This window comes from Aythya marila (assembly GCF_965140915.1).
Source record: "Aythya marila genome assembly, chromosome: 15".
Taxonomy (NCBI): Eukaryota; Metazoa; Chordata; class Aves; order Anseriformes; family Anatidae; genus Aythya; species Aythya marila.
The window spans coordinates 11,824,983-12,029,023 of NC_139056.1; the positions used below are offsets into that span (position 1 = coordinate 11,824,983).

General features: G+C 42.2%; 6 protein-coding genes across 18 annotated transcripts; 3 read left to right on the forward strand and 3 right to left on the reverse strand.

Moving 5' to 3' along the window:
- Positions 1-5,767: 5,767 nt before the first annotated feature.
- Positions 5,768-27,612, forward strand: LOC309884016 (uncharacterized protein; the record flags this gene model as incomplete). Its single annotated transcript, XM_082772626.1, has 18 exons — positions 5,768-5,965; positions 7,815-7,977; positions 8,175-8,324; positions 8,724-8,884; positions 9,703-9,876; positions 10,403-10,544; positions 11,113-11,300; positions 11,793-11,934; positions 12,323-12,495; positions 17,952-18,149; positions 20,253-20,457; positions 22,282-22,431; positions 22,528-22,685; positions 23,455-23,628; positions 24,622-24,763; positions 25,130-25,314; positions 25,834-25,975; positions 27,422-27,612. 18 exons carry the CDS (start codon positions 5,768-5,770, stop codon positions 27,610-27,612), a joined length of 3,036 nt encoding a protein of 1,011 aa, XP_082628752.1.
- A 2,925-nt stretch (positions 27,613-30,537) lies between these two features.
- On the reverse strand, positions 30,538-50,733 carry CYP2W1 (cytochrome P450 family 2 subfamily W member 1). Of its 5 annotated transcripts, none has more exons than XM_082772040.1 (13): positions 50,603-50,733; positions 48,672-48,767; positions 48,423-48,514; positions 46,794-46,919; positions 39,786-39,892; positions 37,532-37,694; positions 36,072-36,221; positions 35,809-35,966; positions 34,131-34,301; positions 33,334-33,472; positions 32,797-32,981; positions 32,052-32,193; positions 30,538-31,558 (listed from the first exon to the last, which is right to left on the reverse strand). In XM_082772040.1, exons 4-13 carry the CDS (start codon positions 46,801-46,803, stop codon positions 31,371-31,373), a joined length of 1,413 nt encoding a protein of 470 aa, XP_082628166.1. In that variant the 5' UTR covers positions 46,804-46,919; positions 48,423-48,514; positions 48,672-48,767; positions 50,603-50,733; the 3' UTR covers positions 30,538-31,370. The 5 variants fall into 5 exon arrangements, with proteins under 5 accessions (XP_082628166.1, XP_082628163.1, XP_082628164.1 ...); XM_082772037.1 differs by having other exon boundaries at positions 39,786-40,640; XM_082772038.1 differs by lacking the exon at positions 48,423-48,514 and having other exon boundaries at positions 39,786-40,640.
- A 2,361-nt stretch (positions 50,734-53,094) lies between these two features.
- CHLSN (cholesin) lies at positions 53,095-181,478 on the reverse strand. Of its 4 annotated transcripts, none has more exons than XM_082772048.1 (5): positions 181,465-181,478; positions 180,812-180,941; positions 83,378-83,550; positions 61,893-61,974; positions 53,096-57,407 (listed from the first exon to the last, which is right to left on the reverse strand). In XM_082772048.1, the coding sequence occupies exons 2-5, from the start codon at positions 180,938-180,940 to the stop codon at positions 57,225-57,227; spliced, it is 567 nt and encodes a 188-aa protein (XP_082628174.1). In that variant the 5' UTR covers position 180,941; positions 181,465-181,478; the 3' UTR covers positions 53,096-57,224. The 4 variants fall into 4 exon arrangements, with proteins under 4 accessions (XP_082628175.1, XP_082628176.1, XP_082628174.1 ...); XM_082772047.1 differs by lacking the exon at positions 181,465-181,478 and adding an exon at positions 181,170-181,358; XM_082772049.1 differs by lacking the exons at positions 180,812-180,941; positions 181,465-181,478 and adding an exon at positions 128,135-129,172 and having other exon boundaries at positions 53,095-57,407.
- GPR146 (G protein-coupled receptor 146) lies at positions 89,806-142,724 on the forward strand. 4 transcript variants are annotated; one of them, XM_082772044.1, is made up of 3 exons: positions 89,806-91,688; positions 113,840-113,891; positions 138,213-142,724. In XM_082772044.1, exon 3 carries the CDS (start codon positions 138,257-138,259, stop codon positions 139,256-139,258), a length of 1,002 nt encoding a protein of 333 aa, XP_082628170.1. In that variant the 5' UTR covers positions 89,806-91,688; positions 113,840-113,891; positions 138,213-138,256; the 3' UTR covers positions 139,259-142,724. The 4 variants fall into 4 exon arrangements, with proteins under 4 accessions (XP_082628170.1, XP_082628169.1, XP_082628171.1 ...); XM_082772043.1 differs by having other exon boundaries at positions 90,126-91,688; positions 113,840-113,881; XM_082772045.1 differs by lacking the exons at positions 89,806-91,688; positions 113,840-113,891 and adding an exon at positions 125,791-126,127.
- On the forward strand, positions 159,763-169,996 carry GPER1 (G protein-coupled estrogen receptor 1). The gene is made up of 4 exons (XM_082772042.1): positions 159,763-159,804; positions 163,795-163,971; positions 164,523-164,669; positions 165,968-169,996. Exon 4 carries the CDS (start codon positions 166,397-166,399, stop codon positions 167,468-167,470), a length of 1,074 nt encoding a protein of 357 aa, XP_082628168.1. The 5' UTR covers positions 159,763-159,804; positions 163,795-163,971; positions 164,523-164,669; positions 165,968-166,396; the 3' UTR covers positions 167,471-169,996.
- A 2,685-nt stretch (positions 181,479-184,163) lies between the features above and the next one.
- Positions 184,164-187,150, reverse strand: ZFAND2A (zinc finger AN1-type containing 2A). Of its 3 annotated transcripts, none has more exons than XR_014318570.1 (7): positions 187,050-187,150; positions 186,473-186,567; positions 185,713-185,844; positions 185,358-185,509; positions 184,929-184,963; positions 184,739-184,828; positions 184,164-184,315 (listed from the first exon to the last, which is right to left on the reverse strand). XR_014318570.1 is itself a non-coding variant. In XM_082772871.1 (6 exons), exons 1-6 carry the CDS (start codon positions 187,102-187,104, stop codon positions 184,306-184,308), a joined length of 534 nt encoding a protein of 177 aa, XP_082628997.1. In that variant the 5' UTR covers positions 187,105-187,150; the 3' UTR covers positions 184,164-184,305. The 3 variants fall into 3 exon arrangements, 1 of the variants encoding a protein (XP_082628997.1); XR_014318571.1 differs by having other exon boundaries at positions 184,739-184,849; XM_082772871.1 differs by lacking the exon at positions 184,929-184,963.
- Between the last annotated feature and the right edge of the window lie 16,891 nt (positions 187,151-204,041).

Below are 204,041 nucleotides of genomic sequence, written 5' to 3' on the forward strand. Positions count from 1 at the left end.
GGGAAAAGAGCAAAACGCTGAGACCAGCATCAGCAGATGTGTTTATGGGGGAACCAGTACCCCTGCTCACACCTATGAGCCGCCTCGGTTAGGTCTGGCTGAGACAGGACCCCAGGTGGGATGTACCTCATGCACCACAGCCATGTAAAATTCCCTTTTCAGGACCCCTCATCGCTGGTGGGGTGAGCCCAGAGCCTCGGGATCCACACATCGGGCTGAGGCTGTGTAAGCTTTTCTTCAATTCAGCAGAATTTCAAAAGAGCCATCCTGTCCCGCTGCAGTGATGCAAGCTTCAACCAGCAGCAATGGGCCTGCTGATCCCTCATTAATCCTCACAGTTAATGACCCGAGTAAGGGTAGCCCAGCAAAAACCTCATGGGCAGCACCACGTTATTTTACGCCTCCTACTGGCAAGGGGCAGGCAGGCAGCTTACCATGACGAGGCCAGTAAAAACAGGTGGTCATCTGCAGATGCAAACTTGCAGGTGTTCACAAGATAACCAAGGAAAACACTGTTTTGCCCATAGGTCTACAGCATGCTCTCTGAAACTCCTCAGATCTCATCCTGAAAGGAGAATGAGAAATGGTGTTAATTTAAACCACCTGAGTATTAACTGTGGATTATGCTGTTGCAGTCTTTTTTCTTCTTTGCCCGTAGCTGCAATTGGTTTAAGATGGTCTTTCATCATTTTAAAGTTGATTTTCTTTTAATTAAATGACTGAGATAAGTAGAAATAATGTGAAGCTAGGGGAAAAAAAAAGAAACAGCTGCAAATGTAAGGCCAACCACTATGGAAATATTACCTGCAGCACCATTTAAAGTGCTGTTTGTTTATGCTTTGATTGCTTTCTTATTACAGTATTTGAAATTGTAAATGGAAAATTACACCTTGTTCTATTACATAAGCAACTGGTTTACACAGCCTGAAATGTGAGGTTTTATTTATTATTGGGTTTTCAGGCCTATGAACAATAGATGTTTTTTATTATATGGTAAATAGCACTTTTCCACTTGACTTCATTATAACAGTTAACAGTAAAAAGGAGATACTCCTCTTTCATAAAGACATGCAACAAACTCTCAGATCTCAGAGGGCTGAGCAGTAGAGAAGCACCTTTGGTTTATCTTAACAACTTTAATGGAAGTGCCAAGGCATTCGATTTTATCAAATTGCCCCAATTATCTTCCTTAGTTTCTGGCACAATGTTTTACTGCTTGATTGCCTGTGTGATGGAGGAAGAAATCAAAGCAAAAGATATGCTGGGATCCCACAATGGACTTATTCCCTAACAGAGACAAATCTATGCAGAGGCTGTATCAGTTTGCTGTATTATATTACATCAAAATGTTTTGATCACCTATTAATTAACACAGTGTCGTTCTTTGGAGTGTTAAGTTTTGTAGTTACCTAAATTCAGGTCAGGTATAGCAGCAGGTATTTGGTTATGATTACTTAACATTTTTACTGCAAATGTCAGTTGTATCTTCTAGAATTTCCTTTAAAGGCACAGTGTGTCTTAGAATCTAATACAAGTGCTTCAGCAGTTTAGTGTGTATTTTTTTCCCAAGGAGATCAAATGAAACCTCCATTAGATAATCCTTGTTAAGAAAAAAAATCTCATTTGCAGATTAAGCCAACCAGTTCCAAAAGAATTTGGTGCCAAGAAGAGCAGTGTCACTAACAGGAATTAAATGCTTTTCACACATTGTCTTTCAAAGAAGCGAGAGACTTTCACGGTACTGGGGAAATCTGAAATAGCTGGTGCAGTAAAAAGTTGCCCACTGTACAGGAGAGATCAGACAATTTGTAAAGCCTTGAGTATTTTACAGTATCTCTAGTCCTGAGCCTTTTCCGAAAATAAAATTAGAAGGTTCAGAATTTGCGACTCCCTGAACTAGGAGAAATCTTGGACTTCCCAGTTGCACAGCTTGATAGATACAAAACACATTGGTTTAAAAGTTTGATTAAAAAAAATAATCCTTTGCTTGAATCAGAGCTGTTAGTCATTAATTACGCATTAAAGTAACGTTTAAAAAAACTGCTCTTTTACAGTGTTGTCAGAACACACTGAAAACTTTTAGCACTATTGGTGCTTATCTGTCAGCTCTACGAATACACCTTCAGATGGGTTTTCTACCGACTTCACATTACTTTTGGAAGACCACCTAGAAGTACTACGCCAGAGCAGAAATCAGAATCCCTTTTCCTTGTAGTGAGCAGTACTAAGTCTGGGTCTTCATTTGTTTTCTCCTCCTCACCTTGCTACATCTTTTAAGAGCCTACAGAGCCAAATTAACACATAGTTAATTGGAAAATAATTTATCCACAAGCTGTAAAAGCCTCTGAGTAAAGCAGTAGGCAATTTTGTTGCTCGACTTGGGATAGCTGTAAGAAATGAATCAGTTGAACAAGACCAAGCACATTCAGGCGCTGGAATTTGTGCCCTTGAGACGGCTGTTCCCAGCCCCGGCACAGAACACACCTCAGAGAAACATCCTTCCAGGAGCACTCGCTGCTGCGCCTCACCCTCGCGCCGTGAGCTCGCCGCCAGCTCTTACATAAAATCTCTTGCTACATCACTGCCACAGGCTGTTGTAAACCATTTTTCTCCCTTTTAATTCAGGTTCCTAGACAAGCAAAAATGCAGAATATTGCCAGAGTAGTCTGGGGAATGGGGATTTCTGTTATGGATGACTAATGAAACGTTATTGTTTTGCACTTAGAGGGAAATCGGTTTCATGCCAGTAAGGTCAGGGCCTTAATATGCTATGTGCTCTGCAAAGATGTACAGAATGATAGATCGTTTTCTGTAATGACTGAGCCAAAGCACAGAGGGGAACGTGGCAGAAACAGAAACATGGTGCTGAAAGCCAAAGCAAACTTCTTCTTATGTTGCTAGTTGCAATTCTGGTATATCTAAATCCACATCTCTATCTGCTTCAAGACAGGGGCCCCAAAAGTAAATGCTGAGGCACTGGCTCTAGAAGAAATTAAAAGAAATCCAGTACAAGTGATTTGTATCAAAATGGCCATAGCAAACACGTATCACTATCCTGTTGTGATCCTACAGAAGTACTGATTTGCAGGATGGGAAGAAGCAGGTGGAATCCAATAAAATACTGCAATAATTATGAAAAAAAAATGAAGCGGGTCAAAGTCTATGGCTTTTGATTTTTTTTTTTGCACTATCATTGTCAAGGTGAGTGAAGTCCCTTGGCAAGGAGCAGCCTGAGTTTTAACACATCTGAGTCTTTAAAAATGTTAATGTTTAATAGGGTGTGCTCATGCTTTATATATCCCTGATAACAATGCATGGGCTGATAGGCATCTCTCATGGTTATAAATCTGCTGTAGGGACTTGCAAGGCATACAAGCCCTTGGTGTTCACTCTCATGGTTTATTATGTTATCAGAACTCATTGACTGAATTATGGCTTTATAATAGCTCTTTCTCTGCTTTTTATCCAACTGTTACTGTAGCATTGTTAACCTGTGTCCCATTAGAAGATTGTATCCAGATTGATTCCAGATGAACACACAGATGAGTGTGGCTGTTTAATGTACAGGCTCCTTTTTCAGGAAGAGCCGATTATTTCCCTGAGCTATGCCCATAAAGTCTGCTCACCTGAAGATTGTGCTGGTGGAAAGACAAAGATGTGGGTGGGCAGGGAGCGGAGTTTACTCCCCAATCCTGCATGGGGTGCCTCACCCACAAGCCAACAACGCAGTTGGCTGTGCTCAGGATTGCATACTGGAAGCCGAGGTCTGTGAGGAAGAGAGATGGAGGTGAGGAAATGGCATTAGTGGTATTTTAAAACTGCCATGATTCCTCTCCACGGAGAACTCATCCATTATTTACCGCAGTGCATGCATCAGTTCAGCCTGCTGCAAATTCATGGCCACATTTCTTGAGAAAGGATGTCACCGTCTCTTATCACCAGGTACAACCTGAGCTTTAAGTGGTTTGAAAGCCCTTGAGAAGGTTCTCCTTTCGATACCAGTAGCCACTTCTACTCCAGCAGAGCAATGGTAGCTGTATGTAAACAGTAAATGGTAAACTCCCTTAATTGGTACCCAACTGTACCCACGTAGGGTTTTTTCCTCACTCGCTGTATCTTACAAAGTGTGAAGAGTCCCCCAGTGGTCACACCATTTGCTGAGAGGAGTCTGGCAGAACTGGGTGTTCTTGGAAACGTCTGGGAGAAGAGGGCATAGACCAAGACCTTTGTATTTGTGCAGCAGACTTGAGAAGGACCTGATCATCCCTTCTCCTTTCTTTGCCCGCTCTGCCTAGATCTCTTCTGCCCAGGGTAGGTCCCCCTGTGAGAAAGCCTTCCTCCACCCCTGATAACTAGCTGTGGAGAACAAGCAGACATGCAGGCACCTTTTTCATGTAAATCTAGTTAGAGTTTACTGATTCTTCTTGCCTTCAGCTAATGTACTTTTATTATTATTAATAAATAATTATCATTTTTCCATCAGTGGAGCCTGCACCCAAGAGCCTTGGAGGATTCTAGCAAAAGCATTATTAAAACTAAAGGTTTCTAAAGGGTTGAGCAGCAGCACGGCCCAGTAATCCGACAGAATACACAACTGGGGAGCAGAATATCCCCACCAGAGAATCTGTGATGGAGCATCAAATTGGCTCCTTCCCCCTGAGCCACTATTTAAAACTGCGGCCTCCTGTTCAGCACCACCTCTGCTTTGCTGACATCCCCCAAAGATGCAAAGGGTGCGGGTGGCTCTCGGCGAGCTGTCTTGGCAAGCCAGGCACGCTTGCTCTTGCAGACCCTGCCCTGGCATGGAGTCTGAATGACTCAGTGCCCCTGGAGTGCCAAAGCTGCTGCTTCGTGCTCCTCCTGGCTGGCACCCGCTCTGCAACAGCTGCCCAGGCAGCCTCCTTCTGCCCAGCCTGCTGCAGAGCCTCATCCTGGCTCCCCTTGGCTTACGAAGGTTCAGGCTCTCTTTCCCAACCTAGCATTGTCTGAAGGGGATGGTCTCTCCTAAAGCATTGCATGTATATGCTCATAAAAAGGCAGGACAGATGGGAAGGAGTCGTCACCAAACTAGATGAAGATGGACATCCAAGCACACGAACAGTGACTGAGGTAGTTTCAGGGGCATTTTGGAATTGTCAGCAGAGGACTTGCAGGACAATAACAATGTCTGCAATGAAGACATTGGGTTGCTCAAGCAGGTGTTTTTACTGGAGTGGCAGAAAAGCAGAGAGCAGCAGAGCTGTAAGCTGACCAGGCCTAGAATCAGCCCATCTTCATGTCAGCTTCATTTCATCTCCTCCTTGGTCAGTCTTGTCTTCTCCAGGGAATGCCTTGCCAGCACCACTCCAGGCAATACCGAGGGCTTTTCCTCCTGCGTCCTGCTTCTTCCAGTGCCTTGCCAGTGCCCCGGCTGGGTCCTGTGACATGGCACCATGGCAGCCGTGGGGGAATCCAGCACAGGTCCTGTCCCTTCATTCTGCCCCAGCAGTCACATTGACTACAACATGCCCGTAACACTGGAAAACAAACACCTTGCCCTGGTGTTGTGGATGAAATAGGAGCTCCAGATTAATATAATCCATGCTTCTCAATAAAATGGGGCGCTTTTTTGGCAAGAAAAGAGCTCATGTGGTCTGAATGGACGTAAACAAGACACGAGAGCCCTTTTCTCAGTGTAAAGCCACTTCCCCACAAGGTGTGTTCAGGCGGTGACAGAAGGGCTATAAAGGAAGCCCCAAGATGCTCCTACCTACATTTTGACCTAGACATGGCCATAATGAGTCTGCTGCAATGCATGGGTGCTAGCTCGCTGCTCTATTTGGCAGCAGGGCTGGTCACTCTCCTTTACTTTCTGACCAGCTTGAAGAAGACGGTTTGCAACTTGCCTCCTGGGCCGCGACCTCTTCCTCTGATCGGAAACTTGAACGTGGTGGACCTGAAAAAGCCGTTCCAGTCGCTGACAGAGGTAGGGTGTGAGCAAGCAGGCAGCAGGGAAACGTGCAATTTCCAAAGTGAGAAACGCAGCTGGGGAAATCGAGATGAGTTTGTGTTGTATGGTGGGCAGAAAAGAGATATTTGGTGTATTAGGCAGGCTGGTGGCATGAAACATTACCTACAGAAGTATACACACATGCATTTTTATATGTACATCTTAGCCATGCTTCTTCCTATACGCACACACAAGCGTGGGCCTCACCCCTTGCCATCAGCTCCGTCTCATTGGTGTCTCCAGCCCTTGGGAGGCTGCAGGCAGAAGGCACGAGCTGGGCCAGCCTGCTGACAGATCAGGGCCACTTAATACCAACACTGCTCCCTGCAGACTGACCTCTCCCTCCTCTCTTCAGGAAGGAAGGAAGGATGTCATCCCTGCAGCAAAAGAAGCAGGGTCATGTGCACATTTATTTCCCAAGCCAGATACATCCCTGCAATGCAAAGCTCAGCTCTGCCTCCCAACCCCTCCCCTGCATGCACACTGGCCAGGGTTATTTAAGAGTTGATGCTTTTGTATGTCTAGGTAAACAGATTGCTTTTTCTTATGCAGCTCCATGGATAATTTTATTTCTAAACGAGAAAAAAATACCTACATATTTTAAGGCCAGCTGCAGTGCTTGTTTCAGAAAGCATCTGCTGTGTTCCCACAGGGAGTCAGGGCCAATTCTGGGGCAATTCGAAAACCGTAGATGTGCTTGTGGGGGCCCCTAAGGAAAGGCAGCTATTTTTGGTGGCACTGGGGAATTTATGATACAGATGTCTCTTGAAGGCACCAGGCTCACTCCCCCTAAGCTGCCGGGCAGCTTCCTTTAGGCTTCCAGGCGTGCCATATCCAATCCTTGTGCTGCTGAGAAGAACCAGGGCTGATGCCAGGAAGTACTAATGTAAAGAAATGACCAAAGGCAGGCCGGGAAGCGGCTGTGATGCCCTACCCCCAGACCTGTGGCTCTGTTCGCTGCCAGGGAGGCAAGAACCAGTGCTAATGTTATCTCCCAAGCCGTCAAACAACTGCTTGATGAAAACAAATTCAATTTGTCTGGTGTAATAACAGGAGCTGCTTCTAATCTGAAATTCAATTTTCGGTAGGTATCTAATGCATAGCAAATGGTAACTCAGGCACGTCGGAAACACGAAGACATTTGGAGCGGATGGCTCTCAGTGTGTTCAAACCAAGTCTAAAATACCGAGTGAATTATTAGATTGTCAAAGCCACCCTTCTGTGTGACAGATGACTCGTATTTAATTTCCTATAAAAGGCTAGTGCTCCTGTGACATTATCTCCAAGGGTATGCTTCCTGGTTGTATTCAAGTTTCTGGTGGCCAGCAAATAATTTTGCTATGACTCCAACACTACCCACCTTGCAATAATTAGGAACAAGTGCTGTCCTGAAAGAAAGACTTATTGTCTAGCTTTGTTTTTCTAGTGTTTCTGGCTACTGCCCCAAAGCTGTGTGCGTACCCTCTTGCCTCAGATCAGTGATATTAAAATAAACAGGCCTGCCGCAGCATTTGCTAACCAGCCCCTGAACAGTGGTATCACCATGCTGGCTTGTTCCTGCAGAACACCACAGGAATGCAATGGCATTTTATTGACTGCTCAACTGATAGGAGCAGTGATAGCAAACACCTTGTTGTGCAAACAGAGTGCAAGCAGAGATGCTGACAAGTGATAGTTGTTGCTCATTAGCTGCACTACGGCAGCACCTGGAGACTCGAGGCAGGGCTGGGAGGGTCTTTGCGGGCTGGAAGCTGGCTAGGGTGGCTGCTGCTAGCGTTTGGGTCCAGGTCTGGTTCTGAATGAACATATTTATTCACCTCGTCAGCTCTCCAAGACATATGGCAATGTCTTCACTGTGCATTTTGGACCAAGGAAAGCTGTGGTACTGGCTGGATATGAAACCATCAAGGATGCCCTTTTAAATCATGCTGACGAATTTGGAGAGAGAGCTGAAATACCCATATTTAGGAAAATGACACAAGGAAATGGTAAGCAACCTTTTGGATGGTTAGTTTCGTAGCTTGACTATGTTCATTATATTCTCACAGCAGAGAACGTCATCTTCTGATGATTGCCTTTTGTCTACGTAGCCATGTATTGAGCAGCTTTGGTACCAGCGTGTAATAAGGCCTTACAAAGATTTACTAACCACAGATAGCCTAAGGATTTTGCACCTTTATTTTAGGAATAGCATTCAGCCATGGAGAGCTGTGGAAAGTTATGAGAAGATTCACCTTGTCCACACTGAGAGATTTTGGGATGGGAAGGAGAACAATTGAGGTCCGAATCCTTGAGGAACTAAATTCTCTTGTTAAATATTTTGAATCATATCAAGGTGAGTATCAAGAATTTCATCCAGAAACAGAACACATGTCTAGCAGAACAATAAAGATTAATGAAAGTTAAACTTTGAGCCAATGGTATCTCATGGTTAAAGTTCAGCATATGCTTAAGTAGGTTATTAAACTGAGGCCTTAAAACATTGAAGCTGAGTTCCCTGCCATGCATTCTGGGTGGTGAATGAGTGTTTTTGTGGAGCTTGGGACTACATTTCCACAGAAACCCAACTGAGCCTCTGCTTCTCTTCCTATTCATTGAATGTGGCATTTTACATTGCACTGTCTGACCATGTCCATGTCCAAACAGAGCCTGTTCACCCCTACCCCAGCAGCATACTCCTGCATTGCAATGGGCATAATCACATTGCCATTTGTTTGCACTACTTGAAATACAGGGAAACCATTTGACACGAAGATGATACTCAACAACGCTGTATCCAACGTCATCTGCTCTATATTGTTTGGAGAGAGGTTTGAGCATGATGATCCTGCATTTCTAACTTTGCTGAAGCTGTTAAATGAGAATACCAAGCTGTTGGGCTCCCCGATGGTGCTGGTAAGGGCTTGATTTTAAGTTTTAGCTTTTTGAGGGGATATTCCATTGTGTTTGTACTCATGGCCTCCCAAGTCTTGTTTCTTGGGGCAAGAACAAGAACATTACCAACCAGCCAGCCTGTACTGAACACATCTGTGGACCTGTACCTCCAATACACAGGTTCCCACACACCTGGGCTTTGTCTTTGCAGCTTATTAGTAAGAGAAATAAAAATAGTCTTTATTAAAGGAACTATTTTACCCTCTTTGAAGAGCAGAAGCACAATACGTCTCCCATATCAGAGATTGGCCCTGAAATGCCTTCTCAACTCTGCCTCTGAAACTGAAACAATTTGGACAAACTTCTTTCTCTTTTGTTTTGGCCACTGAAACCCAATCTTAGCAAGCTAACAGCTAATACAAGCTGCAAGCAGAGGACATTTGCTAAATTGCTTGCTAGGTCAGCTAGTGGTCTCCTTGAAGAAGTGCACACCTCTCATGGGAGGATGGAGGTGAGACCCCCCCTTCCAGACAGCCAGTACGTCCACATGGCATACCACAGAGCTGTGCTCAGTGCTGCTCTTAGGAATGGTGTAGCTGTGTTAGCATGGTGCTGTGGCTAAGCTAAGTCTCCCAGAAGTCACGGCAAGGACTTATACAGACATAGAACAAAAAGAGCACACTATTTCTGCAGCGATTTGTAGCTGCTTGGACAGTACAAGTTAAAGTAGGGGAGTTATGGCATGAAATGTCAGGACATGGGACAAGGAACCAGCACTGTGATTTGAGATACCCGTATATGTTCAAAATGCCAATTAACAGACTTCTGTTGCTCCACAGTTATATAATTTCTACCCATCCCTTGGATTTCTCTTTGGAGCTTCCAAGACTGTGCTACAAAATATCAATGAGCTGAACGCTTTCCTCCAGAAGCTCTTCCAAGAGCACAAAGAAGAGTTTAATGAGAATAACTTAACAGGTTTTGTCGATGCCTTTCTGATGAAGCAACAACAGGTACTTTAAAGCTAAGTCTTGTTTTTTTGTGTGTTCTCAGTTCTGACTCATTATTAGACTGATCATTTGTCAGGGCCTGGAGGTGAGTAAAAACAACTGCAGTGGGCAGAACACATCAAAGCTCTTACTCACAGTGAGCAGTGCTGTACTCGCTCCATCGCTCTGCTGAAACTGCTGGTTAAGGGGATCCGATTGTCAGGATTATCCCACGTGGTGAAGTAAGTTGCCACACAGCACATGCAAGGAGATCATCCCAAACCTTCCTGCAAGAACAGTATGGTGATAAACTTCATCACAATAACTGAGCTCTTACAGACCCAGTATCTGGACTTGAGAACTGGATACACACCCAGAACAGGACAAATTCTATACAGTGTACATCCTAATGCTAAAACACTAAACATCTATTTTCCCAGAGCATATGAAATCACAGAAAGCTAAAATGCAGATACAAATGGTGGCAACACAGTCATGTACTGGTATGTCTTGCTGTAGAACTTATGGCTATTACCTGATTGTTTTGAAGGAGTCAAAGAAACCCCACACTATGTTCCACAATGAAAGCTTGTTGTTTTCAACCCTGGACCTGTTTGCTGCTGGGACTGAGACCACTTCTACAACTGTGCGCTGGGGTCTTCTTCTGATGATGAAATACCCAGAAATTCAGAGTAAGGCTGAAAAGTCCTCTTGTACAATATTCTGTTGCATGCTTAAGGCTTTGGTTATAGAAGGGAGTGGAACTCATTCAGTATTGTTTAGAGTAATTATTTATGAGTGCTCCGAGGGAGATAACAACCTCTGACTTTACAAAGGGATTTTACTCAAATGGATTGCAACAAAACAGCCCAGACAAGTGGGAGAGGCTAAGGGCCAGCCTACAGTCACAGGAAAGCTCCCCCAGCATTACTGTCCTGCAGGCTATTGGCTTACGTCACTAAAGGTCTCCTGCCTCCTCCGGATCTGATCCTGATCTGGCTTCTTTTGAAGGCTATGGGGTAACAAAGGTGTGCAATCAGAATCGGGCATGTAATGTCCTGTAGTGGCTCCATTCAAGCTCCCTTGGTTCAACAGCAAAGATAAAAGAACGACAACATGCCCTGACTTACCCGTCCCACTTTCTGCTCTTCCTAAATGCCCCTCACAGTCTTCCCTGTTCTTCATCTTGGCCAAACTGAAGGCTATTCTAGTTGCAAGATAGGAGAAATATCAGCTTCTTACTCCTTTCCTTCCTCCAAGGAAAGATTCAGGAAGAAATGAACCACGTCATTGAACCTGGAGAGATGCCTAAGTTGGAGGACAGGAAAAAAATGCCTTACACGGATGCAGTGATACATGAAATACAAAGATTTGCCAATATTGTCCCAATGGGTGTATCACGAGCAACACCAACCGATGTGAATTTCCGAGGTTATGTGATTCCTAAGGTGAGCTTTGGGGCCAGCAGCTTATGCTACACAGATTCCTCACGGTTTTATTTAAAGCAGACAAGAAGAAAAATCTAAAGACGCCCTGATGCTTGATTTAACTATGAAGTAATCCTTTGTCTTGGATCCAGGGCAGCTGTTATAAACTGTTACAAACATGCACTGGACTGTGGTCTGTGATAGCTGTTTGAATCCAGAATAATGAGAGACTGTAATTAAGTCACACTGGTTGGAATATCTTATGCTAAATGTGGAACCTCTCTGTACTTCAGTATATTTCTTGAAAGATCTCTCTGAATCTGTAAGATAGAAATCTTTTATGGTCCAAAAAGAGAGCAGCAACTGCTGATAGTAGGCAAAACCACAGTGGGGCCAGGAAGCATCCTCTGGTTCTATTTGCCATGGCTCAATCTTATTCTTCCCATGAGAAAGAAAAGAGACAGCTCACTTCTGCTTCAAACAGCTACCAAGAATCTCTTTGATCCTTTTCAGGGTACAGAGGTTATTCCGCTGCTGACCTCCGCTCTGAACGATGAGCTGCACTGGAAAACCCCAGATCAGTTCAACCCTTCCCACTTCCTGGATGCTGATGGGAACTTCATTAGGAGAGAGGCATTTATTCCATTCTCCATAGGTAAGAGGGGTAATTTGTACCTCACCTGGGGCTAGGCACAGTTCCCGCCGACCCCGGGAAAGTATGAAAGTCCGGGACACAGAACACAGGATAAGGGATTTCTGGTCATTTGTTCTGTCCACCATTTCTGTTAAGTAACCACTTCTTCCTTGAAAGATCTGGGAGACGCTGATTTACCCCCAGTCACTGAGAGACCTCACGTACCTACAGGCTTCTGTGTGGTTTGAGACCAGGTCAGTAGCACCTCAAATATACAGAAAGAAGGAAGGAGAAACCTCCTACCTCAGCAGCCTGCTCTTACAGACTGTGCACCCAGTTTAGAAGGTCTCAGATGTCAACACCAACAGTTACGGTGCTTATCATTTACCTCTCTCCTGGTTGTTTTCAGGACGAAGGGCTTGTGTTGGAGAAGGACTGGCCAAAATGGAGCTGTTCCTCTTCTTCGCAGGCTTGCTCCGCAAATTTGTCTTCCAAGCCCCTCCAGGAGTGGACAAGTCAGATCTAGATCTCACTGCTGATGTCGGCTTCACCCTGAATCCCATGCCTCACCTGGTTTGTGCTGTGCCCTATGAATGATCAAACAACAGGGAGTTAATGTAGTGAACACTTGGAGCCTGAAAGCAAGTCTAGTTACAGGGGAAAAAAGCTGTCTGTACATGAGTTTTAGGGAAAGGGCACTGGGCACTGCTATTGTCTCTCCTTCATATGATTCCTTACAAAAGCTTTTGTGGTGTCTGCATAATGCAAACCCTTCAGACACCCCTGAGTACTGCTCTCAGAAACAGCATGATCCGTTCCTGGAACAGCACATCAGACATGCAGTTTTCAGGGCTGTTTGGAAGAATGAAATGGTTTTGAGCATCCTCTGTAGATGTAACCCATCAGAGGCTCTTGGCTGAGAGCCTCCGCGGGGAATTTCTCAGCCCGAAGTCCACGCTATACAGCAGAGCTGATTATCAATGGCCCAGCTGGAGACAACAGACACTTAATGGATCTGGAAATCTCCCCGGGATGGTTATTGAGATTGGACTCAGACTGAGCTTCCATTGTGCAACGCAGCCTGCCTTATCTTTATCACAGCGTCCCAGACACTTGGGCGTAACATGGGCTGATGCCAAGGGCCAGGCATGGGACGGTTATCAGGAAACACCTAAGTGGTTTGGGAAGTGGGCTCATTCCACATCACACTAGGTGCTTTATACTGGAGAGCCTGTTTATGACGGGGCCAATCTAGCAGCTTTCTGTTTCTGCTAAGAATGGCATTTCTACCACTCCCTTGCCTCGTGCTGGCTCTGACACACGCCTGACCCCTTGCTGGGCCAGCTCAGACACCTAAATTGGCAGAAAACAAGCAGCCACGGAAAGTGAATCGTTTCTCAACCAGCACACCTAAAGCCAGACACAAGCCTGAGGCAGGGCGAGGGCTGTTCAGGGACAGACAGGGAGCAGGACAGCCATGCTCCCATCGGAGGGCTGTCAGAGAGCCTCAACCCTCCTCACCTGCACCTCAGGAGCTGTAGCTCCTCTCTGCATCCACAGAGAGAGAGAGGCTCCTTCAGCGGGTGGTTCAGCTGCCATGAGGTCTGAATCACTCCCTCTCCTCTCCTCTGACTGCAAGGTGAAGCATCATGCCCTGGCTCCTGATTCAAACCTTGCAGTCTGATGCATCGGGTGTGGTGGGATGGATAGGGGCAAGACTGTTTTCCACCTGACTGAAAATGGGGCTTAAAATCTATTGAAAACGTTACCCTCTGTCTTCAGCTCTTGACAAAACACACATCCCCTGGCATTTCAAGCTGTCTTTCTCTCCAGACATTCCTTGTGCCAGGGATAGGCACAAAAAAACACTGCCATGGGCTGCCATGGAAGTTATCTGTGCTCAATACTCAGCAAGATCAGGGCCATCACAACATGAACTGCAAGCAAAACTTCAGTGCTTGCAAAAAGTGCTAGGTAGGAACCAATGTCACAAAGAGCTGGTAAAGCTCATGCTCTGCCAGCAGAGATCCTGCACCACAGACAAAGGTAATAACATTTTGTATGTAGTCACTGAAAGCTGATGTTGAAAAACTGGTAATACTGTAAAACTGGAAGAAGAAGCAGGTTAGACCTCATTACCCATTCTCTCATCTGTTCCATGAACTTGTTGCATGGGGTCTCCAGAAAGCTGGTGACATCCCAGGGGCTGCAGCCTTCCCAGAGCAGCTGCTTGATGAGCACAGTTAATGATTTATCTCATGCAGCAGCCATTATGTGTAGGAACAACAAACTGTACCTGCAGGGAGGGAAGGTGTGAAATCTGAGTGATGGTGCTGGTCAGAGAGGAGCTTCATTTGTAGAACAGAGGCAGGAAACCAGATGTGGGCTAGGGAGCGGTGAGTCACTGGCCATGCTTTTGTGTTGCTCTGGAAGAAGGAAAGGCAAATCAGGATTAAAAGAGAAAAGGGAGAACCTGACAGTTACAGAGACCAAGGCGGTGGTTGTGGCAAGTCTGTAACAGAATGGCACTGCCATTTAAACCTGACCCGTGCTGCAAATGGAAGGGAAGAAAGGAGGAACGGACTATGAAGGGATGACAAAGCAGGTGCTCTTTGTTCAGCCAAGACACTGATTCTTCCCAGTAGCTTTAGTTCACAGCTAAAGACAGCACTCTGATAGTTATACTGTGCCTTGTGCCTTGTACCAGTACTGCACTGGTACCTGCACTGTATTGCACTGGTGTTGCACTCGCATTGTACCTTGGAGCCAGCTCCAGCTTGCAGATACATCTCGAGGAGTCTGCTTAACAAGCTCTGTAACACGAAAGCCTTTGCTGCTCTGCTTGCTTACATTCATTTTGCTCTTGCTTTATTTGCAGTCGAACTACTGCAAGCTTGACCTTAGCTCCTACTTAACAAATAAATATTTTGTTCTGTTGCTGTTGATTTATCTGGCGTTGCAGGATGAAGTAGATTTAGGGTCAAACTGATAAAGCTGGGCTGCAGCACCTTTAATACGCCCACGCTTGGGAGGTGAGTGCAGGGATCCCTGGGCAACACGCGGCCAGAACATGTTTAACAATGCAAAGGGTGAGCAATACTCCGAGCCACAGGCAGCTCACAGAAAATCAGGGAATTTCTAACTCCGTAAGGTCACAACGGAACAGCTCTTTTCAATACTTTAGTAGTCATCCCCTTCAAAAGTATCCCCTATCAAAAACAAATGCACAGTCCACATGTCGATGCAGGGTAACTACATAAGAAGGGAGCAATTTTCAGAGCTCATTGTCAGGTGAATTAGAGAGTGAGTCCTCTCAGATTTCCAAAATGCTTAAGATGCCATGCAAGGCTTTTTCTTGCATTGGTCCCAGGGAGACAGACAAGCAGCTGAGATGGTATTGTGTGAAGAGAAAACAATGATGGAGAAGGAAAACCCTTCACAAACACACTGCCTTGGAAGATGTGCTTGTTTGCCTTAACGAGGACATGTAGAAGAGAGGCAGGAAGAGTAGGGCCACACAATGTCCCAGAGAGGACAAGTCATCTGCTTCCATTAGCCTTTTCTCATCTGCAGATGCAAAGCGAAAAATTAAAGTGAATGGCAATAAATTTAAGCTAATAGAAGGAAATAGGTTTTTCTGCCTTTTACAAACTTTAACACCGGAGGGGGGATGCAACTCCACATTCTTCAAGGTAAAAGCCACATCAGAAATAAAAAAACCTTTTTTGGCTGGGGAATACACTATCGTACAGTGCTCACTTGGAGCTCCCCCAGTGCCTGGCTGCTGTCTGAGGCAGGATGCTGCTCTAGATGGCTCTGATGTGGCCTCTCACGGTGAGTCCTGAAGCTCCTGCACTTGCTTAAAAGGAACTCATTGTGGTAATAGCCTGCAAGGATTGTCTGAGCCTGCAGTCCTGGATGCACTGCTAGGAACGGGAAAAGTCAAGAGTGTGGCTGGCAGGGAGGGCACAGAGATCTTTGGGGATTTAAGTTAAATTAAGGGACGCAGGGCTGGTGCTTTCCTTGGCTTTACACACCATGGGCTGCCAAAACGTGGTGGCTGTGCTCAGGGTGATGGGCAATGCTGACCATGCCTGTGCTTGTGTCCTGCCTGGCGTGCTCGGCTCACATGCGGTGTCAGGGGGCCGCAGGGACCGGGGACAACCTGGCTGCGAGCACCCCGAGGGGCCCGGCTGCCCCAGGAATGCACCTGGAGCGCTGTCAGCGCCTGGCAGGTGCTTTGTGCTGGGCTCTGTGTGCTCAGGCAGGGCAGCACGTAGCCCAGACGCATTATTGAGACAGGAATTTCTTGTCATCGCAAGAGCTTGACTTACCTTTGTCATTTTAATGCATTGCACTCAGAGGTTGGTTTGAAAAAAAAACACAACACACTCTCTCCCCCCCCCCCCCCCCCCCGGCTTTTCAGAGATAATTTAAGGCTCTTTCTCTGAAAGGCCTTTTTATTATTTCGGTGGCTCCCAGGGCAAGGATGAAATACCACGAGTGGCAGTGACACGTAGCTCTTGCACCGCAGGGTGCTCCGCTCCAGCAAAGCCCTGCAGGAGCAGACACCTTGCCCAGGGCACGGAGCTTATGCCCCTGCCAGCTGTCATCGCGGTGCCCATGTCCTGTGCCCCCTGCCAGCCCCGATCCTGCTCGCCCGCCTTTACACCCCCCCTGCCTCTCTGCTCACTTGAGCAGGCAGGGTTGAGTCATCCCAGGCATGCTCTTCGGAAAACCGTTGCCTCCAGCCCATTTCTTGGAAACTAATAAAAAAAAAAATCCCAGAAATGTTGCGACACACTTACAGCTTCTGCTTCTGGGCACCACCGCGCTGTGACTTCTCCGCACTGTGCGGCAGCTCCGGCATGCACCGAAGCGGCCGTTTGCCTCGGGACCGTGCTAGCACAGCTATGCCCTCCTCACGTCGGGCCACTTCCTTCCCTACCCTCTGTGCATTCACAAGTCTGAGGACATGCTTGCTGAATAATATTCTTTATACGATCTAACCTTTGGATAAATGCACCTTTAGCCCTATGCTTCCTTACAATGTAAGAGATCTTTCTTCCCCAAACAAACTTATTCCACTGACTATTTATTACCAGATCTCAATTTCCTCCAGAGGAGATGTTAACCTTTAGGAGGAATGCAAGCTCCAGGTATTTTGTACCTTTGACTTAAATTAATTCCATTCTCCATCTTGCTCACGGTCTGGAGCTGCCAGGGCAGCCACCTTCATTAACTTCATCTCCTTCCCTCTCTCACTTAGAAGCTGCTCTTTCAAAATGAGGAATCCCCCCAGAAAGTTTCAGATCTAATTTTGCCTTTCCATTTCATGTATGCTGAATCCACTCATGATCATTTGATCCAAGCTCATTTTCCATGGCTAGCTATTACATGTCCTCCACTTCAGACACAGAGTCTGCAATCACATCCCTTCTGGGCACCTCAGAGCTTACTTTATGATAAAGTTTACAGGCTACGACACCGAGGGATACAAGGGCTTTACCATCATCAACAACCTTTGATCTCTACTTGACATCAACAAAGTTAAAGTCTCCCTTAACAACACTATTTCTTTCTCTAGCAGCCTGGAGATCTCAAACCCTATCCAAACCTGAATCTGGAGGTTTCTAATAGTACTCAAAGAATCTTTTTATTTCCCTGTGTCAGCAGAGTGTTCGGAGGGTCATAGTACTGCTAGTAAAGGACTTTGAGGTCTCGGGGAGGAGGAGGCTATAGAGGAATGCCAAGCACCTTTTCCCATGTATATGTTCTTGCACACACATGCATAGGTTTGTAATTTGAAACTCTCTTTACTTCTGGACAGGCTTTGCAAACTGCTTAGACCACATTCTCTGAGGTGTTTAAAGAGGGTGGAGTAAGCAGTATTTATTTAGGTACTCTACAAACCTTAATAAGAATCGAGTGCTTGTAGCAATCGCAGAGAACAAACAGAAAGCCAGCTGGCAGAAACTGAACAGTGCCACTGCATTTTTATTGCTTCTAACACAAAAAAAATATATTATTACAAAAAAATGTCTTTTTTAATTTCTTTTATCTCTGATCCTGTATTAATTTGTCTGCTCTGTGCAGCAGTATTATTAGCTGTAATCTATTTTTCAACTGGCTCTAAAAATTCATCTTTTAAATTGCCTCCTGGTCCAACTCCTCTTCCGATCATTGGTAACCTGCATTTGGTGGATATTAGAAGGCAAGATAAATCTCTAATGAAGGTAGGACAAAAAAAACCCAAACCCAGACCCTTGTGCATTTTAAACCTGCCTGGGCTATATCCGTGCGTTTTTTTTTTTTTTTGTCTTTTTTAATTTGAACTAAATTGTAAAGGTGTGAAAATTGCTTTATAATATTTTCTCTGATCTTCTTCAAGCCAATGTCTGTGTTGATGCAATGCCATTTGTGAGCGATCAACCATTAAAAAAAGACCTCTGGGTAATACGTGATTTCTTCATGTAATTGTGATGATGTACATGAAGTGTATAATGCTTGTGGGATTTTAAATATTAATTTGACAGCTCTGATGCACAGAAAACTTGTATAGCATTAGGAAAGAACTAGCATGAAATGAAACTGCTTCCTTATCCCGCGCCCTAGAGAAGCGGTGGGGAAATTTTACGATGCGGTGACCCCAGCGCTGCTTCAGAGGGTGCCAAATCCAGACACCCTGTTGCAAAATTGACTTCCCTCTGGCTGAGTTGGATTTGCATTAAAATCTAGATAGCAGTACAAGAGTGGGATGGAAAGTTTGAGCAGCCTGGAAGCTCTTCCATTAGCTTGCAATTGAAACGACTTACTTTGCTCGTGCTGGTAAACCGCTTGTTGGCATCAGGTGAGGCTGGCACAGCCCGGGGGGTTGCTGAGCGCTCCCTCCTCGCCCTGTCAGAGAAGCACCAAGGGATTGACCTGCTGGGGACACAGAGAGAGTGAGCAAACAGACAGCAGCAGCGGTGCCCAGGCTCCCTAACACCCCTGCCACACAAATGCTGGCAGCTCTCGGGGAGGATTTGTGGTGCTGGGGGGTGAGGCTGCAGCCCCTGGGCTTGTCTGTGGGCAACAGCAGGGTTGGGGGCAGTTTACGCAGCGGGGCTGGGCAGATGTTTGCCTCTGAACTGTGTTTTTGAATTACCTCTGCATGCTTTCATCACCTGCAAGGCTGTATTTGGTATCGCCTATGTTTGCCTTTAATTTGGGATGAATCCAGAGGGGTTATCCCTACTTCTCACCCCACAGATAATAAAAAAAAAAACGGTGACTGCATTGAGCAACATGCAGCAGTGGTTGCTGGCTGGGCACTCCAACAGGAGAGCTGCAGGCAGGCAGGATGCACCCTTCTCCTCCACAAAAGCTGCTGCTGCAGCAGCTGCAGGCTGAGGCTACACACACACAGCGTGTGCCTGCCTGGGAGGCACAGCAGGGCTGGTGCTGCCCTTCTCTGCTGTCCCCAGGGACTGCCAGGGAGCATGGTACAGCCGCAGCAGCGGTGTTCAGCCTCATGGGCAGGCTGCTGGTGCAGTGACGTGGAGATACCCAGGGAAAAAGCAGGCATTGAGGACACAGCAGGCATGTAGCAGCAGGCACACGTGCGATGGTCCTCACCGAGCACGCATTTCCTCAACTGTCTTCTGCTACACTCTGCAAAGAGCCCGGCTATGCTGTGGCAAAGATGTGCCCTTTTTGGTGCAAAACGAGCATCACTCTGCATACGAGCACAGGGTCAGCCAGCAGTTCAGGCAGCCTCCTGCTCCTGCCACAGGCTTCCCTGCTGTGCCCAGCTAAGCTAGAGGTACCAAAGCCAGGTCCGAGCACAGGGGCATGGGATTGCAATTTGCGGTCGTGCAGGGCAAACTGTACACCCAGCGTGGGTGAGCTTGGCTCCTGATCTAGCAGCAGGGATGCTGGAGTGCTTTGGTACAAGACGGGTGTCATGAGCAGGAGCTTTCCCGAGTGACAGCATCATTATTTGCACTGAAATGCCTGCTCCGTTTTTGTCTCTCTCTGGTTTGTCAACTTGGGCTGCCATTTGAGGTCTGGTCTTTAACTCTAGGTGCTTGTTTTTTTTTTTTCACTTTTTGACTTTCCCCTTAACATAGAAATGAGATTAGCAAGGCCCTGACTGAGGGGTGGGGGCTGCCGTGGGGCAATAAACCCCAAAAACCAGCCTGGCATCCATGCAAACACCTGGTGCTTGACCATGATGAGCTTCGACTGATGGATGCCACTCTGCAGGGGGTGGCTCTGCATCAGACATAGCAAGTCCTTTCTGAAAGAAACGGGCACTTTCCTTCTTCGCTGACTGTCACAGCTTGCCTCTCTTTCAGCTTGCGGAAGAATATGGCCCGGTCTTCACCCTCCATTTTGGCTTCCAGAAAGTTGTGGTCCTGACTGGGTACGAAGTTGTGCGGGAGGCGCTTGTGAACTACACAGAGGAGTTTGTAGACAGACCATCCATCCCAATATTTGACCAAATTCAGAACGGAAACGGTACTAGAGAAATGAGGGGGGGCGGGCGGGAGGGATGGTACCGTCGCTCAGTGCTTCCCTAGAGCCAGGCTTTTAAAAATCCCCCTTGGACCCTCCTGAAGCCAAGCCGATGGAAAATGTTTGTTTTTTCTCACTTTCATGCACGTCTCCTTTACACTGCCATTGTTTTTGGCAGTGCACCTGCAGACTGATCCCTATCCTAAGCATTGGAGGGCAAGGTGCGGGATTTTTAAAGGTGCAGTGGTAATTCTGGGGTGATTTCCATAAATGCCCCTGAGAGCAGCTCACTGCCACCACCACATTTCCAAACCTCCCCTGTGGGGTCATGGGACTTTGGACTGGCTGGCTGGGCTGTATGGATTTGAAGGGTTTGTCCTGTTCACCTGGTGCTAGGTACCTCAGTTTTGGATGCCAGTATTCCCCAGCATCTTGTCTCCACCAAGGCTGGGATGTGAAATGTATTCAGCAGTGGGCTGAGTCTGGAAATTCTTGCCACAAACATCCCATAGTTTTCCCAAGGTGGCTCTCCATCCCTGACTAGTTCAGAGGACATCTTGCCCTGTTCTTCCGCCCTCTGCTTCGGCTGGGGCTTTAGCGGTGAGCAGCCAAAAGGCAGCTTTATATGCTGGTCACAGGCTGGAGCTGGGATTACAATTAGAAATTAAATTACCCAGCCATAATATCAAGAGATGAATTTATCGCTACATAAGGAAAAGGAATCGATGGGGAGAAAAGCATCGTTCAGAGCTGATTTACATATAAAATATCCCTTTGGGAAACTGTCGGTATTGCACTATAAGTCCTTTCACACTTACCTTCCTAACCCAAGTTGGAGCTGCTCAGAGGTGACCTGAAGCTGTAAATTCACAGGGGCTGTTAAGTAGCAAGGGTCACAAATTCTCCAGTGAAACATTTTTTCTCTCCAGCAAATGTCAATTTGTTGACTCTGAAGCTGTTTGCAGAAAATGAGTGGTCCAGATGAAATTGCCTGAATTAAAGAAAAATCAAATTTAGAAATTTGCTTTGACATTTTTAAATTGAGAAGTTTTGCTTTCCAAATTAAAACTACCCTGCTGTAAAACTGTGTTTGTTCTAAAAAAGGCAAATAGATGTAAAAACCTTGCAGCCAAGATGTGAAATACTATAATCCAGCTTTTTTAATTGACGCTGTCTGAGACAGTCCTCAGATTACTAACACAATTTTTTTCTTTCACTATCTCCAACCCTCTGATGGGATGAAATACCCATCCCTGCTCATGGTGGCTGTGATCATCAAGGCATGAGCTCAGTGACAGCCACAAAATGATAGTGTTTTTACCACTGCTGAAAATACATTGGGAGTGTATTTTCACTGTTACTGGGAATCTCAAAAAAACAGTTCAGCACTGTCTAGGGTTTACAAGACTGAATTATCCCATCCCACAAAGATAAAAGATCTTTATGATTGGAATAGAACAAAGGGAGAAGCTTCAAAGATACAACGCTGTTGCTTGAGGCCCTAGACTTGCAACCAAACAGGGTAAGAATGGTTGCATGATTGACTAAGTCCAACCTCTCTCCCCAGCCCTACAGCCAAGCAGTGGTGGTCTGAAAGCCCTACCTGCTTATCTTGCAGCTGGGGCAGGCTGGGCTGGGTGGGAGCTGGTTTTTCATGAGCTACAGGCTCGGTGAGACTGGGAAAACTGAGCTGAGAGGATACAGGGATGGGGCACAGAGAAATGGGAGATCCTTATTCCCCAAATCCATTAGAAACTGGGCAGCACAAACACTTGTGGAGATCCCGCTTTGTCCAGTTCCGTATCTTGTTTTGTGTGGTGGGGATCTTCTGTGCATGGTGCCAGCAGTGATGTCTCATGGCCCCCCCAGGTGTCTTCTTCTCCATCGGGGAGCTGTGGAGAACAACGCGGAGATTCACCGTGTCCAGCATGCGCAACCTCGGCATGGGCAAACAAATGATGGAAGGGAAAGTCTTTGAGGAGCTTCACTTCCTTATCGAGATGATCAAATCCTTCAAAGGTGAGCTGGGGACCATCACAGTGCTCCACAGCATCATGTGTGTCACTGCTGCTGCTACAACATCACACCAACACGTCCATCCTCCTCCCATTGCAGGGGAACCTTTCAGCCTGAGGTCCTTCAACATCGCTCCCATCAACATCACCTTCCTCATGCTCTTTGGGGACAGGTTTGACTACAAGGACCCAACATTTCTCACTCTCTTAAGACTCATAGATGAAGTTATGATTCTTCTGGGATCTCCGTATTTGAATGTAAGTAACCTGTCCCACAGGGTAATGCCTTTTTCCGCTGGCACATTGCAACAAGCCACACAAATCACAGGGAACAGTTCAGGAGTTTCCAAATGTTTGGAACCTGTTGTTACACCTCTAACGTTCTTCATGTACCACCTTGGTCACCACAGGTGTGCAGCCAGATTCCCCTCTGATATCCTGCTTTTGCACCATCCTGCAGATCTGTGTGGAGCTAAAATGAGAACTGAACTATGGTCATTTTAGCTCCACAGGTATTTGATGGCTCCTTCAACACAATCACACCATCTAGGCTTTCTCTGCCTTTGCAGTGTTTTCTAAAAAGACACATTCAGTGTTGATATCTAGGTGAGGGAGACTTCACAGACTGCATTAAAAATGCTTTCTTAGAGAGTACCAGGAAAACTCTGCATATCTTCAAACCATCATACCCAATCATTCATAACGGGTGCTGGAAAAAAACAAGCAGTCACATAAACTGCCTGCCTGCCTGGCGTGCTGAGAGGCTGACCAGCCTGTTACTGGTAGAGGAGCTGCCCCCACACAACAGTGCAAATGTTTATAATTAGGTAGTACTGAATAAAAGCTCATAGGTTTCAAAGCCCACCCTCACGAAAATGTGCCGGTGAGCCCTCTGGGTCCCTGGGATGCTAAAATTGTACTGCTAAAAGACAAAACTCACCTGATCTATCATGTCCTAGGAAGAAGGTATTTCAGCATGTTGATACTTCTACTGACCTATCGCTTCTCTTTTTTAATTCCTTGTTAGTATTTCAATTTCTACCCATTCCTCGGATTTCTCTTCAAAACCCACAAGATTTTGCTTGAGAAAATAGAAGACGTGCGCGCCATTATAAGGCAATACATGAAGGCAAGCAGGGAAGATATCAATGAGAACAGCGTGAGGAGCTACACTGATGCACTGATATTCAAGCAACACGAGGTATGTCACTGCTTAGCTCTGTTGGCTGTTTGCAGTTTGGATTTTCTAGGTCAAACAGTTGCTGAGTCTTGATTTCAGTCATCTCATGTAAATGTGTGGAAGGTAACTCTGTTATTCTTGTGGCACTGAAATCAGATTCCTGTCTCGTACAGTTGGTATAATTTACTGCAGGGATTTTTCTACCAAAGTGAAGAAGTGAAAGTCACTCTCTCAGTCCAGTCCTGAAATAGCAGCACTAATAACGTGAGATGAACTCTTTGTTCATAGTAGAAAATGCATGAATTCACATGAAAGCTGACTCTGCCTTTCTTTTTATGACAACAGATCAATTAATCATTGATACAGTTGCTCCAAGATGAATGATACACTTAAAGCACTTGAGTGATAAATTGTCAGTACGTTTGCTAGCCCTGCCCTGCACCTCACTTTAGCAGAGACTCTGCAATTTCACACATCAGTTGATTTCATTCCACACAAAATATTTGGACTCTGAGTTTTTTCTTCTTTCCCACTGGAGCTGGGCCAACGTGAGGCATTAGCTCTTCTACACACCTATATGGAGGAAGGTTCACTGCAGTCCTAAAGCCCAGGAGAAGCACTCTGAAATGTCATTTTGAACACTGGTGGGGATGCAGTCTTGCTGCTCCCTTCCTGGGTAGGAAGAGTCTGGGATTAGCTGAATCTCCCTCCGTACAGGGGAGCCACTGGGCTCTTTCCAAACCTGTAAGGCTGAGACTATCAACAGCATCTGGCCCTCAGCCCCAGGCTGCTTCTGGGTGGGGACGAATGCCAAATCACCACTCCACTCCAAATCTCCTGTCTTTGGTGCTGTTTGCTGTGTGTGCAAGATCAAGCCATCCATCACCCAGCTCACAAACACAGGATCATGCCCAACAGTTGTGTGGGTTATGTGGTATTTCCCAAACCCGCTGAGTGCTGACACTTCGTTTTTTAAGAGCTTTCTTACCGGTCACTATGCTTGTGTCTCTCAAGGAGAAAAACAAGAAAGACAGCATCTTCCACGATGAAAACCTAATAGCATCCATACTGGACCTGGTCATGGCAGGAACAGAGACCACAGCCACGACGCTCCAGTGGGCCATCCTGCTCATGATGAAGTACCCGGAGATTCAGAGTGAGCTCCTTTCACCTACTCTCCTCCTGTGGCATGGCTGATACGGGAGGGAGAGGCCTCCCACCTCTTTAATTTACGAACTCCCACTGTAATTAGATGCTGAATGAAGTTACAACAAAAGAGTCCCTGTGCCTTGCTGGGAGAAAGAGTGGAGACCAGAGCATGATGCTGGGAGAACAGCCCATGCACGTGCCTAAACTAGAGACAGAGCTGGGGAAAGCTGGGATGGTGTTTTAAGAATCCTCTCCCTCCAGACCTGGAAAAGTATATTTTTACCAAAACTGAATCCGAAAGTGTTGGCTGCCTTGCTGGGACACATCTTTTTTTGTTCTGAACTTTTTTTTGAACTTTCTTTGCTCCTTCCAGAAAAGGTGCAAGAGGAGATTGGAAGAACCATCAAAGTTGGAACGTGGGCCACGTACGAGGACCGGAAGAACATGCCCTTTACCAACGCGGTGTTACACGAGGTGCAGAGGTTTATCACCCTCCTGCCCCACGTTCCCCGCTGCACTGCTGTTGACACCCACTTCAGGGGCTACTTCCTCCCCAAGGTAGGTAACTGCTCCAGCCCATTTTTGGGTTGCTCCTCCTGATTTCTGCTGGTAGGACTAGAGACCGCTTTCTTTAGAGGGAGCTACAGGACAGGAGCCCAAAGTGTCCAAAATTACCCACAGAAGGGTTTCTTCCTCTCCAGTGACTATGCTGAGTCCATGGAGAACAGTGTTAGAGGACTTGATTCAGGCCCTCTCATGCTCAGCACTTCCTCACTCCAGGAGTGACCTTGGTTTACCTCTTTGATGCTATCTGCACAGCGAAGCATCTGCCAGGGAATTTACAGGATCTGCCTGAGGTTTTCGCTGCGCCACGTGGCATTTGGCTTCGATCCTTGGCACTGCTGGGAAAATCTCACTGACATCTCTCTCTGTTGACTGATGGGATAAAACCTTCAGGGTCAAATCTCCTGGGACAACAATGTTTGTGTCACAAAATAAAGCAAAACAGAGGAACAGATCCGTCGCTCCTGCCCAAGAATTTTACGTACAGAGCTATTTTCATGTATTTTCTTCCAGGGTATAATTGTAATCCCATCACTCACTTCCGTGCTGCTGGACAAGACACAGTGGGAGACACCACACCAGTTCAACCCCAACCACTTCCTCGATGCTGAAGGGAATTTTGTGAAGAGGGAGGCTTTCCTGCCCTTCTCCACAGGTGACTAAAGCTCTGACCTGCAGAGCTGAGGCTACAGCAGGATCATTTCATTACAATGCGCACTAATGGGGGTCTTCTCAACTAAGTGGTGCCTTTTTGGGGCTGCCAAGGATTCCATCAAGACCATTTCTTTTAGAGGAAGAAGCCACCGTGTGGTTAGGGGGGTTATTGGGCACTTGGCATCCTGGATTCTGTTCCTGACACTACCTTTGTCTGCAATTTTGGTCATCTCAAACTTTTTTTTTTTTTTTAAGTTTCACCTGTAATATACAATGAACATTCTCTCCCTGGAGGCTCATAATCCCAGCCCCCTTCGGACTCAAACTGAGCTAATGGCTGGAACAGTTGTTAGGTATCAGAAACTCTCCCCTGAGCCTTCCTAAAAGACAAAATATCACTTAGTGCCTTCCTGACAGCCATAAATGCTTCCAAAGGCTGCTAATTTCCAGAAATGCCTGCCTCCCAGCCTGTGCTCTCCATGACTACAGCCGCGTGCATTACAAGAGGGCACAGCTGGATGGAGCAGTCTTGCTGGGATTTTAACAAATCTCAGCACTGCAGGAGCCCATAAGTACTACAAAGGGAAACTTCCTGTAAAATCCTACAAATCCTCATGTGTAATCTTACACTTCCCAGCTGTTCCTCTGCAATGATGACTTGAAGGTGTTCCAGAACGTGCTACAGCCTCAGACCCTTCTGACTTTAGGAAGCCAGTTCTCGCTGTCCACCAAGTGCTTCACCCCTACAGAGACTGTCATGCAAGGGCTGGGAATCTGGCACAAAGGGGGAGTAGGAAAGGAGAAACAGTCTTTTATTACAGTGAGAAGTGAGTTTTGGACCATTCCTCTTTGGGAAGAGGTGGCATGTTTCTATCAGGCTGCTTTTCAAGAGAAAGGGACCAGTTAAAGATACTGAGGGAGTTGGAAGGTTCGTAAGTCCATGCATGCGATTTGGTGAAGGAAAGGATCTCCTCCTTATTGAATACAAAAGTTGCAACCCTAATCCACAGCCCTGCTGTGCTAAGCACCCTTATACGCAGAACAGGAGCCTGTCTGCTCCAGAGAGCTGGTGATCTAAACAGGCAGTCTTGTGGGGAGGGGAACAGGGCGAAGGAGAGGAAGGGATTTGCTTGGTCTCTTTGCACTCAAGTGACAGGCAGGATAACAACTCATTGCCTAATGAGGTGAGAGATCCCCCATTCATTAGACAAGATAACCTCCAAAGAAAGGAGAGAAGAGAGTACATCATAAATACAAAATAACCCTGCAGCTTGCCACGTGGCTGCCACTTGATGCCAGTGTGAAGGGTCAGCTACCTTTAGCAACTTGGGCTGCTCTGCTCCAAAATGCCCTGAAGCCACCTCAGAGGTTTCACCCCTGTTTCCATTATGTTTCCTGCTTTTAACTTGATACTTCCATCAAGTAAACCCACTGCTTTCCTCTGCAGGGCGAAGGAACTGTATCGGAGAAAGCCTGGCCAAGATGGAGCTGTTTGTCTTCTTTGTAGGATTGCTGCAGACATTTACTTTCCAACCCCAGCCAGGAGTTTCAGAGTCCGACTTGGACCTCACTGTCCCTGAAACAACCTTCACGTTAAGGCCTCGGCCGCAGGCAACCTGTGCTATCCTACGTGAATAACCACAGCTTCGCTGAAGAGCCCCCCAGGCAAGCGGGGAAGCTGCTAAGGCCCAACTTAGCTTGGCTAGGACTCGCCACCCCCATCCTGACACATCACGCTCGTAGTTCCTTCTTGCTGTCTCCATCCACTCCCACTCCACTGCCCTCCACCTCTCCATCTGCCCCGCAGGTCACTGACCCGCTCGTTGGTCCTGAGCTGCGAGGGGGTGCAGACGATCGATGTCAAACTGTGATCCTGGCTCACCAACACATTCTCCAGAGAGGGAGGCTGTGCCTGGAGCAGGTGGAAGGACCACGGAGGATGTCTGGTGACATGCACACAGTCCATGAGATGTAGGTGTGACATCTGGGCTCCCACGGCAAAGCAGCAAGGTTGATAACATTGCACAAATCTGCCCCAAATCCCTGGGACAGACACACTGACACTCACAGCGAGTCACAGAAATATGCCATGGGTCACACAGTTGAACCATCTGCAGGTACCTCCTGAACCAAGCTCTCCATAGCTTCTAGGCAAATTCTGTCAGGCTAGGCAGCCAGGTCAAACACAAGAGTGAAAAATAACAGACCAGTTCATGTGATTTGGGGATGAAGTTCTTTATGCCTTGGAACAGAGTCCTGAAAGACACCTCAAAGTCTGCGAACCTGTTTAATTGGCTGAGTGCTGCTACCACCAAGTTCACTGCTGCTTCACAGCCTGAAAGAAAGAAGAGCTACATTTCTGACACCAGTTTATATTTGTACCAGCAACTGATCATAAAAGGCTAATGATACAGGAAAATAAACAAGAGCAATTTCTCGTTTTATGACTCTCTGTTTTTCCTGACCATGTTGAATAGGAGCAAATGTTTTCCCTCTCTCACAATCTCCTGGGGAATCAATCCGGTATTTGGGACACTTTGGCCACTGGAACCAACCATGCAAATGGAGTCTAATTTCACGGTGCCTACATTGCATACATGCACTCAAGGAGACTTGGGATCAGGGATTAGAAGCGACCTGGTTTTGGTTATTTTCCTTTACTCTGTGGCTTTATCTGGCTGCTGTCCCTACCTGTAGCACTCTTATCTTCCATCACACTCTGCAATCCTATTCCAGTTGATGTATAGCTCAGGCAATTTTCCATCCGCATAACCACCTGTGAATTGCCTTTTCCATATGCATTATCTTATCATGTACTTTATCACCCTGTTTGTCTCTCCCTTCATGGGAACCCAATAAAGTTTTAATTTTCCCATGTCTTCATTATATCTGATGTGCCTGCCACCCAACCCTGTGCTGCACAGAACATGAAGGTTGATCCTGAGCCCAAGAGTGACAATGAATATTGTCAGTTCAACTCGTATCTGGTGGATGAGAGGTTCTGAATGCCCTGGTCCTACTAACAAACTGCTCAGCAGGACACCCTCCATATCTGCAGAGTGGTTTCTCCAAGGCAAAGAGCTTTCCCTTTGAGCTCAGCTATGGCTACTGGTCAGTCCTGAGGATAGCCTTTGTTTTTCACTTTTTTTTTCCTTGCCTAACCATCACATCTTGCTTGCAGGGGCAGAATGAAAGGCTCCCACCACACCTTCACTGATGCTAGTGCTGTCTCTGCATAGTGCCTTGGACCTCGAGTCTCTCACCTCAGCTCTGGCCCTCCCAAAGCATCACTTGCTGACTCTGTTTCTGTTGGGCAGCAGGATGGGGTCTTCTTCAGGGGGCAGACAGGTAAAGCAACTGAGCAACAAGCTACACATCAACTCAATGAAGGTAGGGAAGTGAAAAAGACTTTTGCCTTTGGCTTCTGAGAGGCCAGGCCTGTTCCTGCTCTACCCCCCTTCAAAACTAATATGAACTCAGAAGAAACATGTGGCAACCACCTAGTGCTTGGGGGAGAAAACGGCTGGGTTCAAATCTGCATTAACTCACTGGTGGAACCTCAGACCTGACCCCTTGTCACTGGCTTTGGGTGTCCTGGCTTGGAAGGAGAGAGGTGGCTCCTTTCCCAAAAGCACAGCAGCCTCCAGAGCCTGCTCTTCTCAGACATCACCTTTCCTGCTGGCTTTCTCTGTCAGGCAGAGCAGCAGAATTTGCAATATTCATGCCTCAAAGAGAGCCACAAGGTGCAAACATCCAAGGGAAACAGGTTCCCTTGACTCCTTTACAAATGTATCTTACTTGTACCTGTATTAGCAGACAGACGGAAGTGATCGCTTGCTCTCCAGCACACTAAACTAGATAGCTGAATGTATCTCCACAGAAGAAAGTGCTGTCTCCCATTTATTCCTTCAGCCAAATGATGGCAGAACATTGATTATGACTCAGCTACTGATTTATCTAGCAGAAAACATTGGCTCCCTGGGCTCATAAGTGGGTGGAAATACCATTTCCACGTTCCTCAGTGGCCCTGAGGGTCTTCCTGCTGGCTGCAAAACATGTTTGTGCCTTGCAACACACCATCCTGAATTGAAGGCGAACATCTTGGGGCAGGACAGGTTGCTGGGTATTGAAAATTAGGTATGAACAACTCCACCTCACCCCGTGTCTGTGGCTCACGGCACGTGCAGCGGGCTGGGCAGCGTGCTCCACATCCCTGCCTGCAATCCCCGGTGCTGCTTGATGCTGGGGACAGGGGTCCCTGCTCTCGAAGGGGCAATGATCAGGTGTCAGGATTGCAGCAACTGTACAGATTTGTAAAATGAGGACCACCTTCTATTCGCAGCCCCTTTGTGCACCGGCCAGAGCAATAACCGCTGTGCAGAATCTCATTTCTGTTTTCCTTCTGCCACGAGATGGCACCACGATCCCTCCAAGTCCCAGGCAGCCCAACCCTGCACTCCTTAATGGGCTAAAATGCTCTGCCAGCTACAAACCAGTGCTCTCAAAAGGGGGCAGAGCTAAGCCGTGAGGCTTTATGCATCCCCAGTCCAACTGTGGTCACCTGTGAGCAAGGCTGGGAGCAAAGACATATGCACTATTTATTTACCGTTATCCTGGGAGAATCAGATGGTTCACAGGGAATAGGAGTCTTCTTCTTCTCATCCAACAGCAGACAAGGATCCCTCCCAGGGGTTAACCTGCTCAAACACTTTGTGGGACAATGACTCAACCGACCTCCCTACAGTACTATCAAGTCTTTCTGGCCTCCATTCAGCATTTCAGATCAAGGAAGAAGCAAGCTGCTGTAAATGACAGTCCGATTGTCTTCGGAGATGAAGGGATGGGATGAGGTCCCTCAGAGCACAGGGAACCTAAACAGTGCAGGGTTTGCATCTGGTATTCAAACCCAGAAGAACGGAAAGTGTTGGAAGAACATGCCTCAGACATAAAAAGAGCAAGTATCAAGGAATAATTTATCACATGTACAGCAAGAAATGGGAAAAAAGCAGGGATTCGAGGATGAGACAACACTGGTACCTAATAGTGTATTCCAAATGAAGAAATAACCCCCATCTGAGAAACATTTTCTCTCATAAGCTCAGAACAAGGATAACTTTCTTACATTGTGTATTTAACGTGTAAAGCAGTGACGGTTCTGTCATTTCCAGCCATCTATCTGGCTGGTATTTTCCAGGTAACCTTACCCACCAGCTCTCCTCTGCTTAGAAAAATATTTGTTCAATAAACATTTTAAGCATAGAGCCAGTACTTGAAAGGCTCTGAGTAAGAAGACACTACTTGTATCTACTGCATAGGGATCTGATTTCTCTGTTGTGCATCTGTAGGGCTCTGCACAAAACAATTACAAGGATTTTCCTCAGCTCCGAGCCTTGGGCTTATGAGCGTAGCACAGCGCAGGCACACTGTGGATGGGGTCTCATGGTGAATCCAGCCTCTGCCGTTGTGTCCAGCTCTGATTCTTTGACCCCAGATGGAGGCTTAAAAGTAAATTTCTGGATCAAGCCAGTGAAGAAGATGAAGAGCTCCACTGTGGCAAGGCTTTCTCCAATGCAGTTTCTCCGCCCTGCAATGCCAAAAGCATCGTTGTCTGTAGAGTAGTGGCTCCCCAGACAACTCTTCCCTCCTGCTTGGTAGCAACAGTGTGAGGGACAGAGCAGGCTGTAGGAATGCAAAACAGCATGGGGAGATACTCAGCAGCCACCACCACTGGTCTCCTACACCTATTTGAACACAGCTGTTTCCCTCTAAGCCTGCAAGGAATTGATTTGGGATAACCTAGAAACCATCCTTCCCAAGGGAGAGGGAAGGTAGAACTCTTGCTTGAGGGTGTTGAGGCTTCTATAGTTCCCAGTAGTGTCTTTGAACCGTAGGGCACAGTGTGAGGAGCTGTTTGCAACTCATCAAGACCCAGAGCAGATTTCTGCACCATTCCCACCAGTGATGTCAGTACTGTTCCTAACAGAGGCACTCTGTCAGAGGCAATCCTGACTCTTGACTGATGTGTTCTGTGGAGCTCTGGGCGCTCAGAGCCCTGTGCAAGGCCACACTTTTGTTACCTGTGGAGAAGGGCAGGAATGCTTTCTTCTTTACGAAGTTCCCTTCTGAATCAAGGAAATGGTTTGGGTTGAATTCATCTGGCGTCTCCCACTGTGTTTTATCCAGCAGCACAGAGGTGAGCAGAGGAATCACTGTAGTTCCCTGCAGCACAACCACGTTCTGCTTAAGGGCTTCGCCCATGCAGCCACATAACCACACCTCCCCCTTTGGGCTGCCTCTGCAAGCAACGTTCCAAAGAACTAGTTGCTAGATTTGTGCATGACCAGATGATGCTAGTTAGTGGAGAGATCCTGTTCACTGGTATCACTGACTAGTATATGATTAAGTAACAGTGGTTGTGTGCTGTTACTGAACGACATTAGCCAGGCTTCCTTCCTGGCCAGATAATCTCTGCTTGCCTCAATTAGGCAATACGACAATGCCACCGTGCTCCAAAGGCAGCACTGCTTTATAGGGCATTAATGACAACGGAGAGAGTTAAGAGAATAGGGAATGGACTCCAGATTATCACGACCGAATGAGAAAACAAACAGAGTAATGGAAAATGAGGAGTTGTGTGCATAACCCTGAAGTCACACTTCCATCAGTTTGGATGCTGAGGAGATGGAGGATTAGGAAACTGGCTCTTCCCCATTGAAAGCCCTGTGCCACAAGCTTCCCTCCTTCCTGTGACATTTTGCCCTGTGGGTCACTGGTGTGGTGCATGTGAACCACCCTGCTCTTTGTCCGGAGAGCAGCAAGTACCTTGGGTATGAAGTAGCCTTTAAAATGTGTGTCAGTGGAGGTGCACCGGGGAACGTGTGGCAGGAGGGTGACAAATCTCTGCACTTCGTGAATGACCGCGGTGGTGAAGGGCATTTTTTTCCGGTCCTCAAAGGTAGGCAAGCAGTCAGGGCCAAGAACTTGCTCAATTTCTGCGTGCACCTTTTCTGCAGGGCAAAAGGAAGGCATGAAGTGAGTTTTCCTCAGTGTTAAAGCACCTTCCAAATCCCAGCCCACACTGACTGTTGGCTGAACTACCCCAGGGTGGTGAGAGATGCAGGGCAGGGAGTTTCCCAGCCCCAGGGAGCAGATATGAGGACAAACCCTTAGGTCCTTTGGTCCTGAATGGCAGCATGCAAAGTTTGGACAGAGGTGGACAGGTTTCAGGCACTCAGATTTGGGATGCTCTAGCACACGTGGGCAGCTATGACACTTTTACAGGTGAGCAGCATTTATGAAGTCTCTGCAGAATACTTTAATACCCTATGTAAGAAAAGCAAAACCATAAAGGTGTCTTACTTTGAATCTCAGGGTACTTCATCATCAGCAGAACAGCCCATTGCAATGTTGTGGATGTTGTCTCAGTGCCAGCCATGAGCAGGTCAAGTGCAGAGGCCAATACATTTTCATCATGGAAAGGACTATCTTTATTTTTCTCCTGTAGCAAAAATAAAGAAAAAGTCACTGCTGTTAGCATGGAAAACAGAACTAGGATGGTGCTCTCAAACCCAGAGTCATATGATCACAGGAGGTGGAAGAGAGCTGGGAACCCGCATGGCTGGGAACCACCTCCAGGCAAACTCATGTTCCAGTTCCATTTGCTGATTCCCAGTCCCATCACTAGAACTAGTCAGGATTCACATCTCTTTCCAAACACACCACCTCTATGCACCAGAGATTTCCTGCTTAATGTCCTCCGCTAGCTTTAAAGTCTGTAGTGAAAACCCAAAGAACACATCCCTATCTGGAAAGAACACTGCCAACCCACGTTTTATATACACAAATACTTCTGCTAACAGTCTAGGATACATCTATTCATTGCTTTTTTTTGGACTTCTTATTGTAATCATGAGCACCATGATACAACATCTCATTATCTAGAAGGGACTGTCCCTGGAAGATGTTAAAGGAGATACCACCCAAAGGGGTAAGGCAGTCTTTAGAGACCTTACAGTGTGATGCATGTGAATAGGAGGATGTTTATCCAAAATTTAAATATTTTCATGTAGACCTTAGCAGAGTGCATTCATTAATCAAGCAACACGGAGTGTCTCCGCATAGATACCATACCAGAAATCATCATATTGTTAAAATACCTCTTGTTTGAATACCAGTGCATCAATGTAGCTTGTCAGGTTGTTTCCATTAATGTTTTCTTTGCTCTCCTTGATGTGTTTCTTTAAGATTACACACACCTCTTCTATTTTTTTCAGTATAATCTTGTGAGGTTTGAAGAGAAATCCAAGGAATGGGTAGAAATTAAATAGCTAAAAAAAAAAGAAAAAGGTATAGAAAAATATAAATTTCCCAATTACACTGTAAAACTTAAGTATCATAATGGAGAAATCATTTAAGTGAGGAACCAAATGATATAGTATTGGAGTTTCTCTTTGTTGGTAACTTAAAAAAATTTACTGTATTAAAATGTCTCCTTTTACTAAAAATTCTTTACAGAAATGAATGGAGCTAATCAGACTTGTCTAGACATAGCCTATAAACATGAATTAAAAAAATACAATTAAGGGAAAGTGATAGTGAACTCATGAAACAATGAAATTACATTTTTAAGGAGGTAATAAAGTAAAAAGATAAAGCATTACACTTTAGCAAAGAAAACTTCGGGTGTTTAGCAAGCCCAAATCCTCGTGTTTTAAAGTTGTTAGATCATCATTTTTAACTTTCACATGGATTATAAATCAATTACACTCACTTCTCAGCATCATTAAATTTCACAGCACAATAAATAGTTGCATTTTATGTGCGGGGGGTTACTTACACCATTTCTTAATGTTATAAATAAACTGGCTGCAGAATAAAATTCACAAATCTCTTGTTCTACACTGTGCTAACCAGTTATAATTTTGCTGTTTTCTGCAAAAACTAAACCTGTTGTAGAGATTAAAAGAAAAGGGATGTTGCTCATGTCTTCATTGTACATTGTTCTTATTCAGGTAAAAAATCATCAGCATCCTTTTTTTAATTATTTTTCAGACAGCTTTCTGGATGACTGTTTCAACATTACCTTGAGTAACTAATACTCTATTCCTTGTGATGGACTAAGATTAACAAGAGCTCTTGGAGCAGATGAGAGCCCCTTAGTTGGAATATACTTCTTGTGCAGCCCTGTTTAGCAGGCATGCCCTCACTTTCCAACTGATTTAGTGCCACAATAGCAGGTGTGAAAGGTCTGTATATTGAGTCTGCAATCCTGTACTCTGTGACTTTACTAGTTTATGTAGCAAGAAGCCAAAACACCAAATCTTAGTCACTCCCAAATACATGTGGAATCATCCCTAAGGCAACTGGTTACTTCTGGGATGTTCACACAGCATGGCTATTTATGATGGTACATGCACAAAGCCAGTATTTTGATATTTCTATCGCTGCTATGTTTTTAAAGAAAGAAATTCTGGCCATGCCCTCCGAAAGGCACCTGATTCCCTCCAGTCTCTTCCACCCGAGCCTTGTTTAGACCAAAAATAGTAGGAGTATGGCTGAAAACCTCAGTTATTGCACTTTCAAGCTGCAGAAGTGAGCACATCCTTTCTTCTGACAAGGTCACTTCAGTGTTTCAGCCCAGTGTTACCATGTGATGTTGAACCTCCTCTGCAGGACATATGCTGTGGGATTTCACAAAGGCGGAAAACCCCTGAACAAAGAATGCTATGTTTCAGTACCCTAAAGCTTCTTCAAAACCATCCAGCGTTAGTAAATCGCCTTGAGCTACCAACTCCAATGAGATACTGGAGCTTCTCAACACAGAGGGTGACTTACATGCAAGAACGGAGAGCCAAGAAGGAGCATAACTTCATCTATGAGTCTTAGCAGAGTGGCAAATGTTGGGTCTTCATAATCAAACCTTCTCCCAAAGAGTATAGCAAAGGTGATGTTGGTGGGGGCTGTATTCAAACATCGAAGTTGGAAAGGTCCACCTGGGAACAAACAAAATCATAACTGTGTTTGGAATTTCCAGAGCAAGCCAGAGGTCTTCGCTATGGCTTTGCCAATATAAACCAACCAACACATCCCCAGCTCACCTTTGAAAGATTTGATCAGTCCGATGAGAAACTGAAGCTCCTCAAGGATCCTTTCTTCTGCCAGCCGCTTCCCCATGCCAAGGTCCCGCATGGCTGTCATGGTGAACCGCCGCGTTTTCCTCCAGAGCTCTTGAGATGAGAAGAACACACCTACGGAGGGATTGCATGGCTTGTTTGCCGAGGTGGTATGGGAATTTCTCAAAACCACCACAAGCACAACTATTTTGCAGCCTGGAGGAGCCTGCTTGGGAGGACTGGGGTGCTTGGGGAAGGCCAGCCCCAGGTAGGTTCTGTAGGGCAGGAGGCAACCGTTAAAGCAGCCAGGTCCTGTTCACACCAAATCTCTGGGTTTGGCTTTTTTGTAGCTTCGTCTCTTTGCAGCCATACATGGCAAAATGCTCTATGCATGGTATTTATCTCAGGCTGACTTGTTTTTTCTCAGAAAAACAATGCAGCTGTTTCACAGAGCAAGGCTGGGAGCAGATGACAGTGCTCTGACCATGTCATGAACAGGACAAACTATTTCCCTGAAGTGCTTGCATTTAGGGGATGAACTTTCTTCTGCGCAGGGGGACAAGGAGGGGTGTCAGGGAGGCACCACTGCTTACAGCCAGGAAATATCCCTCAGCTGGCGTTAAGTAATCAGCCAAAAAATCTCGTATTTGACAGAGACAACCTTTATGGCAGAGACAGTTTGGGTACAATTCAGAAATCCTCCCTTCCCAGGTGGGCTTCAGAGGCTGAACATAGTCTGTATCATCATGCACAGGCTGCGAAAGCAGCATAGCATACCCTTCCTCACCCTGGGCCTCACTCTTAAAAACAAGATAAAAAAAAAACCCACACGCTGTATGCATTATATACATATTAGGTCATCAGATCTTTTCCTTTCAGCCCTGGATTATTCCCTTCATTGTTTTTCAATGTCTAGTCTTGGGCAATGTATTACTTTTTAGCATGCAATTCAGAAACATGCCAAAAATCTGTTTACAGAAGTAATTGTTTGAGGTACAAACAGCCCGTGCTATTGCACTCTTGCCAGTTCTTGCAGTCTTTATCATGAGTCATGCCTGATCCAGGCTTTGTCTGAACTCCCAGTAACAGCAGAGAAGAGATTGCATAAGGACCTCGGCCTTCATGTGAAAAATAATTTCCTTCCCTCTGCACTGTAAAAAATCCCTTGAAATGTGAACCCAAGTGATGCTAAAAGAAAAAAAAAATGATAAGGCACACAAAAAGATGCCTACAACTATTCTTCTGAAGAAAACAAACAACAGCCCCCAAACCCATCAAAAATAGCCCTTGAAGGTACGCATGCAGCTCCAGACTTAAATACTGCTGCAATTGAAAGAAAAAAAAAAAAAAAAACACGCAAAAAAAAACAACAACAACAACAACAAAAACCCAAACACTTAAGAACCAGCAGTGAACACGTCCTTATCTTTTTAAACCTCCAGTACCATTTCCATGTTGGATGTGATGGAAGATTGGTATAATGGGTCTGTCTGCAAACACATCCGCCGTGTTCAGCAGGGCGTCTTTCACTGCCTCGTAGCCAGTCAGCACCACCACCTTCTGAAACCCCAAGTGAACAGTGAACACTGGCCCGTATTTCTCTGAAATCTACAAGGAGAGGAAATAGAAGCCGTCAGTGGTAGCAGTGTGTTTTGCTGTGGTGGTTAAGGAATTGCCTTCACTCCTCCTCCTGTGGTCAGAGGGGCTGGAGAGATGCCAGAGATTGAACCCTGAGACACTTCAATTAAACAGGAATCAAAGCAAATACACACTGGGCTGTTCAACCCACAAACCCACTCATTTTCTGAGCTGTTTGGACCCGCTTTGGCCCAGGGGGTTAAAGAGGCAGAAAGTAACAAGACCCTTCGGACACTAACACCAGCACAAAGGCATCAGGGACATCTTGCAGGCAGCTACCGGGCAACGTCTGAGCTGGTGGGCTGCAATGCCACAGCCCACCACGAGAGGATGGAAGAACAAAGGTGACCTAATTTATGATTAAATTTAAATTAAAAAAATGCCACAATTAATGCAAAGAGATATGTAATATGGTTCACCAGGGATGGACATACAAGAAACCATTATTCTTTCAATCCATCTGAGGAAATGACCACTGTCCCACACACTTCTTTCTATTTCTGCCACACCACAGTGTTCAAGCCACTGTACACCAGGACAGGTCTGTACTCACCAGCGATGCTTTACAGCAAGATGTGAGAGCCAGGCAGCAGCAGCTCGCTGCAAGGCTCATGGACACAGTCCTGCCAGGCCATATAGGGATTTAAGACTTGACTGAGAGCAATGCCATTGAAACTGCACAAAGCTGTTATGAGATCGAGCCTGGTGTCCCACAAAAGACAGTTCAGGAAATATAAACCAGAGGAGAAAACTTAGCAACCCCTGCAGCTGTACCAAACCAACAGGTAGCCCTGGCAGAGTTTAATCTGCACTTCAGCAGTATAGCCAGACTCATTTTCTTTATGAAAAATAATAATAATTAATGTGTGTGTGTGTGTGTGTGTGTGCGTGTGTGTGTGTTAGGAGGACTCTGATTTCAGTCATCCACTCAAAATAACACTTTGGTTGCTGCTGCATAATCTACTAGGCAAATATCATCCCTAACACCTGCCCACTGCTGCAGCCCCAGGAGCCCTCTCATTGTGCTCTCCCATTCACAGTTTCCAGCCTGAATGCAAGTCAGGGCAGAGCAGGCATAACTGGGTCTGCTCGGCAGCAGGCATCTTTCTCAGTTGTTTTTTTGATGCCATAATCTAATGTGGGAAAAAAGGCATCGGTGTGCCAAACGTGCTTCCCAGCTCCCAAGCCCTGGACTCTGAGTGCACTGAGGGCTGGCTGGTGGGATGGGAACAGGGATGAAGATGCATCTCCAAAGGCATTTTGGAGGCCCCTCACATGTTACAGAGACTGGAGAGAGACAGGGAAAGCCAATCCCTCTTACCATCCCTCTTACCTACGCAGTGCTAAGCACTCCGGAGGGCTGCTGACAAACTGATGCTAACAGGCGTGGTGTAAGGAGCAGGATACTCACACCCTGGGTCCCAACACGTGGAATGCCCACTGAGCCATATTTTGGCTCTAAGAGAAGAAACACATTGAAATTTTCTATTTTTTTTTTCTGGAAGACAGATGCAAGACAACCGTGACTCTTACAGAGAAATTTGTCTTGCACAAGTCCAAGTCATTCACTATTTCAAATGATACAAATTTTCTCCTACTTCTCTTCTTTGGGCTGTGCTATCCTAAATCCCATTCAAAGAACTGCCATCATGAACAAGAAATACAAGCTATTTTGGCAACTATACTTAAGCATCCATCTTTCAACTTGGCCACACGGACACTCAAGTATTTTAAAGTATTTCACAACACAAGAAAGATGCCAAAGTTGAAGTTCATCAGTCCAAACAGGACACTCATAGTTCTCAGTGTGTGAGTAGTCCTCATGTAAGTACTGCTCATATTTAACATCAATTTCTGCAGAGCTGGGATTCAAAAGTTTCCTTGGCCATTTTAAAACCTTTACATTTAATTTATTAAACTTCTTTTTTTCTTTTTTTTTTTTAAGTGCACTTGGCACTGAACAATTATCTCAGAACTGTCATCTGAGGGAGAATTTTAACCAGGTACCTGCTGACATCCAACACCCTGAACACCCCAAAACCAGAAGATGCTTGTTCTTACCTTCATTAGGGACTTGTCTTGCCTTCTGATGTCCAGCAAATGCAGGTTACCAATGACTGGAAGAGGAAATGGACCGGGTGGCAATTTTAAAGCTGATTGCTTGAAACCTTGTAAAACATAGAGTGCAGTTAATAAAATCAAGAAGCACAGCCCACAGATGAAGATGGGCATGAAGGCAGCCATAGTTTGGTGGAGCCTGCCTTTCCGAAAAGCTACCGAGAGATGTGTTTATTGGAATGTTCACATTATATTTATTCAGAGGATCTGATACCAGGGGCTTTTCTGAGCTTTGCTCAATCTTCCCTTCCACGCCCATATCTCCACAAAACTTGGAATTTATGTCTGCACAAGGCAAAGTCCAAACACAATTTGGGGAGGTGCAGGCTCACAGGCTTCCCACATCATGGGGCATGGCTGGTTTGCTTCATTGCCAGAGTTTGGCTTAAATTCTTCTGCCTGCAATAATTTGCCCAGCACCTGGGAGTCCCACATCTGTTTCATTATTAGGCATTAATCATGAAACCCCTCTTTACATTCCTTCTTCATCCCTCTCTTCCTTCCTCCATCTAAACTCTTCCATTCTCCACATTCAGCCTCTTCCTTGAACACAGGCAGATCTTCACCTTTTATCTTCTAGCTCTTTACCTTACAAATACTGATCCCAAAATAATCCTTCACAAACATTGCCCATCCCATGGTACAACAAAGCAGCAGCAGATTCTGCAGGCAGAGACTTGCTCCAGGCAATGCATGAAGCTGGCTGTAAGACTTCTCCAGCTCCTTCCACCTTCTTGTGTCCTTGCAGTGAAGCATTTTCTCCCAGTGAAAGGAAACAGAACGGGACAATGCAAAAACCTGCAAAAAATCCAGGACACACTTGTTGCCTCTGCAGATTTGGAACTCTGCTGCTAATCTCTATGAGCAGCTCCTATTTACTGACACTTTGATCTGGGCTGTCCTAAAGATCTGCCTATAGACTGCAGACAGAAAGCTACGCCTCTCCATCGGGGTAGCCCTACAGCCTGCTTATGTGCCACCATTACACCGGATCGATCGGCTGTGAGCACACAGCGTTCAGCTCATTTTCTCTGCTACTGGCTTGCAGTCATTTTTCCGGTCTCCCTTGGAGGACACTGGGCTGGTGCTGCTGGGCTGGGGTTTGCCCAAGCACCTCTCTGATCGATCCGTCTGCTGGTGGCTTCCAGCACCAACCAACACACAGGGTCCCCACAGCTACAAGTGATTTCAAAGAAAGAAACCTGAGCTACCAGGCTTGAAGGATTGGCCAGTGCTGTGTACAACACTTAACAAGGCACTTCTACAGCTCTTACTCTTCCCTACTGCTGGCTGCATTATAGAAAGCTCAATAAAATGCACTTGCTGAGCTCCTCTTGTTTTTCTCCCATCAGAGGCTGGTGAAAAACTAATTCCTTGCTAGAAATCCCAAAGTTATAATTCAGTTTTGCGCCTCAAACTTTTATGAGCAGGTCTTTCAGTGAGGTGACTTTCTTCCTGCTTCCCATACAGTGTTACCTTCTTTACAGGACAAAATGAATACAAAAAACATGTCTTGGAGAGCTGGGTTATTGAACCAATATAGATGTGGAAGGCTTTGTGCCAGATCTGCTGTTCCCACTGGTTTCTGTCATCTAACAGAGTGAGACCTGCCAGAGGTTTCCTCATTATAGGAAACACACATTGCTTTTGTAAAACTACCGTCGTCTCACACCTGATGCAATAGTCCCACAGGTAGGAAAAGCACATTTGATGTCTCTTTTTGGAACCCTTTTAGATCACAAGGATTTCACACTACTCCCTACTGCGATACGAGGTGGCGTCAGCCCTCAGTGTGCTTTGCGGTTGCTCCAAGACCCAGCAGGTTCGCACACCCTGGACCACTTCACCCCAAACCCACTCGTGTTATAAACAGCATTTTCCTGTGGTAAGACCAGGAGACTGGGAGTCTGGATATGTGCCTTCATGTCCTTGCTGGGACAATGACTTGTCTGTGTGGCTCTGAGCAAACCACCCGAGGACTGCAGCGCGCTGCCCTGCTCCGGGCTGGCCTGGAGAGCAGCGGGGTTGTGCTGTGAATGCAGCCCTTGTGGCTGCAGCTCCCATGGGGCTGACTCAACTTTGCTACCGTCATCGCTGGAAGGTCTTTTGGGCTCCGTACAACAGGAGGTAAGCAGCAAGTGGTGTAGGAACTGTACCTTCTCACAGCGTAACGCTTACCAAAGGCAAGAGGCAGAGGTGGCAGCTGGGTGCTGAAATTGTCTTTGTGATTCCTGGAGAGGGAGCGAGAAAGCAATGAGACTGCATCTCCATGCAGAACCCAGCAGGGAAAAGTCAGCTCCCTGCCTGCAGCCTGTGCAGCGAGGGAAGGGGGAAGGTTATTCATTACCTGCTGGGTGAAGCAACCCACAGAAGAGGTAAAGCTGGGCAAAGATAACAGCATCTTAGATGGCATGCAAAAACACTTTCCCATAAGAGATATAGGTTAAAAATTAAAATGAAAATTAATCTTTATCTAGGAGTAAATGAACCTTTTGAAAAACCAAACCTCCCCAGCTCTGGCAGGGTCACGCCACAAGTCAGAGGAGAAGTTACAGAAAGAGAGGCCCTTACACAGAGTGTTCCAGGTATGAACCACCCACGGATTTGTTGTTGGAAAAGAAAGTCGTTCCTTGGCCTATGAGTTTGGAGATCAAGGCCTTCCAAATCAGAAGTTGAACAGAGAGGACTGGAGTGCAGAAACCAAGCTCTCCTGCCTGCGTCAGCCCATGGGGCCAGCCATGGGCAGGTGGGGTGTGAAAATCACTATTTCTGGGTGTACCGTACTATGATTATAATTTTGCACTGCAAGGAGCCTTGGCAACAGCACGCCACTCAAGCCCTGCACCTGGAGGAATCAGAAGACAGGGCCTTCAAAATCTTCCAGTGGTATCAGGACTACGTTTAGCAGGTGTTTGAATCTGCCCCCCAAAGCAACATCTGGTAATTCCGGGTAGCATCATACTATTCACCAGCACGTACGGCAGTCACACACAGAGCACGCTGGCATGTGCTCTCACCCTGCGGCCAAGTCCCTGCCCCATGCTACTGCTTCCACACCCCATGGGTATGCAGCACGCACCAATTAATGTCCCTTCTGAGCATTTGGTGGCTTTGTGTAACAGGCAGTAAAGCATTCAACTTCTGTTTAAGAGAAAAGGCCTTGGTCCCAAACCAGACTGCCCTTTCCTTGACTCTGTAATCTTTTTCAAAGGAATACAATGAAGTAAGCAGGCAGCAGAGGTGAATGCTCCATCCCCTCCCCAGCACACCCAGCAGCTCCGGCTGATGCTGTGTTACTGCTCTGAGATGCTCAGGCTCCAGGGACCAGCCTGGCACAAGCTCTGCTCACAGACCTTTTGCTCCTTTCTGAGGCCTCAGGATCTGCTCTTAACCATAACACTGGGCTCTCCTTCCCCACGATGGAAGACCCAACTGTAGCACATTTTGAAGTAGGATTTGCTGTGCTTTTAACATTCTCCTTCCCTAGCATTCTCATCCCATTTGCCTGCCCACTAATCCTCGAAGCTTCAATCATGGGTTTTAGCAGGCGCTTAATTATTCACAAGCACAAATTTAAGATAAATACTTTTTTGCTCTTTCTGCCAAGATTTCAGCTTCACCCTTTCCTTTTTCTCTCTGTAAAAAAAGACCTAAACTTCCCATCTTGATCTACTCCTGAGGGCATCCACGCACAATCCTGCCTTGGCTTCTCCACCTTCACCTGCACAGAAAGCTCCGCAAAGCTAAGCCTGTGACTCGGTGGAAATGCATGCTGCCAACCCCAGAGCCATGGGAACAGCCACCCCTGCACCCAAATCACCCAGTCTCACGCCATGGGACCCCGAGAGCAGGACCCTGATGATGGTTCCAAAGCAAACATGAAATCACGGGCAAAGTCGTCTACCTACACAGCTCCCTGTTGCTACACACCAACCAGCAGCCGACCACTCTGCGATAACAAGGTCAGCCCTCTCCAGGTTGGGTTATTCAAGCTGCAACCTTGAAATCAGCATTCGAGTGGGTTTGAAGAGGCTGGCTGAGCACATTGGCTGTGGTGAAGCACCTTGCACAGCCAGGATGTTGTTGACCGCACAACGAGTGCCTTTAAGTCATTGATCCCTACGAAAGCTTTGTCCATGAGGTCAGAGCCGCCTGTAAAAAGCTATCTCCCATAACAGGGCTTGGCAGCACAAGCTCTGCCTGGGTTTGGAGAGGTCTTGTGCGCAGAACAGCAGCCAGGCACTTGTCACAAGGAGGTTGAAGTGCTTAAATCAAATACAAGCTTCCGCAGTGCTGTGCAGATTGTCTTTCTAAAAGCCCCAACACATCTCTTCTCTGCTGCATTCTCAGCTACTCTATTGCTCTGGCATTGCTCACTGCTCCCCAGCAGCGGCACAATACCCATCAGTGCGGCACGGAGTGAGCTCCAGCAAAAGCACTGCTTTTATGCTTGCTTTACGGGGGGAAAATCCAGCTGTGAAAGTTCAAAGGCCTCATGAGACAGTGGCAGGAGCAAGATTGGAATTACAGCCATTGCTAGCAGGCAGACTGAAGAGGGTGACAGGCCACTTGCCACCGGCAGGTAACGATGCAACTCAATCTAACATAAGGTTATTTTATCCCCCACGAACACCTGAAATCTGCAGTTTAAAAATTCAGCCTGTGGTTTTCAACCCATATCCTCAGCAGTGGCCATACTACAAAACAAGCCCACCTCAACATGGCTTTGAGCTGCTTTAAACAAACCCGCCCCTTGCTGGAAGCAAGCTAGGGATTGGCAAACTGGAGTTTGGGAACGTTTGCCACTATATTGCTTTGCTGTGTCACTGTCTTGAATGGCCAAGATGCATGCCAGAGACTGTGCTAAACTTGCCCAAAGGGACACCATGTTCTTCTTTAGGTTACAGATTAATATTTAGTCCAATCAGTAATTTTAAGTTAAAAGGTAGCAGTATTATCTGACCAGGTTAGCAGCATAGACAGTTATCAATATGCAGCAAGGAAGTTTGTCCCTTTTAAAGGTGGGTTACAGTGCTGGCCAACCTTGTTTCCCTCGTGTGTTCTTTAGGAAGCAGGCAATAAATCCTTGAAATTTTGCTCCATCAACCATTGGCCAGTAAAAGTCTTACTAGGTTGCAGGCATATGGTCTTGAACCACTAAAAATTCAATGTCAGTGGCCACAGTGTCGTTAACCTCACATGGTGTGGACACGTTTCTGAAGCTGCTGGCTCAACACTGAAAATTTCATCAGGTTGAGTCTTCATCAGTGATATGTTTGCTCTCCTGAGATAGCAAAAAAAGGCAGAAGGCAACAGTTCTGCTAATGGGAACTGCTTTTTTCTTGCCTTCCTAACACCTATGAACATGGAGATGACACGAAAGATTTTTCTGAACAGTGATTTTTCCCAATCACTAGAATAGTCTTAGAGCTCCAAGAGGAGATGATGGGAAGCAAAGCCAGAAATAGACAGTATGCATTATGCATTCCAATTTTATAATTATGCAAACATAAATCTAGCTAGTGGAATAGAATCTTCTAAATCACTGAAGTATTCATAAGCATTCTGCTTTTTATAAAGAAGAACTTATCATAATCCCACAAATATTCCCAGAAGAAATTCCTGTGTGTTTACCTCAGCTCTCGACTGATTTCACAATCAAAGTTGAACAAATATATGTGGATAAGTCAGGCTGTTTTACCCAGACCTGCGGACCAGCAGGTGTCACTCCCCTGTCACCATCGTGCCACCATTCGAGCAGGTGAGTGACCTGCAGGAAGCAGCGCTTGCTCCCAAACTTGTTAGATCAAGGAGCTTTCAAACTCCAGAGAACAGGGACAGGATCAGCTTGCCATCAGGCTTTAGAAGTTCATCTCATCCTTTACTTGGGCTTCTGCTGAGCAGAGAGGGGAAGAGATTCAGAAGGAGCTGAGCTCTGGGATGGGACAACTTAAGGAAGATGCATCAACTTTACTGAGGCCAGCTCTTGTCCCCTGGCATCATCCCCGAGTTTCACCCTTGCATTATAAAAGAGCTTGTCATTAACCTCAGTAGGAATTAGGGACACACTGCAGGGGGCTCAATGCCCTACCCTGGCTTCAGCAGATGCCCAGATGACGACACATTGATGACTCCTCTGTGCTGTGCTTGCCATTTTGCTGGACACAATGGTGGATTATGTGCTGCTGTCACCAGCTCTGCGGGGAGTTTCTCAGCAAGTGCAGCTCCATCCCACACCCTGCTCATACAAAGACGTGCAAGAGTGACGCTGGCAGAATATTTAGCCCTGCTTTGCAGCACTGTGGCCCCGTAAAGAACACAGAGAAGATGATTAGCTGTCCTGTCTTTAAAAGGAGACTGTGTTCTAATTGCTTCTTAAAAAAGCATTTAACATGGGCTCTATTTGGCATGACTCAGTGCTGCATTTCTAAATTCAGTTTCTCCCATGAAGTTTACTCTGGCTGTTTGGTTGGGTTGCATCCACATGCTATTTTTATTTTTTGATCATCACGCCTGTTTACAGCATAGAGGAACAATATGGGAACAGAAATAAGGCTGGGACAAACCCAAAGGAATGAGACCATTAATGGTATTGCCAGCATCTCTGGGTTGAAGAGCAAGAGGTCCCACAGCTGTGCAGCTCCTCAGTGCGACTCAGTTCACTGCTCCATTCTAGTTACGTATTTCCAACCTCAGTTGTGTTTGATTTACTCATCAACTGCAAATTTAATACCTAACAGTTAAAATGCCAGCATGTTCTTAAAATGCTAGCTTCATATCTGCGGTACACTGTAAGAGAGAATATTTTCTGAAATACAAAGGCCGATTGACTGGGTATCACAACAGCATCACTTTTGTCTTCCTTAAATACAGTGATCAGAGTATTTTGAATAGTAGCCTGCAGCTACTGAATACTTTTCTGTCTCAAAATAGACATAAGCCTCCTCCCACCTTTGGCCATGAGCTGCTTGGTCACTGAGGTTTTGGTGGTTCTGTCCAGTTTCCTGGGCTATATTCAGTATGCGCAGCCCATCTGGTTGCTGACCCTTTGATCCGGGTGCCAGGTACCAGCTTATCCTGAGAAGCACGGAGTCAAAAGGACAAAACGTTAGCGGGGAAGGTTTGAAAAAGGAAATATTTTTCTATATCTGCATTTACATTTTTAATATAGCAGTGTTGTCTAGAGGCCAGGTTTGGGGAATGGAAACCAGGAGCGTGGTTTCTATTTTCAGCACAGCCACTGATTGCTCTGTGTTGCTGGCAAATCTTTTAATCTCTTTCCCTCCGCTGTTCCCTTCTGTAATAAAGGGATGATCAGACCTCCCCAGCTATGCGTTGTGTGGCAGGATCCTCTGATGAAACACGGCAAGGACAAAGTACTAAAAATCATTTTATATGGAAAGGCCAAGGGGTCACAGGTATTTCAGTACAGTCTAGCTATTCAGTGCCCCTTTATGCATACACCATGCCTTAATGCTAATAGAAGTTATATATTAAAATGTAATAGAAAAGTAGGCCCTTTAGGGCACAAAAATAACCACATCCAGAGTATCACTGAATAAATACAACATGAACTCACTCCAAATACTGAATAAATTGAATGGCAAGGCTTTATTAAAAAGGGAAAACCAAGTCACCCAGCCCTCCTCCCAGCAGGCTTCTAACCACCCTCAGCACAAAATGTGGCTGAAAAGGAGTGTTGGGTACGGGCTTGGGGAGCATGACAAGTGGTCCCATAAATGGCCCAGCATTTCCAGTTGTCCACTCCTTTAGCCCTCTGGCATCTTTCTGAGGAGATGCCAAGGAGCTAGGTGAAGGACTGGGCTCCCGAATTGCAATACCACATGGAATCAACCCGTAAATTACACATCAGCCCATGCTCATGTTCCAGAGCTCTGCCTGCTTGCCACTTGTCCTTTTGTCCTCCAGTACTACCCCAGGGCCCCTTCAATGCCATCATCCCGCACTGCCAGTTACCAAACACCATTTCTGGGCTGCTCTGCAAAGATACTGCTTGACAGTCAATGTGCTTATTCTTTACAAGGCCTCTTGGACCATTCTGAAATAACATGCATATGCTTTGGGGGCAGAGACCAGCATTTATTTTAAGAGGTGGTTTAGGATCAAAACAGTCACCACTCACTCTTCACATTTACTATTCAGGATTACTGGACCACAAGTGACCTTTCAGATTCTTAAGACTTGGATTACGAGGGGCTTTATATACTAAGCCTAATGACTTGAATTATAGCCTGAGCAACCTGACAATCAGAACAGGTCTACAGGCATTTTACTTTCTTCTATCCACAAAACGGCTTGGGCATTTCAAACCATTTCAAGAGAATGTCAAGTTGGTGCCCATTATAATGATCTAGTTGAGTTGCAAGAAAGATAACATAACCTGGGTGAAGGTCGTGCCTAAGAGATATGACAGTGTTTTCTAGATAAGCCAGCTGAGACATCTGTTTTCCTTCCTCTGAGACAATTATTTTATCATTTTCAAATATTAAAAAAAAAACAAACAAACTGAAAAGTACTGCGCATTTTAATCTGTACGGCTGTAGCAGCACAACACGGTACCTTGTCATTTTCAAATCTCTGCAGCAAAATGTTCCACAGGACTGATGATAATCTCCCTGACACTGGCTGAACTGCAAATATCTTTCAGCTCTCTAAAAAAACAACAAACCAGGCATCAGCAATTTCTATGGCATCAAGGCATGCATGCTGCAGTTGCCATTTTCAATCATCATTCAAAAAGTTTAACCTTACAGTGAAATTTGCTTCCCGTTCAATGTATTTGAAGCACAAGGTCGTGTTCTCCGTTACCTGAGCTCAGCTGCCCACACCAGGACTGCTGCTGGGGTCCGCAGAGCATCCTCTGAAGCATTCCTGCGCAGGGCTCCCAACAGCAGTGGCTTGTAGCTGTACAGCAGGTCAAAAGTTTAATTTGACTATTAAAGCAGTTTTACAAGGTATACGAGCCCCACTGCCAGAGCAGTGATGCAAATCAAGGTTGACTGATCCACTCTGCTGAGTGAAACGCTGTTCTGTTAACAGGAAGGGGAGCATCAGCACAGGCAGAGCAGAAAAGCACACACAGAAGCTGTGCTGTTTGCAGAAGGACTGCATTGGTCACATTCCCTTCATTCTTCTCTTGGAGAAGCAACCATCTATACCACTTGTGTTGGGAACAACACAAACCCACACTCACCTGCCATGTTTTTGTCTTCCACTGGGACACACACACACTAAAAACCAACAAAGACTGAGACTGCCTGCTCTGCATTAACTGAATAAATCAACAAAAGTCACTGTTTTCTTATTAAACAACGTCAAAGATGTACTCCTGATCTCTCTGTGGTTATTTTTTTATCCTTTCTTTGTCCAAAGACAGCTGAAATAATATAAAAAGGGACTCAGAAAACAAAAGGGGAACCCCTGATTTTATTTGAGAGCACCAATGAATATTTTCTAAGTTTGAACCAATCTCTGGAAACAATTGGCAAGTTTGCTGTGGTTTTCCTCACACAGACTGTGCTCTGCAGTCTGCAGCCTTGGCTGTGCAGAAGAAAATACGACATAATAAAGCACCGAGAGCTACTTCATGCCAAATTGCTGCACAGGTGATCATTTTTGAAGGAGTTTTATTTGAATATCACAGACTCAGACCCCAAATAGCTGTATCATAGAATCGCAGAATCCTTTAGGTTGGAAAAGACCTCTAAGATCATCAAGTCCAACCATTAACCTAGCACCACGCCATGTCCCTAGGCATGGTGCTAGGGACACATCTTTTGAATACCTGCAGGGACAGTGACTCAACCACGTCCCTGGGCAGCCTGATCCAATGCCTCACAACCCGTTCTGTGGATAATTTTTTCCTAGTATCCACCCTAAAACTCCCCTGGCACAGCCTGAGGCCATTTCATCTTGCCCTGAAGAGGACAAGAGGAAATCTGGCCTGTTTGGAAAATAGCCATCCTGTTTGGAAATAAAAGCTAACTTCTGCATTTTCTAACTTTGACAAACCATTTTCCTCCTCATCTTCTTTGCTAATTCAGTCAGCTGAACATTTCCACCCACCAGTTAAAGTAAGCTGTAACCTGCTTAGGAGCTTGTACAGGAAGAAAAGGAGGGTAACTTGTGCCATATCCATAATGCAACCATCTGCCCGCGGCAGGTTTTCCATCTTTGAGATTGAACAGCGTATTGAAACCACTGGAAATCAGAATTACTTAAAACTTTTTCTTCTTTGTAACAACAAAAATACCCAACAACATGCTGAGGTTGTTGTGATGGAGGTGTGTGCTCTGCACGAGCTGTACAAGGAGCCCACCACACCGTGGGACAGGGAGGAGGCTCCATGCAAGGTCAGGCTTTTTAGGCATCCAGCACAGTTTTAAAAGTGCTTGAACAACCTCTGACATCCTCCAGGACCTCTAACACTCAGCACAGCCCGGGATGAGGATCAGACAGCATCACCTCTTCCAAACAAGGATAATTCAGTTCTTACAGAATAGGATATCTTGATGCCTTTAAATCTCAAATGCCTTCTGCCCTCCTAACTTAAGTGAGGAGCACCAGAAAGCGCTTTGTCACAAAAAGATGGGTGGTGGAAGCAGCCTGTTCTGGGAGGACAGAGGGTGTGAGTAGACCTGAGGACCTAGAAGAGACGTGTGAGGACCATCTGCTAACAATAGGCCTGGGAAGCTTCCCAGAAATGTTGGTAAAGGTTATCACGTAACAGCCATACTGACCTGGCCTGTGGTGAAAACAGCTTACACCACTGGGACAAGTTTCAGTTTCATCCACAATACCTTCAGCCGCTTCTTCATTATCTATTTGATGGTGATAAGGAGCAGAATGTGACCGAGACACGGTGGCCTTCCAGAGGCTTACAGGCTGCTTTGGCTATGCACACACTTCGGAGGTATTTATGCTCTGGTAACACCATCAGCACTAAAGGCACCGAAGTTCTTCCTGGGGCTGAGCTGGCACCAGGGCTGTGAACTGGTGGGGATGCCACTGATGAGCAGGCTCAGACACTGGAATTTCTCACTGGTTTCATCTGCTCAGTGCCAGCGGTTTATGTGCGGGTGCCTGCTTACAATCAGCCGTGGTATTTTCAGTTGTTTTGGGCCTGAGCAGTAACCACAAGTAAGAGTTCAGAGAAGCTACATGTTTATTCTTTCTCTCCTATCAAATTGCCCCATTAAACATGGACAAAAGATTTCCTTATGTAATAGGGATGCTATTTGTTATTTTTAAACTTACAGCAGCCAGGAGTCGTGCCAGGTGGCATCTTGCCTTAACCAGGGAACTTCAGGAGGTTACATTCCTGAGTGTCACTCTTGCCCTCTGGTATGCTCGATGCCCATACTTGGTTTCTTGGCTCGCTGCAGCCCTGTCTATCTGCTGGCATGCATTTGTGACAGCTCATGGAAATACCCATCTTGTTTAACAAGGTAAATCAGGGCGCTGGTCAGTCATTTCCAGGATCCTGCAAGAGCTTCTGCTTCTAATAAAAAGCACGAGCTGTAAAATCCATAAAGTCTATTTACACGTATCTATGCTACCAGAGAGAAACCATGGCTGCAGCTCAAGCTCTCAGTATGCCAAAAGAACTTGTAAACCAGTTTGTTTAGTCAAATTAAGCCCACAAAGGAGTAGACAAATAAAATGGTTGCAAGTCTCAACAGCCCAAGACTGAAAATGGGTGGTGAGGCCAAGGAAGGTGTTGTGCTGGGTGCTGAGACCCTGCAGCCTCGTGTCTCAAAGTGCACCACAGATAAGAGCCGTGGGTTGCCTGGCAAATTTCTACACAGCAATGCTGTACCACGTTTGGGCAATTTCATGGAGCTTAAGAAGGCCTGGCTGATACAAAGGATGCTGCCAAAGTCTGTTATATCTCTAGAAGAGTACAGGGAAACACGCACTTTCAACATCCTTCTTTGGGTCCAAAGGAGCTCAACAACAAATGATTATTTTCACAGGGCCACAGCTAGCCCTAACTATTTATAAGCAAATGAGAGTGACAGACCCTGTGTCCCAAGGCTTATGGTTTTATAAATACAATGGGACCATGAAGAAAACAGATGTCAGTCGTAACAGCAAAAGGCTATGTGATACTTCAATTATCAGCAAACCTTCTTAAAAAATCCAAATAACTAAAACGAATAGGAAATGTAAGTCCTCCTCGCTGTGCATGGAAGCATGATTGGTAACAATCTTCAACTATGCGCTCACATACTTTGTTTTTTTTTTGCTTGTTTCTTTCTAACACAATCCCTTTTCATTCAGTCTCCAGGTTGGAGGCCCGGAGAGGTAGAATTAGAATTCTTCTGGCCATTTATATACATGTGGCATTTCTTGACCTTCAAGTATTTGATTTCAAAACCTATTTAAATTTTTGACGTAGGTGTGTTTGTGGGTTTTGTTGGGGAATGCCAAAAATTTTCTGTATGCAGGAAAAAAAGAAAAATCAGTAAGAGCAACTGTATGACTGCTCTTCTGTTTTTATCCTAAGGTCCCTCCCTCCGTGTCTGTAACATCAGCCAAACCTTCCTAGTAGCACAAGCTTCTTATTCAGCTTTGTTTTGACAAAGAAAGATAAACCACTGTTTTGCCTTGCCCTTCCCCCTTCACTTATTCATTAGTTTTATTTAGTTCGGTAGTGCCCGCTCGCTGCAGGAAAAAAACATAATTTAAAAAACAATTATTTTTGACCATATTAAGTTGTTGACTATGTAAGTTCTTATGAAGAAATTAAAATAGAATGTAATTATAAATCACGGCTAAAAGCAGCTTGTGCTGCAAAGGCAAGGACATTTAATTGTGTTCTTGTATGACTGGAATCACTGTAAACAACTAATATTCCTATTTGCAGAGGCAGAAATAACTAGCTCATTCAGCCATACAGAAAGGAAGACTTGAAAGGAAACCAAAGACTAAATGAGAATAAGCCACTGGAAAGTTTTATGTCAACAAAACTGGGTTTAAATTAAGTAACATCAATTCAGTATTTTGACTGTAAATGAATTAAAATATTAAAACGTGTTTTAAAGGGAATGCTTGTGATGAAAATTCTGTGGCTAGCTGCTACACCTAGTGAAATGAATAGGAAAGTTCCTACTAATTCCTTCTCTGCAGGATCAAATCCACACAGCAAAGTGACTTCTCTAGTTTTAATACTACTTTGTAGAACTAAATTTTGAAAATAAGAATAGCAGCAGAATTGCTAGGAAAACACTGAATGAATGACTTATTAGTTATATGTAATGGAAAATACAGTACTGATGCACCATATTACATATGCATGAAGGAGTAAAATTAAAATTACATAGACAATTTCCATTCTTATGTTTTCTAATTTTCTGTGTGCTGACTTTGCAACTTAAATCTCTTATTATTGCTTTTTCTGACTCTGACTTAGTGGCAAAATTAAAGAAAATGACAAAACAAACCAACCAACCAAACAAACAAACAAAAAAAAGAGCTATCAAGTCTGAACCAAAGAAATGTATTTCTAAGCTACCTGCAATGGTAGGAGATGAGATAAGAGTCACATTGCTTAACTTAACAAAAGTTAACAAATTTAACGTTGCTTAAATTAACAAAAACACAGCAGAGCTATTATCCAGAGGGACAAAATATTGAAATAAACTACACATTCAACAGCTATGATCTATCCTTTCAAAATAAGAAGAGACAATTCATTTACTCAGTAATTTTACAATGGTGATAACAAATTAAAATTGTGGGCAGACACTGGAGAGCCAAGAAGATATAAAATCCATGGCAAGGATCAGCCAAATTAAAGGAAACTTTTTACATTGTCAGATTTTGAGTAATTAGTACTGTCATTAGAGGCACAGTTCCAGCTTTAAGCAATTTTGAGTAATTAATGTTCCTTTATTTTGCCTAGAAGCCCTGACTTCAGCATTCTCTTAAGATAGGAATTCTTCTAGTTGGAGCTACACAATGCAGATTAGCCCAACTAGAAGACAATTAGAGTAGGCAGATGAAGATGTCATTTGTCAGACTGTACACACTGTTACTTCTAGCCTTGGATTCAAGTTTTATGAACACAGCAGACATTTAAACGGAAACCCAGACACCATTTTGTCCTATCTGTATCTATATGATTGGCTAAGCTACAACTAATGTTAAAATTGGAATATTCTAGGTGATTAAATGACAGAATAAAATGAATGAAGTGACAGATTGTCACTTCCTTCACAGCTTTGACCAGGTTCAGGAATTCAATAGTGGTATTATACATTTAATAATTTAAAATATATAATTTAAACTACATCATGGAGGAAATCCGACTAAATTTATTCATTATACAACCCAAACTTCTAGATTAAAATCCCAAGCTGAGCAGGAAGCAGAAGCTGGCCTGGTGGCTCACATATTGAAGAGACAGAATTTGATTGCCACAGATGCTATTGAATTTGCACACTGTGTTGGGTAAGGCCCTCACAATCTCATCTTTTAAATGGGCCTAACAACACACACCTCCCAGAAAAGTGCTTACTTTTGTATTTCATGGGTGTTTGCAAGATTAATTTTTTGCCTACTAGTTGAAGATTCAAGAGAAGGAGAAAGGAAAAAAGTGAAATGCCATTTAAGTGTCCCTTCCTATTTATACTACAACACTGAGTATAAAAACATATTTACAGTATTTCCAGCTGAGCTTTAAAGCCCATGCCATGTAGAGTAACAACACAAAGCAGAAGTTCCACTTTTAACCTGTTTCCAGACACTGCTGGCCTTTGAGCAGTACCACACACGAAGAGTCATGTGGCAGATACATTCCTTTCTCAACCAAACACCAGCAGAACAACAGACACCTTATTTGTTAGTTTCTGAATTTCCTGTAACTGCATTAAGTGAAAGCCAAAGACCATACCCTTCATCCAGTAACTGGTAGCACTGAAGTGAAAGTTGGAACTGAGCTGGAGAAGAGAGCAAAGACCGCACTGTCGAGAGGCTCTAGCTGCTCTATTCCCCATGTTATTGTTCACACGGACTGCAGACTAGCAGGCCCTACATACTTTTAATATTAATTGATGTAAAAAGAAATATGACATTCTTAATCTTGATGGCATTTACATATAGCCAGAACAAAGGTTCAAGGAAGGCAAATCTTGCTAAATCTATCATGCTGATAAAAGGTTCACATCTTTTCACCTGTGCCTTACCTTTGCAATCCTTTTTACAAGTCTTTTCCAGAATATGCTTGCAGCGTGCTGTGCTTTTAAGCTACAAGGTGTAAGAAGTGCACAATGAGGACGCACGTTTTTGTGTAATAGAAAAATCGAAAGTGGTGATTCTCAAATATCTAAGGCAGAACACACAGTCTTCTCTGACACCTAAAGTGCAATCATAAAATCACAAGAAGACATTTTGAAAACTTCATCCCTTAGAAATTCATCTTTCCTTCTCATGGAGAGAAAAAAGCATCAGCCTCTGCTTCTACTAACATCAGGTTTTCTCAGCCGCACATTCTCAGGCATAAAACAGAAGATCCAAAGATCTTGTACCAGTTCACTTAATGTCAGTATCACTTCCCTTTATTACAGATCCTTTTCACTGACTTTTGCACTGGAAACTCAATTTTATATAGCCTTGGGACTCAGAAAGATCTTTCCAGCTTGTGACCTTATCAGTGGTAGAAAAAGAGAAAGCAAAGGGGACAGGGGAAGAAACAAGATCGTTTAAATTGACAGCTACAATATTAGGGTGGTCCTGCATGTGAGCTCACTCAACTTTGTGAAAACCTGCATTTCTGTCTTATACTTCTGCCATTTCTCCCCTCATTTGCCCAAGCTTACTCTTCACTGAGAACATCAACTCATCTGTGATCTTCCCTCATACCTGTCTGCATGTCTTCCTTCCTCCTGCATTGTACCTGTGCCATCCTTTCTTCTAGCCCTTTGGAAATCCCTGCTTTGACACTGCATGCGTCCTCCGAGAGAGCTAGCTCCACAGCCCACATCCAATGGTCATCCTGAAATGCTTTTGAGCCATAAGCAGCTTGACAGAGGCTGGTCACTTCTGCTGCAGTCTGCTCCCCGTTGTGTTAACTCCATCACAATTATTGTGTTAAAGCAGGACACGCTGCTCTCTAGTCTTTTTCGTTTGAAAACATCATCTTTAATAAGTCAGAAAGCATAAGTTATTTGTTACTAGTAATAAATTTCATACTTTTAAACATTTGTAGTAATCCATGACTGTGAGGGCTGTCAAATCCACTCAAATGCCTATTGAAAAATTAGGCCAGCATATCCATAGATTCTCCTCTCCTTCACCCACCCAAATTAAAGCAGTAATTCCCAAAGACAGCTACTCTTCCAAAATACCATACATTTCATACTGTTGTTATTAATAAAGTAAGAACAACGTTTGCAGAAAGATTAAAGAATTGGGTCAAGAACACTGTCTGAACACAAGTGTTATTAAATACGCCAATCATCCAACTTTTGAGTAATTAATGTCCTTGTTTTTTACTTGAAAGCCTCATTTTCAGCATATTCATAGGAGACAAATGTCCCATGTCAAAGCAAATGAACACAAATTAACTCTTTTGGATGCCAATTACAAGAGAAAGATAAAAAATGTAACATTGGCAGGCTATCCACAAAAAGTTGCAGCATGGCACTTCTCATCTTAGCATAAGTTTATGTACAATCAGATGATTTCACTACATGTGGTCAAAGGATTTGATCTGTCCCCATCTGTATATTATCTGAATATCTAAACAATTGCCATAAAGCATTTGAAACCTTTAAAATATACAAGGAAAACTAACAAAGCTGATGGTATCTTTAGATCGCTGCGTGAAGTACTAATAAGCAACTGTGTTATACAACCCGTGTTCAACAGACTGAAAATGATCTTTCCCAAATCCAAATGACATACTTCTAAAGCTGAAAGTGATAGATTACAGCTGGCTGAGCAGGCACTGTACTGTACGTTAATTTTAAAAGCTGCCATTGTAAAAGAACCTCCAGGCTTTTTGTTGGTTGCTTTGCTCTTCTTATTAAGAACTGCAAAGCTCCTCTTATTTAACATTAATTACATAGGGAAGTGGAGAAAAACTAACAAGAAAGAGAGGTTTATTTTTCTAAAGATACGCAGTAAGATTACTTTTAATCAAAACAGCATGTCTGTGGATCAAATATGGTGTTCTGTTTTGATTTCATCACCTCAAAACATTATAAATAATTGCGGTTGGAAAACACAAGTGCAAAATATGAAAATTTAGCATAAAGATTCATTATCAAAATATGTCTTTACAACTGATTTGTAGTATCTGTGCATTGCGTTCTATCCTTCTCTCCACCAGACTACCATCAAGACACAAAAACACTGTCAGGACAGCAGTTGCAGAACTTGTCGTATTCGCTCGCTCTTCTCCACCATGCTCGGGTCTTCTGCATCTGACCCGTCCAACTCCTTCATAAGAGCTTCAGCTTTCTGCACAGTTGTGTCTCGTGCTTTGCCTTGAAGTCCCTGCAGATAATCCAGTAAAATGGTGAAATACTCATCTGGAACCTTTAAAGAATAGAAAACAAACAAAGAAGGAATTAAAAAAATTTTGATTTATTTTCTTCTCTCTCAATGTTCATTCATAATCACGTCAGACCATCACCTGAAAGATAATTAGGAGAATTTCACGGGCTATTGCATTTGGCAATGCCCACTGCTAATGGAAGCACTTCTTGCCAGTGTTGGAATTGGCAGGAGGGATGGACCATGGTGAGAGCGCTGTCATGTGCTCAGATGGGCAAAGCATCTGAGGGGAAATGCTAAGCAGATGTGGAAATGCTGATCAGCAAATGCAAACACTGCCTGAGAGAGAGCTCCAGCCTGTGAGGGCTGTTGGAAGGAAAAAAATGCACTAGCCAAATCCTGGCTTTGGAAACGTGCATGCAAACCTTACCAAACCCAGGGAGAACTGCATGCACATGTCTGAGGAAAGAATTTTGCTGGAAGTATCCTAACCACCCGCCAAAATTATTTGTTTGCTAAGATGAGATACCACCCACCAGCAAACAGCAGATTGTGACTTTGACAGAATGCTTATACAAAGGAATAGAATTTAATTTGAAAAACAAATTGAATTCAGACATATGGAAATAATTTTTAAATCACGCTGACTAAAACTGATAGGCTCTTTTAATATGTCTAACATCAAAAGCAGTTTAGTCATCTACAGTTCCATTACCCCCATTTTACTTCCTTTCTAATTAACTAGCAATAGATTAAATTTTAGCTTATCTGGTACAACATACAACTACATTAAATAATCTTGGCAATAGCCTAGCAAAGACTTTTCAATGATTTATTCAGTATTTCAAACCAATGCATTTTTAAAAGTATTAGGTGAACAGACCTACACTGAAGCATATCTTAACTTTATGTTGCGTATCTGTGGAACAAGTTGCAGCCAATAAGAGAATATTTTAGCTGTGAATCAGATGTTAAAATGACCTAATCCCACAAATATTTTTCTTTATGTTTAACTTTACACATATAACTTTAAAAGGCACACTCAACATGAGTAAAGTTAAACATACGTAAGTATTTAAAGGATTGGAGACTAATTGTGCGAGGGCTGTTTCAATTCTGCAAAGTATCAACATTTCAGAGAAGACAGAGCTTCAACAGATACTTAATTTACAACTTATTTCTCCATCGCCATTTGGCAGTGTAACTTTGATCGCTAAAACTTCTATCACTCTCAAAGAAGAGGAAGAAAATATTCCAGGGCTGCCTTAATCAATCAGAGATACTACAGAGCAGTAAATCAAAACTGAAGTCTACATCCAGCCTCATAACTTATACACTATGGAAAACCTTTAAATTCTTCACACAAACACTCCTATGTTAAAGAAACAATTCAGATACAAAAAATATTAATTTTCGAGTGACTAACGCTGAAATTGATGATATACGAAGTGTTGCTGAAATATACTTATCCAACACATTGAAGAATAGCAAAAAATGTCTACTTTTTTGAAAGCATTTTTACACACAGTAAACATGTGCTGCTAACGGACAAAAATGTTCAGATGCAAACGATTTCAGCACGACTGTGCTCCTTTAATGCAGATACTCAGCGTCGGTTTTTTAAAGCTCAGCAACATTTCTAGATTTCAAACCTTAGCCAAATTATCTACATAATTTATGCCTCTTGTTCTCAGGCCTTGTGGTACACTCATAGTTCACTGCGTGGAATTACAGTTATTACTATATCATTTAAGCAAAGTGCTTAAAGGGGGAATTAAAAGCCTACTCTGAACTTCGAAACACTAAGTGTGCAGACAGACGTGTGCCTGCCTGAGGTCTATAAAGCATTTGGCCGTAGGCATAAGCACACAAGTGCTCAAAGTCTGTTTTTTTGTTTGTTGTTTGTTTTTGTTTTGTTTTGTTTTCTGTAACACAATTATTTGTTGTTTTATTTTTTCAGCACGAGATTTCAATACAGGAGCATGTAGACAAAATAATATCTTTTCCTCCTACCTTATACAATAGGGTCATAGCAAGGACTGGACAACCAGAACAACAACAAAAAAAAAGACAGCAAAAAGTTGGTTGAATCAACACCTTAATTCTTAAAATACAGTAAAAAAACAAAACAACAAAAAAAAAAAAACGTAATTTCAGGAACGCTTGGTGAGGTTTTACAAAAAGAAACACAGTCTGTCTCTAAGATCAGCTTTTGGGGAGGCTTGAAATTGGATACTAACATCTCTCACTATGTCTCTGGCCAGTGGAAGTGATGGCAAGTGGGATTTTTTATTATTACTATGGTTGTTTTACACTCTTTTGCACTTTTTCTTGCTTCTTTTTCTTTTTCTCAACCAACCTTGCCTCTGTTCTAATTAATATGCATTGGAACTGGCTAACATGGAAACATCTCCAAGTGAAATAATTACTGTCAGCTCCTGAATGCTCAGGAACTGTACGACATCATGAAAAGGGGCGAAACACTGCTAAATAACAGCAGGAAAAGAACAGGTATTGCTTTTAAATTACCCTTTGTAATTCAAGAAGTTTTCAGACTTTTTAGACTTGCAGATGCCCACCTATTCTGCAAGGCAAATAGAGATATCTGTGCAGTGAGCGTCAGCTTGCTGACACCGAGCTGGCTTTTCTGTTACCTTCTGAGGAAACTTCAGAACCCCCTCAGGGATTTGCAATCCAGAAGCTGAAGACAATCTGTGTAGTGACTTTCTAAAAGTGTTGTGCCAAATGACAAAGATCAACAGAGGAAGCAGTGTTTACTTTGTACAGGATCCTGAAGAAGTATACACACCGTAGGTATACAGGCTGGGCTTTGAAGCTGTCAGCCAACCCGCAGATGGATGTTAAAGGGACTTAAAAATAAATTCACATTGTAAATGACTACAAAACCTCAACTTATTTCCTACAGAAAGAAGAGCATCAGTACAGGAAACTTAATTTACCTCTTGGCATGGCTTTTCAGTAGGCATACGAGTGACACCAAGAGATCAAAGATGTGGCTTAGGAAGGAAGGAAACTCATGTCTCCTTTTGTATTTTAGTCATGCTTGGATATCCAACAGATTTTATTCTGTAATGGACAGGAAGCTGGATTTGGGTATAAAAACATATTCAAAAGAAGCCGGTCTGCCCTCCCCAGTCTTGATGAAGAAAAAGGCTTCATCACATGTTTGATTATAAGCACTCGAGCCGTTCTGCTAACTTTACTGAATCTGAATGCAGATGTTAATCATTATCTAAAGCTCATATTCAATGCATCTCCTATTACTAAACAGTACAAAATATGTGAATATAAATAAATCATTATGCTTTCATCAGATTAAAAAAAAAATACTAGAAAGGAAGCTTTCATTTCAATATTGAGAAATGCGGAGTAAAACTGTATTTTGATATACGAAAAAAAATCTACTCATAGTTAATTATTTCCCACTATATTTCAAAACAAATCCCAAAGTAAACAGGTAAAAAAGCAAAAACGTCACTCTGCCTATAAAACAATTTCTAGGTAGCTTTAAAGAGCACACATCGATTTCAAAAGGTTGATAAAGACTTTTAAAGGAGACACTTAAGAATAAAAGATACCTACTAACAAATTTGTATTCTGCAACTAATCTTTTTAAAGTATTCCACCATGTGAACATTTTTGCTTTCATGAAATTCTGGTTTTAATTATACGGTTCTCTAAATGTACTTTTAATCGTAAAGGTAACACCCTACGTCAGGTGGTTGGCTTAAGCGACGCAGAGTAATCTGGGTCAGGAAGATTGTTATGCTTAAATGTCCAAGTGCACACAAAAAGTCAGCAAAATCTGAGTGAATGTCAACTAAATGAATCAATAAGTAAGCCACTGTGCAAACGGCTAGATGTTTGTTCTATTGCACAACAAAATTAATGATCTGAAATCCTCTGTTCTGTACTACAATGGTCAGATGCTTGTTGGAAATTAAATTTAGGTTGTTTTTTAAGTTATGAAATGAATGGATTTCAGTGATGATGCAAGCCTAGCTTCTGGTTATACTTTATGCTTTTTACAATCAACATAAGGTTTCACTCATATTTTAATGAGAAAGCTATTTTAACATTTTGGCAATATGTCTGTACATCTTCCATGGAGCCCGAGATATCTGAAGCAATACAAGAACCGTAGCTTACAGCACTGGGTTCCATATTCAGAAATTCAACTGAAGGACACAGTGCAAATATATTCCCACTTCAGGGAATGGCTTCAGGTTTATATAATGTCAATCCTTTCTATGTTTCACATGCATCAAGTGTAAAAGTCTAGGGTACAAAGAAGAATGATCACCCCCAAAATAGAAACATTAAATTACAAGCAATTAAAATGGTTAAGCATTTTAGTTAAAAACATAGTTAATTGATTTATTATTTAAAATTATTAGAAAAGTGCATTGTTAATGCTAGTAACTTTTTATTAACAAACAATAACTACAACTAGCTTATTAAACCACGTAACATTTTAATTCTGAAAAAAATACTGTTAATACAAACCTTCTCTTTATCATACATGTGCAAGAGAAGCCAGGTTTGTCTTGTTTTTTGAAACTTCCATTCTTCTGGATTTTTAGACCAGCTGTAGAAAATCAAAAACAAAACAAAACAAAAAGCTTGAATGAACTACTGTGTGATCAAAATATTTATTATTCATAAAGCATTTCTTATAATGACCCCACGTAACTTTGCATGCACCGCATGGAGTTTCACAACACTGGGTTGAACAGATATCAGCAAATGTTTTACTCAAGAGGCGAAAAAGAGTATGAGGGAAGGCTACATGGCTTTTGTGCAAAAAGCGAGAAGATCATAGAAGAGATCCTAGCCAAGAATGTTAAGTATTTTCATCAGCAAGCACTGATTCCTTGACATTACGAACCGGGCCCCGCTCCTCCCCTGTGAGCAGGCAGTTATGAGAGGCTGTTGCCCTCATCTGACCCAGGAGAACTGGCAGCCCCAAACCCGTACCCTGCTGTCCTCGCCAGCTGCTGGCCTACCTGAGCGTCTGGGGAAGACCTGTGGACAAGCACCCAAGTTTGGGCTTAGATATTTAGCCTTTCCCAATTAGCTTACATTCATGTGAAATTTAGCGGCCCCTAAGGAACTGGAAGCAGAGTCATGTCAGAAGTCACCACGTCCCCTGGTTGCAGTGGTTGAAGCACGTTTTGGGACACAGGAAATAGCAGGAGAGCTCAGCACAGCTTCCCTCGTCCCCCATGAGCTACGGACTGCTAGAGAGCAGAGCAAATTCATTTTTCAGAAGCATATGTTTTAAGGCTTTGATTTGCTGAAAGGTATGACTTCAACGTTGACATTTACGGGACAGAAAATGCTTTACCCCTCGCTCTCCCCGGAAATTCTGATTTCAATATTTAGCTCAAAACAGCAGGCTGCTTCGATACTGTGAAAAGTGAACGTGCAAAACAAATGACTAACATCTGTCAGTGTTCTTTTGGCTGTTTAGCAATCAAATTTTAAATATGCAAGATTTTAGCTGGGTTAAAATGGCAATTTTATGTACATCTTAAACATAATTTTAAAGGTAGTAATATTTTGTTTTCGATGAAGAAGAGACACATGCTTAGTTCTGTAAACAAATGAGCAATCTAGCAAATCTCACTCTAAAATGAATACTGCTTTTTAAATGTATAATTTTTAAATTAGCATCTTAACATGTACAAAATTTGTCAATACACTGACACATCATTTAAAGCTCCAGTGGAAAACAAGAGGAGAAAACCCAGCAAATTTTATACTTATTTGATTTTTCTCTAAAAGGAAGACAAGTCTCCAGAGGGTAGCATGTAAGATGTCTTTAATGTTCCAGCTTGTTTTACGCAGCAACAGAGAGCACAGAAATCAATTGAAAAGCCAGCTGGATATGAGAATTAGTATTGTTTAAACACTGTCAAGTCTAATAATGCAAAAGAGTCCTCATATTCGAGGAATGATGCACCAGTAAATACGTTGCTCAGTCAATCCAATGAAACAGAAAAAAACAAGACTGCAAGTCTGGAAGCCTCTGTCCTTCCAGCCCCACAAATGTTTTATTGACTTAAAAATTCACGATAAAGAAAAACTGGCAACAACTCATTAGGCTTATCACTAGCTAAATTCAATAAAAATCTCTGTACCCAAAGTACAAAGTAAAAATGAGACAAATAACAGTAAATGAAAAATGACAGACACAACATTAATAACCACAACATACGATATTCTACACGACTAAAATTAAATCCAATATTGAACTGATGTAGAGGTCTCTTTTGGGACACTGTCAATAAACAGACAGAAGACAGCCCAAAAGCAGGTTGTCAGAAGCTGCAGAATCAAATAAAAAAATACCATCCTCATACCCCCCAACCTGGAAACCAAAATATCTGCAGCAAGCAAAGACCTTTGGCACCCTTGACCCCAGTGCAAAGTAACGGCTGTCAGAATACACAACTTGCAGTGCAAGGAGCAGACAGAAGGAAGGCAACGGGGCCTTTCTATGGGTACGTGGTGGGGGAAGGTCACTGGCTTATTTCTGCCCAAGCTCTGTCTCCCAAATCAGTATCTCCTAACAGAGAAATTGGAACTTGTGCAGGAAGGGAGTTAATTTCTACCAGTCCTTAAAACAGAAGAAAAAAAGACAATGATGGTACTTGATGTTGAAAGAAACCCATTTTTTTATAAGGTTCATCCTCCTGAGCAACAGCATGGAAGCTATTATGGGGAAACACTGTGTATTTGTACAACATGAAGAAGGCAAGTTTAAAACTCTTTTTAACACGAAATGAGCATGGAAACTGCTTACATTATAATCCTTGCAAGGTGACAAGAACAAGCTGAATGACAGATCTGTGACTGCATCCTGTGAAAACAGTCCCTCTTCTAATGAAAACCTTTAACATATTTTTCTGTCTTTATACAAAGTATTATACATTTGTGACTCATATTCGTTGGTTAGATATACTACCTAACAGGGAATATTTTATCCTCTGCTGATTTTATGTTTCTATCACTTGTACCTTCACCTGAGTACTAACAGGTACTAACTTGAAAAATGTAGCCTGATTCCACTAACCTCCTATAAAGCTATACCACGTTAAAATATCTTTATTACCTAGTTTATAAACAACTGAGACTAACAACTGAGTGCACTATGAGGTTAATTGCTCTTATGAGCCTATTAACAAAACCATATGCTCTTTTCTACATGTTAAGGCAAACCATTGCACTCTTGCATCTAAGATCCCACTTCCACTCTAGTGGGTTCTCTTGTGGGAACAAAACAAAGTTTCAGCTAGTCTTCTAGAAAGGTTTCTCTCTACATACACCATAATAAGAACAACAAACGCTTTAAAATAATCAACCACAGAACCTACATCTGTGCCCATCACAGCACCAGAGCATCCCAAACCATTTCTTTTGACCTGCACCTTGTCCTGTGAGAAACAAAGGCTACACGAGTGTGAAAATAAAAGTTGTACTTCCCCTAGTAGACCGTGGATGTATTCATGTTTTCTGAAAACGTCCTCAAGTTTCTAACTGGAACCCTTTCTTTGGCTGTCTCGATCCCTGTTTCTCCCCCCTCAGGAAAATGGTCCTTCTCCTGACCTGATTTCCTATCAAACTGTAGCCAAAACACTCATGATAATGGATGCACAATCTTCAAGACAAATAATGTGGTAGTTGCTCCCTGCAATTGGACCCTCCACAGTTATAAAAACAAAAGTTTTCCACTGATTCCTGTGACTATGACAGCTTTTTTCCTATTCCTTTGACAGCTTTAAAGCCTATTGAAAGTATCACTTGGTGCCAAAGAGAATGGGGTATCTCTTTTTATCGGAATGACATAAATAGTGCATTTTTAGAAATGCTCAACTTTTAAACTACAAACGTTAAAGCTTTGTAACTCAAGAGAGATCTCTTTTTGCTGTTTATATGCAGATAAGCTTCCTTGACATACTGCAGCAGCAGAATAGGATTTTCCCTTGAGTGATTAAATATACAGAGTAAGACCAACTACATTATAGTAAAAATCCCAACTTTTTATAGACCATTATGATGTCTTTCACAGTCTGAATTAATATGGCAGCTTTTAGAAGCATCTATGTCCAAATCTAATATAAACTACGGAACTGGATGAAGAATATACATGTTTAAAACATGTATTTTTCCAGTACGCCTAGGGATAATTTTCAATATATTGTACAAACACTAATTGCCTTCTTTACACAGTTAATGTTTGAATCTTTCTTATGAGCTCTAGCTCATTGAAAAAACACATTGGTTGACTTTAGTTAAAGAGAACTTTTATGTTTGTGCAAATGCTCATCCTAAATGGCTTTGAAATTGAAGATACAGAGGACATGAATCAAATGAATCAAGTGGCCCGAAGAATTTTTTGTTTTTGTTTTCATTTTTTTTAGCATGAGAGTCTCATGTAGAAAAGCTGCCCAAGATTCTCACTGGTCTATCACATAAATGAGCTTTAGTCTACAAATTTTATACAGATCTGTTCCCAAAACATGGCTGAGCTGTACCTTCCCAGCTGCTCACTGCAGATGTTGTCTGCCTTCAAGCTCTTAACCACATCCCTTCTCAGCACTGTGACAAAAAAAGGACATTTTCTGAGTACTGGCAGCATAAGGAGGCAAAGAGAAGACAACCAGTCACAGGCAGGGCACAGCACTCTCTGGGATGTCCTAGCAGAGAAAGGGAAGGGAAAGTAGTAAAATTGGTTCCAGAAACACAGTAAGAAAAAACATTATTGTTACAAATTGGATTCAGGAAGACAACAATGCATCTGCTTAGACTACTGGCCAGGACAAAATACTATGAAGCTGTCACGATTGTTAAATAATCTATGTGCAGAAAAGCACTGTGCTGAGAACCGAGAGTTTTACTCATTGAACTGGAAAGATCACTGGGTTGGAGATAAGTCTCAAAAAACAAAACCTAAAACATGGCTGCTAATAACACACCAGAAGGCAGGAGAATACTGGTGCATGCTAAATGCAAGGACACCTACACTCTTCTACATCTCCGGCTCCAACTCATGCCACTGCGTGCCCAGCATGCCTTCTGGCCAGGACACCCCCCCAAGGGAAAACACTCTGCAAAGAGTGCAAGAGGCCTAATTCCTGCCCTCAGTACCCTGTCTGTAAATGTGTGGAACAGGTGCTTCCTCAATAAAGAGCAACCACACTCTAAAAAACTCCCTTAACAATATTTAAAGCCTTACTGCAGCACTTGGCACTCAAATGATTTGCTCTAGTATTTCACAATGCAATAGATACAATAACGGGGACTTTAACGTGCCATGCACTTACATTTCAGGCAAGAAAAATGCCTTTATACAGCAGAATGTGGAAACCGAATAGTGTTATCAGGTCATTTCGGGGTGACTGTAATGCTTCGTGTGGCCAACAGGCGAGCACAGGAACCTGGCTCCCCAAAGAGGTTCCCTGGAGTTGCTGGAAGCACCGTGGAGGGCACTGAAATTTGGCAAAGTGTCATTCTCATGGGAGAAGAGCTATTTTATGGATGGAGGTTTTATATGGATATATAAAATATATATGGATGTGGGTGCAAGTTTTATATACACCCTATAGTGCCTATAGCAAAGTAGAAATAATAATTTTTTATCCAATCATAACACATGCAGTTATTTGAAGGGAAATGTTAAGGCGTTTATTTTTATCACAGGTATTCAGAATTTCTTCTACTTCTCTCGGGGCATTTGAAACAAATTTACTTTTAAAAAAGTAGGTTTTGAGTTTCTTTCATTGTCAACACCAAACCCATATATCTGCAATTACCAAAAGCAGCATTGTCAGAAAGTGATCGCAAGGACTTGCGATGCTCTGGAAACCCTACATTCTGCATGCCGAGAAAGCTGGCTCACTATATGCGCCAACATTTTATGCAAGATAAGGGGAAACCTCATTTCAAGTGCATGTGGTGCTCATTTTCCTCATTTGGGAAAAATAACCGAAATTTAAATTCTAAATAGATTTTCAAAGACTTGACTGGGATGGCTGTAATTAAAATCTTTGACACACTAATCTTTGGCAGGACTCAAGCACAGACGCAAGAAAGAGTCATAGCCTTTATTTTAAACTGTGTTTTTCTCACATTATGGATTATTCTGTTAGGTCACAACTCCCATTCCTAGGAAAATTAATATATTTATACTGAGACTCTCGATTATAGCTTAGAAGCTAATTAACTTATGACTTAGATAAAGGTTTTTCTTATTTTCCTGGAAGAGAGGAGACACTAATAGAGCTCTTTCGCCAGAAGAAACTTTCCAAAATTGTCAACAGATTTTAGAATCAGTGCCACATTTTTGGTAGAAAATCCTGGCACCCTTTCTCAATCTGTGGTTTAAAAACAATTTTTAATATATTCGTCCATCTGGTTTATACGTAGCATAATGACTAAAGACTTGTGAAAAGGCGGGGGGGGGAGAGGAGCTTTTTTATTTTTATTTTTAGTTTAGGAATCACACATACAGGAAGAAAGAAAGAAACTTTCTTTTTAGTATCTCATTTTGGTCCTGATGTCCAATATAAGGACAGATTGTATCTGTACAGCAAATGACACAGGTCACGGAACTTCCTTAAAAAGTATTTATAAAGCAAAAGGGAAGAGCCTTTGTGCCTTAGAGCAAAACTTTGATTAAATCTACATAAAATGTTTATCACAGCATATATTTTATTATATGCACTTTTATCACTTGCCATTATTTGTAACATTTTATATTATGTTTGCATCCTGAAGCTTCATCCAAGATAGAAATCCCCTTCCTCCCCCACTATAGGCACTGTTCAAACACAATATGAGACATTGCCTTGAAGAGCTCAGAGCATAAACAGATGAGACAGATGATACATGGAAAGGAAAGTTGACCCAGAAAGTTGTATCAATGCCTCAAAATACTAAGGCAGGTCATCAGTAGAGCTCATACCTTGCATATATATATTACAATACACGCAGCACATCTTAACTGTGATTCAACTTGTCAGCTTTTCATAGACACCAACCTACCTGCAACTGCCACCAACATGCCACCGGGAAAAAAATCCATTTTTTAAAAATTCCTTTTCTAGCATATTATTTAGTTGCAGATATCTGTATTCACCTGTCTGGAGCAAAATTGCATTTTGAGTCAAAAATAAATATAGTAATAATGTTATGTTGACAACTTTCTGTTGTTTCTAGTAGTAGCAGAGAGGCTTGAAAGCAGCAGGTTTGAAAGACCAAAGGTAGTACTAGTATATTATTATGCCAAATATACTTTTTATTATACCTACTTTTCTAAAAAGATGACAAAGTAGGAGTTGAATTATCACAGAAGAAGAAAAAAGAATTGAAAATCCCTTCACAGCCAATCTGTTCAGCTCCTGCAAGGAATACAATATACTACTAAATGCTACCCTAATACTGTGCCCAAGCCCCATCTCCTCTCCAGATGTCCATCTTTTCTTGCACTTAATTCTGGTCTCACTGATGTCCAGATCAGAATCAAGGGACAGGATGAATGAAAACAACTGTTTTGCCTCCCTCCCATGATGAACATCCTGGGGGGTACGAGGAGATAGAGGGCCTCAAAGTCTGTATAAAAACCATATAAGAAGCCAGCTGCAAGTAAAATCATTTTCAAAGGTTGGCAACAATCCATTTATATAAATGCCTTCTGATGAGGGATACGCTACCAGACCCAGGAAAAAATGAGTAAGGTCAGTTCTCTTCTGTCTTACCACTGTACCACACAATGTCCAGCTGTGGTACAGAATACTCTTGCCAGGGCATGGATTCAAGCTTAACTACATTGTTTTTTTTTCTTTTTTTTCCCTTTTTAAATCTTATGACAGCTTTTAAAACTCCATCCTAGCATCCTAGAGAAGAAAACAATAATATCAGTGATTAAACAATTCATAACAAATGAAAAAAAAAATCTTAAAATTTAAACATTTCAGGCACTCAAATATCCAAGACCATCATTTCTGTCTTCCTGGATTTGTCCATTTCAAGAATTTAAATCTACATATCTTTATGCTTTTAAGTGCTATGCTGGGTAAGAGTATCACATAGCATTTTTTTGAGGGAGAAATCCAAGTATCTATGAATGTGATCAAAGGAGGGATTTCACAAGCACATCGCTTGAAACCAGGTTGAGATCACTATAATTCCGTGTTCCTGGGAGAAGACTAAGTCCTGTGGTAGTTCTCAGTGAGAGTGAATAATCATAGGATTTTACTGCTCACAGGAATGAGCAATGCAAGTCCTTTCAAGCTAGATGTAGAAGATTTGATTTTATTGTTCAGTGCCACAGTCTGCAACAGTAACATGTAGTCGTGTATACAGCTAGCAGAGCATTAATATACAATCTTGCTCTGTTTTTGCAAAAAAACCCTGTAGTTTCAGCAGTGCTGGGTCATAGCTATTATAGTTATACTTACAATATCACAGTATTAATGAAAGACCTAGAAAAGCTATAAAAAGCTGCTATGCAAAGTCAAATATTTAACAATATGATAATAAAAGTTTGCATAATTTTTAGGGCCTATCGCAACAGAAAAGCAATCCATGACTAAAAAAAATTTACTTTCTGCTTTTAAGAAGAAAACACCAGAATTATAAAGAATCATAGTTTTCCATACAGTGATTATAAAAGAAAATATTGGAAGAAAAACCACCTTTGTGTGAAAATTTATCATTGGAAGTTTTTGAGGAGGGATGAGGAAATGGCCACTTGGAGAAGGATTTCAATACTGAAGGTGTTGGCTGATGGATTTTACTTTGAAGCATCCAGGATACTAAGGTGCCAATTTATTGTTCAATATATTGAGCTGAAAGTGTCTTTACAGCAGCAAAGCACTTCTGGAAATATGTTGGTTTTTTTAACCCGATGTCCTTACCTTGGGTGTTTCTGTGCTGTTTGTACCTCAGCAAGGACGTAATGGATTTCCATAGCCAACAAGATCAGAAGTGCTCTTCTGCATGGAGTTCCAAGCTCCAGAGTAACACCTGACTCTAACAGGAAAAAGTAACGTCCTCTCACTGCTATTGTGATGCCTGAGAGCCAAAGGCCGACCTGTGCTACATTCCAGCACCACGCAAATGCTTCCTGACTCTCAGCACCTAGGCCAGCCCAGCCGCAGGGCCATGGCTGGCCTCCTTTCCCCTCGCCCCCCCCCCCCAAGATCCAAATCCTGCCTCTGCAGACTTCCTGACAGGGCTTCTCCTCATCCCCACTCATGTCAACAAAGAGCTGGCCTCAAATCAGTCCCAGACATTGTGCTGCCCAGAGGAGCCAGCTGAAGCCTCCAGGAAAGGAGGAAAGTCTCCTGAAGGAGAAACCAATCCTCCAGCCTCTGTCATAGCATTGGCCCCTCACCTTTTCTACGGTGCTGCCCCTTGCAGGTGACAATATTCTGTAAGCATACTGAAGAAATCCTGGGTTGCTGGATTCTCATCAAGCCCTCTTCAAATAACCCACCACACAGATGGCTTTTACAGTGCCCCTGAGAGGCTACCAGAGGTGGGGTTACTCTGGACCAACAGCAAGAGCAAATATAGAGAAACACGCAAAATAAATATAAAAAAAAAAAACAACCTGCCAACCCTCTTTGTCATTTTTGCATCCAGATCAGACATCCCACAGCTGCCTTCACTACGAAATATGGCAGAGGCAGAAGGAGAGCGTGCTGCAGACCCCCTGGCTGTGTGAACTACCCAAGATGTAACCAGCACCTTACAGAGTGATTTACTTTTGTTTTTGCAGAGGAGTTCTAAAATATACCAAGTCAATAAAAATACTAAAATCCTAGAAGTGTACAGTAGCTGACAGTCCACTCAGATTTCCTTGACTTTGCTGAAATGCTCAGCTACCTCTCACTGCATAGCAAAATCTGCCAGTGCACTATGGTATTCTGGACACCATGAGATTCTCCTCTTCCAATATCCCATGATGTGCTTTGAGTTACTAAGATTTTAAATAATCTACGCTCAGAGAAACTGATCTGCCAATTACTGCTTCCTGCAGATGGCTCTCATTCCAATTCAATTTTGTTCGTATAAAAGTAATTACTGATACCTTTTTGGGCACCATCATATTAATAAATGTGTGAAGGAGGAGACAAGTTTTATTAAGGATCCAGTTTTATTATTTTAAAAATATTGCTTGTTATTCTAACTCTGGTTGGATAGCTCTGATGGCTCCCTGGAGCTAATTGATTAATAATCATTGCCAACTGCATTTTAAATTTTAATTTTGGCTTTGGCTGACTAGCCAAATTGATTCCCTAGAGCTACAAAACTACTCTCCACTATTTTGAGTAGCTGGGCATTGGATGAATAGTTTAAATGTGTTGGAGGAAGTGAGCAGCAGTGTTAATTCTCCTAGATTTAAATTTTATGAGGCAGAGAAAACATACAACCTTCCCTTTGCCTTTCTGCCACGTCAAGAGCACCGTCTGAATGAAAGAAGGCGGGTGAGCAAAGAAGGCCCTTTCCTGAATCCAGAAGATGGGCTAAGGATGGATGGGCTCGGAGCAAGGCATGAGGCAAGGGGCTGGAGGCCAGAGGAGAGCCGACAGCAGAGGCTGGAAGGGGAGGAGAGCTCCTTGAACGAACACACACTGCAAAAGCATTTCTTCTGCATAAAGTAAATAAGCTCTGCAATCTGCTTTTGGTTTAAAAATATCAACGGATAGCTTATTGTAACACTTAGACATGAAATGGGTCATTTCAATTATTCTGGTTATATTTGACCTGAAAAGCACACAAGCCTTCCTCAAGATGAATGAAAGAGGTCAAAGTGCTTGTATGAAGTGCTGAGCTCTCAACTCCAGTGAGAAATACAGGGATCTAGATACTTTCGGGGTTAGGTCCTGAAGTAGCCTAGCTTGTTATTACAGACTTCTGCTTCTGAATCTCCCTAATGTATCTCACAAGGTTACGAGCAGTCATTCCAGATGAAATAACATATTAAAGCTGCGTAATTATTTAATTAGATGCATCCTCTTTTGTATAATACTATGCACAGAAGAAAGCTGGATCTCAACGAGAAATATCTAATGACTACATTTAATAAACTGTTAAGAAAATTCATTTATACTAAATTTTATTTTACTGGAAATGAGAGTCATTAAGAAAGGATGCATTACATTTTCTTAATTAGGTTTGGAGAAAAAAAAAAAAAAAGAAGTTATAGGAAAGAGAATCAGGCAAAAAAAAATAAAGTATTTTACCCCGATATTTATGGGCTTAACACGTGTAATGTAGTTTTCCCCATCTGAGGAAGCACTTCACAGAACGATAGCTAATTACTGCTAATACAATTTATAGCTGTCACAACATATTTGAGAAAATTTATCAGGAGTCTTAAAAATCCTGCTGAAAAAAATGTAAATAAAAGTAAACTTAACTTTGGAAAAAATCAGTTCATCCAGAATGAATGGCAAGCCTCCTCGGTCAGGTGAGCACAAGTTATCTTTAAAGCCATCATCTCATTAGATACAAGATCTCAGGAAAAATCTTATATATGTGACTGAGAACAAAAGTGCTGTCTGTAATCTCCAGCTGGCTAACTCTGAGTTTTTTATTCCTCATTTTATCAAAAGCAATAAAGAGAAACAAAGCTGCTCTGGTCACTTGCAGCAGTACAAGAAGGGACTGTGTGGACAGCAGTACATCGTTAAGGTCAGGTTAATGTTAGAATTAGCATCCTATGAAAGGTACTGAGTGGATGCAGGTACTGCTGTCAAGCATGCATCAAAACAAAAAGCATTCCTGTCCTAATTCTCTTGCAATTTTAAGTAGATCCCAACACAGAATACAGAAAGCTCTCTCAGAGTGGCTAGAAGAATTTGGAATATTAATCCATACATTGCATGCCCACCCAGAAATCAGTACAGACGCTAGTGGCTGTTAGAAATATCTCAAGAGAACACCACAGGAAAAAAATCTATGCAAGCTCTTCTTTCAAAACATGGAACTGAGAAAAATCCTACAGGTCTGTGGAGATAAGGCATTGGTACAGGGCCAAAAGAAAAACAGACTCTTCATTTGAGAAGAAAATTATGCCTCATTTCTTTTGTGTCACTTGCTTGAAAGGAAACCTTTGAATAGTACAAGGACTTTAGTAAGTCACAAATTTAATCACAGTTTAATCGAGCCATCTGAAAAATGGGGTAATGTAACAATTTCTCAAAAGCTGTCAAAACAGGAGAGAATAAATAAATCAAAGTATTTTTCATTAATTTTGTCAAATTATGGTAATGATAAACTGTCAGTAACCGTACTGTAGAAAAGCAAATTACCATTACCATAACCCATAAAAGACAGAGAAAACTTTTTAAAAACAAAAATAAAAATCTCAACAAAGATGGGTACCATTAGTTAATAACATTGTTTTCAGCTGATCCTGTAGAAGATAGAATTCAAATTAAAGGATTTGCAAATTCATGCTAATGATGCTATTAAACATATATTTTCCCCATGAGAATGTATGAACCAAATGCCCAACTAAATATTTTGACAGCTTTCTTTCACACTGAAAAAAATGGCAGAAACACAAAGAGACAGAAGGTTTCAAAGTAAATCACTCCACAGCTTTTACTGAAATATGCTTTGAGATATGCACTTGTGACCTTCCATAAAATTAAAGATTTGGAAAGATGAGTGATTTTATTTGGAGCCATAAAGCAGGATTAGAGTTTCTTAATGTATTCTTCCCTTTTTGTAAAATTTAGTGACCATTTATGGGTATGAAATTTACAAAAAGAAATCTCTTTCCTCTGCCATAAACTAAATAGAACGATGAGCAGATTTAGCAAGATATAAGAGCCACTGATGGTCAGAATTTTAGCAAGGACATGAACTTTCTCTCTTGCTTTCTCCTCTTAAGCCATACATAAGTGCAAATCAAATCAGTCAGAAAGCAACTCCAAATCTATTCCCTATTTCAGACGTAGGGAAGTTTATTTGGAACAATACTAATGGCTAACACATAAGAGGTTTTGTGCAGGGAAAGTCCTGTGAGTCTGGAAGCTTTTCCAAAGCTCAGTTGAGTGTCATCATGAGCATCTACTAATTTCCTGGAGAACCACAGAGTGGTTGATGTTTCTTGGATTTCCTCCTTTTGAATGAGTTGGAAATACTGCACAAACATCTTCAATATCTAAGAACTTCTACTTATAGCTTAGAAGCCTTAAAACCTGACATTTCAGAATCTTAAATCACCTGTTTTCTCTCTAGAAAGTGGGGTTGCTAACTCAGCAAGCTAGAAACAGCAAAATACAGCCAAAAATATTGGTAGGTAACTAGGTTCTTCAAAAGTTGATACATCAATATGGAAGGGACTTATTAGAAACAACTGAAATTATAAAAAATGTAGTTCGGCCCACCTGGAACATTTCCAGGATAGTATTACTGACATGCAGAATGTATTCCCATGTTTCCTTTTTTTTTTTTCCTCTCCAGAAGCTCATGGGAAAAATAGCTAAGATTGGCTCTACACTATTTAAAGATGCCTTTTGTTCTTACATTTGGTGACTGTTTCTAGAATTAAATAGTAAACAACATTATTTGTCAGAATTAGCTTTAACTGACAAGTTTATCTTCAGTAGCTACAGAAGCCTCGGTTCCTGCTCTGGCCTTGGAGATGGCTTAACCAGCAGCTCTGTGCAGTGCCTGGGCTCATTTGAAGAGAGGCAGGGCTTCCTAATTCAGGTTTATCTGAGTGTTAACCAGGTTATTCAGCTTCCAGACCCAAGTCAGCATTTCTGCACAGCACAGAGTCATGCAGGCACCTTCCTCTGCTCAGAGGGGGTACAGGCATCTGTTTACCAACCTGCACTGTAAAGTTGGGCTGGCGTGGCTGAGCTGCAGACCAAAAGTATTGCCCTCCTGCTTTGGTGTGCCCTTCTTCAGGCAAAGCCTGGATCATTCAGCCTGGAGAGTTGCAATATTTAGAGGTGGAAAAAGACAAAAGACATAATATAAGAAGAGAAATCTGCATGAACTCACTGAATTAAAAGGTAGATGTTACCATGCTTCTTCCAAAGCTGCAAAATTGTTGTACTGGGATCATAAAAAACAGCTAAACCACCGAGAAGTGAATAATGCTTTAAAAGCAATTCCTGAACAGTATGACATCCTGTGGATGTCATGTGGGGGTTAGAAAAACACTGGCAGGGCTCCAGCACAGTTCTGCATATCACTTGCCACCAAGACACAGAAAAGTGAGTTCAGAAGTCAGTAAGTGTATCAGAGGGACTGAAAATCACCGAGTCCGGCTGCCGTCAGACATCTTGATTAAGCGGGCAAAAGCTGCATGCTGCTGTTACTGAGAGTGTAACGTGACATTCACAGAGCCCTGAATGCATAGTTTGAATAATCAGATGATGAGAACACTAATATTTGGAAGTGTGTATCATAAATCCAACACTGAAACAGTAGTGTATCTGACTTTGCTGCAGCCAGGCTGCAGTAGGATGAGAAGCACTGTCCCTCTGACAGTCAGTGGACATTTATTATGGTGACAGTCGGAGTGTTTGTGCCACTGTTGTCATTAGCACAAACTGAGTAATAAACTGGGGAGAGAAGTGCAGCAAATTAAATGTGAAATCACAAGGTGACACAGCTCAATGATGAATCCAATACTGTTGCCTATAACCCAAAGCCAGAGTGACACACAGCAGAAGGAAGCACACACACACTCTTGGTTCCCTCTGCGTGAGGCTGGCACGAGGCAGCAGTGGCTGTGTTAGTGTTCAGGTCTCACATTTCCAGAAAGGTCACAGACACCAAAGTTCAAAGACAAAGAGAAGGTGCTGGTGTCTGGAAGGACCAGAGGAAGCTGGAGCATTACAGATGCTTCTCTTAAGAGGCATGTGGGAAATGTGGGAAATGCAGTGATTCAGGAAACTGTGCTTAGTAACAGGTCCAACATAACCAACATAGCAGAGTAATTTTTCTGCTTCATATACCCTACCAGCAAGCTTTGCCCTCCACAGAAGGCAGTATGCCCAAGTACATTTGCAGAATAGCCCTAAGCAGCACCACAGCTGGAGAGTGAACGTGCCTTTTCCACCTGCCTCCCAGCAATAATGTGGGCATATTGGCACCCTAAAAAACAGCAAAGCTGTGGGCACTGCGGCAGACAGCTTTGTAGGGTTTTTGAGTAATATTGGGGCTGCTAGGGAATGCCAGACGAACTGACATGGCTCCACCAGGGGCTACTGAAGGTACACAAAGGACTGTAGGAATACCGTAAGGTAACTCTACTCTCTTATTAAGACAAGCCTGCTCTGTCTCTGCCATGAACAGAGACAGAGACCCCCTTTTAAAATTTGTCCAACTATCAACATCAATTGGCCAACACTCAGTTTTACGGGCATGCTTATTTGGGTTAAAGAGAGGAATACCGCTTAGAGGTAGGGAGAAATTAAAAATCAAGCAATACAGAAAGCTGGAGCAGTGCAAGGACAAAAACATTGTTCTCTATAGTATCAAGAGAAGTGCAAGCCTTTGAAATCAGATAGTAGCAAGTGCCTGCCCAAGTTCACAAAAAACAGCCGCAGAACACCGCCAAATGCAAATTTACCCTCTAGCTGACTCCCTGGATTCACGCGGTCTCTTACATAACTAATGAATGTGACAAAGTGACTAAAAGCATGTAGGAATTCATTCATTACATCCATACTTAGTGCTTGCCCCAGAACCTTTAAAAAATAACCCTTCAGTTATTAAAGCAAAACTAGCCTCCACCACAATGTCCCTAATCTTTGGGGGAAAACTGCTCGTTCAAGACTCCTTAAAACTGCAGCTCTTGAAGGGAATTTGCCAATGTTGCTGTTCCTAATTACAGTAGCTTCTCTCAAATTCACCTCCTACTTTTGCTCCTGGATAACTGAGGCTCATAATTTGATCACTGCTCCAATAGTTTATGAACATGAAGATAACTGATGAGCTTTATGCATGCTGCATCTCCCTGCCACGAAGGAAACTCATCCTCTGTTCTGGCTGTTAGGGCACAGTGTTTGCGGTGAGACATTCCTGCCCTCTGTGCTACACTTTGTGTCAGAAGGGCTCACCAAATTCCATCCCACAACATTACATAAGCCAGTAACATCATCCTGGGGACAGTGGCAGTCACCATTCAATGAGAAAGAAAATCTGCTCAGAGAGATACGTTAGCAATTTGCTGATGCCTTGTGGAACATCAGGTGAAGCCTTGCACTATCTAGAGCAGCCCAACATTTAGGGAATCTGTAGGCTGATACACTGACACTGAAGCTTCCCTAAACCACTGGTGGTTTAAACTCTCCTAATCGCATGAGTGTTTGGGTCTTTCTATTTATTCTGATATTCCAGATGCTGGAATTTCCAAATGTTTCAAATAGTTTTCTTCCCAAGATTAAAAACAGAAAATCTGCCCCAAATATTCATTATATTCATTATAAGTCTAATATGCATTAGACTTAAAGGCAATTTGATTTTGCATTTCATTTTCATGCTACCCACCATATTGGTTTTAATATCGAAAGAGACTATTATGGAAATCCAACCTTCTACACAATACAGATCATACAAAACCTACCTTTTTCCCACTGCAAGTCCATAGCTTCTAGCAGAGCTACTCCAGTAGCAAATTGTTGGAGAGAAGTTGGCTTTGAAATGGACTGTATATTAATGTAAAATTTTAGTGTACACAGACTTTTAATGCAGGGTAGAAATACTGTCATTCTTTCAACAGTAACAACATTCTAACTGACCAAAACCTCCAATGAATTATACCCAAAATTAAGAAGCAAAATTTAAATCTGCTTAAATGTGATACAATCTCAACATAGCATGGAAAAAAAAAGAAGAGAAAGAAAAAAATTAGGGCAAAATATTTTTCTTCAGATCTGCTTCCAAACAAGAAGTGATCTCACTTACAAACAGTGGTCTTACGCATCCCCAGCGGGAGGGCCTCAAGCACACATCATTTGTGCCTTTCTGCCTTCATCTGGCATTGTACAGAAGACACCCACTGATGTCTTCCCGACACAGCACAGTTGCCTTCCCAGGAGGGTGGAGGAAGGAGAAATGACACTAGATGTTAGTGTTAGTTGCTGTCAAACCCAAGCAGCCAGTTTCTGGAGGGAGAAAAAACAATCTCTGGATGTTTAGATTTCCAGTGCATTGGTTACTCTTAATATGTAAAAGCTTAAGCCATTGATGGTGAAACACCAGCACCAGGGCCAAGTTTGAAATTAATAAAGATTAAGACTGGCACCAAGGAGAATGACTTAAACAAGTTCAGAACCACACGTCAAAAATCATCACTGACCGTGGCTAAAAAAAATGCTTAGACTGTGAGAGAAAAAGCAGCTTAAAACATGTTATGGGTCAACGAAGCAAACTGAATCTGACACAAGCCCACTCAATTTATGTTAAATTTAGAAGCTGTTTTTCAGCACTCACGAGTGTGGCTGTATGTGCCCGGGAGCTCTCTCAAGTCACCTGCATGGTTGGATGAATGCCTCTGCGATTTCCTGAAGGGCCACCTTGATCCCAGCTGGGTGCTCACAACTCTCAGGTGCTGCTGCCCTCTTTACACTCCAGCACAGGCCTCTGTTGGTCCTCCAAAAATCAGAAATCTCCCAGATCCTAGCGCTGAGTTAATGCTAAGCTGCCTGTTCATGTCCCTCCCCAGACAGCCCCTGCTCCAGCAAGAACCTGGGAGTAAACACCAACTTTATGTAATTCATACATGTTATATATAAATGCTTGCAGCGATGCCCCTGAGATTTGTGTTCTTTAAAGGAAGGGCAAGTTTTCTGCAAAAACTTCCCATGCTTGACAGTGTTTTTAATAAAGTTTGGCCAAGGACTGGGATCTGCCTCCATTCTGCAACCCCAGCAGATACAGAGCTGCCTTGGGTCACACGCTGCTCTCAGCAGCATTACCAGTCAGCCACTGTGCTCAGCAAAATCGGGAAAAAAATGGTGTTCTGCAGAGTCAGACTATTTCCCCACTCAGTGGGAAATTCTGTTTTACTTTTGTGTTTCTGTAATTTGCCCTTGCTTTGCATTATTCTTTTTTTTTCTTGTTTTTATTTTCTTGTTTTCTAAGAAGCGCCTGCCATTCTGAATCACACCTACATTTAAGTCAGGGATGAACAAAGCAAGCTCTGCAAAGGGAACTGAAAAGACAGCGCCTTTTGGCATTGTTTGGGAAACATTCTGGTGACACACATTACTAGAAGAATACAAATTATTACAAAGAGAAAAGAAATGTACTCCAGCAGTGGATTTTTGAAATGTAAACACATCATAGTCCAAGGCTTAGGTAATTCACAGCAATATCCAGATTACGATACTTTCCATCTCTGCTATTTCAGATACCAGTCCTGTAATTCCACATACTTCTGGTAACATCTACTCATATTTCTGTTACTTTAATGGGTGATGGAGAAAACCATACGTGCAGATACATATAGCAATGAACTTCCTGAGCCAAACTTAAGAATAGAAACATTTCTAGGAGAGAATGCCTTGCCAAGACAAACAAGTTCTGCCAACATTTTAGCACCACAGAAGGTCAGTTGGGTTATAATTAAGTCTAATTAGCATTCTCATGAATTGCAACATCTTTTCACTTGAAGGCACGTAATGCTTAGAAAAGGAGAGATTTTTATTTCATATATTCCAAGAATCAAAGTAATGAGACATTCTAACCTTGGCTTTAAACATGATTCACCACTTACCATCATAAAAGAGAAAAGGCACATCATCATTAAAAGAAAGAAATTTATGTAGTTTATGCAACCACTAATACTCACTGCTTCGCTCCTGCTTTCTCCTATTCCTCTGCAGTAATTTTAATGATTTCTTCTCCTCTGTTCAGTACCACTCACGTGTTTTTTTTAGCATTATTCTACATTTTCTTTTCTCCTTCTCACAGTTTCATAACCCTTCTGCCTCCCTTTTTGCTTCAGCACCCTATTTTTAATTCTGTCTTCAGATCTTGCTGCCTGCTGTCCCCAGCAAGCTGGAGAATCTGACGCAGGGAGACTTTCTTCTTTCTATTTTTGCAGGCACACCGTGAGTACCGCATTGGACAGAACTGTGCTGGGAAACCACCTGAGATTCTCTCATGGAGGGAAATGGTGAAACAAAAATTGGTGAGCAGAGACAATTTTTTTTTTCTCCCCTTTTTCTCTTCCTTCAGGCCAACGCAAAGAGAAAGAACCGTGAGCCATGTGGCCTCCTCCTCTCCTGGAGCAGTCACGAGTGAAAACCTTTTTCTAACTCAAATGAGAAAGCAGATAAAAAGGCTGGGCTGGCAATGCCACCCAGCACCTGGGGGTAGACAGGGATGTACCCCAGTCAGGGACAGGCACACGGCTTGGTCTAGCATCGCTCTTTGTGCTAAGCATCACTGCGGGCACCACTGTAACTGCCGGAGTGCTGCGCTCCCAGGTGCCAGGCAGAGCAGTGCCAGGAATGGGCCTGTCTGTCCCCAACACCCCCTCACTGACACTCTCTTCATTTACTCCTCTCAGCTAAAAGGATGAGGGATGGCTTTAGAAAGGTGTCTTAGTGTCTCAGCAGCGAGAGCATTGCTGCTGCGGGCTGCCTGCTAACTCCATGTTGCTTTTCAAACAGAACACACGAAGCTGCTGCAGAAGCAGGAATTTCTAAGAATATCCCCCAGGAAACAATAGATCCTATTAAATGCGTTTTATTTCCTCCATGTAAAGTCATGCTCTTTCTCCCTAATGTTACCGCTTGAAACGGAAATTTATTCCTCTGCTGAAGAATTTCTCTTTATTTCATCCCACATACCAGAAAAGATGATTCTGTCCTCTAAGGGAAGTGCTACCTCTTCAAATATGTATGACCTACAAAATAAGTTGTATTTACCCTTGCATGTCAGAAGACTACGTGTAACGCAATTCTTTCACCGAACACTTTCCAGCATTTTTCTTTGCAAGTTAACAAACAAAATTAAAATAAATATTTTCCTGTCAAAGCTGAAGCCCCATATAGTTGTGTTCTCATGATGTGAATAGTCTCTTAAGAAATAAAAATGACAGTTTTAATTGCTGTATGGTACTTCGAGTTCCACCTGTCCTACAAGAGATTCACATGTCATCAGGGAATTAAGATGCCACCTTACTTAGTAACCCTCATTTAATGGAAGGTTTTTTACCATAGGTGGGGCAAAACATAAATCCACAGCACCCTTTTGTTTACTTCCAATTATATTAAGCTCTTGCATCTGTAAGATTACCTTATCCTCCCACGTATTATTCATGCCCATAGCTCTGCAAAAACACACAGACTGAAATCCTTGACACACTCAAGTTTCTGGGGTTTTTACAGTGGACTTCCAGAGCTAGAATTTTAGTTTCCTTTCCCCAGATAATGATTTCCTTCTGTGATGACTCTAAATCTAGTTGTTTCTTTTTCCAGTAAAAAAAAATAGGTAGTAAATACTTCAGAGGTGTACAAAAGGACTGAGCCAAGATGATCCAAGACAGTCACAGGACATTTGGGGCCAGAATGCTGTCTATGGTTCTATCTGCTTGGTAGTTCAGCATCTTATGACCATCCCTGATAAGTCTACAGAATTCCTATCAGTTGCTGAACCAATCCCAGACAACCTACTGCCATACCTATAGCAGCTGAACTCTGCTATTACTGAACTATGTAGCAGGAACACTGTTTCAAAGTAATTGGGTATGGGTTAAGTGAAACTCTGGAGTCAAATTAGTTCAAATATAGTTTCATATTCTCTCATCTAACAAGGCACAGATCCATACAGATAACAGCAGAGTATCAACAAAAACCCACAGCTTGTTCCTTTGCTTTCCAAAGCTGAAAACCATTATCTCTAGATCCATCACTTACTAGCACACATACCACAGTATAGCTTGAGCAGATGGTTCAAAGCTAACTGTCAATCCGTCTGCAGTTCAAAACAGCGGTGAACTATTCCAGCTGTTTTCCAGATCAAAAATATTATTGTCATTTTGCTATCACTGCATGCTGAGGGTTATGTAACAAAAATGCACATGTCCCTCTGCCTGGAATGCAATTAATTTCCTCCCTCCCCACTGAGAGTGGTAAGTAACAATTCAGACAGTCTGCATGCTTCAGTTTTAAGCATGGCTAGAGATGCCACACTGGTTTTATTCCTCGTGGTAACCCACTATTGGTAACACGCCAGCCTTCTGCAGGTCTTAGAGACAGGGCATATTTTGTAGTTTGGGGAAAAAATAAACACTATCTTCCTGCTTATACAAGACCTCTGTCTGTAGTGTACTGTGAATGCGTTGTTGTAGTTCTCTATTTTAACCATAGACATTGCTTTATGTTGGAATGTAAAGTATTCTAAATAAGTATGCTAACTAAAGTAATTGCTTCCGATCTGAAATCGGCCACTATACTGGCTATATGCTTTGGTATGCAGAAATAAGGCATTGCACACTATGAACTTTGTAACGGTGGCATAATCCCTTCTTAATTTACAAATATCCAAATATCATGCGTTAAGTTAAATTAGGACTCCATAATGCTTAACCACTTCAGGCAATTTGCTCACAAAAAGAGAACAAGTGAAACTCCTTTGCTTAAAATGGTGCACTTAATCAAAACTCATTTCCCCAGTGCAATCTTGTCTGTAATGTGCCTTTCATCTTTTTAAGTGCAGCTAACCCAGTGATATTTATATATCAACTATAAGATCTTCAGGACAGGAGCTTTCTTTAAAATGTTTGTAGCATACTCAAAATCCTTTAGTAGTTACTGTGATATAAATAAAACATGGTGACAGGGTGTCAAATGAGATGAAACATTAACTTATTACTTAACTACAGCAATTTCCTTTAATGTCTTATTACTTGGTTCAGCTTGTTCTGGATTTCTGGCATGGTTTACAGCTTGCTTCTGCAGGGAGCATCTGCAGTGGGGTTTTAGTAGTCTTACCTGGTTAAATAGGCCAGAGCCAGCTCTGATCCTGACAGCTTTTTGGGCTCTTCTTTTTTAGTAGAGATTCCAGCTTCTCTCATCAGCTTCTTTTCTTCCTTCTTGCGTTCCTTTTTCAATTTTCTTTCCAGTTTCCTTCTTTCTTCTGGGGTAAGATCTTCTTCATCTGTTTCCTGAAATAACAAACATTTAAATATAGGGTAAATAAAGGTAAACAACATATGCATAATTTTAATTGAAGGGAACAGGTAATATTTAAAACCAGACACTTCAATCTTCGTAATTTTATTGTACACTATATTTCACTATGGACTTTTTTTTAGCATATATAGATATGTAAGGGAGTAGAGTTTCCTTAAGATCCTGAGTTTCTGGGGCTGTAATCTCATCCTGATGTGCACTGAGAAAATCTCTGTCTTCCACACTTGATATCCACTGTGCCAGAAGGGAAGATGTGACAACTACCATTTTCATCCCAGCCTTCTTGGAGATCTTTCAGCTATCTCGGGTAAACATATGCACAATCTTACATAAACATATACACATATATCCCCAAAGGTTAAAGTTTCACTAGGTTTTCAGACAGAACAGTTCATAATGAAAACCTAATTACTATAAATATATGCATAATCATACCCCAAATGAAAATATTTATTTCACATAGAGAAGAAGAGCATTACAGAGATACGATGAGTTTATCAGGGGAAACCCAGTGGGAAATCACGCAAGCTAAAAACAAAAAGCTGTTCAAGCTGTTCCATAACAAGACAAGATTTACTCCAGTGACTCTGAGCACTGGTTCATTCATATCTTTCCAGGCAGTAGTCCTCTGAGTTGTTAAGTATCAACTGGAAGCATAAAAAAATCCAGCTGGTGTAATACTAAGAGGCTGTTACTCAACATCCCCCCACGATTTCCACATTCTAGTACATTTTGTTTTCCTGTGTGAGCACTGCAGTCCAAAACTAGCAATGATTGTGCTTTCCCTCCTCTTCCCATTCACACTGTAGAAGGACTGACGTCAGATCTGACGGATCTTAAGATCCTTTATAGAGCCCTATTCTGATGATCACCTTGGACAGACCTTCACAAAATCGTGGAGAACGTAGCTTCTGGATATCCCAGTCCCTAAGGACCTCAGGAAACGGTAGGGATTGGGACTCAATGAAACCACCTCTTCTGTGCAACCTCCCAGTAATGACTGAGCAATGAAAAATACACAGAGGTTTGCAAACAGGACACGTACACTTCCTCATGGATATTTCCAAATCCAAGAGCGAAGGGATGGTATTAATTCTTAGCATGCTAGTTACACACCTCACGCTGTCCCAAATAAAACCGTGACACCTTCACTGTGGTTTGAGGACCTGCTGCTTCTCAGCCACCTCCATGGGCACTGTGAATCAATGCAGGGTAAGGCATGCACACTGTGCACCATTTAAATATTGCCATCTCTTCCAGGCGAAGAACAAAAACACTGGAAGTATTAGCTTCTGTGATGAGCTCAGGGTTTTCAGCTGCTGTGCTGTACTATTCCTTTGTATCATTTGTAGCCAACTGAAAATTGCAGACATGGACACATTTCTAAATTATAGCTCAGACTGGAATAGGTTGTCAGGCTCCCCCCCCCCTTTTTTTTTTAAAGTTTTTAAAAAATTGAACCATATTTAGCACCTTATGTTGAGACAGTTCAAGCATCCTGCTCATGATATTTAACAAGAGGTGTTGGGGCCACAGGCGATGCTTTGGAAACAAAATGGATTGCAGGAACATGGAATATGACAGAGATGCTGCCCAAACAGTGCTGATTTGCCAATGACTCCATTAATCCAATTCCTCAGCAACAGCTGTGCTGGGTTTGTTAAGACAACCTGAGCAAGGAACAATTTCCTACGAGGCCAGGCTCTTATTTATAAGATGTGTAGGAAAAAACAGCCCCAACAGCAGTAAAAATGGCATTAACGTGAGGCAGCCCAGGAGAAGAGTGCAAGGAAAACTGGAGGAGTCACCAGTGCCTCCGGCAGCTGTGTGAGCATCTCGTCCCGGGGCTGGGACAATAAAGGAGCCCGACCACCACCGGCATTCCCGGAACAAGACCTGCATTCATGGACTGGGCTTTGAAGGAAGGGGTCACTTGATGATTAGCTTAGAGCACCTGACCGCGGTGCAGCGGGAAGGGGACCCCACAAGATGCTTAACATGCCTGTCAAGTCTCTTCTGCCTTGAGACAAAGGTCTCTGAGCTGGTGCTCAGACTCAGGCACGAATGTCCCTTTTGCTCCCTCCTCCCCTGGTAGAGGCACCAGGGTGCACGAGAACATTGATCGTTTTAGGCAGATGGGTTAAAACCTCTTTATGAAGCAATGGATCCCTGGGATTGTATCAGGTAGTGTTTGTCAAGCGCCTTAAAACAAAAATCCAAACATGGTGCTAAATAACATTATTGTTGAAGGCCTTCAAAGCAAAGGATAGGTAAACACAGCAATACCTGAATGCTAGCTGATTTGCCAAAGACACCTGCTGAGGACTAAACATTTGTTCGGTGTCACTTCCCGCATTATCTAAGTTGACTTTGACTCATTTTTTCAGCTCTGTTTTCACAGACCAAAAAAGGACAAAGCAGACATCAGAACAAATGCGAGTGAGGCAAAAAAGAGGATTTGCTTTTGTTGTTGTTGTTGTTTAAAATGCTTTTTATTTATTATTACAGAAAGCCAGCATCCACCCAAAAAAACTCAACAGACGTTGCATTTGTATAGCAGACATTTATACCTCATGCTAAGAAGAAATAATATTTAGGGAGAAGGTAGGTATGTCATTGTTTTACAGGAAACACCGTTTTCATTGGAAAAACTGTCCTGGTACTTACTAAAATAACAATCCAGCCACACAAAGCCCAGAAAAACACCGAGGGTGGTCATTTATAAAGTGTTTGTAAAAGATTACTAGAGCAGCTGTCCAACAGACGACACACTACACTTAATCTTCTTTTAAAAATAATGTAATGAATTTGTTTACTTTTCTGTGAGCCATGAAGCTTTCAAATAAAGTGACTGTGGCACATCATTAGAGCAGCTCTGATAAAGAGGCCTCTGCTCCTTCATACTTACAGTAAATGCGTATCTCTGTACCTTCCCTTCCCCCACGCATTCCTCACATTATCAAAAAGCTTTTTATCCCTCTCCCGACCGCTCCATTAAAAACAAAACAAGTCGCTCCCTCCCTATAAGTGGGTCCCAACATAAATACCAAGCCCTAACAACGTTTGTTTCCAGCGGAACAATTTCTGCACTGTAGGCCATCTGAAACAGCAGCATTGTTCTCCCTTCGGGGCTGGAGCTTTTCCAGGGTTGAAAGAGTCGGGATTTATAGCTTAAGGTACCCTTCTGATAGCACAGACCGTAATTCGGCCCAACAAAAATATGGTTCAGTAGGCTTCTGTTTGGGACTCCCACCACACGTCCTGTGAACGCTTGCAGTCGACGTCTCTCATTCCAGCTACACTTTTATCCATTTGTGTCAACACGATTTAGGCCAGCAGTAGGTACTACAATCAGTCCTCGACTGTTTTTTTTAATTTGAAAGCCTCAAGTTTTATCTGTTTCATAAAACGTGTGCATTCGGGGCAGATTCTTCACTGAAGCTGAGGTTCACTTTATCATAATTTTAAAAAATAAATCACAAAACACAACAGAAACCAACCAACCTTCCCCAGATTCTGGGACTCAAAATAAAGCCAAACCTTTTAAGGAAATTTAAAGCCTAGCTATATTTATTTTAACTCGAATGACCCATTATGATATTTTACTGATGCATTTCTCCTTCGAATCAACAGCATTATTTTTTAATCTTTTTCCTCCCTGTACCATTAGCGTGACTATTTTTCTGAGAGATGCGTCCGAAGTTTGAGAGCCATTCAGATTCAGAGTTTGAGCATTACCTCATTATTTAAATAATTTTTTTAAAAAGCACAAATCAACAGGGGACTTCATTGTTTTGAGGTCATAAATATTCCACATTGTCTCCTTTTATATTTATAATGTGAGATCACAATTTGTAGTGGCACAATTTATTCTTAACTACAATGCTGTAAAGCCCGTACTCGAGCGTGTGATACACTTGTTTATTGACGTGATAAATTTAAAACACATGCATGTAGAAAAACACAACACTTGCTTATTTGCAAAGCCTACTGTGAGCTCCCACACCACCTTGGACCGTGGGCTCATTAGATCTCAATCTAAACAAGGTCAGGGCAGGTCAGTACACTTGAATGAATGACATTCAGAGGAGAGGCAGGCTTTTTTCATGATTAAGGAGGTGGGAGTCTTCCACTTGGAAACTTTCCAGAAGGCCTGAAAAGGTGCTGGAAGGGGTACTGCCACTGGTTGCTGTATTTTGGAAAGGAGGTGGACCCCCAGATCTTTAACATTTACGCTCATAAAAATCCATGTCATCTTCACAAGGGAAAAGAGATGCAAAGCTCATATGTTTTCAAGTAAATTCCCAAAGTTTGTACTATACTATGTCAATTTACATGCAAAGGACAGAGACTGCCAATAGAGCCTTTCATCAATGCCAGCCTTGAAATTTCTTATTTCTAGGTAAGCTTAGTAATATTGTGTAAATAAATAGGCTAAGACATCTGACTCAAAACATCTAGAGGCTTCAGCTGTGGCAGTTTTATAAATGAGTTAAAAAAATAAAGTTTTTAATTATTATCTGTAATCTTGAAATACTGCACAAATGTAAAACATTTTACAGGCTGTCTTTAGAAATGAGTTTACCTATCATAAGGGGGAAGCCATCTCAAACAGAAGTGAGTGCAGAATTTAAATATCCAGCAGCCCTGCTAAGCAATTCAGAACAGAGAAGAACAACCCTGACTGCAAGAGGAACTGGAAAAGGCAGAAAGATTTACCCGAGAGAGGACCTGCTGAAGACATCAGGCCCTTTTTTTTTGCAGCAAGAGTGGCAAAAACAAACAGGTGCAGTTTTTCAGAGCCTGAATTTGTATAAAAGCGTCAACTGCCAGGGTATTATGAACCGTGACAGCTGGACAGCCAGTACCAAGATGGTATTAAAGGCACATTAATTTTGTTGTGTTTCAACAGAGCAACAAGCACATTTTTAAATTTGTGTCCAGATTTATAGTTAACCAAAGGGCCTTTGCTGTCTCATACTTCAGTATGACTGAAGATGTCTTCTAAAGGCTTCTGCTCCTCCTTCTCCTGCTGTTAAAGACTCCTACATTTGCATGCCCAGCTGTCTCCTGCCAGCACAGAATAAAGTTGACAAGAGTCAGAAACTCTGAAGAAGTGCCCCTATGAACCTGATTTTCATGTACTGCAAATGTGCCTTTGGGATTTGTATGTGTAGGTCAGAAGTTGCTGCCTGGTGAGGGGCTCTGCCCAACCCGTGTGTGGCACAAGGTGCAAAGGGCGCACGGCGCAGCATAGCTGCTGCCTTTGCTGGGGCCAGGAGTGCTGCTCATCCTCCTCCAGCAGACATCCTCAGAGCTCTGGCAGCACTGCAACACCCTGGGTGCGACCTGACAGCCATATGCCCTGGCAAAGGAAACTAAATGTAAGGAACTGGCTGGGGCAGAGAGGTGATGGAAAAGGAAACCTGACAAAGGCGACAGGAAGGGAGCTGGAAAAAGGAAGGAAACCAAGTTTCTGTTACCACCAGTGAGTTCAGCTGCCCCAAAAGTTAATGTGCTTTTATCTTTTTGTACCAGCCCAGCAAAAGAACAGCAAAGCAAGTGGCATCAGAAATTCAGAGGAATATATTTTAACATGACTAACAGAGACAAGTATAAAGAGGGCTTCAAATTTTTGAACTCTGAAGAGAAAGAAGGGGAAATGGACGATACAGCTCGCTTCATAGTAGCAGCATTGTGCCTTGTTTGTTCATTAAGCTCGTGTTATTTCATAACTTTTAATATAGAGCAATGTCAAAGGGGCTTTGTTCGCTGACCGAGAACGGACTAGGAGCTACCGACTCGTCACATAATGGATCCTGCTTACAAGCAGCCTTTTGCCCCAAGTATGCACCATGCACGATATTAGCATACAAAATGTTCTGTTTCCCTCGTACACAATACATATGAAGCCAGATAAATAACTGGCCATCTGCCAGCTTAAAAACAAAAAAGCAGAATCTATAAATACAGTTCAAAAACTACAAAGAAGAAAGGCTGGCAAATCTTTAGATGCAAGGTTCATAAAAGAAAGACTGACAAATGATTTACTATTTGAGGCTTGCCAAAGGACTATGCTACAACTACAGCTATAGAATTTACACAAAATAGTTTGCAGCCATATTGAATTTAAATAACCATTTTCTGTCATTTAGCACCTTATGAGAATAAGAAGTATGACCAGAGAGAACACATGAAACATAATTCCCACACAGAAAGCAAGCGTTGATTTAAAAGTAACATTTGTAGAAATAAGACTTCCTTATATCATGTCTGTAGAACTTCCAGAGGAAGATTTAAAAAAAATTATATATGTTATAAAGAAATAATTAAAATTTTTCATAAAAGCTAGTTGCTTTAAAAATCTCAACTCTTGGCAACAGAAACACTGGGAATAAATTACGTTGATTTGGAAAGGTTTCTGTAGATGCAATCCAGGCAGAAAAGCCTCAAACAAGTTCTGCAGGAAGCCAGATTTAAATAAGAACAAGCTTTTTATCTTTCTGATCCAGGAACAGATTCTTTTAGTAGTGGTGCAAACGTTAAAAGAGTATGTCCTTACATACCCAGATACGGTATCTCATAAGCACAAGCTACCAGGTGGTACCCTAAATCTGCAGCTGTAATTTTGAATGGGCACAGCCCTTGTGGCTCGAAATCAGGCTTTATTTACAACTGGGTGATATTGGCATGTTTCATAGATTTACATCCGGTTCTGAAGAGCACATAATGTATTAACGTTAGAATCTGCATAATAAGAAGAAATCAAGCAAATTACTAAATTAAATGAAAGGATTTATAGGCACGCAGAACAATACAACTCACAGAAACTAGCTTGTTGAATTCCACTTTATAGATTGTTTGCTGCTATAAAGTACATACTGTAACAGATTAAGTTCTAAAGCATAAATTAGTACCATATTTTATTTCTCATTTTTCTCCACCAGTATCACAGTCCTGAATGCAACAGAAGTATTTAAGACAACTGCACTACTGCAGGCTTGGGGAATGTCGTTTTGCTTCATTTGCACGACGACAGTGCCAGGAATTTTCACAGATTTGCAGAAGGACTCCGCTTACTCTCTTAGCCTTAATTAAACCACGTACTCCAATCAGGGGAAGGGAGAAACGAGAAAGAGAAGGAGAAAAAAGAACCCTCGGGAATCATTTGTATCCACATTGCCGTGGCTCACATTCAGCCCCTCTTCAGCCCTCCCCGAGAAGAATTTTAATAAAAGGAGTGCGGGGCTGTCCCAGCCCTCGGCTCTTGAACCGCCACCAGCACGACCTTCCCCGTCGGGGTGCTGACAGTCGCTTCCCAACTTTAAACAGCTTTGGGCTCGCGGAAGGTAGAAGCGGAGGATAAGCTGTTTTGAAATCAGTGCTGGAGGGGAGGAAAAAAAAAAAAAAAAAAAAAAACAAACCACGAGCTCCATCTCCTCCAATGAAAGAGGTACCACAGGGTGTAGGCAGGTTGCCAGGCGAGCTCGGCAGCGTGACCGCACTGCATTGAGTTTCTTTAATGAAAGCCAGGAAAGAACACATTACACAGTGTTTCTTCTGCGAGCTCGCTAGCCTCCAGTGATTGAAATCAATAAAAACAGTCGGCAAGGGGCCCAGTGGGGGAAGAGAGAAATCTCCACTACAGCATTCAGTTTGCTTTCCACTTTCTCCCTCCCCCCTGAAGTTAAACTCTGAAGCTCACCATGACAAGCGGCTTCGCTTTCAGCGCTCAGCAGACTCTGGTGGGGATTTAAAGGAAGCGAGCGCTCCAGTTCCCCTCGCTGCCTTCGCCCTTGCCACTCCGCCGCGAAAATGAAAGGCTGGCTTTGAATTCAGGTCCTGCCTGGAGAAAGTTCCTGGGGCAAGTGCACCGCTCGGCATCTCAGGAAAGGGATGAGTTCTGCAGTTGGAGGATGTTAGAAGGTGAGAGGGGAAGGAGGAGGAATCCGAGTCAGCGAGAGCCTGCAGCCAGGCGAGGATGTCAACTGCGGTGGAGGGGACCTCTGGATCTGCGGGACTGACCGCGAGCAAACGGCCCCGATCGCTGTCAGCTGCGTCCTAAGGCGGCCGAAACACTCGCCTACACGTGAGCAAAGCGCAGACCCAGGTAAGTGGGAGCTGCTTTTAACTATTCCCTGTGTCGTGCCTGAAATGGGAGCGAGACCTCCCCACCGAGCCTCCCTCGGCTGCCCCGCGTCCCCCCGGTCCCCTCTCAGGCAGGTCAGCGCCGAGCTCGTCCCGGCTCAAAACTGTGGCAGGCCGCTAACCCTCGCCGAGCTGTAAAAGTGCACAAAAGCCCTTTGTTTGCCACTTTGGGGCTGAATTTGCTCACTGACAAGGTAGAGGGGCAATGGCGTAACTCCTCCCCTCACAGGAGCCGCCGGCGCTCCCGCTGCTTTGGCTGTTTGGGGCAACGAAACGCGCCCGGCACCGTGGGCTGGAGCTGGCTGCCATCTGAACAGCTGCCAGCAAGGGACTGCTAACACGGTCCGTGCTCATCTATCTTATTTATGTATTTTAATCACCATAGCAGCCACACACACTACTCGCGCTGAGCTCCATGTGCGGGTCTGAAGCATGAACTGTGGTGTTTGCATGCACGCGGGCTACGCGGATTATTCTATCGGAAAGGGCTCAGCAATCATTTCTTCATGCAGCCAGGGGGGATTTCTGACACACAGGTCAGGAATGACAAACACAGGCTTACCCAGCACTTGTTTTACCAGCAGGCAGTTTTTATACAGACAGCCCTGTAAAAATGAGAAGACACAGATCGCAGCTGGAGATCCCCAAATCCTTCACAAGGTTTGGACCAGCTTAAAATGACATGGTTTAGCTAGACATCAGTGAGACACTGAGGGTGAAATCGAAGCCTGTCCTTGGCAGAGTAAGCAAAAATGATGACGGCTGCACCTCTTTCCCAGCAATGGCAGGAATTTAACGGGACAGACACGAATAGGTACCGGGGGAGCAAGCAGACTTGCCTCCTCCATGCTGGCCATCATGCGATGGTGACAGCAGCTGCCCAGAGCTGGGGAGGGCTGGATGCCCCCAGACACATGCAGGACACCAAGGCAGTGCTCCTGAAGCCTCTCACCTCACTGCCCCAAGCCTGAGGGCACACACAGAGTTGGACAGATGGACAGAGACCAACAGCTGAGAGAAGAGCCCCCCCAGTGCCTCCTCTATCTCAGTACCACCAGGCAGGGGGTAGGACCTGGAGTTCAACAAGTGCATGTGTATTTGTGCAGGTGCAGATGCAGCTTGCTCTTTGGAAACACGGCCTTTTAAGGGTGGTTGCATTATTTTCTCCTCACACTGAAATGTAAATGACCCAAAGAATGACATAGAGAGCACCTCCATCTCTAGGGCTGTTTTTGCACAGAAGTTTGCTTAATCATTTTCAAAGCCTGAACAGTTCTGATCAGACTACGGGAATAGCTGAGGCAAGGTTTAAACACTAAGAAGTTTTTACACTGATTTTATCAGTCTAGTTTTGAACTCTTGGTACAAAACAGTCGTAAGATTATATAGCTTAAGATGTGAGAAAAATAATTAACATTTAAAAAAGCAAATTGGTGATTCAGAAAACGGTCCCGCCTGACTTTTGCAGCATATCCATAGACCCACGATTCACCACAATTTCCCATTTGCAGAATCTGTTCCACGTTTTGCCTTCCCCTGCACAGATCCCTTGCAGAAATGACAGCACCCAGTGAGGGCATCACAGCAGTCACTTCCACTCCAACCTACAAGTCTGGTTTCCACCGCTCTTCGAGCTAAATTTATCCTTACACAGAGGAACTCACTGAAGGTTGTACTTCATTTTAAAAAAAAAAAAAAAAAAAAAAAGCTTAGGTGGGACAGACAATGCACACCACTTGTAGTGACATTCTCAAGCTCTAATGATATTCCTTCCCATTACTCTCTCAGCAGAAAATATAAATATTAACTTTAAAGCAAAAGTGCAGGGTATTTTTGTTCATAGCGGCGTTTCTCAGAAGCTAAGTGCTATGAGTTTCCATAACATTTACTGTTAACAGAATGTATTATTTTCAAGCACACAACAGAGGGGGAAAAAAAAGTACCATGCATTTTCTTAGTCAGAAGTTTTGACCAAATACAGATACAGATATGCTAGCAATCATACCACAGGGCAAGATCTGTCAAAGTTTTCCAGTCATGCCAATGGTATTAAAGCAAACTCACTGAGCAGTGAGACCCAGTCCTTCAAACCCTTCCTTTAGAGTATGAAGATCTGGAAGAAACCCATCTTGCTTTGTTAAGCTGGAAACAGCAAAATATGATGGAATCTGCTTCTCACGATTCTGCTGGTCTTGATGGTCTCATAACCAGAAGTACTTCATCCTCAACTATCTTCTGCATAGTCAAGAGTTCCTAATAATGCATGCCAGTTGTCCTTACAGCAATACATATCAGTAAAAAAACTTTTTGAAAGCAGTATATAGGGTTTTGTAACAACCAAAAGTAGGTGAAACGCTTCTAAAGCTGGAAGGACAAGCACTTGTTTTAATCTCACTGATCTACATCCTGATGAAGGTAAAGGTCTGGAATTCTACAAAAACAATTTGAGTGACTCTTTCAAACAGGGTGAAATTCAACAACGATGGCAACAACAAAGTGCGAATCTCAGGGTCTGCTAAGCACCGGGGTGGCCAGTCCTGGACGACACATAATACTCGTGTCTATACTGGGAAAAAGAACATTTCCATGCATTTCAAACGAACATGATCTGACACTTCTTGAATGCTGTGAAGCTTCAAGATACCTCTTTTCTCAATTACACCACTTGTTCATGTTGACAGCATTGCTTTCATTCAGCTGAGCATATTTAGTTTGCTCAGTTTCAAACTGACAGCCTTCCTGTAATGCACCTGAAATGTACCCATTCTGATCAAAAAAAAGGAACATAGAGTTAGAGGTGCATTCGTCCCCATCTATGGGAAAGACTAGTGAAACAGGAGATTCATTACTAAATGAAAAATAAAGGGTTATTGATCCCTAGGAAGGCAGTTTGCCTTACAATTCAAACAGGACTCCTGATGTTTGACTAAGGAAGACGTTTTTTGTTAAAAACAATAAAGCAACCAACTTCCCCCTTAGTTTTAGCTCCAGAGTTCAACAGGCTGTATAGCTACGTCAAATTCATGCCCTGGTATATATCCTCTGTTTTCAAACTCTGGGTTCTCCCAGATAACCAAAGAAAAAAATGAACACATTTCTATTCATGAATTTAGTATCTAACAAAACTAACAACTATAGTTTGATACACTAAGATCTTTTCAGCAAGTATTCCAGAAGGTATTTCACGCATACACTCAACTACACGGGCACACAAATGCAGAACACGCAATTTTAAACCATGATGAACAAGACCCAAAATAAGACACTCAAGAAAACAGAGTGGGCAGGATTTTTTCTTTAGCAGAATGTGTTCATTTCATGATTCAGCAACCCTACAGCAGACACCCACAGCAACACCTAGAACACATGCTGCTCCTCAACTGTCCTGTACATCATAGGGTGACAACGGAGCATCAGGGTAACAGCCACCTCAACTCGCATCTTGCCGCTTGATTTGCTTTACAATAAAATAGACAGCTTGGGGGAATAGAGAATTGGACTTTCAGTTTGGTTATGAATAAAAGACATCTTGCCACACAATAAGGAATAAATGTGATGGAAATAACAGTTTTTTGCAGTTGACTATGTTCAGTAATAACTAGATACGGGTGACTTAGATTGTGCCAATGACTTCCCATGAAATGGTCATTCATGTAAAATACATTTAATTTCCATGAATACACCCTTGAACACCTGTGTGAATCTGCTTAATGAAAAAAGTGCTAGAAAGCTCCACTTGTATCTCATGTACAGTTCAGCTCCCACTGAACATCCTGTTTGAAGAAGTTTTGTCTCAAGGAGAACAGGAAAGGAAGGATGTTTCTCCAAGTAAGCACAAACTGCATGACCTAGCTTTCTTCCCAGTCTGCTTGCTGCTCTTCCACTTAAAATGGTCAAGCCCAAGTAGTACTTTCTGATTAAATGTGACTGGTAGGAAGAAAGAATTTGAATATATTACTTGCCAGTTTGAAATGGTCTCCTGAAAGTTCCTTAAGAAAATTCCACCCCCAGCTTCTGCATTCTCAGTCTCTGAAATTAAAGTGCAATCTGTTCCCAAACCTTGTTTAGCAACGCTTTACTTCTCTGTTCTTGTGAGCTCCCTGATAAGTGCATGTCTATGATTGCAATTCATAACCCCTCCAAATTTATCACACAGTCTTGGAGCACTGAAATGACATCTGTTTTTTATAGCATCAGGTGTGCCCTCATTATGCTTTTGTGAGGCAGAGCAGAAAATTGAAAAACAATTATGATTTAAGATCCCAAATTAAAACCTGTCGACTGGTTAGGAAAAAAATCCCTCCATAAAACCTGTTTGCATTTCCAATGACCTCACTGAAGAGTGTCATTGTAAATGCAACACAAACCAAGGTGTTGGTGGTGGTTATATTTTATTAGTTATATTTTACATATCTGATAAAATCAAGCATAAACACGACAGAGAACAGCTGTCATGCAAATAATTTAAAAATTGAGTCTAAATTAGAGTAGATAATTACAGACAGAGTAACGTGGAATAGGAGGAGAACTAAGCTTATCACATACCTGTTTTGGTATCACACAGTTCTGCAGGGATCAGAAAGAAGGTTTAAGGAAGGCTTTGAAAAAAGACAGTAAGGTGCCTCTGTGCTGAGCTACAAGCGTCTTCTTCAGTGCACACAGGGCAGTGCGGTAGAAAGCACCAAGGATGGTCATTAGAAAATGCAGGCTGTCAAAGGCAAATGTTTGAATTGTCAGCAAAAGAGGAAAGTCAACATCTCCATAGCATGTGTGGGATAATGGCCAGAGTGGGAATAGATTGCAAAGCTTTGAAAGCGAAGTGGTTTATGCTTGCCAGAAGAAAAGGAGAGCAAAGTAAGACAGAGTTTAATAGCAAATCCTGGAAAGTCATAAGGTGGAATTGGGGAGATGAAGCCCTGACAGCGAGCACGGCTACTGAAATCTCAAGTCAAGGAGAGGGAGCAGCGGGGAGTTAGAGAAGCCAGGGAAGTCAACACTGGGTTTTCTCTCAAGATACAAAGACAAAAACATTTTACTTCCTACACATCATTCTTCCAGATTCCCTGAATGAACTCTGCTTTTATTTAAGGTTTCCATAAAATGTCATTGACTGTTAAGAGCTGCTGTTAATTGACTCACACAATTCCAAATCAGCTCGGAAGCACTGACCTCCCTTCCACTATACTTGAGCAACCAGGCACCTGGCAACAGCAAGAGGTGCAAATTCATGATAATTTCCATCTTTCAAGTTATAAACAGCAGCATGATTCATACTTTTCCTGGCTTTGAAAATGTTTACAAGGTGGTGTTTTTTTTGTACCTATTCACCCAGATCTTACTATGATTAGTCTTGGGATACAACTGGAAATAAAAGATAAAAATTTAATTCATCAAATGCTCTTGACAACTTTCATGACAGGAAGCCTGGTTCATGTTGGCAATTTTAAGCCAAACACTGCAACCTGCCCGAAGTAACAAATTTACACCAACAGCGGAACTTCTCACCTTAAAAATTTCTTAATTTTCAGGCATATCTTCAGCCCAAAAAAAACATATTACAGAATTATATTTTCTCCCTTCATACAGTACATATTCATTTTTATATGTAAAAATCAAACGTTCCCAAACTATTTATTATTTTTGCAAGTCAGCTCTTTTGTGTGTTTATGTGCCTGCCCCACTTAGATGCAATCAGCACAGCCCAACGCTTCCTGCACCCGCCTCCCTGACAGGGCGCCCACAGCTCAGCAAACACTGCGACAACCACCAAAGACCAGCTGTGCTTAGCAAAACGTACAGGTTGGGTCCTCTGCAAGGTGGAAATGCTGTTGAGAGAGACCAACAACAACAAAATAACTGCAGGACCTCACAGTGCTAGCCAGGATGCTGTTTGGTCTCCACATGCGATACCGCTCTGCTTCCAGTTCAGTGACATCAGCATTTCTATAATTTCATCAAGTACTTAATAGCTAACATCCATGGTGCATTATGAACAATAGGAAGAGAAAACCTAAGATAAGTACACAAAGCCTGACATATATTAGAGTTATCTACACCTCGTGCCAAATGACAGCATCCAGGCACTGCAACCTCCATGCAACCCCAAACCAAGCCTGGTCACCTGCAAAATTCTGCCGGAGAGGAACATAGCAAGCAGAACTCCAAGCAGTAGGCAATATTTCAACACACTGTTGTTATTTTAGGGAATCTGAGAGTTCTGTAATTAATATAATTAACAGTTCTGGTCCATGCTATCTAATGTTTAGATGGTGATTCAATTCTAGTCACAGCCAGTCCTAAATTCCATGTGTTTTTAAGCAACAGCAGAGCCTTCCATCACTGCTAGGCTTGGCCAAGGGTGAGATACTGTGGTTAACAGATCTACATTCTTTTATTTTATGACTAATCTGAGGTGCGATTTCATAATTACTTTGAAGATTCCTCCTCTCTAAAGAAGGCCATGGGACTTGCAGGAATGGTTATATTCTAATGACCAGTGCAAAGATGAATGGCAATCCATACTGGAGAATTCAAATGGCACACAAAATGGAGAGGAAAATATAAACTCTGCTTACATGAGGCCCTGGCAAAACATATAGACTGTTCCTAAGCTGACAGTTTTATAACTCTAAATGGTTGTGCAAATGAAATCCAAACAAAGGAGCAGAGATGTTCTCTAAATCACTCAGCAATTGCTGCTTAGCAAAACCAGCAGCCACCAACTCCTGCAAACAAGAAGTACTTGAAGTAAGCTTATTGAAAGGAAAAAATGTCAAGAAAAATTTTCTTAGCTTTATTTTTCTATATTCTTGAATCTATATACATAATGATTCAGTTCACCCTGACAAATATTGTATAACCAACAATCAATCACATCAACTTTTTATATGTTGAGAGAAGTCAGATACCAAGTGATAAAACGAGTTCAGGCAGAGGGCATATGTTAAGCAGCTGTGAGTCCGTTTAAGCTGTCTATGTGCCTAAAAGCTTAATGTCATTACACAGAGCTCTGATTTCTTCCTTTCCCGCCTTACACTAAAATATCCACATTATGTTATAATAGAAATGATTAACTTACTGCAGGAAACATAGTCACACAGTGACTGCAGCAGTACAAACAATACGCTTATAAATTAGATGTAATATATTTTGCTTACAGTGAAAGATTACACAACGGAACGCTTCTGTTCAGGCTCTAAACAAAGCTTTATTTGTGAATAAAAGAATTTCAGGTGGCAGATTCAGGAACAACTTAAACCACCATAAGTTAGTACTGCTGCCAAAAGACACACAGTCTGTATTCTCCCGCCTCTTCCTGTGGTTGGCACAAGTGTTTGTACCGTCTTGTAAACTCATCTGGGTTAAAATTACCTCTCTATCCCCCCCGCAAAGGTTACTTCAAAACCGAATCTGTTCCCCGATTCCATTCACTGTGAATGTTTGTGCCAGCAAAACGAGGAGGTGATGCAAAGGCGGAGACAAGCGGCTGTACAGCTCAATGAGATCACATTTTTTGCACCCTCTGGCTTAAGACACCATTCCTTAGAAGAAAAATACGTGTAAAATATTCAAGCAAAAGTTAACACATGAGAAAAGCGGAGGAGAAAAAACCCTTGAGCACATGCATAATGACTGGAATACTTGCTCTTTTCCATACCTAGACAGATGAACAAGAGTAGAAGTGGGTAACCAACAACACCTCTGCATGGAGCACTTGCAGCTCTGCACCTTCACTGCTCAGACACCAATGCTGTAGATTGAGTAGAGAACCTAAGCTACATGAGCAGCTGCCTGGAAGGCAGTTACTACTACTTAAAGTTAAGCAAACCAGAAAGCAAATGAAAATGTCATGGTATTTTTAAACATATGATTTGGAACATGACTTTTTATTTGACCCAAGACTGGCAATATTGTATGCTTCACATTTTTATTATTCAAAATGTGTCAGGCTAGAATCAGTCTATCATAAATCCAGCTAAACTCTTCTTTTTACATTTGCTATTGCATTAGCAATTGGCGAGCATTTGTAACAGTACTGTAACAACAAGGATCAAATAAAATGCCTTCACTATAACACCATTTTGAAAAAGCTATTTTTCTGGCAGACGCAAGCAAGTTCATTCAAAAAACATCAACAGATAACCAACACAGCGATCTATAGCAATATAGCAAGCTATAGATTTTCATGGTGCGTAGAACTCCCCTTTTCACAATTTTGAAAGTATCAGCATGAAAGATGAGTCCCTCTCTGTTCTCAGTCCTCCTAGGTGAGGTTTTTGTTCCCTTATTTCCTCCCTTTAGATGGTGTGCTCTGGCTGCTATAGCCATTACTCCTTGAGTCGCAGTGTTTAACTGTTCAGCATACACACTGACTTCCTGCCCATCGAAAACTCCAAAGCAAATCCAGGAAACAAACATCTCAGGAAGCACATAGGCTCCGAGTGGAGTTGTCAGGTCTTCTAGCCACTTGGATTTACAGCTGCAGTGAGCGGACATGGTTTAGCTTCCTGCATTTTAGGATGCGTGAGAAAGTCCCCTTCAATTTCTGCCTCCCAATCTGCAGTCAACAGACACATCAGAAGCAATTTTTTGGTTTAGTTTCAAAAATTAATTTTCTACTTGCTCATTCAGGGATGGGTAATACCACCAGTCAATTGTTAAACCGCTCCAGTAGTCTAAACACTTCCAAAGTAAAATTTTGGTTTTATTATTACACTAATAAAATAAAAGAATGCCACCATCTAGTAACAACCTATGCCCTTTATTAAGGGTATCTAATCGAATAAAGATTAGTAACTTCACATGCTATAGAAATGCAAATGTACAAGATGGGGTAAGGAAGTCAAAGATGGAGAACAATAGATGTTGCCATCCTCTGTCCCTCCCTTTGCATTTCCTCTCCTGTCTGCATCATGGCTGAGGTCAGCAATTACTCAAAGCAAGTGGCAGTACCCTGTTCAAAGTTAAACTCCAGCCACCTTTCAAAAAGGCTCATATTTAGGTAAACAGAACAACACAATACTCACTGAACTCTGGAACCTCACAACAGACACACGTTGGGCTACGCTGTGCGACCAGCAGCGTGCAGCAGGGGAATCACAAGAATCAACAGAAAATTTGCAATGTTACTGCAAAAACATCTACTCACAACTCTTCGTGATAGGAAGTGTGCAAAAATCTGTTATCATATACTAAGGAAAAGGAGTTTCCTTCTTCTACTTCAGGATTAGGCAGCAGGATGGTCACTGACCCAGTTTAGACACCACCAGGCTCTTGGGGCACAGCCACTGAGACTACAGACAATGCAGACCGAGCGCCCCTCTGAACAAGGGGAGAATTTCCACCCAGGGCTGTTTTTTAGCTGCAGCCACAATAGCAGACTGCTCTGGTTTGTGAACCAACCCATTTAATCACAAAATGAAATGAATGTTCAGTTACCAAGTTATTTTTTTGTCAAAAATATATAGCTAATATAAAAGTAAGCCAGGAACTGGTATATCTACAGTGGAAGTAATAAATTTTGCACACTGATGTGCCTTACTCATAAGCAAAAGGGTAAAAGAAAATGAGTAAGAACTTACATAGTTCTCTTATTTTATGCAGAACCTTAAAAAAATCAGTAAACAAGCTAGCTTGTAAGAAATTTCATTTACCTTTGCTCTAAAATTGCTCCATTTTACAACTTTCCTTTCTCATTGAAATAATACATATAGACAAATAAAACTGATTTCACCTAGTACTGACAGACTAACAAAACACTCAAACTGTTCTTTATATTTTTCAGTTCCTTCAGAAAAAACATCCACATTAGCAGCATTACAGAGCACTGTCATTTGAATAGCTTCCCCCAGTGAAACTACGAAAATTTAAACCTACATCTGTGCTATTTTAACACGCATGCACCCAGCAAAGAGAATCATCCAAGTTGCAAAAATATTTTTCTGATTTTCATCAGAGGGCTCTTTTATTTTGACCTAAGTCTTTAGGGTCATCACTATAGAACCAATGACACAGAAAAGCGTCCAGGTACAAAATGTCTAATTCTTCGAACATTAGGTTAATTTGTTTTCTAAACCTAAACCAATATTTGAAAGGTAGAACAAATATTTGAGATGCATTTGGCTAGTTACCTATTTAGAAAGAGAACAAACTCATTCAAAAGGACTTTTCCCCCCTCAGGCAGCTCAGAACAAAATACAGGTTGAGCTCACCAGATCTTAAAGATTTGTACCTGGCCTAGGGTTAGACCCTTCTCAGCACATTACTGCTGTAAGGATGCCTGACAGGATGCTGGAAAGGAAAGGTTTTAGGAACAGAACTGCTTTAATAGAAAAGAACAGATCCACTAGAAGAACAAAACACCCCTCATCTACCAGGACTAGTGCTTAAATAACCAGAGCCAGCTTTAGGTACTGCTTTTCCCTTGAACTGGGCATTATTAGGAACGAGCTATTATTTCAGGAGGATTTCTACAGTAATTGTCACAATGTTTGGAGGAATCACATCCCTGGCGCTGGGTGATGCGATGTGAGGCTTTGCCTGGCTGGGTGCTGGATGCCCCCAGGGACAGGGAGTCCTCAACTGCCCCGGGCAATGCGTCCCAGACCTTAATTACAGTGAAAAGAGCTTTCCTGGAATTGAGCTGGAACACCCCATTTCACCTGATGACCATTCCTCGCATTCTCCTGCTGCTTGGAGCTTCTTGGTGACCTCTCAGGTCCCTGCAAGCTAAATGCTGAAGCAGAGAACATCTATCCGTACAGCAATAGGGCACTGTACTGTTTAGGTGAAAGGAATAAACATTTGGCAGTAGCAATACTCGTTGAAATCTGTGCAAAATTCATAACAGGCTGAAAAACTAAGTAAAGGCAGCAAATGTAATCTCCAGACTGATCTCCACTGCAACTCTGGAAGTATGCTTACAAGACTGAAGAAGAGTTGTTAATTGCAAATAAATCATTAACCTACAATACCTCCTTAACTACTTAGCTTATAAATTTAGAAATGAAAGCAGAAAAATAGCTAACACAGTTCACCAATTCCTCTTAAAAGTAATTGTCATGGTTTTTTTACAGCATTTTTATGTATTCAAAGAAGAATAGATCTACTGCCAACAAAGCGCTTAATCACACTTGTTTATCTTGTAAATAGAAGAACTGCTTTAAATCCCGCAAGGAGAGGTGTCAGAAACATAACCCATTTTGAAGTGCACACAGACCTCTGAAGGCTTCTGAAATCCTTCACGCATAATGAAAGCCTCAATATTTTCACAGTTTCCTTTTTAGCTTTTCAGACTAAGGTTTGTATTTGGATGACATTTGAATTTGGCGTAATGTTTCTTGTAGCACAACAGGGTCAAATATTAATCATTTTCACAATCCTGTCCAAAAACTTTTCCAGTCTGTCTTCCTTACGAAGCTGCGTGGTTACATATAACAGGACCCAAGATGTAGGTTCTCAGATTTAAGAAATACTTTAGAAGTTAAATTGAGGGAGATGCCATTTATGAATTCTGCCTTAGCATATGTTCACTACATAAAGTTATTTAAGTGCTGTACAATAAATAGTATTATAGCAACACATGCTTTCAACACATTTGGAAGTAAAGACACAAAAACACTCTTATTTTGGCCAAAGTGCAAAAATCTATGTTCAACAAGTGTTCCACATAGGAAGCCTCAAAATCCACTACAAAGATGATAAGTTTTGTAGCATTTCTGTAGCTCCTTGTCCAGACTGATAATCAGAAATAATTAAATAAATAAATAAATAAAGACTGTGAAATACCTCACTGGCTTGGTTAGCAGGGTCTTTGGAGTTGTGTCTCCATCATCCATGCTCGCCTGTCCACAACAGCCAGCAGCACGAGAACAGACCACAGCAGCACATCAGCACCTTTGTTAACAGAGAACCCAGAATACAAAGGGCTCCACAAGCAAGTGGGGAGGAAAGTGGATTTATGGTATCTGTACAGACAATACATTTTCAAAAGCTGTAGTTGTTCCACATTAATTAACAACTTATTTGGATAATTGTTCACAGAATGTTTGTCTTGTGGTGCCTCTCAAGCAGTGATCTTGTAGAAACATCTAATTAGAACTATTACAGTAAAGCTCAGGCAGCTTTGCCAGAACAAGTGTTGGACACAGCATCATCCTTCAGGAAGAAATCATGGGTGAAGGTGTAAGCTGAACTCCAACGAGTTGTTCTGCAAACTCCTAGATGGAGACAGCTTTGACAAAGCTACAAATATTTGTTCAGTGCTCATGCGGGCTCTCGGGTCTACCCACAGGCACCCGGTCAGTTCTGCAGGTGGTTGCTCCATGCCCATCAGGGCAGGTAGCACTGAGGGAGGGAAATTCTCCAGGGTCAGCACTGGGAACACTGGTATGTGAAGTGACATAGGGCTTCTCAGTGTCTTTTGCTAACAGCACTACTGCTGAGTATCTTGTGATAAGCTGGATTCACGCTAGCATTTTGTATGATGCCTGGATCATTTGAGAAGCTTTTGATAAGAGATGCCAGTAGAATCACTGGGATAGGCCTTCTGGTTTTGTCTACTGTAGGAAGAAATATCTTACCAGGAACTCAAGAGCAGGGCTCCTTTCTTCTCAGCTTTTGAGAGGAGCGAATTGAGAAGAGAAGAAGAAATAAAAATACATGTAGGAAAAGCCTGTCATGATAGCTCAGTTTCAAATGCTTATACAACTCACATGACTGACATAAAATCACTCACAGTCGTGAGTAATTAAAAACAAAGTCAACAGATTAAAAACATTTGCAGGCAAAACCACAATCAGATCCTCCCTTGCAGTCTGTAAAACTGTCTACTAAGGTCTGAGCTTCTATATTTGCTCATGCTATTTCCAAACGCTTCTCAGTTCAAATGCTTTCCTCCTTACTTCCTGATTAAAGATAACATATGGGACTAGAAAGAAATGAGCCTTTCTAGAGCTGTAGAATCATCTGCATGCTCAGCGCTGAATCACTACATAGTCCTCTGTTTAACAGGAACGTTACTGAAATGGTATGCTTAATGCAGATACCAAAACTAACCTTGCTGTGCTGTGCCTATAAACTGGAGCAAACGAAACCAAAGAGCAGGCATGCTGTACAGCGAGCATCTCTGAAGGGGACTTTCACCCTGGGAGTCAGCTTATCAAACACTGTTCCAGTCTGGAAGTTCAGAAAGGAAAGGAAACATTAGCATTTGTCTACTGTAAGAGAGGGAAAAAAAAATCTTTGACTACAATTCTCCTTCTTAGCAAGAGATTAATTATACCAAGTCTCCATAAACTCATATATTCCTGGTTACTGAAACACTGGTAGGTTAATACAGGGGGAAAAAAGCGCTAAGAGAGTCAAGAGTTTATCTGTACCATTCTTACAGTGGATGAAATAGTGCAATAATTTTATTTTTTCATTTCCAAAATTCTCTCTGATATAGCTTGTTCCTTCTGCTCTAATTTACACTATAAAAATCATATAAAAATATAAAAATACATCTGGGCGGTCTTTTTTGGCTTTGCTAATATAGCTTTTCAAGACTTCCTCAAAAAGATCCTAGGAATCTAGGAACCTAAATCCTAGGAATTTCCCTGCTCTGTCTGAAAGAAGAAAACTAAAACACTGTTAATACACACATATGGAAAGGACATTTAATATTCAATCCTTTCAGATGCAAAATCAAATGCATCTAATAGAACACAAAAAGGAATCAACATCAGACACGCATTTCAAAAAATGTTACACAAGTGATCAAAGAAAAAAGGGAAAAAATCTAAAGTAAAGCTACTTGCATAACAGACTATACATAAACCGCTGAGTCTTTTGAGTGGGATAAATATGTTTCAGACTGTCCCTACTGTGATGTTTTAATGGTGTGAGAACTGCAAACAAAAATCCTTAAAGAAAGATAAAAAAAAAACTATAAAATTTAAAGGAATAAGCAAACAATATACATCTCTCTTTTTCTGCCAAAAGTGGACATGACATGAATCATGTTGATGGATGCCACAGAGCTGAGAATGTTGTCACTTTTTCTGGACAATGAAACAAAACCACAGAAACCAGCAGGAGAAGCAGCCAAGTTTCACCACCGTATTTGGGCATTATGGTCCTATAAATACACATGCAGCATCTAAACAAGGGCATGATTTTCATTCCCCTTGTATGAAAATGATTAGTTGTACCACGCTAATAATACACTCCAAACGCTGAGGGATCAGAATCGATTTTCATGTGATAATACCAGAATGGGATTCTGCACTCTGGTAAGAGCATCCTGCCATAAATGTGCAACAAGCATGTGCAGCGAGGGCTGAGTACCACAGATTCAGAGAAGCACAAAGCATCCAGCCCAGTCCAGGGAGCAGGGCACGGATGCTGGCTCGTCCCTGCTCTGCTGGCTCATGCTGCTCACAGCGCTGCCTGCACCTGCTCCTTGGGTGAGCTCGTTAGAGGCTGCTAGCACGGCGCTGTCTCTGCGGTGCGTGCGACGAAACCCCACAACATGGATTCCTGGTACTTTGTTTGACTCTGAAAAATCATTTGCAACACTGAAAGCTTTGTTTGTGTCACAAAGAGTGGAATATGCAATAAGTTAGTCACAAGAAAAGCATTTCACAAGAAAAGCCTCTTGATTTCATTTAATTTAAAAAGACAAAACTGGGCCAGCTAGATATACCATCATGACTTTGCTTTGTTTATCAACAAAACCATGTAGTACTGCTTATTATTCAATTTTAGGAGTGTATTATCTAACAGTTGTATAATCAAGATGATATTTACTACTGGAAATGAGGTAAACTAGCATGAGGATTGCATTCAACATTATCAAATGGGAGGCACCAGAGTTATGATTTCTAGGCACAAGCAGTAATTGGATAGGAAGGCAAAGTTCAAGAAAACAGTAATACTCTTGTGTATTAACAGAAGGCCTCTTCTGCTCTGTAATGCACTACCCAAGACCATTTCCTTCCTTAGTATTAAAATTCTAATCAGCCTTCATTTCATCTACAGAAGTTTATGGCCTAGGCTGAGTTCTGTGCACAGCTTTAGAAACAAACAGACCTGGAATATGAGACCCAGCATATTATAAATTCTTAATTCAACTATAAAAATCTGTACATGCACAAGTGGAGAATATTTAAAACGTGCTAAATGCCGCACTGTGTAACACAATGAGCTGCTGCTTTTAACACTGCAAATGTCGTAGTTTCTAAATGTAGCTGTATTAATTACAGATTTGATGTTAAGATCCTAGATATCAACACTGAGGAAACTGGGCTCATGGTAGATGGAATGAAAATGGATAACTCTGAGAGGTACAAAGACAAAAAAATCCTTATAAACTGGTCTGCAGCAGTGCTTTCCAAGCCATGGAGCTCTTGCCACAAGTGATACGCGTGTTTTTTCTAAGTGGCTTGTGAGCATTGCCAGAAACCCTGAGCACACTCTCCTAAGTGCTGCTGCTGTTAAAGTTGGTGCCTTTGGCAGGACCTGTGTCAGCGGACTTGCAGCATACTGAAAAATAAGCTGCTGCCTCTGAACTCCCTTGCTGTTTTCCTATTTCTCTCAAAGAGGCACTCACCTCTAACTGTGGTTTGAATGTCATATCTCAAAATTAAGCCAAAAGCAAAGAAAGGAAAGAAGTCTGGAAAACTGAATGAAAACATATTTACTCTGCAAGGTAAATCAGGGAAATGGCTAGAAGGGCAGAATTAAAAAACCTAAATGTTTAAGTCTCCAAACAAAATACTAAAACATCAAGCTCAACCGTCAAAGAGTAATAATGAAACCTAAATACCACAGGTCTGAAGGTATGTGTCTATCCTACATAGCTTTAGCATAGGTATTTATGTCAAAACAAATGGGTGGGCCACTGGAAACTGATGTAGCAATGCCATGGCACTCCACTTCCTTCTCATTGCGAAATCCCATTCTTCTCTTCTATTGTAACAATAACATTCAGCCCACCTCCAGCTTCCCCATTCAGGAGCATTACAGTGCTCGCCACCCTTTCTTCTGCCTCCCTCCTGCCGTCTTTACCTCTAGCAATTCTAACTACCAGTAAAAGGCACAAAGACAGCTCTCTCTTGTTGCTGTGTGACCCAACACCAGGTTAGCTGAGCACTAATTGCACCACCTGGCATGCACGGGGAGGGGAGGTAGTGTGGACATCCCAGCTGCAGCTTGTCAGGAGGTGGTCATGTTCCCATGGGCCAGCTGCTTGGCAAGAAAATGCAGGCGTTCATGTCAGAGAGCAAGCCAGGAGGCACATGTGCTCCTTTTTGGGGAGCTGCTTGGCCAGCAAGGATGCTGTGCCATTCCGCCCACCAGCACAGGCTGCTGCAGCGCTAGGGGCTGGAGCAAGCACGCTCCTGGCTGCCCGTGCAGGTCTGACTTACAGGGACGTGCTAAGTGGAAGCTTTGTGGGTGCGTCTGTGAATATAAATGAAATCAGAGCAGCCTACGAGGTTGGGACATTCCATAAAATATAAAATGGGATGGGCTATGTCTTCTGGTGTATAAGTAATTTGGAATAACCTTAGTCAGAAGGGAATTGACGGTAAAGTGCAGGAAGCTGCTCCAGCTGGCCATGTTACTGCTGCTATGCACTCTGCAAACGTCAAATGTCCCTGCTCCGTAGCACTACCATCAGACACCAAAAACAGCTTTAAAATCTGGAATAGTTCCACCGTCTTCCACCAAACTCAGAACCTGTACAGTGCATTACCCCAGGAGGGAGGGGAAAAAGAAGGGAAGAACCTCACTCAGTCCAAGCAGGTGGGCAGCAAGCAGAATTGTCTAAATCAAGCGAGTAAAATTGCATCTTAATTATAAGGTCGTCTTCAGTATCTGAATGCAATTCCCTCAGTACTCTTCCATCCTGTAAAATACATGTAACAGTTAGAAGCAACTCTGCAGACACCCTACGAGCAACCTGCCTGCACGCTATCGAACAGAAATCCCGACCTGCCAAACTTAGCCCCCTGTACATGCTGTCCTGGCAGGTGCTGCTGGGGCCACTTCTATTTCGGACAGCAGGAGCAGCTCAGTGATTGACCGACAGCTCTGAACTATATTTGGGAAAGCATCCCAGCCCTCAACTTGCTGTTTAGGCTCTCTGAGCATTTATGAATAAATAAATAAGGAAATTCACAAAACGCCACTACAAACCAGCAGTGAAAAAAAGAATCTAATTAGATTATGAAGTTTATAAGCTTAATTATAAAATAGTACCAATTAAAGCCTGTGAAGAAATCTTCATTTATATAACAAGTGATTACAAAACCCTAGTAGAAAATCATGGCAATTTAGCTTGACCTTTGGTCACGTGGTACATATGTAAACCCTCATGGGCAATTAGGTGATTTTCCATTTTCTCTGGTATATGTTTATTTTTAATAAAAGGCCTGTTTTGTTTTGTTTTTTAATTTTTCTTTTTTAAGCAGGCTGCAGCTGTGGTAGAGACTTTTCTTTTTTCTATGTATACTGTAATCTAGCATAAAAATATTGAGACGCAGATCAAGTTAGGCTTGTCAGCCTTAATATTTTCTGGTGATTTGAACAGGGCCAGGGAATACGATAGGCATCTTTACAAATCCAGTTGGCTTTACTTCAAATCCAAGAGCTTGTATCTAAGCTTCACAAGAACACAAGCCCACATAAAATCAAATTTTGAATGCAAAGCTAACCCAGTTCTGCTCATCAGCCTTCATTCTGAAACCTGTCTGCAGCAACATTTTTGTGAGGTTGCTGCATAGCATGTAATTGCTCTTGGAAGTACTTTTTGCATCAGAGCTATAGCTACCTTTGGGACAACCTATCATTTTTAATCTTAAAAACTTTTTTAAAAAAGTTTATGCTAATGATGTATTTTCATTGGCACTGATGAGTTAAAAATTGCTTCAGCTTTTCTTGCCTTTTTTTTTTTTTTAATCAAGCTGTTAAGTATTCCCCATTTACCAGTGCAAATCAGCTTAATTTGCTTAGGAGCTAAAACCTGGACCGAACAATGGTATTTTCAAAACAAATACATCAAGTTAAAGAGAGGGCAGTCATGGTTCATCTGAATCATATGGCTCCAGATTTCAAATCTAAGCTAAGGAAATAGAGGTTATGATACCCTGCAGCTGGGACAAGCAGTATTCGTACAGCAGTGTTAAATCAAGACCACTCGGCCAGTTCAAGCAGTTGCTTGTGTGGAAGTGAAAGATCCCATGAGAGCATTAAAAAAAGAAAGGTTCTGGTGTCCTAGCCAAACCCCCCTTCCTTTGCTTAATGCTACCATGGGCTAAGTTTCTTCAGAGCAACTGATTGCAGAAAGTTGCTGCCAAGTAATTGCTACTGATTTATTTACATCCGATCACACAGAACAGGAATTAAGCACTGTGCAAAACACACAGGCGAGTTAATTACAAAAGGTCCTCTCATGCCACACAAACGCCCAGTGACTGAGGCTGCCTGCTGGTGGGTTAATTTGCAGACACATCAGTTCGGTAATTTGTTCACCATCAGGCTAGAGAAACGCGTATTGACACAACGGCACAGTGGCAGAGAGAAGTAGCTGGGAGCTTCGGAAAGCCACAAGCGCCTGTGCTGGTAGCAGTGGCATACACAGATAAAAGCTGTCATTCAGCCTGGGAACCTCAGGACAGAAAAAAAAAGAACAAGTCTGGAAAAGTTATTTTCCGGTCTCCCATTCAATAGCATTTTGAGATTGATACAATAAGTGCTGATAAAATACCTGAGAGTTGACATTTTCATATATAGCCGATCAAAAAAAGGGTTGTTTTCTAAATTTTGGGAGCAATACTGGTGGCTGAAGTAAAAGCACTGTTCACTGCTTCCCAGAATACCAGATTAACTGTAACTGTAGCTATTTTATTATTTTTTTTTAAGAGAAGGGAGGAAGCATGAGACAGTAGTACAGCCTGGAGACTTTGACAGCACTATCTGGATGCCAATGTCATGCTGTGTAAACATGTGGATCCATTAGACAATTGTTGGAAGCAGTGAATTCTAAATTTGATCTAGTGATAGGACTCATGCTGTTGGGGAAAAAAAAAAAAAAAGGGGGTTGCGAAACCACACAAGGAAAACGTTTCAGACTTGTTAAAAAGAAGTACAATGTGAACAATGATGTATTGGATGGCCTGCAGATTTCAGCCTCTGGAGAGTCTTGACAGACAGAGCAAAAACCTGAACTAAACTGTTAAATCAGTTTATAAAATATACTCCAACCTGAAAGGAGGGAAACATTTTCATAGAAAAAAATGATATTCACATAGGCAGAATAAGAAAGAATTTTTTCCTTGGGATAAGACAAACCGTAACAATGATTTATATATTCTTCCACATTTGTAGTGCATGCTACTGCCTTAGCTAATGAATCAATTTTAGTGAAGCCTAAACTGTACGGCATCCCCAGCTCTGCTGGTCTGGCAAGGGGAGCGGTGGTTAACTGCCTTCCTTTGCTTCATGCTGGCAACACAAGGCTTTTTGCTTTATAGTACTTAATGGGCTAAAATACACGTTGAAATTAACTCCTTCATTAGCTATACAGCTGCTGCTCCTTATCTTTCATTACTGTTAATTACAGCACTGCAAAATTTTATGTTGTGACTCAGAATTAAATAGGATTAATACGATCTACGATTTTTCTTGGAATACACAACTCGGGCCTCATGAATAAAATTATATGCTGCATGACATATGACACTTGAAAAGGCATTACATTCTTTAAGCTATCTAGAAATGCTTCTGTGCATTCAGACACGCTGCAAGCTCTCTGCAAACTGACTAACCAGCTGTTTATTCCCTTGGAGCTGCTTACATCAAAAGACACATAAAGCAGTGGGTTCACCTCTCAGCAGAACTGCAGACCCGCTCTAAGTCTGTCGCTACAAAACTTGTTATTCATCCCTGCTGGCTTATAGATGTGAAGAGCAGTATGCAGAGCTCAGCATTTCAGTTATGATTCACGTTGTGATTTAATCATTCCTAAAACTTAGTTTACTACTTAAAAGAAAATGTACTTCAGCAACAGGGCTCAGAATGCAAGAAAAACAGATCAATCTAGGAAAAGCTACTGAGTCACCATGGAGGGAGGCAACGAAACCCACGTTACCCTCATGAATCCAATGAGGTCAGCAGAAGCAAAGCTTCTTGGTGACTGGTATGGACAAATCTTTCTCCAACCCACCCTACGAACCCGTGTGAGCACAGGACAGTGGTCCTCTGAATGCCGATCTCAGCACTGCAGCAAGCCATGGATATAAATAAGTTTGTTTGTGCAGCTTAGCCGGCTGAATTCAATGACAATTCACGTGTCTAATTCCATCACGTCCATAAATACCTGGATGTGAGGCCGCAGCAAAGGCACTGAGGGGCTGTGTTAGTCAGGAGGCGGGCTGGAGGTCGCTGAGGGACACTGAGGAGTGCCAGAGCATGAGGCAGCTGTGCCACGCTCCAGCAGTGAGGCCTATCGGCCGGGACTGCTCACATCCTCCTGACGAACTTGCTAACGAACAGGGAAAAAGCTTCCCACATGTGTTTTGTGCTGTAAAGCTCGGGGCAGCTGTCTTAACAGCACCTGCAACACAGCTTCAATCTGTATGAATTTATAAACAGCAAATCTGTTGTTTCTTCACATGAATTAGCAGACATTTGTTTCTGTGGTGGGATGGGAGGCCAGCCAGAGCTGCAGACCAAGCAGCCAGGCACGCCAGCAGGTCTTAGGGCTGCTCGAGCCAGGGAGGTGATCTCCAGCTGCGTGACACGGCACACACACAGGCCACGGCACACACACGGAAATCGCTCTCTCAAGTTCAAGGCCGTGTAATAATAGCAATTAGTGCTTCTATTTACTATTCTTCACCAGATTGTGAAACTAAAATTGCAACCAAATATCGATTGCACCACGTACTTTTCTTGGTCCCTCCAATGCTTGCCACGAGACGTGAGGAACAGGACAGAGGCCGGGCTGGGCCGGGCCGCTGGTGGCTCCCATCACAGAGACCAGCAGCACTAGTGGGAAATGCAGGCCAGTGGGAGATGAGATCTTTCACAGACACTTACTGATCTTTCAGTAAAACTTCAATATAAAAAGAATAAACTGGCAGAGGCTGCTATCTTAAACCATTTTTTCACAAATGAAGTACTCTATTTCCCTCAAAACTCAGTCATAATTAAGTAACCTCAAAGTTAATCTTTCTTTTTAGGGGAAAATACACCTTTTTTACTATAGCGACAATCTGTTCTTAAAGTTATCTTGCTCTCCAAGTATTATTGTTCAATCACTTATCCAAGCTAAAAGACTTAAAACTTTAATTTAAACTGCAAGAAATATGGAAATTAGTGCTTTACATCATTCCTCTCCTTTAGATAACTTAGATCTGAAATACCGGTTACAAATTCTTAGTGGTCACACATACTACACCTTTGTTGTTATAATTTACTTTAAAAGATATTTTATAAAAATATAAGTATAAAAGATATACTTTAAAAGATATTCATCTTTTCCATATTTTCTCCCACAGTGTGCAAAGGAGCAGATATATCCTCAGTAACCAAAGTGAATTAGCGTAACACAGTATGCCAAAACCACTGTGTTTTACAATAACAAATCAAACTGACATTTGTCATAGTATCTCACTACATGCCAAATATTTCATATTGGGATTGTTCCATTTCAGTTTTAACCCAGTACATGTGACATTTCCAATGAGGAGAAGAAAGCTGTGAGTTTCTATTTTTAGATCAATCCACAGCTTTTATTCAAGAAACTCAATTCACCTCAAAATGTAAATAAAGCCATCAACACCAACACCACTATGATACAGTAACTCTATCAACCTTTCAGCTACAGTCATTGAGTCAGTAATCAATCATGAAGCAATTCAATACCAAACATTGTAAACAATTACTTTCTGGATTTTCTAATCACTGCATGAAAATATTGTGTGTTGTAAATGCTATAAAAAGCATGGTACAGTGAAATATAACACATGAAATGTATTTAACAGAATTTATGAAATTTGCTTTTCATTTCTTTCAAACAACTATGAGCAATTGGTTTACCTTTTCTTTCTTCTTTTTTTCTTCCAGTGGTTCAGTCTTCGACTGACATTCTTCTGTGCTGCACATCACGTAAGTACAGGTATAGCAATACAGTGTGACTGCTATTGCCATATGTTTACTTTATTAATGTACAACAGTGAAAATACTTACCAACATTGGGATTTCTAGACCTGGTATTTATTTCTGTGAAAATGTACTAGAAAACTTACTAAGTGCTCATGGAAGAGTTAGCGAAGGCAGTCTGTATTGACTCCCAGATCAACCTCCTCCCCAAAGCTCACAAACTGGCAATTTACACAGGCTCAGATGAAGGCGCCTCCAGCTTACAACATCTTTATAGCCTTGTGAAATTTGGACTTCATGGATGTATGCCGTGATCCTAAGGCACTTGAGGACTCCTTGCCAGGCAGGAGAACCTCTGTGATCCACAGGAACTGCAGAAACAGACTGGAGGAACATAACCACTTGGAGGATTTAATTGACATCATCTCTGCAAACTGCCTGCCGACCCCTGCGAGGAAGGAATCAGGGCTGTAATGCTGTCCTCACCACCTCTACCAGCAGGCCATCATGTCAGCTAGAACTGCCTGAAACCCCACGGTCAGTGCTGGAGATTTTCATGCACTGACAAAGGCTGGTCAGTGGGGAGAAAGGCAAAGCTAACACCTAGTGAATCAGCTTGGGCTAACTCTGCAGGAGAAACATACCTTTAGGAAAGACAAAAAGATTAAAAGAAAAGAGACACCAAATTCAGCCTTCTCTAAGGGACCAACACCATTCCTCTGAGGGCACAGGGGTGTGCTCGCACACAGCCTGAAGAACGTGCTCGAGCACAGGCTGGCGACCTGCTCGTAGCAGCGTGTCGTAGGTGTGCTGTCCGCCCTGCTCTAGTTAACGAGCAAAGGACAAGAGCCAGGAATTATTTAATGCTAACACCAGCTCTGCCAGTGCTGACTGCTGCTCTTGCTCTTGGCAAATCGCTTCATCTTTTTCATTTTCTCCTCTGTACAATGAGCATAACATTTTTGTGCCTAATACCCATCTCCCCAGTGTTTCATTCCCAGTTTGACATTCTAGTCATAAACGCACTGCCTGCCTTCCTTTTACTTTGATAAAGTATAGTCAGTATCAGTTGGGAACACTTCTTTAAAACTTATTTCCAACTATTGTGAAACAGGAGCTGAATGTTTATGGAGTAGTTATTTTTTATGTCAGTTTACCATAGGGCCTCTTTAGCCACAAGCTTACAGCCGGAGGCCCCAAGGCATTTTTGGGAATGGAAACTTTTGGAGTTCAGCTCTTAACAAATTTCCAGGCTGCAGTATGTTTTTCATTAGTCTACATGGTGTTATAATAAATGATGCACTTCCTCTTTCATTTTATGATTTTTTTTAAACATGCAACAATTTTTCTGTGTCTGTTTTCTATTACTTCCAATATACTCAACCACACTAATCTTAGAGTCTACTTCATGTGTAAGGACAGAAAGGATGTACTAAGGTATCAGCCATAGCAAGACAAGCTTCTAGTCTAAATTCTTCACTGAAGGACAATCATAAACCCACTGAATCCATCCCATCTTTTTAGGGGCCATTATTGTTGCTATTGTTATTATAATGTCTGTTACCCCAAAACCTAGAGTTGGCCTAGAAAATGTTCCTCTAAGTTAGATACCCACAAGACACAGCTAAAAAAGTTTGAGCTCATTGCCCAGATTTTTTTTCGGCTACCTACTATAATCACAGACATACTGCTATGACAAGACTGTGGTGCAACTATTTTTTTAAATAATCACAGAAACACATGAAAACCTCCCAAAGCCTCCACATAACAGATTTACACAAAGATCTTTTTGCATAAAGACCAAAATGATATTTCTTTGTATAGATTTGTGCATCCCTCCTCCCAAAAGCCTTTGATAAACTGAGAGCAGTTGAACATGAGGACAGCTGTGGGCAGAACACTTGCAGCCCTGCGGTCAGAGGCTGAGGGAACTAGGCTCACTCCACCTGCAGAAGAGAAAGTTTTGGGTGGACCTAAGCCACAACCACTGTGCACCTGCAGGAGGCTTACTGTGCAGACAGATTTGGGCTCCTTACTTCAATGCATGGTGGGATGAAAAAAGACAATAGGCAAAAGTTTAACCTCTGACTCTATTTTTTGATTTAAATCATCCAGTGATGACTGCAGCTTTTTGAAGCAAAGCTGAGACAACACGAAAGAGGGCAAATAAAGTTGTCCTTTATGAATTTTGGACATGCAATAGCAACAGCCATCAGTAAACTTCATAGTGAAATACCTGTGTGTCAGTTTTAACCCTTTTTTTTTTTTTTTAAATCTCAGCACCTTTCCCTGAGTGCAGTTCCTATAGATGCTAGTCAATATTGCCAAGGTAGCAATATAAATAAACCATAGTATGAGGGAAAGAGAGAATTTCTAAAGGAAAGGGAAAAAAAAAAAAAAAAAAAGGAAAGAAAAAAAGCCAAACAGCTAGCATTTCAGTATTTAACTCCCCATCGTAACAGCACAACTACCCACATTTAAATGAAGCCAAAGCTCCTTGCGCAGTCTTGTTCCTCTCACCCTAAACTAGTTTGGTGAGCTCTGCAGGTGGTCAAAGGAAAATCAAAAGCAAATGTCTTGAGCATTTCAGAGCTGATGTTTGAGAACACAATGTTATCAAGAAACATTCACCTCCCTTCTGGGTGGATCCGCACACATCTTCGTTAGTAATTTACCTCCGCACATCCGTAACACGGACAAGGCGAGCGTGCCAGCAGGGTTACAAGCGAAGCCGTGCAAGCTGGGCTTCCTCCGCACGCCCCCACTCCCCAGCCACCCCAGGGCCCTTTCCAGCACCTGCATCTTCTTCGCAATTTATCGCTCTGCATTTATCAGCACAGTGCTTTACACCTCCAGCTTGCCCCCAACCCCTCCCTGCTGCCGGCCGAGATCTGCCCCGCCATTTTGGCATTGTTACAGTGCTCGTGCTCTCTCCCTACCAGTTTCCTTCCTCTCACAAATTAAGGGCTTTGTTCATCTTTCCCTTATGAAGTTTCTGTCTCCCTTCCTGACGTAGGAGACAGTGTTCGTTTTGCAAAGAAAAATCATGACTAGGAGACTTGTGCCAGGCAGCGAGGTTACAGGTCCCACATGTTAAATTCCATCCTGAGGACTGCAGCAGTGTGGTCAGACATAGGATTACGCTGGAAATCACCATGGGTGTCACCAGTAGGTAGGGATAACAAACTATGGATCTGCAAAAACCGAACTGCCTCTGCTTCTTTTTCCTTGTCCCATTCCAAATCAGCGTTCACTATCACTTACTGACATTTACCATCACCAGCTGACAAAAGAGGGAAAATACAGGACTGTCTGTACATTTGTTTCAAGAATATCAAGGGACTTTTGTAGGTGGAAAGCTGAGAGAAAGACAATATGAACTTATATCAACTAAACTAAGATCAGTCTTTAAGACATATTACCTCAGCAAAATTCACCCTGTTAGGAAAAATACGGAAAACAGATCTCTTTCTGTAGGGCACACAAACAGTATTCCTCTGCAGAGCCTTCCAACACAGTCAGCAGCAAGGAAAAGATCAGAGTCCTGTTAGAGGAAATGGCACCTCCCACGACTTCCACAAAAAGGAGCTGGAGCTTTCCCCTGCCTTTTTAGCAGGGAAAGTGAAGGCCATGCGCTGCCACTGCCAACAGGGAGAGATGACTGAGTTAAGCAGAGCCTGTTAAGGACCCTACCCACTGAAGAACAAGGAGTACCATTAAATAGCATTCAGTTACCTGACCTACTCCGCCAGAGACTTGAAATTTAGAAAACTGATGAAAAAAATACATGATGGTTTTACAGTCACTTTTCAAAATAGTAACTCATCAGACAGTGCAATTGTTTAATGGCAGAACACTGCTCACAAAAGGCAGGAGCAATTCCCCATTACATGAACAACTATATATATTTGCATATTTAAAAATGTTCTATATATGCACTTATTTATTTTTTAAGATAACTTTCTTTTTATGTTTGCTTCTATACATAATTTTAATGAGAATGTATTCCCAGGGGCTGGCAGCATCAGAAAAAATAGGCTATGCCAACAAAAAGGGATTCCAGTCCAATATCATCACGTCTAGCATACTGTGTTTCATTTACAAATCTTTGATTTCTAAATGAATGGCGGTTCAAAGTACACATTAAACACAGCTACTTTCTGCCTATGTATGTAGAGATCGCTAGAGATTAAGTCACTTTAATTAAAAACTTAAGCAGGTGTCACTTCATGATACTCTTTGAATTTGGTTTAAGCAGATGTATGTTCTATCATTACCTAGCAGTGCACTTTTAATACAAGCATAATCAAAGAGATCTCCCTAAACAAAACAAAGGAAAACCACTTTGTCTGACGGTTTGAAGTTTGGTACTCCTCACCTGTCAGATACAGAACATATATTTAGTTGGAAACGACATTCTAAAACACTTCAACGATAAAGAAAAGCACTACAACCAGCTCTGTGAGAGAGAACCCCGGGCCCCACGGGACCTACTAACTTCAGTGGGGTTTTGTTCTGCCTCTTTGTAAATATCTAACTATCAAAAGTGAATTTGTACTATAAAGGCCTGAAACAAATCATTTAAAAGCATTCAGTATTCAAATAATCACAGGTTTAGGGATGGAAATGGCATTATTTCTGACTAATTTTTCTCTCAATGCCATGCTTGAGAGTGATAGATAGCAATGTGAAGAATGCCCTGTGTCCCCAGTACTCGAAGGTTCTTTTCTTTTCTCTCCTTTTTTTTTTTAAGGTAATCCTAAGATTAATTTAAAGTCATCTGGTGAAAGTACTTTAGTATTAACCTTAATATTTTTTTGTTAATATATACTGTACTCAAGTGAAGTGATTTCAAGAGTTATCCTAGATGCTTCTCATTTTAAGACATTAAATATTAGCTCTTACAAATTTCCATTATACGTTGTCTGACAATATTTGCTGCTGTGGACTACATGAGATGACTTTTAATTCTTACAGTGGCAATCAGTGATGGTAAGGTTTTGTAGAAGCTGGACACAGATGACATTTTAGCATTTCACACCTACTGCAAGTCCCTCCTTTCCAGGTCTAATTTCATGTAATGTTAAGTGTAAGAAATTATTAGAAATGACAAATTCACTCACTTGATCTTTTTTACTTACTGTATCATCAGGAATAGCTACCCTCACAATTGCCTCCTAACCCTGCTTTAAATGATCACTCTGATCATTCACTGTTGACACCTGAAGACAATGGAAGTGCACATACACTTCCAGAATTTGAGACACAAGGAACTAGTAAATCATAAACTGAATTGCCAAAGCCAAGACAAAGCCATTGGTATAGCTGTGGGAAGTAAAGAGTGATGGAGACAGACAGCAATCGGGCAGCTGACTGGGTCAGTGCAGGGTGTACAGCACAGCGGGTGGCTAAGAAGGACAGGGGCAGAGCACAATTACCAGAATGAATGAAGGCAACCGTCTGGAGCTGTCATCTGCAGCAACAAAGTACATGCTGCATGCAGCTGGAGTGCTGGTTAAAGGAACCTAGGGCATGGCTGCACAGGCAAGGCTCAAAAAGCGTAGGACAATTAGTGTGAAAGCACAATTCTGGGAGCTTCAACTTATCCTAAAGAAATAACTGAGCACTCTTGTAAAAATCAGATTTCCATTTTCACGTGCTTTGCTCTACTTCTTTAACTACAGCAATGCTGTATATAGAGAAATCTGAAAAATAAAAAGGGGTTAGAAGCCAAGATCCATCCTGCTGCTTCAGCTGTAAAGCTGTAAATCTGGATTAACTGCAAAGGCTTCAATCTCAAGTATGTGCCAGTGCAACTGAGAGCTACAACTGGCTCCAGAATTGTGTCTGTTTCTTGTCTAGAGTTGGCATGAGGAACCTCCCTTTGCCAGAAAGAGAAAACCATGAAAGTTAGGTAAGACTCTTTCGGCATCTATGTCAGGCACAGGTTATTAAAAGGAACCTCATATGGCGGCTCCACCTCCAGGTTTATCTGCTGGGAGCTGGCTGTGTAACTAACACAACAGAAAAGCACCATTTCTTGCTTCTTTTGTGAGCTCGGGGCTGCCAGGAGGAACTGAGGGAATTCAAAAGCAGCTTCCCTTCTGTTGCTCTTTTGGACGTTTCTCTTTGAAGTGGCTGCTCATTCACCAGTTTTGTAGGTAGTCTTTAAAGCAATACTTTCCACCCTTCACACTTAAGTACAGAAACATGCAATTAATTATAACAAGTTAGTAGTATGTTATGTCAGCCTTTTATCCCTACTGGGTGTCAGACTAAGGAGCAAGTACTCTTTGTAGTAGGATTTAGACACTCTAGAGAAAATGCTGAGCTTTATAGACAGATCTGATACGGTTTGTGTAACACAAATAATCTGTGTCAGAGAAAACCATTTAACTATCACTTAAAACAAAAATTCATTTTCAATCTAGAAATAAAGAGTCAAGCTCCACAAAGGCCCTAAATAGCTTGTGGTGCTGTTGTGCTGTATGTAACTGATGGTTTAACCCTTTAACATGTATTTTTTTTGTTACCTGTTTTTTTTTGTTTTGTTTTGTTTTGTTTTCCAAAAGAAGAATAAGCCTTCAAGTAAATTTTATGTGGAATGGCTCCAAGTTAGACTTTCTAAAAAGCCTTCACAGGAGACAAACAGAGCCCTTACCTGCCAGATGGCTGTAATGCAGCAGTAAGAAATGCATCTAATGCTCCTCGTAGTAGTAGTGTCCAAACACCACATTACTGGCTCCCAAATATGTTCCTGGGCGGGAATGTTTGTAAACCAGGCCTTTTCATCTTGCAAAGCTGCCAAACTCCAGGAACATTCTCAACAGTTTTAGTCCTTAACTAAAAAAACATCCCCACATTATTAAAAATTACCATGGAGAAAAGATTACAGGGAATCTGTCCTAATGCAATGGTTCTCTCCTGTTTCCACATAGTGTGTATGTTGTTTATTTTCATTCTTTGAGCAAAGGAATTTATAGCCATAATTATCTCATTTTCTCATGGTACAAACAGTCCAATTTTTATTCATTGAGGTCAACATTTTTGTTGCATTCTTCCTCTGTTTTTTTTTTTTTCTTCCCTTTAAAGTTTGCTATTAGCAGCAAATACAATAGATTTATACTATCAAAATACCTGTTGTGGGAGAGATTTATTAATAAATTGTATTTGCAAATCCACACAGATCAAAGTGGCAATATTAAAATGAATAACTAGAGGAAATGATTTTCAACTCAATTTCTTATGTTTGAGGCATATTACTTTTTTTTTTTTTCTTTTTTAATATCCTTTAAAAGAAAGAGTTCCTTGACCCCTGTAGCCTCACCTTGAAAGATTTCTGTGCAAGAATTTTCCCCCAAATCTGCAAAGCTTCAAGAGGTAATGTTCAACCAAGTAGATTTTAGAAGTGAGGAGGGAGTACTTCATGGTCAACTGGCTATGAAATCCTGCTAGCTGACCACAGTCTCAAGCATGCAAACTTGCTGCATTAAATCTAAGACCTTTAAAAGGGTTAAAGGGTGGGGAGACTTCACCCTACCATTTATCAAGGAAGACAGCAAAGCCCTTGACTTCTTCTTTGCTTTATCATCTCCTCTCCCTTTTCTCCTGTGCTGGGAACCGAGCTGGGGTACCTGCAGCCTGTCCTCCTGTGGTCTTCACAAAATACCCAAAGGGTGAAAGCCCTTTCCCCTTCCCAACCACCTGAGGTCTGCAGAAGAAAGAACATCTGAAAGCCTGCAGGCAGGGAGAGGTCAGGAGCAGGGTATTACCTTCTGTACGTTTGGATTAGCCTATGATAGCTAAATAAACTGACTTAATGTCTAATGACATTTTCAAACAATAGCTAATAAAATTATCCAAAGTACGCAGAAACAAAAGATGCATGAAAATGCCATTAGGGTCTCTAACACATCCACATAACAGTGAATTTCAGTGCTTTGGACATTCAGATTAGAGGTCAAATATAAATGAACCCAAGTGAAATGATCTGCTAAATAGAAAAGACAGAAATACTCCTGCCTTGCCCGTTATTATCATTCCCACTTGTACGCAACTATTGGTTTCTGTCCTATTTTTGGCAGAGAACCATGATTTTGGAAACAGAAATGTGGTCTTTTGAAAATAATTAAATAAAAAGCATTTTCTGAAAGGAATCACAAGCTCTGAATACTTCTGGAAAGCTGCTCAGAATTAGCTGGGTTAGCAGGTCTGAGGGATTTTTGCTAAAACCACATCAGCACCCTGAGTCACGTCAGCAGGGGAAGGCGCCGTGATGGGTGCAGATGCTATCGCTCCTCTCCCAGCCTGTTTGTCACTGACCCACTGCAGGTTGACCCTCCTGTACCAGTGCATCTGGGGCAAGGGAAATAAAACTCAGGCACCTGTCTCAGCAGGTTGAGCTCACTATAAGGCACCATACCAGAGTGCACCTTTGTGGTCCTGTTTTGAAATCGAGCTGCGGGAGCGCAGACACACTTCCCTCCGCTGACACTGCTGCAGGGCTGGCAGCCCCTGCCAACGGGAAGGCTGCACCGCCAGGCAGGGGGAAGCTGCTCGCATGTTTCTCAAAATAGGGATGCCGGTTCTGAAGAAAGAACTGGCAGTAAGTATCTGGGTTACAGCGTGGGCACAACTGCAGGCTCGTCTTTAAAGTTTTCCATCAGAGTTCATGCAACCTGAAATGTCATAGCAGATTACAAAACAAGAGGCACTAAAAGTTGTCCTCATACAAAAGACAGCTCTAAAGCAACTGATCTAAAATTCGCAAGTCGTCCTTACTTCATTTGATTTGCAAATTCAATTTCTTATTTCTTTTTTAAAGTGATTACCAAAGCATTTTCAGGCATGTTATGACCAACTATAAACTTGTTGAATTCTCATGCTAAGATAAAACTCAAATAAACAGCCCTAAATGAATCCCCCTTAATATTACTTTTTAGTTCTATACTTAAAACAACAGCACTGAAAAACAGGAAAAAGTGTCAGTCAGGGACTGGAAACATCTGCGCAATGGAATGAGGAGATCTTTGCCCACAACACAATCTCTCCATCGTGCACTAACTGATCTGCTGTTTGAGCTCCTCTGAAGGTACCATCGTTTCAGCTAGGACTAAAAGCATTTTGAGGAGTAGTTCTGATAACCCTTTTATTTAAATAACTATTCCTTACTGACAACTTATGCATGGGTAACAAGGGCCCAGATGCACAGCAACTAATTCACTAATGTCATAACGATGCTTCAACAAAACCACTTCAGCTCATAAAAATAATATTCAAGCAACCACAGTCCTAAATAACTACTTTTACTTTAGCCTTACGATTTGTTTAATCCATCTGGAGTAACTCTACCTAAGTCTAAGTTACTGCATTAAGCACTCCTAACAGATTAACCTTGGAAAGTCATGATGTTGCTGAACAAAACTGAACAGAACTTACTAATCTTTGTCTTATTTAGCTTCCGTAAGTACAAAATATTACCAGAATTGTCTATCAGTTTGTATCAGCTGCAGCAGCGTGTCAGAAACATCAGCATCTCAAACTCGTGGTGACTTCATCCCTTGAACCACCACAATGTATATGTACACAGAAAGCTGCTCTGCTCCAGCAGGCCTTTCACACTAACACAGCTACTGCTTACTAGGAGCTTTATGACTGCACTAACTTCAGGGAACCACCAGCAATGGTAACTGTATTCGGGGCCGTATTTAAGTCAGCAATCATCAAGCCACTATCAGCAACATGAAGTAGCTGAAAACTAAGCCTGGGAGGAGACCCCCAGGGCTTCTGTGGTCAGGATCTTCTCCTTCACAGGGAGGCAGAGCAGAAGTGTGTGTGGTTTTGTTGATGCCTCACGCTTACATTGTGCTCCTGCCCAGTTGAATCTCCACCACGTGCACAGAAAAAATACCTGCCTTGTGTTTAAAGGTGTTGGAAGTATGGGCTAAATTTCTTGACAGGGCAGGCCACAGAAAGGGCTACACCTTCACCTAGGCAGGCACTTGCTTACTTTGTGATGAGACAGATTAAAAAATAAGTCACTGAAGGAAAACATCAGGCATCCCTGTTCGCCTGTTGGCCAGGAGCGAGCCTGAGCACAAAGCCGCACAGGTAGGCCCCAACCAACACCAGGGCGAGCGCGACACCAAGGGCATCGGCAAAGGGATGGACCCACACCATCTAAGCACCACAGCCTCCACCACCATGCTCAGAGCCACCACTAACTGCATGGCATCAGCACGTAGGGATCACACACCTTTACCTTCCAACAAGCCTCAGGGAAAGAGCGTGAGACAGACCCGATCAGGATAAGGCACGAAGTGTCAGGAAGGGACGCGTGGTGCGGCCTGTCAGCGCCAGGGGAGCAGCAGACGCACAGGAGCCACGTTATTACCCGCTGGTCTCCTCAGGGACTGAAGGAATATTAATTCCACCTCCCAATAGCTTCATGTTGCTCCTGCACAAAGCCCGTACGCTCAAGTTTATGAGGTCTGAATTCAAAGTGAAAGCCCACTTCGCCTTAAACTCTGCAGGCGACCATCACTGATATTTCATCAAACGTAAATCAGCACAGTTTGGGGGTATTTGCTCTGTTTCAAAACAAACCACACATCATGGCTTAACCAAAAGAGAGATAAATATAAAATATTACAAACCATTAAATAAAAGGGAAAAAAAAGCGTAATTCTGGACCGCCCCACACTGCCTCCCCATAAAAATACGAGATTACAAAAGTGCTTTGTTATCTATCAGTTTGACAAATCCCCCAAAATACCCAAAATAGAGCATGTCACGGAAAATTATATGTACAGCAAAATTAATAGTTGAATCTACAGACAGTGCTACTACCTTTATAAAGACAAAAAATGGAAAACCAAGTTTTACTTTAATATGAACAAAAAAGCTTATCCAAACTGAAAATGTAATTGAACTAGGCAACTACATCGATCATAAACACTAGCAGTCAAAAAAGTTCGCAAGTGCTACCTTTAAGTCCACAGAAATATTTGTCCTGTTGTGAAGTTTAAGGTTACAAGGTGCTTTAAGAGCAAAAATAAACAACTAGTGGCATAAAATAACAAAACACGTACATTTTACATACACCAAAGAGCATGTTACATACATTCTTCATATATTTTAGGGGTCAACTCCTTTTTGGTTAATAAGTAAAAGCATCCATTACACTTCCTGCTTTGGGCAGGGAGGAAAACACATAAATTAATACTTCACTACAGTTTTAAAAGGCAAATTATTTAAGGACTATTTGTATTCAAGCTAAGTACACAGAATCCTGATATTATACACTTTTCATTCAAATTGAAGGAATTTACATTTACTTATCATCTCATTAAAGTAAGAATGATATAGCAGTGGCATTTTCTTTTTTTTGTTTTGTTTTAATTAAAATGTTCTTTTTGCATGCTTAAAATAATTCCGAGGTTTACATTAAAGTATTTTTTAAAATATACATTGGCTCTTTTTCAGTTCTAATGCTGGTTTCTGTCTAAACTCTACAGAGGCCAGGTGGATGCTACAGGCTTTTGCTATGTAGCATTGGTGTCTGAAGGTGGGAAGGGTTTGGCTCCTGACAAATGGAGCCATGAGGAGAAGCTCTAAGGAAAACCAAATTTTACAAACACAGTATTTTTGCCAGTTTGGCTCACTTTGCTCAGGGTTTGTTGTACTGTTAGCATGCACAGCTTTGCTGAACAGCTACTTCTCTGGTAAAAATTCTTTTTCTGGTACCAAAGCAGCTCCCCCCAGCACTATCAGTCCCCTGCTATGCAGCTATACCGAGGGTTGGACTGTTCTCAAACCACAGTAATGTCCTTTCAGCTAAAAAACAAAACAAAATCCTATGACAGTTGTGAATACAGTAAACAAAATAGGCCTTATGGCAGGATCAGGCCCTATGATTAACACCCCTTCACCCTTCGGACTTAATCACTTTGAGATATCACTGTGGATGCCTTGTTTTTGCAACTGCCCTCTCCGCCAATAGCAGCGTGCAGCTGAAGCTTAAAAGATTATGTGTATGTATGTGCAGGGGAAGTCACATGTAAATACAGATTCGGTGCCACGAACAGGGCTGGTGCAGCCGTCAGCGGGCTTTTTCTAAGCCTCCCCTATTGTTTACTCTTGCTAGAGAAATGAGAGATTGGAGTTTCTGCTGAGTTACTTTCTAAAGGTTCTGTCTCGATGGGCAAAATGTTTCTGCCAGCCATCCAGAAGCTGCAAGGGGGTACCTACCAGGTGAGATTTTTTAAGAAGTTCAACTTTTAGGTTCCTTTTGTGGGGTTTTGTTTGTTTGTTTATTTGTTGTTGTTTTTTTGAGTCTGGAAACAACCGGTAATAATGTACCTTGAATGAAAACAAGTAGCTCTATCTTTACAAATCAGTGTTCAGTTTTTAGATGTCAGTTCTTTAGGAAAAACATAATTGTTTAAACTTTTCATGATACTGCTTTCTATTTTTATCTACTTGTCTAAAAGAAAGTTACAGTAGGCTTTCTTATGCATATCAATTTTCATTCTCTTGTATATCAGGTTGCACTTCTCACTGTTTCTTGTATGTACTGAGAATGTGCTTGTAAGGTTTTATTATTAAATGCTCTGAATATAGGAGATCTTCAATTTTAGTTTACATTAAATTCTGAACAGTATGACAGACATGAAGCAGAGGAATTGATCAAAAATTAATCTAATTAGCCTTTAATAAAGCAGAACAGTTATCAGTGAAAGTGAGATACTTATGAATCTTCTATTCATAGCACAATAATAAAACACACAGCAAGCCATACTGTGAAATATTACTGCAAAGCAGCTAGAAGACACTGAAATAGCCAATTAACTAATTAATTACAATTAAGCTGCATTTTCATTTATATTACAAAAGAAGGTAAGCCAAAGGCAAACTTCAAAGCACTAAAAATTTCCTGCTTTCAGCAGAAGCTTTAAATAAGCAGAATGACTGCTGTCTTTTTTAGCCTCCACAAGCATTTTTAACTATGCTAATCACCATGATATTTGCAAATCTATTTTCTACTGTACTTAGCACAAGACCTACTTCGCTTTAGGGCTCTGTCAACTGAACTTTATGTCCTTTTTATAAAAATGTTAAAGCAGCATAAAAAGGCAGCATACTACTTCTTACGCCAGCATCATATTCTTCACGTATTTGATTGGCCCCATCATTTAAGTCAAAGCAGGATTTGCTTTGGATTTGCAGGGATTTTAATAGAATTTGAACTGATTCTGAAATGATGAAAAAAGAAGTTGATTGAACGTCTGGACAAAGTGATTCATGTGAACATCTATGATCATGATCTTCATGTCTGAATGACTCACTTTAACTGCTGTGTTCAGGATCTGAACAGCAGATAAGCCTTTATCAGAGTATACTGTAAATTTTCCATAACAGCTAAAACACGCAATGTTCATTTAAGTGAAGATAGGCTAGCTGGCTCCAGCGACCTCCTCACAAACTGTGGTTTAATGATCGTATGCACCCTGTATCTGTGGGCTATGTAAAAACAATCATTTATCAATCATTACTAAGAAACTGGCTCTGTGACAAAGTAATTACTCCTCATGCTTCCAACCATTAGCACAGAAGGAAGCAGATATACAAAGTAAATTCATAATCGAGGCTCTATGCAGCTTCCGCAGTAACAAAATCTGCTACAGGAGTTGTGCTGGCTTACTGTGGTGTGAAATATTTTTATTAAGGTGTATACCTATTGGGAACTGGAAGAAAATAATAATAATAAACCTGTTCAAAGAAAACAAACAAACAAACAAACAACAACAAAAAAAAAAAAACAATAATTGCTTAATGACATGTGAAATGATAAAGTTCAATTAGTAAGCTGTAGAATTTATTTCAATGTCATTTATTGGGCTGTACTCCCAGGAATGTGTAAAAATCCTAAGCAATGCTTCCCAAAATACCATGGGTTGGACAGAATGCAGGGTAATAGGCAGTTACAGGTAGTATACTTGAGATAAAACTCCACAGATATCTTTGTACTGGGAGACTTGATTCAGAGAGCCAAGGTTTACACAGGTCCAAGACTCCCTTCACGCATTGCTCGCCCTCACAAAGTACGTGTGCTTTCTGGCATTGGAAATGCTTGTGTGGCCTCATACTGACATGCACAGAAGAACTGAGCTCCGTTAAAAATAACCAAGGAAGCATTCCCACCCACACACCTGTGAAAGCATAGCCAAGGAGTCAAGTGACAGAACATCAAATACGTACGCTTGTCCAAGGCTTGGCAAGCATCCTAGAACAGAAGGTGGTAAAGGTCATTATGGGCTTTTTGGAGTTTGATGGATCATCCCGTACATGTAGGTGCTACAGGGAGCCCTACAAGACAACAAGACTATCAACAGAAAATTTTGATGAACAACAGGTAAAAATCCCTGTCACTGATGAAGCGGAATGGGAAGCTGCACAAGACAAGCAGCACAAATCACCACCTGTTTGTGGCAGTGAGACGCCTCAGTTAATTTCAAGCCCCTCGTAAGTGAAAGCTCCTGCTCCAGATCTTACAGTCTAATAATAGCCATCCTTACATCAGTATTAATATTATACTAACCTCCCTAAAACGTTCAGTGAAAATACTGTCTCCAGACACTATAAATGGAATAAGATGAAATCAGCAAATAGGCAAGTTCATCTCAGTCACAGAGGCAGCTAGGAACTGGTATTTCCTTCAGCAAGCAAGCGAAGTGAAAAGTCGTAGGAGCATCCAGAACAAGATGTCTCAGACTTTTGCTGACAATGATCAGGAAGATACCTGCTATCTTCAATGGATGTGACAGCTTTTGGAGTCATTTCAGCCACATTACAACTGCTGGGGCAGATTATTCCCTTCAAACTCTAAACTCAATCCAGTTTCATAGTGACTCTTGTAAGCGTTATATGGGAAAGAACTATGTCAATATTTTTGGATTTACTGGAAACATGGTCCTGGCAATCTGAGTGTTTCACAAGTGTCCTACACAGCCAATGTGATCTCTTGTTGATAAGTCACCGAGTCAGCTTTCACTTATGCTTCTAATAGGAAATGACATTATATTATAGTTTCCAGGAAAACTACCATCTGTGCCTCCTGTCAGTCTGCAACTGGCAGTTAAATATCTGCGAGGAATGTTTCCGCGCTGCCAGCTCTGAGCAGTGCTCCGTCACAAACCCCAAGCACGGGTGAAGCCAGCAAGGAGAGGGCTGAGATAAGATAAGAGCTGCTGGTTCCACCCTGCCAGCTCACCGCGCTGGCTCATGGACAGGGCAGTCCCAGCAGGGCTGGTGCCTCTGACGCTCCATCACTGGGATGAGCTCAGTCCCCGATATCTAGAACAGGATAATTTGCACTGATTTTGACTGCTGAGAATTGGTCTTTAATGGAGTGATGTTGATTTAAATCATAACGTTCAGTTCATGAACAATCCTTCCTCCTGGAATCCTAAGCAACTCCCAAAACACTGGAAATTCAGAGATCTGGCCACTTGCCATCTCAAAGAAGTGCAAATGATCTATACAAAGAAATTTAGCATAAAGCTGTCTTGTGACTTCCTCTTTTCTAAAATATTAAAAAGGTCTCAACAGAGAATTTTAAATTTGTCTCCAAGATCTGATCTTTACACACACACAAAAGATGTTTCATAAATGCATTTTTCCCCCATAACCAGTCTTTTGCCCCAAACTGACATGTTATTCTACAGTTTAAGGCGTCTGTAGATACTGGGGGGGTAAAAGTTAAATTTTATCCTATAATAAAGATCCTTCAGTGAATCATGCACCCATCATCTATTCATTAAGTCAGAAAAAAAAATAATAGTTTCACTAAAGACAGTGGGACAAATTGCAGCTTCCGTGTAAATCTATCGAGTCCCTGCTACATTCTGAACAGCAACTTCAAGCTATTGAGAGTGCTTTCTGAAGGTGTATGTAATCCTTGTCTGACCCACTGACTTAAGTATTTCACATTAAAAGAAACTGCAACTTACATTCAGTTTTAAATTGAATGTAAATATTTGCTACAGCTAAAGGTCTTGTGCGCTCTCCAAGAAACTGAACTTGTACGTTTCAATTAAGTCTTCTGGTTTCTGTGGCTCACCAGTTGTAAGCATAGTGGAAATTGTGCCACAGGTTACAGCTTTTTTTTTCTTAAAGGCTTTCACTGAACCAATTACAAAACCGAACAACGCGCAAAACAATTTTCATTCATCTGAATTGACGCTGAACTTTCTTTACTTTAGATTTGTTGCTACTTAGTTTTAAAGCAGGAAAGCTGTATCAAAATCAGCTTCCATGTGCCCTGACAGCGTAAGCGAGGAGCTGGAGGAGCAGCACTAACTGGCTGATCACACTGAACGTGGAACGGAGCCGTCTGCTCCGCTGACATTTAGAAGCTGTCATTTCGCATAGTCCCATTAGCTTTATAAAATCCAGAATTCAGAACACCTTATGAAGCTTCATTCTAATTATTATTGTTATTTAATACACTGTAAGTTACTGGGAGTATGAGTACTAGAAAAGTAGCTGCTTTTAATTTTGTAAATAACTCGATTTTTAAAGAAAAATATTACTGAGTAGATATGTGGGTATCTAAAAATTGTGACTTATTTCAGAAACCCAGGCAGCTAAGGCTTGTAGACAAACACAGGTAATGACTGCATATGCACTGATTCACTTGAACATGAAATTATTTTGCCTAGTGGATAAGCCTTCCTTTACAAGTGCACAAAAGTAAGAGATCCCACTTCTTGCAGTAATGAAACCTTGAGCCACAACAATTCCATGATATAAGTTGGCACTGTCCACTCTCTGGCAAATCCCTTCTTGCTGTAATACCTGCTGAAGAAAAGGTCTGTCATGTTTTCCATGCAGAGACTCTTTGGGAATTCAGTGATACAGCGAAAGTCGGGAAGAGGTGGAGCAGGAGACCAGTCATACTCACTCATCTGATACTTGGGCACTGCGATAAGGGAACAACACAACCAAGCGTACAGAGTTAACCCCTGCAGAGCCCTGGGCAGCCACTGCAACCCAGCTCCTGCTGAGGCTGCCCTACGGGGGAAAGGGATGGATTTAGCTGGGAGGGCAGATGTGCCTGGCAGATCTGTCTCTGAATGGGGGACTCAATCCAGCACTAAGGCCTCTCCAGACTTGTATGGAAGATCTCTTCACAAGACTTAGCCTCCCCAGTTTCGCAAGAATTTCATTTCTCTCCTCTATCCCATGGTACTCGGTTACCACAACTCTCCAGACCACTACCATGCTACTACTTACTGACAGATACAACGGGTTTTGGCAGCTTCTGTCGTGGTTTCCAGAGTAATTGATCTTTTATTCTTCCTATACTGGAGTATCTTATCTGTTCTCCTAAGCTTTAAGCTACCTAAAAATTGAGGGGAAAATGAGAAAAAAAAAGCAAATGCAGCTATCCACAACTGATGGACACACATTTTTTGAGCAATCTTCTATGAACTTTAAAGACAGAAGAAATTCCTTCAGTTCCCATCTGACAGAAGACACAGTTCTGAACCTGAAGACACAGTGTTGAAAAAACAGTTGCCATTACCTAAAAATGAGTTTTCCTCTTTCTTCCAAAGGAGCGCCTGAACTCGCTTGATGCTTACTGATTTGTTGACAGCAATTTGCAGAGAACTTAGTTCTGGCATGGCCTTAAATGCACTCAGATTCCCAAAGAAATGAACAATCTAAACAAAATGTGCAGCTGAAAAATTGTTAATATTTTATATTAGAGGGAATGATATATATTTATATAGCAATAATAAAATAATATAAGCAAACCGTTGAAACAGAAGCAAAAAAATTGCATTTATTTAGTGGGCTGCTACCAGGCCAGCAGCAGTAAGCAGTTTATCACAGAAGTGGGAGCTGAATGACACCGCAGCTATAAGGCAGGGTGATTTACCACAACGCTGGTGCTTATAGAATGAGAGAATAAACAACTGACGGTGGCTGCGAACATCTGCCGAACAATAAAAAGGGTCACAAAGCAAGTGAGAGGGGCCCATGGGAAGGAGCTGAATTTTGAAGTGTTCTCAAGTAGCCGTGTACTCAGTTTCTGGAAAAGCGGCGAGATGAATGAACGATGTCTAAGAATGACTTCAGAAGCATGAGCAACTGTGTCCTCACTCCACGTGTGACAGAAATACACCGTGGCTGCTGAGATGCAGGTCTTGTTGCTGGCTTGACATGCCTAAGAATGTATCCGAGGCAGCTTGGGATGTCTCTTAAGAAAGTGATAGAGAAGAGAAGAAGTGAAGAATGTAATACTGAGAACCCCTGTGAGGGGTATAATACTATACGTGTGTTATATGAGCAAACGGTGATGGGGGGTGCAGTGCTAACTGGAATGGAGCCATCACAGAGAGAGAGCAGAGAAAACAAGGGCCAGACAGATGTGAAACACAAGATTTTTGAAAAAACAGAGGAAAACGTATGTAAGCATTTACATCTGGGCGGAAGGAACTCTGAAGGACTAAGACGGGACTGAAGGGAGGCAGTAAGCTGCAAGGCTGGAAACGGGCTCACAGACTCCAATTGCGCATAGCGAAGTGGGGGTAGGCAGCAGTTGGATGGGCTGAGTCAAAGGTCAGGTTTTGTTTGTTTGTTCAAATTACTGTGCTAAAAAAAGGAGCCAAAGATAAAGGTGCAGTCAGTGGGAGGGGGTGGCCACAAGGCCTGCTGTGCCCCTGAATTCACTTGCCAGGGCTGGCAACCCTGTGCTCCCTCTGGCAGAACCGTGTTAGAAAGTGCTCAGACTGAAGGAAGAAGAAAACAACCCCTGTTCCCACTGAGCTCCTCTTGCTTTTTTTTTAGTACTTTTTGAACAACCAAGACAGAATGATTAATTTAATGCTACTTTATACATCATTTATTCTTGTAATTTAGTCATGGCTTCTTTCACGTTATAGTGCAGGGAATTAACTACATTATAAAATGAAACCGGTATCAATTATAAGTATACCACCTGTCAAACTGGTCAATGATTGCACCATGAAGACATAAATGATAGGGTTGGAAGAGGCCTGTTTTTCAGCCCAGCATCAAGCAGGATTTTCTTCTACACTAAGGTTAAAAGCATTTTATCTGAGCTGTATCATTATATTATAAACAATAGCAACTCAGCGACTGCACAAGGAAGGTGGATTTGGACCTTACTTGCCTGCACTGCTGCATTTTTTCTCCTCTCATCTAACCTGGGCAATCTAGTTTTACTTTTCTGTATATCCAGCCAACAACTCTTGTGTTAATCCCTATGGCATGTATGTAAACTAGTTAGCCAAAAAAAATGTCATGTTATTCAGACTTCGAGGTAACAGCAGCATGACATGGCTTTCTCTTGCGCTTGAGATTTCAGAGGGTGCTCCTCTTGAGGCCCAACTAATTGCAGGTATGCTACTTTTCAGAAATACCAATCATCCATTATTTAAATTGTTAGGGATTAATCCATAAATAATATTTAGTGCGTCACTTTCTAAAAGCACCTTACAAACCCTGATGAGTAGCTGACAATCTACTAAGTCATGGCTCATGCATATATGCACAGGTCTGGCAAAGCCCTTCAGTTCTCTCATCTTCCACCCGAACAAGCCTGTGCAGTGGAGCAAAGCTCTGTTCAGCCTTTCCTGTGCAATACTCCTTGTTTTCGGTCTCTGTACAAATTAAGAGATCCTTTGGGAACTCTAGAAGAGAAAGCGTGAATCTTAGGCCTCTTTAGAGATTTCATTTGTTGGCAACAGCTTTATTAGCTACATATGGCTTGTAATGATACTACAGCTTGTCAAAATGCATATTCAGAGGTCAGATTATCTAGGTAAAAGCTATTTCATGTATAGATGATAACTCAACAGGGCCAGTAGACTAAAGCATTTATTTTTCTAAACTGCACAGTATGAGACAGTGCTACAGTAGGATAAAGGTGTGTGTGTGTGTTTTGTTTCTTTTTACATCAAATAAAATAATCAGTGCAGAATGGTCATGCTTGAAACTGTTAACCAACCTGCTCTGCAACTTGGTGCTGCCCTATGTATTTCTGAAGAAAACAACTGATTACAGCTATGGACTCTATAGTAGAACAAAGCAGCACTTGATTTTTTTCTTACTCATTAACTGAAGTTTACTTTATGCATTTTTTCTACAATAATTTTTGCCACCAAGTGCTCTTAACTTTTTGCATGTTGTAAGACATTTTCCTCAAGTCTATGTGTAGATTTTTATCTAAATAAAATCCCCATTAATTTTTATGACATGTAAAAAAACTGGCTTCCATCCAGCTATCCAAGCTTTAGAAGTACTTCTATGCTAATACCTTGCCTACTTTGCTGTTTCCCCAGCGAACTTCGGATGATTAAAGTCCTTCTGAAGTTTTGAGGCAGCCAAGACTGGATGGCACAGTCTGTAACACAGTTATTCATGGCATGTTTAATTTTGTCTGTGGACTACATATCAAAAAGAAATATATGAATCCTCTGCTATTTAGGAGCTACAGTGGCTTTACAACATTCATAGCGAATTGTTAGGTATGGAACAAGAAGCACTGACCTTGTCTATAAAAACAAACTGCACTGAAAAGGGCAACTCAACACAGACTAACCATTTTTAGCGTTTCTCTGGTGTTTACCCCATAACACCTGCTTAATTTAATTTTTAATTAGTGGATTTTTTTTTGCTGTTTATTTGCTGCAGAATGAGAACTCAGAATCTCTAAATATAAGGTAAATGGTTTAGGAAAATGGGGGCAGCTCTCAGTTTCAGTTGTCACTATCCATTAAACTATACTTTGATGGAGGAAGCGACTTCAGTTTGTGAGCCTGAGGAGTTCTCATACGACCAACAAAACATCCACAGTACACAGTTCAATATGCAATAAACTATCAACCTACAGCGCAAAACTTTTCAAAAGACAGCATGGACATGCTTCATTTTAAGGATAGAGAGTACATACATCATTAATTGTGTGTGGCATGAATACTGAGCACAACCCGCTGTTCAACTTACCAAAAAAAGGAGACAGCGCGGAATCCCTAACACCATCACAAAGTGAGGACCGGTCTTATTTTAATCCCTCTTCTCAACACCAAAGCCATCTCCACATTCAAACACCCAGAAACTCGTCTCCCTACCTGCTACAAGTCACCTTTGTAAAGCAGGACAAGCACTTGGGTGATTCTTAACATGGGTGACTCTGCCTGTTCAGGATGTATCGCCTAGAAAACTGAAACCTCAACGCTGTATATTCTTACCACAGGTTAAAAATAAAGCACATGCTCTTGCCCAAGAGCTGTAGGTGGCAGGGAAGGGGCTCTCAAACGTCCCCATCTGATACTCCCCTGCCAGCTTTGCTCACTGCTGCAGCCCCAGCATTGCTCGCCGTGAATGTGAAGCCCCGAGGCTGAGCGCACCCCAGCAGCTCGCTCGGCTGCCAGCCCGGCCTCTCACTTCTGGAAAAAAAGGGCTGTAAACAGCGAAAGGGAGGGGCCTGGCGGTGCACAAACTTGTGAGTAAGTCACCGGGGGAAAAACAAGTGCAGCGTGTGGCGCGCCGTGGGGCGGCAGGCGATGTGCCCCCGGAGAAGAAGGCCGAGGCATCTCGTCAGGCTCCCCTCATCGCAGACGGGGCGCCTGCGGGTCCCGCGGCACGGAGGAACGTGAGATGGAGCGGGAGGTAAGAGGGCCGCGAGCAGCGGGCAGGAGGACTCGCCTTCCTCTCGGTTCCACCTTTCAAGTCCTGACCTTGATTCGCAGTCTGATAAAAGCGTAAACCCGGCCGAAACGAGAGGGGGAAGTGTTTGGGGCTGGCTGAGCCAGAAGGCAGTACAAACACAAGCACCGCAGCATCGGCTTCCGCGACGCAGCCACGCCGGGGCTGAGAAGGTGCCCGGCGCTGGAGAAGCGCTCGGTTGGGGTTTCTGGAGAGCTCCTGCCCCTGAAGCATGGCGAGGCCCTGGCCAGGCTGCGGCTGGAGGCCGGGGCTGCCTCTGTGGCAGGAGCTGGCGAGCCGTGGGCTGAGCACCCGCACAGATGAACGCTGTGTTAGAGGGACATCAGCAGTAGGAACTTTGCCTGGCATCGTCCAGAAGTTGCTAACAAGGTCTCTTCAGAAAGTACTTTTAACAGGGATTTCATTTTTGCTTGTTTCTGAGGTAAGATCTGTAAGATTTCGTAACATTACTGTCGGACAAGTCTCCTACCGCTGCTGTCATTAAAATTGAACTTATTTACCTGCAGTTAGAGGAGTTGGGTAAAAAGGGGTAATTACTACAAACAACTGGGACACGAGACATCCCACCACGCTGTAAAATATAAAGCTTAGCAGCAAAGAGTGCTGATCTCCTTCTGAGACAATACACAGGCAGGTAGTCTGTGGCTGATGTAATTCAGTCTGGAGTAATCGAAGTTACGTGCTTAAGGATAAACCTGCATAATGGAATTACGTGATTGTATCCGTGCTGGTGCTTAGTCACCCTTGCGCTCACTGTAATGCATATATTTGCAATACCTCGTTCCAGTCTGCTGCTTTGGCTGAATTAAGCCTTAGCAGTTCAATGAGACATAATTTTGGTCACCTTCAACTGGGCACGGCAGCTTGTCTTTTCCTTTTTTAAAGATTTGAAAACAACAGATTCTTCCTGAAAATGAACTGGGTTGCTTTCAGTGATAAAAAAAAAGAGTATGAGGATTGAAAGGCACCATGATGATATTAGAGTTTGTACACCTATGCAATACTACAGCTAGAGAACTGATTTGAGAAAACAAACAAAAGCAAGTTTTTCCACAGAGGTGAAGGAAAGCTTTGAATACATCAGAACTGTATCTTGCACTACTGCCACAGAAGTCCCTTACCTGAGAAAATTCAATATATGACAGTGGAATAAAAGTGTGTTTGGCCAGCTAAAATGACTGCATTTTAGCCTGATATCTGGCATGGACTGTGGTATTTAGAAAAAAAAATACACACCAAGTAATTGCAGCAGGAAATAAAAATGGAACCTGACATGATTCTGGAACAAATCCTGTACTTCAGCTAAGTGTCAAAGGATTAGCGCTAGAGAGATGGAACCGTGGAAGATCTGATGTTTACAAAACCCATACTGTATCATTTAGGCATATGGTTCACTGAGTGTAGCATGCTGTCTAGTAACATTCATTGTAATTGCACAACGTTTATTGTGGATTTGATTAAATCTTGTTCTCTCTCTGGAAAGAATGCATTTATGTGTACTTATGCTTTTCTATATGTGCTGAAAGGAAAGAGCAAACAATGCTGCATATCTGATGATCTGAGGCTACGCTTGACATGGGAAATCACCTGCCACATAAATTCCACATTGTCCCAGAAATGTCCTGGCAGGATTAATACCCATGATTTTAAGGCTTTGAATGTTTTCAGTTGTGTTTTAGAGATTACTTATTTTTGCACTTTGGAAAGAGACTTTTCATGATTGCTTTGAGAAGTCCACTGATTTCAGTTAAAATGTTATCTCTTTTCTGATGATAAAACAAAGATAGCTGGACAATGACTACTGACATTAGCATACTTTTTAAAGAATTCAAGCTATTTTGAGAGGAAATGATAACTAATTCTTGCCTTTTTGGAAAGCCAGGCTGCACCAATATTAGGTTCCCTAAACTACAGAGGTCCATTGTTTTTTCAGAACTAAATGGTTACAGAAGTCTGAATACAAACAGACCTGCTAAAAAAAAAAAAGTCTCCACCTCAATTCCAAGTTTCCTCTAGTCTTTGTTAGCTTTATCAGTGACACAAAATATATTCATCATACTGCCTTGGATGTGCCTCTTAGGAAGCTCTCTAAGAGAGGTTATTTGTATTTACCACATAACACCATAGAGAATTCCATTCCCCATCTTATTGCTGAGATTTGTAGTTCCTCTTGTATTCTTCAGCAAATACTTTAACATTGTATTAGATACATTAAAGGCACTGTTTCATAATTTTTTAAAAAGTACTTATGTTCATATATTACACCAGTATTTCTTTTAAAGATGTACAGCTTATGGTTTACTTTTGTTGAATATCCTGTATCAACTCATTCACCACTAATTTCATTTTAAAAAATTAAAACTTTTGTACATTTATTTACTAGTCACCTGACATTTTGATTCATATATTACTTTCTTACAGATTAATAAGATGAAAAGGCATTTCAGTCACTGACCTGAAATAGATCAGTTACATGAACGGTGTGATCTTCATCTTTAAAATGTTTTCTTCATACAACATTCCATTTCACTTACAATGTAATATTTCAATACTACTTTTACTATTTCTCTCTCCACAGGAAAGCTGGTAACCAGCAGAGAAGATAAAAGAGCTAAAATCACTATGTGGAGCTGTGAAACCTTAAACAGTACCGAGAACAGTGAGGACCAGCATCTCTGCCATGACTTCCACTTTGTGCTTTCCATCTTGTCCCTACTCTACCTCATTATATGTTTCCCAATTAGCCTTTGCTACAATGGCTTGCTGGTCCTGGTTAATCTGTATAACAAAGCAACTATGACGATGCCAGATGTTTACTTCGTCAACATAGCCATTGCCGGTCTCATCATCAACACCCTGGCACCAATGTACCTTCTAGGTCTTGCCAATACAAAATGGGCCATCTGGAATTCTAACAACGAAGTTTATATCACCTTGCTTATTTTATTCAACGTCTCATCTTTAGTTACCATGTACTCTACGACGTTACTCAGTCTGGACTACTACATTGAACGCGCTCTACCTAGAACTTATATGTCAAGTGTGTACAACACCAAGCACGTCTGTGGATTCATATGGGGTGGAGCCATGCTGACAAGTTTCTCATCTCTTCTGTTCTACGTCTGCAATCACGTATCCACTAAAATAATTGAATGTTCCAAGATGCAGAACAAAGAGGCAGCAGATGCCATCATGGTCTTTATCGGGTATGTTGTACCAGCTGTCGCGGTACTCTATGCACTTATATTGATCTTGCGAATACGCAAAGAGGCTACACCACTGGATCAAGACACTGGACGATTAGATCCGTCAGTGCACAGGCTTTTGATTGCCACAGTCTGTACACAGTTCACCTTATGGACACCCTATTATGTTACCCTTTTGGTAAGCACATTTACTTATGCACAAGGAAGATTTGCAGATGAAAATTACAGTCGAATATTACATTTTACCAAGATTTTATCCAAATTCTTGGCTTTCTCAAGCAGCTTTGTAATGCCTCTGCTCTACAGATACATTAACAAAAACTTTCCTAACAAACTACGACGTTTGCTTAAAAAGATACACTGTGGAAATCAAGGGTGTTCACACGAACGCACAGTGGTACAGCAAGTTATGACATAGGCAAAAAAAAAAACCCTGGTGCTGTTACTGCAGGACATAGTATACCAGCATACCAGCACTCAGACTGCCACTGCTGTGTGGGCACCCAAAGTCACTGATGTGACAGTCCCAACCAGGAGACTTGAAGGAGCCTTCAATTAATGAAACAGTCTTAATTTTCAAATAGTTAATTATTTGCTGAGATCTTGTAAGACTCTGGCCTATGTGCTGTAATTCCTGTGACACCTAATATTTTCAGTGCACTGAACTGGTTACAAAGCGTAAGCTCTGTCTTCATCATTCTAATATTCTTGTCTGAAGAAATCGCTAAACAGTTTATTGAAGTACTGACCGAATACACAGCACCTTGTATCTTGTAGAGGAAAAGGTATTACCTTATTTTCTGTACAAAGAAGTAACAGTGCTATTCTTGATGAAGTAAATAGTATTTTTCAATGAAGATGATATAATGATCTTTACTAAAGATCATATTATCCAATTATACATGTCCAAATAGTAAATGTTAATTATAAATTAAATTATTTAATTTCTTTCTCCATCACTGAATTCCCTCTAAAAGATCTCTAATTTACTATTTTCAGAAATTATATTCTCACACAAACTAACCTAAGTTTTTAACATGTGCGGTAAATCATTTTTTTCCTAGATATAACAATTAACAAAAACTTGTTTATTCTTCCAGTGCTTTGTTGGCATCCTAAGACATTTCAAGAATTCAGAAATATTTATTAACTAATTCTAGGGGAACTGAGAGATGTTTATCCCACATATTAAAATGAAGGACACAGTGGTTTACAAAGTTAAATAAAAATTCAAGTAGTAAAGAACGTCTGGCTAAGTGTTATGGTCCACATATGTTCATGTAACAAGAGTAATTGTCTTAAAAATAAATATGTTTATGATTAACATTTTGTATTTTCAAGGGATATGTTTGCAACAAATCAATTGAAATCTCTTTAATCTAGGGCATCACTGGAAGTTTGGAAACCATACAAAATCCTTCAATACTTACAAGATTTTAAAATGGGAGTCATAGGTATAAATTCCAGTCAAGATCAGCTTTTTGCTGACCTGTGAAAAATGGACTGCCTCCCAATGTGATTCTTGAATACACAGTAAAAGTATAGTTTCTGTATTTCACAATGGGGATGAAGAAATCCAATCCAGATTGCCAAATTCTACAGTTCAGAGTGTATGAAATACATGAGAAATACAAACATTGCTGCAGGAAAAAAAAACTCAAGTTACTCACAATAGCAAACTGAATTGCTGCCCCCGTAGCTGTTGCTGCGTTCTTAATAATGGACAGGGTAGAAGTTAAACTGATATTCTCCCACCAGCCTGGGGACAGCGAGGCATCTTTGTCACTGGCCCTGCAATAAATCATTTAATTACTTCATCCATCACAACACAGCTTACTCCACATGACTTCAATCAACAACTGTGGCATGTTGAGCCTCTGGTATGGAAAAACCATGGAGTTGAAACAGAATTAAACCTTTTCCATTGCACGATCTTATCTCATAATTGACCCTAATTTATCAGCATGGAGACATGCTTCAGTTTTACGTGGGAAGGGGATGAGGAACAGTCTTTTCAGATCTTCCTTCTTTTCAGTGTTACCCAAGCCATTTGTTCCCACAGCCATTTTTGCTTATCTGATTCATATACAATCATCCCTTAAGTTACCAACATCCCAGTGGAAGACTTTAGTTTTCAAGAGCATTTCATATCTTAGTGAATCTGGTTAACCCTTAGAACCCTATACAGTAAGTCATTTATTTCGGTGGTGGTTTCTCCCTGTGAAAGCTAGCCAGCACAATTACACCACTTTACTTCATAGCTTTAGCCTGCTGATTAAAACCACGTCAAGGAAGGAAGCCTTTCCTTATCACCGTGTCCAATTCACACACTGATTTATGCCTCTATGCCAACACAATACTGGCTTTTTTTTTTGGAAACCATTGGGTTTTTGTTTTGTTTCTTCTCTTAACTTGAGAGGTTCTAACTATTGCGAGCTACACTCACTGTAAGCATTCAAGCACTCACTTCCACCCAAGTTCCTCAGAAACCTTTCCTTGGAACCATTGAACAAATAGGCTCTTCATCCTACCCGAGGGACCCCAGGCTCCCTAAAGCATCACGTTAAATCTCTCACGTAAAAGCTGTTAAAGAAATTCTGACCCATTACGCAGGAAGACGAATTCCAGCCGGGAGGAACTGGCTTATCTGGTGTGAGTGGATGATCCCAGAACTGGGACCCTGCCAGGACAGAGGGGCTGAGCAGGCAGCACTAGGGGCAAGTTTAACTCGTATGCTGCTTTCTTGCTTCCATTTCTCCCTTCTCCTACGACACCTTACTTTCTGTGCCTCACGGACTGTTGCATTTATTTCTGTTCCCTTCTCCCCGCACTAAATTCCTGGTTTCGGATCATGTCTCTCATCATCTTTCTTCATTTTTTTTCCTCAGCTTTTTCAGTTCTCTATCTAAATGTGCTATTTTATTTAATTTTTATTTTGCTCCTCTGCTGCCTTTCATGCTTGGTCCTTTACACTTGAGACTGTGCACCACTCACATTTAGCTGCTAGACTAACTCTGTCACGCCGACACAAATTCCACCCAGTGATTTGACATTACAAATGGAACCGCTCAGAAAAATGGAAGCTGCTACTCGTGATGGAGAAAGAGCAAGTTTTATATAATTTACCCCTGAAGCCTCAATTGTGATTTTTTTCCTAAAGATCCTTCTTTAGAAAGATCAGAGTTGAGCAGCAGAGCTGAGTATGCTTGTGTGTATCCTTGATAATACATTAAATGTGATGGCAATCATGTAGGCAAACAGGTTTTATATTTCAATGAACAAAACTGATACAAACTCAGATTTTTAAGAGTTAATTTGGTATATTAGTTGCCTCAAAGAAACTGTGCCATGCAACTGACTGCTACTGTAAGGAAATTCAGAACTTAATTTCAGTGCCCTCACATGGTATCTCTTCAAAAGCAATATCCCACAAAGCAAAAACTTTGCAATATTTATATAAAAACAGTACATGAGCAAGTACATTAAAATACTCAAGGAAATGAACAGTAACATAACTATAGAGGAACTTTTATGAGCAAATCTTTAACATACCAAGTTCTCAAGAACGGGTCCTTTTCCATTTCAATACCCGAAGGTTTCTGGTAACTTTGTAAATAGGGGCTTGTCTATTTTGCTTTTAATTAAATATGAATAAAATATTGTATATATGCAAGATAAAAATCAGCCTACTGATGTAAAAAGAATTTGCAAAGAATTTATTAAATTATTTCTCAAAGTGTATCGTTTAAATGTAAACCTCTGAACAGTAAGGTGTACTGTATGTTTCTGTGTGTATATACTGTACATTAGAAAGAAAGCACTACTTAAGTGCCATTATTAACAGTGTTATTTTCTCACAAAATTAAACTTAATATTTGAGATGATCTATGGCTTATAGCCCTCTTCCTGACTATCCAATTAAGTCAAATCAGTGAACTAACAAAGATGTTTGTCTCTGCTTCTGCTGAAGGTACTAATGTAGCTAGTTTAAAACAGTTTCATGTTGCTTCACCTAGCAGGGGCCCTGGCTTCCAAAGTTTCCATCTGAGAATCAAGCTGAGGTGGTCTCTGAAGGCACAATGTTCGGTTAAGGAAAGAAAGTGACCAACCACTAGAAAATTTCTGGTTCTACTTAAAACAAAGAGCTGTGGTCTTCCTTGTTATATCAAAAAACTACAGGAATGGACTTCAGGCAAAGCTTCACAAAGAAACTACTGGCTCATAAGACTTAATAAAAAATATTAAAGCCTATGTGGTCAGTAAGAGGTGTGATTTTTGGGGGTCCTTCTTGATAGAAAGCCTGTTGTAGACAAGGTTAAACCTGTGCTGCTTCACTGAATCACAACATCATAAGCTGCATGACTTGGATGTCAAACCAGGCATGTTAAATTATCAGATTTTCTAGGTCATAATTTTTACATCATTAAAATCTAATTATGCATTGGCATGAAGTTAGCTGCGAATGAAGGTAAAAAGGCACACACGCCCCAGCTTTTTTCAGCATAAAGAATCCTGCAACTCATGGGCCAGTAATTTGTGCCAGAAATACAGGGCTGGTGACTAACGCGTACGTTGGCCATGTCCTTGTCGCTTCCTCCTCTCTCTGCTGTCACAACTGGGATGTTGGAAATCAGCTCCCTGCAGAAATTGGTTCCCTGAAGAACTTAATATAACCACCAATACGTCTGACACCCCAAAGAAAACTTAGCTCTAGGAGGGTAATATGCTCCGTCATACATTTATTACTGCACATAACCAGAGACCAGCCACCATGGATCAGTTAGTTAACACAACATATGAAAATATTTTCTTGGGTGTACTTTCAAAGTTATTAATTAGTTCCCTTTGAATTTTCTGTAAAGCATAAGATGATGACATGTAAAAGTAAACTACTTTAAATGGTTATTGGTACATTCCTTGTAGAAAAAAACAGGCCAAGGCACTACTTCTGGGTGTTGTCTCAGTGAAAAATAAATCAAAATGCTAACCGTGCAAAATGGGAGTGTAATATTTTATTGCTTAGTCAAAGACTAGTATCAGATAAGATGCCTTTACTTCCACACAAAGGCTTAAAGAGTATTTTCTATTACTCTTATTGGAGAACATCTCTAAGCAGAGTAGTGACTTTCTGATGCTTCATTCCTCAGACCTTTCTGATATAACCATTACACTTAACGAGACAGGCTGTATTTAACATCTTGGTCAGTTGAACTCCCTTTATACAACATAGAGGGGAAGGGTTTTGAATGAGAATGCAGCTCCATGAGAAGTTCACAAGCCTACAGTTTCGAGAAGAGTGAATGAACTACGTAAATGCAAGTAACCTCAGCTGATCGGGTACAAGCAAGCAAGTCAACAAGGTTACACTAGGGCCTGCCAGACCAACACAGCATCAGAATCAGCCCTTTTCTGTCAATGCAGAGAGATTTTGGTGAAGACAACTACAGTTTGGAACAGTCACAGGAACTATCAAATAGGAAGAGAAGCCCCAAGGATACCACAAAAATATGACACCTGTACCAAAAAAGGGGAAAGAACACACATAAAAAAAAAGGTTTGATGTTTTTTTTTTTGTGTGTGTGTGTGTGTGTGCTGTGGATATGTACTTAGCTGAAAACTTACTTACCAATGCTCATTAGAAACAAAAGCAGGAGAGTGGCCAGGCTGAAGACCTTCTCATGAGCTGTATGCTGCAGTGGCACAGTTTGGGAAACCGAAAACAAAGGCAGAGCCTGGCTAAGTGCCACTCTCAGCTCTTCTGCTAAGTCAGGACTTCAAGAAGGACTGACTTTTGCCTAAGTTTCTGCAGCTGTAAGGTGCTCAACACACTGATGAATCTGAAACATATGCTCTAAGATTAATTTTTACAGCTTTTGGTGAGCGAAACCTTGTGTATTTCTTAACTATATCATGCAAGAGTTTTTCCAAGCAAAAGCAACCTAAATGTACAAAAACAGCTGTGCAGACTGCCATGGCAACAAATTTGAACTGTGAAATGTTTCCTCTGTTGTATTTCCTTTAACTTTCCATCATACATCAAAACACTTGGACATATTCTGAATACATTCTCTTCCCATCAGGAGCGCAGTGGATTTATTATCTGTGTTGTCATTCTACCTTCTTCCCACCAAGTCTTTTCCTTACCTGGGAAGTCTGCGTGATTTTCTTATATTCCTCCCTTCTAAAGAACTGGCACTTTTAAGTACATTTACAAAAATAGGCAAAGCTACTTATAGTCTATAGCGGACAGTTCTTGTATTGTTACAAACCATGACAGGAAAAGATTTTTAAAATACCAGACTCTTATCAGAGCATTTATGATTAAATATACAAATGTCTACTTCCCCCCCCCAATATAAATAAATAAATAAATAAATAAATAAATAAATAAATAAATAACGGAAAGGGAAAAAAAAAGGGGGGGGGGAGAAAAGAAAGAAAAACCTTCCTACTAAAAGTTTTGTAAAACAAAAAAGCATTCTCTTTCCTCTTTCCAGTTATTAAGTAGTTGATGATGCATTATATGAAGACATAAATAAGCAAGAGCATAAATACTCCCAACTCAGAGGCCTGGAGAGAGGACCAACAGGAAGAGGAACAGGTTTAGAATTAGAGCTGTGCTGCAGGAAATGTACCTGTAAGGATACCCAGAGCCAACAGGAGGAGTAGTTCTGCTATCAAAATACAGACAGATTCTCATCTCCGTCTGAACTAAACCTTCAAAAACATGTAATTAATCCCCTATCTTAGTGTTTTTACCACAAATCCCACTGATACCAGTAGGAGGTTTTCTACTTATCACTTGTATGTTACTAATTAGAAAAAAAACAAAAGGTATAATTCTTGCATCAACATTTGTATATTTAAGCTAAAATTCATCTTTAAGTTGGTAAACTTTCCAAGACTGTTTCTTAACTCAGCTCCAAAAAACCTTTAAAAGACTTTTGATGTTAATCCTGGCATCAGGTTCTCAAAACTGTTTTAGAAACTCCATCTGGTGGTCACTAGCAGAACACTCTCGCAGCTCACAACTGCAGTAAGATCTGTAAAACCATTAAAAGGATTTAAGTTAATCATTGGAAAAAAAAAATCCGTTCCAATTTCTGGTTAAACACAAATATGTACTAGCTGGTTTTGTCCGCAAGCACATGTCATGGCAAAATTAAGCACAGCTTCTACAACAAACGCTGCTGTGAGGACGAGGTACATGAGAGAAAATTCTGTTGCAAGAAACCTCAACAATGGTTAACTTTACTTTTGAAGCTAACAGAAGGCTTTTAACCAGACTATTAAGTCTGATTATTCACAAAAAAAAAAAAGAAATATTTATTAAAAAAAAGCATATGTTTCTTGTACTTTTTGTGAAACATCTGGTACTAGTCACTGTGGTTGACAAGATGCTCGGAGATCAAAGGAAGTGCCATTCCCATTCAGCTCCAGAGCATTGTAATTCTTTCTAATTAAGTTATGGTTTCACTAGTTTGCAATGAAATAGATTTCATACATAATTAATACAGAAGTTTCTGATTTTTTTCAGGTCAGCCTATGTACAATTAAATAATCATTCTAGCACCTGCAGCGTTACGCAGAGCCCAGCTCTTTTATGAAAGTTGCCGTTAGGAAAAAGGTTTTTTCCATCCTTTTTTAGCGTATTATTTGGAAATAAAGCAATTTTTGAGCTCTCACGGGTGAGGTACCTAGGTGATCTACCCATAACAAGGAATAATGGAATCATTACTGTGTAGTAATAATAATAAAATACTATTTATAAAACAGCTTACATTACAAACAATGCCCAGATAAGCCAATATAAAATCACTAATGGCAAATCATGGGTGAGCAATCCTGAGGCAGCAATCATGCAGCGCAGAGCATGGCTTTTCAAGAATAAGAGGAAGAAATGTTGATTGACCAGCCTCTGAGGCATAGCTAATTATTAATACCACTGCTTATGTATCCACATCTCCAGCCTGTGCTTTTTTAACCCCATCGAAGCAGACAGTTCAAGCAGAGCCCACAAAATGATCAAATTTTACAAATTCACATAGACCACCTGATTCTAAAATTCATCTATAAGCAAAACTACATTAACTTTTCAAACCATCAATTCCTGCTTTTGCGTACAAGCTCCCTTGGTGTTTTGTTTTGATGTTTTATCTAAAAGGCCCAAAGTTCCATACTCCTTTAATCAAGGACACAAATTTGCTTGCTGTTAAGTAGCAAAAGACAAAACTTCCATTCAAATGAAAAGCAAAGCATTTCACAAGTACAGTTATACAGAGTGAATGTCAACTGGGCATCAATATAACAAAAGGCTTATAATAGATGCTCAGAAAAAAAAGAAAAAAAAGGTGATTTGTTGTTTTCTTTCCCTCTCTGGGAATCTTGAGTCACTGCATTGATACAAGAAGCCCTAAGGTGCTCAAATGCCACCACAGAAGCTTCCAGCCTGCAAGCTCAGCCTTTGAATACAGCATCAAGGCACCTCTAACCACCCAAGCTCTGCGGCTAATATCCCACACCAGTTATTTTTTTGTTAGATAATTACACTAGAGGAAAAAATCAGATGGAAATACACAGTGGTTTGTGAAAAATATCTCTGGCAATAAACGTTGACTATTTCTCAATTCAAAATTCCAGTAACACGCCAGTTGCTTTTCATTACAGAGCACTGGGAGCGGGCAGCGACAGCCACTGAGTACTCCAAAACACTCCTCTACACAGGGGGAAACTTGCCTTAATAACCCTACAGCAAAAAGTACCTTACATTGGCATCTCCATAGCACTTAGCTGGAGGGATGTGCATTACTCCAGAGGATGCTCAGACTGAAACCTCCGTATTTCAGTGTCTCACAAGTCAGTAGTGTTGGACTGTGCCTGTTACAGAACACAGGTAAGTTTCTCATCTGGCATACATACGTAAGAGAAAGGGATTCCACTTCAAATTAAACCTACCATCAAGGATCCGTATCCTGCGGAAGACATCAGTAACACAGGACAATTAAGAGAAATGCTAAGTTTTTGGTCAAAAGCAAAGCAGCTCGCATCTGCTTTCTTTACAAGATCATTGCCCACCCGGTACCAGATACATTTATTTTGCCATAGGACCAGTAAGTTGGGTCAAAAGCCAAGCAAGACTTTTGCCAACAGCAGCACACTACAGGTAGCTCTTGGAATTGTGAATGTTATTGGCCAACCCTTAATACTGTCATAGCCAGTTTGTTTTGCAGTTTTTACAGCTAAACACTACTTCGTTTTGCCACTGCTCTCATGACTCGTGCCCTGTGATCGTTTAAGCAAACTGAACTGTTCTATTGTTTAAGAAAGGACACAGCTGATTTTACAACAGCAGTATCTTGCTTTTCTTTTAGTAATGCATCAACTGTGAAAACAACTGCACAGTGAGCTGCTGCTAAAACACTCTGTTAAGATGCCTATCAGCGTAGTCTAAAAGGAATAAAGAATATGGACCTGGCAAACCTTGATTTTCTAAACTCTGTTCCTGTTACAGCTTTCCTTTTATTTCATCAGCTTGGAAGAACGTATTTCTCAGCAGTCCTCCACCAGTAAAATGCGGATGTTTTCTGAATCTATGCACACATCCTGAAATTGTAACGTGCTACTTGCTCCCAATTCGAAGTACAATAAGCATTCTTCCCTCTAAATAAACCTGAGTAATAACACTTACTACAGGTTTCAAGGTACAGAATAATGCTTATAAATGTGAACATAATTTTCAAGATGGAAGCTCTCTCTTCATTTTATTTTTTTTTAAGATGGGAGGTGTAAGAAATAACTTTCTGTTTTTGTTTTTCTGATTATATTTTATTTTCTTTCTTGCTAGAGGACAACCTCGCTCTGAGCTTCTCTTTTACTACAGTGAGCCTCGTCAGAAAAGCACTTACTGAAAAACAGGAAATGCAGTCTTAACACTGATGTGCTAAGGCTTATCTTCACTTGAGTTACTTCTTGTTCACTGACTGCTAATTAACTCTGAATAATTTAAACCTTTATGAAGAGTAGTTTGAATAATCCTGAAAATTTTGGTGCAGATGTTGGTTCTCCTGTAGTTTACTAAAAACCCCAAAAGGTGCAGTAAAATATCCTTACGTACACCCACCCAGTGCAACCCGCAAAAGTACAAACCCCAGCTGGTCGCTGGTGGTCCTCAGCCAAAAATTGAGCCAAGCAGAGGAGATCAATCCAGGAGGAGATTGGAAAGGAGATCAAGTGCCCATCCAGAGCACTTTAGTGGAAAGCAGCAACACAGTGATGCCAAAGCTGCTCAGCATAAGCACACAATTCATTCTAGAGCCTAAAAAGTCAATTTAGTACCCTCCAGACGAGGACCAAATACTTTCTGAAATTTTCTTGCAATTTCCAGAACAATAAGTTGGTTGTTTACATAGTTCAGTGTGTTCTCCACACAGCCAAGTCCTAGAAAGAATAAGGTGACATTTCAAATTTGTATCTTTCATGGAAAATCAACAGTATAAAAATATTTGCCTGACTTGCATGCTTAATGCATTTTTTCTTTGTCCTTGTTAACTGTATAAAGCTGATAGCAACAAAAGGAACCTGGATTTGGGTACGCCTTAAACCCAAATACCATATACCCAACAGGTACACCCACAGCCAGCTTCAGGCTTTTCAGTAGCAATTTGGAAGAATTACTTTTTATTTGTTTTATTTAACAACCCCCTCAGTCTAGCAAACAACTATGCTAAAATGATCAAAACGAAAACCAACATGGGAGTTGGGGTTTTCTGAATAACACTTGTAACCTCTTTGGAAACCACGTTTCACAGAGCCCCACTGAAGAGCTGTTTTGGAAACTTGAACTTTTTAGCTGAAAGCTAAAACATCTCTGGGCCACTGCTGCAACCCGGGACCTGCCACGCACTTGTTTCTCTAGTTCCCAAGAAGTGTTTGGAGCAATAATGCCAGCCTTTGGGCAGAAATGTAGACCTAGTGCTGACATATTTTCTCCAGGCAACATGCAATGCTGGTATCTGAAATCTAGACTCAAGTACATTTGTTTAATTTTATTTCATTGAAGCATTTGGTCTCTTTTCACGTTTATCAATAAAGCTTATTAAAATGCAACAGGTAAAACACCTTGAAGACAGAAAGCACTGATCACTATTAAAAGATGACAAGAAAGTGCTTTCCCATGGTTGTGCTTGTACGAGAAAGAACGATGTAGCTGCTGCTTTCCAAATGCACTTGTACCTGAGGTGTGAAGGCTGCATGCACTTGTATCTGAGGTTTTAAGAACACTTTTGAAAAGTCGCTAATAAGACTGATGCTGTGCCAGACCCAAAACATACTACAGACCCAAAATCCTGGCTTTTAACACTTCATGGTCATTGCAGAGCATCTGGAAAAATAATTTGTTGCATGTGTACAATACTGGGAGTGTTCCAAGAGCCAGAACCCATGGAAAAATAGAAATCACCTTAATTTTAATAAGGACTCTTAATTCTGACATGGAGTACTTCTGTGTTAAGTCTTTGTCTCATTTAGTAAGGGGTTTGCTCGGTGTTTATTCAACTAGCTTTTCCTTTCTAGACATCTCGTACTTACAACAGCACGGTTAAAAAAAAAAAAACACGTAATTGCAAAGGCTGGGCAGCATGCATAGGATTCCTTCGTGAAGAGGCAAAAAACCACTGGATGGCCTCACATACTTAGAAATGGCTGGGACAAACACTACTTTTCTGTTCTAAAACTTCTCACTGCAGAGGATAATTTGAACTTTAGAGTCACATGATGAAGCCATAGGTTTGCTAAACATGCAACGTGTATGGTTTGAATGACTTAAGCCCAGTTCCTGTTTCCTTTGCAGAACTGTGTGTTTTTGTAGTCAGCCAGCGCCTGGACTTTTCACCGTTATTTACAGCAGCTGAAGGAGTGATTATAATACATACATGCTGCTTTCTGCATAAATAAAAAGGGCTGTATCCTCCGAACAATAATATTTCGTCTGTCTTTACATAGAGTCTCAGTCAACTGTATCTGGGGAACACGTTTTTAAAAAGGTAAGTGCTTTATTTTACTTTGAATATGCAATGCTTTATTCATCACGAGAGGACCAAATTGTGATGCTATGGCTGTCATTTAAAGTTGTTAGCGTTTGCTTCTTTAGCAAGATTGGAACCACACAATATAAAATGCTGTCTCTGGGAAACAGCCTCATAAAGCTGAGCATTAAATAGAGTAAATTTAATGACTGCTTTTGGGTAAATACAGAACTCCCACTGAACTGACAGCAGCTAGATGATAAAATACTATTCAGTGGTCTGGACCAGAGACTCCGATTGCCGAAGAGTAGTCGCTTAAAGGACAGACATTTTTGGATAATCCCGGCCACACTGCGAGAATTCCATAGGACAGGAAACACGTCAGCAATGCTACTTTGAAGATTACGTTCAGTTATTGCTGACTCACTTATATTCTAGGAAAGTAAAAATAGCAGCTTTCATTTTCTCAGAAACTGATCGTTTTCAGAAGCTGAGATTAGGATTTCTTGAGTCCTGAACCTCAAATACTTTCCAAAGTGTAGGAATTTTGTCACGGTGACATCACAAGAAAAATAAATATAGTATTTTAGACTTCAATCTTTCATATAGTGCAACTCCCCCCCCCCCAACTTGTCAGACCTAGGAAGGACAAATCCGTGTGTGTGTATTAGTCCTCCACCTACCAAATTGCTGCATTGTTTTCACGGGGTGATGTAGCCCATGCCTACCAAGAGCCGAGTTTCACAAGAAGTATTACATATGTTGCTTTATTGGTGTATGAAAGAATTTTTTCCTTCTAAAGGCTGGTGGCAGAACACAGAGAGGCTGCCCTGCCAAGCTTTTTATAGAGGAAGAGTTTGGGTTGCCAGGCAGAAACTTCCTGTTTTAGAAACACTTATTTCTAGACTTTAAATCACCGAGTTTCCTTGAAACCAAGCCCTCCATTTGCAAGAATTAACCATCAAATAGATGGGGTGGTGTGGATGGGTGTATGCAACAAAACAATGAAACCTCAGACTAGATCCTCGCAACGCTGAGAAGTCGACTTTTCACAACTTGCTATTTTTGAGCTGCCTTCTGAAGGCTGTGCTCATTTGCTCAGCTCCATCTGTTGGAAGTGAAGGAGAATGTACGAGCTGTGGTTCAGAAAGTGAAAATCAAACGCATCCACGTCAACAACAGCTGACACAAAGGCAGATCAGTCATTAGTGGGGAAACTGTGCCAGAGAGAGGGAAAACCCAAAGAGTAACCGGTGAGGCCACGTGGAGTTAGGGAAGGATTAACAACATGTAAATTACTATCCATTAAAACAATTAAATTTAAAACGTGGGGGAGCAGAAGTGAAGAAGGGATAACGGGCTTTTGGAGTAAGATAATACAGGAAAAGATGATGCAAACAGCGTAGTGTGGATTTCCCCCACTAATTAACCTGAGGAGAACCAGGAAAAAAAACAAGTTCTGCCACAGTTTCCGTACATGAGAGCTTTGACATGCTGGTTTGATGTTGGTCTCAGTGACTGATGAGTGAATAAACACCGTGATAAACATTTTTTTTCACTGCAAGCAAGTGTTATGGACATACTGACCCAACACCGCAAAGATGCCAGCAGCTTGGTGCTTTGGTACGACTTTGTTAATGTAGATAAACCTAAAGCGATATTCTGGAAGTTCCCTTTAAAACACCGCACCTATTATTTTTTTTCTAACAAAATTTTAATACTTACATTGTTTATAAATATACACACATCATTGCAGTGTTATTCTCCCCCAGGTGAATGTTTATTTCTAAATTGAATGGATTACTTCGGTTTAGTTTAACCTGCCCCCCAATGAGCTGCAACTACAGAAACATGCTGTCTGAAGTTTAATTGTCCTTACTTTGTCTTAAACACCCAAAAAGTAGCTAAATAAAATAAAAAATACCTTGCTTCCATCAAAAATGAAGCCAGTATCAGTACCAAGGCCAGATCCTGAACAAATTTAAACAAAAGTTGGCATCTTGTTTTTCTTGTAATTTGATGCAAGGCCCCATGATTTCCTGTGAAACCTAAAACCGCTTCCTTTGTCTCCTTTGCAATTATGCCACTCTAAAAGTTGAATGATACTGACTGAGCACAGTCTGAGGTCCTGTGCTGAGTGCACTGAGTTGGCCCATGGGGTGAGAGCTGTTGAGAAGATAATGGAAACCTCCACAGGGCCAGGACTAAATGGAAACTTTCAGTTCTGCAAAAGGGTTAACGGGCCTAGAAAGTAACCCTGGAGCCAATCTTTGAGAAGAGCTTCTCAAAATGTAAATATGCTTTAACCTCCTGAAACCACTGTGTGGGCTGCTGACCTCTGCTAGCAGTGAGAAGCTTGCTGCAGGTGCTCAGGAGGTGCCACATCCTCTGCAAAGCTGAGAAGCGCACTAGGCCTCAGATCTCTTCCAACAGAAGGTTAAACTTCAACTTACACTGTTTGCTTCACTCACGAGATTTCTGTTCAGCATTTAAGAGATGAATTGTAGAAGCTGGAAGTTCACGGTCTTTGGATTTCCAGGAATTAAAGAGAAATCAGAGCAGCAGTGGAGGCCAGGAGAAGCAGGCCTGGCTGCAGCTGACCGACTAGCACAGTTGACCACTTTTATGCATATCCGCATAAAAAGCACAGCCACGAGCCAAAGGGGAGTAAGACAGCATTGCAGCTACTTGATTAACAAGACATTTTCTGAATGTATTCCCCAGCACTTCAGTATTTTGTGGTTCACCAAACAAAATCTTTGCATCTAACTCTACACAGACATGATCCAAATCTTTCTGAACTTCTTAAACTACCACCTAAAATTAAGTGTAATTCAGACTAGTCAGTTTTATTTCAAAAAGAGATACTCTGGAATTAAAATTTTGAAAGGAGAAATCACCAGCACAAGGGAACACTGAGGAGCCAATCAACTGACTAGATTTGTGAGGTTTTGTGGTTTGTTGCGTTTTGTTTTTTTTTTTTAAGTCATCCTCTCTCTTCAGTTTGAGCATGTTAATACAAACACGATGCTTTCTTAGTGGCCCATAGTGAAAATAACCTCAACAGGAACAAAAGCTCTAACGCAAGCATTTACGAGACATTTCCTCAACTAACAAGCCATACGTCCTCCCCAAACCTAGCATCTTTGAGAAGATTTTCACCCCATTTTTCTCAAGACTATTTGTATTTAACAGTCTATTTTTAAAGTTCAAACCTATACTGACTCTACTAATTAGTGTTTGCTTCAGAGACTTGTACTAGTTCGGCCTACCGATGCTTTCCTACCTGGTGCACCCAAGCGGAGACCTCAGACCGCAGCCAGGCTCTGCCCAGCCAACTTTTCCCTTGCTGTGAGCAGACCTGTAACAAAACTTCTCTGTGAGCATCAGTGCTTCTTCCTACAGTGGAACCTCCCCAGAAATAGCCTCCTCTGGAAAGGAAAAACTCTGTCCTTAAAAAGGGAAAAAGAACACTGCTAAATCAAAACAACCGCGTGGTTTTATGTGAATGAAATAATTATATGAGACTATATATATACACTTAATCAAAGTCACTTTGATAAGTCAGCTTTTCTAATTAAAACCAGTATTAGAATTCCAATTTTGAGAAGAGATTAGAAATATGAAGTAGTGTCAGAGGTAACAGCCATAAATGAACTGTCAAGCAGTATTAAGACCCCGACTTATCTATAATGAACACTGCTTAAAAACATTCGTGTATCTTTATGAACTTTTACCAATTTGAAGTTACTTCCACATTAAGAGTTAACATCACTGGAATCCCTTTATGGAAAAGTGCATTATGTACAACCAAGTATATAATTCTTGTTATTAATGTGACACAATAGGAACTCCTATAAGGAGAACTCCAGTCCTCTCTGCCAGATTCACTTTCTACACACAGTGCTTGTACAGACCAGCTTTGCATGCAACAGAACAAAGTAAAAGCACTCAACTTTAACACAAAATTCAAATCCTTCCAAATAAAGCATTTGTTTCTTTTCTCCCAGAAAACAATATTCTACACTGTAAAAGTGTGCATGTGTGATTTTTTTCAGTACTAAGGAACGTGCTTAATCAGATACTCAAAACTCCTTAGGAATAGTCAGTTCACTACGTCATGTTTAAAAATATAACTTTATAACTGAAAAAAATAATAAAAAAATGCACATTATTTTCTGAATCCACCAGTACAAGCTGCATGGAAAAGTTCTTATAGAAAGCGTGTCAATTGTGCATGTAGGTGGTATAGGAAATTTATATACACGTATTTATTACACTTAGTTTTTGTTGAGTATACATAATGTTTTCCGGCAAGGCTTTTCGTCTTAAAAAGGGATCCTCCAAACATTTATGTGGTAGCAGAATTATTATATCAATATATCTTTGAGTCATTACAGCTAGGAGCGTACCCCTGTTACTCTTAAAATTCCCTATTTTCAGGCATTTATAACTCAGTTCTAAAAAATGTGCCTTGCCAAAACTTTATCAAGAGGCTTGCACCAGCAATCATTTTCTCAAATCGGAGTGTGCAGAAAATATTCTTCTGCAGTTTTATGCAACAGCTCCATCTAAAATGATAGCATTATTAATGCATAGAGACATTTCTGTATGAAAGCACTGTTACTTCATCACAGTCCTTAAACATCCACATTAATTTTACATGGGCTGCTCAGTACAACAGACTGCAGTTGTGAAAGGCTTTTTTTTTTTTTTTTTCCTGTAACAGAAAGGAAACAAAACTAAAACTGAGTAAGGCTGTAGGGCTGGTCCCATTTGCACGGAGCTAACCCAAGTCCTGTCTGCGCCAAATGGGGACGATGGAGAGGGTGGTGGTGAGGGCAGGAGCCAGATGGAAAACTAACTGCCAGATTTCTCTGGCTAGAAATGCCATGCATGTTGAGATGAACCTAAGGATCTGGTTTCACCCCCCTTAAAAAAAGCACTGCATTTGTTCTGAATAAACCCTCCTGACCACACAAGGTATTTGACGCAACGAATCAGAGACAACACAAGCTGTACTTTAAAACCTGTTTCTCCTCCCTTTCCATTTCAGTTCCAAACTCAGTTACACGGAGGCAAGCAGGGGACAGCAGGAGGGATGGCTTCTCACAACATGACGTGGCTCAGCTACCCGAGCAAGAACTTTGCTTCCTCCTCCCCAGAAGAAATCGAAGCGTTCATAGCATCTCAGAACATCATTTCCAGACTCATGCACTGCTACATCGCCTTTTTTGTGCCCACAGGATTAACAGCTGGCATATGCATTTTGATTGTTCTCATAAAGAATTATTTACAACACAAAAGCATGGAACAATTAGACTTATTGCTTCTGCACTTCACCATCAGCAATATCATAATGATTTTTTTATCATTTACGGTCATTCCTAGACCTGACTACTTAAAAGCAACCCGCCTTGCATGTAGCATCCTGTCCTTTTTTTTCAACTTCAGTTATTTCAATTCTCAGTATGTTCTGCTTTTCATACTCCTCATACTATTACTCAAGAGATTTCTGCCAATGACTGCTCTCTGCAAAGCAACCCAAAATCCTGTATCGTGTGTAGCATTCGTACTTATATATGCCTTCTGTTTGTCACTGACCGAAGCAGTACTGGTTGGCACGGATAACTACCACGTGGAAACAGAGTGCCAGTCTGACCCATTATTTGCATGGCCTGAGTACGAGATCATTAAATTCACCTTTGGATTTGGAATCCCAGCATTTCTTCAGATACTCTCTTTTACTGTCCTTTTTGCTAAAAAAGCACCTGCTGAAGCTGAAGACTTACGGCAGCACATTCGTACGTACGCCGCTGTGTTCATTATAAGCATAACAATATTTATATGCCATCTATTTTATAACGTTATGATTCTCTTCAGGACAACATTAAAATTACAGAAGAGCATTGGAACTCCAACGAATGAGCTCATGATGAATATTGCAGAAATAGTATTGTTCGCGGAGAGCTGTACTACTTTGGTATTTATACTTTGTTTTCACAAACCATGTAAGGAGAGAATACTTCAAGTCATACACAACTGCCGAAGGAGAAATACCACCCACAATCACCTTGAAATACCAGTAGTCTACAACCCCTGAAAGAACACCTCAGTAATACTTGCTGTTCTAAGAACTGTCAATCTACTTTTTTTTCCTTCTTCTTCATGAAGGAAAACTGTGTCCTTCTTTAGACCCCGAACTTGGACTATCTTATAGCTAGCAGCATCACAGGAAAATTATCTTCAGCCTAGTATTTGCAGTTATCTCTGAGAAGGCATGTAGGGATAGTTGTGGGGTCTTTTGTCCATATAAATGTTTTTTAATCTCCTATATTCTGTGAGTGTTACTTCAAAGGTGAACAGAAGGAAAAGTACTGTTGCCATACAAGTCTGCTTTTGTAATAGCACTGATGCCTTGATAAAGATGCAAACAAAAACATAACCAAAGGCAACTTTGAACAAAGGTAAAAATCTGCAGCCAAAACATTTTCGCAGGTGTGCTTCCTCCTTGGACTGGGATTTCTTGCCCTACAAACTAATCTTATTTTTTAACGCCGGTTAGTTCCAGTAGCAACACCAGGGAAGTATGGTTTGAGCCCACTATAATCCTGAAATAGTTTGCGATACTGTAAATATCACTGCTTGCTTGGGTTATACACACATCCATATACAAGATCAAGCATTCCTTCATTTTTTCCATTTTCCTCTTCTATGTTTGTTGAAACCCTGAAGGTTTTTATCTGAATTATTGTGCCAAAAAACCCCACGCTCAAATTAATGGAAACGCTGGTCCATAAAGAAGAGCTTCGGGTCTTTTCTGAGGCACTGAACTGGAAAGATCGACAGGATGGCTAATTAAAACTTTGTGCAAGAATGAAAGCTTTTTGTTGAAGTACGCTCAGCTTCAACTTTGCATAAAGACTTTAAGCAATTATTGATTTAAGCCATTCTTGATGAGTTCATTCAGAAGTGTAAGGTCCCATGCCTTGAAGAGTCACATTCAATAATATCCTAACTAAAAAATGAGAAAAGCCAGGCCCAGAACAGCAGAACTGCTTTTAAAAAGGCAAACAAAACCAGAACCCGAGATCTAGACACAAATCAAGGCTCTGATGGAGACAGGATAGGAACATTATACATCTACATGAGAATTTACAGGTCAATGGTGCAAAGTGGTGAAAAAAACATCCAAATCAGAGAATGAAACAGCTGCTGCAGTTTTGGAATTCAGATGTAGCCCTCCAGAAGTAGTCGCCAATGCAGGCTGAGACTTAGGTGCAAAGTTTTAAATGGTGGCTTTGAGCATGTTGTTTGTGACACAAATTGGCCAGGAGCCACCTTAGATATTTGGCTTCGGTTTCAGCTTTTCCTTTCATGGAGGAGAGAACAGAAATGACAGGGAAGGCACAAAATTGTGCTAGATCTTGGATACAGATGTAGACTTGGATTGCAAGTCTTAAAAAAAAGAAAAGCACAGTGATGTATTGAGCAAGGCTCAAGGGACCTGAAGGTGTTTTTTTGGTGATTTTTTTTCTAAAGAAAAAAAAACACTGGTGCTTAAAATGCATACCTTTGTATAGCATTCAAGAGGACAAGAATATACTTGATTAAGCACGTCACATGGATGCTAAAGGAAGTGAGAGATTTTATAGCAATTGTGTGCTTTGGAAAGCCTTCTTGATGGGGTCCAGATTTGTGTGCAGTTGGTGCAAATCAGCATGGGTTGTCTGAGACAAGAGACCAGTGGGCCCTGGTCTACAAAGAGGAACACCTTCTGCAAAACAGCCAGGTGGGTAAATGGAAGACTAAAGGACATTTTACCCCATAATGATAAGGTATATATATGGAATTAGTTTTAGATATTCAAGTCCAGAAATTTATAGATGGTGACTATCACAGGAAAACAGAGGGCAATAGTCTCACTATGACCATAAGGACCAGTGTTTCTGCAAGATGTACAAATCAACTGGTGAAATGTCTGCACTGCATTGTCAGTCTGTTTTCCTGTTCAATTTTGTTCTGCTGCCAGCACAAACAGATGGATAACTAAGGAACACTCCGTATTAGACCATTATTAGAACCTGGTCGAAAAGGAAATGCGTAGATCAGAACCATCTCTTCAAGAGTCAACTTCATAGCTGTCCAAGGACGTCTCAGCTGGCATCAGAGGTTTCATTTCCCACCTGAGAAGAGGGAGATGAAACAACATGGACCAAACACCAGCCCTGCAGAAAGAAGTTTGAAGAGAGGAGTTGTTAGAGCAGCACGTCAGCAAAGAAAGCCCACAGACTGAGTGACAGAGCATGTCAAAAGATGTAAGCTGATGGAAAATATCAGTTCATGGCTAAGTAGGCTATTTTCTAGCATGTGAATTATGCGCAAAGGATTCTACTTTATTCAATGCTTCCATATATTTTATATTTGAGGATGAAAGAATAAATATTGTATTGTTTCCGAGTCCTGAGTTACTGTTAAAGGTGCCTGAAAGTGAAGTTTGAAAATAAGTATGACCTCATTAGGTAACATTGGCTGGGACCTGGAAACTGGTCTAACAGTGAGCAAATCCCAACAATGCACCTGCAGGAGCCTGAAGGTTCAGCACGGGCAGCACACATGATGAAACTCCAGTGTGGTATAGAGCTGAACCAGAACCACACCAAAGGTCTCAGAGAAATGAAAGCTGTAGGGACCTACTGTCAGATCTAAGGCTTGGGAACGATGATGTCTTGTCAATGAATTATGCTGTAAATCTGTGAGTGATGCTGGGTGTAGCTTCTTGCTGTTATCTGCACAATGTGAACCATTGCTCTCTGGTCTCTTTCCTATCCACAGCTCCTGCCATGGAGACAAACAGAGTCCTTTCTGGATGGTGGGTTTTAGTGTCATAAAAAAATCTCTTCATACAATGAAAAGACCAACTTAATAGGAGAAAACAAAGGTAATCAGGAGAGAAGAGGTGGACAAGTATAACAATAATCCAAACTGTTATGAATACCTGATTTTACAAACATTTCTGTATTGCTATAATTCTCGATAAACTTACACAATTCCCATTAAAATTCAGGACAATGAACATGTAGTCCTAGAGAAGACTGACTTTGATTCAGCAAGAATACGAGGGCAGACACCTCTACATGCAATAGGAAAGGAACAGAAGGAATCCCAAAAAAGCTTTATAAAATGGTCAAATTTGAGGTAGAAGAGCAGCTTTGAGTAAGATTAAAAGTAATTATTTTTAAATTATTAGTAAGTTGAAATGTATTTTCTAAGAACAAAATAAGATCTGACCGCTCAAATTTCTTTCCAGCTATACCAGCAACAACTTTGTTGATCAATTTCTTCCAGGCTTCACCTAACTTTGACCAGTATGTTCTGGAAGAGAGCATGTGTTTTTTACAGGCACTGTCAAAATTAACTAATGCCATATACCGGAAAATTCAAATAAGAGTATTTTATTTCTGTACCAGTAACATTTGTATCTAAGATGGGCTCATATGAAAAAAAAACACCTTCCGTTCAGAAAAATAAGAGAAATGAGCAGACTGCTGAAATTTAAGCACTGAATTTCTGAATTGGTAATGAGTTTTGGAAAGGAACATGTAGAGACTAAAGACTCATCTTTGCTGAACCAGCTGGCTCAAATCTGATCTGATCCCATTGCAAAACAACATCTGATCTGAAGAGAGACTGGATTTGCACTTGAATCACAACTTTATCTGCTATACCCCTGTGTGTGTTATTAAGTCTAGCCTCAGAAGCATTCAAATTTCAAACTTACAGACCTGGAAAGGGCTGCAGCATTATTTAGCTTGATTTTGGGGTAGTTACAGATTTGGAGTAGAGTTAAAACTCAAGAAAATTATCCAAAACAAATACAGTATACAATATTTATACTATGTGTGTTGCACAACAAATTGATTCACTAAATGACTGGTATGAAATAGTATGTTTTGCTTCCTTGGCACTGTAATTCTTGTTCTCTCATCTTGGAGCAGCTAGTGGCAACTGCAGCGACCCTTTCATCTGGGCAACTAGAGAGGTCAAGTGTCCAGCAAGGGACTGCCAGACTCAACTACCAGAGTCAGAAAGGACTGCTGCTTTCTCAGTTTTATTTATCACATCTGGACAGAGACTGAAGACCTATGATGAAAGTCCTTCACTTTACAATGCTTTGTGGTCCAATTTCATAAAATTTGAGTGCCTCTCCCACCCCCAAAGCATTTTGCAATATACACTTTAAGAGAAATAAGAAGGTTTTACCAGAATAGTTTGAATGGGTACAGGTGGTGTCCCTGCAAAGAGAAGGCTGAACTTTTAAAAATTATTTTTAGTAAGAAAAACACATTCTCAGAATTACTGGCAACTGAAAAGACAAAAAAAAATACACCCTATCCAAGGTTTTCTGCAGGCATAGAACACAATTACTTGTTCCAACTCAAGCTAAGCTTGATTATTTGTAAGAAAGGGAGAGTTACTGAGAGTGGCTGGGATAAAATACCAGGGTGCTCTAGAAGACGGTAACAGGCCCAGGCAGAAGACGTCATTCAGTAGCTGAGAAAGGTCAGAACTGGTATGCATGCTAGCAGAAAGATGAGAGAGATTTTTGGAGGTGGAGATCAATCCGCTTGTACAACTTCAAGAACATTACAACAGCATCCATATGTCCTCTGGAGATAATTTCAGCAGAGATACTGATACCGATCTTATTTCTTCTGCACATAGTTGCCTTACACTGTAAAGCTCTCCAACATAATTTTAAATCATACCTCTTTCCTCTTTGATGCTATACAGTACCTTACTTTTTTTCCAGCTTTCTACATCCCGGCTCTGATCTAGTCTCTCCTGGAATCAACAGTTTCAGTCCAATTCGTGCTCTTGCACACTTCTGGCAGAATTTAACACCTTTTAAATCCTACAGGCCTAATCCTACTTACTTACCACCCTGCTGGAGGGCTACCGTGTAACCAGGGTCAAGAGGTATGATGTGCTGGACCTCTTACGTTGTTCTTCCTATGCTCACCTCCTTCCTTCTTCCTCAGCTGTCCTGCTCTTTTTTCAACACAGCAGTCAGCACATACGTTGAAGATTGCTAAATTATGTAGAGAGTATCTTACATTATACCCCATTTTAAGCCTTTTGGTACACCTATGTACATCTCTGCTGATTACACTACTGTTCCTTAAACACCCTATAGTGTTTATTGAGGCATATAGTGTTTGGGAAGTTGACCACTACAGATTTAAAATTAAACTGCTAGGAAAAAAAAATAAATTAAATGCTGGATTATTGCATTCTGACGTGATATGAAGGCTATCGCACCAGTTGCTTTCATTGCATGTTCTCAGCAACAATCAAGATAAGGTACGACAAGGCGGAACTGTAATATTTAATGCTGTCACAACTGCAGCTAAAGATGGATCATGAAGGCATTCATTATGAAGTCCCACAGAATATCAGCAAATGATGGGAAGAAAAGAGTACAATGTTCAGCAGCTGCTAAAATTTGTTTTCAGCATTTTATGACCCTTTTCAATATGGAAGTGGTGAACAGTGAGATTAAGATGGATTAATCAGTAACAATAACTTGCCTGCATAAACAAGAACCTGGAGATGTTGTCATCTGTTTTAGGAAACAAAATTCAGAGAATTCACATGATCGTCTCATAAAATATTTAGTGAAATACACAACTCACTAATTACCATGTAGTAATAGTAGATTTGGTCTCATATTATGCTTCATAGTTCTATTAGCGGGAAAAACAGCTACTTTTGGGCTCTTTCAAATGAAAATTCCCTTCCCATTCTTGAAGTACAGCAAAATGACACATTTCTTGTCATGAATTCAAACCAGAAAATTAGCACTCATAACAGAATTATACATTTTGATAGCAAACCAGCCACTACTCATAGCTCGAAAAACAAGGACAGACAGAGCAGCTGATTACCAAATCCACCCCCCCGTAATTACAAGCAACTAACACCCAGAAGCCAATATTACACATAAAGAAAAATAAAAATCCTTCTGGCCCTTACAAGATCAGTGAAAGCTCTGAAGGGCAGAATTAAGTAGAGCAAAACCACATGATCAACAAACAACAATAAAGACTCTTTATATCTCTCTTCTTATAGAAGAAAAATTCAAAAGACAGAAAAAAATAGACCATCAAAGCTGGTATCACAAGATTTTCTAACATTACAGTTATTGCAGTCCCATAACCCGATGATGTTTGTACACTTCTCAAACCAAAACACTTGAGGCCCTCTGTCTTTGTTATCCTGTTTAGAAAGACTCCAGAAGGCCATCCACTGACACTCCAAGTCTATGCAGGAAATCCTTACCAGTACTGATTTGCACACTTTCTTTTAAGTTAGTAAGATTTACTCCCCAACTACTCATGAAGCATCATCATGTCCAAACACCTTCAGAAGCACTTTCAGCAACACTGTCAAAACTCCTGTGGACAACACATTGCAAGAAAACCAGCAAATAAAGCATGGCTCAATGGCACCAGGAGGCAAAGTACCCTCTTTTCCCACAGCCACTTGGGTGAGAACTTTTTCTTCGCTCTTCAATGGATGGGATCTTTTGTAACCTGAAGTGTTTGACCATGGTAACAGATTTAATGCATCCATTATAAGGGCACACTAATTGTTTACTCCACACTGCTGAAACTGTAACATTGGTTTCCTGAAATCTGAATTGCTGAGATCCCATTCATCTTTTTCCAGTAGCACAATACTGCACTGAAGCACAGCATTAATGGCACTTAACATTAAGTTACCAGATAAATATAATCATAAAAAATAAATTCAGGCATACAAAATATTGCTCTTTCGTGAGAGAAATGAATTTGCTTTCCATTTTAAGAACTCTAGCCACCAGTAGGTGGTGTTTTGGGAAATGTCAAGCACTTCTTTTCCCCTACAGATGAAATGCACAACTCCACCTGCAACACTGGTGGCTTTATGCAAGACTGAGGCTCCACATTCTCTGCAAAATAAGCTTCTTTTATCCATGTGACTTGGAACTGAACAATCCTAAGAAGCGACAAAGATGTGTACCTGAAAATTTAAATACGAACAGGCAAATGGGATCGCCTTCAAGGTAGGAAAACCGAGATTTATACTGTCGGTTCAGCAAATGACCCTTCTCAGCTGCCAGATCTCTCTTAATCTAATATTTCTCTTTAGACTATCCAGGGGCTTTTAAAAATACCTTGCCTATCAGTAATTGCTGCTTTATAAGCATGTAAATCATGCTTCGTTGTGATTTGAAAATAAATCTCTTAATTATTGATCAGCTGAGCTGCAGGTTTGAATGGCCGGCGTAACTTGAAAAAACACTGAAGGCAGGCAGGGGGTAAAATGAACAAAATAAAATTGACAGATCCGAGACAAAAGCCATTTGACTGGTTCTAGTAAAAAAGCAGCCAGCAGAAACAGGGTTAATCCCAGCCTGATGAGGCTGTTCAGCAGCACTTCGACTGAACACAAATTAGAACAACCCTGGGAATCTATAAAGCTTGTTTTATTGCCAAGGGCATGCAGCAAGATCTGCATTTTGCTGTTGTAAACTATCCTTTATTTAAGGCGTTTTAAAACAGAAGAGACTTTTATATGATTATTTTTTTTTTTTTAATACCAAATTGTCAACAGGTGGCATTCACTGCAGCTCTGCACACCTAAAGGCAAGTTTTCCCTGCCACGGCTGGCCAAGTTGACACATGCATTAAGCGTGAAGCTGAGCAAGAACCAGCCTTCTGCTGTCCGGAGGAAAATCAGCTCTGGAAAAATGGAATTAAGGTAAATTGGAGAGTTTAGTGCGTGGTTACCTGTAATTTTGCAATTGTTTGGTGGGCTTTCAGTTGGAACTAAAACCTAACCACAGACCTGCCTTTTAAAATCAATTGCTCAGATTCGTAATTAACCTTTGTTGTATTTAAAGCATTTTACTGCCTTCCTGAAAAATCAAAGGATGTTACGTAAAAGGCAGGGGTTCGTGTCTGACTGATAGCTGTGTGAAACACCAAACCTTCAAATTCATGTCACTTCATACGGATATTTTAGCATAAAGATTCACCTCATGAAAATACTTCCAAACATAGGCATAAGTGCTCTGTAAGTGTTGCTATTGCACTATGAAATAAAAGCTTTGGGACTACACAGATTTCTTTTAAGTAGCTATTTCTGACAACCTGAACATGTTTCAGCAAGCTCAGACCTGCATTTCTGACTACAAATACTCTCATACTCCTAACTCCATTGGTGGTCTGCTCCTTCTCCCCCAGACTGTGCATCCACAGTATTTTAAATTATTAAAAGGTGGAAATATGCACTGATTTTACTAATAAACAATTAAATATAGTTTAGTGCAATTACAATGAAGGCTTTGGTAGTAAGATGAAGATTAAATCAATTTGAAAAATTTAACACAAAATATCCTGGGTTATCATTTTCTCACTGTTCTGTTTGAGATATTTTTTAAATAAACTTCTAGCAATGCTTCAAGCCCAAAGCGTTCAGTGTTTATAAGTAAACAAATGGGATTACCGATGTTTTCCTTTCCTTTCCAGCAATCAGTGCAGCATAATTAATTGCAAAGAGAAGCAAATTGAGTTTAATACTGTGGGTGTAAATCAATATGCTGCTTATAGTACCTTTGTTTCTGAAGTTTGCCTTTGCCTTCCCAGTGAAAGCAGAGGAAACCAACTGCTCTTCGTCTCCGCTGCTTTCTCAGCCACAGGCTCTGCTACTTAATAAGCTTACTAGCTGCTGATGAAATGAATATATACACACACACTATATATACACACACTATATAAACTTTAGATAGTCTGTCTTTATTAGGCCAAACTCACTCATCTGATTTTCTGTATTTCTATATATTCCAGTACTGAATCCCTAAAACGTTCGCCAAATTTACAGACCTACCTCACAATATAGTAACATCTCAAACAGCTTTTAATCCTTTTAACTGAACCTTTGTATATATATTTGAACATGCTTCCTACAACCTCAGCTGCGTAAGCTAGAAAAAAACATATGGTGCATAGTAGAATGCTGGAGTATTAGATTAATGGTTTTCCATTTACAAATTGCAGGTCCAAGGATGTTCATTGATTATTAACAGAAAACAAATGGAGCTAATATTCTACTATCTTCCACCCTGCGTGAAGGAACACTTGGTGAAAAGCCTTTTTTAAAGAGATCCAAGTACCATTATGGTAAAAAGATTCCCTACATGATCTTAAGGCATATAGGAATGGCAAACTCTCTCACTTGCAATGTATATAGTGGCCTGTAAAAACAAAATTAAGAAATTTACTTTTTGTACTGTCACATTTCAGTCATTTTCAAGTATAATTAATTTGGCTTCTCAAGAACTTTAATTTCCTATACAAAAGTGTTTCTTTTTCCATTCCAATCAAAATGCTTACAATGAACTTCTTTGAAAACATCAAAAAATCCGATTTTTGGGGCATTACTACCAAACTGTGAGTACTGTTATCTTTTGCACAGATACTTTAACCATGGAAACTTACTCTGCCTCGCTATCACCTGTTATATGCAACAGTACAACTTTTAACCTAAACGGATCGCATTTGTGTAATGAAAGCCTATCTTCCAGATTAGCTGATAAATCAGAACACCAACAATATGTTATTGGTCTTTTCTTATCGTGTCTTTACACAATATTCCTTTTTCCTATTGGTTTTGTAGGAAACATTCTGATACTGGTTGTGAACATAAGCTTTCGTGAAAAAATGACTATTCCAGACCTTTACTTTATAAACCTTGCAGTAGCTGATCTCATTTTAGTTGCAGATTCTCTCATTGAGGTTTTTAATCTTGATGAAAAGTATTACGATATCACTATTATATGTACCTTTATGTCTTTGTTCCTTCAGATCAACATGTATAGCAGCATTTTCTTTCTGACATGGATGAGTTTTGACAGATACATAGCACTGGCAAAAGTAATGAGGTCCAACATATTTCGCACTATGCAACACGCTAGATTAAGCTGTGGTCTCATATGGATGGCATCTATTTCAGCAGCACTAGTTCCGTTTACAGCTGTGCACTTACAACACACCGGAGAGATCCATTTTTGTTTTGCAGATGTAAAAGAAATCCAGTGGCTAGAAATAACCTTGGGGTTTATTATCCCCTTTGTGATCATCGGTCTTTGTTACTCATTAATTGTCCGAGTTCTTATAAAAGCACACAAGCACAGGAGTCTTCGTCTGCGGCGACAAAAGGCTCTTCGGATGATTTTTGTTGTCGTCTTGGTTTTCTTTATCTGCTGGCTACCTGAAAACGTCTTCATTAGTGTTCAGCTTCTCCAGAAGAAAAGCGAGCCTGTCTCTTCGAGCAGCCCATCTTTCAGACACGATTATCCCTTAACAGGACATATTGTGAACCTTGCAGCTTTTTCTAATAGCTGTTTGAACCCCTTAATTTACAGTTTTCTAGGGGAAACCTTCAGAGACAAACTGCGACTGTACATTGAACAGAAAACCAAAATGTCAACGCTGCATCGCTTTTGTCAGGCTGCCTTAACGTCTGTCATTCCTGACAGTAACGAGCAATCGGAGGTTTGATTTAGCAGTGGTTGTAGAAAACATACAACTGTGAAGTTGTGCAAATAGTGAACAAGATGCTTGCTACTAACAGAAAAAAGCGCGCCTGCGTGCGTATGTATTATATTGCTCTGCTGAGTATTGAAGGTTTGTCATAAAAACATTTTGAATATAACTTTAAAGTAGAAGAATGTTTCAGGCAGATTTATATTTAATTATGAACAGGATTATTAAAAGCTGAGCACTGAAGGAGCTTTATTTTATATTAAATGTGTATGACTGATAATATAGAAGAAAATTTTATCAAGCTAGGAAGACTCTAGATTTAACTTGATTATCAGAGATGCTATTTTTCTGGTGTAGATAAGGTACTTCCACTTAAATAATGGAGCTGCCATAACAGTGGAGAAAAAAATCATTGCAACATATTGATATGGAGATGCAGAAAACAATTATTTTTCATCCAAATATGTTAAGTTAAATGACTTTGCTTTCCAGAACTATATAGTATTATCATCATTGTATTCCAGCACGTCTTCCACAATTAACTTTTTAAAATCTTAATATAATCTAGAATGGTGATGAGTTTTCGTCTCAAATCTAATCTGTTTACATCAGTACTTGATCAAACCTGAAATCATCTGTAACTAGGCTGTTCATCTCAAGGAACTTAATAGAAGCAAAACATAATGCTTCATTCTTTTAAGGATTGCCCAAGACAGTCTTTCCCAGGACAGATATTACTGGGCTTTTTGTCAAAAATGCAAGTGCACATGATTGCTCATTCACATTCAGATTTAAATGAAAGTTGCGTGAGATCTGTTTACACTTTGCAGGCCTATTTTGATGGCCAGAACAGAATCCAGTGGCTTTAAAAAAGGCACTTTCTAAAAAAGACTTAGGGATTGCTTATGAAAGTGACAAAATCTATTTATTTTTTTTTTAATAAAAACTTTCTGTAAAGGGGAACGTGATTAGCTGTCATCAGACCTGCACTCTGTCCATCCCACCTCCAGAAACCACTGGTCTTTCAGGATTTTAAGGTGCATGTTGGTTGCTTTGTTCACCTGAAGACAAATTATACTAAGAAAACAAATGTTAGCACCATACACATGGAAACAACAGCTTCTGATTTCTGTCAGGAGATAATTGGGTTTTAAATCTGGATGAGGTTTAGCACAGGTTACTACTGAACTTGTTCAGAGGAGGCTATAAAGTTCCTAGAGATTGGTGCTCGAGACCATTAAAACGTCATTCGCTGCATCTCGGAAATACACAAACTAATTCACTGAGTAAAGCACCAGAACACTGCAGAATAAGGTATTTTACCCAATTTTTTAATATATTGGATCATATATGAACCAATTAGCACAAAAAAAAAAAAAAAAAAAAAAAAGATTTTTAGAGGATTTCTAAAATATAGACGCTTAAAGCAACTAGTAGAGCTCTAACCAGTAAAGAAAGCAGTAAGAACAATGATTGCCCTCAGCTCTCATGAAATACTTAAGTTCCTTAGTGGAAGTTTAGCCACAAAAGACTTGACCTATAATCAGAGGCCCCATGATGATGGCTGAATTTGAAATAGATGGCTGGACAAAATAGCTGAAACAAAAACAGGAACTGCAGGGTGGAGTTTGCTGCAACTGCTGATTATTTCCAAGTGACCGTTAACCGTGACCCAAGGAAAAGTTTCATTCAGTCCCATCTTTCCTGCAGAACACTAAATATAATTTCTCTCCATAAAGGTGCAAGCACTGCCATGCCTCCTCTGCATAGACCAAGTTGCTAAACAAGACATACCAAAAAGTCTCAAACTATCCTGCAGCATTACACATAGCCGGTTTCCCTCATTATTTTCTTGTCTGGAATTAGCCACAATTCTCCATGTCCTATTGACTGCCAGTGTACATCAGTTACACCTTGGAAAGATGGCTATTTCAGACAACACAGAACTAAATGAGCTGATAATTCTTTCAGCAGCTGAATTCCATGAAGTAAAACGCACCATCTGAGCATGCAGATATATTGGGGTTGTGTGATCTTACTTGTCATGAATAAAGCAACTTATTTGGGGTTACAGCAATACGATTTCCAAACTGTAGTTGTTGCTCATCTAGGAGTAAACTTATCCCTCCTCCACCTTTCCAATATAGGAATATTTTTTCATCAAGCTGGAAGCCCTTTTAACACCACTGCAGGTAACAAGTCACAAACATCTCTTTGCTCAGAAATTTATCACAAACAGATAGTAATAATAAATGCCTGCTTGCACATGTTATGAAATTTTTCTGCATGATCATATTCAGTAATGTCCTGATACCACAGAAAAATCTAGGAAAGATCAGATTATTATAGAATGAAGAAAACAGCATTTAGCTACTCAACCTGAAACGTCCTATTACACATTTAAAAGCACATTACAAATCTGAGCTACCTGAGTAGTTTCCTACTGTTGGTATTTTGGTTCAAATTTATGAACTGAACCTAAATGACTACATTTAAACATGCTATATATTTTAAATAAATAGAAGAAACCTCTCCCAAGTAAAAAAGAAAAAAAAAAAAAAAAAAAACACAGCACACTGCTTCACAGATTTTGTTTTTCAATGGCAACTACGAACAAATTGATATTTAAGGAAATGCCACATGATTTTCATACATTTTTATATTGTATTTTTCACAGACGCTGACCAACATGTTTTCTGCAGCCCATCATCTTGTAATAACTTCTTGCTATGGCTCATCCAGGAACCAAAAAGACCCATGTTTTATACGGTTTTCTTTAAAATTGAAGATAATCATTAAACAAAAGCTTTTCAGGAGTGCAGGGTAAAGCGGAAATGAGAGCAAGAATTTGGATACTTTTTCATTTAACGTTTCTCTGAGGTCTCTCACAAATTGTTTAGTTTAAGGACAGGATTCCATATGCCTTTCTAAAATGCTGGACCCACAGTTATGAGATTTGAAAAATCTGCAGATCACAGATGCTTACAATCCTTGCTACAATAACCTACACTAAGTCTCCAGACAAGAAAAGTATCATTAGGAAATGCACACAGAAAAATCAAAGAATCCCTTAAATCCTTAACTGCTTTTGTAAATAGTATCTTAACATGAAAATGTCTTGGAAACAGAGTATTACTGGGTATCTAGAAAAAAAATTAAATCCCAATAGCACAAATTAGCAGCAGGCTGAATCAGATGCAATAGGCGGCCCCAGATTCCCAGCAAGACGAACCAGATGCGAGACAAGTCATCCCTTCCTTCCCCTCTGTTCGACAAAAACACCAGAAGGCTAGCACTCAAAATGAGTGATCCATCAACTACAAAAGAGAACATATGTTATAAAATAAATGTTAAAAGCAAAAACCAGAATTCTTAAAACATGTTTTTTTTCAATATCGCTTCTATCAGAAAATGCTTTTTGAATTTCAGACCAAGTACCTATCTTTTAGACAAAATTCACTGGCTGTATAATGCATGCTCTCATCTTTTTTCCAGCCATCAAGTTACGTTAGAAGCTAATAATGTTTCATCAGGGGAGGATTTTGCTGTAGTTTCAGCTGTTTACTATGATTACAAAAGGGAAAAGGTTAGTTACCTGGACAATTTTGACTGGTTAGGATTGTCACAAGTATAAAAGCATAACAAATTTAACCTAGATTACTATATAGTTCCATTTGTTTCTACATTCAACTTGATTCTAGATAAATAGGAAAAACAAATGAGTATGAAGAAGACAGGTTTGAATTTTAATAGCATGAAGATGAATCAATGAATTCATTTGATTTGGGCTGAAAACGAAGATGTGGCTGCAGCTTTAATTTAAGAGAGCATCCTTCCCTCCCACTCATACCCTACACATTCAGACCAGCATACAAGTATTTAGGTCTCTTATAAAAGAAGAGCACTGAGCCAAATTCATTGTTGAAGTCAGTTAATTGAATTATGTCTTTGCAACAGAACTTTACCATTACATTACCAATTACATTTACCCCTTGATCCACAATTAGACCTAGCCATTTCTTGTTCAGAGACTGTTTATGTTAAGGGACGATTATTATTTTTACATTCTGTTTAATAAACATGTCACCAATAAACATTTCCATCTCAGAATTGCATTTTATCTTCTTTTTTTTTTTTTTTTAATGTTTAATCTGCAATAACAGATGACAGGGAACAAGTCATTTTTAAGCCATGTATACAGATCATCTCGCCTGTACACTCTTGTGATCCATGCCATGTGCTATATTTTAAGGAGAGACACTAGATTTGAAAATCTGAACTCTCCATTCATATTTATAATCTAGGTATCTTTTCTTCAATGGTATTTTCCAAACTATTTATTCTCCATTGACATATGATACACTAAAGTTTTAGCCCTTGGCTTTTAGCTTCCTTTTAGGCTTCCATTCCATCATAGGGCAGCATGACACCGCCAGAAGCTAAGAATAAACAGCTGCATACTGAGCCAGCCACCCAAGATGACAACAAAAAAGCCTTCTCAGGACTTCAGACACTGCAGGACCAGCTCCTTATTTTCAACTCAGTCTCTTATATGCTGCTTCAGTTATTTTACATGCACACGTTTAATTCCACTAAACCAGATTTAGAGATGACTGTCTTACTCTCATGATGTAGCCTGTGTGTTTAGAACAGCTCTTGAAGTCATTCAGCTCCAGGGACAAAACCACATCCACTTTTTCAACCTATTTCTCCAAATTGTTCAAATGGTGTCTGCTAAAAGTATATGCAGAAACTTCAGTTCTAAGTTCACAAACTACTGAGCTACGTGTTATCAAGAAAGCTCCACAAACGTGTTTTTAAATATAACTACCCTAAAAAAGCATTTAATTGTTAGTATTAATGCAGCAGGATAAGCCTTTCCAGAACAACAACTTTGTGTAGAAATCCCAACTCACTTGACCTGCAAACAAATTATTATTCCCCAGGCTTAGAACCTTTTCAAATCGCATGGAGTATGTTTCTGGAAGGACTTCAGAAAAACTGGAGAAAAAACAACATACTAGAGAAATAGGGAAAATATTAGAATGTTGTTAAATTATCCTTTAGAATGGAATTAAGTGTATTTCAACAAGAAGAGCTCACTGATGGAGTTGCTTAATAGTGGTGCAGATGTTTCTGCAATTGAGGCAGAAAACGTACATTTCCTTTCCCGGACATTCTCTCAATAGAAACAGAAATACAATAGCAAATAAGATTTTCTTCCATTCATTCTCTCTCCATTAAGAACTAAAGAGCAACAGCCTTAACCTGACTACAGAAACCATTTAACTCATTCCAGCACTCAGATACAAGTACACTCAGCAACCAGAAAGAAACCAAGGGAAGAGCTCACTTAAATTATGTTCCAAGTGTCCAACTGTGGGATAGGTAGCAAGACAAAAGAAGATACAGATAGTGATACCTGTGGAAACTTAATTTAGGAGCTCTGTTGGCGTTCAAGTACATGAATTCAGAAGAATTAGTTTTGATATTATTTAAAGCTTATAACTCTTACATTACACTAAGACTTGATGTGTTCTTTCCTTATTCTACTGTAAAAGTGTCTGATGATGTATGGCACTGATGACACGCCATGGGTCAGAAGCCCAAGTTTGCCAGCTGAGGAGCTGCTCAAGCTGACATCAAATCACACAGAACCTAACTGCGTGCTCAGCCCTTAACAAGGGCTGCGTGAGGATCTGGGGAAATCCTGGCCCCTGCAAGATTCCTGCTCTTCTTGACTCTAACTGCCATAGAGTAGGACTTCTGGGCCCCCGGCCTGGTGGCTTCATTGTATTACCTACAGGTTCAGGACAGTTGGCCACTCTAACTGTAAACCCAGACTAGATCCGTGACTTAATCCAGACAAATCTTTGTAAAGGCAGCAACATGTTTTAAATGGAGAGTGATAAACTTGAACCATGAAAAAAAGAACGTAAGTTTATTTTAATAAAGCCTTTAGAATAAAAAGCACAAATTTCTCCCATTTATTATCTACTATGTAAAAAATGTAAAGGTAGAATAGAGTGACAGTTAATAAAAACATGCATTTTCCCCACATACTTGAGATTTCTTTTCCTCTTTTACATAACCTCTGTGTTCCCTTTTAAGTGATGCAGCTTTAAGCATTGGGTACATTCTCCAAACAGTTTTGACGTGTTTCAAGCAGTACGATTGTAGGAGCAGAGCTCTGTCGTCCCTTGTGTACATACGCTGTTTGCAAAAGCCTGCCATACAGATGCAAATTATTAAGATAATGCCGAAAATTTAATAAAACATTGTACAATGATCTTCTGCTTGATGTCCTACAGAACTCTACTGGGATTCAATTAGAAAAAGGTAAACGCATTCAAAGACAGGATCTGGTTCTTTAAGCAAGAGATTCCTCTTTCAAATATCTTCATGCTTGTACCCTCATTACTTCAGGCAGCTTCTACAAGTCATAAGATTAATTTTGTCTTCTAATTACCTGTTGGATGTACAGACAAGCATTTTACAAGTATTTATTAATCTGCTTGGCTTTGATCTAATACACAAGAGCCATTCCATCTATTCAGCGATTTATTAATTAACATATATAAATATACACTGTTCTTTCATGTAGCTCACAATATTGCCTCTAAACACAAGAGGTATTTCAGAGGAGGGAAATTCTGGTGAAATAATTCTAGTTCATCATTCATACCATGGAAGTAGCCATCACCACCCCATTCTGCTCAAAATGAGTGGCTTTTTATTTTTAAATATACTCCATAAACACACTAATACATTTTTTTAAAAGCCTTATAGAAGCCTCCTATTTTGTTTAAAAAAGCAGCAGCATTCTGTTAAAGACTGGGAAAGCTGTTGCTTTTTAGAACTACCATGCTTTAAATATCCAAATCTGTGTGTTTTTTTGTTTAAACAGATTAACATTAACAAAATTGTACCAAGAGCAATAAACAGGAAGGAGCAAACCACAAGGTTCAGGTTTTCACTAATAAGTTATACTTACTGTACAAGCTCCAAATCTCAAGCCTTGTCAAGAACAACTGCCTCTGAATGCCCATTGCTTTGGTCTTTACCATACATCAGAACATAGCAAATGCTTATCCTTTCAAGCTTACACCATAATTTCTTGCCAAGTAGGACGTGTTTTGAGAATTCAAACATGTAATCAGACACATTCTTTTAACTGAGTGTCTACTTATTTTTGAGGGGTTTGTGCCAAGTTTTCTATATTAAGCAATTTGGGCCTTTCTAGTAATTTATGGTGCCTCTTTCTGTGATGAGCCAGAACTTATTCATGTAAAACCAGAAAGAAAAGAAAAAAAAAAAAAAGAGCTAACAATGGCAAGAAAGCAGTGTCCTCACTTGACTGGAGCTGGGTGACACGTACTCCAGCAGACCTAGCCCTCACTCCTCACTTCAGCGACTGCTTGAAGACCATTCCTCAACAACTTTAGCCCACAAGTGGGAATCCTGTGCCGAGTTTCAATTTTCATGAAAATACATGCAGCTAAGTCATGAAAGCAAGAATTTATATTGGAAAGCTAACAAGAAGAGTCAAGGGAAGTTCTCACCACTAAGGAAAGAATGGGAGCTGAAAGTAAACATCGGTTATGTGCTCCAAGAAGAGACAGAAGAATTTCCCCTCTTGACAGGGAAGAAGGGACAGTTGTCATTCACCACCAAACTCCCCATCACTTTAATATCCCAGCTTTTTGAGCAAAAGTAAGGAATTAAATTTGAATGTAGATAGATTAAGGCAAAAACCCAGAATTAGCATGAAATTTTTGCTGTTTAATATGTAATAAAAAATGCACAATCCCTTTAAACAAAAGTAAGAAATACACCACGTATTGTTTATACCAAACACAGTCGGGGACGTGAGCCTTTCGCCTGGGAAAACCATCTTCAAAGTAGCAACTGTTTTCCCAGCTGTGAATACTCCTTCCTGGGAAATCTATTCCTACCATTACAAAAATAATTTTCAAAGGAATGTAAAATTATTTAGCCTAATCTATGCATATCCGTATTTCAGACACTATTTTGTACCTTCTTAGACATGTCTGTTTACAAAAGGCCCGGTATTCTCTATAAACATTATATAGTGTCGCAATGAATTTAACCTCTTAAATAAATAAATAAATGCATCATTAATTCAATAAAATAAGTTGAAGCAACTCTATCAATATTCTGAGTAAAAAGTGTTAGCGGGAAACAAACATTTCAGTCCCATAAGCAGCTGCCCTCTAAGTTTGTTTTCTTATTCTTTTTCCTAATTTGAAAAATATTGCATAGATATTAAGAAAGCAGACAAACCGAGTGAGATCCCACACAGCAAGTCATAAATGCCAAGTGGGTTTATGGCTTCATAATTTTTTCAGCTATCAAGACGCCATCCCGCAGAGAGGCAATCAGAAGCCAATGGGCCAGCAAACTAAGCTCTTTGTGGAAGAAAAAAAAAAAAAGAATAGAAAAATCAACTGCAAGTAGCCCAAAGAGGAGAAATAGGCCCAACATTTCAATTACAGACTGACCAAACCCAGAAGACTAACAGAAGTGATCTAATATCCATACTGACATTTAACTTCACCATTCTGAGAAAGAAGACATTAATTTACCAGAGGTATCCGTTCCAGCAAAATGCTAACTGCTGATGTATCCCTAGATCAAAGGGGGAGGGGGCAGATGAAAGATAGGGCAAGGATGAAAGATTGTGTCATCTTCTCTTCATAATGTGGATAAAACCCTATTTGCATGTTAGAGATACAAGCAAAACAGCCAAGAACAGTACAAGTCAAGATTCTTATTCTAGGAGGTTATGCTAAACAAAATGAAGCTTTTAGTAATTTATTTTCAATATATCAGATTGGTTTTCTACATATTTCTTAAACAAAAGTAAATACATGGGTAATGCTAAGGCACGCAAAGCAGGATTAACATAGTAAAGCAAAACTATACAAATGCAGAAAGAGCTGATGGTCAATTCAGAACACAGTTTCCAAAAAGAAATTTTAATGTATAGAAGTGAAGATACAGCAAATACCGGTAGCCAGCTAATCAGAAGAACATCCTGCAACATCACGCAGTGTTAACTTCCCAACATTGTTTAGGATGGAAAAAACAAGACAAGTTATTTTGATGGTTACATGATCAGTTTCCTATTAAAATAAATGTAAAAAGATAGGACTTAGAGTTTGTTTGCAAATCATCCACAACCCATTATTTCCAAAACAGACTTCAGTATGAATTAGTGGGTTTTCAAATAAACAAATGTATTTCCCAGTCATAGCTTTACAGTATCTGTGATAGGTCTTGTACCATGAATGCGTGGTTTGCATTCATTAAACATTCAAACTACTAAACAGTTACCTGATTACAAGCAGCATTAGAGATCACATCAAAGTAGCACTCTTAACTATTTCACCAAGCTCATGACAAAATGTTTTATCTCCATGGCATAAACAGCATGATTTTTATGGGGTTTTCCACTACTACAAGCAAAACAATTTTAAAGAATCATTCTTTGTAGCTTGCTTTGCTCTAGTACTAGTTTAATAACTCCTTATTTGTCTTTATAATAATCCCCAAAAGGAACAGAGAAACACTTTCCCTAGTAATTTTGCCATTTCCCATCTAGTAAATACAGCTTACTGTTTGGGCACCTGCACACTAGCCCTCTGATTAAAGAAACACTATGAGCTACTTGTTTATTTGCCATTGTTTGTACTATCTGTATGGAATCTCAAAAATTAAATTCCTTTCCCACTGATTTTGCCTTCATCTGGGGAAAATGTTGATTCCTCCTCCTCCAACCATTTGCAATGCTGATGATAACAAGAAACAGGCAAAGACTCATACTCTATTAGCATTATCTAAAATACCCGTCAACCATGAACAATGGGATTTGATTTATAAAGACTGACTGGCTCTTACTCAATTTTCCTTGAAGTTACAATGTTTGCTAGACTAAATTGGGAAGGAAGAGGAAATGAATATTGTTTTCTATGGATTAGCAAATTCGAGTCTCTCTTGCTTAATAGATGATCAACTCTGGAAGAATTTTACTGTTCTGTGGAAAGCTTGCAGCTCTGAAAACAACACTGGAGAAACAAGATCTACTGTTAAATTATGAGGTTAAAAGATGCTTTGGTACAGTAAGGTCATTCTCAGTAGAACTCAAATAGCCTTTGTGAACAAAGTAACCACAACATGTTGTTCCTTGACGACAATGTTGGAAGTGTCAGTACACTGTTTCGATAAGCTTTTGTGGCACTGAGGCAGCTGAAACTTTGAAGGGTGAAGAAATCCATAAACAGAAGCAAGACATGAGTAATTGCAAACAAGCACTTCTAATGCTTTTGTTATTTGAACATGACAGTTAACAATATTGTAAATATTCTTTTCAGAGAACTGAAACAAAATTAATTCGTCACAGACAAGGTCCATCAGAAAGTTCTTACTTAAAAAGCCAGTATTTAACTTCAGACCACCAGTCTAGACAGCACATTTTCAATCTCTTATTTTAATGCCTATAGTATGTGATAATTCAAAAGAATAATCTCCAACTGTAGTAAGGTTTGACATGTGAGTACGTTAGTAAACTACAAAATCATTAAAAAACTAGTAAAACTAATGCCCAGGCATTTTAAAAAGCAATGTTAAAAACGTGGGTTTTATTGCCAAGTAACTAAATAAAGCAGTAACATTAGGGAGATCTGTCAAATAAAAACACAAGGCTGATTTAAGTTTAAAAACTTGTATCGTTCGGCTTTACTAGAGCTGTGTGGTTCTAAGATCATTCATGAAAACATTTTTATTGGACTTGAATTGCTCTTTGTTATTTAATGTAAACAATAGAAATCAAGTAGATGAAAATCAATAAAACATCAAGATTACTCAGAAAGGTCAAGTTGTTCCAAGGAAAAACGCTTTAATCTTAGGCTGGTGAGAATTTTTGAAATAAATTCCATAAAAGAATGATCAATGTATACTAAATTCAGTCACTTAAGACACATTTCAACGTGCCTGCCTGCAGCTCTAACAAAATCAATTAGAGATTTACGTTTTCCACTTTGGAGACTGAAAGTGCTGCAGTAAAATAGGAAGAAAGTAAACCACAGGGAAGTAAAGTGATTTAAGGAACCACAGAAAACTCCCCGCCACCAAAAGCAGTGTGCTATGCTACTATCTTTTGACTTATTTCCATCACATAGGAGACTAACAGAAACTGGAACCTACCCATTTGTGCCTAAAGGCCAAAAAATCGGCTTTAAATCAGCGCATTAGAAGTCAGCCACAGTTTATCAGAAACCAGTTGTCATCCTTCAGGAATTTCTGTAGCTCTATCAAAATTTCAGATTAAAGTAAAAAAAAAAAAAATATAAAGAAAATTAGATTGCAGAACAAGCACGCTCAGCAGTTGCCTGAATCTTTGCTCCATCCAAGCCAACTGAGCGCTTTTCTCTGCAGCTTCAGAGTTCCTTCTGGTCTTCCCGTATATGTAAAGAAATTTTACCTTTTTTCCCACTACATTTTCCACACTGCACTATCATCAAAAGCATTTTAAAACCCAATGCCACTATGACTTAACTATTTCACACAAAGCTGAGGGTACACATGCTGAGTAATAATCATAAACCAGTAAACAGCTGACATTCGTTAACTATTCCTAAAGTAAAATAGCTTAAAATCTGCTTAACATTTTTCATCCCCTACAGCCATTTCAAACAAAAAACGGGGTCTACTAACTTACACTTTCCTACTATCAACAGTCACAGTTTATAAAGCTGATGCCAAAAAATGGCTTCTCATAGACCTTATATGGTATTCCCTAAAACTAACACCAGATACATGTTTAAGCCACCCACTGACACCAACATTTATAGTTAGAAGAGCTGTTGTGCCTAGTGGTGTTCCCTAGTAGTATTAAGGAGCCTGCTTTCCACTTAATATTTGCTCTTTCTTCCACAGTCCTACAGTCTGCATAATGAAGGAACACCAATTTGGGGTTTCTAAGACCTTACCAGTTGATATTAATCGGATGGTCGAAAAAGTCCCTGCTTGCCAGGGGTTTGAAGTCCTCTTAGGATTTTTTTCCACTTGTACATAAAATGCTTCAGAACGTCACGGGCAATAAAATTTTAATTTTGGCATTTCAATTTCTTACTGTTTTATCCTGGAAAATTATTTCCACACAAATTGAATTATATTTCTGTGGATCTAAGTCTATAATATAGAACCAACAAAGGAAATAAGCGTTCCCTTGTACTAAGGGAACATACAATAAATACAAGAATTTCCATTTTTGCTTTGATGTAGACAAAGATGTACTCTTCCCTGACTTTATTTAAGCACCTTTCTGCTGAGATCTAAACAGCAAGAATTTAGAGACTCCAAATAGCCACTGCTAATAGGTCTGCTTTTCTTACACTGTCTCACAAACTCTAAATGTAATAGCTAGAGACACTTATACATGAATGCAAAAGCTCTCAGAAAAAAAAAAAAAAAAAAAAAAAAGTATTCTTGCCAATAAACTTCAATAAAGTGTAACAGTAAAATAAGAAGTACTGCTTCTTAGTTACAATCTTCACTGAACTATGCATCTCACTATAAATGAGTAATACGTACCTTTTACATTTATTTTATGTTAGGTCAGTAAACAAGGAATGCTTTTAGGACCATGGCTTAAAGTCACTCTTACAGTTCCTAAGAAAAAGGAATTTTGCCTTTCATTCTCCAGTTCTCTATATTATCCAAACACTTGATGCTTTGATCCATGTTTTGCATTAACTTACTCAGAAAACCACAGGTAAGCTGCCCTGCTTTTGTATTGTTTTCTTCAGGGGAAAAAAAGGCTTTTACTTTTAAGTTTCCACTTAAACGATATCTCAATATCACTAATTTCATTCTTACTACTTTATCAAATATTCCGTAATATAGAGACTGCTGACACCTTCTGGCCACTTCACATTCTGACCAAAAATCAACGGGATTTCCATGAAATCTTTCATGTGCTTCCAACCCCTCAGAATCACATGAAGACTTAGGCTACGCCTATACTGCCATATGACAGTTGCTTAAAGGCATTTGGTTTCCCTTTCACTCACATGCTCCCACCCAGCCTCTGCCTTTCACAGAACCATTCAGAACAGAGACCGTGTACTCTGAGTGCTACAACCACATTCAGAAATCACACAGACCTCAAGATTTTGGCTGAGTTTATCTTTTCATTTTCACTCTAGGTAAATCATATCCAAGGAATCACTGCATGGAATCTCATGGTACGTTCAGGGTCGGTGCTGAACACCACAGGTAGCGGCACAGGTAACTGTTTTATTGAATTAAACAGCTGAAGCCGGGATGACCTACCTGCAGGCTCTGTTTCATTTTCTTTGGCTCACTTTCTGACTCCAGCTCTCCCTTTGGGGCCGTGCGCTGCTTTAGCTTTTTCCTTTTTTCCTCCTTCATTTCTTTGCTTTGCGTGTTCTTTTTTGCCATTCTGGAACAGAACGCTATGCAATTAGAAGCTGCCAAAGTGCAATTAGAACCCTTTTTATTTTAATTAATTATTTTAAATGCCACTACAGAAGTGCAATTAGAATCCTTTTATTTATTTTAAATAACTTTAATTTATTATAAATGCCAGAGAAGCATATACTGACAGGCTACCCTACAACCACAGCATCTGAAGAGGTACATCTGACTGAAAACACTGCTAGCACCGAACCTGGACCAGCCCGGCTGACTTTCCCCGTTCTCCTCAGGATCTCGCTCCGGCTGCGCTCCCCCCGGGACCCCACAGCCTCGGGGCCGCCCGCTCCCGAAGCCGGCACGGCCACGCGGCCCCGGCTCTGCCTGCCGGCGGCCGTTACTCTGCCTTTTACACCGGCACGAGGGCGTGGAGATCCCAAGGGATCCCCAAAGATCCCAAAGGCTACCAACGGATCCCCCTCAGCCCCCCCCGGCCCGGCCGCCCCTCAGCAGCCACGCGCGAGCGGGGTGCACGCGGCCCGCTCACGCACCTCACACTCACGCTCCCCGCCGCAGCCCGCCCCCTCCCTGCTATTGGCTGTAGCAAAGGCAGCGGGCGCGTCCGGTTGGCGCTCGGAGCTGCCAATCCGTTAACTAACCAATAGGAAGGCGAGGTGTGGTGTTGAGCGCCCGCTCGGAGGGAGCGTGCTGAGGGCGGGCCCGGCCGGCTTTTTTTGTGTGACGTCAGCTCCGCGCGCCGGGGCCTCAGCGCTCGCCCCGCCCACCGTTGCCATGGTGACCGTTGCCAGGGTGATGGCCGCCGGACCTGAGGCCCACCGAGGCCTGCAGGCCCCGCGCAGCCCTCCCGCCCCGGCCACCCCCGGTGTCCCCCAGACAACCCAGCGCTGCCACCCACTCGTGGGCTAGCACAGGGGTTCTTGGCTCCCCAGGGACCAGTATCACCCACTTCAGTCAGCAGATCATAAGTGTTGTGCGGCTGGAGCAGCCCAGTGGGGCTCTGAGGGCAGGGAGCCGCTGAGGTGTGGGTGGGTGACAAACATCGCCTAGCACACAGGTTCCTGGAAATGTACCGGCTTCCATTTGCTATAAATACTTACCTTGTGCACAAACATCTCCCCAGTGATTTAAGGGCAGGAATATTTACTGAAAACAAATGAGTCACCAGAACATTTTTAAGTGACAGCCTGACGCAGGGTTTTCAGCTTCCAACTGCTTTGACCCCAGTAGCTAAGGTGCTGGTTGTGGCAGCAATAGCTCAATATATTACACATACCCACATGAAGAGGTAAACCTTTGTACCTCTTTCTCCTGACCAGACTGGGGTCACAACTATTGCTGCTTCCACTTACCTGCTCCCCACACTATGGGGTACCTATCACAGTGCTGTCAGGACCCGCTGCTGCTCCCCCTGCAAACTCTTCCCACAGCAGGGTACAAAGCAGAGTTTGGAAACATGTCCAGTTGTATACTATACAGAAAAATTATAAAAGTCCCATAACTAGTGCTGTCTTAGGAATGAGTTACAGCATTAGAGCACACAAGATAATCACTAGGTGGTGGTATCTAAAATTAGAGCCATAATTTAGGCTTTTGTTACAATGTGAATGGGGAAAGCATGTTTTCTGTTTAGAGTGCCTAGAATAACAATCGTTTTATTACACATCCTATTGTGACACCCTGTGGTTAAACACAGTATTACAAATATTGCTAGATCACTATTTAGACCACAGGATTGCATAAAACAAGGTTAAATGGAACTAGCAGTGGTAATTTGTACCTGTCAGCTTTAGACATTCAGTTTGGCCAACTATAACCTTCCATATAGCTTTAACCATTCTCCAAAAAACATGGCAGTGGATGAGAAAAAATCACATTAGACAATAGGGAGTAGTGCACTTTTTTTTTGTTGTTCTGCATTTGCTAGAAATTTTATTATCTTCCCCCTTTCTGATAAAAGATCTACAAGTCAATATGCTGGCCATCTGTGTTATTCCTGTAAGGGACCATAAATCTGCATTTCTTCAGGGAGCATTCATAATCTAAGAATTAAGCCTCTTCAAACAGAAACGAGAAGCACACACCATTTGCACAATTGCAGTAAGCCCCAAGGTTGTATAAACCATACGCGTTAACTGCAATCATGCTCACATCTCTTGCAGTATTAAAGATTATTTTTTCCAGGCAGGTCAAAGAACACAGCATTCTCAGCTACACAAACTGCTATTCCTCCCACCTCAAGAAAATGGGGTTGGGAACTCAACTGCAGGTGATTCAATAGACTGCAATTACCCATCCATTAGTCCTAAACCAATACTCCAGCCTACGAGCCCCAGCATGCAGAGGAATGGTTCCAATGACACATGAAATTGAGGTCTTGGCCCCCTGACATCATCAGTAAGCTTTGGCATTTTTCTCACAATTAGTTGGATGAGAGGTCTACTTAGATCACAGCTGGGGAATTAGCATTGTTCATTAACTGCACGCTTCCATTTCCTCAAGCTACAGTACTTTGGGCCCCAAACTAAGTAGCTGGATGTTCACGCAGTTCAAAGAGCTGAGCCTTCAGGTAAGATTGCTGGTGAAGACAATAGACATAAAAATGTGTTTTTGTTTAAGCCTTTCAGGAAAGGAGCAAGAGTAGGCTCCTTTGACAGTGCTGTATTTTGGCCTTATTATGTGGGACAAGGAACAGTTAATAGCTTGTTTTCCTTTTTGCCCCAACTGCGAGAAAAATACCAATACAAGTCTAGATTTCTACCTTGGGGGCAATAAATTATGAAGAATTACGCTGTGCATGCCTCTGTGAGCACTATCCCTACAGTGAATTGCTTAGGGAGGGCCTAGAAGGACAGGGTATGGCTTTATAAATCAGTACTTCCAACAACATTCAGAAACCAAGAGACACCATAGAAAACTGACTTCACATTGGTATGTTGTCGTCAAGCACAATGCTGCATTGTGCCAGATCATTTCCAAAAGAATTGAGAGCTATGACATTAACATGTATTTCAGTCTTTCACCTTATGAGACTCAGTTTAGCCTTGCACGACCTAAGTAAAACAAGCACTGTTTCACCCTAATTTTAGTTTTCTAAAACCACCCCCCAGTTTCCTCCAAGCATTTTTCATAGTAGGGTGATGGTTGGACCAGATAATCTTGAAGGTCTTTTCCAATCTTAGTAATTCTATGGTTGTATTACAGCTCTTATTCTAAATATAGAAACAAAAAGTTGGCTTAGAAAGGGTAACAGTTTATTAAATCCATAAGAGATTATACACAAAAATAAGTTACTTGCATAGAAAAAGTTTAAAGAGCTTCAGACAAGATCAACTGAAGTAGGCAGATGCTTGATCCAGTGTGAAGAGCTTCTATCATCTGCATCTGAAAGACAGAAGAGTAAACTGTAAGAGTCATTCAATTACAACTTGCAGTCAAAGGGAGATAAACCATGGCTGGGAAGGACTTGGGTCATTCAGATTTGCTGTGCTTTCTCAGCATTACACTGAAGCACCAGTCTTCCAAAACTTGACCAAAGGCCTCGTTCTGGGCAGGTGGGAGACCAACCTGCTGGTACAATAAACAACTTAATGCCCTAATGCTTGTGTCTACATAGCCATTTTAATCCTCACAGTGCGGAGAAATAAAGATTCGCTTGTGCTGTCAGAAAGCTCTCTGCTATATTCCCAACACTGATCAAAGGTCAACTACAAAGCCTAGAGCAGTTAGATGTATGACAGCAGCACTACCATGCTGTGTTGACATAAGACTATTTTAAACCATCTCATCTTGTTCCACAGCTTATACCTGTTGTGCTGACGGTTCCCATTAGATGGCACTGCAATTGCTTCTGTTGACTTGAAGGCAGTTTGAGATGCTCTCATCAGAGCTGCATACCTACAAAGAAATATAACCAGGCTAAGCACCACTTAAGCATGCTTCCAGTAGTCTCACTCTTCCATCCAGTTTAATTATCCACATCTGGCACAAGTCTTACATTCCTACTGCACAGAGCAAGGAAGGTATGTCTGCCTGCAAGAGATGTTTTATTAAAGTTAAGCTTAAAATCAATACCTTGCCGCAGTTTATTCTTGGTTAATTCAAGGCTCTAAGTAGGGTTCTAGTATTTAGATCAAGACATTAGAAGGTACTTGGGTTGGCAAGCACCTGTTCTCGGGGCTTTTTTTTTTATTATTATTTTCAAAGAGCATACTATCAAGTTAGGTAAGGTGGGAAGAATTTTAGGAAAGCATTTGACAAGAAGCTTTTTTCCCCCCCTTGGCTCAGGCTTTCAGAAGTTAGGTACAAGGTTCAGGAACTTTTTTATTGAAGTGACCAGTAGTCTACAGAATTTCTTATTTGTCTGAGCTTCCCACCAAGCCCTGAAGCTTCAGCTTAATCTCAAAGTACCACAGCTACAGCTTACCCAGCCTTGGAGATGGGGTGGCTGCTCCCTTTACAGTCATGGTCCAGAGGATGCCGATGCTTTATGCAGAAGTTCCCATTGCACTGTTCACAAACTACCTTCATCATCTCTTTTCTTTTGCATCCTGGCTTTAAGCATTTGTTTGTGAAGATCTAGATAACAGAGAAAACTACATTAGCAATAGTTGGTTGCTTTCTGAGATCAGCTTCCAAGTAGCAACCAGGCTGAAGCATGAATGCTCAAGTGCTCTTAGAACAAAAAAAGAAACAGAATAAGCTTCTACACATTGTGCTGTCAGAAAACCAAGCTTCACAAGAATTAGGCAAGTAGCTTAGATTTCAACAAGTTTTCTCACCTTCTCCTTTTGCTGTGCCGGATTGTATTTGCAGTCCTTATCCATGTGGGCTCCAACCACAACATCTGGTATTTCCCCCTTCTGTACTGGAATGGGTGCGTTACAGAGTGGACACACCGGAACCTGCACATTCTAAGAACGCACCACACAGATTAGAAGTCTGACCCGATTATTGTTCTGTCCTTCTCCTTTTCTTAACCATGCCTAATGGTGGTATATTTATAAGTGCTTTATGTTCCACTCATTTACTAATGCTCTTAAAGATGTCCTTCCAGAAGGTAACTGCAGATTTGTAACCAAAAAGCCAGAAGTGCTATGCCAAGTAAGTGTGTACCAACATATACAATAAATTCACTTTAGATGCGATTCTAGGCTTCCTGAAAGTGTAGTCATGAACACTACACAGCCCAAGTATGAGCTAGAGATTAACATTCAGCCCCACTTTTCCTATTTATCCTGCAGTTATCCTGCCTTGCAGCTCAAAAGAATATGGGCTGTAGAAAGTTCTGGGCCCCACTACGCTAAAGCATAAGGCACCTCTCTTTAGAAAGGGGCAGAATAAGTGAAAGAGACTAGAATCCAGCAGTAGTAAACTCAGAAGTGTTGTCCCATTGCAGCTGAAGTTCAGCTCTATCAGTAGCTTATCTTGTGGTTCTCCCACCTGTTTTTATTGAAACCACAGGTCAAGTTTCAGAGCAGCCTTGCTGCATGACTTAGCAATTCTGCAGTGTCAATTACTGACTCATGTACAGGAACTTACTTTTTTGTAGGCAGAGCCACACTTGTGGTCATCGTAACGGATATGGTCTTTGCAGAAGACTTCCCCACACGCATCACATTTCAGAGGAAGGAAGTCTGGGTAAGGAATGAAAAGAGAAAACAGATTTGTATACAGCAGAGCTAACAGCTTTACAGCACGCTTACTGAAGACAAATAAATCCTAAAGCAAATCATCATTTTGGTATAGTCACAACCCAGGTAACTCTAGGAAGAGCATGCTATTTTTCATAAGCACAAAGACAAAAGTTAAGATTGAAAACTTTCCCCCCCCATGCTAGGCTAACACAAACCATCAGTACCCCAGGAGCTCCTAAAACACAAACTTTTCAAAAGGCATTAGCCAGAAGCTTGGGGTTGAAGAACAAAACCAAAATCCTGTCTCAAAAGACTTTTCCCTTCAAACACAAAAGCTCCTTAGGCTTATCAACAACACCCCAGCACGAAATGCTACAGCCTTAGCTATCACTCTTCCACGGGATGGATTTAGGAGGTGTTAAAGCCCTAATATCTGGCACTAACCAGCGTACCCCAATACGGACCAACCCCCCGTGTCTCACCCAGCCTCCTGCAGGCTCTCTCGGCGCAGTGCCGCCCCAGTCCCGGCAGCTCCATGGCCGCCCACCCGCTGCCGGCCCCGCCGCCTTTATCCCCTCCTGCTGACTCAGCCCCCGCCCGCTGCTGAGTCACGCTCCCGCCCGCCCCGGCCCCCGACGATGACGTCACGGAGGGGAGAGCCAATGGGATCCCCGGGCCGCCGGCGCCGGCTGCTGCGCGCGCTAGGCGGGCGGCCAATCGGAGGGCGGGGGTGGGGTTGTGCTGAGCCATGGGGAGGTGTGATGGGGCGGGGCTGGGATTGGGGATTGAGATTGAGATTGGGGATTGGGGATAGGGATAGGGATTGAGATTGAGATTGAGATTGGGGATAGGGATAGGGATAGGGATAAGAGTTGGGATTGAGATAGGGATTAGGGATAGGGAAGGGGATTAGAGATTAGGATTGGGGAGAGGGATGAGAGTTGGGATGGGGATTAGGGATGGGCATTGGCAATAGAGATTGGGGATGGGGATTTGGGATAGGGACAGGGATTAGGGATGGAGATTGGGGATAGGGATGGGGATGAGGGTTGTGATTGGGACAGGGGATAGGGATGGGCATTGGGGATGGGGATAGGGGTGAGGGTTGGGTTTGGGATTGAGATTGAGATTGGGGCTGGGGCTGGGGTTGGGGCTGGGGTTGGGGTTGGGTTCAGTGCTGGCAAGGGGAAGGGGTGATTTTGTCCCAGCAGGCTGATGCTCAGGACCCTGCTGTAGGATTTCAGCACACACCAACTGGTTTGGGTGGACGAGCATTGGCTGCAGCAGGGGTTTGCATGAGTCAGCTGATAACAAGTGCCTCAGCTGGTCTCTGCTCCAAAACGGTCACCTCACTTCAAGGAAAGCTGATCTGGCAGGCAGTGGGAGACCGAGGTGTGGTTTAGAAATGCTGACCTTTCCCCTACCCATTGGCTGTGTGTAATAATGTTTACCTCATCAGCGGAGGAGGGACTATTGACTTAATGACACTCGTGACCAGGTTGAGAAATGACGGCATGTTGTCCCGTCTCTGCTCTCCCCAGAGAACACGTGGCTGTCGCGTATACACGGCTCAGATGTGGAGTGGAGCTGGGAGATGGATGAGGGGCTCTAGGAAGGTGTGTGGTGATGGATTGAAACAGCCAAAATGTGCTGTCAGAGCCCAGGAACAGGGTGTGCCACTCATCCGTCCTCCACATTGCCATGACATGTGGGGTTTGTGGAGAGGTTGTGGCTCAGGTGGCAGTGCTGGAGCAAGGGGCTGAGTCCTGTCCCTGTGCCTGGCATGGCTACAGGAGCACAGATGTGGGAGCCTGACAGGAGGAGACCTCAAGTCATTAAACTCAAGCATCCCTTGAACACTTGACTACTTCATGTAATTCCCTTCAGGAACAAACCAAACCTAGTGTTAGCTCGTTATTCCCGTCAGAAGGCTGTCCTACCTCACTGATCTCATGACAAAAACACATCTTCCAACTTTCCATTTTAAAAGTTTCCCTGGCCATCGGCAGTGCTGTCCTTGACTTTATGTAGTTTCTTCTCTCCACACCCCATCTAGGTAAACAGCACTTGAAAAAATATCCAAATACAAACAACAACGGGAAGTCCAGCCATGCAAGGAACTTCAAGCCCTTTGCTCCACTAAACTTTTATACATCAGCACCGTTACACTGTTATAGAATATTCCAGAACTTGGGAAGCACAAAGAAAATCACATGCCCTACTGAGGTCAGTCTGTTTTTTCCCATACAAAGCACCTGTCCAGTTCCTAAGAGGACTGTGACCCCAGTAATCTCCTAAAGCAGCGGGGTGAGCTAGGCAGGAGGAAGAGGAAGGTGTCTGTGCTGCTGGTGGGCTCACGGTGCTCTGCAGCTGGGGGAACCGCTGCTGAAGGGATCACATTTTGTGGTGGGGAAGGAGGAGTCCGTACGGATAACAACAGAAACAGCTCTGCACAGATTAGTTACTCCTAAGGAAGACTGCAAATCCCAAGTCCAGAAACCCATACAGCACAGGCAGCCATCTTAATGGAAACGAGGATTAAAAATTAGCTGAGGTTTTTAGTGATATTTTTAGAAGTTTGCTCGTGAAGGTTAGGCTGCTGAGAACAGGAGGAACGTGCCCAAGGCCGCACTACTCAGGAAGGGATCACACAGAGCAGCGTGTGGGTAGAGGCTGGCCGGCTCAGCGACACGGCGATAGCTTGGTTGTAAGTGCTTCGGGGAGAATTAACGAGGGAAATTGCTTGAGAAGCAGAATTTGATTATGGGCAGCCAACGTGGATTTGTGAAAGGAGCACTACGTGTAACTAACTTGCTGGTCATTGGGGAGGAGGTGTTGTTGCACGGCGTGTGGATTTTATACAGCCTGATCCCCAAAGGGAAGGCCTGGCCTTCACTGCTGCTGCGATGACACTTGGTGGGGTGGATGGGGTCACCTTGGCTCTGCACACTCTCCCTCTTTTTCCCTCCATCCCTTCTACTCCTTTTCAGTGTGTGGTTTGCCTTCAGACACACACTGCAGCCTAAAGGGGGAATAAAACACCTTGGAAGAGGCTCGCGCTCTTCAGCTTTCTGCATGTCAGCTCCTTCAAACAGGGCCCCCAAGGCTCCATTTCAGAGAAGGCCAGGAATGCTCTGCAGAAGAAGGAAAACCCTCTGGCAGCCTCAGACCTGCCCAGCACTGTCCTACAGGCCTACTGGAGGCCAAGTGTGGAGGAACAACAGCCAAGGGAGGTTTAACCCGGCTGAAGGAGCACCACAGTGCCCAGAGGAGAGAGAGGAGGTCTTCAAAAACCTTCCCTGTCACCCCTGTTGTGGCAGTCCCTATAATGTGGCTAATGCAATGTGTGTAATGTAATGTATGTAATGTGTAATGTGCCTAACAGTAATTACATATATATAGTATAATCTTCAGCATGGAGGGAGAGCTGGAGTCCTGGTGGGTTCCATCATATCTCTGGGGCAATGTACATCCCCTTCCCACCAAGCTGCATTAAGATGAGCCTGAGATGCCCAGGGCTAAAACATCCTGAGCCCACCCACCTCCTTTCTCCGTTGTGTGCTCAAATTCCTCCCAACACCATCCAGCACACACACACAAGTCCCCTGTCCCTGGTGTCCCCAGGGCCACCTTGTCACCCACAGTCCTCCCGAGCAAGCCGGGAGCAGCCTGGTGACTCCATTAACATCCAGGTGGCTCCAGCTCACATTTCCCTCTTCCAGGTCTCTGAACTCCCATCCCATCATCCTGGTTTTTGGCTCATAATTTCATACCAGGCTTTTAAAACTGAATTTTATTTTTATTGCAGTGACCCCGCGGTGCTGCCAGATCCCTCTGTGGAGGAGACGTGACATCTCCATTACATAGCTCAGATAAGTGTCTTAAAGAGACCACACACAAAGGAACCTAATGGTACCTATTTTTATTAGGTTTATTACAGAAGGGGAAGTAAAGCAGGCCCATCTCCCCACAGGATACTCCGTTAACAGCAGCAGACAGAGAGGAGAGATCTGTGGAGGCGGATCAGTTTTCCAAGAATATTAGCTACTGCTGCTCTAAAATTAGAGTCTAGGGAGAGCAGACAGGTTGACATAATTGAAAGGGCTGTCTTATGGGATGACATAGTTAAACGAGCCCATGATCAGCTTTGGAGTGACAGCTCAGCGACTTCTTCTAATCCCCAAAGGAGCACTGAGTTGCGAGGCTGTGATTTAACTAGTCCTGGATCTTATCTTGTGATGATGCCAATATTATTAGAACCCATTTCTAAAGAGTTGTCTCCAAAATCACCGTATATGAACCAACTGCTTTCACAGGCACGTCTCCTGCAGCTCCACCTTCAAAGGCCATCACTTATACAAACACTTCTCTGCTGCCCGTCCTACAGACCCCAAACTGTCCCCATAGGCTGGGCTACAGGGGCAGACCCAGAAGCAGGATTAAGAACCTCATTTCAGGATGAAGCTGAAAAATGTCCTTGAGCTGCACATTTTATTCAACATAATTTAATATCAAACACAAACTAACAAAGTTAGAGGTGAAATATAATAGCAGGAACCCCATAAAAAGTAACCTAATCTGTAAGATAAATAGACAACACTTTAGCCTGGGGAGACAGCAAATAAAAGAGAAATATGAGCAGAGCTGTTCTCAATTCATAAGTAACTTTAAAGAGAAATAATGAAGATGACTTCTCCAACTTTTAATGTCCTAAGATCCTTCTCAGCAACAACAACAGTCATTTAACTGTTTCCTTCATACGGTCTCACTTCATAAGATGTCTTCAGACAAGTGGCCTGGACAATTCCCGTGAAAGCAAACACCCGCTGGCATGAGCAAGCAGAAGAGGGGCCAGAAATGGTTCAGATGGGCCAGGCTGCAGTTTCTGGAGGGGCAGAAGAGGTCAGGATGGAGATCTGAACCCTCATGCTGGTGGAACCTCCTAATTGCCAGTGGTGGCCACCTCCTGCTGCTGTCTTTTAGGTGTAAAACTCAGAGCATCCATAGCTTTCAGGGTAGTATTAGCCAGATTTATTTTACTTTTTAGCCCGTTTTTGTTAGTGCCTCCTCAAACTTCAAAGACTGGGATTTTCCTAGCAGTGTAACACATTTAGGCACCTAAATCTCATTGTGTTTTGGGTATGTATCAGGCCTTAGGCTCCTTGGCAAATCACTGCTAAGTGCCTAAAGGCTCATCTCCACAGAAAAGCACCAGATTTACACAGATATCGTTGTATCAGCATGAGCTCGTTTCTTCCGTAGAAGAGTCTCTTGTTTAAACTCCTTTCCTAAATGACAAAGCAAACTGGAAAGGGCCTTGTCTGCTGGGTAATTTTCAGCAGTATGTACCTGTAGGGGAATGTTAAATTCTCTCCTTGGGTTATACTGAAAGTAAGCTTTGCTTTGTAGGCTGAACTTCTTCAATTAAAGAGAACAAGCGCTCCTAATCCCGTGCTCTCAGCCCTCCAGGGGAAACCTCAGGCCTGCCAGGCGGAGCAGATTTGATGTTTTAGAGGTAAAACCCACCATACCCTACCTCCCACCACCTCCCTGACACCTGTTACATATCCAACCTTTTGGAGCATGCAGGCAGAGAGGAAAGAAGATTTTCTCCTTCTTTAGCATCGCTGTGTACAATATAGGAGGACCAAAAAAAAACAGCAGAATAAAGCAACTTTCTAACAGCAATGGAAAAATAGTCCACTTTCGGGTGATTTCTGGTCACAGATTAAACATACCATATGAAATCAGCTGCAGAGACCTAGCAGAAAGCCAGCCAGCGGTCTCAGTGACCCTGGGTTCTGACACGCCTAGTCAAATCCTGCCTAGTCAAAGCCCTGCTGGTTTTGATTAGCATTTCACTGAAAACTGACACACTTTGGGTCATACTTTTCCTTGCATCCAATACCCAGATTAGGGGTTAGGACAGGTTTTAGCTATTTCCCTCGTTTTCCATCGTGCTCCCTCGCCCATCAGTCCCCACCACCATCCTATGGTGGCTGTCCCCACGGTGTGGCCAGGTCCCAGCAGCACAGAGCAGGAGGTGCAGCACCCACAGGGTGATGCTCCCCTCGGAAAGGTGTCCCCCCACGGCAGGGACACGGCTGTGTGACACTGGGAGCCGCGTGCCACGAGGTGGCACCATGTCACTGCTAACCTGCGTGGTAGGGTCACTCCTGCAGCCAAGAGGCTTCTTCAAGACCTCACTAACGTGGTTGGGCTTTGTCAGGTTGAAATCCCCCCACTGAGCTTTTTTCCTTTTCATTTTTTTCCCCAAATAACCGGACAGTCCCATAAGATGCAGCTGATGGAGGCGGTAGTGCCACCACCCTGCCCCATGGAGCATCCTCCCTGCAGCAGCACTCATCTGTGAGAGCCTCAGCATCTCCCACAGGAGCTTGGCCACCCTGCAGCCAAGGGGACAACGTCTGCAGGGCTACGGTGCCATCTCCTGCTGGTTACAGCTCTCCTGGGCTCCAGTCCCTGCCATCACAGTTGGCTGTTGGCACTGGGAGGGACAGCGGTGTCACGGTGGTGGCTGTGCCTGTGCTGGCTCTGCACCAGCCCTCCAGGGACTCCCCTCGCAGGGGAGCTCATTTCTCCTGTGGATCTCAGTTGTTTCAGGGTAGGGAGAGTCTGACCACACAAAGCATGCACCCAGACCTCTGGGGAAATTAACATTTCTTGACTTGGCACATTGAGCTCTCCATTTTGTGAGCTTATGTGCATCCTAGAGGAAGGAATAACTGAGTAGTTTTTTCTGAGCAAGGTTCCCACTGTAAGTCTCTGATCTGTTTTGGGGTGCACCCTGGCAGTCCTGGTTTCAGGCTCTCACCTCTCCCTCAGCCAGGGCTGGCCCCTCAGACACACACTGGAACAGAGCAAAGAATTTTGCCAAAAAGCTTCTTAGTAAAGTGCTTGTTCTACAGTCTGTCATTTGGAGTTTGGACCCTTCAACAGCAGCACTAAAACAAATCCAGACTGTAATAGCAGAAGGGACCTCAAGGAGAACCATGCCTGAACCCCACAGTGCAGGCACAAGATGCAGCAGGTGACATCCCCAACCCAAAGCCCTTGCCCAGCACCCAATTAACACCTTGATTAGGATCCTGATTGCCAAGTTTCCACAGCCTGACCCAGTCCTTGGGGTCCATCAGCAAAGCCCTGAATGCCCAATTCTACTCAGGGAGCAGAGCCCCAGGACCTGAACAAGGTCCACACTTGCCCACACTGCCCTGAGCTCTACTGACACAGATGTCCTGTTGGCTTCAGTGGGCTCACACTGTGGTCATGGGCACTGACTGCTTGGGTGCTCCATGGAAAACAAGGTGATTGCTGCACCCCAGCCCTGCCTGGCAAAGAAAATAGAAAACAAGCAATAGAAACCTATTAGCAGAAAATTCCCCAACGGAGGAAAGTTTCTGCACATGCCTAGGAAGCTGCAGATTCCTTCTGCTCTTGCTGTAGAGCATTGAGCAACAGACCAAAAACCGTGCACTTGTGGCTGGAAAGGAAATGGAGGGAGCTGCTTGAAGTGAGCTCCGCTGGATGGGTCTGCTGTCCCTGACAGTGCACCTAGCGCCGTAATGGACTGGTAATACTGACATTATTCCCCACACAACGCTTTGCAGCTGAACAATACATTTGCCAATTCAATTTATTCAAACAAGTTCCTAGGGAAGACAGCAAAGCAAATCCAGGTGGCAATTACAGAACTCAGACTCTGCCCCGGACTTGGGAAACAAAGGGGCAAGATATGAGAAAAATAGCGAGTTTGGCTAGAAATCCCACAGCCACAAAATCCTGAGGGCTTTTGATCACATGCTTACTGGTATTCAGCTGAAAAGCCCTGTGTCATTGGGCAAGGAGACAGAGCAGTGCTGCAATCACTCTGCCAGGAGACTCAGCGCTTCGGAGTGTCCTTACTACAGAACCACAGAAATAAAAATATTTTGGGGGGTAGGATTTTAGTTTTATTTATTTATTTATTTATAAGCACACTGGTATTTGGGCTCCGCAGCCCATTGCAGTGAGCTGGAACTGAAGAAGAAGCACATCCAATAGCTACCAAGACTGACAGTGTTTGAGTCCCACTGCGTTGCCTGCTGTGTACGTGTACTGGAGACCGGTGGTGTGCAGGCTGCCTACAAGCTCAGATGAAGCATCTACCAGGTTCAAAGCTGGGTTTGACACCCTCAGCCACATGCTGAGTCTCACCAGCCCCAGTGCCTGTCCCTGTACCCAGGATCCAGCTCCAGGAGCAGCCTCCCAGGAGGTCAAAAGGAGAGCAAATCCTCCTAGGAACCTCTACTCTGGCTCTGCACATGCAAGAAGGGAACTTCACTTGCAGAAGCACAGCCATGGGAAATTTCCTTGCTCTAGAGCCTGCAAATCCCCCAGCACCAGCTCCACCTGCCCCATCCATGGTCAGAGGGAGCCCTCGATCCTTCTGCATCTCCCCATCCCACCCCATCCCTCAGTACCAGCGGTAGCTCCTCACTCAGCAACACCAGGGATGAATTTGGCCCCAGATGTAGAATTAGGTTAAGCCAAAAGGTGGCAGCATCTTATTCAGTATTGATTTTGCATGACTATTTCTTCTATTAGCCATTTTTCTTTCTAATCATAAAATGTAAGTTTGTAAATTACAGAGGTGGAGAGTAAATGCATTGCAACCTCTGGCAAATTGGTATTTTTGCAACAACAGTAAACTTTTTCTGATGGCAGATAATTGAAGGGAGCAAGCGTCAGATACAATTCATAAAGATTTGGACCTGCTGGAATAAGACAAATGATATTTAATGTTCAGAGCTGTAAAGTAATTACGCTGGGCTCCAACATAATAAATACATAGACACAGCAAATGGAGTTTGGCTGACCAGGTGCCCTAGAAGTGATGCTGCTGCGACAGCCAGAGGATGGAGAGGGGACATCTCCCTCGGTACAGGGGGACACCTGGGGTTGGTGTCAGCCCCAGAATTGCCCTTTCTTAGGGGAGAGGTGGAGCTGCCCCCACCCGCCTGCAGCAAAGCCCCCAGGAGCAATCATCACCCTCAGCTCCTCCATGTTCCCAAAGGCACAAGAAGGCTTTGGGTACCTGGCTTCACCAGCACCTCTAGGGAGCCAGCATCTGCTGCAGATTCTCCAGCAAACCCTCAGCCTGCTGGTCTCACAGCCCAGCGGCAGACATCACCACCATCACCACCTCCTGTCCACCTCTCTGCCCAACACCCACGATCAGCTGGGAGCTGATGAAGAGGAGGGTGACTTGCTCCCCAGGGGGGTCCCTGCTCCTTACCCAGGGCACACTGACCACTGTGGGGATGGGCATCACAACCAGAGCTTGGGGCATGACTGTGGAGCAGCAGCACACCTCCCACAGCTCCATCAGCAGAGACCAGGGAAAGCCTGCAGCCTTCCCTGGTGAAATACCCCTGCTCTGTCCTGTCCTGCTGGGTTTGTTCCCCCACAGAACCCAAAAGCAGAAGCCAGTAACCCCTCATCCAGCTGTAACTCTGTCCCAACCATCAGGGAAAGATCAGAGACCCCTCTGAGGAACCACTTCATCTCCCTTTTTATAACCCTGCCCCATCAGCCCTACAGTAGGCAGCAGCCAGTAACCCTTCACCCGCCAGGTCACCTCTGCTGCATGTGGCATCTCGCTGTGCTGCTGGGCACATCCAGACCCTGGTGCCCAGTAGTGCCCTATTCCCACTGTGCAAACTTCCCTGGTGAGATACATGCACAGCTAAAATGCTGTTAATGCAGGTAGGCAGCACTAAATCCCAGCCACCCGTGGTCAGGAAGATAACATGCTCAATCGAGGTGGGGGGTCTTGACCTGGCCTTTCTTTGGGGCTCCTCCAACATGCTCAGCTCCTCCTGCTGCCAGCCACGAGCCACCAACAGGCCCCAGCCCTGTCCCTGCTCTGCCAGTGCTCCTGCCGCTGCCGTGCCTCCGTCCCTTTGAAGAAGTTGCTTAGAAATTCAGCAGCAATTATGCAAGCTTTAGTATTAAAAAATGCACGTAGATATGAAAGCAAATATGAAGCTGCTGCTGTAACGCTAGCTTTAAGCTGTCTACAGTCCCTAGAAATTCTCAGTGGGATGTTTGAGAAGGATGTATATGTGTTGACAACATTAAATGATCCATGGCTCAAGGACAGAATTGAAACCATACATCTACTTCATACAGGCGCTGATCACTGGCAGAGTGTTTTTCTTAAACTAACCACGGCAGGGCAGGCACCTCGTCCTCCCCAGAAAGGCAGGGACGGCTCAGGGAACAGAAGGTGCACACACGCTCACACCACGTCCTGGCGTGTAACAGAGCTCCAGTGAGAAAGGAGAGACACATGGACGCCATCAGCAGGAGAAATGTTCTTGTGGCTGCACCATCTTGGAGGGAAATTGAGCATGTCACCCTGGCGCATCACCCTCTTCTCAGCACCTCCCAGCGAGGCAGCACCGCTCGCACACGTCCGTGCAACATCTGGTGAGAGGATGAGGAGGGGTGGGGTGCTGTGATCCAGCCTGGAGATTTTCTGAGGCAAAAAAAAAGATGTTTATTCTGCCTTCTACACCCTGGAGCACAGCCTCGGATGTCCACGAGGCTTGGTGCTGGCCGTGGCACTGCAGTGAGCTGCGGGAGCCACCAGCAGCCTTGCTCTCAGAGCTGCCTCTGGAAAGCTGCAGCCTTTTCTGCACGTGAAATTCCCAAGGACAAGTAGAAGCTGGCAGACAACATGGAGGATTAGGTGGTTCCCCAAGGAACACAAGAAACACTGCAGGAGATTGTATCGCTGCCCGTTTTGGTGGGGCGATTAGGCAGTAGTTGATGCTGGGAGAACGATTTCTGCTAGCAGGACATTTTGCAAATGTTAGCCCGGCTATTAGCCGTGGGAAGCCAGTTTCCCTGGATGAACCAAGGGCAGGCTCCTTGAGCCTGCAACCTCCTTACCCCCAAATCCAGCCCCTCCGTGGCCAGCACTCCTCCCCAGGGAGGCTCTCTCCTCACTGTCCCCAAAAAGGCCGGTGGCCGATGCCCTCTGGCTCACGATGTTTGCTGCTCTGCAGCACGCTGCTGCCAGCTGCTCCAGGGAAACCCAGCTCTGCTGCTGCTCCAGCCTCATCCCCAGCTTAGGTGCTGGTTTCCATCATTTCAGCCATTACCAAACTACAGGATATTTCTTTTCTCCCTCGTTTACGCTGAATGTTTATTTAATACGCTGGCCAGCTTCAATTAGGTCTGTGATTACTCACAGGTGACAGCTCCGGCATGACAATGTTTACTCCCAAACTGTATCCCCGGTTTGTAGCTTGTGATATATTTAAGGAGAAGTTACAAAACCATTAATTGTGAACTATCTCTACTCGTGGGAGTAAAGTTTCTTTTTAAACCCAAGGGGCTAGCAACTGGGTAAAAATGTACTAGGGTTATTGACTCCTCTAGCCTAGAGATTGAGTTTCCCCCGTGAAAGACTTGTTTGGTTGAGTTTTCCAGGCCTCTTTGCTTTTTCACTGATTTGTGGAACTCCCTTTCCTTGGCCCAGAGCTACAGCCCTTGAAAAGACAGAGGAGAGGTGGCTCCTCAGCAGCAGGACGGCTCTCCCCATCCCACCACCCAAGGGGGCTGGACCAGCTGGGCCAAGGGTCCCAAGGAGAGCATCCTGCCCTTCTCATAGTCCCCTGTAGTGGACACAGCTTGGAAAAGGCTTGTCCAGCTCCTGCCCAGGACACAGCCTGGCCCTGGGGGAAACCTCCAGTCCATGAGCTGGGTCTTGCTGCCGCCCAGGAGGGAGCATTGAAAGTGAAGGTTTAGGAGGGAGAGGAAACTTCCTGGTTTAATTCATTGAACTCTTTTGTTTCAGCCACATTTAATATCCCAGAAATTACGAGTCGTGGGGACCCGGGTGAGCTGAAGGAGAAGGCGTGATCTGTGAGGCCAATTAAGAGGCCGGTGGCACATAGTGAAACGGGAGCCCCTCGGGGGAGGCCAAGGTTACATAAATAAGCGTGCGAAGGAGCTGCACTGAATCTGCAGACACTCAGCCACTGGTGATGCCCCTCCGAGTCCGGGAAAATTAAATATAAATAATAAATGTTTAACCACACAGCAAATAAATACAATGAGGCACCTTTAAAAATTATACTAATAAACAGCGAGCTGCTGTCCTGCTGCCCAGGGTGGCTGAGCATCCTCTGCCTATGAGAGACAAAGAGCACAATGGAGGAGGGTGTCTGGGGGGGGCTCTGCTCAGCCAGGTTTTCACCCCTGTTCCACCATCCTTGCAATGAGCCACGGGACAGCGTGGAACAAAACACCCAGAGAGGCTGGAAATGGTACAAAGCTCATGAAAGGGATGCCAGGTCCTCCTGGGCTTGGCTGGACCCATCTCACCTCTGTCCTCACGGTCCCAGCAGGTTTCTTCTGGGCACCTGGGAGCAGGGTCAGGGCTCTCATCCGGGAGGAGAAGCTCAAAAACCTCCTTGTGAAAACACAAATGGCCAAGGCGAGCCACCAAGTCCCCAGAATTGCTCTGTGCCAGTACTCACTTTACAATAAGAGCTCTGCCTCTTACCTTTCCTGTTTTACTGCTTCCTGGGAAGACGGAGGAAATAAATGAAATGGAGATATAAAACATAAAGGGGTCATTTATAGTTAAGCACATTAAGATGGGAACAAGAGAATAAAGCGGCGGGAATGACTCAGCTGGGGGCCGGGAGGGACTCGTTTCCTCGCACTAGCACAGCCCTTACCAGGTCACTTGGACCTTTCGTGTCCTGCTGCAGCGCTCAGTGCTGGGATGAGCACCATGAGCACACCCCTGGGTGCTGTCTGTAAGCCCCTAGCTGTCCCTAAACCCAGGCTGCTCCCGCTTCTGCTGGGGGTTATGGTCTGTAGGTGGCTTTTGTAGATGGCCAGAGCGAGCAGACCACAGCATCAGGGCAGGGAGCATCTTGACCCTTCTCACAGCACAGGCTCTGCGTAGCGATACAGCGAGGGGTTCGTCAGTCTCACCACACTGCTAATTAAATGCCGATCAAGTCCCTTCCCTATGATGTAATTTCATTTCTCCCCAAATTCTGCAGGGAAGGAACAGGACAAAAGGCCTTCCTTGCTGTGATTATACATTCCCGGGCAGTTTAATTATATTCTTCAGCTTCTTAAACACCGGCACAATCAGCCCATGGAGAGCTGCCGTCCCACCACACTTACTGGCTGCTTTTCCTCCCAGCACACGGGATTTGGCTCCACATTTTCTGAAGCAAATTGGGGCCAAGCTGCCCACAGGGCTCAGCTTGGCTTGTGCCGGAGCTGGATTTGTCCCTGAGGTTTGGTCAGTGCTGTGGCAGGTGATGCTGGTGGTTGATTTTCTTCAGATCCATAGTCTGGGACCACCTCTAGCTCCTGATGAGCCCTCGTGGCTTCACAGAGACCCACATCTCACCCAGATCAGTCAACTTCAGATGCCCAAGTACCAGCAGCAGCCCACTGCTCTTAACAAAACTCAGGGCCAGGACATGCCACCGTGCACAGAAACACCCAATTCTGGGGACAAATACAGCACCCAGAGCTCACTGCAGGTTTTGACACAGATACAAACATTCTCCAGCCTTTACATCTTTTCTCCATTTTAACTCATGGCTTCATTAGGCTAATTTGTTTCCAGGTTGGAGGATGAATAATGAGCCCCAGCCTGTGGGTGCATAATTAAGTTTTGATAGTGAATGTTTTTATCTAACCTTGTGTTCATTTTTATCCTCAGAACCTGAATTACATAGTAGAGACTTAGGGCTAAAGTTTTGCCTTCATGTTAGCTCAGAGCTGCACACCAGCATGAGATTCAGGGATGCTCCCAGGAGCAGGACAGCACCCAGGGGTGACACCGAGGAGAGAAGTGACACCAGGGGGTGGCTGCCTCATTTGGGTCTAGTCATGAGGGTAACATTAAGGGAAAGAGAAATTATTAACAACAAAATGAATGCCCCTGTCATGGTGGGTATAAGCCCCCTACGTGGTTCCCAGACCATGTGAGGTCTGCCCACCAACAAGTCCCAGCGGGGTGGCACATCCCAGTGGCAAAGGTCACCCAGAGCATCGCGGTGAGTCCCACGGTCCTGCCACATTTGCTGGTGCAGTACCCAAACTTTGGGGTTTTTTGGTCCCCTCTGATATAACCAGCTTTGCTTCTATGATTGTGACACGTTCCTACAAATCCCTCAGGCTGTCCCATGTTGCCTCGTGCCCCATGGGTGCTCCTTTGGCATTACCAGACCATCAAGGTCTCCATGTGGGTCCCCCTGCTCACCAGCATTCTCCCTCAGCCTTCCCCTTGCTGTTCTTTCCAGCTCTGCAGGGTTTCTGCCAGGCTTTTCCGCTGATCTTTTTGGCCTCTCGCTGTTCCTACCATTGTCACGAGGGTTTTTCCTTAATTCCCTTCTACAGGGGTGGGTTTAGGGCTAAGAAACCAGAGCAAATGCCGATGGCCTGGAGGGAGCCCCATGGGCCGAGGTCGGGAGCGATGCTGGGGTGCAGTGCTGAGGAGCAGGAGCGGGCCGGGCAGGGGCAGGTAGTTAGTGCAGATGTTAATGGCACCATTGTTTATACGGAGGGATCGGAAGGGGTCTCCTGGGTCAGCTGGGGCATTGCCCTTCAGTAACTAAGTCCCTGCTCAAACTGTCCCGAGGGTATTTTTAGTCGATTCATGAAGCCTTTTAGGAATTCGGCCCGGCGACCTCCTTCAGCAAATGATTCTTTTGCCTAATTGCCTTCACTTTCTGCATGCCCTGTTTTAATGCTGCCTTTAAAGTTTCAGGCTTTGTCTTCCTCTGGCACTGTCATCCACAGCTCAGTTTTAATAGCTGTTTTCCCTATTCCTACTTTTTTATCAGCGCACAGCAAGAGGGACCCCACCAGGAGACGTCTGTGCATGGGCTGGGGAAGCCGGCCAGGCGGGGAGGTGACCCCGAGGCACAGCATCCCCTTTCCCCAAATAAACGCCCAGCAGCAGAGCTGGGGACAGAGCTGCAGGTTACCCCTCAGCATTCCCACCATGCTGAGCAGCTGTTTGGAGGGTCCCTGTTTTCCTTGAAGTCTTCAGCTTTAACTACTATTGAAACAGTGGCAGACGGTGAAGAAAGAGAATTAAGCTGTGATTGTTGTTACCAATTTTTTCTCAATCATTAGTTTTCTTCTATTAAAATCCACTGCTCTGTGCTGTGTCATCACCGCTTTATTATTTGCAACTGAGCCAATTTTGAGCACATAGCAAGAAATTTTTTTTAGAGACAAGGTAGTGGGAAAGGCAACAAAGACAGGAGTCAAGGGGCAGCTACCAGCACGTGTGCCCCAGTTGAAGAGGCTGCTGTGCCTGCCCTTGCCCTCTCTGCCCTGTCCCTGCAGACCTGCCTGCTGCTGGCTCGTGTGGTTGAATTAACCAGGAGGTTAAACATGAAGCTTTTGGTAACCAGACTTGATCCCTTGGGTGTGTGTTATGGTTACAAGGAGGTAACATCCAGTGTGGGGTAGCACAGGGCAGAAGCACTTTGCTAGCGTTGGCCTCGCATCGACTTGCTCTGCACCCATTTTCCTTTCCATCTTCTCCGGTTTGGGCAAAAGCAGAAGGTGGGAGATAGCTCACATCTCCCTGTTCTGTGTGACGTTATTCAGCTGCAAACTTAGCAGAGGATTTACCCTGGGAATGTCTTTGTGTGTGCAACTTCTGTGTGAAGAGACAAGGAAGGGGGAATCCTGGAGCCAGGAACCTGAGCTGAAGAACCTCCATGAATCCCTGGGATCATCCAGGCAGAATTTATTTAAAGAAACTGCAGAAGCACAAGCTTTAGAAGACAATTTCTTTTTCCCAGGAATGCTATATTTTAGAGAAAAAAAAATAACTGTAAAATGAAGATGGCCTGATTTGATGAAGTCAGCAGAGCTGTAGGCAGGACGAAGACCATGCTCTCCACAGCAGTCTCCAATTCATCACCAGAGCCAGCTGGTAAATATTTGCTTCTTCTAGTGATCAGCTGAAAGGTTCCCCCATTCCCACAATACTATTATCTTTGCAAATTACTTTTATTCTACTGAAAAGCAAAAAGCTAAATCCAGACTGTTTTTAATTGAAAACAAAGAGAAGAAAAGGAAAAAGGCTTTAAAAATAATAAAACCATGGGCTGTACTTTAAATAAGTACTTTCTAATTTACCCCTATGTAGTTTCATACTTAAAAAACTCTGATAACAGGGTATTTCTGTGTAATGCTATCTATCCTCTGCTGGGCAAATTGATCCTATCAGAGCCAAGTGGATTCTCAGGGCAGAGGTGAGCAGCTCTTAGCTTTTCTTCCTTCTCCGGCAGAAACTGGAAGCTCCACCATGCCCCACAATACAGCCATGATTTTGGGGTGTTTGCACAGGACTGGGCATCCATCGCAAACTGGGGGTGCATGGACAGAGCTAAGCGGGGCAATGGGATGCCTGGCGGCCTGAAACCACATCGCTCCGGCCTTTGCTCTGGGTGACTGAGGCACACAAGGACAAGCAAGTAGCTGTGTTCTTGGCAGGTCCCAGAGGACTGACATTTGGGGAAAACAACCAGGCTGAGCGTGGTGCAGTACTGGAAAGGTTCTCAGAGAGGTCCCGGTTCCTCCATCCTCTGGGGATGCTCAGCTCGATGCACAAAGCCCGGCTTGCCACTGAACTTGGCCTCTCCAGGAGCAGAGGTTTGATCAGAGCCCTCTGCACACGCCTGCCAGCCCCTGGCTCTGCAATGCTCGGGGCCCTTTGTCCCAGCACAGCTCCGTGGGGGCCAGCAGCGGGCCACTTTCAGACCCGGGGGACCCCAAAACCTTTGGTGCTGGCTGCCACCAGGAGAGCTCTGCCCCCAGCAGTCACTAATGCCCGCTTCTCAGAGCACTTCGAGTTTTCCTTGAGGAGGAAGGCGGTGTTCAAAGCCTTTCCAAATTATACAGAGGCCTTTGTTATTTCAAGAGACTTTCACTCCCCCCTTCTCCGTTTGACTTTGTTACCTGATGCTCGAGGAATGCATTTTCCCCTCTATTAAATGTTTTAACCGTGTACGAGTTCCATCTTAATGTTAGCATCTTTAATAGTAGAATATTACCATATTAATTGCTATTGTGAACCAGAAGATACTTATATCATCCCGGCTTTCATTACCGTCATGGAGGGATTTTTCCTACTGAGTCAAAAGTGACCACTTTCCTTAATCCCCTGTTGAAAAGCCCTGCGGTTCCTCCTGACGTGCCTCGGACGAGGGGTGGGCAGCCTTTTCCCAGGGCCCAACTTGGAATCCCAGGCATTAACTTCCCAGGGACCTTTCCCCAACCTGCTGCGGGTTTCCCGGCAGGCGGGTGGTGGGGCAGTGCGTTTTTTAGCAATTAAGAGGCAGCCGCCCCCCAACACCCCTCCCCCTTGGGCCTCCCCTGCCCGTGGCGGGGAAGGGAGGACA

Bases quoted from the DNA above. Each gene is read 5' to 3' on its own strand.
- GPR146 (XM_082772044.1), top strand. From the start codon at position 138,257: ATGTGGAGCTGTGAAACCTTAAACAGTACCGAGAACAGTGAGGACCAG.
- GPER1 (XM_082772042.1), top strand. From the start codon at position 166,397: ATGGAAACTTACTCTGCCTCGCTATCACCTGTTATATGCAACAGTACA.
- CHLSN (XM_082772048.1), bottom strand. From the start codon at position 180,940: ATGGCAAAAAAGAACACGCAAAGCAAAGAAATGAAGGAGGAAAAAAGG. The intron at 83,551-180,811 runs GTAGGTCATCCC...TTGTTATTTCAG, and splicing joins AAATGAAACAGAGCCTGCAG to GAAACAGATGAAGAAGATCT. The intron at 61,975-83,377 runs GTAAGACTACTA...GATTTTCTACAG, and splicing joins GCTCTGGCCTATTTAACCAG to CTGGTCTAAAAATCCAGAAG.
- CYP2W1 (XM_082772038.1), bottom strand. From the start codon at position 39,968: ATGGCTGCCTTCATGCCCATCTTCATCTGTGGGCTGTGCTTCTTGATT. The intron at 33,473-34,130 runs GTATTTTAACAA...TTTTTGCTACAG, and splicing joins CACTGGTATTCAAACAAGAG to GAGAAAAATAAAGATAGTCC. The intron at 32,982-33,333 runs GTAAGACACCTT...TTTGCCCTGCAG, and splicing joins GAAGTACCCTGAGATTCAAA to AAAAGGTGCACGCAGAAATT.
- ZFAND2A (XM_082772871.1), bottom strand. From the start codon at position 187,104: ATGGAGCTGCCGGGACTGGGGCGGCACTGCGCCGAGAGAGCCTGCAGG. The intron at 186,568-187,049 runs GTGAGACACGGG...TTCCTTACCCAG, and splicing joins GAGAGCCTGCAGGAGGCTGG to ACTTCCTTCCTCTGAAATGT. The intron at 185,510-185,712 runs GTGAGAAAACTT...TCTGTTATCTAG, and splicing joins CGGCACAGCAAAAGGAGAAG to ATCTTCACAAACAAATGCTT.